Source organism: Syngnathoides biaculeatus, chromosome 9 (assembly GCF_019802595.1).
Source record: "Syngnathoides biaculeatus isolate LvHL_M chromosome 9, ASM1980259v1, whole genome shotgun sequence".
In the NCBI taxonomy this organism is placed as follows: Eukaryota; Metazoa; Chordata; class Actinopteri; order Syngnathiformes; family Syngnathidae; genus Syngnathoides; species Syngnathoides biaculeatus.
In genome coordinates, this window is record NC_084648.1 from 1,013,706 (window position 1) to 1,299,560 (window position 285,855).

The 285,855-nt window shown below is 41.4% G+C and overlaps 17 protein-coding genes and 2 long non-coding RNA genes across 47 annotated transcripts in view; 11 read left to right on the forward strand and 8 right to left on the reverse strand.

The window, feature by feature from the left end:
- Positions 1-6,165, reverse strand: part of adcy9 (adenylate cyclase 9) — a 70,019-nt gene extending 63,854 nt beyond the window's left edge. The window contains exons 1-2 of one of the 2 annotated variants that reach the window (XM_061829598.1): positions 4,813-6,165; positions 2,258-4,712 (exon numbers count right to left, since the gene is read on the reverse strand). In XM_061829598.1, the coding sequence (XP_061685582.1) occupies positions 2,258-4,154 (1,897 nt within the window). In that variant the 5' untranslated portion in view covers positions 4,155-4,712; positions 4,813-6,165. The other variant, XM_061829599.1, reaches the window with a different exon arrangement.
- An 8,605-nt stretch (positions 6,166-14,770) lies between these two features.
- Positions 14,771-55,174, reverse strand: LOC133506399 (sarcalumenin-like). 7 transcript variants are annotated; one of them, XM_061830499.1, is made up of 10 exons: positions 36,001-36,130; positions 32,301-32,374; positions 32,133-32,226; positions 24,947-26,626; positions 23,696-23,788; positions 23,464-23,559; positions 23,098-23,214; positions 20,297-20,530; positions 18,295-18,644; positions 14,771-16,398 (listed from the first exon to the last, which is right to left on the reverse strand). In XM_061830499.1, the coding sequence occupies exons 3-10, from the start codon at positions 32,188-32,190 to the stop codon at positions 15,904-15,906; spliced, it is 3,123 nt and encodes a 1,040-aa protein (XP_061686483.1). In that variant the 5' UTR covers positions 32,191-32,226; positions 32,301-32,374; positions 36,001-36,130; the 3' UTR covers positions 14,771-15,903. The 7 variants fall into 7 exon arrangements, with proteins under 7 accessions (XP_061686483.1, XP_061686484.1, XP_061686482.1 ...); XM_061830500.1 differs by lacking the exon at positions 36,001-36,130 and adding an exon at positions 34,676-34,721 and having other exon boundaries at positions 32,301-32,366; XM_061830498.1 differs by lacking the exon at positions 36,001-36,130 and having other exon boundaries at positions 32,301-34,427.
- Positions 16,035-17,824, forward strand: LOC133506404 (uncharacterized). The gene is made up of 3 exons (XR_009796488.1): positions 16,035-16,155; positions 16,301-16,426; positions 17,362-17,824. It is a non-coding gene; the product is annotated as an uncharacterized LOC133506404 (long non-coding RNA).
- On the forward strand, positions 36,258-60,103 carry wdr19 (WD repeat domain 19). 5 transcript variants are annotated; one of them, XM_061830492.1, is made up of 37 exons: positions 36,258-36,481; positions 36,927-37,018; positions 37,104-37,169; positions 37,262-37,387; positions 38,035-38,150; positions 38,239-38,354; positions 38,537-38,617; positions 40,495-40,607; positions 40,733-40,906; positions 40,977-41,047; positions 41,129-41,295; positions 41,853-41,973; positions 42,051-42,157; positions 42,245-42,361; positions 42,487-42,642; positions 43,433-43,580; positions 43,843-44,056; positions 44,600-44,759; positions 44,880-44,990; positions 45,066-45,175; positions 45,268-45,325; positions 45,717-45,863; positions 46,786-46,868; positions 46,956-47,039; positions 47,122-47,268; positions 47,754-47,878; positions 48,004-48,113; positions 50,319-50,387; positions 50,470-50,547; positions 50,874-50,970; positions 51,080-51,204; positions 53,155-53,236; positions 53,593-53,743; positions 55,173-55,296; positions 55,395-55,471; positions 55,660-55,776; positions 59,965-60,103. In XM_061830492.1, the coding sequence occupies exons 1-36, from the start codon at positions 36,476-36,478 to the stop codon at positions 55,772-55,774; spliced, it is 4,044 nt and encodes a 1,347-aa protein (XP_061686476.1). In that variant the 5' UTR covers positions 36,258-36,475; the 3' UTR covers positions 55,775-55,776; positions 59,965-60,103. The 5 variants fall into 5 exon arrangements, with proteins under 5 accessions (XP_061686476.1, XP_061686478.1, XP_061686480.1 ...); XM_061830494.1 differs by having other exon boundaries at positions 38,071-38,150; XM_061830496.1 differs by having other exon boundaries at positions 36,946-37,018.
- A 96-nt stretch (positions 60,104-60,199) lies between these two features.
- On the reverse strand, positions 60,200-68,842 carry LOC133506402 (transcription factor AP-4-like). 5 transcript variants are annotated; one of them, XM_061830510.1, is made up of 7 exons: positions 68,472-68,842; positions 64,811-64,976; positions 64,332-64,430; positions 62,506-62,676; positions 61,821-61,967; positions 61,467-61,619; positions 60,200-60,359 (listed from the first exon to the last, which is right to left on the reverse strand). In XM_061830510.1, the coding sequence occupies exons 2-7, from the start codon at positions 64,883-64,885 to the stop codon at positions 60,204-60,206; spliced, it is 801 nt and encodes a 266-aa protein (XP_061686494.1). In that variant the 5' UTR covers positions 64,886-64,976; positions 68,472-68,842; the 3' UTR covers positions 60,200-60,203. The 5 variants fall into 5 exon arrangements, with proteins under 5 accessions (XP_061686494.1, XP_061686490.1, XP_061686495.1 ...); XM_061830506.1 differs by lacking the exon at positions 68,472-68,842 and adding an exon at positions 68,274-68,465; XM_061830511.1 differs by lacking the exon at positions 68,472-68,842 and adding an exon at positions 68,106-68,213.
- A 3,858-nt stretch (positions 68,843-72,700) lies between these two features.
- Positions 72,701-108,425, reverse strand: mvb12a (multivesicular body subunit 12A). 4 transcript variants are annotated; one of them, XM_061830515.1, is made up of 11 exons: positions 108,323-108,425; positions 87,064-87,146; positions 84,998-85,087; positions 83,788-83,871; positions 83,604-83,703; positions 82,549-82,678; positions 82,313-82,453; positions 74,524-74,630; positions 74,376-74,434; positions 74,181-74,246; positions 72,703-74,093 (listed from the first exon to the last, which is right to left on the reverse strand). In XM_061830515.1, exons 3-11 carry the CDS (start codon positions 85,085-85,087, stop codon positions 74,013-74,015), a joined length of 858 nt encoding a protein of 285 aa, XP_061686499.1. In that variant the 5' UTR covers positions 87,064-87,146; positions 108,323-108,425; the 3' UTR covers positions 72,703-74,012. The 4 variants fall into 4 exon arrangements, with proteins under 4 accessions (XP_061686497.1, XP_061686496.1, XP_061686499.1 ...); XM_061830514.1 differs by having other exon boundaries at positions 87,054-87,146; XM_061830513.1 differs by lacking the exons at positions 87,064-87,146; positions 108,323-108,425 and having other exon boundaries at positions 72,701-74,093; positions 83,604-83,719; positions 83,816-83,871; positions 84,998-85,150.
- LOC133505829 (basement membrane-specific heparan sulfate proteoglycan core protein-like) lies at positions 88,411-94,376 on the forward strand. Its single transcript, XM_061829320.1, has 8 exons — positions 88,411-88,459; positions 89,032-89,178; positions 89,267-89,401; positions 91,299-91,471; positions 91,556-91,742; positions 92,368-92,547; positions 93,314-93,580; positions 93,932-94,376. Exons 1-8 carry the CDS (start codon positions 88,411-88,413, stop codon positions 93,940-93,942), a joined length of 1,149 nt encoding a protein of 382 aa, XP_061685304.1. The 3' UTR covers positions 93,943-94,376.
- LOC133506401 (adhesion G protein-coupled receptor E5) lies at positions 108,354-127,872 on the forward strand. Its single transcript, XM_061830505.1, has 17 exons — positions 108,354-108,780; positions 111,964-112,038; positions 112,438-112,587; positions 112,672-112,800; positions 114,064-114,207; positions 114,306-114,349; positions 115,659-115,769; positions 115,864-116,017; positions 116,090-116,209; positions 117,634-117,833; positions 119,385-119,543; positions 120,014-120,208; positions 123,448-123,665; positions 123,775-123,933; positions 126,045-126,213; positions 126,285-126,383; positions 126,481-127,872. The coding sequence occupies exons 1-17, from the start codon at positions 108,747-108,749 to the stop codon at positions 126,520-126,522; spliced, it is 2,202 nt and encodes a 733-aa protein (XP_061686489.1). The 5' UTR covers positions 108,354-108,746; the 3' UTR covers positions 126,523-127,872.
- A 348-nt stretch (positions 127,873-128,220) lies between these two features.
- LOC133505933 (uncharacterized) lies at positions 128,221-143,828 on the reverse strand. 2 transcript variants are annotated; one of them, XR_009796363.1, is made up of 5 exons: positions 143,329-143,828; positions 138,638-138,689; positions 137,705-138,180; positions 137,462-137,621; positions 128,221-128,504 (listed from the first exon to the last, which is right to left on the reverse strand). It is a non-coding gene; the product is annotated as an uncharacterized LOC133505933 (long non-coding RNA). The 2 variants fall into 2 exon arrangements; XR_009796364.1 differs by lacking the exon at positions 128,221-128,504 and adding an exon at positions 129,883-130,021.
- Positions 129,381-141,580, forward strand: LOC133505931 (long-chain fatty acid transport protein 1-like). 4 transcript variants are annotated; one of them, XR_009796362.1, is made up of 15 exons: positions 129,381-129,763; positions 129,862-130,039; positions 130,133-130,271; positions 131,346-131,601; positions 131,906-132,073; positions 132,900-132,969; positions 133,305-133,396; positions 134,298-134,407; positions 134,508-134,717; positions 135,171-135,297; positions 136,416-136,553; positions 137,477-137,641; positions 138,040-138,186; positions 138,664-138,880; positions 140,160-141,577. XR_009796362.1 is itself a non-coding variant. In XM_061829496.1 (14 exons), exons 2-14 carry the CDS (start codon positions 129,870-129,872, stop codon positions 138,819-138,821), a joined length of 1,935 nt encoding a protein of 644 aa, XP_061685480.1. In that variant the 5' UTR covers positions 129,381-129,763; positions 129,862-129,869; the 3' UTR covers positions 138,822-141,580. The 4 variants fall into 4 exon arrangements, 3 of the variants coding, with proteins under 3 accessions (XP_061685480.1, XP_061685479.1, XP_061685481.1); XM_061829496.1 differs by having other exon boundaries at positions 131,346-131,586; positions 138,664-141,580; XM_061829495.1 differs by having other exon boundaries at positions 138,664-141,579.
- Positions 143,829-143,868: 40 nt separating the features above from the next.
- Positions 143,869-163,901, forward strand: LOC133505932 (procollagen galactosyltransferase 1-like). Of its 2 annotated transcripts, none has more exons than XM_061829499.1 (12): positions 143,869-144,776; positions 150,661-150,771; positions 150,895-151,012; positions 151,602-151,736; positions 154,490-154,694; positions 154,785-154,904; positions 157,150-157,226; positions 157,310-157,416; positions 157,774-157,906; positions 158,841-158,968; positions 159,207-159,413; positions 161,513-161,710. In XM_061829499.1, the coding sequence occupies exons 1-12, from the start codon at positions 144,553-144,555 to the stop codon at positions 161,565-161,567; spliced, it is 1,620 nt and encodes a 539-aa protein (XP_061685483.1). In that variant the 5' UTR covers positions 143,869-144,552; the 3' UTR covers positions 161,568-161,710. The 2 variants fall into 2 exon arrangements, with proteins under 2 accessions (XP_061685483.1, XP_061685482.1); XM_061829498.1 differs by having other exon boundaries at positions 143,877-144,776; positions 161,460-163,901.
- A 2,458-nt stretch (positions 163,902-166,359) lies between these two features.
- On the forward strand, positions 166,360-169,465 carry LOC133506591 (nucleoredoxin-like protein 1). Its single transcript, XM_061830869.1, has 3 exons — positions 166,360-166,595; positions 166,684-166,773; positions 169,123-169,465. The coding sequence occupies exons 1-3, from the start codon at positions 166,360-166,362 to the stop codon at positions 169,463-169,465; spliced, it is 669 nt and encodes a 222-aa protein (XP_061686853.1).
- Positions 169,466-175,007: 5,542 nt separating this feature from the next.
- On the forward strand, positions 175,008-176,267 carry LOC133505830 (nucleoredoxin-like protein 1). The gene is made up of 3 exons (XM_061829321.1): positions 175,008-175,243; positions 175,720-175,809; positions 175,937-176,267. Exons 1-3 carry the CDS (start codon positions 175,008-175,010, stop codon positions 176,265-176,267), a joined length of 657 nt encoding a protein of 218 aa, XP_061685305.1.
- A 24,685-nt stretch (positions 176,268-200,952) lies between these two features.
- On the forward strand, positions 200,953-233,510 carry LOC133505917 (adhesion G protein-coupled receptor L1-like). The gene is made up of 25 exons (XM_061829466.1): positions 200,953-201,022; positions 203,339-203,552; positions 203,941-204,050; positions 205,091-205,105; positions 207,234-207,441; positions 209,421-209,685; positions 209,779-210,118; positions 210,195-210,488; positions 210,948-211,051; positions 211,167-211,352; positions 211,461-211,499; positions 212,064-212,244; positions 212,328-212,450; positions 213,748-213,965; positions 214,702-214,875; positions 218,969-219,181; positions 219,268-219,488; positions 225,930-225,996; positions 226,094-226,182; positions 227,478-227,646; positions 227,725-227,874; positions 227,956-228,052; positions 228,132-228,242; positions 229,813-229,833; positions 230,954-233,510. Exons 1-25 carry the CDS (start codon positions 200,953-200,955, stop codon positions 232,897-232,899), a joined length of 5,625 nt encoding a protein of 1,874 aa, XP_061685450.1. The 3' UTR covers positions 232,900-233,510.
- Positions 233,511-237,276: 3,766 nt separating this feature from the next.
- LOC133506071 (phospholipid phosphatase 3-like) lies at positions 237,277-245,869 on the reverse strand. Of its 3 annotated transcripts, none has more exons than XM_061829809.1 (6): positions 245,572-245,869; positions 241,093-241,196; positions 240,668-240,954; positions 240,070-240,127; positions 238,668-238,844; positions 237,277-238,585 (listed from the first exon to the last, which is right to left on the reverse strand). In XM_061829809.1, the coding sequence occupies exons 1-6, from the start codon at positions 245,780-245,782 to the stop codon at positions 238,487-238,489; spliced, it is 936 nt and encodes a 311-aa protein (XP_061685793.1). In that variant the 5' UTR covers positions 245,783-245,869; the 3' UTR covers positions 237,277-238,486. The 3 variants fall into 3 exon arrangements, with proteins under 3 accessions (XP_061685793.1, XP_061685794.1, XP_061685792.1); XM_061829810.1 differs by having other exon boundaries at positions 240,668-240,864; positions 245,572-245,868; XM_061829808.1 differs by having other exon boundaries at positions 241,039-241,196; positions 245,572-245,864.
- A 7,044-nt stretch (positions 245,870-252,913) lies between these two features.
- On the forward strand, positions 252,914-257,125 carry LOC133506093 (uncharacterized). The gene is made up of 3 exons (XM_061829858.1): positions 252,914-253,316; positions 253,409-253,442; positions 254,431-257,125. The coding sequence occupies exons 1-3, from the start codon at positions 253,068-253,070 to the stop codon at positions 254,811-254,813; spliced, it is 666 nt and encodes a 221-aa protein (XP_061685842.1). The 5' UTR covers positions 252,914-253,067; the 3' UTR covers positions 254,814-257,125.
- A 1,453-nt stretch (positions 257,126-258,578) lies between these two features.
- Positions 258,579-267,309, reverse strand: LOC133505748 (tumor necrosis factor ligand superfamily member 14-like). 2 transcript variants are annotated; one of them, XM_061829176.1, is made up of 7 exons: positions 267,176-267,309; positions 261,298-261,517; positions 260,381-260,449; positions 260,249-260,282; positions 259,664-259,729; positions 259,340-259,577; positions 258,579-259,261 (listed from the first exon to the last, which is right to left on the reverse strand). In XM_061829176.1, the coding sequence occupies exons 2-7, from the start codon at positions 261,496-261,498 to the stop codon at positions 259,072-259,074; spliced, it is 798 nt and encodes a 265-aa protein (XP_061685160.1). In that variant the 5' UTR covers positions 261,499-261,517; positions 267,176-267,309; the 3' UTR covers positions 258,579-259,071. The 2 variants fall into 2 exon arrangements, with proteins under 2 accessions (XP_061685160.1, XP_061685159.1); XM_061829175.1 differs by lacking the exon at positions 267,176-267,309 and adding an exon at positions 261,813-262,153.
- A 94-nt stretch (positions 267,310-267,403) lies between these two features.
- On the forward strand, positions 267,404-273,078 carry tmed1b (transmembrane p24 trafficking protein 1b). The gene is made up of 5 exons (XM_061829177.1): positions 267,404-267,656; positions 268,563-268,660; positions 268,758-268,947; positions 272,123-272,290; positions 272,359-273,078. The coding sequence occupies exons 1-5, from the start codon at positions 267,492-267,494 to the stop codon at positions 272,407-272,409; spliced, it is 672 nt and encodes a 223-aa protein (XP_061685161.1). The 5' UTR covers positions 267,404-267,491; the 3' UTR covers positions 272,410-273,078.
- A 1,287-nt stretch (positions 273,079-274,365) lies between these two features.
- LOC133505747 (dynamin-2-like) overlaps positions 274,366-285,855 on the reverse strand; it is a 23,655-nt gene continuing 12,165 nt past the window's right edge. Inside the window, exons 10-20 of one of the 3 annotated variants that reach the window (XM_061829173.1) lie at positions 284,710-284,848; positions 283,837-283,923; positions 283,687-283,757; positions 283,223-283,277; positions 281,511-281,621; positions 279,466-279,575; positions 279,291-279,402; positions 278,485-278,652; positions 276,442-276,665; positions 275,580-275,816; positions 274,366-275,101 (exon numbers count right to left, since the gene is read on the reverse strand). In XM_061829173.1, the coding sequence (XP_061685157.1) occupies positions 275,032-275,101; positions 275,580-275,816; positions 276,442-276,665; positions 278,485-278,652; positions 279,291-279,402; positions 279,466-279,575; positions 281,511-281,621; positions 283,223-283,277; positions 283,687-283,757; positions 283,837-283,923; positions 284,710-284,848 (1,384 nt within the window). In that variant the 3' untranslated portion in view covers positions 274,366-275,031. The remainder of the gene's footprint in view (positions 275,102-275,579; positions 275,817-276,441; positions 276,666-278,484; positions 278,653-279,290; positions 279,403-279,465; positions 279,576-281,510; positions 281,622-283,222; positions 283,278-283,686; positions 283,758-283,836; positions 283,924-284,709; positions 284,849-285,855) is intronic. The other 2 variants (XM_061829174.1, XM_061829172.1) reach the window with 2 other exon arrangements.

The following is a 285,855-nucleotide window of genomic DNA, read 5'->3' on the forward strand; positions in this document are numbered from 1 at the left end:
CTAAATTTGCTTATCTTCACAAGGGTCACGGGTGCTGGAGCCTATCCCAGCTGTCAACTGGCAGGAGACGGGGTACACCCTGGACAGGTTGCCAGCCAATCGCAGGGCACACGGAGACAGACAACAGTCGCCCTCACAATCACACCTAGGGGCAATTTAGAGTGTTCATTAATGTTGATGTTTTTGGAATGTGGGAGGAAACCGGAGTGTCCGGAGAAAACCCACGCAGGCACGGGGAGAACATGCAAACTCCACATAGGCAGGGCCCGGGACTGAACTCGGGTCCTCAGAACTGTGAGGCCAGCGCTATATTTTCTGAACCGTTTATCCTCTCTAGGGTCATGGGTGTCCTGACACCCATCTCAGTTGATTCCGGGTGAGACGCAGGGTCCACCCCGAACTTGTCATCAGTCACTCACAGGTCACATAAAAACAACCATTCGCACTCATTTACTGACCAACGGATAATTTAGAGTCTTAAATCAACCTACCGTGCATGCTTTTGGAATCTGGGAGGAAACCGGAATACGTAGAGGAAACCCAAAGGGAGAACATGCAAACTCCACACAGGAAGGACAGATTTGAACCCAGGACCTCAGAAATGTGTGGCAGATGTTTATCGTATATGCGCTTTCTAACACCCCGGCGCCACCATCCACTCCCATGGCCACCACCACGAAAGTAAAATTTCTAGGGGAAACACTAGAAGTGCAACAATTAATTGATTTATCAACAACTAATTGATCAAATTAATTGACAGTTTTGATCATCGATTAGTCATTTAGAGCCATTGTTTACCTCAAAATGATCCAAATCCACTGATTTCAGCTTCTCAGCAGAAACATCTCTCATTTCTTAAGTCCACCAAGAAAGCAGACTAATTTTCTTTGTGTTTAATCAAAATAAGACGTTTGCAAATATCCTCTTTTACTTTGTAAAATAGTGATTGATATTTTGCCCTTATTTTTATCATTTTATAAACCAAACCAGTCATTAAATCATATTCAATTAATAGTATAAAATAGTCGATGATGAAATTAAGGGGCAGTTAAACCTGAAGTAGCCTCCCAAGTGTATATCAAACTTCCGGTAGAGGCCTTTCACATTACTCAGTACTCAAGAAGTTGCTCCGTTTTCAGAAAGGTTGGTAAGTGCAACAATACTCTCCCTCATGTGATAGTGTTTAATAGTTCCTTTCTTTCTTTCTTTCTTTTTATTTTTAACAATACCAAATAAGCAACAATAATTGGCTATTAACAGTAATTTGATATAATAATTAAATTAAATGCTATAACCTGTGTGGAGTTTGCATGTTCTCCCCGTGCCTGCGTGGGTTTTCTCCGGGCACTCCGGTTTCCTCCCACATCCCAAAAACATGCATTAATTGGAGACCCTAAATTGCCCAGAGGTGGGATTGTGAGTGCGACTGTTGCCCTTCTACATGTGCCCTGTGATTGGCTGGCAACCAGTTAAGGGTGTATCTTTCCTCCTGCCTAATGACCGCTGGGACAGCGCTCCTCCCACCCTCGTGAGAATAACCAGCTCCGAAAATGGATAGAAGGATATTGTAATAAATGTCAATACTAAACACATTTCTATCCAATTATTTCATTGATAGTTGCAATAATCAAAGGATTACTCTAAAAATATTCAATATTGATAGCCCTACAACCCTTGATTTTGTTACAGCAATCAAAAAGACAATGGTGACATTTTTTACAGTTCAAATGTTACCCTTGAAACAATGGAAAAAAATCTGAGTATTACACAATTTACCCATCTTATCTGTATTTTCCAAATATTATCTTATCATATCACCATATGGTAACTAAAATACACACCACCTGCATTTGTATTTCTAAATCAATGTTGTTTATTGGGAATGTGATATTATTCTCAATAGAAATGCATTTTGATTTTAAATATGGCCTTGTCCTGCCATCCATCCAGCCAGCCATCCATCCATCCATCCATCCATTTTCATTTAGACACCAAATATAATCCACCGCAAAATGTGCCTGTGTCGGGTGCTCTAATCTTTTAATCTCATCAACATGATCACTTGCTGATCTGGTTGACTGTTTCAACAAGACAAACTCGTAAAATAACATACTTTAGTGTTGCAAAGGCATGCAGTGACCCAGTTCAAGCCTTGGTGACCAAGAGCTAAGGTTCACATAGTCAGACAATTAGACTTTTTAAACACTCATCCTTTGGAAGTGCATCTTAAGTAAATAAAAGATAAACATTTACTCACCCTTCAGCTTGTCCACCACACTCTCTCCAGCTCGCTCCATCACTCGACCATCCTCCCGTTTGTAGCGGTCATCCAGAAATTGAGCAGTGGCTTCAGACAGATGAACCTTGCCGGCCACACCGAGCTGCTCCATCAAGTTGGCCAGATTGACATCATTTGACCAGACGTCAAACTTGAAGCGTTTCATTCCTAGAATCCCGCACAACACCGTGCCGGTATGGACACCAACACGCATGCTGACAGTCTCACATGTCTCCTGGCAAAATTGTTCGATGGCCTGGATCATACCTAGACCCATCTCTACACAACAGTAGGCATGGTCAGCTCTAGGGTCAGGGCAGCCTGCGACACAGTAATAACAATCACCCAGTGTGCTGATCTTCTCACAACAGGTTAGTTCACAAAGACGGTCAAAGCGTCCAAAGAGATCATTGAGAAGCCCGACCAAGGCTGGTGCCGACTTATTGGCAGACATTTTAGTGAAGCCCACGATATCTGCAAAAAGGATGCTAACAGGTTCCATACGTTTCATGTTGAAAGGTCGAAAAATGATCTGTCCACGTGGGATGGAGGTCTTCTTGCGTTTGTGGTTGTTGTGAGGGTAGTTCTTGGGGCTTATGGCATTTTGTGATGGCGAGGCAGCACCAACACCTCCTCCAGTGCCCACTGAGACAACTGAGGCAGAGCAGGTACCAGAGGAATAACGCTTGCTACAGTTCTCACTCCCACCACCCTCATCGTCACCCTGCTTCATTAGCTCGTCTGCGACACGTCGAGGCATAACCGAGTGAATCATACGCTCCTTCAAGGCCTTCTCCACCCCTAGGTCCTTGCCATGCATGATAGCCTGGCCCACTTTGAGAAAGGTGCTGCGAGAGCGCACCTCTGACATAATGAACAAGTGGATACCGATAACGTGGACACACAAGTGAAGCAGCGCTTTGGCCGGACCTAGCCACTGCAGAGTGTCCGTTTCCCAGCTGGAGGTGGAACTCTCCAAATGTGTTCCCCATTCAGTAGAGTCGTAGCTTCGGTGAAGCAACGGTACCCACCCCAATGCCTCAAATAATATCGAGTATAAAAACCCCAGCATCACTGAGGCATACAGACGCACATGGAGAACACTGTATAACAATAAAAGGACCTCTATACAAAAAGAAAAGGTAGCCACTGGCGATATGCAAGGAGATTGGTGTGTGTCTGGAAAATGGTATGAAGCATTTGCATGGTGAGCCCACTCCAGCTCAGTGTAGCCTGCAGTCTGTATTTGTGGAGCCAGGGTGATGGCGAAGGTGACTGCTATCAGGAGCAATGATGTTTGGTTGTACAGCTGTATGTAGTACTGAGTTAAGGTGAACAAGAAGAGGAGTGCTAAGAGGGCTAAAAAGGATGCTGTGGGGGCCAGGAAGGTCATGGGGTGGCAACGGTCACTATTGACACTGAAGTAAACGGCCCAGAGCACAGCTGACACAGCCAGGTAGAAAAGGACATATCGAAAGCGCCGCTGAGTCTGAGGAAAGCACCTCTCTTGGCAAGCCTCCTCCAGGATGGGAGAGTCAAATTTGGGGTCCCAGCATTGGGCAGCAGATCGCTCAAAGAGTGGTGGTGCCTTCCTGTGCACCCTTGTTGTGGAGGTTGTAGCCAGTCTGGAATCTGCAGAGCTGCAGCTGGACGAAATACTGTATTTGTGGAGGTTAGGGTTCATTCTACTCCTATCCTCACGGCCTCCAGCTCCACCTCCGACAGCGGCGGCAGCCCTAACAGACTCCTGTGGCTGCACATGCCGGGGCAGCGAACTGTTAGTAATCCGTACAGTCACAGCACCATCCCTGCTGGAATTACAGCTCACTTCTGTGCCGTGCATGAGAAGCTGCCGGTGTTGTTGCAGCGTGGCCATATTGATGTGGGCAAGGAGGGGTGCGGGAGTGGAGTTAAATATTAATAGCTTTGGATGGTGGTCAGGCAATTAGACGTGTCGAGTGGGCAGTGTGTATTCACATTTGGCACTGTGGCGAGGGAAGGCTTGGAGGGGGGCACAAAGGTGTCTTTGCTGAAGTAATCACGTTTATAGTACTGAGGACAAGGTGCAGACGTCTTTGCTATGCAGAGACACGCTGAAACACTCACTCACACCAGACACACCTTTCCACCGTATTGAGCTGCTCATGATGAGACCCAGGATTAGCGTCACTCCTCGCATGATAAGCATCACTCTCCAAAGAGAATCTCGGTTTCAGACGGAGTTTTGCCCCAGCAAAACAACAGTCATGATTCAGTCCATTTCCATCATTGACCATCCACTGTTGCATTGTGTGCGCACATCCAGATGTTCGTTGTCAACAGTTGGTCATGGTCCCTGGTCGCTCTGCAACGACTGGCATCTTCCCTGTGCAGTAGCCTCTTAAAAATTCCACCACTCTAGCAGCTTGATGCAGATTTACAACAATTTGAGGAGCTGCAGAAATGCAAAAAAGATATATTTAAGGATTGTTCATCCAAACTTCCAAGTATTTATAGGCAAAACTGTGGATGCTTTCTAAATCAGGCAACTTTACCTTCTGCATTCCTCCTCAACAACTGGATTTCCATGCATTCCTTCGTTCCACCTTTAGTCTTGAGAATCTTCCTGACAGCGAGATTTCAGAGACCGATCCATGACCATAAAGCAGTTCTTATATGAGGCCTGTCAGACAAGCAGGCCTATTGCCACAGACCCAGCCCCGTCCTTTCCTGAACTCCCACTCCGGATCTTCTCCGTCTATCCCCCCCTTCTACCTTCCAAAGAGGGCTGGGGAGGGGTGTGTGCTATTCCAAGAGCGTACTCCGAAAAGAGAAGCACAGAAAATACCAACCGCTAGACTAAATTAGCGTCGCTTTACCTCAGCTCGGAGTGACTGCAACTTGTTGCGCGCAGTTGGCAAAACATACGAGATACGAGGAACAGCCTGGGTCGAGGCTGCTCTAAAAATAGTGATGATCAAAGCTCTTCGCAATAGAAACAACACAACACATTCGAACACTTTTCTCCCGATATCCAGCGGCGTTGGATTCCAGAGAGGTGTGGTTGGGTAGAAATGTACTACTTTAAATCCAAGTAGCGCAAAACGTCAGCCCGAGATAGTGTCTTCAAATTTAAAAAAAAAAAAAAAAAAAGAAAGAAAGAAAAAGAAAAGAAAAGAAAAAGTTTTTCCCAGGCCGTGTTTCCTGCGTTTGGTGAGGAGACCCAGTGAGGACTGTGGTTATTTTGGAGCTCGATTTCCTCCCTTCACATCCCCCCAAGGCGAAGAAGACGTGCAGAAAGAAGAGGAAACCCTCGCTTGTATCCTTGTTCAAATGATCCAAACGCAGCCAACGGACTTCTTATCGGGACCAAGTGCTCAGTGTCTGAATGCCACTAGTTTGTAAGAGTGTTATGTGTCCAACAGCAACACACACAATCGAGTGCGCGCTCAAGCTAGAGTGCGTGTGTGTCCTCTTCAGTCTCTGCTTGTAGCCTCCCTTTTTCTTCCACAACCCTCTCGGTGGGCTTCGAACGCGGGTTTCTTAGAGTCCCCGCAAGACGCTCTCGTGGCCGCTGTGCTGTGTTATCCGGGCGAACGGAACATCCGCACGCCTGGAGCTGCCACCATCTTCGCTCAGCGTGACGGCCTCGGAAATCCTTTCCCAGCTGTTGTGGCGGTGTGGGATGGTGGGACCAGACCGTCAAGCTCGACGCCATTACCGAGCAAAACCACATCCGGGAAAAAGAAACATGTAGAATGTCTCGAATCGCCCAAAAAAAACATCTTACAAAATCACACATATTTGTATTATAGGTGGGGACGAAAATTGCCTACCTCTGCATGATACCATGTTTTATTCGAATCAAGCTCTTGTTCTGTTCTTTCTTAAGTATGCCATAACTTTCACTGAAATATAAGTATGTAGAGGTAGGTGTCAAACCTAAGGCCCGAGGGCCTGCTCTGGCCCACCACATCATTTTATGTGGCCTGCGAAATGGATCGCAACTTTCAGGACTCTTGATAAAATTTGTTACAAAATTTCAACTTGTCATATGTATTAAATAATTACAATGAGATATCACAAGGATTTGTTTTGTTGACAAAGCCCGGTCGTATAAAAGTAATGATTACATCAGGCGACTAAGCCCTGCCTTACATTTGTATGGACCATGATCCCCCTGTGCCTTCGTAATGGTGTGATGTTGTGCACTATAATATGAATGGGACATGGAAGCGCACTTTTATTCCGAAAGGCCGGACTTTCTCTGTCACTTATTCTTTTTTGTTCTTTTCAACGTCATTGATGGTATAAGGAATTGTGTGTTTAAAAATGTTTAGGGGGGGGTGCTGTTGAATTGTTGGTGGAAGATCTGAGAAACACAGGAAGTAGGCTACATGCTTTATTTTGAAGCCACACTTATATGGCGGGAGGGACTACTTCCTCTTGTTCGTGAGATTCCTGATGTAAGGTACGCATTTTGTTCTTCCCCCATATATTTTCATTGTTTTTTTTTAGAGTGTAAATATAGGTTAGTTTAAAACGTTTGCAAAGCGGGTGAAGTCACAGAGGCACAGTGTTGAATACATTTCATTGATTTTAAGCATAAACTTATGCTTACTGTATGAGCGTTCATCATACGAATTCCATAACGGTTAGGTCGTGGCCCGGGCTTGCTACACTCACCCCCGGAAATGTTAATCTGCAAGGCGTAGGTAGAAATTCAGATAATGTAGGTCGAAGACAAAAAAGAGGAGGAAAGCGGCTTGGTCGGCAGAAGAAGAAGAGAAATGCACTGACCATAAAGCTGTGTGTAGGGACTTTGAATGACTATCACAGGAAAACCTCAGGAGTTAGTTGACATGATGACTAGGAGAAAGGTTGATATATTGTGCATCCAAGAGAGCTAGTGGAAAGGGAGTAAGGCTAGAAGTCTAGGTGCAGGGTGTAAATTGTTTTATCATGGAGAAGATGGGAAGAGAAATGGAGTAGGGGTTATTTTAAAGGAAAAGGTGGCTAAGAATGTCTTGGAGGTAAAAAGAGTATCAGATCGAGTGATGATGATGAAACTTGAAATTGAGGGTGTTATTTGTAATGTGGTTAGTGGCTATGCTCCACAGGTAGGATGTGACCACGAGTTGAAAGAGAACTTCTGGAAGGAACTTGATGAAGTAGTCCTGAGCATCCCAGACAGAGCAAGAGTTGTGATTGGTGCAGATTCCAATGGACATGTTGGCGAAGGAAACAGGGATGATGAAGAAGTGATGGGTAAATACAGGACTTAGCAAAGGAACTTTGAGGGGCAGATGGTGGTGGACTTTGGATGGCGGATGGAGATGGCTGTAGTGAACACTTATTTCAGAAGACAAAGGGAGAGCAGAGAATCAGGTGGTGGAAGTTGAGAAAGGAAGAATGTTGTGTGGCCTTTCGAAAAGAGGTGAGACAGGCCCGAGATGGTCAGGAAGAGTTCCCATAAGACTGGAATTCTACTGCCAAGGTATTCAGAGAGGCAGGTAGGAGAGTACTTGGGGTGTCTTCTGGTAGGAAAGGGGAGGAGAAGGAGACTTGGTGGTGGAACCCCCAAAATACAGGGGGTCATCCAACGACAGAGATTAGCGAGGAAGAAGTGGGACACGGAGAGGACTGAGGAGAGGTGTAAGGACTACATTGAGATGCGCCGTAGGGCAAAGGTAGAGGTGGCGAAGACTAAACAAGACGCATATGACGACATGTACACCAGGTTGGATACAAATGAAGGAGAAAAGGATCTCTACAGGTTGGCCAGACAGAGGGAAAGGGATGGGAAGGATGTGCAGAAAATAAAGGTGATTAAGGATAGCGATGGAATATGTTGACTGGTGCAAGTTGTGTGCTAAGTAAATGGAAAGAGTACTTTGAGAAGTTAATGAATGAAGAAAATGAGAGAGAAGGAAGAGTAGAAGAGGCAAGCATGAATGACCAGGAAGTGGCAATGATTAGTAAGGGAGAAGTTAAAAAGACACTGATCAGAATGAAAAATGGAAAGACAGTTGGACCCGATGACATACCAGTAGAAGTATGGAAGCAATTTGGTGAGGTGGCTGTGGAGTTTTTGACCAACTTATTCAATAGAATACTAGCGGGAGAGAAGATGCCAGAAGAATGGAGGAAAAGTGTGCTCGTCCCCATTTTTAAGAACAAACGCGATGTTCAGATCTGTGGAAACTACAGAGGAATAAAGATGATGAGCCACACAATGAAGTTATGGGAAAGAGTAGTGGAGGCTAGACTCAGGACAGAAATAAGTATCTATGAGCAACAGTATGGTTTCATGCCTAGAAAGAGTACCACGGATTCATTATTTGCTTTGAGGATGCTCGTGGAAAAGTTCTGAGAAGGTCAGAAGGAGCTACATTGTATCTTTGTAGACCTAGAGAAAGCCTATGATAGAGTACCAGGAGAGGAACTGTGGCACTGCATCCGCAAGTCTGGTGTGGCGAAGAAATATGTTAAAATAGTACAGGACATGTATGAAGGCAGCAAAACAGCGGTGAAACGTTCCGTGGTGTGTCAGAAGAATTTAAGGTGGAGGTGGGACTGCATCAGGGTTCTGCGCTGAGCCCCTTCCGTATAGGCTGACACACTAGGTTAGACTGGATTCCCCTTGGACCATGATGTTCGCAGATGATATTGTGATCTGCGGTGAAAGCAGGGAGCAGACAGAGGAGAAGGAATTAGAAAGATGGAGGTACGCACTGGAAAGGAAAGGAATGAAGATTTGCCTAAGTAAAACAGAATATATGTGCGTGAATGAGAGAGGTGGAGGGGGAAGAGTGAGGCTACAGGGAGAAGAGATAGCGAGGGTGGAAGACTTCAAATATTTAGGGTCAACAATCCAGAGCAATGGTGAGTGTGGTAAGGAAGTGAAGCAACGGGTCCAAGCAGGTTGGAACAGCTGGCGAAAGGTGTCTGGTGTGTTATGTGACAGAAGAGTCTCTGCTAGGATGAAGGGCAAAGTTTACAAAACAGTGGTGAGGCCAGCCATGATGTACAGATTAGAGACGGTGGCACTGAAGAAACAACGGGAAAACAGAACTGGAGGTGGCAGAAATGAAGATGTTGAGGTTCTCGCTCGGAGTGAGCAGGTTGGATAGGATTAGAAATGAGCTCATTAGAGGGAAAGCCAAAGTCAATGTTTTGGAGACAAGGGTCGAGAGAGCAGACTTCAATGGTTTGGACATTTCCAAAGGCAAGAGAGTGAGTATATTGGTAGAAGGGTGCTGAGAATGGAGCTGGCAGGCAAAAGAGTGAGATGAAGACCAAAGAAAAGGTTGATGGATGTTTTGAGGGAGGACATGAGGGCACTTAGGGTTAGAAAGGAGGATGCATGAGATAGGGTTAGATGGAAAAAGATGACACGCTGTGGCGACCACTAACGGGATAAGCCGAAAGAAAAAGAAGCATAAACTTCCGAGTTGGAGGAGAAGTGGAGAGGTCGGAGAAAGCATATCTTCAATGAGGATCACGAGAAGAAAATTTTGACACAGGAGCTTTAGAGGAACAACTATTGATTACTAATATTTTAACATTCAACTGCATGTTTTTGTAACTTTTCTAACTTCTAAAATGTCTAAGAAAAACAAGAATCCAGGGAGGCCTTGGTGTTTGCATAGGAATATTTATTTTGTTTCGTGTCCAAGTGAGATACCCAAGAAAAAGGATGTTTGAATTCTAAAAATACTTTTGAAAGGTGCCTCAATGAAACCTTTCATTGACCTTTAGGATCGGTTACGCAATACCAACCTTTACGATGTTAGCCACCGTCCTTTATGGCTGCAATTTCTCTGCCAACAGGCCACCAACAAAGTTTTGCGACGTTTGTGAAGATGCTTGAGAATGCAGAAAAAAACTGGAAAAACTAACAATGGAATGAATAGTGAATAATTTACCATTATAGTGCAAACAACATTGTTGATATTAGGCTTGTTAGGTTAAGTGAACTCTATAATTCTTCGTGTGAATTAGTGTGTGGATGGTTGTCCTTTATGTGGTCTGCAATTGGCTGGTCACCAGTTCACAGTGTACCCTGCCTCTTGCTCAAAGTCAGCCGGAATACCAGAGACATTATTGAGGCTCAGCGGTACAGAAAACGGATGGAAGATTCAGTTATTTGGGACAATTAACTAGTTGTCACTCCAGGATTAAGCTTACACTGTAGAATTAGTCTTAAAACCACTTCCTTGAAACCACCTAAGGACCCGTGTTTAAATCTAGTCTTGGCTGGGTAGAATTTGCATGTTCTCCCATGTCTGTGTGGGTTTTCTCCCGTGTACTCCGGTTTCCCCCCACATCCTCAAAAAATGCACAATAGGTTAAATGAAGACTAAATTGCCCTTAAGTGTGACCGTGAGTGTGAATGGTGGTTTGTTTCAATGTTCCCTGCAATTGGCTGGTGACCAATTCATGGTACGTATACCAAGCTTTTTGCCTGAAGACAGCTAGGATCGGCCTCTAGAGAGGATAAGAGGTAGAGAAAATGAATGAATGAAGTTTTATGTAAAGACGTTCAATGCAATAAATGTTCCCTTCAATGCTGGAGAGCGAAATAGTGCTTTTTATTTTGAAATTCAAGCTCTGAGTTTCCGTTTTGTTTCCTGTTGGCCTAAATGTGTCTTGACACAGCTGGAGATGGGTGGGTTTCTGCAGTGGGTGTCCATTCAGGTCACATGTCACTGACTGCTTTAAGGTGCTTAAAGGAGGAGCAACCTCTACTCAACTTTTCAACTTTGTTTTTCACATTTAGCAGAGGTGGTAAAAGTGGAAGTTTGTATACGGTATATATGTATTGTAAATGTGTATGACTATGGCTCATACTATACATCACTTGTCATGCTGTGTTTTACTTGAATATTTGAGAAACACAATATTTGAAACTTTATTAAATCCTATTAACTTTTCATTTTCTCTCGATTTTTTTTTTATGGATTTGGAGAATTCACATAAGATGTACAGAGACTTTTCCAGGCTGGAATCATTAAAATCTCTCGACGAGCGTAAGAGTTGTATCACACTTATATACTGTAAATATTGTTATTTAAGTCCAAGACATATTTAATTCAGAACCAAGGTGTTTATTTGCACAAAACATTAAAGCAATGAGATAGTGTACAGCCGCCTTCCACCTTGCCCATAAACATGATTCACTTATTCACTGTGGGTGTGGTGGTGCGCGCCTTTACTGGTGATAACAATAAAATATGAACCCAATAAACCATAACCGCTGTGTGCATTGCTCATGTGCATGTAGCAGTGGCATGTGGGCAGCGTGCGCACGCACGTGTGTACTTCTGTTGAGAGGTTCCATGAGAGGCCTTTTCATAGAGCTGATAAAACTCCTCTGATAAACTCTGTGTTAGCACTTTGGCCAAAAGGCTTGGGAAACAAAGATCGCATACACATGACTTAAGGTCATGTGCAGTATGTACATATGGTACTTTTATTGCAAGCATGCATGTGTTGTTTTGTGTGTGTGTTTTGTGTGTGTGTCGGGTCATCTTGGAATTTTCAGATTGACCTCCATGAGGTGCTTGATAACATTTCAGCGTCACCCTGTGGCACCATATATATTCATTTATTACAAAGAAAATCAAGCATGTAGAGGGATTATTAGCTTGTGGTCAAATAAAGAATGTTTCTTCTTCTTGTAAAGAGTGTTTTATCCTTTTGAAATGTTTATAATATTAGCGGTTCATTTATTGTTGCATGTTTAGAATAATAAAACTCATCCATCCATCTACCCATTAATCAAGTTAGAAAAACATATGCAATGGTAAAAATATTGTCCTCACTTGGCTCAAGGGTGAACTGAAGTCAATCGCAAATGATTTTGAGCAAGAGGTGGCGTACACACCGGACTGGTCGCAAGGCAATTCCAGCACACATAGACTGCTATGTATTTACACTCAGACCTATGGACAATTTAGTCTTCAAATAACCTAACATGCTTGTTTTTGGAGTGTAGGAGAAAGCCAGCATATCTGGAGAAAACCCATGTAAATAAGGAGAAAACATACAGCTGTTGTTGTGGTACATTTGCCTGACTTTGTTGCAGGCAGGGTGGGTTCAACTCCCACTCAGCAAAGGTGTGAATGCGAATGTGAGGGGTTGTCCGTATCTTTATGTGCCCTGTGACTGAAAGTTGGCGAGGTTAGGTTCCAGCAACCTGCAACCCTGAAGATAACATGAATAGTATAGAATAGTAGAATGAATGGATGGATGTTTGCATTAAATATGAATACAAACTGTCAACTAGCAGTCATTTAAGTTTTCCTCATGCGTCTTAAGTGAACTTTACAGCTTGCGTGACCTTCAGATGAAAGTTTAACAAATCAATTGAACGCCTTTTACTAGTGGACATTTTAGTTTGATCTGCAGGATAATAAACCATGTACAAAACTAAAACTATTTTTTTTTACATCAGCATAAGGTGTTCTGATATTACATTCACTTGTACTGTGTCGACTTCTTCTACTTCTTTTTCTTTCGGCTTGTCCCGGAAGGGGCCTCCACAACGTGTCATTTTTTTCCATTTAAGCCTCCTCCTCTCTAACACCCACTGTCCTCATGTCCTCCCTCACAACACCCATCAACCTTTTCTTTGGTCTTCCTCTCGCTCTTTTGCCTCCATCCTCAGCACCCTTCTACCAATATACTCACTCTCTCACCTCTCGACGCGTCCAAACCATCTTAGTTCTGCTCTCTCTAACCTTGTCTCCAAAACATCCAATTTTGGCCGTCCCTCTAATGAGCATTTCTAATGCTATCCAACCTGTTCACTCCAAGTGAGAACCTCAGCATCTTCATTTCTGCTACTTGTTGTTTCTTCAGTGCCACTGTCTCGAATCTGTACATCATGGCCGTCCTCACCACTGTTTTATAAATTTTCCCCTTCATCCTGGCGGATACTCTTCTGTCACATAACACACCAGACACCTTCCGCCAGCTGTTCCAACCTGCTTGGACCCGTTTCTTCACTTCCTTACCACACTCTCCATTGCTCTGGATTGTTGACCCCAAGTATTTGAAGTCGTCCACCTTCGCTATCTCTTCTCCCTGGAGCTTCACTCTTCTCCCTCCGCCCCTATCATTCACGGACATATATTGTGTTTTACTACAGCTAATCTTCATTCCTCTCCTTTCCAGTGCATATCTCCATCTTTCTAACTGTTCCTCTGCTTGTTCCCTCCTTTCACTGCAGATCACAATATCATCTGCGAACATCATGGTCCAAGGGGAATCCAATCTAACCTCGTCTGTCAGCCTATCCATTACTACTGCAAACAGGAAGGGGCTCAGGGCGGAACCCTGATGCAGTCCGACCTCCACCTTAAATTCTTCTGACACACCAATGGCACATCTCACCGCTGTTCTGCTACCCTTATACTGTACTATTCCAACATATTTCTCCACCACATCAGACTTGCGCATGCAGTGCCACAGTTACTTTCTTGGTACTATGTCATGGGCTTTCTCTAGGTCTACAAAGACACAATGTAGCTCCTTCTGACCTTCTCTGTACTTTTCCACGAGCATCCTCAAGGCAAATAATGCATCTGTGGTACTATTTCTAGGCATGAAACCATACTGTTGCTCATAGATACTTACTTCTGTCCTGAGTCTAGCCTCCACTACTCTTTCCCATAACTTCATTGTGTGGCTCATCATCTTTATTCCTCTGTAGTTTCCACAGTTCTGAACATCGCCTTTGTTCTTAAAAACGAGGACTAGCACACTTTTCCTCCATTCTTCTGGCATCTTCTCTCCTGCTAGTATTCTATAGAATAAGATGGTCAAAAACTCGACAGCCACCTCACCAAATTGCTTCCATACTTCCACTGGTATGTCGTCGGGTCCAACTGTCTTTCTATTTTTCATTCTGATCAGTGTCTTTTTAACTTCTCCCTAACTAATCATTGCCACTTCACGGTCATTCACGCTCGCCTCTTCTACTCTACCTTCTCTCCCATTTTCTTCATTCATTAACTTCTCAAAGTACTCTTACCATACCATTACCAGTACCATAAAAGGCACCTCTGACAACTACTTCTGTTTGACCCAGTTTTGTTCCATTTTTCGCATATTGGCTAAGAGCATATTATCTAAGAGCGCTCCCTTTCCTCTAATTTGTTTTCTCTGAGTAGAAGACCCACGACTCACTCCTCGTGACACCACATGTGATCGTTATGTTGACAGTGCTGGTTTGGGGGCGGAGATCTTTGCTAGTGAATGGATACACTAAACTTGAGAAATTGGAATGACCTGACTTCACTTTTACTTTTGCACCACACAACCAATATTACATCCCAAATGCGACAAAATGTTGGTTTGGTAATACTTTTGCACCTTTAACAATGCACATTTATACTGAACAATAATTGACTCTATGAGGTTGTGATCATTCTCATGAAAATATATTTTCAGAGATGGTTATTTCATTGTTTTATTTCATTTTATTGTCTTTGTAGGAATCAGAGCAAAAAAATTGATCATCCATCCATCCATTTTCTGAGTTGGTTATCCTCCTAAGTGCTGGACCCTATCCCAGCTATCTTCGGGCAGGAGGCAGGGTACACCCTGAACTGGTCATCAGCCAATCACAGGGCACGTGGAGACAGACAACAGTCATATTCACTATCACACCTAGGGGCAATTTAGAGTCTTCAATTAATTCATGTTCTTGGGATGTGGGCGGAAATCCCATGCAGGCATGGGGAGAACATGTAAATTCCACACAGGTGGGGCAGGGATTCGATCCCGGTCTTCACAACTTTGAGGTCAACACTCCAACCAGTTGTGTCACTGTGCTGCCCAGATTTGATCTTTCATGAAAACTAGTCACCGAATGGAAAAATGATCACAGACCTAAAATGAGGAAACCTAATGCAGACAGAAAATGGATGAATTTCACAAATGAAGAAAATACCTTAATGAATATGAACAATATTACCATCCGATGCAAAAATGTCATTCAATGTATTTTATTAGTTTTTGTCTTGTTAGCACAAAGCTTGGCATGTGTACCAGTCCCTGAGTGGTTTTCAGGACATGACAATGGTGCACAAGTGGATTAAAACAACACAACAGAGCAGGTTTGAGTCAGTCTCCAGTCTTTCAATGCAGTACAGAATTTACATCAGTGGCAATTTTCGCATGTGGTGTCTGTCTTTGAGAATGTGAATAAATAATGTGCAAAAAGTAAATGAAAACAACAAACGTTTGTTGTATTGCCTTTATATTTAATAAATGAATGTTTATAAATTAATATTTCTTTTGTTTTATCTGAAGACAAAGAAGTTGAGGTTTTCAACAATAATAATGAACTATAAGGTGGACACCTTTTTAGTCATACTTTATCAATATGATTTAACATGATTCTAAGACTATCTAATGTATTACAATTGGGATAATCCCTTTAATTTTTTTTAAATAAATAAGGTCTAAATAGATGTATTTTTTTTTCTTTACATGACCCAGGTGGGCATAGTCGAGCCTTTCAAATGGTCTCTATCATTCTGTAGTTTTATGAATTACAGCAGTGAAGATTCTCGCAGAATAGCCAAAAGGCTGCTGCCATCTCCCTCTGCGACCACCAACCATTACCGTCCATCTCAGTGCCTCCTCCAACGGTTTGGGGATTTCTCCTCACACTCAGGCCCCTTACAGCTGCTGGAAAGTGGGGTCGCAGGTGTCTGAGCAGGTTTTGCTGGAGCGGGTGTCCCTTTGCTGACACTCCTGAGCAGAGTAGGAAGCTCGTACGAAATGGCCCTCTCTAAACGGTCCAGCATGCAACCACCCATCCAGCTGCAGTGGCATGAAAGCTGCTGGAAGTTGGACACCGGATTCACTCCAAAGAAATCCTGGTAGGCCTCCTTACTGGGCAGGTCAAATTTGCTGACATTGGTCTTAGCCAGAATGGATTTGAAGATGTAGTACTTGTCCGGGTCAGTGACAATATCATTAAACACCTCAAAGGGATCATTAAACCAGCCCAGCTTTTCGTGGTAGGTTTGGAGGTAACGGTCAACGAGGAGGGCGTGAATGCGGACTCGGATGCCATGCTGCCGGATGAACGCAATCTTATTTTCAATCTGGTTCTCGATCACCTGCATGAAGACAGATATGAAGAGTAAGGTGAGAGTAAGAAGAGAATAGAAGGAACAATCAAATATTTTAAACTGGAATGACACGTAGGGTTCCGCCATGTTAAATTGTTGTGAAAAGTGGCTTATTCTTTCGTCCATTTTTACATTGGGACTTGAACGACAATAGGAACATATTGTTTAACCTATTTTGAGCACTCTAATTCCTTCTTCTTTTTTTTCTTTCGGCTTGTCCCGTTAGGGGTCGCCACAGCGTGTCATCTGTTTCCATCTAAGCCTATCTCGTGCATCCTCCTCTCCAACACCCACTGTCCTCATGTCCTCCCTCACAACATCCATCAACCTTTTCTTTGGTCTTCATCTCGCTCTTTTGCCTGGCAGCTCCATTCTCAGCACCCTTCTATCAATATACTCACTCTCCTGCCTCTGAACATGTCCAAACCATCAAAGTCTGCTTTCTCTAACCTTGTCTCCAAAACATCCATCTTTGACTGTCCCTCTATTGAGCTCATTTCTAATCCTATCCAGCCTGTTCACACCAAGCGAGAACCTCAGCATCTTCATTTCTGCTACCTCCAGTTCTGCCTCCTATTGTTTCTTCAGAGCCACTGTCCCTAATGTGTACATCATGGCTGGCCTCACCGCTGTTTTATAAACTTTGGCCTTCATCCTAGCAGATACTCTTCTGTCACATAGAACACCCGACACCTTCCGCCAACTGTTCCATCCCACTTGGACCCGCTTCTTCACTTCCTTTCCACACTCACTATTGCTCTGTATTGTTGAACCTAAGTATTTGAAGTCCTCGCTATCTCTTCTCCCTGGAGTTTCACTCTTCCTCCTCTGCCCTTCTCATTCATGCACATATATTCTATTTTACTTCGGCTAATCTTTATTCCTCTCCTTTCTTGTGCGTACCTCCATGTTTCTAATTGTTCCTCCGCCTGGTCCCTGCTTTCACTGCAGATCACAATATCATCTGCAAACATCATGGTCCAAGGGGATTCCAGTCTAACCTCATCTGTCAGCCTATCCATTACTACGGCAAACAGGACGGGGCTCAGCGTGGAACCCAGATGCAGTCCCACCTCCACCTTAAATTCATCTGACACACCTACGGCACATTTGAGCATTCTGATTCCAATATTAAAAATAAATGAATTATCTCGAATAGCAACACTTTGTATTTTAAATTTCTTATACAGTTGTTGCCACATGGCAACTGTATTTATATACAATTCTAATTAATATTTATATCTGTAGTTATTTTTGATATGTGTACATTTTTTGAACTAATGTATAATCTATCCATCCATCTCCGTACCGCTTATGCTCACTAGAATTGCTTGCATGGCATGCAGGAGGCTATCGCATGCTTAGATGATTGAAATAAAGGTAGTCAATTAATTGATCAATTGTATTGCACAAGGGGTGGAAAGGTTTAGCTTGTAAACAATAAATTAATTCATTCATCTTTTTTATATTATTTTGAATGAGTTTGCTTTCTCTTTTCTAAACTTTTTCCACAACTGTGTCTGTCTTATAGTTCAGATTAATGATGCTTGTATAGATTGTGTCATGATGGAGGTCTGTATGGAAGTACTGTGTGGCTATTTTTTCTATTTTACTTTTGGGTTCACACGAAAGATGAAATCTATCCCAGATAATTTATAATGGGTAAACAAAGCCCTGGATAGATCAGTCTTGTAATCAGAGGGCTGACTTAAACAGAGGCAAGAATTTGCACCTATGGACAAATTAGCATCTTCAGTTACCTAACATACTGTAAGTGACATTATAGCTGTTCTAAAATGTATTGCTTAATATTGTCCAACTTTCTCAATGCCTTCCTAACAAACCTCCTTGAAGCATGAGACACCATGCAAGTACAAGTCATACCTGGTTCAAGTCCTCCAGCAGAGAGGTCTCCTCCTTCATAAAGAGCTCCCGGCTAGTATCTACTGCATATTCCTGAGTCCAGAAAGAGCTCACGTATACACGAGGAGGTTCTGTCGCATTGATAAGGGGTGCCATGCTCCAGAACAGGGCTCCGTAGACCCTCATCAAATCCTGGGTGGAGAGACTGTCAGCTTTGTTGAGGATTATGCGTATTTGGGACTCACGGCCCTTCATCTGCCTGAAAAGCATTTCCAGTTCCCCTCCCACATCGAGTTTGGTGGGATCAAAAACCAAGAAGATGAGATCAGCTCGGTCAATGAACCACTGGCACACCTCGTTGTAAGGGTACCCTGACGGGGGAAAGGAAAAAAGGTCTCAAACTGTATTCTGACAACTGTTTGCCGACAAGTAATTGCAAAAAAAAACCCTGATTCCATCAAATAAGTCTGTGGCTCTTCACTGTTGTCCCCATGCTTGCATTTTCGTACTGTTTTAGAGTTGCTACTTACTTTTAAAATGTCCAACATACAGTGCTGTGAAAAAGTATTCGCACCCTTCCCAATTTCTGTGTTTTTGTTTTGCATAAACAGACAAAGGTTTCAAATCCATCAGGATTTTCTGGTACACTGCAGAATTCATTGTTCCATAAATCACAGCAGGTTGTCCTGGTCCTGAGGCAGCAAAGCAACCCCAGACCATCACACTGCCAACACCATGCTTCACTGTTAGCATAATGCTCTTTTTAACCAATACAGTGCTATTTTTACGCCAGATGTCACGCTAGGTAGAGTCACAAACACTAACGTTAACTTAAGCCAGCGAGGGCAGCAAGACTTTAGATGTTCAAGGCTCTTTTGTGACCTTCTGGCTGAGTCGCTGTCACACTCTTGGAGTAATTTTCGTTTTTTATCCAATCCTGGGAAGGTTTGCCATTGTTCCCAGTTTTCTCGATTTGTGCATAATGGCTCTGACAGTGTTTTACTGGAGCCCCAAAGCCTTGGAATTGGCTTTGTAACCTTTTCCAGACTGATGGTTTTCAATCTGTTTTTTTTCTTATTTTTTCTTGAATTTCTTTGGATCGTAGCATGTCACATTGATTCCTGAGATCTTGTAACCTACTTCACGCACTCTAACAGATTCTATTAAAGTAATTTCTTGAGTCAACAAGTTTTCTGGTCATCAGATTTGGGTCTGGCTTGTGAAATTGAACTCAGCTTTCCCAAATTTGTGGTCAGTCACAATGACTTTTGAATTTAACATGGGGTTTGGGTGTGGGGCGGCGGGGGGGATTGTATTTTCAGTGAGTGTCAAAAAGTTTTGGATTTTTTTATGCCTTAATAAATAATAATTTGAAAACTGCATTTTGTATTTCCTTGGGTTGTCCCTGAGTGATATTAAAATTGGCTTTGTGATTTGAAACGTTTGTGTGTCATAGATATGGAAAAAAAAAAGTGAAATCAGGAGGGGGCAAATACCAGCAAAAATCAGTGAAAAACTGACACTAATTTTAATTGCCACGATTTTTTCCTCCGTAATTTAAGGGGATCGGCAAAAAAAAAAAAAAAAAAGCAAACAAGAAGAGCGTTCTGCATATAACCGTGTTCCCCCCAGAAGTCTGCAAATGGGTGAACCCGCAAATGCCAAACAGTGACTATGCAAGGTTCCACTGTAATGTTTTTCTAAAATAAAAAAGTCCAGTCTGAAGTTGGAACATGCAGTACTCTACCACTATCCTACACAAACGCAGTAGTAGATTCCAAATTGGAATAAAGTTTGGTATGAAAAACACTTCTAGGCCATAGATGTAAAATCACTAAATGAAAAACTAAGTACGCAGTAACTGAGCATGCCTTCTTCTGCTCTGGGAAAACATTTATATGGCGCTGGGCAAACTTGTCCATTGCACACCATTCAACATCAACAGGATATTATCACTAGTTTACCCTGGCCCACCCAAAATGGATCACCGAGCCACAAGTTGAAAATCACTAAAATAGTTTACCTCTCTCCTGTTGCTTGCGGTTCTCAATGATTCCGGGGGTATCAACAATTGTAACCCTCTCCAGGAGCTTGTGGGGCATCTCGAAGCCCACCAGCCTTTCCAGGAAACCCTGGCCAAACTTCTCCAAAGGTGAAAAAGAACGGGAGCTGTCGGCTGCCATAACAATGCCCTCTATGGTGCGAAACTTTTCACCATGCATGATTACGGTATACTCGGAGGTCGTAGGCTCAGCACCTGGTGGAAGGGTGAATCGAACAAGTAACACTGAGCTTTTGGCACATCAGTTCTGTTGCTTTGTTTTAATGGTAATACAGAAGTATCCCAGTAGCAGTGTTCCAAGTAACATATTTAATATAAGGCAAAACTATCAAGACACAACAAACAATAAGCGTAAAATAAAATATGGATGTTGTGTATGGATGTTGTGAAGTCAGTTCTCATGCTCTGTGCGAGGCACTAACCCACAAGTTTAAAACTGAAGGATTTACAAATCATGTTCAACCTACTGTATATTTAATTGAATACAGTACACAGAGAAGATTTCATGTTTAAACAGATACACCTTTTTGTTTTCAGCAAATGATCATTAACTTACAATTTTATGGCTAAAACACGTTCCACAAAAGCCGAGACAGGGTCATATTTACCACTGTTACATCAATTTCTTTTAACAACATTCAATATACGTTTGGGAATTGAGGACACAAACTGCTGTAAGTTTGTAGGTGGAATTCTTTATCATTCTTGCTTGATGTACAGCTTCAGCTGTTCAACAGTCTGGGGTCTCCATTGTGGTATTTTACACTTCATAATGCGCCATACGTTCAATGTGAGACAGCTCAGGGCTGTAAGAAGGCCAGTGTACAACCCGCACTCTTTAACTCCAAAGCCACGCTGTTGTAACACATGCAGTTTGTGGTTTGGCATTGTCTTTCTTAAATAAGCAGGAGTGTCCATGAAAAAGGCATTGCTTGGATGGCAGCATATGTTTCTCCATAACCTGTATCTACTTTTCAGCATGAATGGTGCGGTCACAGATGTGTAAGTTACCCATGCCATTGGCAATAACACAGCCCCATACCATCACAGATGCTGGCTTTTGAACTTTGCATCCGTAACAGTCCAGATGGTTCTTTTTCTGTTTGACCACGACATCCACAATTTCCCAAAACAATTTGAAATGTAGACTTGTCAGACCGTTGAACACTTTTCCATTTTGCATCCGTCCATCTTAGATGAGCTCAGGCCCAGAGTGGCTGGCGGCCTTTTTGGGTGTTGTTGGCTTTTGCTTTGCATAGAGGAGTTTAAATTTTCACTTATGGATGTACCGCTGAACTGTCTTGACTGACATTGGTTTTCTGAAGTGTTCTTGAACCCATGTAGTGATACCCTTTACTTAGTGACGCAGGATGGATCAAAGGTCACGGTCATTCAGTGTTGATTTTTGGCTTTGCCACTTACATGCAGTGATTTCTCAAGATTATCCCCCATCTTTGCTTGTGAATTCAGGGAAGCTCCTTTTATAGACAATAATGGCACCCACCTGTTTCTGATTGCAGTAGCCTGTTCACCTCTGTAATGTTCCAAACAGGTCTTTGATGAACATTCTTCATCTTTCTCACTCATTTTTTCCACCTCTCCCAGCTTTGTTTGGAATGTGTTGAACCATAAATTTCACATTAATGATTATTTGCTAAAAACAATAACATTTGTCAGTTTAAACACTAAATGCCTTTGTAGTGTATTCAATCAAATATAGGTTGAACATGATTTTCAAGTCATTGTATTCTGTTTTTATGTAAGAAATGTCCTAACTTCATTGGAATTGGGTTTGTATGTATATCCATCCCTCCAGGTATTATCTGAGCCGCTTATTCAGACAAGTGTCATGGTAGAAGCATATGTATGTGTATATATATCCATTATCCAAGCTGTTTATCCTCACAAGGGTCACCGGCGAGCCGGAGCTTATCCCAGCTAGCTTCGGGCAAAAGGCAGACTACACCCTGAACTGGTCGCCAGTCAGTCGCAGCGCAGATATGGACACCATCAGCGAGCGGGAATCGATCCCACGCTGCCTGCACCAGTCAGTCAGGCATGTGTACCACTACACCATCAGTGACAGTCCACCTTTCACCCAAAGCTAGCTGGGATAGGCTTGTGGATAAGCGGCTTGGATAATGACATGACCATTTAGTGATTTATAGGCTAGAAGCAGAACATTAAATTATTAAACTGACTGGGAGCCGGTGTAGAGACTTAAGAATTGGAGTACTGTAATATGCTCTGACCTTTTTTTTTTATAGCTACACTGTAGAATTCTGAATGAGCTTTAAGCTGTTTAATGCTATTTTGGGTACCCAGTAAGAAGACCATTACAATAGTCAAGTCTACTTAAGATAAAACCATGGAGGAATTTTTCCAAGTCTTTTTGGCACATCCAAGCCTTCATCCTGGGTTAGTTCTTCAGATGGTAGAGGCGGTTTTAGTAATTTGTACAAAGAAACAAAAAAGTAAATTTGTTCATATTTAGTAAATATGTGGAACAAAGTGGGGAAAACATTCTATCAATGTATTTTGAATTAATTAAATATTACTTATATATATCATTAAATGTTAATAAATATTTTACACGTATAATATTTGTAATATATTTTTTATCTTTAAGGTTTTTTTCTCTCTTTACAATACAGTCACTCAACATATGCTAAATAAGTACTTTATTTCCTTTTTGATAAACATATCTGTGCATGACTATTTATACAAAATGGAAAATATTTTATTTAATTGATTTCCCTTACCTGTATAGAGTTCCTGTGAGGTGTTTTGGAGACCAAGCAGATAGTTGATCATGGAAGACTTGCCCACACTCCAGGGTCCAAGAAACAAAACCATGGGCCTAGAAGTGATCTCTCCATCTATAATGTGGAAGGGATAAGAACAAGACTAGATATTGATTGACTGAGAAAACATGCCTCATAGAGCTGCCTTACAAATAGTTAATAAAATCAAACTCATAAAGCTCCTGAGTTTCCAGAGCTTCCCCGACCTGCTTTCTTGTGCCATCTTGAGACCATAATCTTTGATTATTCAAAATCCAGATCTACAGATGCCTATCTCTGAGATATGCAGCAATTATGCGAAGCAGTCAGTGTGATTTGATTTACCTGTGACTTCATGCTGCCTGAGTTCATTATACTTGAAGGCTTGCTCCACTGGCTTGATGGCTGTGTGGTAGATGTTCAATAGCGTCTTCATTGCAGCTAGAAAAAAATTGTTGATGACATTCAGAGCATGACATGTCAAAAGTAGTAAGGAAACTGTTTGGGTAATGTGATGCATTGCATACTGGGTTCATATGACATTTCTTTATTGTATTGTACTCTGAAAGTTCTTTACCTGTCAATTGTACTGAGGGTTCAGCAGCTGCCAGTCTTAGTGTGTCTTCAATATGGGAACGGTCCCTCAGTGCTGGACCCTCATTTTCCTCTCCTGATTCACAGAATAAACTGTCAGTTGGAACACTTGATGGTACTAAACTTACATGTTTACCTGAACAACAGAGGATGAAAATGTAATAATTCATGACATAATGCAATGTAGCGTTTCATGTTTCAGATGGTTATGTTTTTGTCACCCTTTTTTTTAGCCTTAAATGAATCATTCATGAAATGTCAGATACAGTACAGTAATACAGCATGTCAAACTTTTTACAGGGTGTAGCACATCTATCAGTCTATTCGCTTCCTTTGCTATTTTGGTCTGTTTATTTCTGCACCAGAGGTTGTCGCTAATTCCTCTTTAGACACACAGAGTGTCATATTCAGTGTGATTCACATGCCTGGGAAAGAAAGACTGGAAGCTGAGAGAGATCTTTTAAGCGCTATGACCCTTTACATTTAAATCCCCATTGCACTTACTACAGTTGCAAAAAAGCATTTAAAATGTCTCATGTGGCCAGCACACAGACAATAAATAAATTTTTTCAATAGGAATCTTGAAAAAAAACCATTCACACTCACATTCACACCTAAAGTCTTCCTAAAATTCACACCTACAGTCTTGCACTAACCTTACATGCATGCATGTTTTTGGAATGTGGGAGCAAGTTGCAATATGTGAACAAAACAACAATTTGGGAGAACATGAAAATTTAACATAAGGAGGCCAGAGTGGCGATTCAAATCCCCAACCTCAGAACTGTAAAGCAGACATGCTACCCACTATTTTCACTGTGCTGCCACATGTATTTGAAGTTTGAATATGGGTGGATCTAAATTAAGTCTCTAATTTCTAGAATGTGATAAATAGAAGTTATGCATTCGGAGGTTAAGTAACAAACACACTTATTTTTCAACTACGCAAAGTCGCATGTAGGTATGTAATTTACATAAGGGGTCTATTCAAGAGGACGTCTCTAACCATATAAATTATTGTGTCTGGCTGGAACTACAGATGTGCGTTCATTGAATTTCTAGTTTTAAGTATATTAATTCATGGCTTCTATCAATAATGTAGTACTGTACAGTTGAAGCATGTGTCAATTCATGTTTGTACTTGATGCATGGCTATAAGAGCATGCTGATGTGTATTTCATTTGTTGTAAAATCTACATGAGCATATGACAATTCATAATTTTTCTTATTGTACCTTTGGCCTGTGTAGACTTCTTGACCTTGAGAGGAGCTTTCTCCACCTCAGGGGCTTCTTCAGATGTTGGTTCTCCAAGATCTTTCACTGTAGCTTCCTCAAAAAACTCTGGTTTGACTTCTTCAAAAACCTCTACTTTCGGAATAACTTCAGGCTCTGCTTCAGGCTTTGAAAATGCCTCCGGCACAGAAAAAAGTGCAAGTTCCGGTGCATCTAGTCCAATGCCTCTATTTGTAATTTCTGATGTTTCTTCTTTAGGTTCTGTTAACATTTCTGATTCAGATTCTTGTACTGCCTCATGTTCTGATATCTCTTCTGCTCTAGCATTAAGTTCTGATATCACTTGTGGTTCAGCTTCATATTTTGCTTCAGATATTAATTCCACATGTGATGCAGCCTCAATTATTGAATCAGATTCTAATATTACATCTGCTTTAACTTCGGCTTGAGGATCTGATATCACTTCTGGTTGGGCTTCAGATTCTGATATCAATTCTGGTTCAGCTTCAAATTCTGAATCAGGTTCTAATATCACATCTGCTTCAGCTTCATCTTTGGCTTCAGGTTCTGATATCACTTCTGATTGAACTTCACTTTTGGCTTCAGGTTCTGCTGCCATTTCTGGATCAGCTTCATCATCTCCTTCAGGTTCAACTTGAGCTTTACTTTGTGATGTCTCTTTGGCTTGAGTTTCATATTCTATTTCATATTCTGATATCATATCGGGTTCAGCTTCATATTCTGCTTCAGGTTCTGATATCATTTCAAGTTGACTTTCATATTTTACTTCAGGGTTTAACATCTCAGCTGGTTTCGCTTCATATTCTACTTCAGGATCTATCACTTCTGGATCAACTTCATATTGTGCTACAGGTTCTAATATCGCCTCCATTTCGGTATCATATTCAGTTTCATGTCTGAATATCACTTCTGAGTCGGCATTATGTGTTTCAGGTTTTGACATGACTTCTGGTTTACCGTCATAATCTGTTACAGGTCCTGACTTAGCCTCAGTTTTATTGTCATAATGTGCTTCAGTTTCAGATGTCACTTTTGCCTTTGCAGGTTCATCACTCATTTCAAAAATGTCCTCTGGCTCCGATTCAGCTCCTTTAACAGTTTCCTCGTCCACATCTTTTAGTAAAATGTCCTCCTCGGTTTCCTTAACCATTTCTTCCTCTTCTGAATTAGCACCATGGATAATTGCCTCTTTTTGGAATTCATTCTCTACGTTCTCACTTTTGTATTCCTCATCCATTAACTCTCCTGCAGAAGAAGATACAACCTTACCAACTGCTTTGTTCTTATTTGTTTCCTCCTCAATGGGTGCATCATGATCATCAAATATCATCTCCTCTCGACTTTCCTCTTCCATGATTTGGAGAGAAGGTTCTTGCTGTCCTTCTACATTGTTTGTTACCTCAATATTAGAAGCCTTGGTTTGTGGTATCTGCGCTGTCTCGTCTTCTTCATTCTGCAAGAGCGAGGCAGACTCTTCCTCAGATGCAGCCACTGTTGGGGTACAGGGTCGACACATGGGCCTGTCTGGGGCTGGGGTGTCGTTGGATGAACTTTGGCTGGGATGCTCCTTTGTTGTGCCGCATTGACAGGATAGGAGCTTCCTCTCAGGTTCCTGTAGCCGAAGAGGAACCCGTGGCTCCTCATTAGGGATGGATGACTCTGGTGCCAAACCACAGAAATGAAGAAGAATGTATGTTGGTACATGCTTACTCCAAATTGAGGTGTAATGTATCAGAAATAACAAATGCTATTTTACACCATCATTTACAAGACATTGTCGTAAAGTAAATTGTGTCTTTACCATGCCATACCATCATGCTAAACATAGGGGCCCCCCAAAGATGTGTGCTGAGACCCCTCCTCTTCACTCTGCTGACCCACAACTCTGCACCCACATCCAACTCCAACCTCTTCATCAAATTTGCAGATGACATGACTTGTAGGTCTTGTCAATAACAACAATGAGACAAGCTACAGGAGTGAGGTGAGCCGCCTGGACAACAATCTCCACCTGAACATGGAGAAGACTAAGGAGATCATGGAGGACTTCAAGAGAAGGCACACCCAGCATTCCCCATTAACCATCAACGGTGCATCAGTAGAGCAGGTGAGCAGCCCCAAATTCCTGAGTGTACTGTACACATCTCCAAAGATCTGTCCTGGACCACTAACACCATAGCATTGGCTAAAAAGGCTCAACATTGGCTATACTTCCTGCGGAAACTGAAAAGAACAAGAGTCCCATCTCCCATCATGTTCTCTTTTTATTGAGGGACGGTCGCAAGCATCCTGTGCAGCAGCATCAAGTGCGGTACGGGGCCTGCAGCACCTCCCACCGCAAAATTCTGCAACACACTGTGAGAGCAGCTAAAAAGATCATCAGTGTCTCTCTCTTCTCCCTTCTGGACATTTATAATACACGCCTCACACGCAAGGCCACCAGGATCACAGGTGACCCCACTCACCCATTCCACTGTCCCTTCAAATTGCTGTCATCAGGGAGGAGACTGCGAGCCTTTGGGCCAAACCAGCCGGCTCAAAGACAGTTTCTTCCACCAGGCAGTAAGGATGCTCAACTCTCTCTCTGCTTTGTCCCCATTATTATTATCCTTCCCTGGCACCCACCACCACCGACTCTAGACCATAAATTAAGGTCATGCACAAACCGCACTTTAAGTGTCCTATTCGCTTTGCTCTTGCAGCACAGTGTACATTGTCCGACTGATTACTCCGATACACAATTGAGAAATGTCTGTAATTTAATACACTGTCTATAATATTCAACCATGTACATTGTTGCTTATAATGTCAATACCACACATCGATGCATCCTGAATATAGGAATTCCAGATTGACCATATTTGTTATATTTTCAATAGTATAATCCATCCATTCATTCATTATCCAAGATGCTTATCTTCACAAAGGTCACGGGAAAGCTGGAGCCTATCCCAGCTAGCTTCAGGCGAAAGGCGGACTACACTCTCAACTGGTTGCCAGTCAGTCGCAGGGCAGATATAAACACCATCACTGAGTGACAATCGATCCCAGACTGCCTGCACCAAAGGCAGGCGTGTGTACCACTACACCATCAGTGATAGTCTGAGAGGAATCCTATTTCAGGTATGTTGTATGTCATGTAAGTATAACACATCTGAAAATAATGTTACTTGAACTGGAACAGCAGGAATGCAGACACACGTCTGCAAGAGCATCTTTAGTCGCAAACCGCAGACTCTGGCCAAAGTCGTGTGACTAATTGTGTCTCCATTATCATTGTTATGCAAAGGTTATAATAATCAACCAGATTATTGTGAAAGAATTAAAAAATCAGAGGTCTGATTGGGTCGTCTGCAAGAGTTTTCTTTAAATTTGAACTACATTTTTTCATTTTTGACATTGTATTTTGAGTTATATGTTTAATAAGTAGTTCAATTTTTGTGAGTCCGTTTGCTTCAAAGATGATAAACCCATAGTAATGTTTAAATCTTAAAAAATACAGCTACCTATATGATGGTTTGAGTACATGGGTTTGGCTTGTGAGGCCAGAGATTGGGTTTATTTGTACGATGATGCAAATAGTGTCCTCATTCTTGCAATAATCCCCCTTTCTCTTGCTCTATTTTAAGGTACTGAACCACATTATTAAGCTATCTATGGCAGATGATGTTCTTTGCTAGCTTATCACTCTCTGGGGAAATTGTCAGCGTTCATGTTTATTTGTCACATGTCACATCACATGGTCATTGTGCATTTCCACCATGTTCCCATTATTAATGTAGCACAGGATACATGGAGGTGTGTCTTTGCCAGACTTAGGTGTTCCACAAGTGTCAGATGTTTGATGGCTCCTCGGTCATCTCCCACACGTTTCTCGATAGACTGTATCGTGTGGTGAGATGTTCCTTGGTGCTGGATGTCACCTTTCCATGGCAGAAATAGGCCCACAATGAGCCAATGGGTTAAAAGAAGGAGGGATATTTGTGCTCCTTTTTTTTTGTCCACGGGGTGTGATACTCTCCTCTTCCATTTGATTATCATGAGACTGACAAGTTATTCTGATGCACCATGTCACACCACGCATTCCTTGCAACAGCTTCTGTGGTTATGTAGGAATCTTGCAAAGATCTCCAACAATAAAAGCGTGAGTAGGTAAATTACCATCTACTTAGAAGTATAAGTGTGAATGAGTCATGATTTTTAAACCTTAGTAAATTCACACCCCATCTATAATTACAAAGTGGTTCTAACCTCCAGTGAACATTTAATAAGGAATATTTTAAATATATTTGACAGTTTGCATGAGAAATCATGATAGTTAAAGGGGATCAATAACAACATTTGGGTTATTTTTACAACAAACTAAAAAATTCCAACATAACATTGTTTTGTCATAAGCAGATGTTCGTGCACATTAATAGCCATCCTACCATTTTTTTTATACTGTAATGCTAGTCTGCATAAATGTGCCAGGAAACATTCTAGAGTTAAACACAAGACACAGGGACAAATCATCACTCACACTACTTCACAATTTGGAGACTACCATGAAAATACCACGCTTGTTTTTGTGAGGAAAATGAAGAACTTGGGAAAAATCCACTCGATCCGTCACTTTAAACTGCTCCCTTTGCAGAATTGTCATTGCATTGGTCTATATGTAATGGTGAACCGTGAACGGGTAAGGGTACTCTTACATGGGTGGCCAACCCGCAGCTTTCGAGCTGCAGCTCTTGTGAAGGCACAAAAGCATATCAAAGTTCTGTTTATGTGCGTGTGCATGCACTTTGCTTGAGTTCATTATGGTTGTTGCAAGTGAGTGTTGCTTGCATTTATTACGGTATTTGCCTTACTCGCTTTGCTTGAGTTTGTTGCAGTTGTTAGGATATTGTGACAACAAGCTCAGTGTGTGTGTGCCTAGTGCGTCACCGTGTGAGTGAGACGGGACTATTCAGCGGGAGGTTGAGAAGGAAAAAAGCGCAATCTGGGAAGAGTGGCTTTACTCTTCTTGCAACCCAGCTGAGCTGTGGTATGAGAGAAGGAAGAGTTAACTCCGATGAGGACGACCTCAACACAGAGAAGAGCGCTCCGTCTCCTGACCAAGGTCACACGACCGCAGAAGGAAAGGTTAGCTTGGTATTTTTGCAAAACTGGCTTTTGCACTGAATGTAAATAGCTCGAAGTTTACCAGTTGAATGGTGATCTTTGGAGAAAATAACGAGTCCATTTCGCTCTCAAAACGCCAGGGTAAAATGCACAGTTAAACAAAAATATGTGGATGAGCACAGGATGTTTTTTACCAGACCGGTAGAGCTCATCATTTTTGGGGGGTGAGCGCAACCGCCAGCCACTCTGCCTTTTGTTTCAGATGTCTTTCGCATTTCACAGCTTCAAATATTCACTTAAGCTCACTCCACACTAAAATTGACCAGGAATTTCCAAAAGGGACTAAACTTTCCAGTCACAAGTTAGTCTCTTTGAAAAATCACACAGAAAGTAGATCCATCTGCCCATTTTCTGAGCCGCTTATCTTCAATCCCAGCTGTCATTGGGCAGGAGGCAGGGTACACCCTGAACTGGTTGCCAGCCAATCGCAGGGCACATAGAGACAGACAAGTCACACTCACAATCGCACCTAGGGGCAATTTAGAGTACCCACAGCCTTACTGATGTTGCTGAAATCTTGGTGTCCTGAAAACAAAAACATTAAACTAATGGTATCAGACCTTCAACTGTCCCCCGACACTATTGAACAGACAATATTGGACATTAGCATGGCTACTGATTCATAGTTGCATTCAGTCCTCAAATCTTGAGTATTTTAGTGTTGCATTAGATAAAATTGTGCCATATATGACAAGACTTGGTTGAATTGATAGTTTGTTTGTGTGAGAAAGAGCACACAATTTTTATCTTTTAAAAGTTTCTGGCCTGTGGCCTTTGTACTCTGCAGGAGTCGATTTTCTCGCTAATACGTTGGTGTGGGATATTTACAATAAATCTAGCTGAGAAAAGATATGTCTGTGAGAAGGGAATCATTTGCATGTGTATGATATTGCTCTTTGGCTCTTTTATGTGTATGATGTGGCTATTTGCCGTAACAGTAAAAAATGTGGCTATTCATCTCCGACTGGTTGACCACCCCTGCTTATAAGCTTAACATAATGTGGGGCGTTGACGCACTCTCACTGCTCTAAACGCTAGAAGACTCTGGAGCTTTGCACGGCCGTGACTTATGAGAAATAGTTTCCTATTAATTAAATGTCTGTTGTTCTTTGTTCTTTTTCTCAGTACTCAACATGAATGTCGTACCAGGGCGGCACCGACTGCCGGAGACAAATTCCTTGTGTGTTGTTACATACTTGGCCATTAAATCTGATTCTGATTCTGATTCTGAGATTGGTGAGCCAAGTATCTGGTGACGATTCAGCCTGACAAATGCCTAACGGGTGAGTGCAGCTGTTTGCTGGGTCTGAAATGAACCTATTCAAGGACACGCAGGGATATACTCATAAAGTTAAAAATGTCAACTGATTGTTCATTAATTTCTACAGAGCTCATTTTTTAGATAATGAATCAAATTAAGGACATGATCATATTGTAAGATTTAAAGAGACTAAATGAAAAACTGAAGAAAATGGATTCAATGGCAAAATAACTGATTTCACTGTGATTAATTGGTGTTTGAAGCGTGTGTGTGTGTGTGTGTATGCGCATTTATAAGTTTAGACGTCTCTTTAGGTGTAGTGAGCTAAGTCCATCTGTCAACGCTTCTCTCCAGGGCAACGAGAATGAGCAGCAGGCAGAACATTTTCCATCAGCTGGTGTACCATCTCAGACTGACATTTCCATTTTGTACCCTCAAAGTGCTAAACTGCACCACACGTACATTCAAAATTCAGTATTGTTCATTGATTTGATTCACAGCTATATACTTTCAAATTGTCTTTTGACCACTGGAGACAATAGTCCAGTATTCCTGAGGAGTAATTTATTGTCTGCACTAAAACAACTACGGTAACTTATCATGTTACAACAGTATTACAACCACTATTATATTGTTAATCTACTGCACTGCATCAGCGCTCCCTCTTGTCCCCTTGCACAATCCTCATTAAAGTTGATGACAAATTAGATTTAGCATGGATCAGGCACAGCAGCATACCTGCAGCAGACAGAGCCACCAGAGCCAGAACGCAGCACACATGGACCATAGACTTCATTTTGGCTGCCAGAGGCCTCTTCCTCCTCTTCACAAACTATATATACCCCGAAGGCAGAAAGTTAGGGGTCATGTGCCATTGGAGGTGGCGCGGAGCAGCTGTTTGCTTACCCTGATTGGTTATTTCAGCAGCCTTTCAGAACTTCTCCTCCAACTTTGGATTCCAGCGCTAAAAAGCTAACAGCCTTGAAAGTATAGTATACTATAGATGGCATACTGTACTGTACTATACTATACTATACTATACTATACTATACTATACTATACTATACACATGTCAACAATGCAGAGTAATACACAAGAGCACAATGAAGAAACATTGCTGAGGTTGGGTGCAGCTGTCTAGTTCAAGGGAAGATCAAGGAACAAGTATTTGCATTCAACTTGGGAGCCCAATGTATGCACATGTCCGTTAAGAACAGAGGTGGGTAGTGCTACATTTACTCCGTTATATTTATTGAAAGAACATTTTCTATATATTGTATTTTGTGAAAGTAGTTTCAATTAACCATATTTTGTACTTTCACTTCTGAATTTATGTGAAAAAGAATCAATAATTTTACTCTATTACAATGATTGACATGTTGCTGGCTATCTTTCTTTATCCAATTATGCGTGTGAGTGTGTATGCGTGCAAGAAATCTGTTTTTAGACTTCATCATTGCCTTTCGCATGAGGCTCCATTGCGTTGGTTATATTTTGAGTGTCACTGACCGGACAACTTCCTGGGCCAATCAAAGTGACTCCATCCATCCATTATCCGTACCGTCCCAGCAATCTTATTGCTAGAGGTGGGTTAGAATTGGTTGTCAGCCAATAGCAGGACACTTCCTATCCATCCATCCATTTTCTTAGTCGCTTATCCTCACAAGGGTTGCGGGATTGCTGGAGCCTATCCCAGCTGTCAATGTGCAGGACGCAGCGTACACCCTGAACTGGTTGCCAGACACTCGCAGGGGACATAAAGACAAACACCCGCACTCACAATCACACCTAGGGGCAATTTAGAGTGTCCAATTAATGTTGCATGTTTTTGGGATGTGGGAGGATTCCGGAGTGCCTGGAGAAAACCCACGCAGCCACAGGGAGAACATGCAAACTCCACACAGGCAGGGCCGGGATTGAACTTGGAACCTCAGAACTGTGAGGTCCAGCTGATCCACCGTGCTCCCACTTCCTATACGTTATTTCAAATTTTATTTGACATTCATAGTCAGATTTTTTTTCATTATTAGAGTTTACATTACTTGAGTAGGTTTCTGTATACGCTTACTCATACCATACGCTTCCTCGAGTAAATATTCAGAGAACTACTTTTTACTTTTCCTTGAGTCATATTTTTCTAAAGTAACAATATTTGGCTCCTCTCTCCACCTATCTAATGGTTTATTTATATCTGGAATACAAAATGCAAAAAAAAATGGGACTTCTTTAAAGTGCCTACATGTATATCCATCCATCCATTTTCTTAGCTGCTTAATAGCGGGAGTGCTGGAGCCTATCCCAGCTGTCAACGGGCAGGAGGCAGGTTACACGCACACACAGATGCAGGGAGAAGCTGCAAACTCCACACTGGGAGGTCTGGGATTGAACCTGGGTCCTCATAACTGTGAGGCCAACGCTTTATCGTGTGATGGTCTGCGCGCTCCCGGTGCTGAAAAGTCTCCTTGTGATTAACGCGCATGATGCCAGTATATTTTGTAAACTGCCGTCCAGTCTGAAACATCCGTATCCATGCTTCAGCATGTGCCATTCGACAACTTGTCGCCGAGTGTTCATGTTTGCTATGGACATCTCAGAAACACAAAAACAGTGAACGTACATATATGTGTACATCTTTTTATCAACGTTTGTCTTAAGGTTAGGTTCGGGTTAGGGTTAGGATATAAAGTATGTTAGCTACCTCTATGTAGAAGAAGGGGATCTATGAGACCGGGGGATTTCCCAGTAAGTGTCTGCTATGTACCCAGAGTCCCCCTGTTAGTAACGCATGAGCATTAATCACAAGGAGACTCTTCAGCACGGGGGAGCGCTCAGACCACGAGAGGTTATAGCTAAGCGGCTAATAACCAGTAATGTGTGCAAATTTCCCCGGTTGATGATCGAGCCTCAACTGTGACAGCCACAGCTCTATCCTGTTATGTTGAACCCACGGGAGGTTAAAGAACGACAAATTTGGGTGCGTTTTCTCAGTTTTGTTGCAGTTCGGTGCACAACACGTCGGCATCTTGGCCTAGCAAGAACAAATGGCCTGTAATGCTAAGCACCGGCAATGTCAGGGGCAGGGTCAAAGATGTTTCTTGGTCTGCCTGTGAAAGCTGGCACATATCCAGATTTTGCTTGGATTTAAAAACTGTTCTTTATTTTCAATTTTTTTTCAAATTATGTCCAAAATATATTTAATAATAATATTACTTCACATTAGAGGGTTTATTGTATATATGAATTTTGGGGAGAGTTTAAGATAATGGAAAGATTGGACTTACAATTTATACACAGTCTGTACCACTCTGACTACTACGGGCATAAATTTCATAGTCAGATTTTTTTTCATTATTAGAGTTTACATTACTTGAGTAGGTTTCTGTATACGCTTACTCATACCATACGCTTCCTCGAGTAAATATTCAGAGAACTACTTTTTACTTTTCCTTGAGTCATATTTTTCTAAAGTAACAATATTTGGCTCCTCTCTCCACCTATCTAATGGTTTATTTATATCTGGAATACAAAATGCAAAAAAAAATGGGACTTCTTTAAAGTGCCTACATGTATATCCATCCATCCATTTTCTTAGCTGCTTAATAGCGGGAGTGCTGGAGCCTATCCCAGCTGTCAACGGGCAGGAGGCAGGTTACACGCACACACAGATGCAGGGAGAAGCTGCAAACTCCACACTGGGAGGTCTGGGATTGAACCTGGGTCCTCATAACTGTGAGGCCAACGCTTTATCGTGTGATGGTCTGCGCGCTCCCGGTGCTGAAAAGTCTCCTTGTGATTAACGCGCATGATGCCAGTATATTTTGTAAACTGCCGTCCAGTCTGAAACATCCGTATGCATGCTTCAGCATGTGCCATTCGACAACTTGTCGCCGAGTGTTCATGTTTGCTATGGACATCTCAGAAACACAAAAACAGTGAACGTACATATATGTGTACATCTTTTTATCAACGTTTGTCTTAAGGTTAGGTTCGGGTTAGGGTTAGGATATAAAGTATGTTAGCTACCTCTATGTAGAAGAAGGGGATCTATGAGACCGGGGGATTTCCCAGTAAGTGTCTGCTATGTACCCAGAGTCCCCCTGTTAGTAACGCATGAGCATTAATCACAAGGAGACTCTTCAGCACGGGGGAGCGCTCAGACCACGAGAGGTTATAGCTAAGCGGCTAATAACCAGTAATGTGTGCAAATTTCCCCGGTTGATGATCGAGCCTCAACTGTGACAGCCACAGCTCTATCCTGTTATGTTGAACCCACGGGAGGTTAAAGAACGACAAATTTGGGTGCGTTTTCTCAGTTTTGTTGCAGTTCGGTGCACAACACGTCGGCATCTTGGCCTAGCAAGAACAAATGGCCTGTAATGCTAAGCACCGGCAATGTCAGGGGCAGGGTCAAAGATGTTTCTTGGTCTGCCTGTGAAAGCTGGCACATATCCAGATTTTGCTTGGATTTAAAAACTGTTCTTTATTTTCAATTTTTTTTCAAATTATGTCCAAAATATATTTAATAATAATATTACTTCACATTAGAGGGTTTATTGTATATATGAATTTTGGGGAGAGTTTAAGATAATGGAAAGATTGGACTTACAATTTATACACAGTCTGTACCACTCTGACTACTACGGGCATAAATTTAGTTTCACGACTGAAAACTGTCCTCGTCAAAAAAACAAAAAAAAAACTTAAATGCGCAAAAAAATCGATAATATGTACATTATGCATCTAATAACTCTGTTCATGTTCCTAGCCGGAACACGAAACGGGAGAACTCCCTCATCTCACATATCCGGTTTATAAAACCGGAAGCGATTTTTGGAAGCTCCTAATTGGTTAAGGGCTGTTGCTATGACTTCTGTTCCAGACGCTACAGTGGCCGCAAATTAGCAAGCAGAAACAGAAAGCTTCCTCAAGCGTATTCGTTCATCATATGTTTGCGTTCAACCCTAATGAACTTATTTTCCCATATATACTGGGAATTATTCTAAGCAAGACGAAGCATTGTGGCATGGTATTCTTCGAACCACTGCACGCATCGAACAGATAAAGTATCAAAACTCACCAAAATGAAGGTTGGTATAAAGTAAATGACATCTAGTGTTATTTTTAGTTCGCTTTAGTTAAGTTAAAAGGTATTACTATGTCTTCACTTTGCGGTCCACTTGCTAAACGTAGTGCTAATTAACAAACGAAACTTTTAAAAAAATCATTTTGTTTATAGTTGAACTGCTATCTCTTTGTAGTTTTTTTCTCGGTAAAATAATCAAATGTACATAACATTACACATCTATCTACATAGCCCAATGCTTGTAAATATGGACTTGGTTTGTGCTCACCAATAAGTATTTATTATTCGACACTTACCGCACAATTGTGCAGTAAAAAAGATATGGTTGTTATTTCTCTGCCTGTCAAATATCTCGTGTTTGTTGAAATTGAATTTTTAATTAAATATTTATTTAATTTGACTAAATATTTTAGAAAATGGTCTTTAGAAAATGTCCTCTTTGTGTTCAGAGTGTTTTCACCCTCATAGACAATGCTTGGATGGGCTCAAAGTTGTTGTACAAGTGGCAGAAATCCCTTGGAAATTACTTAGCTGTTGCAGGGTGAGTGCAAACTACGTAAACTACTTTTAGCACACACTTTTACCTGACTAAATCTTTGCTCAATGTGCTGAATAAAACTCTACAGACAGGACAGCTCAGTGAAAATATTTGATCGTCATGGACACAAGTGGGCTGAAATTAGCCTTCCTGGGTATGTCTCAGAGAAAAGATAAACAATTCAGGCAAATGTTTTTATTTTATTTTAAAATAATCATTTTTTTTTCTTGTTCCCTGCTTCCGCAGACGCTGTGTGGGGATGGACTGGGATAAGGATGGGGATATTTTGGCAGTGATTGCAGCAAAATCCAGCTCCATATACCTTTGGGATGCCAGTGTTAATAAAACATCCAAGATTGACAGTGGAATGAGGTTGTTATTCAGTATGATGCAAACATTTTGTGCCATTTAGATGAGCTATTTTTGCAATGCTACATTGACTGTATACAATTGGATTATTATCCAGTAAAGCACAGACTTCCGGCAAGGCAAATGCTGAGCAAAGTTGTGGAAAAAAATAGTGGAGTGTTGTTTATATGGTATTAGACTACTTCCTGGTAGATTGATGAACACGAGGACAGTGCCTTCATGGTGGGGAGGTAGAGTTCCATTGCTGCCATAGTCATTCCATCATCCATCTATATTCTGTTGCATTTGTTCTCCTTCAGGTCACAGGGACGCTAGCGCCTGTCCCATCTGACCTTTGATTAGAAGCAGGGTACACCCTGCACTGTTTATCAGTCAAGAGTAGGATACGCTTCATTTTATATAGTTAAAATAAATTGAACTTGATCCTCATGGTTTCAACATAAGCAATGAGTATTTGTCTTTCTGTTTACTGGGTACTATAAAAGTGACTGCAATGGAAATTTTAAATAATGCATCAAAACTAGTTTTTTTTCTACTCTATACTTTAGTACTAATTAAACTTCCATTAACAATGTTTACCATGTTGCTCAGAAAGACAGATCAATATCTCAGGTGGAATGATGGGCAAAAAAACACATTTTCCCTCACAGAGATCACATGTCTCTGGTTGTGTGGTCAAAAATTAGCCCTCTGCTGGCAGCTGGGACTGCAAAAGGAAACCTGTTAATCTACAATCAGCAGACCTCACACAAGATTCCAATATTAGGTAACATGACATATAAAGCCTGATAATTTTCAACATTTCAATTCACGTTTTTGTGGTTGTCCCTCACTCTTTTGCCTATTCATGCTAGGAAAACATACCAAGAAAATCACCTGTGGCTGCTGGAATGCTCAGAATCTTCTGGCCCTTGGCTGTGATGACAATAATCTGAGCATAAGCAATCAAGAGGGAGACACAATCCGAGAGGTAGTCAAATTCAACACACAAAAACCACATTGTCATCGTCCAGATGTACACTTGTCTTGACCTTTGGCTCTAAGTGTGTATTGAAGATTTTACATCCTGTATCTGTGAACAAGTACCAGAAAATAATAGTAACTACGTGTAAATACAATGTGGTAGGCTGACATGTTCTTAATTTGTTCTAGATAAAACTGCGTGGTGCTCCTGCAGACATTTACTTTTCCATGATGAAAACAAGCGAAAGGACATCTCAGGGAGAGAACACCGTGAGTTATAGTGTGTAATTTTTAGCGCCACTCATCATTATTATTTGCAGGATAAAAGGTAATTTGAAGTTGATGCATTTAGCGTGCACCATTTACACTGTAATGTAAAAACATCCTGAGGATTTTTGTCAAGAATTCACTTGCTTCATGGAGGTAACAACAGCAACAACCTTATTCGATCTATCTATATGATTGACTCAAGTTATGTGCAATGGAATGCCCCCCCATAAAAAGGTATTGACCCCCCCTTTCTTAAATTCTTATATTTTTGCCATTTTAAGATAATCAAAAAATGAAATAAAATAATATCAGACAAATATAACCAGAGTGAACTTAAAATTCAAATTTAAATGGCAATTTCATTTATTAAGGAAAAAAAACTAGTCTGTTACTTGGCCTCTTGTGGAAAAAGTAATTACCCCACGTTTGAAATCATAATACGTTTCGGCTAATCACAATTTTTGGTTAATTTTCACTGAAAATACCCAACCTTGATTACATCCAGACCTGTTCAATCAAGAAATCACTTAAACTGAATCTGTCCCGACAAAATCAAGTCGGACAAAATAACTAAGAATTATGCAACAAAATGGCACGAACCCCATAATTCCAGAACAGTCGCGAAATAAAGTAATTGACAGCGATCAGTCTGGAAAGCGTCCCATCGGTAAAGTGATTGTCCTCACATGCAGAAAACATGGAACAATGATGAACCTTCCCAAGATGGACTGGCCTTCAAAGATAACTCAAGAGAAAAACATTTACAGTACAGATCTGGGCCCGGGCCTTGAGTTTTACACCTGTCCAGTGACAGACGAATAAACATTGATGTTCATATTCACACCTAAGGACATTTTAGAGTCTTAAATTATGTACCAATGTTTTTGGAATGTGGGAGAGAACCGGAGTACTTGGAGAAAACCACTGAAGCGCGAGGAGAAGATGAAAACTGCATACAGGAAAGCCAGGGCCTGGATTTTAACCAGTTGTCTGCATGCAGCACAGATAATCTGATTGCTTATTATTCTCTCAGTAACCTTAGATAAGAGATAAAAATCAAATTACATCAACTATATCAGGGGTGCTCAATGGAAGCTTGGAAGCTCAGCTTGCGGCCCGCCGCCGGAGCTCGCTTGTCAGACTCCGCGTCGTTCCTGTCCGAAGAACCACCCGTGCCTGCCGGCCCGGAACTCCCGGGCACCTTTGTTTACACACTTATGTCGGGCGTAGGCCTCCGAGTAGTCAGACACTGTGTCATTCTGCCCGAAGAACCATCCGAATATTCAACATTAATTACAGCCACAGGTTCAAATCTGTATGGAAGTATTCCTCCATCTTCCCGATCAACTGATACTGCTATTTCTTCATCAGATGAGGATAAATACGAGAAATCGGTGTTGGGCATAAATGGTGTCCCATGTAATCGAGCCTTTGTTGCGGCACGGTACACGTCACATCTGCGCACGTAGGTCATTTGACTCGGGAAAATGGCAAGGCCCCTGAAAATTCGGAATTGTCGATACAAATCTTCTCAAAACAGTATTAAATGAGAGATGATTTAACATCACATTGTCAAAATAGGGTACATATAACATGACCTATTGGATACACTGTTCATGCAAAGCACTGGATTTCCCCTTTAATGAGGGTAACCTGAATGGACAACTCACACCAACTTACAGCCACAACAATAAACAGTTTGACTGTTAAGTATGACGGATTTGAATAAAATGTGATTCCTGTTGTCTTTGTTTCTGCAGACTTTCCGAGACCATTTACATTGAATTTTATTAGGGCTAGCGGGTGTACATACTGAAGTGTCCAGTAAGTGTGTTATAGAATGCATTACATGTACTTACTGGCATTTTGCTCTCTAGGTGAGTGTTTGCGTGGAAAAGAAAATGTTGGTTCTTTTCACTGTCAACAACACCGACGACTGGTATGAGCTGGCATTTGACGCGAGTTATGGGCGCATCGTCTCTTATCGTTGGTAAAGGACAGATGAACACCCACAGAACATTGCATAGTGTCTTTTGAGTCTTGCAGTATATTTCCATTTTATCTTTACAAAATGCACGAGGAAGATTATTAAAGATCTTCTTACACTTTGATCAGGTTTGGTGATGGATATATACTCATTGGCTTCTCTCATGGATACTTCGTGGTCATTTCCACTCATGTCAGAGAGATTGGGCATGAGCTTTGCCAGGCTCGAAATCATAAAGACAGTCTCAACAGCGTAGCCATCTCATCGGCATTAAACAAGGCTGCTTCCTGTGGGGACAACAGGTATGTACAGTCGCAGCTAAAGCTTATCTGATGTGGGACGAAAACAACTACATGCCTGTTTACACTGCAGCATAAAGATCCACGATCTGTCTGACCTCAAATACATTAGCAATGTGATTCAGCTGGAAGATGAGACTAAAGGTAAAGAGAAGTTTCTTGGTTTACAGTAGTTTGAAGTGTAACAAATGTACCAAACCTCAATGTTTATTGTGTCTAACACAGGTCTGGACCAGCTGAGTTGGACAGATGATGGCCAATTGCTGGCAGTATCCACACAGAAAGGCACTCTTCATGTCTTCCTCACAAAGCTTCCTATTCTGGGGGATAGCTATGGAACAAGACTGGCTTACCTGACATCTTTGTTGGAGGTCACTGTGTCAAACTATGGGGTAAGGACTTGCATTATAGAAAACTGAAACTGATTAAACAAAGGCTGCAGGAAAAATTGATTCCATCTGGGATTTTAAGCATATTGGTTCATTCAGTGTTTTTCCACACCCAATATTTCATTGCCTGTGAAACCTATTTCATGTCATACCTCACTTCAGATGACTAAATATGAGCTCACTCATTTTACAAACATTAGATGTACAGTATATTAAATAACATTAAAATTGTCATTTTGTAAGCTATATTTTTGCTAAAATAAAAAAAGTGCATCTCAGGTTGTTTTTTCCATCTGTGTGGACTTTATCACATTTGGGAAATAAGTGAAGTCCATCCATCCTTTTTCTATGAGATTAAAAGTTATTAGGGTTGTACTTGAGTGAGAAAGTATCCCAGCTGACTTTGGGCAAAAGGTGGACTACTCCATGGACTGGTCGCCACTCAAATGCAGAGTATTTGTGAACTGTGAGCTGTAAAAGTGACAGTGGCATAAATTAAAGAATTGAAAGACTGCTTACTAGACTTACTGTACGCCTTAGTAACTCAGTTGTTTTTTCAGACAACTCCAGTGGCCATACAAGTGGAAGTAGAACCAACCTTCATCGCTGTGGGACCCTACCATGTAGCTGTTGGAATGAACAACAAAGCCTGGTTCTACGCACCGCTTGAACAAGAATCTGGTGTGTGTCATGTTTAACAATCATTCATTAAGGCAATGACTTCACACAATTTGTTTTACTGGACTATTTATGTTTAGCTTTCGCCAAACTGAAGGAGATTGAGTACTTTGGGACGGTTGCCAACATGTGCCTTAATGCAAAATATGCTGCAGCATTGTTTGATGGTAAAGTACAACTGCACATGGTAAGTCACATCTGTGTAATGTACCTATTAGCATATTAGTAAGGTACAAACAAGGTATCCATGCAAGTTACCTCGTTTGTATTCTAGATTGATGGCAGTGAGCAGGAGGAGAGGAAGCAGATGAAGTTGTTTCCAGACGATGACAGAAAAGGTCGTATCTTTTGCCATGCACTCACTGCTGACTTCCTCTACTATGGCACTGATGTAAGCACATACGCTTGCTCATTCATTCATGTTTTAATTATATGTATTTATAAAAGCAAGCAAGCAGAATTTCTTTATCAATCTTCCTTCATTGGATTCCTGTCTTCCTTCTGTTGCTCTTCCAGTTAGGTAACGTGGTGTGTGTCCTTGTAGAGGATTGGGAGACTGTGAGCACATTTAGTCACACCGTGGCAGTGAGTAAAGTTTTCCCTGATGTAAATGGTACACGGTTGGTCTTCATTGATGACAAGAAGAGTGGCTTCCTGCTCACCCTTTCAAATGTGAGTACATACAATGTGCACAATTCTTGACACACTTAGACAGAACCCGTTTATAAAAACTGCCAGTTGAAGACGTGTACCGTTATTCATAGATACAGTGACTACATTTCCGCTAAGAGGTTGAGTTCACTTCGCCAGTATAGAATTTTGAACATTTAATCCTGATTTTTAGTGTAACATCATTGTAACAGTTAAAAAAAATCAACCAATGTATTGAATAAGAAACAGTACGGTGAATGGTGCCCCTTTACGCAAAAGACCCCCAAGCAAGTATGCTTTTTTACATTGTTGCTAGCCCCGTAACCTTGCTTTTTTACTACCGTAATGTTTCACCTTGATGAAAATATTGACATGAGGCACAAATGGATGCACGTGATTTAGAAAACAAACAAAAAAAACAAAACATTTCTTTCAGACTCTGATAGTCAAAAGAATATTTTCTGTTCAGTTGCTGCAAGGTCAAGGTCACAGGTCCCACGGACCTGTATTGATTAACTGCCTAGTGGTCGGGCACCCCTACTTCAAAATCTCCTTAGATGTGAATATGACTGTGAATCATTATATCTTTGTCTGTATGTGGCTTGTGTTTGACTGGCAACCAATCCAAGGTGTACATAGCCTCTTGCCAAAAGTCAGCTGAGTTAGCTTTCAGTGAACGCAATGGGTATAGAAAACAAATGGCTCACTAAGTATAATTTATCTGTTTGTCCTCCTCAAGAATATTCAGAACTCACAAAGTTTTTCAGGATGAGCTCAGTGTTCAAATTGTTGAGTTCATGTGTCATTCCAGGCTGCAGACTTGTGCCTTGAGCTTCCAAACTTCTCCCCCACCATCACTGGAGTGCTGTGGGACAACTGGCATGCTGACAGAGGAGTGTTTGTAGCTTATGACGATGACAAAGTCTACACCTACGCCGTGCATAAAACCACCATATATGGTAGGGAATCGCCACACCCAGATTTCAAAGTTGTCCTTTTTAATGTTGTTTTATTGTAAATGTTGGCATAGATAGTGTAGTGGTTTCCTTGTTTGATTTCCAGTCAGGGGCATTCACAGTCACCCTGTAATTGACTGGGGACCAATCAACTGGAGACTGTTCACCCAAAGCAAATGAGATACTCTAAAAAGAAAAGCAAGTTGAACTGTTATTTTAATTTACATTTTAATATATATCTTCTTATCTCCTCCTGGCTACTTAGGCCCGCGAGTGGTGTTAGTGGGGAATACTCCACTTCTCTCCTCCCAGAAGCCTACGCTGCTCTACAACGGGGTGCTGACATGCCAGACGGCGAGCGGCAAGATCAGTGAAGTGGCTCTGAGCACACACTCCTTCCTTGAACACTCAACAAACACATGGTCTGGGTCACAGCCAGAACTTGGCAAGCAGCTCACACAGGCCCTCCAGCTTAAGAGGTTAGCCCCACTGCTGTTAATTGGAAAGTCTCGATTTCTTGGTGCTGCCAGCTAGCTTTTTTCTAATGTGGAAAATGTTAACTGTTTGGAATCATAAAATCCTGTCACAACTATTCACCAATCCACTAGTCGAAAGTTTCCCTTCTTCTTTTTCTAACTTTTGTCTTTTCCACATTTTCAAGGTTCTCGGGTTCCTGTTAATTTGTATTTATTTTGGTATTGTAAGTGGTCCAAATATCTTATTTTGGTTTCTTGTTATTGTGATGTAACTTAATCCATGCAACACCAAACAACTGCATTTTGCTGCCTTTATATTATATAGTGTGACTCTGGTCCCCAGATTTTCAGGAGGGTTTAAGTCTTAATTATGTAAAACCACCCTTCTTTAAAGATTTAAGCGATTTAAAGAACTTTTATGACGTCATCTGTAGTGTCTATTTTTTTTTTATCAACTATTTTTAGCCTCTTCTTTTAAGAGCAGTGGGTGGTGTTGCAATTATTAATGGTAAAGAATTTTGAATGTGTGTGCTTGTCACTGCTAAGGTTTTATGAAGCCTGGGATCTGTGCTTGACTGAGGGCAGTGATGCCAACAAGGCAGAGATTGGCAAGGCCTGTCTGGTCCATATGGAGGTCGAGCTAGCCATCTACTTTTACCGCATGAGTGGCAATGTGGGCATGGTGATGTCACTACAGGCCATCCAGGTACAACTCTGAGTGGTGGAGGTTTTGGCATTGCTTGGCAAATAGAGCATGACAAATGGAGCATCAAATGCATGAATGCATAAATAAATAAATATATGTATCTATATTTTTTATTCATAGGGCATCGAGGATAATAACTTACTGGCAGGCCATTTGGCCATGTTCCTGGAGGACTTCTGTCTCGCTCAGGACCTTTATCTGGCCTCAAGTTGCCCCATAGCTGCCCTGGAGGTCAGATCCAGTTTGTGGTCTTAAGAATTCTGAACTAACCAGTTGTTGTAAGATAAATTGTATTTGTTTTTTTAGATGAGGAGAGACCTGCTACACTGGGACAGCGCTCTGAAATTAGCTAAGGGTTTAGCAGAAGACCAGATTCCATTTCTCTCCAAAGAATATGCTGTTCATCTGGAGTTTATGTACATATACACATCGAGACAAATCCTAATACTATCATCTGAAATGTTCGATCCGATCCACAAACTGTTTTTCTCTCAATTACTCTCTGTAGTGGAGACTACATGAATGCTCTGGCGCACTATGAGAAAGGCTTGACTCATAATAATAAAGTAAGTGGAATAGATCTGATTTCCATGATAACTAAACTAGAAGATACGGACATACATACAGTGTACATACATACATACATGCATTATCATAATGTATTTTAATATAATTTAGCATTATTGGTTTAGATTTGCTGTTCTATGTCATAAGGAAGTGTGGGGTGAGTTATATTCCAAGTTCCTCAAACATTTGACACCCCCCTCCAACCCCCTGTCCACTGAAAATAATTGTCTCTGTAAGGGCACCGCACATGGCTTTCCTTTTCTTTTATTACAGTCAAGAGTATAATTTGATGAAACAGAAAGTTTGTCTGGTATAAAGGTTTAATGAACATAGTGTATATTTTGGTCTTTACTCTTTTGTTTTCTCACTACCATGTCGTTCGGATTGCAGTTCCAGGAACATGATGAGGTGTGCCTGGCAGGTGTAGCCAGGATGTCCATTCGGATGGGTGACATAAGGAGAGGAGTGGCGCAAACTATTCAGCACCCAAGTAGAGTCCTTAAGAAAGAATGTGCAGCCATACTGGAAAGTATGAAGGTAAGAGTTGTCTTATTATTATTATTATTTTGTCCTGTTCGGCTGTTAGGTCAAGTCGAATGGAGAATCTGTATTTCTTTTATGCTGAAACTGTTTTATTTATGCCATAGTGGAGTTTTTAAGATGCCAATATTGTGATTAATAATTATTGAATATTTCAGTTGGACAGATCAAGTGGGTGTTGTGAGTTCGAGGGGGGAAAAAAAAGGAAACAGTGAACAGAACCCCCCCCAAGTGCTAGCACTAACGGCATTCTGTTGACTCACGCACTAAAGTTTCTGTGTGTGTTAAGTGATGTAATTACAGTAAAGTAATTTAGATACATTAGCTTATCGCTCATTACAGCGTTCCTATCATGTCGTAATGTTGCTTTAACCTGATTAATTAGAATACAAGACCTGACAAGAATATTTTTGAAATTACTCAATATACAAGTCAAATCATTTGACAAGATAAAGCCCAGTGTTCGTAAAAAAAACGGGATACGGTGGTGTCAGAATGCATATTGTGTTGTGTTGTGTTGTTACTGTCTGACCAAGATAGAGCAAGATTTCTTGACATAGCACAATCGTAAAAGACCACATTTGCCTTGTTGTCTGATCCAGGCTTGAGGGGATATCCAGGAAGTTCACATAGTTAGTTATTTATAGCAATGAGTGAATGGCTCCAGACGAAGCAAGTAAGTCTCAGCACTGTGTGTCTGCAGAAAGATGCAAGTGAAATGACACTGTCTGGCATGCGAAATAACCATAAGAACTTTTCTGTAATTGCTGCGCATGTCCCGCTGGGACTGAGGACCCTAACCTACCAACCTGAGAACCGGGTTTGGGCCCAGGGGGGTTTTAATGACCATTGTTTATGTAAACACCTGTATTGATTTTGTGTTTGTATGAGATTGTTGTAGTTGTTTTTTGTTTCACAGCAATTTTCTGAAGCTGCTCAGCTCTATGAAAAAGGACAGTGTTACGACAAAGCAGCATCTGTTTATATCCGCTGTAAAAATTGGTGAGACAAGGCCCGAAAACACCAGCACTCACTTCAGCGCTACTCAAGGTAGTCTCAAGTTCTCAACAATGAAAACTGCTCTTTCAGGGCTAAGGTGGGAGAGTTGCTGCCCAATGTCACCTCTTCCAAGATCCACCTGCAGTATGCTAAAGCCAAGGAGGCAGATGGGAAGTAGGTTCTTCGTGATGTCTCCACTGTGATCAGGACTTGTTTAAAGAAAGCAAGCCAACGTAATGAATTCTGTGTTCATTAGTTATAAAGAGGCAGCACAAGCCTATGGGAGCGCTAAAGACTGGGACAGCGTGACTCGTGTGCTGCTGGATCACTTAAAAAATCCAGAAGGTGCTGTTCGTATTGTCAGAGAGACACAAAGCATTGAAGGAGCAAAGATGGTGGCCAGGTGAGACATAAGAGTGTTGGGTTTATGTTTTTGAGGCGAACCTGCGTACTGTGTGTCGTCTAGTCAGAATCAATACAAGAGCTTTATCCAAATGTCTGCCTTTGCAAAACAAACTAGAAAGATAACTTAATTTTTGGGCGTTTAATTGGTGTAGATCTCTACACAACTATACTGACAAATGTTTGTTGGATTATTAGCTACAATATTGATTTTCTTACATATTAGAAACTGTTTCAGACCCTCCAAGATAATGCACTACAAAACCGCTTGTTAAATTATTCAAGCTGACTGTACTTGTATCAAAGCTCTTTATATTATGCATCGTGCAAAGGTACAGTATTAGGCTGCTAGAGACAAAAACTACCACACACAACCAAATAGTATGTTTTTTCAAAAAATTCTTGCAAGATAGGCTTTTCTTTTTTTCTTTCACTTTGCAGTTTTGTATCATTGCAACAGCCATAATGGTGGGGTTGTGTGTGCAGGTTCTTCTTGTCATTAAATGACTATGGCTCGGCCATCCACTTCCTGGTGCTGTCTCAATGCAATGATGAAGCCTTCCAGCTTGCTCAGCAGCACAAACAGATGGAAGTCTACGCGGACATCATCGGTTTGTAAAAATCAACTCTTAGAAATGCAAAAGCTGAGAACAGATTAATTGTTATGCACCAGTTATTTTCTTAACTAATGCAACATGAAACAATAACACCACTGTTGCTGTTTGTGTTAACCAAGGCTCTGATGCAACGCTGGAGGACTATCAGAGCATTGCTCTGTACTTTGAGGCAGAGAAGAACCATCTGCAGGCAGGCAAATTCTTTCAAAAGTGCGGACAATACAGCAGAGTAAGAGCTTGTCACTACGTTTTCACTTACACAGTCCGGAAAGCCTAGAATTATCACTATGGTCATTCATACAGTTAGGCATGACAATGAAAAAATGAGAAAAAGATCAGAAAATATGATTGAGTGATTCTCAATACTCCTTGAGGCCAGGAACGTGTTTTCGAGAGGAAGAAAATATCTATACACTGAAATAGTAATTACCTTGGTGGCACGGTGGTGCAGCTATAGAGCAGTTCTGAGGACTGGGGTGCAAATCCCAGCCTCCCCCTATATGGAATTTGTTTGTTCTCCCCGTTCCTGGGTTGCTTTTATGTGGAAAAAGATGATGCGCTGTGGTGACCCCTAATGGCAAGCCGAAAGGAGGAGAAGAAGAAGAAATAGTAATTATCTTGTCTCAATTTCATCACAAATGCACTGACTCGGTGTGAAATCTGGGCCTGCGAAACTGAAGACTACGCTGATATATGAGCAGAAGTCCTAACTTAATCCTTTGTATAAATGGCAACAGATGGATACCTGGTTTATTTCTACCTCCTGCCATCTAGTGGAAGAGCATTTAATTGTTCTGAGTGCCACTGGCAGTTAGATGGACAAACACACATCCGATAAAAAAGATATCAAAATATCAAGGGAAAACCCTTTTTTTTTGCAATAATTTGTTTCAAAAACTGAAAATTTGTTTCAATTTACATGATTTGGCAGAAAAACAAACAAAAAAAGAAATCCAGCATTTCACAAAATTAAAATATAATTACTGAATGTGTCCCAATCCTGTCAGGAAATTAATGGACAACACCTCCAGAGTTTTTTTTTTTCTAGGGTTTGCGTTAGGGTTAGCCTTTATTGAGACCATTCAATCTGTCTTAGTAGGCTTCAGAATCATGGGGAAGACTGCTGAGACGACAGTTGTGCTGAAAACCATCAGCGACAACCTCCGTAAGGGACAGAAAAATCTCAGAAAGAAATAAATTGCAAAGAAAGCTAGGTGCTTTCCAGGTACATTAACATGTGTCAAGAGGAAGGGGGAAAATGTGGCTGGAAAAAGTGCACAAGTCACAGGGACGATCACAGTCTTGAGAAGATTGTTGTGCAATGGCAATTCACAAGTCTGGGGGAGGTTAATAAGGAGTGGACTGAGGCTGGTGTCAGTGAATTCGTAACCACCACGTAAAGATGCCTGCATGACATGGGCTACAGCTGTAGAATTCCATGTGTCAAGCCGCTCCTAATTCAAAAACAACATCATAAGCGTTTGTGCTGGGCTCAGGAGAAAAAGTACTGGTCTGTTGCCGAATGTTCCCAAGTCCTCTATTCGGATGAAAGTAGAATTTGCACTTCATTTGGAAATCAAGGTCCCAGAGTCTGGAGGAAATCTGGAAAAGCACAAAAAGTCCAGTGTGAGGTTTCCAGTAATGCTTTAGGGGCCCATGTCATTTGCTGATGTGGGTCCACTCATTGTCCTTTATCAAATCCACAGTCAAAAGAGCTGTTTACCAGGAAATTTTAGAGCACTTCATGCTTCCTTTCTGTTGATGAGCTTTTTTGGATACAATGATTTTATTTTTCAGCAAGATTTGGGATCTCCCTACAAAACTAAAAGTACCAATATCTGGTTTCATACCCATGGAATAACAGTACTTCATAGGGTTCAAAACTCACCTGACTTGAACCCCATTTAAATTTATAGGGTACTGCCAAGAGGAAGATGAGGGAACAGAAACCTTGCACTGCAGATGATCTGAAGGCCAACTATCAAAGCAACTTGGGATACAATAAAACTTGAACTGTACCAAAGGATGATCACTTGCATGCCATGCTGCCTTGATAATTTCATTAATACAGAAGGAGGCCCAACTCAGTAATAAGCTCATATTACTTTAATCCACTTTTCAGAAGGCCAACATTTCTGTGTTTAAGGTCAAATTACTCATACATTGTGAAATACAGGATTTTTTCAATTCAAATTCAAAGAAATAAAAGCTTGAAATATTTCACTTTGTATGTGGTGAACTAATATAACGGGTTTCAGATTTTGAAACATTATTGACATAAACGGACTCCCCTCAATATTCAATATTTTTTGGCACATACCTGTCCCTAATTAGTCATAAATAAATAATGATATTCCAACCAATAAAATGAATTTGTATAATTTCACTCGATAATCAGTGGGTTTGAGCATTTCTCTCTTATTGTGTCCCTCAGGCATTGAAGCATTTCCTGAAGTGTCCTAACACGGAGGACAGCCTGGCATTGGACATGGCCATTGAGACCGTGAGAGAATATTGTGTTCAGTGCGAAATCACTTATCAACATACCTAATTAATGTACTCCATGTGTATGTATTAACTAACAGGTGGGCCAAGCCAAGGACAGCTCCCTGACTAATTTACTAATAGAATACCTCATGGGGGAGAGTGATGGCATCCCAAAGGTAATGATTAAACAGTGTTCTATTATTTCCTTTTCTCATTTTACTATGACAGTTCCATCTTAAACTCTTTATTTAGTCTATTTGTACAGGTACAACACAAATGCTGCTTCATCAATGCTTTTACAAATATAATAATGCTGAAGTTTTAATTACTGCACTCTTGCAGCAGTTAGCGTCATTACAAAAACAACTGGTATAGTTATCAGCTGGTTCAACGGAAATAACTACTATAAGATTGTCTCTACTTCAGCAATGTGTGACTGTGGGATTCAAATGAAAGCTGAAAGCACATTTTGAATTTTGGGGTTTTGATTTCTAATACACAGGATGCCAAGTACCTTTTCCGTCTCTACATGGCATTGCAACAGTACAGGGAGGCTGCTCGTACTGCTATCATCATCGCCAGGGAAGAGCAGAATGCAGGTATGAGCCCTTCCAAATGCTGTTTACCTACCATTACATCACAATACATGTGACACAATAACTATGATCTAACTGATTTGATGCTGTGTTTGTGGTGCGCCTCTACCAGGTAACTACCGTAGCTCCCACAACGTGCTGTTCAGCATGTACACACAACTGCAAGCCCACAAGATAAAAATTCCTGCAGAAATGGCTACTAACCTGATGATACTGCATTCATACTTGCTCGGAAAAGTGAGTACTGATGAGACAAATATCTTTGGTATGCATGCATATGTAAACGAGACAGACCCCCCCCCCAAAAAAAAAAAAAAAAAAAAAATAATATATATATATATATAGACAGTGAAGAAAATAAGTATTTGAACACCCTACTATATTGCAAGTTCTCCCACTTAGCTTAGAGGGGTCTGAAATTTTCATCGTAGGTGCATGTCCACTGTGAGAGAGGTAATCCAAAAAGAAAAATCCATAAATAACAATGTATGACTTTTTTAACGATTTATTTGTGCCATACAACTGCAAATTAGTATTTGAACACCCGAGAAAACCAATATTAATATTTGGTACAGTAGCCTTTGTTTGCAATTACAGAGGTCAAACGTTTCCTGTAGTTGTTCACCAGGTTTGCACACACTGCAGGAGGGATTTTGGCCCACTCCTCCACACAGATCTTCTCTCGATTAGACAGGTTTCTGGGCTGTCGCTGAGAAACACTGAGTTTCATCTCCCTCCAAAGATTTTCTCTTGGGTTTCCTTGGCTGTGTGCTTCGGGTCATTGTCATGTTGAAAGACCCAGCCACGACCCATCTTCAATGCTCTGACTGAGGGAAAGAGGTTGTTCCCCAAAATCTCACAAAAAATGGGCACAGTCATCCTCTCCTTAATACAGTGCAGTCATCCTGTCCCATGTGCAGAAAAAAACGCTCAAAGCATGATTCTACCACCCTCATGCTTCACAGTAGGGATGGTATTATTGGGATGGAACTCATCATTCGTCGTTCTAACACGGTTAGTGGAATTATGACCAAAAAGTTCAATTTTCGTCTCATCTGACCACAAAACTTTCTCCCATGACTCCTCTGTATCATCCAAATGGTCATTGGCAAACTTAAGATGAGCCTTGACATGTGCTGGTTTAAGCAGGAGACCCTTCCGTGCCATGCATGATTTCAAACCATGACGTCTTACTGCATTACCAACCTTGGAAGTGGTGGTCCCAGCTCTTTTCAGATCATTGACCAAGCCCTGTCGTGTAGTCCTGCGCTGATTCCTCACTTTTTTTTCACAATTTTGACAATTTCTCTGTAGCCATTTCCAGCTGTGTGGAGTTGTGCAATTTTGTCTCGGGTGTCTTTGGACAGCTCTTTGGTCTTGGCCATGTTACAAATTTGAGTGATTAGTGACTGTAAGGGGTGGACAGGTGTCTTTATGCAGCTAACGACCTCACACAGGTGCATCTGATTCAGGATAATACATGGAGTGGAGGTGGACTTTTAAAGGCGGACTCAAAAGTCTTTGACGGTCAGAATTCTAGCTGGTAGACAGGTGTTCAAATACTTATTTGCAGTTGTATGACACAAATAAATCTTGGAAAAAATCCTACATTGTGATTTCTGGATGTTTCTTTTTAGATTATCTCTCTCACAGTGGACATGCACCTACAATGAAATGTTCAGACCCCTCCATGATTTCTAATTGGGAGAACTTGCAATATAGCAGGGTGTTCAAATACTTATTTTCTTCACTGTATTTTGAAGAAATAATGTATCTTTGTTCATCAATTTTTGCCAGTGAGGCATAGTGACAGAAAAAATAAATGCTCTTCTATTAGATGGCAGTAAGTACATACAGTTATGAATGTATCCACGTTTTGTGAAATTTTTGTACGTTGGTATGCCGTAAGGTATTTTTCACAATAAAATATATACTTTGGTTTCATAAAGTTTGGAAATCTCTGGAAAAATGACAACGCAATAGAATACTTCCCATTCACCAAATACATGTTAAACACCTAACACCTGCATTGGGAGTACTGTATACATAAAAGAGAACAGTTATGTCTAAACAGACACGTTATGATTTTAATGCATGATACCATCTGCTGAATTGTACTGTTAAATGGATACACTTAAGCCAAGCTAAGTTGAGTACTTTACTGTTTCTAAAATGTGATTCCAACAGATTCATATCAAGAGAAGAGACCACCTTAAAGGGGCACGTATGCTCATTCGTGTCAGCAAAAATATCAGCAAGTTTCCTGCACGTGAGTCCTCACACAGTGTATTCATTTTCTCCATTTTAACCTGTTTACGTTGACCAGTAAGTTGGAGCCTGTTCCGGCTGACTTTGGGCTAGAGGCAGGGTAAACCCTGGACTGGATGCCAGTTTGTCACAGGGCACATTTAGACAAATATTCAGTGTCACAGACATTTTAGACAATTCAGTTAACCTAATATGCATGTTTTTCGATTCAGGTGGAAAATCGGAGTAGCCCACATTCAAACACAGAGCTCCTGACTTTAATTTTGAGCACGTTCCACAGCGGTGCCATACAGCTTACTCATCTTTCCAGCAAAAACTCTTGTAATCAGGTCTCACTCATCTGTTGTCCTGTTGCAGATGTTGTGCCCATTCTTACATCAGCGGTCATTGAATGTCACCGAGCTGGGTTGAAGAACTCCGCTTTTGGCTTTGCTGCCATGCTCATGCGCCCCGAGTACAGAAACGAGATACACCAGAACTACAGGAAGAAGATTGAGGCTATGGTTCGGTGAGGGACCAGCACGACCAACTCTCCTCACATGCGAACTAACCTTACATAGCGCATACCACATCCTGATTTGCGTTCTCAAAACAAAAGTTACTGTTTTATTTGCAACAGCTTCACAAGGTTGCCAAAATGATTATCAGAGGGGCTCAGATACAATCATCTACCAACTTCCCCAGCAGCTAGAGAAGCTACACTGTTAACTCGAGGGTGGCACATACAGCCCAGGCAGTTTTAGAATCCACCACACAAAGTATTTACTTTGATGATGAAAATGTTTGATATATTTCTTGCATTAATGTCAACTTCCCTCCCTAGAATTACCAGTTATTAATTTGTTTTTTATTCCCTAATCCATCCATCCATCCATCCATTTTCTTAGCCGCTTATCCTCATGAGGGTCGCGACAGTGCTGGAGCCTATCCCAGCTGTCAATGGGCAGGTGGCAGGGTACACCCTGAACTGGTTGCCGGCCAATCGCAGGGCACACAGAGACAAACAGCCGGACTCCCAATCACACCTAGGGGAAATTTAGAGTCTCCAATTAATGTTGCATGTTTTTGGGATGTGGGAGAAAACCCATGCAGGCATAGGGAAAACATGCAAACTCCATACAGGTAGAGGCGGGATTGAACCCAGGACCACAGAACTGTGAGGCCAACGCTTTGCAGCTGATCCACCAAGCTCGTGTTATTCCTTAATATTAAAAAGGAAAAATTAGCTGGTTTATTGTTTTACAAACCCACTTCCATTGAAGTTGGGATGTTGTGTTAAACCAGTGATTTCCAACCTTTATAGAGCCAAGCCACATATTTTATAAATTGAAAAATCCCACGGCACACCAACAAAATTAAATGTCACCAAAAATGGATTGATTACTATATGTACTTCCTGCCTTCTAATAGAAGAGGATTTTTTTTGTTCTGTCATTGTGCCTCACTGGCATAAACAGATGAATAAAGATACATTACAGTATTTCTTGGAATAAATGTTTTTTTAGCAATTACATAAAATTGGATAACTTCCCACACCACACCTGAAGACCGCTCACGGCACACCAATGTACCCCGGCACGCTGTTTGGGAATCACTGTCTTAAACAAATGTACAAAAATTTACAAGTCATATTAAACCTATATTTAATTGAATACACTACCAAGACAAGATATTTAATGTTCAAACTCAGGGGTGCTCAATGCGTCGATCGCGGGGCAATTTTGGTCGAAAGCGTGACAGCGTCCCCCCCGCCAAAAAAAACCCCACACACCTACCTTTAATCCATCTCGTCACTCGATGCAGGTGTGGCAGATAGGTCAATCGCACGCACATAACGGAGCGTTTTAGCAAACTGGCCTCCTATTCACAGTCTCTCTTTTGCTTTCTTTACGGCAGTCGATGTGGTCATCTATCATGGGATCTTTTCCTTTTGTTAGGCGTCCAGATACGACAGAGTTGGAAGAGGAAACTACCCCATGCCCTTACTGTGGCTTCCAACTTCCACAGAACGAACTGCTGTGCATCTCCTGCAAGAACAACCTGCCCTATTGCATCGCCACAGTGAGTGTGCTCAATCATTGGACTGACTGAACATTTACGTTTCCTACCCAAAAATCAAACCTCGATGTCCTTTGTCTGCTTTATCACCAAATTGATAGGGTCGTCATATGCTGAAAGAGGACTGGTCTGTGTGTCCTCATTGTGAATTTCCTGCACTCTACTCTCAGTTCATCCTGTAAGTTACACAAATGCACATGCTGTTCTTTGGAAATGACTATCATTTTTACTGGAAATAATTTGATTTAGCCAAGCTTTGTTGAGGAAAAAAAAGAACCTTAGAATGACTCCAGCCTTTAATATTTTCATTGAAGGATAGAGCTTTGAAGGAATACATTTTTAAAAGTTGACTTCTAATTATTTCAGGTTATTGGAGACTGAGACTGTATGTCCCATGTGTTCAGAGACTCTGAATGCACAGCAGGTGAAGAAGATCAAGGATTGTTCCATGTACTTGCAGAGAGATCAAGTGGATCAATGAAGGTGAACAATGGCCCTCCTCTGGTCAGCCTGCAAAAAAATTTATGGAATTCAGATGAACTTTTCCAAAATTAAAATCCTCTGTTGAAGCTTCTTCAGTTGAATGTACATACTTTATACACAAACTACTGTTATCATTCACTGTAGGGGTCTTTATTTTATGCCGTGTTAAAGCAGCGTCGTGTGTAAACATTTTAAATTCAGACATGTGCAGTGAAGAAAATAAGTACCGTATTTTCCACACTATAAGGCGCACCTAAGAGCCTTTAATTTTCCCAAAAGCCGACAGTGTGCCTAATATGTGGATCAATATTGAGCAACTACGGTAAGCAGCCATTGACTCCATTTTCCCCTGTAGAAGAAGTAGCGCGCAGTGTATGCTGGGATATATGACTGCGCGAAGCATACCATTTCATTTCAATTTTGGGTATTTGTGGAAAGACCCCAAAAGGACTACTATACTACTACTACTACTACAATACTACGTCACTGACTTTACCTTGGGGAAAATAAAAAAAACTGTTTATTCATTTTGGGAGTGAACGGAGTTGTCGGAACGCTGGTTTGTAATCTAGTAATGAAGTTTGACTGACCTGTCTGTTTTGTTGACATTCTCTTTCGTGCAGCTCCATCTAATGGATGGATAATGTAACCCCAGCCTCTACTCTAGGCTCTATTCTATGCGCCTTATATATGATAAAAGTTTGAAAATAGGCCATTCATTGAAGGTGCGCCTTATAATCCATTGCTCCTTATAGTGCAGAAAATACGGTATTTGAACACCCTGCTATATTGCAAGTTCTCCTGTTTAGAAATCATGGAAGGGTCGGAAATTTTCATCATAGGTGCATGTCCACTGTGAGAGATAATCTAAAAAGAAAAATCCAGAAATCACAATCTATGAATTTTGTAACTACTTATTTGCGTGATACAGCTGCAAATAAACATTTGAACACCTGTCTATCAGCTAGAATTCTGACCCTCAAAGACCTTTTAGTCCGCCTTTAAAAGTCCAACTCTGCTCCATGTTTTATCCTGAATCAGATGCACCTGTGTGAGGTCGTTAGCCGCATAAAGACACCTGTCCACCCCATACAGTCACTAATCACTCAAATTTGTAACATGGCCAAGGCCAAAGAGCTGTCCAAAGACACCCGAGACAAAATTGCACAACTCCACACGGCTGGAAAGGGCTACAGAGAAATTGTCAAGCAGCTTGGTGAAAAAAGGTCCTCTGTTGGTGCAATCGTTAGAAAATGGAAGAAGCTAAACATGATCGTCACTCTCAATCGGAGTGGAGCCCCATGCAAGATATCACCTCGTGCGGTCTCAATGATCCTTAGAAAGGTGAGAAATCAGCCCAAGACCACATGACAGGACTTGGTCAATGACCTGAAAAGAGCTGGGACAACCATTTCAAAGTTTTTTGGTCAGATGAGACCAAAATTGAACTTTTTGGTCATAATTCCACTAACCGTGTCAGGAGGAAGACGAATGATGAGTTCCATCCCAAGAATATAATCCCTACTGTGAAGCATGAGGGTGGTAGAATCATGCTTTGAGGGTTTTTTTTCTGCACATGGGACAGGATGACTGCACTGTATTAAGGAGAGGATGACTGTGCCCATTTTTTGTGAGATTTTGGGGAACAACCTCTTTCCCTCAGTCAGAGCATTGAAGATGGGTCGTGGCTGGGTCTTTCAACATGACAATGACCCGAAGCACACAGCCACGGAAACCCAAGAGAAAATCTTTGGAGGGAGATGAAACTCAGTGTTTCTCAGCGACAGCCCAGAAACCTGTCTAATCGAGAGAAGATCTGTGTGGAGGAGTGGGCCAAAATCCCTCCTGCAGTGTGTGCAAACCTGGTGAACAACTACAGGAAACGTTTGACCTCTGTAATTGCAAACAAAGGCTACTGTACCAAATATTAATATTGGTTTTCTCGGGTGTTCAAATACTAATTTGCAGTTGTATGGCACAAATAAATCGTTAAAAAAGTCATACAATATTTATGGATTTTTCTTTTTAGCATTGTTATTTATGGATTTTTCTTTTTAGATGATCTCTCTCACAGTGGACATGCACCTATGATGAAAATTTCAGACCCCCCCCCCCCCCATGATTTCTAAGTGGGAGAACTTGCGATATAGCAGGGTGTTCAAATACTTATTTTCTTCACTGAGTCAAACTTTGAATCCAAGCAATATTTTAAATGCAGATACTTAGATGCTATTTAATGGACACCAGACGTATGTCATCTTTATACAGTATTTTAGGTAAAGGTGCTTCACTATACAGCGCATCTTTCGTAACTTTAATTAGTTTTCAAAGTGGTTCGCCACTTCAGTCAGAATGTAGCAACTAGAAACTTAGCCTTATTCTCATTTTCCTCTGCTCCTGGATGAAGTACAATAATCAAGCACGTTGTCATAGAAAAGTACAAATTTTATTTTTTATTCTTTACAAAGGAGTTTACCCAATTTTTTTTTAAACAAAAATATAACCGCTTCTCATTGGACTGAAAAAAGAAAAATATACAACACCAAAATATGTAAAATAAAGAAAAGCAGTTCAGAAAATGGATGGATAGAAAAGCAGATCACATTGAACAAAAATGGCAACATAGCAAAGAGCGTACTTAAAAAAAAAAAAAATATATATATATATAATAATAATGGAACTTCCTCATTACGGCCTCAGGCAGTAGAGGACAGCAAGTGCTTTAAACCAAATAGCTCAAAATTCACTGAAAGCCATCAGTGCTGAAATACTATGTACTGTACAACAGACCTTATTAGTGAAAAGTGTTTCTCTGAATTCCTCCCACTGAAAGTCCAGTCTGACTTTATGCTGCAGCCTCACATTTGACAGAATTCCACCAATCCTTCCATGACACGATCGACAATCGCAATGCGTGGAACAAACTCGTCTAACCTGATGGATCACTGATGTCAGATTGTGAGCGACAGCATCCACACAAACATATGAAATAAACCCCTCTCACGTTCAATGTTTGTCAAAACAAAACAAAAAAAAAATGCCCGTGTTACACAATACACAACACTTCAGTAACATGCATTCAGTCTGCAACTAGACGCAAGGACAACTCCAAACATGGAATGTTTACAGCATCAAATTGTGTTTGGAAATATAAACACAGTTCCAGTTTAAAACGTCCAGACAAGATGAGCATCACAACATGAAGCGATTCTGAGATTTGGCCTGTGCTAAATTTGGACTATTGTGGTTTTTACATTTTGAGCATGGTGTATTTTACAATATTTGACCCCTTGTCATTTATTTTGCAGCACAACCAAAAAAACTAATTCATCCAATATGTGGAAATTATTTTTTGCCGTCTTCAGCTTAATGCCAGTCAGTGGAGCACCATGTTGGCAAACAGCACCTCATAAGAACAATGATATTCTTTTATACGAGCGCACCACAAGTGTACTATAATGTGTGACGCACACACCTATTAGTGGTGTATATAAATCTTCACCTCACGTTCAATTGGATTGAAAATGCAATTGCATAAATAGCAAACATTCAAGTGCATAGTCACTGAAAACAACAAACCAAAATCAGAAATTGGGACTGAAAGTCTTTGGTGGAAAACATGAAATCATCATGCAGACTAATGTTTTAATTTAAGCTTTCATCACATTTTCAGTTTTCATGAAAAATCGACTGTTGAAATCAGTCAAGTTGTTTAAGGGTGATTGAGAAAGGAAACCAGGTGTTACCAGAACACTGGCCAACCAACATTTACTTCTCGCCTTAAATCAGCAGGTGGCTCAAATCTTGGTTCTCAAGGAGACCTGTTCAATTTCAAAACTAATAAACATAATTTTATTTTTTTAAGTTAATCTCACAAAAAAAAAAAAAAGCAGTTACACAACCCTGACAGGGTATAGTTACAAAAACAGACTGAATTGTTCAATAGCTTATATTCAATATCTATTTTTAAGGGCTTAAGCTGATTTTGTATTTATTCAAGTCAAATCTGACAATCTTTTTGTATGAATCCTGTAATTAGGGATGTGACCAGCCTTACTGAGAAAAAACAAGACTTGGGGAAGAAAATAATTCCCTGTTCTTGATCAGAAAGTAACACGCTGCTATGATGCTGCTTATCATGTTACATTCAATTGACTATTATAGTAAAAATGTCAATTTGCACCACAGATATCATCAGCGCCTGGCAATGGAAAAACAACGGGGAGGACGGACTGATAAGCAGCAGCGTCAACATGCCCCACTCTGCAGACCAGTTTTCAGCCAGACAATTTACACGATGAAAGCAATAAAGAGAAGCACTTCACTACAGGAAGTTGGTGCTCGGAGAGATTTTTTTTTTTTTTAAAGTAGTCAAGCTTCTGGATGGAATCTTACAGTGAGATGGTGTTTTTGAGTTCGCGCCACGATCAGTTCATTGAACAGTCCTCTCCCTCTGTATCTGTGTCTGTATCCGAGCAGGCTGTGTCCATCGCGACGTGGGCGGGGCTTACAATGACCGCTCGTCTCTGCTCCTCCTCTGCGCTTGCTCTCCTCTCCTGAGTGCGCTCGATGTGATGGATTGCCTAAGAAGAATAAATGGATGACGCAGCAAATATTCAATTAAAGCAAAAATGGCTTGAAATTACACTCCCTGGCCACAATGTAAGGTGCACTTCCACAATCAAATGCGATTCAATACAAGAGCTGTATTTTAAAAAAAATTCTATATCAAGACAAAGCTCAGTTTCACTTGATTTTTACGGTTATTATTGTGGTTGAAGTTCATTACACTGCATCTAATACAGTATAATATTGTAGACCAGGGGTATCAAACCCTTTGTCACATTTAAATGTAGTTTGTGGTTTCCCTCAGAGGTAGAATGACTGTAGAACTATTGTGAATGTATATTCACACCACACAATCATATTATTCCAAACAAAGTGAAGGATAGTTTAATAATTAGATGTCACAGGAAATAACTTGTTTGGCTCAATCTTAATAAAAGAGAAGACACTTTGTAATCTTAGCGCAGATTTTTTGTGCAAGAAATTAAGTGGTCCCAGGTGATTTGCTCCAGTGAGTTAGCCAGATGTTTTCCCCAGGCCTAGGAGTTGATACATCTCTGCTGCATACTGTACCAATGATGCAACATTGTTATATACCACTACAATTTACAACTGCAATTACATGTTAAATTAAAACCTCTAACACAAAATTGAATCATTAGTTTTTTGTTTTTTTCCCATCAATCCAGAAGATTTGGATACACAATGTGTTAAATGCTCTGTGATTACGCGTGCATCGTGTATAATCTAAAACAGGGGTGCCCACACGGTCCCCCCCAAAATCTTCTTTTCAAGGAGCAAGCCTCTTGCAATCTGGGGGGAGACAGACGGTAACTAGGAAGCCAGCTTGCTCAAGACTGCCTTTATGTGCACATGCGGAGTGACACACATCAGAAGAGGCCAAGATTGGTCAAACCAAATGTCAATCAATCTACCCTTGTGATCCACGTATTGGACACATTCAAATCAAGCGATGAGATGGACTTTTTTTTTTCGTTTGTTTTTTTTTGGGTGAGGTGGGCGCATGTGGGCGCGATTGACCATAACTCCCTCGGAGATTGACTGGTACATCATCGCTATGGACACATTTTGCGCCACTGTTCTAAAACGTATAAAGGACATACCTGCACAATGGTGTCCAAGTTTTGTCTCGACGTGGAGACAGTGCTGTTGTGGACAGACGAGCTCATGGTTACCACGGTAACATGGTGATGGGGTTGCTGGATTAGTGTTGGCGCTGGCACGATGACTGTCGGGTGGTGGGTTGATGCGATCACCTTTGTTACATTAAAGGTAAAGAACGGCTCACTTCAACAATGTAAATCCACAACATTACTATATTCAGACATGTCTGATTACTCTGAATGCAAGCAAGAAAATTTTTTTGGTACTTAATAACATTTTTTGTATTTTCCATCACTTGAGCCTGTTGGTACACAGGTGGACTTTACATGTATGAATGCGTGCGAGAGACTAACCTTCGGACTGTGAGGTTGTCCGTCCGCAGCTTGGATCTGCTGCAGCCGTAACAACGTCTGGCTCTGGAACTGCGCGTGCTCCTCCTCCACCTGCTGGGTGATCACCTTGAGATGATCTGGGTTCCCCTGGGTGTCCAGAGAGCGGACCTACATCCAAACACACAAACAGACCAAAGCGTAAATGTAAAAGATGGTAATTAAACATTGACAATATGTATTAATAAAAACAAATCTAAATCCCGATTATCTGAATCACTCCTGAAACACAATTTGGTGCACGAAGTGTGTTTTCCATTTTATATATATATATATATATATATATATATATATATATATATATATATATATATATATAGACGCCAACACACACACAAAAAAAAACCAACATTTCTGTGGTGGTTTTGATTTTTAGTACAAGACAAATTCACGAGTTGTGGTGCACAACTAGCTATTTTTAATATGAGTAGAGTAACATCACAACTGATATGGACAAAGTGTTTTGCTTCTATTATAGCTAAATTATATTCTGCTTAAAGCCATTTTATTCATTGAATGTTTATTACAGATTGTAAACTACCTGATGATTCACCAAGTTGTACTTATGCAATGGTTTAATTAAAGGTGAACCTAAATAGTTTTCAAAGACTTTCATTCACATTGGACTACGTTCAATGTGTACGTTTACCTGCTCCTCCAGCTGCATGCGAGCAGAGCGTTCTCGGTCCAGCTGTTGGCGCAACTCGAGCATTTCCCTCCTCAGCTCCTCCACCTTCTCTTCATCTAGAGTGTCAGGAGACCCAATCCCTTCATCTTTCTCCTCTGCTCGCCTCCTCTTGGGCGAGGAACCACTGAACTCCTAGAGTGCCGTTGTGGCATGATGAAACCAATCACACACACCTTACACTAACTTAAAGCAACAAGATATACACAGCGCCTACCATCAAAAAAATATTGCCCCCTTTGCAGAACTCTCCTATTTTTACATTTTCCTACCTTTGTTTGAGATCATCAAATGTAAATAGGCAAAAATATAACCCAAATGAAGTTAAAAATGCTGTTTGTAAATGTTGGTTTCATTGATTAAGGAAAACAATAATAGTCAGACACCTACGCCTGTGAGAAAAAGTCATGCCCCCCCAAACCTCATCATTGGCTGGGCTACCTCAGCAGCAAAAACAGAAATCGAGCATTTCCCATAACTTGCGATAATTCTTTTACATCTCTGTTGAGATATTGAGGCTTATTCTTCCTTGCAAAATTGTTTAATGTCAGCAAAAATGGAGGGTTGTCTTGCATGAACAACCTTTTTAAGGTCATGCCACTCCATTTCAGTCAGAATCAAGTCAGGACTTGGACTACGCTGCTCTCAAACTTTATTTTATTTATTAAAACAAAACAAAAAAAAGTTAACTTGCTTGTGTGGTCTGGATTGTTATCCGGACACAGAACCCAAGTGCATTTCAGATCGTGGTCACAGACTGACGGCTGAATATTCTCCTTCAGCATTTTGTGTTTAAAAAAAAAAAAAAAAAAAATCACACTTCATGGTTCCATCAACCACAACAAGTTGTCCAGGTCCTGAAGGAGCAAATCAGCCCCACCACATTGGACTGTAGCCATGATGTTGTTTTTCCTGAAATGCTGTGCGATATTTATGCCAGATGTAACGAGACACAAACCTTCCAGAAATCTTAACTCTCATCTCATCAGCCCATATAATATTCTCCAGAAAGTATTGCTATTCTTTTGCATGTTTTTTTAGTAAAAGTAATGTGAGCCTTGCTCTGTCTAGTCAGCCGTTTTTGTCTCGGAAGTCTGCCACGGATGCAATTTTTTTGCTCAGCCTCTTCCTAATTGTGGTGTCATGAGGCAAGGGATGCCCCCAGTTCTTCAGAAGTTGTCCTGACTTCCTTTGTGGCTTACCGGATGGGTCATTGCTGTTTTCCTGGAGCAATCTTTACACACTGGCCACTTTTGGGAAGGTTCATCACTGTTCCATGTTTTGTCCATGTGAAGATAATTGCTATGGTTTGCTGGAATCCTAAAGCTAAAAACTACTTTTGTGACCTTTGCAGACTGATTTTTGTTGCAACTTTTTAAGACCTTTTGTCCAACTAGATCTTCTCAGGACAGATTATTTCTTTTTTTTTTTTTTTTTCCCAATCAAACAAGTCTTGAGATAATCAAGTGAATTAACCAAAAATTGTCATTAGCCACAAGTAATTGATGACTTCTCAAGGGGGTAATGACATTTTCACACAGGGCCAGGTTACTGAATAGTTGTTTTTTTTTTTAAATAAATGAAATCATTTAAAATTTGAATTTTAAGTCCACCTTGGTTATATATTGTCTGACATTTACATTTGTTGATTAATTTGATGTGGGCAAACTGCAAAAATGTAAGAATTTGCGAACGTTGCCAAAACCTTTTCACAGCACTATATTCTTCAAACAAAAACACAAGTGTTCCATACATGTTTGACAAAATGCTACAACGGCACTTGGGCATACCTGTATGAAGCGTTTGAGCTGGTTGTTCTGCGACAGGAGCTGCGTTTTTTCCTGCTCGAGAGTGAAGATGTAATCTGCTGTCTGTTGCAAGATGGCTGCCTACAGAGTTGCAAAACTGAATGTAGCGCCGTTTCCACCAAATAAAACAGATCAGACACAAACATTTCTGTTGCATTTGCAAAGGTCTAGTATTTCTGCAAATGGATCTATTCCAAATCGTAACAATTTGACATACTTTCGGTACCAGCTACAGTAGGACAGTACCTAAATGATGGGGCTAGACCCATTCTACAGAATTGTATCCCAATAAAGTGTTTTTGATAAGCATCAAATGTTTTAAGCATGTAGGAAGGATTTAAAAAAAAAAAAAATAACGGTCTCTCTCTATGGTCTCTTTATATTAAAGAATTCTACTTATTGCGTGTAGGCCTTGAACACATCTCTGGGATAAACCGGGGTTCAATTCCATCACCACATACCTTGCTGAGTTTCTCCCCATCTGTGTGAGGCAGGAGGGTTTTAAGGGACTGGAAGCCCGCATTAATGCTCTGCATGCGTCTCCGCTCGTTGCTATTGGCGATTTCGCGTCGGATTCGCCTCTCCTGGTCCTGGGCCGTCTCTGGACTAAAGGGGATGTTGGCCAGGCTAAAAAAAAAAATTAAAAAGTCACAAGACAAAGAGAAATCATTTATGTTTTTTTATGAGGCTATTAGCTGCTGCTTAAAGTAACGTCAAGGGAATTTTAAATGCCCAAAAGTGGGACATAAAGCAAAATGAAAAGCCTTTGTCATTATACGACTGTGCATACGAGATAACGAGCGCTACTCCACAAGGTGCTTGAACCAATATATATAAAATAGGGTAGAAAACATTAAATTTGAGGTAAAGTGACTCATAAAATAATTTACAACCAAGGCACAGTTAATGCAAAATAAATAAAAATAAATTACTAAAAATTAAGGTGTATTTTTCTGTCTTATTCCCCATGTCAATGCATTGGTAAGATTATTATTCATTTATACTCCATTATTGCACAATGAAGTAAAAACAAAGAAGCAAACAAAAGAAAGTGAGGTTGCATAATTTTACTAACTGTAGTGTTTATGTTCAGTGGTCTTGAGCGCAAGGTGTTGATGGCTCTAAGGAAAAAGCTGTCTTTGAGTCTGTTTGCATGAAATAGAATAGAATAAAATACTTCAGCTGACAAGATGTCCCACTGACTTTGGCATAAAGCATCCATGCTGAAAAAAAAATACAACCTCAGTAAAATATACTAGACCAGACACTTAAAATAGAAGAAGCTTTGGCCAAACTTTACTAGGACTTAATCTGATCCTCTTTACAGTCTTTGGTCCCAACTGCCTCATTGTCACGTCTTGAATGAAATCGAGTTTTAACCCACCTCACCATCAACGTTGTTGTTGAACAAGTTAACCATTAAAATAACGACAGAGTGAGGACGAGTAACCAAAGGAAACAAACCAGTAGAACTTGATTTGAGATGTTTGTAAAACAGACAAAGTCACTAGCAACTGGCTCGTGTGGCTTTAAATAGGAAAGAATCCTTCATGGGTGGGAAAACCATACGTTCAGACTGGAGTCTGACAAGGAAGTGAATGTTGACTCCCTCCCACTCCCACATTTATCGCTCGCACGCGTGTTTTGAAAAATCTTGCCCAATCCCCAGTGTTCAAAAATAAAAATTCTTGTTCAATCCCAAATGTTTGGAAAAAAAAACCTGTAGTGTTTTTTTTTTTTTTTTTGGGGGGGGGGGAATCAATCCCAATTTTGAGACAAAATTATTGTCAAGAAAGAAAACAATTTTGTTAACCACAACCATGTAAGTCCCTTAGTTAAGCAATGTGTAACTTAATGCTGAGGGTAACTCTTAAAATAGGTTTGAATTAAAAAAAATATAACTGCATCATGGTTTCACATCTCGTCAAGGTTGTCACTCCCATCAACTCCCGCTATCATGGTCATCTATGCCGTCCATTCCCGGTAACATGTTTTCATAGTTCCCAGTCCCGCTCCTGCCCAATCCCACGATCAATGGTAAAATTCGCTCCCACCATGTGGGACCCACGGAACTGGTGGGAATTAAAAAAAATGTAAGACTCAAATTCAGACTGCAAAAGGGAGTTTTCAACTTTGTAGTTACAAGCCAAAACTTGTTTAAAAAAAAAAGTGAAATGCATTTATTTCACTGGCTTTGGAAACAACAATTACAAAAATATATAACCCGACATAGAAACACAAAAATATTGCTTCAGTTTTAACTCTGCTGTCAGAGGCCCTAACTGAATGTTTGTACATTGTGTTTATTATGCAGCTACATCATGCATGAGTAGAAATTCTTGACAATGTAGTTCAGTCCTTGACACTGCAAATGTATTATACTCGTCTGTTCATTCTTTGTAAAGCAATTATTTTACTTGTAAAGGGCTTTTACTGGCTGTCATAGTAACGTTTTCCAACATGGCTGGATGTATAAGAATCAAGGGATGCTATTATTTAATAAGATTGTTAAAACTAAAACAATGGGTTTGACAATAAACACTTGCCTTGAGGCCCTATTTTGGAACACTAATTCTCTTAATAAATAATTCATTTATACAATAACTTAAGGGTAACGTTTTATGTGAATTAGCGCATTCAGAATTTGTGGTGCCATCAGTGTTCTGGTAAGGTCCTACTACTGTTCTTTTTAAAGCATCCTTCTGCCTTCCTTTCTTCTTACCTTCTCCTGGTTAATTTGGAAAACAATGTAAAACACCTCATTTTTGCCCCTGATGAAAAAAAAAATAGCTAAAATGTCAGGTTTGTGCTCTAGGGTGTTAAGCGAAAGAGGAGGTGTGTAACATAAAGTCGCCAGCATCAGTGTGACACCTCTCACAAAGTTTCTTTCAAATTTCTAAAACAAAAATGCCTCACCGCACCTGTCCAGGTGTCCTGTACTTAATGTGTTGATTCGAACAGCTCTACCGCGAACACTAAACCGTTAATTCTCTACCGAAAGGCTCCGTCTAAGTGCCCCTTGTTGACTTGGGCCACGTTCGAAAAGAGCTCAGCTGTTGTCGGTTGGTGTTGTGGCCGCCAGAAGCTGTACACCTACAACATGGCCGCCGGAGGGCGCGTCGGCCAGCTGCGAGAAGCCCAGTGAAATGTGACTCCTTTCTCCTCCAGTCCACGCCGAGCACAGCGGCGGCAGGCATGCAGCAGAAGGCCCCCGGGCACCGCGGAGAACAATGCTTTTTTTTTTTTTTTCCCCAACTACAGTGAGCGGCGAGCTAACCGAAGGTTGGCCGTCAAGAAAATATAACATAGCAACCACCAATGTTCGCCCGACGTCGTGTGGCTGTTGTAAAGACGAAGCCCAGTCGGGGCTTCCCAGAGCAGGCAAACAAGCGAGCGAGCGCCTTTAGAAAATTGTCACGCTTCTGTTAGCTTGGCGAGTTAGCAGCACAGCCGCAGCCACATCCAACTTCAAAGCCACAAAGCGAGCCTTCATGTTCCTAACGTGGTCAACAGAGGTCAAAATGTTAACAATATCACGTCGTCAAACAAAATGGCTCGTTTAGTAGTCAGCTTTGGTTAAACTAGCGAGACGTTGGCGAACACGTTAATCACCACGTGCTCAACTAGAAATGCGATGTATCGATTTCACGTGCTTCAATGACATATTTGGGAAGCGAAAGCCCCCGTAACGTGTCTCGCGGGGCGAAACTTTACCACCCCGCTGACAAAAGACAAGACACGGACGACTACGTCTACCGGGCGCTTTCACGGAAGAGCCGCAGCTCAGGTGGTGACCGCCACTTTGTATCTCCTCGCTGCCAAACTATCGCATGCTAGCAGCTAACGGCTAGCGCGCTTCGTTCGTTACGCGCAGACTCAAGCCCGCAACGCACCGCCACATCCCCGGCGAGCACCGCAAAATACCTGCACAATCCCCCGATAACATCCTTTTCAGTCTTCTTAAACTGCTGGAGGTTTGGTATCTTCTCTGTCGGCATCATGAAATATTCCATGCTTTCAAAGCCGCCCCTTGAAACGCGTGTTTTCCCTCTTCTCTCCCTCCCACCTTCTTAAAAAAAAAAAAAAAAAAACAACAACCCCAAAATGTTCCGTGAAACGCACAGTTGCTGTCGTTAAAGTCTTATCAGTCACGCACACGCAGACGTGCGGTGAAGTGCTGAAACGGCTTGCAAAAACAAAAGTTGTAGCTGTCCACAGCTGATGGGGTTCCCTCCAACGTCGTGCGTGCCCGTGTGTGCGTGTCGCATCTTTCTCCGCCTACTACGCGTTTGTGTGTACGCGTGATGCCTCCGCCCACCCAGTGCTTGTGTGCGTGCGTGCCCGCAGCTGATCCGCGTGAGGCGGGAAACAGCTGGTTGGAATCAGCCTCCTTCCGGCACGACAAACAAGACGAGAGGTGCGGAGGCGCGCTGCGTTCTCGCTCGCTCGCTCGCTCCTGGATTTCAATTTGGGGTCAATCGCGGATTTATAGATGAGGTAACTCAATAAATATATGCATAGGTACAGTATATCAACACTGTCGGGGGTAAGTAATTACATGCATAATCAAATTATAAAGTTGTATGAAATTACATGATTGTACTTTTTGGTAATTCCCACAATTGCAATTTTAGGGATATTTGGCAAATTAATTTCAAATGGCTTCCTCCTGCTGAAGTCCACACTTGTCAGTCTGTAATCTCAAACATTACATAATTTTCCAAATATGACTCTCAAACACCACTTTCTTGTGCAATCTATTAGTTTGAGATTTTAGAAAAATGTTTGAATTGTTACCCTTTTCAACACATAAAATAAAATTGACTTTTAATCTTTATAATTTGGGGCTTTTTATGGGAACATCCACTTATTAAGTTTGTCATTGTTTTAAATTGTGGATATTTGTCATTAGGTCAACATGGTGTATGGTATGGTCATTTTATTCATGCACCACATGCAAGACATTTTTTTCATTGTGTTTACATGGAATCACATTTTATTATCTGTTTATTTTTCGTGTAATACAATAATTTATGCTTTTAATCTACTTTATGTTTGGAAAGGGCCAGGTTGCATTTATTCAAAATCAAGCAATGTAATCAAAATGTAATCAAATGGAATTTGTTATATTTCTGTGGCGTCTAGGAAAGGAACTTTGAGTGACAGCTTGTGGTAGACTTTGTCCATAGGATGGAAATAGCTGTAGTTGACACTTTTTTTCCCAAAAGAGGCAGGAACATAAAGTGACCAAGAGCAAAGGTAGAAGCACGTAAATGGATTATGTCTTGTGCAGATGACGTAATCTGAAAGGGGTTACTGACTCTAAGGCAGTGGGAGGTGAGAGTGTGGGTAGGCAGCATAGTTCGGTGGTGTGTAGGATGACTGGTAGTGGGGAGGAAGATTAATAAGTTAAAGTTAGAGCCCAGAACCATGTGGTGGAAGGTGAGAAAGGAAGGAGTATTGTGTGGCCTTTGGGAAAGAGGTGTGACAGGGTGGACCGGAGGAGCTTCCAGAAGTCTGGACCACTACAGCCCAGATGATCAGAGAGACAAACAGGAGAGTACTTCGTATATCTTATGACAGGAAGAGGGAGGAAGAAACTAGGTGGTGGAACATCAGAGTACAGGAAATCATACAAGGAAACAGGTTAGTGAAGTAGAAGTGGGAGACTGAGAGGACTGAGGAGAGGCAAAAGGAATACATTCAGATGCGAGGTAGGGCAAAGGTAATGGTGGCAAAGGCTAAACAAGAGGCATATGACAACATGTACACTAGGTTGGACACAAAAGAAGGAGAAAAGGATCTCTACTGGTTGCCCAGACAGAGGGATAGAGATGGGAAGGATGTGCAGCAGGTAAGGGTGATTACGGATAGAGATGGAAATGTGCTGACTGGTGCCACGAGTGTGCTAAATAGATGGAAAGAATACTTTGAGAAGTTGATGAAGGAGGAGTAGAAGAGGCAAGTGTGAAGGACCACAAAGTGACAATGATTAGTAAGGGGGAAGTTCGAAAGGCACTACAATGGATGAAAATTGGAAAGGCTGTTGGTCCTGATGACATACATACCTGTGGAAGTATGGATGCAATTTGGAGAGGTGGCTGTTTTTGACCAGATGGAGGAGAAGTGTGCTGGTGCCCATTTTTAACAAGTATGATGTGGAGAGCTGTGGGAACTATAGAGGAAGAATGTTGATGAGCCACATGATGAAGTTATGGGAAAGAGTAGTGGAGGCTAGACTCAGGACAGATGTGTTTGCTTTCACCAATATTGTTTAATGCCGAGAAAGAGTACCACAGATGCATTATTTGCTTTAAGGTTGTTGACAGAAACGTACAGAGAAGGTCAGAAGGAGATACATTGTATCTTTGTAGACCTAGAGAAAGTCTATGACCAAGTACCCAAAGAGGAACTGTGGTAGTGCATGCGAAGGTCTGGAGTGGCAGAGAAGTATGCTAGAATACCACAGGACGTGTATAAAGACGGCAGTACAGTGGTGAGGTGTGCTGGAGGTGTCTCAGAGGAATGAAAGTTGGAGGTGCGACTGGATCAGGGATCAGTCAGCCCTGAGCCCCTTCCCTTTTGCAGTGGTGATGGATAGGCTGACAGATGATGTTAGACTGGAATCCCTAAGGACTATGATATTTGCGGATGAGATTTTGATCTGCAGTGAAAGCAGGGAGCAGGTGGAGGAAGAGTGAGTATAGAAAGGTCTTACCATGGATTCTTTGAGCGGTTGGGCTGATGTGATGAATGCTGATTGGTTGACAGACCTCTGTAGGTGTTAACTTTTTTTCATTCTTAGAGCCACCATAACTGAATGGAGCGTCATGCCAGGCTAGAAATAGGATGATTAAAATACATTGAAAATCAAAACTTCCAAACACTGATCTTTAAGTTTTCCAAAAAAGCTGCACTTTTTGGACAAGGAACAAGTAGGCTGGACAAACTGTGCTTGGGTTCGGACCGGTGACGAGCTGCGGCGGTGGACTTTGTGGTGAAGTCTGCTGCCAGGAGGTCCGTCACCACCGTGGGACAATTGGAGAGATCCTCTGCTGCCTTGGCGGCAAGATCTACCACTGGCCCAGCTAAGAACAAATGCAAGTGGTTGTTGAAATCTGCCCTGTGATTGGCTGGAAATGAGTTCAACCTGTGTGTTCCACCTCCTATCCGCAGTTAGTTGGGATAGGTCCCAACATACCCGCGACCCTGGTGAGGTTAGGCGGTGTAGAAAATGGATGGCTGCAGAATAAAACTCCCTCACTCAAAGACTGTCTGCACCCAGTTTGACATTGCAAATGTGAATCAGTTCTCAATTGCCTCACCTTGATAAAAGGTTCGGTTTTAAAGTTATCAAAAATATTTGAAATCTATATTAAGATTTAAAAAAAGAATCTAGGGTTAGTTTTTTTTTTTTTAATCAAGTAGATCCAGTAGGTGTAAGTATTGAGGAACATCAGCCTCATTGCTAAAGCTACGGTGAACTCTGTGATTGAAACACAAACCACATGGGCCATAGGTATTTTTTGCTAGTAGGAACTCCTGCTATCAGGAGCTCAAAGTTCTTGGGCTGTTTGGTGGAAAAGTTGCCTTACATGAATTCATACTCATTGTAAATTGTATTTATAAATGAGCTGAAATTTAAATACTTAATTACCTGCGACCCACGTGAGGAGAAGCAGAACCGAAGATGAATGAATGAACTTGGGTAAAAATTGACCAACTAATAAACAAAAGTTTATTTTACTTAGATTTTTAAAATGTGTATTGTTTACAATCAATTAACCAATTATTCACTGAGTCAACTAAACACATTGTAACGCCATCCATCCATTTTCTTAGCCGCTTATCTTCACAAGAGCCCATCCCAGCGGTCAACGGGCAGGAGGCGGGGTACACCCTGAACTGGTTGCCAGCCAATCGCAGGCCACATTGAGACAAACAGCTGCACTCACAATCACACCTAGGGGCAATTAGAGTGTCCAATTAATGTTGTATGTTTTTGGGATGTGGGAGGAAACCAGAGTCCCCGGAGAAAAGCCACGCAGGCACAGGGAGAACATGCAAACTCCACAAAGGGAGGGTTGAGCCTGAACGCGGGTCCTCAGAACTGTGAGGCCAACGCTTTCCAGCTGCTCCACCGAGGGGCAATTTAGAGTGTCCAATTAATGTTGCATGTTTTTGGAATGCGGGAGGAAATCGGAGTGCCCGAAGGAAACCCACGCAAGCACAGGGAAAACATACAAACTCCACACAGGTGGCTCCGGGATTAAACTCGGGACCTCAGAATTGTAAAACCAACGCTTTACCAGCTTCTCCATCGTGACGCAATAAGCAAACAACTTTTCAATAATCTTCATTATCTTTTATTTTCTCAAGAATTACATTTGCTTTTGAGGGCGTAGAAAGAACACTGATCATTCACAATCACATTTTGTCGATAAATATATAAATCCCATGCCACCAAAAGGTTTACACACACATTTTTTTTTTTTTTTAAAAACACGGAAACGTCCTTTTTCTGTGGGGATGAAACAAATCTTACTCATCTTAACAAAGGAAATACAATGACAGACATTCAAATATTTATACTTCCAGGATATGGATTCACCAAGAAAAAGTGACGTTTTTTTTCTTTGCTGTAATCTAACTTTATTTTTTTTTTCCTCCTGCTGAAGTCCACACTTGTCAGTCTGTAATCTCAAACATTACATAATTTTCCAAATATGACTCTCAAACACCACTTTCTTGTGCAATCTATTAGTTTGAGATTTTAGAAAAATGTTTGATGAATTGTTACCCTTTTCAACACATAAAATAAAATTGACTTTTAATCTTTATAATTTGGGGCTTTTTATGGGAACATCCACTTATTAAGTTTGTCATTGTTTTAAATTGTGGATATTTGTCATTAGGTCAACATGGTGTATGGTATGGTCATTTTATTCATGCACCACATGCAAGACATTTTTTTCATTGTGTTTACATGGAATCACATTTTATTATCTGTTTATTTTTTGTGTAATACAATAATTTATGCTTTTAATCTACTTTATGTTTGGAAAGGGCCAGGTTGCATTTATTCAAAATCAAGCAATGTAATCAAAATGTAATCAAATGGAATTTGTTATATTTCTGTGGCGTCTAGGAAAGGAACTTTGAGTGACAGCTTGTGGTAGACTTTGTCCAAAGGATGGAAATAGCTGTAGTTGACACTTTTTTTCCCACTTTACACTTTTTTTTTAAATACTTGTGGAGAACAGTAGAACTCTAGATTGTCAGGTAGTAAACAGCACACAGCGCTGGCACGTGATTGAACCTTGCATAGCATATGAAGCCTGTAAAATAACAAATATGATGGGTGATCACTGCAGATGATTTGTACATAACCGCAGATCACCTTGTCATATATTCATCACACTGTTCACCCTGATATTCCTGAAAAGAATATATTTCTTCAAATGGAATGGAAGTTAATTGGAATTTTTGAAAATAGTAAGATTAAGAACAAATTGATGGTTAATACACAATGTTTACCTAACACCATTCCTTCAGATGGCTCATGGTCCAAACCTGCACAAACATGTGATGTTCCTTCATCTGTACCATGATGACATTCTAACGGGGGAGGTCAGATGATGTTGCTTTGGAAAAGAAGAAAGATCACTGAGCTGATGAGGATGTTGACACCTGTGGTCTGGTCCTCTTGGCAGCAAGCTCTTCCACTGCAAATGTGTAGTTATACTGAAAAAAAGAAGACCGCATTACATTTATGTTTGGGAGGGGAATGTACTCAGTAATAGAGGAAATGGTGCAGTCATTTGCTCTGACCTCATTTTCTATGTCTTGGAGGGATTTTATACGAATATTGTTGAGCTGATAGTTCAGCTGAGGAGTCTGAGAGAGACAGAAAAGAATAATTTAACGTTTCTGGAAGACTGTTCTTGTGAGAGATGTTGTGTCGTAAAAATATTTGGTTGGGAGCAGATTTGCTCACTTCAGAAGAAATGAGTTTGTTGAGCATACCGTAGCATTTGATTGGATATCAAACTTTGGGTGAAGGCTGAAGGGTACTCCATCTAGTGCTGCAGATAATTGTATCAGAAAATACCGTATCATACCAAAAAAACAACTACTATATATATATATATATATATAAAAGTAATGTGGTTACCTGTGATTCCTTGGATACTACTGTCAGCTGGTTTGTCTAAGGTTTCTTTGACATGGAGGGAATGGCGCCTCTGGCTGAGTTTACCCTGTGGCACCTGAGGAGGGTTGCTGCAGAAACGCAATATATGATCATTCACATCTGCAGTTGATCAATCACATAAGAAGATGTGAAATTTATGCAGTCCAGTATATTCATAGCTCAGTGGTTAGAGCATTGGTTTTTGTAAACCAGGGGTCGTGATTCCGTATCTCACTGGGGCCTCTACTCCCCAAGAGAGGTTGCGTCAAGAAGGGCATCCGGCGTAAAAACTGTGCCAAACAAATATGAGCATTCATTTGAGATGTTACACTGTGGCGACCCCTAACAGGGCAAGCCAAAAGAAACCTCAAGTGTATTCACACTTTTATGGTCAATTATGTTCTTTATGTTCTCGTTTAGGTGTGGCAGACATGCAACGTCGTTATTTACCAGCTGCCCAAGCGGAATGCAGCTTTGGTGGTCACTGAACCAAAAACTTGGGCATGGGAGGGGTTCGGTGAGACCATAGAGAGAGACCTCCAGACTGCTTCGAGGAAATTCTGGTCCACCATCTAGCATCTCAGGAGGGAGAAGCAGTGCACCATCAACACTGTGTATATTGGGTGCGGGGCGCTGCTGACTTCAACGTGAAATGTAAGCCGGTGGGGAGAATACTTCAAAGACCTCCTCAATTCTATTGACATGGCTTCCCATGAGGAAGCAGAGTTTGGGTTCTGCGAGGCGGGCTCTCATATGTCTAAGGTTGAGGTCATTAAGGTGGTTAAAATGCTCTTCAGTTGCAAGGCCTGGGGGTGGATGAGATTCGCCCGGAATTCCTAAAGGGTCTGGATGTTGCGGCGCTGTCCTTCGCCCAACCAGTTGACGTGTTTTGTGCACTTGGAAAAATGTGTTCCTTTGTGATTCCTGTGGGGGGTGCTTTGGGAGTATGGGGTATCGAAGCCCGATATGGGGTGTTCGGTCCACGTACGACCGCTGTCAGAGTTTGGGCCGCATTGCTGGCACGATGTCGGGTGAGGGTTGCCCCAGTAATAACAACCAAATAGAATTGAAATACAGTTTTTGCAATATGATTGGCATTGTGCTCCACCACAGGTGGAAATACAGAGAAACAAAGAAAACAGTCGCAGTTAAGTATTAATTTTTTCGCACAGTACAAAACAGACAAACCTGTGAATATTTTTGTTTGGTCTGTCTTGCATGTGTTCCTACTGATTGTGATCATAGCTACAGTAAACCACCGTTCATATAAACAAAATTAATGTGACCTATAACCTGTAAAAATAATTTCGAGAAGGGATGTAAAAAAACAAGATCATATGGTTGCACAAGTCCCCACGCTCTTAAAATGTAACTAGGATGGCACAGTGTTCAAAACTAACCATTAAAGCCCCACTGACACAAAAAACAAAATTTTTTAGTATGTTTTTAATAAAAAAATAAATAAAAGGCAGCTGGAATGGACCCATCCATTTTTTCACCACACAACATGATTTTGACGTATATGCCTTTTTGTAATGCCCGCCATGAAAATCCTCTCGAGGGATTTGTTTTGGAGAAGAAGCAGGAAGTTACATTATTAGCAGGAGTGCACTCAGGTGGTCTCGCGTGTTTATACTAGTTTTTACCTGCTGGAAGGTAGCTCTTTGTTCCTTCATGTTAGCCAAAATGCCGGCTCGTTGTTTTGCTGGATATTGTTTGAACACTCGGGAGGATGAATTTACTCTTCATACTTTTCAAAAAGACCCGGTACGTCGTGAAAATTGGATTGCACAGGTGCAAAGGACGAGAGCTTCGTGGGTTCCAAATGACAGTTAGGTGTGTATAGAGCTCGTAAAAAAAACAAAACAATAGTTGGGGTAGGGGGGAAGTAATCCTCCTGGAACACAACAAAAGATCCGTGTATGTAAGTCAGAGGTGCTGGATGTGCCTTTTGGCGCCGCGGATGGCTTCGGCGGCACTGCGCCTCGATAAGCCACCCCACGCCGCCACCCGGGTGGCTCATAAATACTGTCGGGGAGACGTGATATGCATATAATCTAAATATTGCTCAAAATGATAGGGTAATATTACCCCGGTCACTTCACTCGATTATGAGATGTTCTTTTCTTCGAAAAGAGCTTCCGTGTCAGAAGGGACGTCGGAAAAATCCGAAAATCCCTCTTGTTCCTCTCCCATAGCAGGTGCCACTATGTGTTTTCAATGGTGAATGTACCAGTGTAACATCTGCTGATGACGTTGCAGGTAATACATCTACCACTTGGATGTCGAGTGAGACTTCCACAACTTTACGCATGGATGCCACGCTCTCCGCGCATATTTATTTTTTCGTATCGACATTGAAGTGAATAATCTTGTGTATTTTTCATTACAATCTCTATTTTACAATGTATGTAGGGATGTCAGTGGGGCTTTAAGTACATTCAAAGTCATGAGATGTAGAATAAATCTTCACCATCCATCATTTAACATGCCTCTGCTGATTCACTCCAAATAAATTTCCATTGTCGAAATACATATTTTTCCTCATATTGTTTTGCTTTCGAGCAAAACACTGAAGGTCTTATACAAACACTGACTGGTTTTTGGAATGGTTTATAATTCCCTCCAATTTGACTGAGCCCCCAGTTTCAGCTAAAGAAAAAATGCTACATAGTGTATGCTGGAACAATAATTCACTGTAGATACTAGATTTGGTGTTCTTTTTCTGAAAAGTAGTGTTGTGTTTGCGCCAAACATACCTTTTTAGACTCAGAGCCAAGGCCAAATTCTGCAAAAACACTAGAAATTTCCTAAACGCTTATGAGAAAATGTGTCACTGTCCAATGATTTCCAAGGTTGAACTTGCTGGCTAAGTACAGAATGTAACATCCAGACCAATGTTCCCTCCAAGCTGCACGCTTGCACAATTGAGCAGTGCTGATGTGGTCTTTGCGCACAAAAAAAATAAATAAATCCAACCCAACTTAAAAGTTCAACATACAACATTCCGTTTGTGCCATTTTGCAAAGTGATTCAATGAGAGAGGGGTGGCTGGCTGCTACATCCAATGGCACAATTCACATAATTAACCAATGTTTACAATGACAGCGTCTTTATGCGCCGCCCACCACCGGTGTTTAGTTAGTAAAGTGGCAACATAGAGGAAAAGTGAGCTAGACACGCTGCTTATGTTTCCCCTCTAATAATGGCAAAAAAAAAAAAAAAAAAATTGGTATTTTAAGATCCAATGATTGTCACACTATGTGCAAATATAAGAAAAAGCGGTGAAACTGGCTGAAATGTTCTCTTTCTAGTGAGAAAGGTCTGGTCTGAAAAATGTGAAGCCGAAGTTGAAAGTGAGTTTTCAGAAGGAACCGTGTGGACAGAGTGGTACCTGGTCTACCTCTAGTGTAACATTCAGCACAAGTCGTTTGAAAGCAGTATGGATTGTACGCAGATGTAAGATGGGGATCGGTATTTTGTTGGGGGAGATTGCCAAAGACCGAGAGAAAAGGAACAAGCTGACTGGTAAACAAATCAAACCCAGAGTAAGTTCAAATTCTCATTGACAATATTCTCCTAGCCATTAACGGGAAGGCATCTCTGCTGTCAGTTCAACAAATTCACAATCACATGGAAAAGTACCTGAATATACCAGAAAGCTGATGTAGCAGAAGTTATGCCTTTGAATTTTTTCAATTCAATCAATCAAATAGTGCAGGATGAGACTGTGTGTATTATTAAAATTCCACATTGGCACACCCTCATCAAGAAAGAAAGCACGTACAGTATTAATACAGTATTTGAAATAGATTGAGCAAAATAACAAATTTGGGAGCAACATTCAGCTGTCAGCATAATGCAGCCCTATGGGGGCACAAACCAGTGCAATCTGTAGGCCGGTCCCAAGCCCGGATAAATGCAGAGGGTTGCGTCAGGAAGGGCATCCGGCGTAAAAACTGTGCCAAACAAATATGAGCGTTCATCTAAAGAATCCCATACCGGATCGGTCGTGGCCCGGGTTAACAAAGCCCGCCCCCGGCACTGCTAACCTGCAGGGCGTCGGTTGAAATTCAGCTACTGTGGGTCGAAGACAAAGAAGAGGAGGAAACCGGATCCAGCGTCAGAAGAAAAAGAGGAATGCACAGAGCCTACAACTGAGTGTAGGGACTTTGAATGTTGGGACTATGACAGGAAAAGCACAGGAGTTGGTTGACATGATGATTAGGAGAAAGGTTGATATTCTGTGCATCCAAGAGAGCAGGTGGAAAGGTAGTAAGGCTAGAAGTTTGGGAGCAGGGTTTAAATTATTCTACCACGGAGTAGATGGGAAGAGAAATGGAGTAGGGGTTATTTTAAAGGAAGAGCTGGCTAAGAATGTCTTGGAGGTGAAAAGAGTATCAGATCGAGTGATGAGACTAAAATTTGAAATTGAGGGTGTTATGTATAATGTGGTTAGCGGCTATGCACCACAGGTAGGATGTGACCTAGAGTTGAAAGAGAAATTCTGGAAGGAACTAGATGAAGTAGTTCTGAGCATCCCAGACAGCGAGAGAGTTGTGATTGGTGCAGATTGTAATGGACATATTGGTAAAGGAAACAGGGGCGATGAAGAAGTGATGGGTAAGTACGGCATCCAGGAAAGGAACTATGAAGGGCAGATGGTGGTGGACTTTGCAAAAAGGATGGAGATGGCTGTAGTGAACACTTATTTCCAGAAGAGGGAGGAACATATAATGACCTACAAGAGCGGAGGTAGAACCACGCAGGTAGATTATATTTTGTGCAGACGATGTAATCTGAAGGAGGTTACTGACTGTAAAGTAGTGGTAGGGGAGAGTGTAGCTCGACAGCATAGGATGGTAGTATGTAGGATGATTCTGGTGGTGGGTAGGAAGATTAAGAAGACAAAGGTAGAGCAGAGAACCATGTGGTGGAAGCTGAGAAAGGAAGAATGTTGTGCGGCCTTCCGGAAAGAGGTGAGACAGGCTCTCGATGGACAACCGAAGCTCCCGGAAGACTGGACGACGACAGCCAAGGTGATCAGAGAGACAGGCAGGAGAGTACTTGGTGTGTCATCTGGTAGGAAAGGGGAGAAGGAGACTTGGTGGTGGAACCCCAAAATACAGGGAGTCATACAAGGAAAGAGATTAGCGAAGAAGAAGTGGGATACTGAGAGGACTGAGGAGAGGCGAAAGGAGTACATCGAGATGCGACGTAGGGCAAAGGTAGAGGTGGCAAAGGCTAAACAAGAGGCATATGAAGACATGTACACCACGTTGGACACGAAAGAAGGAGAAAAGGATCTCTACAGGTTGGCCAGACAGAGGGATAGAGATGGGAAGGATGTGCAGCAGGTCAGGGTGATTAAGGATAGAGATGGAAATGTGTTGACTGGTGCCGGTAGTGTACTAAATAGATGGAAAGAATACTTTGAGAAGTTGATGAATAAAGAAAATGAGAGAGAAGGAAGAGTTGAAGAGGCAAGAGTGAAGGACCAGGAAGTGGAAATGATTACTAAGGGGGAAGTCAGAAAGGCACTACAAAGGATGAAAACTGGAAAGGCAGTTGGTCCTGATGACATACCGGTAGAGGTATGGAAGCAATTTGGAGAGATGGCTGTGGAGTTTTTGACCAACTTATTCAACAGAATACTAGCGGGCGAAAAGATGCCTGAAGAATGGAGGAAAAGTGTTCTAGTTCCCATTTTTAAGAACAAAGGGGATGTTCAGAGCTGTGGGAACTATAGAGGAATAAAGTTGATGAGCCACACAATGAAGTTATGGGAAAGAGTAGTGGAGGCTAGACTCAGGACAGAAGTAAGTATCTGCGAGCAACAGTATGGTTTCATGCCTAGAAAGAGTACCACAGATGCATTATTTGCCTTGAGGATGCTCGTGGAAAAGTACAGAGAAGGTCAGAAGGAGCTACATTGCGTCTTTGTGGATCTAGAGAAAGCCTATGACAGAGTACCAAGAGATGAACTGTGGTACTGCATGCGTAAGTCTGGTGTGGCAGAGAAGTATGTTAAAATAGTACAGGACATGTATGATGGCAGCAGAACAATGGTGAGGTGTGCCTTCGGTGTGACAGAGGAATTTAAGGTGGAGGTGGGACTGCATCAGGGATCAGCTCTGAGCCCCTTCCTGTTTGCAGTGGTAATGGATAGGCTGACAGATGAGGTTAGACTGGAAACCCCGTGGACCATGATGTTCGCAGATGATATTGTCATATGCAGTGAAAGCAGGGAGCATGCAGAGGAACAATTGGAAAGATGGAGACATGCACTGGAAAGGAGAGGAATGAAGATTAGCCGAAGTAAAACAGAATATATGTGCGTGAATGAGAAAAGTGGAGGGGGAAGAGTGAGGCTACAGGGAGAAGAGATAGCGAGGGTCGACGACTTCAAATACTTGGGGTCAACAATACAGAGCAATGGAGAGTGTGGTCAGGAAGTGAAGAAACGGGTCCAAGCAGGTTGGAACAGCTGGCGAAAGGTGTCTGGTGTGTTATGTGACAGAAGAGTGTCTGCTAGGATGAAGGGCAAAGTTTACAAAACAGTGGTGAGGCCGGCCATGATGTACGGATTAGAGACAGTGGCACTGAAGAAACAACAGGAAGCAGAACTGGAGGTGGCAGAAATGAAGATGTTGAGGTTCTCGCTAGGAGTGACCAGGTTGGATAGGATTAGAAATGAGCTCATTAGAGGGACAGCCAAAGCTGGATGTTTTGGAGACAAGATTCGAGAGAGCAGACTTCGATGGTTTGGACATGTTCAGAGGCGAGAGAGTGAGTACATTGGTAGAAGGATGCTGAGGATGGAGCTCCCAGGCAAAAGAGCGAGAGGAAGACCAAAGAGAAGGTTTATGGATGTGGTGAGGGAAGACATGAGGGCAGTTGGGGTTAGAGAGGAAGATGCAGGAGATAGGCTAAGATGGCAAAAGATGACACGCTGTGGCGACCCCTAACGGGACAAGCCGAAAGGAAAAGAAGATTCAGCTGTCAGCATGCACTGCAAAAGATATTGTGAAAGCAATAATTTAGTTTCATACCAAGAAAAACAGACAGGAATATCATTGTGAAATAAAAAAAAAATATATACATGAAATAAATTTGGAAGCAGGATTTCTAATTGTTTTTTTTGTGTGTAGTTAAAAGAACATAAGTGTGTAGACATTTTCATTGTAAGTTTGCAAAAACAAGAAAACCGCTCTTAAAAGTGTTGTAATAAGCATTTAAAAGCTGCAATCTGATTCTTTTAATAAGCGATGTAACTTCAGTGGTTGACACACGTCTGATGTTGCTCACTGTGGTCAAAAAGTGGTCCGTTTAGTTTAGAGACTTCGTGTGTTTGCTCAGACATAAAAATTTAGAGGCAACATTGATCCAAATGATGTAATCAGCAACGTTAATGAGGCATACAGTTGATTGGGAAAAACTTGTAAACTTGCATGCATTTCATATTACCCCTACAAGACAAAGACACCAACACTCAGAGGATCCTATCCCCAAAGAACCCTCCCATTTTCCATAGCTCAGTCCATAGGATTCAAACCTTTGACCCATGAGTCTCCACGTTTATCCAAAGTAAACCATATCTTGTACCTTATATCAAATTTTGATCATTAGCTAAACCACAGTATTACAAATTAGCCCAGTAACCCAAAATTAAAGTCCACAAGTGTCAATCCATCCATTAACAACACTAAGGAACTTGTGAGTTCCTCTCTGCATACATGAAGGTCTGGACAACATACAAAACAAACTGCACCTTAGTCTTAGAGGCTGGGGAGTAGATGGGAGCTCCAATGACAGTCTACGCAAGCCCAGGCTGACACTGCGGGGCTTGGCTTGAGGCATGGTGCTGGTAAATGGGCCCTTTCTACACCACAGCACATAGCCGTGGATGTCTCTGTGAACAATAGGTACAGGATTTAAAAGTGTGTTTTGATGAGCAGCTGGATGAAGTCATTGTGCAAATCAATGTATTGGCTAGATGGTGCCTACCCAACATATGTGTAGTGCTGCAACATCATTTTGCTTTTAGCTGTCAGTTTGATATCCAGGACAGCCGTGTCAACACTACCGACTGGGACGACACGCACACATACGCGTTTCTTCTTGGAAACGTTTGCCTCTGGAAACAGAAACAACTATTTGTTTGCATTCTGCAAAGTGAATCAACTAAAAACAATTTGGTTTTGGAATCTGTATTTCCATTTTGCTTGGTTTGTACTTGTATTGTTTTTCAAAAAATTGTCTGTACAACAATCATTCATAATCTTTGTGCATGTACTGATGTGGCTTTAACGTTCATCTCAGGACAGGCCACAGGACACGCTTGTCCTGTTCCGTGTAATTGTCAGAACAGAATCCCTCAACGAACTAAAATAAATGCTCAATGATGGCATAACATTTTAGTAATACTGTTGATAACACATTAATATATAATAGTTTTAAAGAAACACTAATTAACTTGAACTTTGTGCTGAAACATTTTCTTTCATGAATTATTTGTGCATAGTGCAGTTTATCCATTACATTATATATCCTTGGCCAAGCCTTCAAAAGAGGCATCTGACTCATCTCCAATCTGAAAAAGATCCTTTGCCGCATCGTTGTGAATCTTGAACGACTATATAAAAAATAAACTAGCTTTTGGATTCAGATATACTGTGCATGACGGCGATGCAGAGTAAATGTGTTTTGTGGAGCCGATCAGTGACGTCCTTGATCGGATTGGGGAATTATGATGTAAAAAAACAATCAGCCTATCAGCATGAAATGCCAACTATTGCGCAATTCTGATCAGGCCGATAAAATCGGTGTAAAGGCTATGTTAAAGTCTCATTTACAAATTTATAAGTTTTTGTATTGTATGTGAAGTTGTATTTTACAGTAGGATACTACTTTCCCATGAGTTTCTCAATACACAACTGAAGTGAATGAATATTTATATTTTAGAAAGGTGTAACACAGAAATCCTTATAAAGTCCAAGTTATCTTACGGTTTTCCACATTAAATTGCATGAATTACTGTGAGTGTGTGTTCATGCATTTACTTGGTTCCAAGTGTTCCGCTATGAAGCAGTAGCCATGAGGAATGGCGTCCTTTTCTGTAATGAGCTGAATATCCGACACGACCATCCCACCTGAAGTGGCCTGCAGAGGGACACGCCTGATGTATAGGGGTGATGCAAAACTCAAAGAGGATTATTCAAATAGTGGCGTAAATAACTCAGTTACCTTACTGTAACAAAGGTAGTAACCGGACCTTATTGCAAAGCTGCGTGTGAAGCTTGCGCTTGCTCCATCTTCAGTAATGTTGATCTGCAGATTGAGACAGTGAATGTTGATAAAAAAAAAAAAATAGATGGAGAACCACACCTTCAGCCGAATTCATCTTCGATGAAAATATGTATGTGTAGAATATCAGAACATGTTCAAAACAGAGAATTGTTAGGCCTTAATGGTCACCACTGGGTCACTCTGCTGCCTCATTATCATATCCACATACCAAAGTCCTTCTGAGTGAATAAGTCAAAGTTATTTTGATGGTCATTTCATAGTGGTAAGCGTGGCATAAGGAAAGTCATCAAGCTGCTATATGCTTAGGTCAGGTGTCAGGATGAAGTGTCTTTTGTTACATGAGAGGATGCCTGTATTTTACTGATCAGTGACATCAACTCAGCATGTTTTTTGAGGGATGCTAATCCCTTTGCAAAGTGATTACATTTAAAAAAAAAAAAAAAAAAAAAAAAGAGAATCCATTGTGGGTTCATTCAAAATCTAAATCACTCAATGTGCTCATTGAGTTTTTTTTTTTAAATGAAATTTTACAATGATTCCAAAGGGGGTAAGACCTGTTACTTTTTTCCTCACCTTGAAATGTGCAATTTTAATTCCCGTCCATTTTTTACAATGCTCGTCCGAATTAGGGTTGCCGGCGAACTGGAAGCAATCCTAGCTACAGTAACTATGTCGAGCGGTGGGTTACACCTGAGACTGGTTGCCAGACAACTGTAGGGCACGTGGGCTTTTAATTCACTTAAAAGTAAATATTTAGTTTTCTTCTGAAAAGGAATTCTGAGTTTTTACATGTAACTGTGAAATTTATTATTTGATGGTGGTTTTAATGAGAAAAAACTGAGAAATGGTAAATAAAACCAGTTCTATTGTTATTTTAGTTTAATATGAGGTGGAATTCATAGTACAAATGTTTTCCATGTTTTTTTTCCCTGGGAACAGTTTGTTGAATTGGGGTAGACTGGTCCATTATATTATTTCAAGATTATATCCTTTCATTGTGGTAGAGTATCATTTTTCAGGCTCAGTGCTGATAACATGAAAAAAGAAACCTGATAATCTAGGGAAATATCATCTTTTGAGGGTTAATGGATGTATAAAAATACAACCACATGCAGTAAAAATGTGTATTCCCCATCTGTGTCTGTACCAAGGTGAAGTCTTTGGGGCAGGTGGACGTGTTGGATGTCCACGCAACTGCCGTGAGTGGCCGGACTGCTCCATGATCCACGGTGGCCATCTGAGAAGAAGAAGAAAAAAAGAAGGAAGCTAAATGCAGATGCCGCATTTAACCTTTTGAAATGCAAGTACTGCTACACTAATGTATGTCATCAGTTTTGTTTTTTTTTTTAAATGAAAAGCTAATTATTTAAAATCTACACTACGCACAATGTCTGGACTGCATTTTGGGTTATTTTAATGTTGTCTTCTTTGGAAAAAAAAAATATATATATCAGTGCTTTTCTTTCAAAATCTGGGCAGTGACCCAAAACCTTTAAACAGTAGATGAGTTACACAATCTGATAGGATCAAATAAAAGAACTGCATCTCCATAAAATATACAATTTAAAAACTGAACGAATGATTTCATTCATCTTCCGTTCTGGCGTGCTGAAGCCTACCCCAGCTATCTTTGGGTGAGAGGTGGGGTACACCCTGAACTGGTTGCCAGCCAATTGCAGGCCACATATAAACAAACTAACATTCGCATTTCCGTTCACACCTATGGACAATTTAGAGTCTTCATTTAAACAACCCTGCATGTTTCTGTGATGTGGGAACAAACTGGAGAACACTCATGCAGGCACGGGTAGAACATGCAAACTCCACATAGGCTGGGCCGGGATTTGAACCCTGATCCTCAGAATGTGAGGCAGATGTGCCAAAAAGTTTCGAATGTGCTGCCCAGTTTAAAAAAAAAAAAAAAAAAAAGAGAAAGAAAAAAGTGTTGTATTGTAAAAACTGAACATGTTCAACAAGATCGCACTAATAAAAGCAAAACATACAATGATGGATGAACACATTTAACCCCAAGATACTGATGAGATAAAGTAATGCACGTTGCCCCAACAGTTCCGGGGACTGGGGTTAAAATTCTGGTCCTGCCTGTGCGTTTGCATGTTCTCCCCCTGCCAGCGTGGGTTTTCTGCGGGCACTTTAGTTTCCTCCCAAATCACAAAAACACGCATTCATTGGAGACTCTAAATTGCCCCTAGGTGTGATTGTGAGTGTGACTGTTGTCTCTCTCCATGTGCCCTGCGATTGGCTGGAAACCAGTTTAGGGTGTATCCCCCCCCCTCCTGCCTGATGATAGCTGGGATAGACTCTTGCACTCCTGTGACCCTTGTGGGGATAAGCAGCACAGATAATTGGCTGGATAGATGTTGAATTCCATCATCCTTGGCAATCAAGGGATTATGCTGTATGGAGACAGCAAGTTGTTGTTGAGCACGTGTCAAATAAGCAGCAAAACAGGATCCGTTTAGGCTGGTAAATCATGTTATTCACGAGCCACACGGTATGTTGTTCAACACACAGTGCTCCTATTCAGACTGAATAGGTTTATTATGAGTGGATGAAGCCAGACAAGGAAATGTTGAGCCCATCCAGGAGGAATTGAGCCAACCTCTCTCACTCCACAGTTGTGGATGACACGTCAATGTTTGTGGTTTAAGACAGCTCACTTATGTATACAGTACAGTAGTTTTACGATTTTAAAAAAAATACATGTTAATGTTAAACAGATGCCTTTTTATTGTGGTATTAAACAAGAATTCTTAACTCCTTTACTTGGATTATTATAGGGTTAGGGTTAGTAATCCAAATAAACTCAAGTGTATTACAGGTATATAGGCCTAAATAATGCTAGTTAAATTAAACCAATTAAGAATGAATAAAACTGAGGTTACTATCACAATCAAAAGCATCTGTTTGACAGTGACAAGTACATATACCAATTCACCTAGTCGGCTATTTCAACTAACACCAACGACCCTGTTAAATATATTGTCTTAAACATGTTTTCCATCATAATGCATCAAAGCGGAGTTCTTCCCTAACAAAGAAGTAGCTGTAAAAAGTTGTTGGGTGTCTTAATACAAACACACAGCAGAGGTTATTATTCGCCAAAACTTATTTGCTTAAGATAGGTGAAATTGCTCCTCTTCCCCACATTCAATCAAAACATCGCACCGTCACTGACTTACCGGTACTTACGTCTTAACTTCTCTCGAGTTTGAAGGTTAGTTGTCCAGGGAGAAAATCGCCTGAACCGTCTCCGAAGTCTTTAGGTGCTTTTCCTGGTAAAAGCAGGAAGTGATTGATTCCCTTTGAACTACAACTCCCAGGAAACATCATACGTAGACGTCAGTGTTTAGTGTCTGACTCTTGACGCTAGATGGCGGCATATAAAATCACTTAAACCACTTAAATTAAATCTATTTTGACCGTTTCCCCAAGAATACCACTCAAATTTAACACTCATCGCCATGGCGTATCAACTAATGATTAGTGATTGTATTATATTTAAAGATAAGGTGGAGCAGCTGTAGAGTGCTCGCCTCACAGTTATGAGGACAAGGGTTCGATCCCGGCCTCACCTGTGGGAGTTCACGTGTTCTCTCCGTACCTGCGTGGGTTTTCTCTGTCCACTCCAGTTTCCTCCCTCATCCCAAAAACCATATTTGAAGTCTCTAAATTTCCCCTAGGTGTGACTGTTGTCTGTCTCCATCCTCTTCGTTTTTTTGTGTGTAACATACATCTCATGTTTATCCATCAATTTTCTGTCGCACTTTCCCTATTGCAATCAAGGCATCTATTTCGGCTGAGAGGCGGTGTACATTGTGGACTGGTCGCATGCCAATCATAGGTCGCATAGAGTTTCGACAAGCAACTTTTCACACTCACATTCACATCGATGGACAATTTAGAGTCTTCAATCAACCTGGTATGCATGATTTTGGAACATGCAACCAAGTCAAAATACACAAAGAATAGCAAGGGCAAAAGACCACCCAGAATGGATTCCAACCCCAATCATCACAACTGTAAGGCATACAGTAGGTGTTAATCTATAGTCGTCTGTGTGTAGCCTTTCACTATTTATTCACCCCCCCCCCCAAAACCCCCCCCCCCCCCAAAAAAAACGAGAGAAGCATGATGAAGCCCACCAGAGACATGTTCACTGAGGCTTCTCTGGTGCCTCATTATTGCCTGATCATAAATACATAACTAAATATTTTTATAGTGCTTTTCAAGGGACCCAAGGATGCTTAAGCGACTTTCAACTTAATTTCATCCCCCCCTTTTTCTTAGTATTGCTAATCATTATTCATAACTGTGTAAACATTGTCTTAAAAGTGTACAGTATTTGCAAAACCCCCTGAAGCACAAAGTAATAATGATGTAGAACAACACTACTTTCAGAAACCTTTTAATCCTCTTTTAATCAAGTTTGAGTAGGGAAGAGGGAAATGCAAAGGGAGGGGGTGAAAGGTCGACTGTGAACGCAGCAGAAAGGCAGTTAGGGAGCACAGAAAGCAATTGAACTCTTCTGTACTCATCATGGACTCATTCCCCTGTGCTGTGCTCATCTTCTCTCTGCTAAATTCAGGTAATTGGGCTCATTTCTACTGTATTTGTTCATGTCTAACACGACCATTTACCTCTCAATGTGCGTTTTATTAGACACCAGCATTGGGGGAAAAAAAAGATTAAAAAAAGATTTAAAAAAGTTTAACATGAAAAAAGCTGAGTAGGATATGTTTGCTGAATATTAATAAAAGCGTTCAGCTACAACCTTTTTTTTAAGTCGTAATTGGAATGAAATTTCTTTTGGAAAAACCATACCAATTGATTTAATCCTTCTTGGATTATTGTGACTACACTTAATGATGTCACTTAATGCTGTAATTGCCTTAAAGATACTATCAAATGTTTGAATTCACTGTGCTTCATAAAAAAAACCCGACATGTAATTGTTCTTGTTTTTGCTCAGTCATCAGAGACACTTGTGTTGAATCTGTGTATTTACTCAGACTGTTTGCTTTGGGCCACTGTGAGTTTACACAGTATTTACTCCAGCCTGTTTAAAGGTTCATAGAGGTGCATACGTCACATAATAAATGTGTTCTCCTGTTTGTGTGTGTGTGTGTGCTTGATTATATACGCTCCCTCCCTCTGCAGTCGCCAGTCAAGGTCTTGTGGTCTCAGTAGAGCCCCAGACTACTACTGTGCGCGAAGGGGAGTCAGTCAGCCTGAGGTGCCAAGTGGGGAGCGGTGCACCTCCAACCCAGCTACAGTGGAGGAAAGCCAATAATCAACCCTTACCAGGTCTGAAGTGTCCACTTGTATGCTCATGTTTTACTCAGTCAGTTTCACCGTGTGCTAAGATCCAGAATTCTACATTTCCCTCCACTAGACAATATTAAGATTGGCCCCAATGGTGTGGTGTTGACGGTTGCCAATGCTCGACCTGCTAACCAGGGGGAGTACCAGTGTGTGGCCTCCAGCTCTGCAGGTTCCAGCACTGCCTCAGCACAGATCAACATCAAATGTGAGACACTCTACTGCCTACACTAACAGTAAAGCAAAATTCTAAATAATGGATTTATTGTCAAATAAAGAATAACAACGAGGACTGTGGCCTGTGGCTTTAGGCTTTAGTTTCAATTTGCCCAACTGACAAAAAATTGTTCTTCCTCCAATCCAACTTTTATAGGGTTTGTCCTCATTAGGGTCATGGGTGAGTTTGAGTCCATTACAGCTGAGTTTGAGGGCATGCTGAACTGATCGCCAGTTGGCCAGTTGACACTCCAAAGAGTGTTATAGTTTAGTGAAGCCAGCAAGGATGGCGAGTCAAAAGTCCCGTGGAAATTGGCTGTTTGGAAGACGAGATGCCATAAACACATGATTAGAGAGCGTTTAGTCGACTTTAGACATTAAGCTTTAAATGCTTATGGGGAAGGCGGCACGGTGGAGCAGCTGGAAAGCGTTGGCCTCACAGTTCTGAGGACGCGGGTTCAGGCTCAGCCCTCTCTTTGTGGAGTTTGCATGTTCTCCCTGTGCCTGCGTGGCTCTTCTCCGGGGACTCTGGTTTCCTCCCACATCCCAAAAACATGCAACATTAATTGCACACTCTAATTGCCCGTAGGTGTGATTGTGAGTGTGGCTGGTTTTCTGTCTCCGTGTGCCCTGTGATTGGCTGGCAACCAATTCAGGATGTACCCTGCCTCCTGCCCGTTGACAGATGGGATAGGCTCTAGCAGTCCTCGTGACCCTTGTGAGGATAAGGGGTTCTGATAATGAAGGGATGGATGCTGATACAGCGAGATAAAGTTGACTAAACAGTTAAACCTCTATTACATGTACAGTTTACAACTGCCACTGCATTTTTGTATCTAGCATATTTTAAACAACATATTTAATTTGAAATAAGTCATGGAGATAGTGGGAATTGAATATTTCTGAATACATATGCTGTCAAATATATGTTGAAATAATAATTTGGTAAACATAAGTGCTTACTAAACAATAATTGTATTTTCAATGTGGATTTCCTGTCATAATGAAAACAAAATCCAATGCACAAAAAAAAATAATATTCACACTGCACTTGCTTATCTGGACTACATGAAGGGTACAAATGTGAAAAGTGATTTTTTTACTCTGCCTCACATTTGTCAGGTCAGAAAAACCTGGCATTAGAACATGGGCATGTGACTTTATTTTTACTGTACGGAATCTCTAATGATGCATAAGGAACATACTAGTAAGTGTATTAAATTAGTCATTTATTATGGTCAATCTATTTCTTTAGCCATATTGTAGTAAGCATCCTGGACAGTCATGCTTGTACTGGTACACAACGAGGTGAACTGTAAAAAGTAAATTTATGTGAAAAACACATGTTTGTCTAAATTATTAACTTTCACTTTCCGGTGTAGATTATTTTTGTCTGCTATTATTAGCAGTATTGTACTTTTGCATCCAGAAGAGAGATGTGAGTGCCGCTTTTCATCCTGCATGTCTATATCCGGTTCAGTGGTCTTCATTCTTTGTTTCCTCTTTATCGCACACACACAGAAGCCGAAGAAAAAGCTGAATACGCTTGTGCAGTTAAATCCTTTAAACGCTTGTTAGTTAGTTGAAGTCTCACGATACATCTCGTGTGACTTTTTTTGTTGCGGGTTTGAGTTTGTCCCATCAGGGATCACCACAGCGAGATGCCGTATGATTTATTTGCCACAGCTTTTTACACTAGAAGTTCTTTTTAATGCAACCCACTCATTTTGGATCGGCTTTTGTGGCTGGGTGTTTATTTAGATGCATAATTTTCTTGAAAATGTGTCATTGTAAAAAATGTACAATATCTCGATTGTTCAACTTTGGATGTTCCACTGTACCACATTTTACTCTCACGTTAACCTCATGTGAGTGTCCTCCCCCTACAGATCCCCCCAAAGTGCGCCTGTCACCAACCGGGCCACTGAGGGTGAAAATCGGTGACCGAGTATCAGTGCAATGTCGGGCCACAGGCAGACCGCGGCCCAAGATAAGCTGGAGACGCCAAGGCTCCCCTCTGGAGCTGCCTTCTGAGGAGATGGATGGTGTCAACACCATACAAGTAAGACCTTAACCAAAATCATGCTTTTATTTAGGTTGGTTTATTGCAGAATAACACCACCTAATCCTCTCTTTTTTTTTTTAGTGGACTGTAGTCCGTCCTGAGGACTCAGGCGTGTATATTTGCCAAGCAGAGAACAATGTGGGCATGACAGAGGCCAAAGTGGAGGTCATCATGGCAGGCGGACCTGGTGCACCCATGGCGTCAGTCAGTCATAAAGAAATGACAGTGGTGGAGGGTCATTCTGTCACTATGAATTGTCAGGCTACTGGTAAGATATTGACTTATTTATTAGACATTAGCTTTATTGTTTTAGAATTGTTATGAAAACAAAACGTACAGTAAATAAAATAGGAACCCAACAGAGTGCAGACCTCTGACAACACCAAACCACAACCTGAAAATCTGGCACCAAAGTGAACAAAAATAAATGTGCTGAGTCCATTTTACTACTTCCTATTTCATGAAGCCTGGCAGACAGCTGAGTGATGGCATTATGATTTGAGATTAATAACTTTCTGAACCAGAATCTCACCAAAATGTAGCAGATTATTTTCTTGGCCCACACAGTACCTCACTTAAAAGTGTGGTAAAATTATTTTTTGTATTTTCTGCTTAATCCAGTTAACTGTGTCTGTGACCATGTCAAAGTGAAAGACCGCGAGGCCAAATACGATTCACATCTTTTCTGCCAGTGATGAGGAAAAGAAATGCTGAGCAGACAATTTCACACAATTACTGTGAGCAATGGAGTCCTGCTGAAGTTCAGTTTGAGCAGATTTGTTGCTAAAAAATGTACTACACCCGCCAAACGTTAGATATATTATACAGTACAGTGATATACATTCCATACCCTGACATTTTGTGTATGAATTCTTTTTCTCCATTTCTTTCAGGTTCTCCAACTCCTCTTATCACATGGTCCAAGCTGAGAGCCCCGTTGCCATGGAAACACACAGTTGCCGGTGGAGTCCTGACACTGACCAGTGTGGGGCGCCAGGACTCCGGCCAATACATCTGTAATGCTACCAACATACACGGCTTCAGCGAGGCGTACACGCAAATGGAAGTGGAGAGTGAGTAGTACTAGCATGGTGAAGTTGTTATGATTATTTGTTGGGGATTATGTACAGGATAGATTAAATGTGAGAGAATAGATGTTCCGTGACAGATTATAGCGTTGTAGCCAATTTACATCTGCGATCCCAGTGGCAGGAAAAAAGAAACTAATAGAAAAGTTCACTTAAAAGACAATAACAGTGGCAAACCCAATGCGCATACAGTATATAAATACATAAATGACATTATTCAGTGATGTACTATAATTATTCAGTGATGTACTATAATAAAGTGTATTTAAGGGAAAAAATACACACACACACACACACACACATATATATATATATATATATATATATATATATATACCCACGATTTCTGAAACTCACTAACATCTTCTACACTGGAAAAAAAAAGTCAATGCTGAATCCCTTTGATGTCTCAAAATAGAGTGGTTTGTTTCTTCAGAAGTATCTCCATTCTTTTATGACTATATATGAGAATGCTGATTGTCCGAAGGCAGTTTTACGCAAAGGCCATGCTTGTTGTTCTAGTCATCTCCTCAAAAGTCAGACGAATGAAGGTCTTAAGGTGGGTATGTGTACATCTGTACATCTAACACCTATATTTTCAAAGCTGGTCTACTTAGATCTGTCGAGTAAATGACTGATGGTTGTGCCGTATTTTTTTTTTTTTAAACTTGTTTGCATAGTGATTGATGATGATTCTCATGTCTTATCTCCTCTCACGATGCCTCTATTTTGTTCTGTCTCCAACTCTCAGGCCCTCCGTACGCCACCTCTCTGCCCGAGCAGGTGAAGCTACAACCCGGTGATGCCCTTTCTCTGCGTTGTCTGGCCCACGGCTCCCATCCTATTCAATTTGAATGGAGCCGGGTGGGCAGAGGCAATCTGCCCGCTGGAAGTCAGACCACCAAAGACGGACAGCTTGTCATAGCTCATGTAAAAATGAATGATGGTGGAACATATAAGTGTGTGGCCACCAACCACATCGGCTCCAGTGAGGCATTGGCCAAAGTCATTGTTAAAGGTGAGACTGATGTGAGATACAAAATCAGCAGTAGCTCATCAATGGTGGGTCACAGTTTGAGCCTCACTGAGGGACAAAAAAAAAAAAAATATCGCTCGGGTTTCTTCACACATAAAAAAACCCAAAAGAAATTGCACGTTAAGTTCATTGAACACAAATAGTTGCATTGAGTGAGTCCTGCAACTGATTGGGTACCAGTCCAGGGTGTACCTCGCCTCTCACCCAAAGTCAGCTGGCATAGGCACACCCGAGAACCAAATGAGGACAAAATGTATTTAAAATAGATGATGAATTAAATTCAATGAAATCTGAAGTGCACTGGGTCACTTCTTCTCTTTGTCTGTTCTCCAGCAGGTCACTGAGATGTCTGCAGTGTTCCCGCAAGACTGAATTCTGACATCAAATGGAAAGTGTCAAGCTGTTACTGTGAATATGGAGCTAAACTGAAACCTTTCAATTAGTGGCTATATAAAAGGATTTGGAATAATTTAAAAAAAATCACTTTTCTGGCAGGGGAGATTACAAACTTGTATTTGTTTTTCCAGTCCCAGGTTTGTAAAGGGATTTCAAAACACAAATGCGAACTCTTCTCTGTATTTTAAAATGCAATCTAGCTAATTTGGTCCTCCGGCATCTACATGAATCACTCATAACTCACTCTCAGCACAATTAGGGAATGGATCATGATCCATAATGTTTGTTTTTTGTTTTCTGCTTTTGGAAAGTGTTTGTTAAACAAGGAACCACATTTGGTCAATTTAAAATGTGTTTAAAATGCATCCCCTATGACTGTACAATATTGGATTTAAATATCTTAATTTGAAGATAGATAATTAAATCAATATTACATTCATGATAATGAACAAGGTTTTTTTTTTTATGTCTCAATAGGGTCTTTTATCTGCTTCATTACTGCTTTTCAATTGGGTTTAAACTGATTTCTGATCTGTGTTTTGACCTTTAAATCGAAACTCGTGCTTGAGGAAGTCTGCAATGGCTTTGTTAGCTTTTCAACCACCTAAGGGCGAACTACACAATTGCTGTGAGGTGTGCATGGACTTTGTAAAGTAGAGTTTTACGTTGCACTTACGGATATAATGCTGGACTGTACTGACATTGGTTTTCTGAAGTGTTCCTGAACTCATGTGGTGATATCATTTCCACATTGATTTCAGTTTTTGATGCAGTGCCGCCTGAGGGATCGAAGGTCACGGCCATTCAAGGTTGATTTTTGCCTTTGCCGCTTACATGCTGAGATTTCTCCAGATTCTCTGAACCTTTTCGTTATATTCTAGACAATAGATGATGAAATCCTTAAATTCCTTGCAACTGTACATTGAGGAATATTGTTTGACTATTTTCTCAGACACTTGTTCACAAATCTATTTCGATAAATTTTTCGGAGCTTATGATTTCTCCGAGTTGTTCTGTAAATTGAGGCATCCAGCGAAGATGCATTCGCGGTTTAGCCATCGTTAGCTTGCTAGAGTAACTGCAAGCTGAAATGGTAAATGGGCCCTGTTCTGAAAGCAAACCACAGCTAACTCACAACTGAGTGCAGCCTATGACGACGTCACTTTGTACTTACATAGTGGGGAAGGGAACTTGCGCTAGAACGTATATGCGCCAGACCAGTGACGTTACTGGGGTTGTGTTTTAGCCCTGGCTACAACATCAGGAAAATTCCAACGGTGAAAAAGATGCCAAATCGATTGCTTAGCAACTCAGCAGTATATTGTCTTTGCATGCGTTTTCAGCACTTCAAACATATTGAATGTACAGTACTTAGAAGATACAGTTACAGTATCTCCTTAAAGCCCCTTGAAGTGATGACCACCCCACTCTGACAATGAACAAAGAAAGAAATACAGAGCAAGCTATTTCACTAGATATGTCAATAGAAACAAGTCAACGCTACCTAGCTGCCAAAGTTCTGACTGAGCACATTATTGCAAAACTCAGATCCCAGAGAACTGCGGTGTTACATGAGAGGATTCAAATCAGTCCTTTCTTAATAAAGTGTTAGCTTGCCATTAAGGGTTTGTGGTTGTGGCAATAAAATTAAAAAAAAAAAGTTGACATTGCCAGTAATTGAGGGTGAGTGCTGCCTGAATCGGGCCTCTCTTGTAAAATCCTCAACTTCTGCTCGAAAAGGGAGGCTGTACCATTCTCCTCTTCCCCCTTCCATCTTTACAAGCATCTTCAAAGCTCGAGGGAAAAACATCCGCCCCCATCACCTCAGCCCACCCCCTCACTTCACAGACATTCACCAGAGAGGCCAGAGGGGAAAAGTAAATATTAGTCTTAAAATAAGATCATACAATTATATATTTCCAAAGGAGTGGAAATTGTGCTTTGTTTCTGTTGTAAATCCTGTGCGTCAACAATCTTTTTAAAGGACTTTGATACAAAAAAAGCCACAGCATTTGAAACAGTCTTACATAACAGACACATTTCTTCAAAGGAAATACAATTACAAAAAGACTACACTCTCTACATTCATGGTGGGACAGCCTTCGGTTTCAGTTTGAGATGTGAGCAGAGAGGAAAAGTCAACCAGTCGTGTATTCCAGATTAATAATTAAAGAATCAATGTGAAACACGCTTGCAGTCTTATTATGGGGAAGAAATCATTCAGGAAGGAACAAATGATGCAAGCAGGAAGTTATACATAGGTGGGGTGGGGTCAGCAAGTCTGTTGCCATGGCTCCCACCTGATAAACTAGGTTAGCCTGAAACAGTAGGATGCGCAGCTGTTGGATATTGTGCTGGCTGAAAAGCACACACAGTAGCAACACACGAAGATTGAATTGTTTCTGTGACGTCTCCATTTGCCTCAGTGCTGTTTGACAGAAATTTTCCGTAACTATTACGATTGGGCAGAAGGTCACAGAGGAAAAATAGAACTTCCCATTAAACAGGGGAATATACAAGCTAAATGTATCATCGGGTGCTTCAAATAAACATGTACTCTGATGTAAGTAAGTACTGTACATTATGAAAATACTTTAAACTTTTATTTTATCTACTGAGTCCTGAAAGCAAGTCCTCTAGATGGCTATTTTCAGAAAAAAATTCTAGACGCGATAATTTTACTATTCCTTGTGTGCAGTGTGCCATTTTACAGATGCACAAAAACATCACTAAACCTCATCATAGAGAATATATTAGCTGATAATATTGAAAAAAAAACCCACACATCAAAGACATAAACAAGCTTTAAAAGTCTACTTACACATAAAGCATGATTTTTAGTATGTTCTTAATTAAAAAAAAAAAGGCAGCCCATTTTTCACCATACGTCATGTTTTTGTCATTCATGGATTTTTGCATTTCCCGCTATGAAAATCTTCTCAAGGAATTTGTGTTGGAGAAGAATGAGGAAGTGACATTTTTTGCAGGACTGGGGTCGAGTGTTTACATTGGTTTATACTTATTGCACCACTGAAAAATTACTGTAATTTCTCAAAAATGATACGCAAAATTTCCCCCAAATATTTTCAGAAAGTTAATAGCGTGCATTATATTTAAGTATTGATGGGGAAAAAAAAAACAAAAAAAAAAAAGTTCCATGCTTTGGGAGCAAAATAGGATCACTGTTCATGAATTCACGAGGCACCAGAACTGGATCAAGTCACTTAAGGGAGCTACGATGAATATTTTTCAGATTGGAGATGAGCCAGATGTTGCTTTTGAAGTCTTGTCCAAGAATATGTATTGTAGAGGATAAACTGCACTATGCACAAATATTAAATGTAAAAAATGTTTAAGTCAAACAGTGTTAAATATTTAAGACTGTAATATGTGTTATCAACAGTATTAAAATGTTATGCCATCGTTGAGCATTTATTTTAGTAGGTTGAGGGATTCTCTTCTGACAATTACTGGGACCAGGACACGCATGTCCTGTGGCCTGTCCCGAGATTATATTATGACTGCATCAGCACGTGCACAATGATTATTATTGATTGTTCTACAGACAGTTTTTTGAAAAACAATGCAAGGACAAACCTAACAAAATATAAATACAGATAATTCCCAATATTTTGAGCATATGGGTAGCAGCAAATTGGTGGTCCGCATTGTACATTGATAGAAGGGTTTTCGTGATTTTTTTTTTTTTTTTTTTTTAGGTCAATTTTGGGGGTGCGCATTATACTTTAGGACACATTATACTCGAGAAATTACGGCACTTGTTTTGTTTCCACCATGTTAGTCCAAAATGCCGGCTCGTCGTATTGCTGGATTTTGCTCAAACACTCGGGAAGATGGATTCACTCTTCACACTTTTTTAAAAGATCTGGTTCATCGTAAAAAATGTATTGCACAGATGCAAAGGACGAGAGTTTTGTGGGTTCTAAAAGACAGGTAAGTGTGTATAGAGCTATTAAAAAAATACTGTAACAGTTGTTGGGGGGACGGACGTAATCCTTCCCTCACAATGTAACAAGAGATCCGCGCCATAATAACTTAATAAAGTACGTAAGTCATGGGGGCTAAATTTGTCGATGAGCACGGACCGGCATTGTTCATCGCTGTGGCTGGGGCCGGCATGTGATCTGGTTTGTTTCTTGGAGTTTCTACTTTCAGTCTCCTATTCAGGAGGTAAAATATATGCTCTATTGGGTTAATGCCTGGTGATTGACTAGGCCAGTCTAAGACCTACCACGTTCCTTCGCTGATGAAGCCCTGTGTTGTGTTTAAGTGTGTTTTGGGTCATTGTCTTGTTGCATGATTAAGCTCATCCCAATTAGTTTGGATGAATTTCTCTTGATTGTATTATTAAATGGTCACTAAACATTGTGTTGTTCTCAGGAACACGAAAGGAAATCTGATTTCAAATAACATCAACGGTTTTAATGTCTCATACTAACTTTTTATGGGGTTAAAAATGATGAGTACTTCTGACAGACCCATGAAAAAAAGCATATTTATTTGGTAAGTGTCTTCTGACTGGGAAAAAAAGGAAGCGATCACTCATACAGCCACAAGTGTATTCATTTTTTTGAGAATAATTTTGTTTTCAATATTTTTGCCATGGTTTGATGCCAGTTGCTCTCATGCTTATTTATATTTATCTGATGGATTTAATGGTAGAGCGGCAGTGGGTGGGGACATGGCATAAATATGTCCTCACCCAGCTGTGGTTAACATGAAAGGACAGTCAGCTTCACAGGCTCAAAATCCTCATTGCTGGGCACTAGCCTCATAAACCAAAGTACAAGCCACAGGGTATACTGTGAAGCCCCAGATTATTGACACGATGGATGAACCAGTGATTCCCAACCATTGTTCCGCAGCACATGTAATTCATGTTCTCGAGTTCATTGAGAGATTATCAGATGTGCTGCAGAAAATACTAGGGTTTCACTAATTGGTGCTTTAAAAAAAAAATAAAATATATATATATACATATGATATCCTTGTTTATCTATCTATCTATCTACAACAATCTGTTGTAGATATTCACAAAGATTTAAAGTCATTTTAATATTACACTTGAAAAATAGGAATGGGAGCACACACTAAAAGTTAGTAGATGAGGGTTCAGGGATTCTTTTAATGCCAGAGTTATCAACAGATTTCACCAAGAAACATCTTTAAATTGCAAAAGAACTATCGAAATTCCTCGTCTGAAAACTGACAGCCAATCAACGTTTGCAGTGTATACTGTGTCATGGTCCTACCGGTCCGGCCCTGGCTGTGCAGATCCCCTGCATAGCTACGTTGATCAGAAGGCGCACACCTGTGCCTCATTGCTGATAATTAACCCCAGTATATACAGTATAGGACCCAGCGGACGGTCTGGCCTTGCTAGATCGTTGCCATCCATGCCTCGTTTCTCGTTTGTGATCCTGAACCCTTGTTTACCGACCTCTGCCTGTCCTCCGACCAACCCCATAAGCTTAACACCCTTGACACTCCTGCTCTCTCTGACTGATCTCCCGTGTACCGATCCCTGCTTGCCCGCTGACCTGCCTTCTACGCCTGACGTCCTGGTTATCGCTGCTCTAGGTGACTGTCTGCCTGATCCCCGACCTTGGAATGAATAAACACTTTTCCCAAACTGCTTCTGCGTCTCCGGAGTCATGAATTTGTGTCCTCTCCCGCACCGATGGGTCGTGACATACAGTGCTTCCTGTTCTGACGCCCCATTGCTCGTGGATACGTTTCATCGAACGGATGACGTCCGCGATCTGGCATTTTGTGGATGATTTTTGTGAAAAATAATTACAAACAAACAAAACAAAATTAATTATAATGATAATGATAATTAAATTGACCCCTCCGTACAGGGCACTTAACCACGCTTCCTGAAGTGACGTCACGCCATGTGCGCTGACGTGAGACAAACAATTAGCAAAAATATCGGCGCAGCACGAAAAGAAAAGAGCGAAACTGTCCGATTTACCGTCTGATTTCTCACTCGCATTCTTAGCTAACAGTGAAATATCGTTGAAAAGCAGACAGCAGGGCTTCAAGTATTTCAGGGAGCGGTATTTCAATGGTATTTACATGCATATCGACGGAGAAACCATTGATATTAGCGCGAGATCTTTCCAGAGTCAGAGGAAGACCGAGAAGCCACATAATATAATATATTATAACCCAAAGACGAATTCGTCATTGACAGTTTCCTATTTTCGTGTTACATGATCATACTTGTGTGCAGAATCTGTATATGTATCTGTATAGCCGTTTGTGAACCACCGTATGAAGGAAAAGAAGGCGAGGATTGATTTACGAGTTGTTTCTTTCGTTTTCTTTGTTTAACGTCACGCGGTCCCCTCAATAATTATTCTTGAATTAGTGCCGAACCTACGCAAGTCCCGACCGAGTACAACAATCACTACTGTGTCCTCAAACATCCTTCCTTCAGTCTTGGTGTCTCGGTACACGTCGAAGGCTTTTACGACTGCTAGTCCGGTTTAGCTTAGCTCACCGCCGAACAGACACACGTTTGTGCAGTCAGATCATCGTAAAATATCGCTCAACACAGATCAAGTGTGACAATCATTCACACGTAGCTATGTTATGCAAGCGAAGAACTGCTAATTCATTTATATGAGAAGTATTGAAAATCAAATAGAGGACTTACCTTTGTGCAAACATATCTGTTCCAGTTGATGAATTCAGTTGATCATGCGGTCTTCCTCAAAGTTTTATCCATCAAAGACATTTTTCGTACTGGGTCTTCGGTTTTGGAAAGGGTACGAATTGAACTCCACCACCTAGCCTTTCAGGATACCTGTCGTCACTATTATAAAGTCCGTGACTACACCTATTAACCATATCTATTGTTAAAGAACCCAAATATGCGATAAAACGCCAACAGAAGCTATACTGGACCATCCAGCGTTGTCTGAGATTATGTAGATCTCTGGCCCCTGATTGGTCAGTGACGCGGATTGCGCAATTTCTACGGAGGGGTCAATTACCCCATGGGAGGTTAAAGACTGACAAATTTGGGTGCATTTTCTCATTGTTGTTACAGTTTGGGGAACCACATGTCGACATCTTGGTCTAGCTAGAAAGAATTGTCTGGAATCCTAAGACATGGTGACCTCACAGGGCGGGGTCAAGGATGTTTCTTCGTCTGGCTGTGAAAGCTGGCACTTAGCAGATATTGTGTGGATTTTAAAAAATGTTCTTCATTTTCATTTTTTTAATGAATGTCCAAAATATATGTAATAATAATATTAATTCATATTGGAGGGTTTATTGTACATAGAAATTTAGGACAATGTCCTCCTTTAATGCAAGCGTCTCGAAGAAATTTCCTTACTGAAAAGAAAAAAGCTATTTGCAGGTGGAATGTATCAATGAATAAATGAATGTAAAACTTGGCACAGATCTAAATTCTGATTGTTGGGTCTATGTTTTTATTTTTGTCATCAGATGGCAAAACAAAAAGCACAGATTTTTTGTAAAAACAGTGGAAAGTTAGTTTTTCCTTTCTCTGCTCATATCTCATATTTTTGTGTCTGCCAGGACAGGATATAAACAGTAACGGTAACTGTGCGCTTATCAGCCATTCATTTCCTTATGACAACTTCTCTGTGTTAGTGTGCATAAGTGGGTTTTTGGATTTGAGTTTGTGGTCATACTGGAGCCAGTGAAAATCTAACCAGTGTGACCATCACTCATTCAAATGGCAAAACTGCAGTAGAGAAAGTTGAAGGAGGACTCCTTCTCTTCATCTCAGCGTAGATTGAATTGAGGACGTCCATGCATATTTGACATTTTGACAATAAGTTAATACTATTAAAAAAATATTCATTGTTCCTCTCAAAGTTTAGCACATTATTCTCAAACCACTGTTCTATTGCATTGTATTGTATTGCTGTATTTGTAACAGAAAGGTGTTTGAAAAGCAAATCTGTCACCTTGTGGCGTCTTATTGTTATTTCTGAATTTAATGTGTCTGGATGTGTACAGTAACCCAACATGCCCTATTGGAAACATTTACAATTACCTATAGTAATAGTTTATCATAAACTATGATCCCAAAACACCTTAATATCATTTTCATTTAATTTTCATCTGTTAGAAATGTTTGTTTCTTCCTCAAATGACTGGGGCCTTGGAGCCACCATTTTTTCCCCTGGACCATTCAGAAATTAGTTGTCTTTGCTTTAAAAAAAAAAAAAAAAAAAAAAAATCATATGCTGAATTTCCAGCACCACGCCAAGCTACTAAGCCATAGGTCTCCATCCGAAGATGCGAATGGACCGTACTAGCTAATTTTTGTGCGTCTCAGATGCACACCAAACATGATTGCTGATTGTTGCCACATAGACACAAGAGTAATGGCTATTTGAACTGGATATCGTAGTATTGTACGTACACTGCCTTATGAAAGTATTCAGCCCCCTTGAACTTTTCAACCTTTCGTCACATTTCAGGCTTCAAACAAAGATATAAAACTTTCCTTTTTTGTCAAGAATCAACAACAAGTGGGACATAATCGTGAAGTGGAATGAAATTTATTGGATATTTTATATTTTTTTTAACAAATAAAAAACTGAAAACTGGGGCGTGCTATATTATTCGGCCCCTTTAATTCCAGTAAAGCAAACTCACTCCAGAAGTTCAGTGAGGATCTCTGAATGATCCAATGTTGACTGATGATGATAAATAGAATCCACCTGTGTGCAAAAACTGCAAAGAAGTCTCCGTATAAATACAGCTGCTCTGTGATAGTCTCAGGGTTCTGTTTAAAGTGCAGAGAGCATCATGAAGACCAAGGAACATACCAGGCAGGTTCGAGATACTGTTGTGGAGAAGTTTAAAGCTGGATTTTGATACATAAAGATTTTCCAAGCTTGAAACATCTCAAGGAGCACCGTGAAAGCAATCTTATTGAAATGGAAAGAGTATCAGACCGCTGCAAATCTACCAAGACCCGGTCATCCCTATAAACTTTCACCCCGAACAAGGAGAAGACTGATCAGAAATGCAGCCAAGAGGCCCATGATCAGTCTGGATGAACTGCAGAGATCTACAGCTGAGGTGGGAGAGTCTATCCATAGGACAACAATCAGTCATAGACTGCACAAATCTGGCCATTATTGGAAGGGTGGCAAGAAGAAAGCCATTTCTCAAAGAGATCCATAAAAAGTCTCGTTTAAAGTTAGCAACAACCCACCTGGGAGACACACCAAATGTGGAAGAAGGTTCTCTGGTCAGATGAAACCAAAATCAAACTTTTTGGCCACAATGCAAAACAATATGTTTGGCGTAAAAGTAACACAGCTCATCATACTGAACACACCATCCCCACTGTCAAACATGGTGGTGGCAGCCTCATGGTTTGGACCTGCTTTTCTTCAGCAGGGACACGGAAGATGGTTAAAATTGAAAGAACGATGAATGGAGCCAAATACAGGACCGATCTAGAAGAAAACTTGTTGGAGTCTGCAAAAGACCTGAGACTGGGACAGAGATTTATCTTCCAACAGGACAATGATCCAAAACATAAAGCCGAATCTACAGTTGAATGGTTCACAAATAAACATATCCAGGTGTTAGAATGGCCAAGTAAAAGTCCAGACCTGAATCCAATCGAGAATCTGTGGGCAGAGCTGAATACTCGAGTTCACAAATGCTCTCCATCCAACCTCACTGAGCTCGAGCTCTTTTGCAAGGAAGAATGAGCAAGAATTTCAGACTCTCAATGTGCAAAACTGATATAGATATTCCCCAAGCGACTTGCAGCTGTAATTGCAGCAAAATGTGGCGCTACAAAGTATTAATGCAGGGCGCCCAATAATACTGCACACCCCACTTTTCAGGTTTGTATTTGTTAAAAAAAGTTGAAAATATCCAATAAATTTCATTCCACTTCACGATTGTATCACACTTGTTGATTCTTGACAAAAAACTTTGAAGCCTGAAATGTGGCGAAAGGTTGAAAAGTTCAAGTGGGCCCAATACTTTCACAAGGCACTGTATGTCTGTGACCTGGAGATATGCGCAGCAAGGCCAATAAACATCAGCGGACAATTTTGTAACTAACTGACATTGTCAACGTTTGTCAACTATTTTTGGACACATTATTTGATCCCAACGGTCCCTTTTATCCGATATCTGTTATATCAGAGATCGTTTTATCAGTTCCAGTGTACAAAGGTTTTACTCCTCTCTGGGAACTGGCACCATCTTGTAGAATCTTTGGGAGTTCTACAAAGAGTGCAAAAATACTCAGAACCACAAATAGGTGAGTTTTCAGTGAATAACAGAGCAGAGGTTAAGAAGTACACAGACAGGTGATTTAAAAAATACTGCACCACATTTATGTGTACGATTAAAGTTGTGGCATAACAAAAATAAATGAAGCTAATGAAAAGGCCAACTCACCTTTGTAAAGTTAGTGATTTAGCTGCAAACTGAATCTCAATCTCTCGCTCATGTATAATGTGTCATTACACATGATGATATTCAGGACGGAGATTGCTTGACTTTAACAGCATGTCTTTTCAAAGAAAATGTGGTTGAATTCATAATTGTGCCATTTTATGTGCCACTGTACTAAAAGATTAAACAAATGCAAAAATGAGTTGCTGTCAACAGCCACACGGTCTGGAAAACAGGTCACTTACCCCCAGTTCTTACTAATTAATTCAATTAAACTTTGGACATTGATAAAACTAAACTTTGCTTTTTTTTTTTTTTAAACAGGACACTCCTTGAATTTTACCCATGTGTTTGCAATGCACATGAAATAGAATGATCAAAGCAAAAATTTGCTTGCATTACAATGTTTATCTGCAGAAGCTAAAAGGCCTTTGGCCTGTTTAAGGGTCATGGGAAGGTTTGACTAATTCTCCAAGGGATCATTTATAAGTGAATTATTAACCATCACTGTCAGCGGCAGAGTTTCAGCTAAAGAATTTTAAGTTGGAAAGAAAACCGTATCACAGGCTTGAATCTCCAACAAAAGTACATTTTCATGTCAGCACAAATACTGCAGATGAGAAGGACGCTGAGGCTCACCCACATTTGCACACGTGGCACACTCTTCTCCTCTTACTGGAGACATGAGGGGAGTTATTTGTCTCATTTGTGCATCCACCAGTCGCAGCATGTATGGCCTTCAAATGGCAGCAATATGAGGAAGATTATGAGGACAGGCACAAAGATGGACGGGATGGAACAGGGGTCATAGTCGCTTGTTTTTCTCTCACCGGATGGAGAGAAAGGCTAAGAATACTCAAGCCACTTTATATGAACAAATTGTGACATTTATGGTTGGTCTTATTTGCCAAAAATAAGTGTAAAAAGTACAGATAAGAGCCATGTGATTCACATCATTTACAGTTTAAGTGGTTTCATTAAAATCCCTCTTCATGCCGACGCCGTTAGTCGTCAAATTCTGGACAAAAATGCAACGCAACTCCTTTCCTTTCCCCTTCCACTTCAATTGTCTCCCTCAGAGGTCCTGCACATCCTTCTGTTTGCAAACTTTGTCTTGGAGGAACCGTGTGTACTTCAGTAGCACCACAGAAAAGTTTCCAAAATGATCAAATGCGCTCAGGTGAAGTTCCAATACTAATCTCAAAAACAAAGATTAATTGACTGACGAACCAAACGCAGAACAGTAGAATTAAACTGACAAGACTCGGGTGGGAGAGCCGAATGGGTAGGAGAAGGTGGGGTGATAGCACATATTTAGAAGTGTGTTTGACAAGTTTAAGTGTGTTTTAATCAGTTGAACTATTTAAAACATAATGAAAAAAAAAATCACATATTGTGAGTAGGTCTGGAACGTATCTCTCACAAAGAATGGAGGGAAATAACCAAGTAGCAACAAAATAAAAAATACATCTAAATTAATACTGTGAATTGGATATGTGACATTATTATAGTTGACCTTGACTACCCCCCCACCCCTTCAAAAAAACATTTTAAAATACACACTTTTACTGTCCTGATTGTTTCTTGATTCTTGGTTAAAATTGGTCTTCAGACTGGACACCCCAAAAAGAGCATTAAAGCTCGTTCAGAATTGCTGGACCTTGGGTTCTGACCAGAACAAAGCAGTCAGCGCATATAACTCCAATTCTAAAGTCCTTACACAGGCTTCCAGTCAGTTTTAGAATAGATTTGAAAGTTCTGCTACTGGTCTGAAAATCACAAAATGATTTAGGTCCTGAATACACGAAAGGAATGGAAATGGAATACAAACCCAGTAGAGCTCTGAGATCGACCGACACAGGTCAAATAGTGGAGCGCAGTGTCCAAAGCAAACATGGTGAAGCAGCATTTAGGGAATATGCTGCAAAAAAGCCCCGAGTGTATTTAAGTATTTCCACTCTTAATGATATTTCTTGCAGTGTACACTTTTTTAAATTGCACTTTTATTTTTCATTGGAGAAATATATATATATATATATATATATATATATATTAATGTTCTCCCTATACTTGCATGTGTTTTCTCAGGTTAGACGCCTCTTGTCTCACCTGTGATATATATATATATATATATATATATTCTTTTGTGGTAATTTTAATATTTCCCCCCTGTTTAAATGTATGCAAATGTTTTTAATCATCTAAAGCACCTTGTGTATGAAATGCACTGTATAAAAAATTTTGCTTTCCTTCTTACCACCTCACTTTCATTATAATGGATAGGTTTCCAAAGACGTCACCACAGTCCTTAGACCAATCGGATAAATTAACGATTGAAAAAAACTTCACGCTTCACTTATCACCTGTGTTCTCTGACCTCTTTGACACACAAGATGGGGGAATTGACCCCTCCGTACAGGGCACTTAACCACGCCTCCTGAAGTGACGTCACGCCACGTGCGCCGACGTAAGACAAACAATTCGGAAAAATGGCAATTACAATACAATACATTCTTAACTGAGAGAGACGCCATGCTTCTGATTTCATTCAATCATTCACACGTAGCAATGTTATGCTAGCGGAGAACGTCTCATTCATTTATACGAGACGTGTTTTAAAAATCAAATTTAGGGCATATCTTCGTGCAAACACAGTCTGGTTAAGCTTCGGTCGCGAGCCAGCAAGAAATCGATACGTTTCTGCAGTCCGATCATCGCAAAATATCGCTCAACAAAGAATAAGTGTGTCAATCGTTCACACGTAGCAGTGTTATGCTAGCGAAGAACTTCGAATTCATTTATACGAGACATGTATTGAAAATCAAATATAGGGCATACCTTCGAGCAAACATGTGTTCCGGTTGATATTAGATTGATTTAGTTGATGATGCTGTCTTCCACAAAGTTTGATCCATCGAAGGCATTTTTCGTACTGGGTCTTCGGTTTTGGAAAGGGTACGAATCGAACTCCACCAACTCGCCTTTCAGGATACCTGTCGTCACTATTACAAAGTCCGTGACTACACCTCTTAACCATATTTTTTGTTAAATAACCCAAATACGCGATAAAACGCAAACTAAACCTATACTGGACCATGCAATGTTGTCAGAGAAAATGGCGGGAGCAAAAACGGGCTTTGGTCTAATGCAGATCTCTGGCCTCTGATTGGTCAGTGACGTGGATTGCGCAATATCCAAGGTGGGGTCAATTGGAAACCTATCCATTTTTTTAAATTTTAGTTTTGTTTTTATTTGTCACTTTACTTGAACATTTACTTCACCACACCAAGTCAATATGAGGCTGGCACAAACCTGCCTTTATCATTGTGACTTCATGAGATGTAACTAGAAAAAAATAGATATCAATGTTTCCTGTATTATTTTTTAGATTAGTTGATCATTGATTTTGTTCCATCTCCATGTCATCTTGTGTTCATTTGTCATCGATTTGTTAGCTTTTCGCCTTGCGTCTTTGCTAGGTGTCTTGTTATCTTGTCAATTTGCTTGTATGCTTTCTTGCAATCTGTGTTGGAAAATCGTTGTTGTCAAACATCTGTCGTGGCTCGTCGTGAAATGACATGTTTCCCCTTTCTAGTTGTGGGGAGTTTCCCGTGTTTCTTTGTTGTTCTTTTGGACGTTGTTAATTGAGTAGTTTTGATTATTTCAAACGCCATATTTTTAAAATACACACATGTATTTTGGATTATGCCTGCACTCAAAGTGTCTTGCCTCCCGCTTGTGGCGCCCATTTTTTGCTAGCATCTTTGCTACTGGCTCTGAAATGTCAAACTTTGAAGGCAAAAAAGGGTGAAAAGTCAAACGTTTAGGTAGAAGGGGGCGGAGATGGATGACGGGGCTTTGAGAAGGGACACGGCGATTGCTTACTGGCAGCTGCTTAGAATGAGCGTGAGTCATCATCCTCTTCGGGCTCTGCTAGCCGCCTAATCTGCACGGGCGTCCCATGGGAAAGAGAGGCCACCAAATCCTGGAATAGAGCTCACTGACTGGTGTGCAGCCACAGGGGCGGTCTATGCAGCCGACGAAAAGGTGGAGAGAAAGGGGAAGAGTGACGACGGAAAAGCTGTGTGTGAAAAGGGAGAGAAGGAGGGGGGCGCGGGGAGAAGGAGGCCTGGAGGAGGCGTGCTCACATCGACTGAGAAAAAGCTGGTGGGTCTTCTGATCCACACACACACTAGTTTCTTTTTGTGTGGCCTCCTTTCTGGAATCCAAGCGCTCTAAATTCCAGTGAACGTTCTGCGGGGACTTCTGTTACTTCGTATCACAAAGTTTGCCGCTTTTGTGTCCGGACATGGGCAGAGGAAAACAACTTCTGCTTCTTCTCGGTAAGTCCTTCATAATTGTTCTAAGTGACTGTCTTACAGAGTGAAGAATGTGAAAGGAAAGACAAAAACCACAATAGGCTTGTGACGGGTATTATGCCATAGCAATATTTACTTTCTGAAGAATTACAAATGTTTCATCTATTTTGTGTGTGTGTGTTTTTTTTTTTTTTTTTTTTTTTTTTTGGGGGGGGGGGGTGCCCAGGCAATCACATGTTAATGCACTCATATCATGACAAAGTGTCACACTGGTCACACTTTGATGCTACAAGGGGGACTGATTGTGTGATTGATATTGCTTTAACTTGTGTCACCCTACCGGTCACAACATTAGGTACAAGAGCCATAGCAGTAATTTACTCTGCCTTTTGCCAAAGTTGCTACTTTAAAGTTTATATAACACTTGCTATCTTTACAAATACCATTTACAATGATAATTACATCGTGAGAGTTTTATACCACAGGAAAAGACAACTTTAAAAAATATTTTGTTTCATTAATAACTCCCTGAGAGCATCAATTAAAAACGGTTCAAGGCTATTGTGTTGTGGAGTTGTAAAGACAAAATATGGAATGATTTCTTTTTTTTCCCCACATAATTTGGTGTTTTTATTTTAGCAATATACAGCAGTATACGTTATGTCAAGTACTTCACTTGGATATGAAATCTTGTCTAGTATTATATCAAGCAGTATCCTGTATTATTTTGTTTTTCTCAACAAGCTCCATGTAGGAGAACAACCCAGTCCAGCGCACTTAGCCATACGATTGCTGAATATATTTTTTTCCGCCACAAGTGCACTAACAGTTGTAATTTCCAAGCAGTTAGGGTTTAGAGGGTTTGGGCTCTTTATTTTTATGACATTAAAAATAGCCTCTCAATTCTGCCTCTCACTCACTGCATGTCCATGCGATGTGTGTGTTGTTGAGGCCAAAATTATTCATACCCTGCTGAAATTTGGAGTTAAAAGTGAAGTTTAGTTTGAAATAATGTAGTATTATATACAAGTATTCATATCCTGTAGAAAGTTATCTTGACAACTACAAGGAGACATTCAAAAGGGTTCCACTACTTTGTAACATTGTTAGTATAATTGTAAGTACAACATTTATTAAATGATACATTCAGGATTTTGGTGCCTGTGTGGTTAAAGAATAAGGATGATTTTTGACATGGAACATTTGGACAAAATGTAAAATACAAATAGCTTTTTAAAAAATTCCACATCTTTTTCTTAACCATACCCATTCGCATACTATAACTCCCCCAAAATATATCATTCTCAAATGATGACCAGGATATGAACAACTTGGTGCCGATTTTTCCAAACATACGTCTGGACTTCATCTGAGTAGCATGTTTAATTGCAACAACCAGTTTATTGCAATATTAGTATGTGGGGTCTTCTTTTCTGCACCAATTTTTAATTTAAGCTTAATCATGGATATTATCCTTTGTATAATAATTGCCATGACAACAGACACACAGCAGAGCTACTTTTTCTTGATTAAAATATGATATGGCATGATATGATTAAAATATGATATGGCAATGGATATTGTTTGTGAGATGAGGTAGAAGTCATATCCATGCTTCCAACTTTCTGAAAACTCTGCACACACCAGTTTGGTCATCCTTTCGTTTGATCAAATAACTGTTTTGTAAGATTCAAGTTATGGAGAAAAGATAAGCGCTTGTGTGTGAGAGGAACAACAGGTGTGGTTTTGTAGCATGTGATTGAGAACCGTTAGCTCTCACATGCGTTTTTATCAAAGTGACAATTAGTCTTGGGATTATGAGTATGAGTAGAAGGCTACAGGTCATGAACTATTGGCACTAACTATTGGCGCAGCTACAAGAGAAACTGGAATGAAATCCAATAAATAAGAAATGTGAGGACTGATTGGTGAGTGAACGTTAGCTGCACAACCCAAACCAAGTCCCACTGTTTATTTTCTGGCCTTGTGTTTTTTTTAGTCATAGACGGTTACATTCAAATGATGTCTAGTTTTCACTTCACTGGGGCACACTGAAAGCTCCAGCCCAGCCACAAACAGCGAGCCCATTGTGGATAAGGGGAGGGCAACACAGGATATCGAGCCGTGTGCGCAACAAACATTCCGTGTTACACGCCTGTTGTATGGCCCTTTCCGTGGAAGAGGGGTGGGGGATGCTGTCATGGTTGCAAGCATACTCAATAACACAAAACATGGAACACAATTACAATCCTCAATTTAGCCATTGAATCATTCGTTCTCTCCTCCCAATAAAATGCGAAATGTATTCTACACGATGTCATTGTGAAAGCAAGAGGGAAATTCACTTCAACACAGCTGCATTGGTGTCTGAGAAAAACAGAACATTGTAAGTCATTTCACAAGAAAGACTCACTCATTGGCTGAAGACACATGATAAGTGTCAGTCATGTGCATGACATTTGGATACACTACATGTAGCACATCTTCAATTCCTCTTATTGTAAAAGAAAAAAAAAAGTCCCACAAAACCTGGCAACCTCAAAATCACACTCAATATCTCATGAAAGAGCAGTCGGGCCTGCACAATCATTGCAACCTTTTGTGCTTCGAAATAGCTTTTCATTGACTTAATGTACGTATATGTATATCACTTCAAACTCAAGTTTCAATATAGTTCGGCTTGTATGCCTGCATTTACTTATTTTTATTGACATACAACTTTTGTACAACTACAGCGAAGTTGAATAACACTTTGAAAGCAATGGTCACGTACACTATTACAAGCAGAAAATATGTCAAATGATAAAATTAAATAAGCATCAATTTGACACTGCTGAAGTGCCAAAGAATGACACTTTGAAAAAGAAAAAAATTTGCTGAAAGGTTTGAAGGAGGAAGGAACATCAATGGAACTGCTTTGCTCTGCATGCAACAACATCCGACTTGAAGTGACCACCAATTATTTCCCCATTTTTGTTTTCAGTTGTGCAGCGCCAAAAGGTGAGCACAAGTGCCTCACAGTCAAAAGGGCCGGGATTTGAATCCCAGCTCAGACCTTCCTGTTTTTTTTTTGAATGTTCATCCTATACTAGCATGTGTTTTCTCAGGTTAGACGCTTCTTGTCTCACCTGTGATGCAAATAAGGACAACATTGATGGATGAATGTTTTCTAATGAGAAACTAACTGGTCTCTTGCATTTCTTGCAGGTTTAATGTGCACAATGAAGAGTTGCACGCCGATGTGTGACAGTGGCATGAAGATGGAAGGAAGCCAATGTGTCGGTAATAAACTTGACTCTGCTTAATTTGAATATTCCTTTAAGCGTGTGCCAGCGGTTGCTGATATCATCTGTCAAGTGGTGTGTAAGATTCAACACCAATGATCGTCTATTCTTGTAGGATATGAGCCACATCATCGCAGATTAGAATAGATCTTAAAGCATCTTCTAACTATACAGGAAATGTTTTGAGTGACATTTTGACTATTACTTTAACGCATACAATTTTCAAAATAAGTCAAACATGATAAAAGTAAAAATATGACAGTAGCAACTCTTAGTTTTTCCTCCATACAAATGATCATGAAACAATAACGCAGTTTCGTCTTTTTTGCAGTAAAACAATCTTTGACATGATCTATCACTATAGTAACTTTTCTCCAACTTTCCTCTAAATGGCCAGATGTGGATGAATGTCAAGAAATTCCAGGACTATGTGGGAACCACACACGGTGCTTGAATACATATGGTACCTACTACTGTCAGTGCCAGTCAGGCTTCACGAACATTTACGGAAATCCGGATTTCACTGGCATTGATGGACAGTGTCAAGGTGAGCGACCCCCAACCCGGCCCGTCCATTTGTGCATTTGTCCGCCCCACCTTTCTCACATGTTCTTTTGTGTTCCTCCCTTAGATGAAAACGAGTGTGGCTATGACACAGAAATTTGTGGTCGCATGGCCGATTGTATCAACCTGATTGGGGGCTTCAGCTGTACCTGCAAATCTGGGTACACCCAGTCCAGAAAAACTGCACACTGCAGAGGTGATTGCCTCGTTGCCTTTAGCTGACCAGCACTTGTGTAAAAGCAACAGATTCATGACCACAGAAACTTGATGCTGAGTTTGGTTGATGTAAATTCAAAGAGTTACACTTGATGATTTAAAATGTCTTTAGTCTTAAATGGAAAAAGCTCAGGTTTATTAGCAACACCAACTGCCCGTTTAACCTCCCTCAGGAGAGTACAAAAACAAACAGAAGCACACAAAAGGAATGTGGTCATCAGACTGAGTGGCATTCAGTGGCACTCGTGATTGAGAGTGTTGGTCAGAACCTTAGTTTTCTCCAAACTCGTTTTTTAAATTTTAGGTTGTGATGTGCAAGAGATGACTTTGCTGTAAGCTAAATTCTAACAACGCTGAAGAGCAACGTAACAGCAGCATGTTAGTGTTAGGTAGTGTGGAAACCAAAGGCGAGCTAATGTTGGCTTTTTATGCGATCAAAAATGGGTTCCCATAGCTTTGGTAACACTGTGAAAGGCTAAATTAGTTTAAAAATAAAATAAAACAATAGGTACACTCCATTTGTATGTTTTTTTTAAAGACTAAATAGGGAATATTTGAACGCCACAAGCAGATGTTTTTTTTAACACAGGAGCATGGCATGTCGTATTTGCCACCAATAACTTTTGGAGCCAACACCAAGCATTAAACAATTCTCTTAAATACGGAAAACATCTTTGCTATCCAGTTTGGCTGCACCATCATTAATGCTCCTTGGTTTTTGTTCCTCCATGCCACTGCTGTCCCTTTGTTCTCCTTTATGAATCGCCAAGATCTCCATCAATCAATTACAATCTCATCTGCAATTGACATTCCCTCTTTCTATCCTTTGACATTCTGTTGTCATCTCAGGAGGTTGAAAAAAGCAACAAGCATATATTGAGAAAGTAAAGCATAGAAAATACAGACGTCTGTTTTCAAAACGCAGTCGCAGGAGCGCTGGAGCCAATCCCAGCTGTCATCGGGCAGGAGGCGGGGTACACCGTGAACTGGTTGCCAGCCAATCGCAGGGCACACAGAAACAAAAAAAAAAACCCCTTCACACCCAGGGGAGCGCATGGGATTTGAACCCCAGTCCTCAGACCTGTGCGGCAGATGCACTAAACAGTCGTTTCACCGTGCCGCACCGGATTATAGTTCTGAAATATGCCTGATTTTTACAGTACACAGAATGAAGTGCACCCGATTTTGCTGGTTTATGTAAGGTTGGTTTTTCTAAGTTCATGTCTGTTTCTGCTCTGTTTAGACATTGATGAGTGCGAGGAAGCTGAGAATCGGAAAGAAGACATCTGTGGAAGTAAAGGAAATTGTAAAAATGTAAATGGAAGTTACTGGTGCAAGTGTGCAAAAGGATACACTAATTATGGCAATCAAAAGACTCCTTGTTCTCGTGAGTGTTTGCATCTTTTTTTTTTTTTTTAATTTATGGAGCAGTTCTGTACACTCTGTATTCTGTATGCTGGAACATTTGACCTTTTTCCCCTCTAGAACTGGATTGTGAAACCTTTGATGCCGGAAGTGCACCATTGCAGGTAAAACATTGGCTTATTTTTGTTACAGTTAAATTTTGATTTGTACCCTAACGCTTTCCAGCATATTGGTGTTGACAGTTGATAAGAATGGAAACAATTCATGTCCTCTAATATTGTTTTAATTCCCCTTTTGTGCTGACTTCATTTGTAGTTGCATTCAATCGTTACATGGAAACAAAAACAAGGGAAATAAGGTTATAAATTTGAAACACTACCATGGTGGAAAGATGTATTGTAGATTCATTCGTTTTTTCCTTTTTTTTTTTTTTTATAGCCCTTCTACTCCTACTGGGTGTTTGTGAGCTAGACCCAATCACATCTTTGCTTAGACACGGGGTGCACCCAGCACTAGCCAGCCAATCACAGGGCACAGACTAACAAACAAGCATTCACACTAACATTTTCCACAGATGCGACTTAGGCCTGATGCACTCTGAGCAACACGGTCAAACCTATCTGAAGTGGCAACTAGTTTTCATGAGCAGTTGACTGCCGGCCACTAATTTTGCTGTGCTTCAAAATTGACAGCCAATCAAAAATGAATGTGAGCTAGTCTTCGATAGTTTCATATATGTTAGTGTCTGGAAGGCAAAGCATGGATGCAGTTTGTGAAAGGTGTGATTGATCATTGCCAGCAGCTTGTCTAACTATATGCACTATCTGCTGTTTCGTAAGAAGTTTCCTCGCTTCGTGACCATCCACTTTTTCTTGTATAGTTGTTCCATTGTTTGTGGTTTGGTTAAAAAAAAAAAAAAGACAAAAAAAAAATACTACAGTACAGATTATTGCATGTGGAGCCTCAAAATCTAATGCGCGGTTTCAGTTTTTCTGTTGCAGCGTGTTAGTTGATGTGCAATGCTTAATTGCTTGGTGTGCCGCAAAGAGCTGGCAACTGTGTTTTTTTTTTCCCTGATCGTCCACTTCTGTCCCGTTTGGCTGCGTCGCTTGGCTTGTGCTAGTTCTTAGTCTTCAATTAACCGAACCTGGATGTTTTTAGAGTCTGGGAGAAAGCCAATGTGCCGAGGGAAAACCCAGCCAAGTACAAGAACACATCAACTCCACATAGGGGGGCTGGAGCTGAAATTTGAGCGACGGACCCCTGAGGCAGATCTACTGACTGCCCTCTCCTTGTCTATACATAAAGAAACTTTCCATACTTTGTATTTGCATGTTCCCAGTTCAAACCAATTAAATGGAGCATTTGAGGAGGGATTTTCTCGAGTTACACAATGGCCCTGTCATGTTTCTTTATGTCTAGATTGAAGTCCCTATTTTGAAAGCTGAATAGTGTTATCGTTTCCTCCCTCAGTATAACAGCGGCTTGGCAGATCTGTTGTCCATGATGAGGAACAGCTGTGTGACTCTGTCTAACTCAAATCACAGCAATGTCGGCGAGGCTGGAGGAGATGCGCTACTGGAGGTCAGGAAAGCCAACACAAAGCACATGTAGACACACTGTGGTTTCCAAAAACACACTCTTAAGTTCCTCGTCCTTTGGGGTACAACACGGACAGAGACTTCTGACCGCATCCGAGACTGTCTTATCATCAGTCAATATGGATACAGTTGGAAACATGCATGGGCTGCTCAGCACAATGGAAAACTCCATCAGGCTCATCGGCCCACAGCTCAGAGACAGCCGCACTTCAATGGGGTCCAATGAGACAGGTAACACCCAGTTTCACGGTGGGAAACAGCAGAAGGGGCTGTCTGCTTGAAATTAGCTGTTTGTTTGAGTAGTTGTGGAGATTGCAGTGCACAGGGGAAGGACTCCACCCACTGGATTGCTGCATCTGGCAACTGAAAACTCAACTCTCGACACTGACTGGAAAACGGCAGCCGGTACAGGAACATATCCTGGTAAACCTCTTCTTTCCTTCCTATTTCCTGCAAAAACTAACAATTACTCCAACACAACTCTGCCATGGCCAAAAAGTTAAACAAAAGTAAAAACAAAAAGTGGTGCTGCAGATTACTGTATTTCCATTGATGACACAAAAGCTCCAACAATTAATTCCTGTATTCTCACATTTGTTCAGATGCTCACCAAAATGCAAAGGTTTCTTCTTTGGCTCATGTACTAACCCTTTGAAAAGTTGAGTGGAAATCACTTTTGAGCAGTGTCATCCAAATTTTGTGCCTTTCACTAACCCTGCTGCTTGTTCCTACACTGCAAAGATGAATCCATCCATTTGTTGTACCGCTTGTCCACACTAGGGTGGCAGGTTGTGCTGGAGCCACTCCTGGATGACTCTGGGAAAGAGGAAGGGTACATCCAAGACCGGTCACCAGCCAATCGGCGGGCACATAAAAAGCAAAAAACCATTTGCACTCTCGACACTTCAGAGTCTTCAATCAACCTACCATGCATGTTTTTGGAATGTGAGAAGAAGCCAGTGATGAAAAAATATTCTGTGAATATTCTTCCCCATTTGTTATTACTTGTTTTGAAATGTCCACTCCGATTAACTGGTGACCTGTCTACTGCCCGCCTCTTACCCAAAATTGCGTAGGATAGGCTCCAGCTCCCCCGTGATCCTCATCAAGACAAGTAATATACGCACATAGAATGGATGTTTATTGTTAATGTTATCCTTTAAAATATCGACATCTCAAGGCAACAATCCTAAAGCCATGTGAATCACAAACCAAAACACAAGTTAGAAAAACACATTTCTCTCACTACCAAAGATTCTGGTCTTGGATGCTGTTTTTGTAAAAATCCAATGTCCCTGTATCCTTTTTGTTAGGTTCACCAATCAGACATTCATTTAACAGGACAAAAAAGGAAGCAAAGACACCAGTTCAAGTCTCGCGAGGAGAGAGGAGAGGAACTGTCTCGTACAATTCACCACTGCACTCTCTGATTATCCTCTCCTCAGCATCTCTATTAATTTAGTTTTAAGACGCCCCTTATTTACATGGATGTTACAAAAAGGAGGCGACAAGCAAAACAGTTTGAAACAAGGTGTACATGTTTGTTCATGTGCGTGTGCATGTGTGGAAGATTGCTGAATACATGTGTGGTCATCATTTCTTTAACAGGCAGGAGTTCTAACAGTTTTGATGATTAGATGTTTTTGTTCTTGCTATCGCCTGCTAGGAGGCTGCCACATTATCTAGGGCAGAGCAAAGCATTTCTTTATTGGAAGCAAATGTATGATAATTATGATCACAATTATTCCTACACTTTTCGTTCTCACATTCTGTGCGTGGTGGAGGAAATTGTTTTTATTGACAAGTAGAACATGATCCAGCCTATCCATTGTGATTGTGTCTTCTAGGCTTTGCTATGGCTGCGTTGTTGAGTTACCACAACCTGGAAAGATCTGTTAACCATTCCTTTGACGAGCTTCTAGGATTTCAAAAAGATGGCGTTGAACCAACTTTCAAAATCTTCTCCCAGCTTGTGTCTGTTGTGGTGTCTAACCCATCCACTCAGAACCTGAGCCACCCGGTCACCCTCACGCTCAGACATCTTCAGGTTTGTCCTACTTGGACCAGCAGTGCCCATTTTTTCTTTTTTTTTTTTTGCTAATCTAACTCAAAAAGGAAAATGTGACTTTTATCTAAACTAATTTCTGAAAATGTCAAAGAAAAATATTGAATTAACTACAATTCTGATTTTGGTTATAATGCTGAAGGAAGTGAATCCAGGTTTGCATACAGTAAGTATTGCATTTAGAATGAGTCAAAAATGCACACTTAGAAACCTACCAATCAATGATACAGCATGAATAACAAATAAATAAGATTGATTTGAATAAAAACACTAAATAACAAAACCATGAGATTTTCACAATTACCCAACAAAAGAATAATTTATAGGTGAGAACTGACACAATCTGATGCCAGTCTTGATAGTTTCTTGGTGCCAAATGTAGGACAAATGTGATGATTTTTCCAATACATAATTTTATTATCAGGATGGGTTTGGATAGTTAATCCCGTTTGGTTTCTCCATCCATCCATCCATCCATTAAAGAATAGCTGTCCATGTTAGGGTCAATGGTGGACTACAATTTATTCCGTCTGACTTCCATCAAATTTAAAGGCACAAACACCCACTCAGACACAGATTGACACCATGGGACAATTTTGAGTCAATTTTCACAACACGGGAGAAAGCCAGAGCACTCGAAGGAAACCTGTGCACGCATGAGGGGAACGTGCAAATATCAAACAGAATACCCTGAACTCAAGTTCAAACTCAGATCCTCTTGATAGTGTGGCAGAAGTGCTAACCACAATCAACCATGACGCCCGATTCAGTTTCTCAATTTCAATAATTTAATTCAAACGCATTTAGCCGCTCAACGTTTAATCATTAAGCCCACAAAGTTACCCAATTTTCTACTTTGTAGCCAATTTCGATCTCATGTCTCCGGTCACAAGCAACACTGTTTTCACGCCTGGTAGAGCGGAATAATGGCCCAGGGGGCTGGCAGTCACTATTGTGAGGAGCGATTTGGACACTTTGTTGGAAGGGTATCAGCAAAAATAAAATGGGTGCCAAACAGGTGTGATTCGAGGATCAGATGTTTATGGGTGCCAGAATTCATTTTAAGGATGCCACAGAATCCCCCGAAATGGGCAAGAAACGCCTACGCCAGTCAACAAGCTATTTTGAAGCATGTTTGCGTCAATATTATCACATTTACATGGCACAACAACTAACTCTTCTCAATTCAATTCAAACAGAAGCGAGTTGTACTGTTTGATCACCTGAATCGATTCTTAGAGCTAGACAAAAAACCCACAGCTAACTCCTACCTGACAACATAGGCAGGGACCTATTGCAGATAAAATGAGGAAGCGATGGGAGGGATTGGGTGGCGCAAACCCTTTTTGAGGCAATGAGGGTGAGGGGGAATTCCTGCATTTTTGCTGTTAAAATTTTAATGCACAGTACAACCAAGTACTGTGGATTTTACACTTTTACAGGTTGTTTGAAAAGAGCACTTTAACCAGTGCAGGCGCGAACTGTACAATGTGGGAAAGTAAGATATGTTCTGGTTTTGCTTGTGTGGTTTAGAACAAATCAGAGTCAAGATACATTTGTGCATACTGGAACGATAGAGGTGCCTGGGCCACAGATGGTTGCCATCAAGACAGATCCAATGCTACCCACACAGTGTGTCGATGTGAACATCTCAGCAGTTTCGCTGTGCTGATGGCTCACTATCCTGTAAATGTAAGGAGCAGGAAACACAACACATCAATTTATACATACGTAGTCATGTTTGCGCTCATTCTGATATTTTTCAATGGTACGAGAATATACAAAACATGAGCTCTACTGTTTTCACTGGCCATTTGGAGATATAGTATACTTTATATCAAATAATGCTTTATATTTGCAAGACACTTTTTTTTTTTCATTTTTTTCACAACCTTATTGCTTGGAATAGCACTGCTTTAAACCATGCATTTGTTCATTGTATAAACTGCCTGCTCTGTAATAAATACAGTACATTTCTGTGCATCAGTTTAAAGTTGTTGGTGGCAGTTCTCTCAGACTGTAATGCAAATGCAATACTTTAACACAATTGTTTGCAAAAGCAGGAAGTTATATCACATTTACCGCAGTGGCTAAACCCACCAAACAACACATCGAAATATGATGGTTTGAAATGTTTGACACTGTCCAATTTTCGCCTTCAGCAATCCTTTGCAATCCAGATGATCACAAAGATCGGACTGATCCTCTCCCTGCTGTGTCTGAGTGTTTCCATCTTGACGTTCAAGTTCTGTCGCTCCATACACGGGACGCGCACAACCATCCACCTGCACCTCTGCATCTGCCTCTTCATTGCTGACCTCATTTTCTTGGCCGGCATTTCCCAAACAAAGCCTGTGGTATGTTTGTCTAAGCGGACATTGACTTTGTTTCCATGGATGGCAATAATCTGATAGAGGCATTCGCATTACGAATGTGTGTGGTGGGTGCTGTCATCGTTTACATACTGCGTAGGAGGACCTACTCATTACAGGCGCAAGTTACAGTGCAATATTGGAGGATCTCATTATATTGAAAAGCGCTCTTAATCTCGCGACCCATCGGAACGGGAGTAGGACCCAAATGCAGGACTTGGACGATGCAAGGTAGTTCGAGGAGAAACGTTTATTATTTCGTGGTCGGGGATCGGGCAGGCAGTCAGGTGCAGCAGTGGTAGTTGGGACGTCGGGAGAAGAGAGCAGGTGAGCGGGCAGGCAGGAGTCGGTACACAGGAGAACAATCAAAGCAGGCAGAAGTGTCAAAGGAGTCAGGCTTACGGGGTTGGTCGGAGAACAGGCGAAGGTCGGTACACACGGGTTGTCGATCAGGGATACGGGAGTACTCGAACGGGACATGAAGCTCAACGAACTGGCCCGGACCAGTCGTCATCGGGGTTCTATATATATATACTGGGGATAATCAGCCCGCATGAGGCGCAGGTGTGCGCCTCCCAATCAGCGCGACCGCGCAGGCACCCACACAGCCCAGGCTGGAGCGGCAGGATCATGACACTTAAACTGACTTTAAGCAAAGTATTGTAGGATAAATTTGATGTCTTCAATTGTGGGATTCAAAGAGAAAGCTTGATAAAAGGTGCTGTATGTAAGATGCTGACAGCAAATGTTGTACCCTTGAAGAATGAGCGTCAGATAACTGTAGTATTCATATAATTATTTTTGCTCTTGTACCAATATTAGAATTTGATTTTCTGACAATCTGATAATTCAACCTAACTGTTGACAAATGGACAATTACATGGACACAGTCATTAAAAAAAACTACATAAAACTAATGAAGCCAAACCGGTTTGTGGACATAAACACTAAATGTCTACAAATAAACAATTTATTATGCATTCAATGCAAGAATCCCATAGACGGAAAAATAAAATAACTTGGAAACGTTGTCTCTCCCAGCAATTTAGTAAAAGTCCAATCAGGTTCCACTGAAGTCATCCCTTTCAATTATAAGCCAGATTTACATACTTTCTGCATAGATTTGCATAGTTATGACACAGACATCCTTTTTATACTAAGTTCCACTTAAAAAATTACGAGGCTTCCCAAGTACCAACATAAACTATAAAATACAGTAACATAGTTGGGTTGAATGTTCATTTACAAAATTAGGCATATTAGTTCTAAGAAGTAAATCTCTATTATTGTCAGCAATTGTAAAATTATGTCTTGTTTAAACATTAAGAATGTGTTCGAATATCAGAAGAGAGGATAAAACTAAACACTGAATACATTAAAATGGATTGCACAGAGAACTTAAATGAAAATTGGTCTTCAATAAATGTTTAAAACAAACTTGGAGGCGGCGTTTACTATAAAAAAAGTCACTTTTTGACCCATTCGTGCGCAGACCCTCTTTCTATCAAAGGTGTGGGTGTGTGTGTGTGTAGGGGGGTTGAAGCTCCTTCTGACAAAGGGTTCTGCAAGATGTTCCCAACATACTCAATACATTTGGCATCTTCCCCCACCAAGTGGTAATCAGTTGACAGCTCACATCTTTCTTCACCTGAATGTCCGAGACATCCGGCTGCAAGTCCGAAGACACAACCGCAAATTTGATCATCGAACTGCGGCGTAGGGTGTCCTGAACACCATTTGGGTTCTTGTCAGGGGGAATTCCTCCCAATCGCTTCCTTCCAGGTCCTACTGTAATCATACACGTAAGCGTTGAAGTCCCCCAGCAGTACGATGGAGTCCCCAGTGGCAACGCTCTCCAGCACCACTTACAAGGACTCCAAAAAAGGTGGCTACTCTGAAGTGAATTTGGCTGTGAGGCACTATCCACTGGGGTAAACCCCAAAGTACAGGCACTGAGTTATGGGCCAATAAGCATGTCCACACCTCCTAGGCACCTCTCACTGTGAACTGCTCCGGAGACTCCAGAGAAAAAGAGTCCAATGCCCTTCAGGATGACTGGTACCAGAGTCCCTTGCCCTGTGTGTAGTCAGAACTTCTCAACATCGGACACCAGCCCGGGCCCTTAGCCTGGTAGAGAGGTGACATTCCACATTGCTCGAGCCAGCTTCTGCAGCCAGAGCTCGGGGCGCAAATCTACCTCACTGTCGGCTGAAACCCAACTAACAACAAATCGGACCACATTGGCCCCTCCTACAGCTGATGAGCTCATCCATCCATTCATTTTCTGAGCTGCTTATCCTCACAAGGGTTGCAGGAGTGCTGGAGTCTATCCCACCCATCTTTGGGCAGGAGGCGCGGGGTACACCCTCAACGGGTTGCAGAGCACAGAAACAAACAACCAGTCACACACACAATCACCCCTAAGAGGAATTTAGAGCTCGTGGGAAATACATTTTTTTGGACTGTATTTAATTTTGTGATTCTGTGTACTACTAGCAGTATTCATAACACATTCACTCCTATGATGTATTAAGCAGCATCATACTCTTCAATTTCTTTCTTTGTAAATACAAACTGTGGGATAAAAATATATAAAGAATCAACATCAGGTCTCAAATTGGATGTTATGATTAGGATACTGCTTTGGTAATGCGGAAAAAAAAAAGGAATCTGTCGGCGTGCGTCACATGCGTGCGTCACAATGAAAACACTGGATCACAGATCTTTTGTGGTTTTTGTGCTGCTCAAGATAAAAACACTCGTCTTGTACAGTTCTATTGTGATCAGCAGAGATGAATTATAGATAAAATAAATATAGTCAAAGTGTATTCAAAATGCTTCACGATAACACGGGATATTTCTATATCTTGACACTTCTGGCCTAACTTCATATTCGGGTGTTTTCAGTTGTTTTTGCAGGTCTGTTTGAATGGTAATTGTTTTGAAAGTATGTATGTGAACCCTTTTTAGAACACAAAGAAAAAAAAATGGTCCAATCATACCCTAAGACCATTATTACCGCATGAATCCTCAAAGCACTCAGTCTTCTATTGATGTAGTCTCATGGTTAACTTTCAGCAAAATGTCAAACACAAAAAGCAAAGATTCTCATTCATAGGTTTGTCTTTATAAGGTGAGCACAGCTCATATAAACACAGCAAGTCATTCCATTCCTCTGCTCTCCATGCAACTTCAGCTCTGATTTTGTTTATATTGCATTACAGGGCGGATGCAGGTTTATTGCTGCCATGCTCCATCTTTTCTTCATGGGGGTGTTTGCATGGATGCTCCTTGAGGGGGTGCAGCTTTATCGTATGGTTGTCCTGGTTTTCAATGCCACCATTCGGCCCCTCTACTTATTCCTCTTCGGCTACGGGATGCCCTTGGTTGTTGTCATTCTATCTGCCATCATTAGGCCCAAAGGATACGGTACTGAGGAGCAGTAAGTGTGTTTAGAAAAGGATCAAATGTTTGTGTTTACTTTGACTGCACAGCAGAGACCTGCTTTTACTTGAAACCATACGACCGGGATTCTCATTTCTGCGCTGCAGCTGCTGGCTGTCTCTCGAAGATGGCCTCATCTGGAGCTTCTACGGCCCTGTGTGCGTCATCATCTTCATCAATGTCTTCTTCTTCATCGTCACCGTCTGGAAGCTGGCCCAGAAGTTCAGCAGCCTCAACCCGGACCTGTCCAAGCTCAACAAATTCAAGTCAGTGAGCACAACCTCTCTCTTCAGCCCATCTTTTTACATTTGTATTTTATATATACAGTGCAAGTGTTCCCTTCCTGATGCTTAAAAACAAACAAAAAAAAAAAACGATCCCACCGTTGATTAATAAATCATGAGTTCTATTTTTGGACTAGGAGTAGGATGTATAGTATCCTGTTAATAAGTAAAATGTATTAAGTTTATCTCTGGTCTCATTGTATGAGTCAATTTTGAATGCGCTGATATTTTTCCATTTGACTCTTGTTAAGTGTTTGACATGAGCAGATATTGACAAAGGAGGGGATTTGATTCAAGCACCCTTTAATGTTAAACGGTTGTTATGCAAATTTAGAATCTTCAATTGACCTAACTTGCATGTTTTTGGGATTTGGGAAGAAATCGGGGTGCTTGAAGAAAACCCACGAAGCCATGAGGAGAACATGCAAACTCCGTATAGGTGAGGATGGATTTGAATCCGGGTCCTCAGAGCTGTGAGGCAAATGTGCTCACCGTACCGCCTACTTTCAGTTTACCAACATTTTTATTTTTCTTCACAACTGCGACTACCACCACTAACAATAATTATTATCCACCCATCCATTTTCTGAGCCGCTTATCCTCACAAGGGGTCGCAGGAGTGCTGGAGCCAATCCCAGCTGTCATCGGGCAGGAGGTTACACCCTGAACTGTTTGCCAGCCAATTGCAGGGCAAATTATGAGAATTAATACTATTATTATTACTATTTGTTATTATTATGTGATGATCTGTTGTTTTATATATATATATATATGATGATTTTGTTATTTTAGTTGAGATTCAGAATCATTGTAGCTGAAGCAAATGATTTGCTTTCGAGGGCCATATAACGTGATGTGGTGGACCGGATTTTGCGCCAGGCCTTGAGTTTGACATGAGTGATTTGAAGGGATGATGTGCAGACGCATTCGGGAAAGTAGTTTTACTTCAGGATGTGGCTCGGTTGGTTGAGGAAGAACTCTCCATGAAGAGCAGAGATGTCGCTCATTCCATTTCTCTTCTGAATTCTCTCAGCTGTCAGCGGTCCTTTCGATTTGCTTCTGTTTTCTCGTCTTAGGCCCATTGTTGGCATGGAATGGGCATTTTTGTTTCTCAGAGGAGGATATTTCACCATAGTTTCGCAAAGCTCCTGAAACCTTCTTTTTGAAAATTGCAAATTTCCCCTTTGAAGTGTGATAAATCTACTGAAAGCTATATCAGACAACAGGAACGGGGCAAATACTTTTTAATGGCACTTAGACTACATACAATCTCAGTATGTGGATGTCTATGACTACACGTGTATATCTATGTGTTGATGTCAAGTTTTAAAACAGAAATTTATCATGTGATAACTTTGCATTATTTGGTTTATGTTTTGTTTTCAAATAAGGCCCAAATAGAAGCTTAGTTAAATTGTCTGTCCTTTATCTGATGGTTAATACATTAGTGTAGAGTGTATAACTTTACATCTTGTCTCTTTTTGATGAATAATTATTAACTTGACGAGGGCCCAAAAACTGGCAGCGCAGAGATGATATTTTGTGGCCCCCACCCTAATATGAAAGTTTTATATTTGTGCTGCCCTGGGGTTTTATATGAATTGCATTTTTACAGTGTTGTGTGTGGAGCTGACGAACCAACCAGTCACAGTGGGGTATATGGCTCTCAGGCGCGTAACATCGACCGGGCTTAATGCAAGCAGAGAAACAGTTTTCTATGACTGAAAGTTCCAGCCACGTTGCCTTGGAGAGTTTTTTCAGTAGTTTTGCACACAACTCGTTTACAGCAGCGTCCTTTTTCTTATTTGTGTTAAAAGATAAAAAAAAAAAAACATTTGAGAAAATCGTGTACGTGCGCCCAGGCTGCGGTCCAGCCTGAGCCAGACTCTGCCTTCGATGGCCTCAATATAAATTGAGTTTGAGACCCCTGAACTAGATTGACTGCTGTAAAAATCTTTTTTAGTATTTTGATCTTACAGAACAATGTAAAATCTTGCTCCATCAATGCATTTTCTAATGTTCTCTTTTCTGATGTGATCTCAGATTTTGTTGCATCTGCATTTCTGCTAATCACAATCTAATTTCCTCTGCAGAGCTTTCACAGTGACAGCCATTGCGCAGATGTGCATTCTGGGACTTATGTGGGTATTTGGAGCCTTCCTTTTCCGCACGGGCAACGTGGTTGTGGAATACATATTCACCATCTTAAACAGCCTCCAAGGAGCACTGGTCTTCATCATGCACTGCCTCCTATCAAAACAGGTAGGGCTCATCTGCTCTCGTTTATACTACTAGTGATTTACATTTCATCAGTTTCCTGCTCCTTTCTGCAGGTTAGAGAGGAGTACTACAACTTTTTCTCTTGCATCTGCACGCCAAAGAAAAGATACACAGACTTCAGCAGTACAAATCCATCCAATAGTCAATCACAAGTAAGAATCATGTGAATCGACACATTATAATGTACATTAAATAATGCCTGTTTATGTAGCTACTTCTAAAAAAAACATTTTGTCTGTGTCCTTTTAGGGTTCTCAGAGTGGGCAAAACACTGGAGAATCCCACATATGAATTGCTCTCTTTTTGTAGTCGTCCCAACGAAAGACATGTAGCAAATATTCGATTTTAAAGCCTCAAAATGAACCTTAGAGCCAAAGCATCCAGATGATGCTTTCAGGTGCTTCTGACAAAGCTTGTGTTCCAAGTTTCTAGATGAAATGTAGATGAAATGTCATTCCTTCTACAGAGATAAATGGTTTGTTAAGTTTGACCATGTCTTTTGAAGGATAATGCTTCGAAATGTTAAACTATGGCTACAACAGCAATGAAGTAACCTGTGGTAAATAGTAGTTATGAAGAAAAACATCTGAAAGTGAAGATATTTTATCTTTTTTTTTTCTTGATTCATCTTGAGCATATCTTTACTGTTATATAAACTTTATTCCCTTTGGACAGTTTGGGTTTATTTTATGCGAAAAACAGACATGATGGAGTCTTGGATGTATTTTCTGAGAATTTTCCAAGTAAAATGTTTAAAGTTAACCAGTCATTTAAGGAGAATAGCTTCCATTTGGTTTTCTGGGAGACAAAAACAAATGACCAATTTTGAACATAATTCCTAAAGTGCTTTGGGCCATGTTCACGCAAACCCCCCATGTAGGCCTTCAGTTTAATGAAAAACCAACGAGAGTGTAAAGATACAATTACCAAACTAGATAAGAATTTGAACTACTTTTGGCGATGTTGAACACTATTTTGGTTTGCATTTGCCTTTAGACACTGGTTGATGGGACATTTTTCTAAAAGGATTTCTTACGACATCGAGAACTCGGACCCACACCCTATTTGATGACTGGTGCAGCTTCTTGTTGTCGTGGGATTAAATTCCACATTGTTACGTCATCATAGCTGCTCATGTACTCATCTTTGCTTCATGGTTACTGTAAGGATAAAAGCGAGGGAGTAATATACCTTAAATAATTAAATCGCACTTTTTCTTCATTGAACATGCTTTGTGACTTGAAAACCTTCCTTCATTTATAGAACAGTTCACGTGATGTGAAATTATTATAATTTATACAAATTAATCCTATTACGCCAGAGACTTTTAGTTAAAAGAGTCATACAAGCTTCTGTCAATGGCGTTGGCCTGTTTCTTTGTTTACATTCAAATCTTGTCATGTGAGCTCCTTTTGTTGTCAACTTAACTGTTTTTATTCTATGTTGAGTTGCGTTTTTCGTAACCACTTTTTATTCATGTATTTGCTTTCATTCTTTGTGTTTTTTAGTATGTGCTGAATGTAAGCTTTTGGTGGTTGACTAAGATGGTATATGAACCTATTTTTCTACTTTGTTGTTTTCGTACCGTTGTCTTTAAAAGACTATGCTCAGGATATCGTATTAAAATTTTTATTTCATCAAGTGTGTAATCTATAAATCATTGTAACTGGCCTCTACTCTTACATGTAAGACTATCTGCAGGATAAAATGTGTTAGTTCAAATAATAACAGCAAATATTAAAATAATAATCGTAAAAATAATAATATTAAAATAAAAAAATTCTTAAATGCAATAAAAAAATAAAAATAATGAAATGCAAACACTATATCAAAGATTCAATTTGTGTTAAATATAATAACTTTACGGAGACCCTAAAGGGACATTGAAAAAAAAAAACTTATTCAAAAAAAAAAAAACTTACTTGTTTTTCCTCATTATAATGAGAAACTTACGTTTTGTTTTTTTTCAATGTCCCTTTAAGGGCTCCGTATAACTTAAATAAAAGAATTGGAAATCATTAACAGCAGGGTGTATACACTGGCCTAAATTGGTTGGACACTCCACAGAAAACCAGATGACAAAAAGCAAGCATGCATGGAGACATGTCAGATTGACACAGTGCGCACTCAGTTCTGTATCTCACCAGAGTTTAGAGGGAGTTGGTGCCTTGCTCAGGGGTATCTCAACACCAATCCTTTCTGATGAACAACTAGCTGCAATTTTTCTCCCTTCACATAGGACTCTCTTGAACTGTGGCCCTCATTTGCCTTGCCTTAATAATATAACAATAACAAACAACATCAAAAATTATATTAATGATAATAATAATAATGGTGGCACGGTGGCGCAACTGGTTAGAGTATTGCCCTCACAGTTCTGAGGACAAGGGTTCAATTCCCGACCTCGCCAGTATGAAGTTTGCGTGTTCTCTCCGTGCCTGCGTGGGTTTTCTCCAGGCACTCCGGTTTCCTCTCACATCCCAAAAACATGAATTGATTGGACACCCTAAATTGCCCCTAGGTGTGATTGTGAGTGCGACTTTTGTCTGTCTCCATGTGCCCTGCGATTGGCTGGCAACCAGTTCAGGGTATACCCCGCCTCCTGCCCGATTACAGCTGGGATTGGCCCCAGCACTCCCGCAATCCTCACGAGGATAAGCGGGTCAGAAAATGGATGGATGAACAGACTTAACAATGTAGACCAAGTGAAATAATGACTGACACCCCTGTGGATTTAATGAGATGAAAACTGGCCGTACAACACACATTATTACAAAACACGAACTAAGGCATTCTCTCACATGGTATTGCTTTTACACTCTTACACCATTAATTTTCACTTTTAGCAATCCAATTACTGTATGTCCATATTGTGACCATAATAAGTCTTTTAAAAAAATCTGAATACACACAAAAAAATCAGAAAATTCTAAAAAGTGGGTAATTGTTTATTTGACCTCTGTTCACAATATGCTTTGAGTTGTCACATACAGTATGTAGTTAAATTAAATATTGTGTACTTCAGAATAATAATAAAAAATATTACAATTATAACAAGGCAGAAAATAATGCCAACCCCCCTTCCTCCACCACCCCCCAAAAGAAATAATGGACCAACAATTATCAATATAGATTTAATTGAAGCTGCATCTTAAAATTATAAAGGGAATGGATGGAAAACTTGTTTCATTACGGATACTTTTGTCTTCCTTTTTTTATTGGATCAGATGTCAAAATGACAACAGTGGAAAAAGTCATTAAAACAACAATCCGAGCAGTAACCCAGGATCTTTACACACTGCTGTGTATCTCACTTGTAAGACCATGACTGACATGGTTCTGCTCTGAAGGCAACGAATAACACTGAGGGCAGAGCAGCGGTGACGTAGGAGTCATTGCTCCAACCTGCTCTTCTCTCAGTGCGCTCATCAGACATTTTGCTTCAGACAAGTGAGTTGCAAACATCTGAACGCAAAACTTATCCGGAGAGCCCTTCAGTCATTGCTGACATCCTCATCCTCTAATTCAACAGGTGGGAACCCTTTTCACCACATAATAGTAATGTAAACCCTAATATGTGTTCGTGTGTGCGTCTGCGCATTGCTGTGATGTCTGCTTCTTTCCTAGCAGATACCAGCATGCATCCCTTAAGTGGTGTCTTTGGCTCTTTCACTGTGTTTGGAGCCCTACTGTTGTTGCCCTTGACATGTCTCGGCACCATGCTGACCGTGATTGGAATCTGCATAGCCTGGAGGGGCTCTTGGAAGTTCTTGCATGTGGCGCTACATACCTTCAAAAGAGACATTGTGTAATTTATTCTTATTTGCAATGCATTCTTGTCTTTCATTTGCTACTTTCTCTTGCTGTCCACTCACATTCCTCCTCTATCATTTCCTGATAGGTGTTTGTTTGTTATACTGCGAGTAAAGTTTGCAATGTACCAAAGTGCCAGAAAAAGGAGAACCATACCTGTTTTGTTTGCCAAGACAGTCGCACGGCACCCACACAAACCAGCGCTTATCTATGAGCCCACTGGAGAGGTTAGTACAACCCCATTAGTTTCAATTCTTTGTCTGCATCAACTTGACATTAACTTCACTGCTGGATAGCTGGGGAGGGACTGCTCCATACATTGTAAGGCCATCGCTAGTGTAATGGTTCACATAGATGATACCCACTAAACACGCTGTTCAGAATACTGGTAATTAATTACCCTAATAACTGAGCCCAATGCAGTTTATTGACTGCATCTGGATGACTTTTCATTTGGTACTCCTGCCCAGATTTTGACAACGTGCGTGCTAGGCTGATTCAAGACTATAAATTGTCCATGGGTGTGAGCGTGAGTGTCAAAGATTGTGCCCTGTGATTGACTGACATGTGCATCACACCTCACCTAAAGTCAGCTGGCATAGAATCCAGCTCATCCGCAAACTTAACGAGGACAAGGGCTAATAAAAATGAATGGCTAGATATTGGGTCATTGGTAGCATGTAAATTTTGTGCTCCTGGTTGTTGGATCATTTCCCCATTCTTTGTCCAAAACACAATTACTCGCTGATTGAAGAACAATAGTCCGTTGTGTAGTCCGTGACTCTCTCCCTCAAGTTAGTGGGCAATGCATTTAAGAAAGAATCAGAAATGTTTTTAGTTTTTGTACGGTTCATAATATAACGTGAGTTATGTAATACATTAAAAAAAAGTACATACAACAACGAGAGCATACTAGTTGTCCTCCTGTAGCAGGAGTCAAAAACATAGCACTCCCAAAGACCACATGAGTAGCCTGGGGTCCTGTTCTAAAAATACTGTAGCTCATAATTGATGGGGCATTGCGATTTCCTTGGAATGCGATCCTTTGAAAATGTAAACACTTGCAGATTTATAGAAATAACGTTTTTTTTATATGAACATTTATCATTTTCCTACCAGATTAAATCATTGTTGATCATAATTGTTGACCTCTGACCTACAGCATATTCCCAATGTGAAAACACCAATTTAAGAACTGACCATATCTTCAAAAGCACTTCCGCTGCTGAGAATAAAGCTGGATTTGATAGTCTCTCATTTTTCAATTTCATAACATGAATGATTTATTTTATCGTTTTCAGGCTTGGACTTTCCGGGAACTGCAGGAGCGGTGCAATGCTGTGGCTCACTGGGCGCTGAGACAAGGGTGGGGAGAGGGGGACGTGGTAGCATTGTACATGGAAAGTTGCCTTTTATTGGTGGCTTTGTGGTTGGGTCTCGCTATGGTGGGTGTGGAGGCTGCACTCATCAACTACAACCTGCGCTGGAAATCACTGCAGCACTGTGTTAGTGCGTCCAGGGCGCGGGCTTTGGTGTTTGGCGGTGAGCTAACTGAAGGTGGGAAAGTAGAATATACTGTACAGTGACAGGCTTTTTTATGAGTTGCATGCAGAATCCAATGAGATCCGAGAGAAGAGGTATATGAATAATCCGACCTTATCAAAAATTATAGTGCTCATATTGTAAATATTGTTATGGAAATTTACTGTATGTTGCGCAGTAAAAAAAAAACTAGATGGAGCAAACCTATTATAAACAGCTTTTGTATTGGATCTCATTAGAGTGGGCAGTTCTACCTCATCCTGCGGTCATAGAACGAGGATCACCGGGACAAACAACGATGACTTTAATTTTCTTCCAGCTGTGTTTGCGGCGAGAGAATCTCTGCATTCCGACATGGTTTTGTTTCGAAATGGTGAACAGTCAGGTGACGAGAGGTTTGGGTGTCTGAAAGCTGGGAATCTGGATGACCTGCTGGCACATGCACCCAAGCACCCACCCAGCTACACCCCTGACAAGGAATTTAACGGTGAGTCTCCTGCAGTGTGCGTCAGGTCAAGGGTACGATTGTGCTGTCAAAGCTTGGTCATGCATATCATACATGTCCCAAAAGTTGGAATTGCAACATGTACGTTTTCTAGAGCAAGTTTTTGCACGCAGCGCAAACATGCACACGCGCATACATGCACACACCCTTTTTACAAAAGATCTTGATGGTACATTTTTTCATCCTTTGTTATTATATTATATTAAAGTATTTTCAAACATTTTTCTACATTTTTGGATTGCTAATTAATGTGTGTCTTTTATTTTGAGACATTTTTCACACAAGATTCAAAACTACTGTATATGCTTGTCAAGTCTTTGGCAGTACAGCCATTTCAAGAAGAGACAAAACTGTAAACTGCTTGCACACCACACATAAAAATATAAATACTAAATAATATAAAATAGTTGAATTGCTCACAATTTATTGCGGTAATATGTTATCTTCCACTCTCTTGGTAATCATTTCCACAATGCAAGAATTTGGAAATTCATCCAGAAGCAAATTTGTGAAGTCACCTGGAAGAGGGTCAAATGTCCCCACCATGTCAGTTGTAGTTCTTCCCAACAGTGTTTGATGGGATTGAGGTCACAGCTCCCATGTACTTCTGTACGATTCACTGCCTTGCCCAAACTGCTCCATTAAATTTGGAAGCAAGCAGATTTACAACTCTGAATAAACTCTCACCGACTGATTGATTGACCGATTAAGACGCGTATACGGTATATGCATTTAAAAATATTTTTCACTGTAAAGGATTATAGTGTGTTCATCTATTTTCCTTTTTGTTCCCTATGACTGCATGTAGACAGACTTTTCTACATTTACACATCTGGTACAACAGGAATGCCAAAAGCAGCTGTGGTGGTTCACAGTCGGTGAGTGAACTGTGGCGCTGTCAAATGTTTCACGGAACATTATGGAAATTAGTCAACGCTGACTCGTTACAGCCACCGTTTGTTCTGATCTTGGAGGCAGAGAATAAAAGCTACTAAAACCATGCTTTTTACAAATATTGTTGACTTCTAGCGATGTCATTTAAGGATTTTTTTTCCCTTGAGAAAAAAAAGATTCCAAAATGTATATGATTTTCACAGGCTTTTGTTGTGGCACCCATAATTATTGGGCGCTAAGAAAAGCTAATGTTTTTGATTGAGGTGCTAATCAGGTTAGTCACTGATGCATGGTACTCACTCAACATTTTCCTTCCTAGTTATTACCGCATTGCTGCGTTTGGTTTTCATGCTTTTGGCTTGCGAAATGATGATGTCATCTACAACTGTCTGCCTCTATATCACTCTGCAGGTAAGAACATTTTGCACAATCATTTGTATAACAATTTCCAAAACATTTGATTTTCTATCCATTTCAGATGAAGAATTTTCTGACCAAATACCGAACACAAAGAAGGATGTTGAATTGTAACTTGAAATGCAAATGAACATTCTTACTTATCCAGGTCATTTTCATTCATGGGCCATAGAATTGATTGCAACTGGGCTGTTTTGTTTGTCTTTGAAGATGTTTGGCCACTCATCTGAACAGGCTTCATCAATTCCCGGAACAAGGTTTAGATAGGATGCACGAGCCAGTGTTTGTGTGGAAGACTCATATTCGTAAACTCCATCTTTGAGGCATGTCCCACACCATGTTTGGAATCATTCTTTTGGGACACAAAAAAAAGGGGGGGGGGGGCATTCAGCCATCAGTCCACCAGTCAATGGGTAGAAACTCCCTTATTGATTTTTCCATTCATTTGTAAAATGATCATGGAGTTACCTAACGATCAAGAAGGCTGTGCTGTTTGTTGGAGAGTGGATTACCGAGTTTCTTTAGAATGGACAATAGGATGGAATTGTGAGTAGGGGGTAGATTATAGCATAAGACCCTCCTCTGTAAAATGATGGCTCTCTCGTACCGCTTCCAAACCATTTGTGTTACCACTCCAGAAGATACAGATTTTGTCCTCAAAAGATTCTTCACCTCAGCTGTCCATATGCCCCTCCAGGAGAAACAATAGTCTTTTGAGGGCAAAAAAGCATAAATAGGAGCATAAAAAGTTGAGTCTTCCACACCAAGAGTGGCTAGGTGAAGCATCTTTTAAGACAAACAGAACAGACCACCTGCGATTGATTTAATGCCCTGAAAAATATAATTTTAAATAATTAGCATTTTTACAATTATAACCTCATGTGTTTGCTTGCAGGAACTATAATGGGTGTAGGGCAAAGTTTGCTGTTTGGTTTGACAGTTGTCATCAGAAATAAGTTCTCAGCCAGTAGGTTCTGGGATGATTGTGTCAAACACAACTGCACAGTGAGTACATTGTCATTTCTAATTACTGCTAATAACAGAAAATTTTTTATTTTGGTGTTACCACTATTGATGATTGCATTGTACGGTACTATATATGCAGGTAATCCAATATATAGGAGAGATTTGTCGATACTTGTTAGCCCAACCGATTCACTCATCCGAGGGACAGCACCAGGTCCGTGTTGCCATTGGTAACGGCCTCCGTCCATCCGTGTGGGAGGAGTTTGTTCGGAGATTCAGAATAAAACGTGTTGGGGAATTTTACGGTGCCACAGAGTGCAACTGCAGCCTTGTCAACATTGATGGAAAGGTAAGTTTATGGAAGTAAATAAGTGCCACCAGGATATGAATTTGAAATGTCACAGAAAACAGGATTTGACTTTGAAATGTAAAGTGATGACATTTTCAATAGTTGTATTTCAGTGTAACTTTTCAATCTTAACAATTCAACTGGCTACAATTTGCTGTCTGAAATTCAACCGGCTACAATTCACTGTCTGAAATTTGACCCTTAGTAACCCTGCCTGGTGGCACAGACGGTGAATTTTCGACAGCGAATTGTAGCCAGTTGAATTTCAGACAGTGAATTGTTGCAACGATTGAAAATGTGATCACTTTACATTTCAAATTCAAATCCTTTTTTCTGAGGCATTTCAGATTCAAATCCTTGTGGCACTTATTTACTTCCATATAAGTTTCTGTGCATTTCACTGTCTTTGATGTATCTTTCCTATCTCATGTGCTCATGTTGTTTCTTGGTCAGGTGGGTGCATGTGGCTTCAATAGTCGTATCCTGCCAAGCTTTTACCCCATCAGACTGGTCAGAGTACAGGAAGACAATGGAAAACTGCTCAGAGATGTGCAGGGACTCTGTATACCCTGTCAGCCTGGTAACGACGAATACTTGTACACACACTGTATCCGTGCACAGCAACCCATGATCGGATTAAAAACATTTGATTGTTTCTTCATTTGGCACAGCAAAATTCACAAATACTATATGAGAGACAGTCAAAAAGTCGTGAGACCAATTTAATTTGACCTAGTAATCGCTCCATTTTCTTAGCCGCTTATCCTCACAAGTGTTGCGAATGTGCTGGAGCCTATCCCAGCTATCAACGGGCAGGAGGCAGGGGACAACCTGAACTGGTTACCAGCCAATCGCAGGGCACATAGAGACAAACAAGGGGCAATTTAGTTACCTATGGCCAATTTAGAGTTTCCAATTAATGTTTTTGGGAAGGAAACCAGAGTGCCCGGAGAAAACCCATGCAGGCATGAGGAAAACATGCAAACTCCACACAGGCGGGACTGGGATTTGAATCCTGGTCCTCAGAACTGTGAGGCCAACGCTTTACAGCTGTGCTACCGTTCCACTGACCTAGTAACCATTTAACTTTTTTCCCCTCCAAATGTTCACGGTTTGTAGTTTTGAAGGTGAGCATTTTATTTAACTAGTCCTTTTCCTGTCAGTCATTTTGGAAGTAATGTCATATTTGGATGCCTATCAAAAAACAGATAGCTGTCATTGAATTTCTTGGTTTGGAAGGAACACCACCGCTAAACATTTTCAAAAGGTTGCACAATGTGTATGTAGAAGCTGTGATTGGCTACAGCACCGTTAAAAAGTGGTTGTACAGGTTTAATGGTGAAGAAAAATCGTGGCAGACCAATTTCAGCGGTTAATCCTGAGAATACTGCTGGGGTCGAGGCACTGATCTGAGAAGATTGGTTGGTCACCATTGATCACATCACCATCAGGTCTAATTTTCTGACATAACCCTAACCCCGGATACGATTTTGCCAACCTTTTGAAAATGTTTAGCGGTGATGGTTCCCCTTCCAAAACAAGACATTCAACATCACCTCTCAGGTTATGACAGCCATCTAACAGTTATCTAATTTTGAATCACAATCTTGCAGGTGTACTCAATATTATGGTTAATAGGTGACTGTTGTCTATGGCCCATCAACAAACTTCTCTCTTCTTTCCTCTGTCTGACTCCAGGTGAACCAGGGATGTTAGTGGGCCGCATCAACGATAAGGATCCACTCAGAAGATTCGATGGCTATGCTGACCAGGATTCCACCAATCAGAAAATAGTACACAATGTCTTCAAGACGGGGGACTCAGCTTACGTCTCAGGCATGATGCTGTTTGTCATTTGCTGAGTCATATACTGCAAAAATTGCTTCTGACTGAGACGAGTGAGGCTGATTCACAGTGTCTGTTACGAAACAGAGTGAGAACATGTCCCAAGTGCTTCCCACCTTTCAGCCATTGTGGGACAGCGCAGCGTCTTGTGCACGGGAACATAATTACTCTTGATGATTGATTACACAAAAAACAGTAGAGGCCAAAGGACAACAATGCATCCAAACATATACGATAAACCAAAGGAAGGGAACCAGCCAGTTGAAATTATTGGTAGTATGATGTGTCACGACTAAATATAGCACACAGCGAGCACAGATGTTTGCCCACTGTCAGCAGAGATTAGTGTCTTTCATTTAAAATCACTATCATCGCTTGGTTGACAGCATTCCTTCTCGTTTCCCGAAATGTTTTTGATGAGGTTAAAGGTCAAGGCTTTCATATTCCCCCACGGCAAGCATGCTTATATGTCTATACACATTATATATTTGTGAACCTGGAAGAGAATAGGGCCTTGACCAAACTGTTGGAAGTACAGAATTGTCCAAAAGTGTTTGAGGAAACCCCAGGAGATTATTTCATAAGTAGTCGTTTGTGACAGTGATTTCAATTTTATAGTGTCCCTCCAAACATGACCACTAGGCTTATCTATATTCATAAGTGGGTGGCACCTGGACGACATAAACTGGCGTGACTTGCCAAGAACAAAAACATGACCAAAAGGCTTATCTATATTCATAAGTGGGTGGCACCTGGACGACATAACCTGGCGTGACTTGCCAAGAACGATTTACTTGGCGTTATACAGCATGTAGCAATATTTCCACAGTGAAAAATACATTAATTAACTGTATTGTGAGAAAGCAAAAAACAAGCTGCCAACATTGTTTTTTCCCTACCTCATCATCTCTCAGGTGATATACTGGTGATGGACGATTATGGCTACATGTACTTCAGAGACCGCTGCGGTGACACCTTTCGCTGGCGAGGGGAGAATGTTTCCACCACGGAGGTGGAGGGGGTCCTCAGTGGCCTGTTGGGACACACTGATGTCGCCGTCTATGGAGTTTGTGTGCCAGGTGGGTGACAATGCAGATATTTTGCAATGATACAGTATACAAGAAGGAATCCAACATACATACATAGCCAATCTTTGAAGACCTGCCCCATGTAGTCTACTGAGGCAATGCAGTGAATTCCTGTTTGTCAGTATGAGGCCTGTGATTGGCCTCTGCCTCTTGCTCAGTCATCCGGGAAGAAAATGAACGAGACATTATTTGCTACCAAAATGAAGGAAATACAAGCAAAATATACAAAAAGCTATTGAGTGAGCTTTTAATAAGAACACAACATGAACACCTTAAGACAGCACAAAACCACGTCAGTGCTTACTTACACCACCAACAAAATAGTCTCGAGCCAAAAGGAAGGAAAACACTGCGTGCTTTAGATTTCTTATCACAACTTGTGAATGCAGGTGTGGAGGGGAGGGCTGGTATGGCAGCAATAGCACATGGAGGAGGCCAGTTTGACCCAGAGGCCTTCTTGTCCGTTGTCCAAAAAGCTCTCGCCCCTTACGCTCGTCCGGTCTTTCTGCGACTTATGCCAGCTGTAGACACTACAGGTGAGACACCAGTGGAAACCCCCCACAAGGGGTGTCAAACTCATTTTTCTTGCGGGCCACATTGTGGTTCCGGTTTCACTCAGAGGGCAGTTATGAATGTAACACAATGAAAATCTTTAATCGTCTCATCATATTTACATCATCAATTTATGATCTCGTTTTTGAATCAGAAATCAAGGGTAATTTGTTTTTCAACTATTCATGCTTGGTAACACAAAAATGCTTGCAATATCTCAACTTTATCATTTACGGTGTATGACAGTTTGAAATTTTGGTACAGATTTTTACATGTATCATAGAAATTGACACTCTAGATTTGGCTTCACGGGCCACATAAATCATGTGGCAGGCCGGATCTGGCCCCCAGGACTTGAGTTTGACACCTGTGTCCTACACGCATGCACAGACAGACACACAGTTGTTGTAGTGGTGGGGAGGGGGGAAATCTCACAAGCTTGTCTTCTGCTTCCTCATTAGGCACCTTTAAGATTCAGAAGATGCGGCTGCAGAAAGAAGGTTACAAATCACAAAACTCAAGAGAGAAGATCTATTTTCTTAACAGCCCTCTTGGGTGTTATGAGGCTGTCACTGATGAATTGTATGACTCGATTATGGCAGGACGTGTGCGTCTATGAGACTGAAGAGACAGACATTGTTAACCACAACAAATGATTTTTTTGTATCCTCGCAGAAGGTATTTAAGAGCAATAAAAATGGATTTATGAATATGAATTTGTTTTAGTATAGTTTGAGAGAGGTACTTTACACCCTTAAGCATTTAAGTTCAGTTCTCGGATAAGGAGTTTAACCATGCCTTCACATTTTAAGGGGGGTCAAATGGTAAAAGATGAAGCATCTGTTTTTTGCAAAATCCAACAAGCATCCATTATAGAAGCGTTTTGTGGTTATTAGTAGCTGTTCACTGTGTTGAAAAATTAGTGTTCAGTGCTAGAGTCATCGTTTTATTCTCCAGCCAATTTAGCACCATCTAGTGAGCAAAAGGAGCATCACTGCAAGTCCATGCTATGGAATTCCAGGATAGGGGAAAAGCTATTGGGGCACTTCAAGAAAGAGAAAATGGCATAAAATCTGGATTTCTTTTTGCTTGTACTCTTCCCGTATAGTTTTCTAAATCATTTCTTGGTTGTGTATTCATGAATGATTTCACTGAGCCGGTTCATAATCTCACCTCAACAGTGTTAAATAGGGTTGAGGTAAGGCTTCTCTTCCCCAACAAACTCACACAATCATGGACTGTGTTTTGTTCATGAGATCCAGTCATCAAAACGAGGGAAGAATCCCTGACATTCATCCAATCTGTGAACTGCGTTATGCAGCCTTCTGCGACTAAATGCTGCTATACTGTCATGTGTGTATGTGTGTGCGCGCGCACACGTATGAGTGAGCTATAATTCATGTATAAGGCCTCTGTTTCCAAAATGTATTTACAAAGGGTGAGAAAATGGCCAAGCTACGGTAACGGGAAAGCTTTGGAATGAAATTGTAGGCAACAGCCATGACAGGTCTGCTCTCACTTGATGACTTTGTACAACTGCTTGGCTTCGTGACAGCCTTGTAACCCTAAGAAAGAGTAATAACCAGGGAGACTGTGTGCGCTCGCTGTGGGAAAGTGGTTTTATACATCACTGTTGATGGGACAAATGCCCGCCCCCTACCTCAATTATTCTTTGTGGTGTTGAATAACAGGGAGCGGGACCGTGAATAACTGTTGTGATAAGGTCTTGCAACTTTTTAAAGTTAAAGAAACCAGTTCAGTTTAATGTTATTAAGATTGTCTTTTTTTATGATACAAATGAAAGACACATTGCTTGATGTTATAACAGTGTGCTTTCCTAGCAGAGAATTTCCACAAACATTGAATTGAGGGCACTTGTCTTGGTTCTTCTCAATACCCATGAAGAGTCCCGTTGCCTCGATTCAACTTCTGCGGATATTGTGTTATGAAAACACAGGTGCGGATTACCATGACCCAGATGCCCGAGAATATACAAATGCATAACTGACAAAACAACATGTGGATGCCAGATTTCTTCTTGCAGTCAACTGAGGTCACAAAAGTAAATTATGTCCTCCATGTCTGCATATTGTTTACGTGAAGACTGTCCACTTTGCTTTGATACTCAAGGGACCATACAGGCGCTGACTCATCGTCAGGAAATGAAACCGGGAGCTTTGGAGGAACCAAATTGCGGTGGTGGGGGATCGACATATGAAGGCACTTTGATCTGGCTCAGATGGAATGTACCAAATGAAAGCAAGGAACACTGGATTGTAAATTTGGTGGGACAGGTGTTAAGGGCATTAGTCTTAACAGGATGCCAACTAGAAATTTGTGAGATGTGTGGAAGGCACTGATAATGGGAAAATGTAAAGTGTGTTGCAAAGACAAAGTGTGTCTAATTCATCTTGCAGTGACGTGTTGGCTTTTATGACCATAGATTTACAATCCCATCATGTCCTGATGCTAATTCATTGCATTTGTCACTTTTATGACCTCACTTGTCTTTCATCATCTGAAAGCGCAATTGAATTTACTTCGATAATAATCTCCAAGCACTGTATATTGTTGTACTATAAATTCTAAGTTGGTAGTTAGCTACTGTCAGGTGTCATTAGGTTTGTAAAATACAACTATGCTAATTCTTGGCTTTGGGCACACGAAGTTCAGAAAACAATATCGTCGAAGAGTAGTTAAAAAGTGACATTTCATAGTGTACATTACGATGCAACAATGGCGGGCTGTACATTTAGTACCACGGGCTTCAGTGGGCACATCCCTAACTTAGTCCACCTCTTAACGACACTCACATGTTGCAGTTATAGAAACCATCAATAACAGCATGCAACAATTCCATGTACGCCATGCGGAGCAGTTTGATATAAAAATGTATCGAATGACATCACAAAATGTAAAACATGATAATCTTCATCATATTCACCAAAGATGCTGATTATAAAATATAGATATGTGTGCAGATGGCCACAGATGCCAAAGTTGGCTGTAAAAAGTTTTTCTCTGACCATCCTATCAAAAGTGATTGTGAAGGCAGATTATTATTATTATCATTATTTGAACATTGCTCAATGGCATTCGTTATTCATGAGCTACTTTCATCAATAATAATCACGAAATAATAATTACATTACACATAATAAATGTCACACAATGAAAGGTTTTTGTTCTCTGATTGCGCATACTGTACACACTGTCAACAACAGGTTTTGTTGACAGTATCATGTTGTCGACGTGCAAGCTGTTAGAGCAAGTCTGAATCAGTCGGACATGTTATCTCTTGTAGGCAACACCCCTTCCTCATGCAGAGGGGCCCGTCAACTGCTATCATGAGTTTTATTTTGTGTGATTTGAGGATTTCGTTTCATCTGACCTGTGTGTTGAATCGGAAGACCAGCGCTGAAATGATCCTGTATTGCTGATTCTATCAATATTATTTGAAAAGTTCAAATTGGCCCTTTGATTGAGTCTCTTCCAATAAGCAGTTTGATTAAAGAAATGAAAGGGGAATTCCCCCCCCTCCCCTCCACGTAGTTGCATAAGTATCATTGTCTGTGCATGTGTACAATGTATGCATGCTGCTAATGCTCCTGGCATTTGAAAAATTTTGTGGTGGAGGGCAAAGAAATTGCTCAGAAAACACTTTAGTTTGACGTGTGTCAACACATTGCATTCGAGCAATGTACTGGACTGTAGCGATTCGTGAGTACAGTTGTTTTTTTTTTTCTACTGGTCGCAAGAGGTCACAGTATAGGAGGATGTTGAGTTTATTTGGCCATTTCAAATGAGCAAGTACATCATTGACAAATATGTCAAAGCCACTTTTGAAAAAGCGTTCATTTTCCATCCATCATTATTGACCAGCCTTCCTGAATGCAATGTCTGAGATACAATAAAATCAGTCAAAGGAGGTGCTGTATGGGGGCCCAGAATGGGTCATGAAGCATGTATGGTTTTCATGCATCACTTGTTTGCTCTGCAGAAACACAATCACCAGCCATAACATTGGGCAAAAATGCACTGCTTTATAACTATAACAATATTTGTCTAAATTTGACACTGCCAGTGGTAAACATCACTCCATCAAATTAGGCGGTCCTTGTGATGACTATCAAAGGGATAAATAATCTAGGACTGATTAAATGCTTATTTTTTTTAAAATCGTGATTACAATGTATCCAATAGATCATGTCATATGTACTGTATCTTGAAAATGTGATGTTAATCATCTCTCATTTGATGGTGTTTTGAGAAGTTTTTTTTTATCGGCAATTACTAATTTTCTTGGGTGCCCCCATTTTGACGAATCACATGACCTACGTGCACGGATGTAATCTAATAGGCGCGCAAACAAAGGCTTGATTACCATGGGACACAATTATGGCCAGCGCTGATTTTTCGGATTTATCCTCATCTGATGAAGAAATAGCAGTGTTTGTTGATCGGGAAGACAGAGGAATACTTCCATACAGATTTCAACCTGTGGCTGTAAATAATGTAGAATTTTCGGATGGTTCTTGGGACGAACAAAGGCCTCCGGAGATAGCTCGCGGGCCGGCCACAGGAGCTCGCTCGTGGCTGGCCACTCGTCAAGACTGTGTCATTCCCGGCTGGAGTGGCTTATGACGGCACCAAGCCGGGCAGCTTTACGGCGTTGTCGTCACACGTGGCTGAGCGCGCCATTGCCAGCAGCGTTGTTCATAGCCGCCGCTGTCCACGAGCCCGACGCGGCAGCCTTAACCGAAGCTGTGGCTGGCGGAAGCAGGGCCTTGGCTGGGGTGGCTCATTTTTGGGGCCGAGGTGGCTTATCATGGCGCTGAGCCGGGCCGCTTTATGGCGTTGTCGTCGCACGCAGCTGAGTGCGCCATTGCCAGCAGTGTTGTTCATAGCCGCAGCTGTCCACGAGCCCGACGCGGCAGCCTTCACCGGCGAGCCGACGCGGCAGCCTTCACCGGCGAGCCGACGCGGCAGCCTTCACCGGCGAGCACATCTACACATTTAGCACGCCTGTCATACGTACGCGGATCTTTTGTTACGTTATGAGAAACCGATTACGTGGTTCGCCCCAAACTTATTGTTTTTTTTTTAGTAGCTGCATACACACCAACCTGTCATTTGGAACCCACGAAGCTCTCGTCCTCTGCACCTGTGCAATCAATTTTTCACGATGAACCGGGTCTCTTACAAACTTATGAAGGGTAAATCCATCCTCCAGAGTGTTCGAGGAATATCCAGCAATGCAACAAGCCAGCATTTTGGCTAACACTAAGGAACATCGAGCTACCTTCCCGAAGGTAAAACTAATAGAAACAAACGAGGCCGCTGGAGGGCGCTCCTCCCACGTATGTCACTTCCTGCTTCTTCTCGAAAACAAATCCCAAAAGAATTTTCATGGCGGGAGTTACAAAAAGCCATATATGTCAAAATCCTGTTTTGTGGTGAAAAAAACTGATGGGTCCATACCAGTTGCCATTTTTTTCATTAATAATATACTAAAAAGCATCCATTTCATGACACTTGATCTTTAAATATCCCTTATCCTAAACTCTGGTTTATGACCAGTTACAGTTCTTCAAATTCAAGGATAATTCAGTGATTTCCATTGACAACTCACACGATACTTCGGCCACCGGTGACACTTCTTGAATGTTTTCTTTTTCATAAATGTTCCTCACTGTCCAGCTTCTCTTCTCAGGCTTTTCTTAGAAGACTGACATTTGAGCTCGTGTCATGATTCGTGACAGAGTTGAGCTGGTCAAGCATAAAGTGGGTCAACTTTTGCAAAATTGTTTTGCGTATTTGTACTTCGAGTGCAGTGTGTGAGTGGGCTAGTAGGATTACTAGGGATGATTACATAGATTACGTAACGAGCGAGACCACTCGTGTTCCATTTGTAAATGCAGAGAAAAGTCCCAAGCCCCCTGTGTGGATGCTTCTCGATTTCCCGGATGACAATCGATCGAGGGCCAGCATTCTTAAAGGCGAGGAGACGATGGCGCTCGTGCACACAAGCACGCAGACTGGGAGGAACCAAGGCCATTTAGGCCACAGACGGAGATGATTTTTGGGCAAATATTCTTTTTGATATAACTGTGGAAGTCTGCTGTGGGCTTCGTCATGTTTACGAAAACACGACAGCACATTGTTCGGAAGGCGGAGCTTCTCTGGGGCCCGTCTGGACCTTCCCCTTTAATTCAGCCACCTCCTCCGCCATGTCGCCACTATCGGCATAACACAACAGACAGCGGGGGCCCCTGCGACCTCTCACCTCTAACCTCTCACCTCTCTTCCGTCCGTGTCCTTCTCGCGACTCAACGCTAACTGTCCCTGCCATGCCCTTCATCCGCATCGCCTCGCTACTATCCGCCCTGCTGTTCGTTAACTTTTTGGGCCGGAGCCGGGGCTACTTCCCCGAGGAGCGCTGGAGCCCCGAGTCCCCTCTCCTCGCCCCTCGGGTGGTTGTGGCGCTGGTTTGCCGCAACTCGGCGCACTCTCTGCCGCTCTTCCTCGGTGCCTTGGAGCGCATCCGGTACCCGAAGGACCGCATTGCTCTGTGGTGAGTGCTGCTGCTCCGACTGCGAAGTCACTATTTTCGCATTTACACATAATAACAGCTGTAGTGGGAAAGTTTGATAAAAAGTGTCAACGCAGGTGTGGTCGTAACTAACGTTGGATAAACAATGCTTTAGTAGTAGACATCCTTATTTTAGCCTCATTCGTCTCAGGCAGTATATCTAACCCTGAACTTTCATTTATTCATGCGTTGCGTTTGGATGGTTTTGGGACGCTTGAACTCATTCATGTGTTGGTTAAAAAGCAACTTGAATCATCTGGGAGTGATGTCGACTCGTGTCTCTCTGAAAGGTTCCATTGAGTTTTGGATCGTCTCTCGTTCCCCCTTGCTCTCCCTCCCTCGCCGCCTTTTTTGCCACATCTGTAGACTCGACTGGAAACACCGCCTCACTCTATTCCACAATCCTGGCACAAAAGCTACAGAAGATTAATTTCCTTCTATCCCTGACAGAGGAGGCCAATGTTCTCACGCTCTGTCCTCTACTTAAAGAGAAATAAAAGATACTTATGTAAAACCAAAAGGAAAAAGAGAAGCTTGTGAAAGTAGTATTGATTTCACTCCTGTATGTGGGGAAAAAATGGTGTAGATTAAAACTAGATTTTGACTCTAAAAGCAAAACCCATATTACACACACAAAAACAGAACAGTTCCCTTTTTCTTCTTTGTATGACAGAAAGTGCTGGTGAAAGACACAACATTTGCCATGATTTGTTCTTGTAGCCAACAACACCAAGAAGTCTTGTAAACAAGGCCACAGATAGGGAATATCTTGCTTGTCCTACTCTTGTCTATGTTGTTAAAGCAATACGGCACTGAATAATGAAAAGCCTGAATCCGATAGGTCATGTCATATGTACTGTCCCTAGAAAATTTGAGGCCAATCCGATATCATTTAATGGTGTTTTCAGAAGATTTTTATCAACTGTTATGAATTTTCATGGGCAGCGCCATTTTGGGGAGTCACGTGATATAAAAAAACAGGAAGTGACGTATTCCGTGCGTGAACAAAGGAATACAAAATCACGGACGGCGCTGATTTCTTGGATTTATGCTCATATGATGAAGAAATAGCAGTATTGGTTGATAGGGAAGACAGGAATATGTCCTGTCAGGTTCACCAATCAGACATTCATTAAACAGGACAAAAAAGGAAGCAAAGACACCAGTTCAAGTCTCGCGAGGAGAGAGGAGAGGAACTGTCTCGTACAATTCACCACTGCACTCTCTGATTGTCTCCTCAGCACTTCTATTTATTTAGTTTTAAGATGCCCCTTATTTACATGGATGTTATAAAAACGAGACAACAAGCAAAACAGTTTAAAACAACGTGTACATGTGTGGAAGATTGCTGAATACATGTGTGGTCATCATTTCTTTAACAGGCAGCAGTTCTAACAGTTCTGATGATTAGATGTTTTTGTTCTTGCTACCTCCTGCTAGGAGGCTGCCACGTTATCTAGAGCAGAGCAAAGCATTTCTTTATTGGAAGCAGATGTATGATAATTATGATCACAATTATTCCTACATGTCCATACAGATTTGAACCCCTAGCTGTAAATACTGGTGAATATTTGGATGGCTCTTTGGACGAAAATGACGCGGAGTCTGACAAGCTAACTAACCACAGGCGCAGAAGGGTAGAGCACTGATCATGTTGGAACAATAATTATGGAAACTTTTGACAAAGGTCGCTCAAAGAAAAAAATATGAGGAGTACCGAAGTTTTCAACAAGAATGGACAGCCTTTGTGGAGAGGAAGGGTTCTGCTGTGCGTTTAAATTCACAGATGGGTAGTATGCCAAAGCGTTCGAACTCTACTTTGCCAATCAACATTTTGCCAACTTCGCATAAAGACGAGATATTTAAACGAATAAAAGACATGCCTTTGTCGGCAAGAACTGTTCACCATTGTACCGTCATGATGGCAAATCAAATTGAATTTGGTTCATGTTTAATGGATGGAAGTCTCAACGCATGCATGACATGAAGCACAAGAAGTCGCATTAATAGTAAAAAATACTCTTGTCATCATTGGTTATCAAAATCATAATAATGTTACTTAAAAGAATTCAGAGACTTATTGTACTCTAAAAATGTTGGTCTTAAATAAATACGCAAATACACTTATACTACATATGTCATCCGGCTCAGGGATACCACACTTCGCTCGCCACTGGATCCTGAAATGGGCAGAATATCCCACCGAGCCTTCCTCAGATTATTTCTATCCAAATTATGGCAAAATTTTGCGATACAGTAGGGGCATTTTCACGTGTCCGATGGTGGCCTTACTCCATGTGATACACTACAAATCGCCCATGGTTTCTTTGTTCATGCACAGAATACGTCGCAATTGCGGAAGTGGGTCATGTGACTCACCAGAATGGTGGCGCCCATGAAAATTCGTAATTACCGATTAAAAACCCTGTCAAAACACCATTAAATGATATCAGATTAACCTCAAATTTTCAAGGTACAGTACATATAACATGACCTATCGCATTAAGGCTTTTCATTGTTCAATGGAATATTCCTTTAACGTTGTCTAGTTTACATTACTCCGTATCATTGCTGTCCCTGTTTTTATCTGTCTAATAAAACAAATTGCTGTCAAATGAAGATTCCAACCTTAACTTTGCTTTATTCAATTTATCTTTTTTTTAACGACGTGTTATCATCTGAGGTGTTTGAACAGAGGTTTTGCCAAATAAGCCTTTTTTGACCAAGTAGACACGAAAGTAAATATATCTATGCCTAAATATATTGTATCTGTTTTTAAATGTAGGGAGTAATAGTAAAGAGTCATCATAAAAACAAATACTCCAAGTACAGATACTTCCTTCAAATGTAATTTCCCTCCACTGATCGCAATGTATTTCTCTTGCTTTTATCCATCCCCAGCCTTCCAGACATTTATTATCTCTACAGTTCACCTCATTTTGATCCTGTGCCAGTAGACATGCTTGCTGGAGATGAATCTCATCTATTCATTTGCCTTCATATTCAACAGGTTCATTTATATTCTGAAACCCAAGCAAAGCAACAGAGTGCCAAAAGCGGCAAGGAGGCTTGAATGTGGTTAGAATAATTTCATGCTTTTAAAGTACATTTAGACAAAAGTAAATACTGTATATTGTTAAACCAAGTGAGTGCTCCTTTGAATGTGGTAAACCGGCATGCATTCATCTCTTTCACTGGATTCTGGCCAGACGTTTAAGATTAACATACCCAGGTGACAACCTGAGCACAGCCTTTTTTTATGCGTTCTCCATAAAAGAACAATTCAAAACATAATCTCAGTGGCCCGGGCCACCTGTCGATACCTGTAGATTTCAACCTGACAAGTGAAGATGAAGTACCCTGCCAAGCAGACTCATATAAACCCATACATGACGATTCTTATGGTGTCAGCGTGTGCTGCGTGGACTTGCAGGATGGTGAATAACCTTCCACAAAGCCTGCATTCTCACTTATCTCGGGTCTCTTCCATTGTTTACCTCTGGTTTTGTTGCTAATGTTTTAATAGTGCAACTGACACGTGGGAAACTGCATTTTGAATGGAATGCAAGGTTTTGCCCTTCCAAAGAGTAGTGCAGCGCAGCCTCCAAGTCTTTATATCCTTAAAATAGTATAAATTATGACCACCAATGTTCAGTCAAAAAAATATTCAAAAATATACAAATAACACGAGACTTTGTGTTATTAAATGAGAGAAGAAAAAAACTCTCATCGAGTTGAGAAGAAATCATATTACTCGCCTTCATTTCAAACTTTCTTTTGGCAGTCTGACTGATACAATATGAATAGTAGTTTAAATTATGCAAATTCAACCTGTGTTCAGATTCAATTTTTCAAAAAACATTTTTCGTTTCCATGTTGAGTGCACTAGGGACAGCAAACTTTTATGTCACTGTCACAGAGTGGACAAATTATCCATGTACTCTAATCAAGGTGACATCATTACAACTGCTGAGTAGTTGATGTTTGAAGAGTACGATGTATTAAAAATGTCTGCCCGTTCAATAATTGAATGGGCTATGCAAAACCCTAATTCTCAAAAACCCAATTTTATGAAGAAAACGACTATATTTCTAAATTGTTTAGCTGACTGGAAAACATTTTTTTGAGGAGGAAAAACAATGTATTTTGCATGGGAAGTAAAATGTATGACAATCATGTAATGCTACCTTAACAAAGAAATGTTTTATTTCATAAGTGGGAAGAGCCTGGGACATATGTGGCCACAAAACAAATCTTCTAAAAACCTCTTTTGTCTTGACCATATTATGCACAATCTACTTCAATTTATCCATGTAGCCATCCATCTTCTATACTGGCTATCGTCACTCACAGGTGAGCAGGAGCTTATTGCCGACTTTGGGCCAGATGCAACCTACACCCTAAATGTGTGGCACATTTAGATAAATAACCATTCACCCCCACATTCACATCTAAGGACAGTTTAGTCTTGAATCAGTCTTGTATACATGTTTTTGGAACGTGGGGGGGGAGTCAGAGTACTTGGATAAAAACTCCTCACTGAGACACGCAAACTACAAATGCGATGGCCCGGTTTTGAATTCAAACCCTCATCCTCAGAGCCACGAGTTGGATGTAATGACTACACTTAATGTTATCATTGCATTATATTTCAGAGTAGTTCAGTTTTTCTCAAAGTAAGTAATTCTACATCCGTCTTTAAAAAAAATACATAAATGTTGTTGAAGCGCGTCATTGTATTGGAGTGCAGGTGTGCTATCCTGTTCAGGGAAAACATGTAGACATTAGAGGGAGCATGAGAACATGAAGATGGCTGTGCTGTGAAGTGGTGGCATGTCAGTGCTGAGGCAGCACTTGAATGTTAGAACACCACACACACATGGCAAAATAACTGCCAGGAGCACGCTGCCCATCAACAGCTACATGATGCAGTAGGGAGAACATTTATTTTTTCTCAGACCTACGCGTTCCATGTGTCACTCTTTGTCTCTGTCCATCATGTTCAAAGATTTGTTTGGCTATTGCAGACAGCAAGAATTTTAATTTTAGATCTTTATGTTTGAAGCCTGAAATGTGGCAGTTTGAAATCTTCCAAATAATAATTTTCAAGGTGTGACAATATATTGTGTGCTTCACAGTTGGAAGCTGTTTGGAATATTTTGCACGTTTTACCGATGCTTACGTGGGTTTTCTCCAGGTACTCGACTCCCACATTACAAAAACATATCGTATAATTGAAGATTCAAAATTATGACAGGTGTGATTGTGAGTGTGAATGCTTCTCTGTCGAAATGTGCCTTGCAATTGGCTGATGACTGTCACCCAAATTTTTCTGGGACTCTCTCTAGCTCACCTGCATTCCTAGTGAGAGATACTTTAGAGAAGCACCTGTAATGCAAACATTTTAATGAAGTTCGTATTTTTCAATTTTCACTCTGCAGACTCTATCTAATGCAAATACGAACTTAAACTACGATTGATGTTCACATTGAGATATTAATATGCATCACTGACACTTCTTGCTATTGGTATTGGTGGCAGTGGTGTCCAGGCTTGAAGTCATTGTAAATGGAGTAGGACAGAACAGAATAGGCACAAGCTGTGGGCATTTCTGTGCCAGACTAATGAGGTGATTATATTACACCACTGTGATTGATACGGTGCTCCAAATTCAGTCATTGAACCAGTGGAGCCAAATTATATCATTGTTGAATACTTTTTATGAAGACCATATTTTACAGGGAGACATTTTAATTAGGCATCAGCACCTCTGCTGTTCCAATATATTTAATCTTTGCCTCTATGAAGTGCCTTGTGTTTCAGTCAGACGTCACTGAAAAAGTTTCAAAATCTCATCTTCCCACAGGGTGGCGACAGATCACAACATAGATAATACCACTGCCCTGCTTCGAGAGTGGCTCATCAAGGTGCAGAATGACTATCACTATGTGGAGTGGAGACCTGATGATGCATCCAGGTAATTTTGAGGGAGGGGGGGGAGTGGCAGACAGACAGACAGATTGATTGACTGATTGTCCTTGAGTGATCGATAGCCACTGTGTTTGAGATCTTAACATCAGTGTTATCTGTGCTCATCAAGTGCCTTTGAGGATGAGGTGGGGCCCAAACACTGGAATAATCTTCGTTATGAACATGTCATGAAACTTCGTCAGGGGGCATTGGACACAGCCCGTGAGATCTGGGCTGACTACCTTCTGGTATGATTTCATTCAATTAACGTCCTGCAAGGAGCTGCTTTTGTTATGCACTCTGCGCGATAGATAAATGGATGGTCAGACATTAAAGCCACAAGGAAATTTTAAATTAAGTGATGATATGAAAATATGTGAAAAATCCTCAGTGTAACTGACATACATTTACATTTTAATGTAGAGGAACTGATGTCTTGCCCGCTTTTAATTGCAAAATCTAGAAATGGTCAGACACCCACAATACGTCCTAGTGAAACATGATCTACAATGTTTAGACATATTTTATCCACCTACTATGTTTTTGGATATTTAAATGGAGGAGGTGGAGGTAACAGAGATGTTCAGCAGTGGATTATAAAGCATACATCCTGTTGCTATGGTTACATGTATTGAAATGGACGTTTGTTTTTTTTTTTTTTTTTTTAAATCAAGAAGAGCTCCTTGCATATTTGTTTTGGTTCCCAGCCAGACAGATTTTCATCCAGTTTATTTGTGGTTAAAGAATCCACAGAAGGTCCAATAGCAGAACAGTGGTCTTTTCATTCAGGCATTGTGTTCACCTGCAGTTTCACACTCTTTTTGTCTTTGTCTACAGGTGGCCGACTGTGACAACCTGCTCACCAACCCAGATGTGTTGTGGAAACTAATGAGAGAAAACAAGACCATTGTTGCTCCAATGTTGGAGTCCAGAGCCGCATACTCCAACTTCTGGTGTGGCATGACTTCACAGGTAATTTTGGTGGTCATTTATGAGCCATTCACACTGTATATTAGAGCCACCGTACATGTCCTTCAAATTTGTAAGCTTACGAAAACTCTATATTATTTCACTCATATTCATTGAGTATGTTGAAATATTATTGAAACAAATTATTCAGTTATGTATTAAAATAATGCCAATCACACGATCAGGATCTTATGGGCCGATCGCCGGCATTTGGAGCAATAACTGTATTTAAATGACCTGCTTATTGAGTGTATGTACTCGTATGTAATTGCTCAAAAATATATATTTACAATAAATAATGCACCTTTGTTCATCAGAGAGGCCCCGTAGCTCAGTGGTTAGAGCGTTGGTTTGGTAAACCAGGGGTCGTGAGTCCGTATCCCACTTGGGCCTCCACTCCCCAAGAGGGGTTGCATCAGGAAGGGCATCCGGCGTAAAAACTGTCCCAAACAAATATGAGCGTTTCGCTGTGGCGACCCCTAACGGGACAAGCCGAAGAAACTTACTAATGTATCTTTGTTCACCTATTTATGCCAGTGAAAGACAGAACAAATTAATGGTCTTCTATTAGATGGCAGTAAGTACATCCACTAATTAATATATCTACGTTTTATAACACTTTTGTTTGTTGGTGTACTGTGAGATTTTTAAGTGGGAAATATATGCCTTCGCTCCATAAAGGCGGGAAATCACTGCTCTAATCAGATCATGTATTCTAATCAGTAAGGTCAAATCAACACTACAACATGACAGAACCAATAACTGCAAACTTACTACAATTAAATTACTGGAATTAAATTGCTTCACATACACCAAATCTTTAGAGCGAGATGCGACGGAACAAGCACCGGCTTGCTATGCTACATGAGGTTTTGTTACCTGCATTGAAACTGTATCGTGATAAAAGTGCGTGAACACAAGCAATCCTTGAATTAAAGTTCTCTCCCGAGCACTGGTGACTACCAACACACGTTTTTCTGCATTTATTCCTCATAATACAGTCGTCGTGATCTACTCTTGTTGTTGTCGCCATGGTAATGAGTGTATCTGGTCGCATTTGAGTGGACAAGATCAATTCCAGTGATTGTTAAAAAACAGGATGCGGTGGTATTGGAATACAAGATTTAATTGCAGTTGTCCGACATAGTGCAATCGTGAAAGAGCAAATTTGTCTTATCTGATCCGGGCATTACGTGTTGTCTATTCCATGTCACAAACTCGTTTTTTTAATAATTTTATTGGGCGTCAGACATGGAAAAAAACTATGTAAATACTGCTATATAAACATAAACTAGTTTTTGGATCCAGATATACTGTACTGTGCATGATGGCGACGAGGAGTAAATGTCTTTTGCGGAGCCAATCAATGACGTAATTGATTGGATCGGGGAATTATGACATCAAAGCCCATGAGCTGACCAATAAGAAAAGCCATTTAACTTTTAGGTGTCTATCTTTGGCAGTCATTTTGCTTATCTGATAATAGACACACTAAAAATATTGCATGCTCAGATCATATTTAATGGTGAAATGTTGGTGGCAGCATCATGCTTTGGGACTTTTGTTCTTCAGTTGTAACTGTGGTCGTAAAAAACGGTCTACGGAATTATGAACAGTTTAAAATAGAAGTAAGTGGTAAAATGGGAGGCTTCAGCTACAAAGCAAAAATCAAGAAGTCGGAAAAAAACTACTACAAAATGCTGAAATTTTTTTGGGGTGAATCAGAACCACTTTAAATGGTGGCAGGTGTGTGTACTGACTTCCATTTAACATGAGTTTGAATTTGATCAGTTCATTTTGATAATCCCAATGAAAAGACCGTGAGGACATTGTGTAACCATATTATTGCTGTTTATTTTTACTTCCTCTCTTGAAAATATCAAAATCGATTGTTTTAGTTCATGTAAATGTTGAAAAATGTTTTGAAATGATTTATATTGCTTTCATTTTATTTATACGTCATATAAAGCTGGCATGGATCTGTAGACTGTGGAGGACATTGGAAATGACAGGGCTCTTCCTGTCTCTTTATGAGATGATGACAACTGAGCATGAAAATGTTTTTAAAGGCATGCTTTTAAGTGCAGCTCTTATATAGGGTCTGATTTAACTGTCCAAGTGAATTAGAGTGCATGACCCATCAATCCATTCATTTTCTGTATTGCTTATCCTCACATGGGTTTCTGGCGTGCTGGAACCTCTCCCAGCTATCTTTGGGCAAGAGGCGGGTTACACCCTGAACAGATTGCTAGCCAATCGCAAGACACATAGAAACAAACAACCGTTCACACTCTCATTCACACCAAACATGAATTTATAGTACTGTACTTATAGAACAGTTCCTTGTAAGGTGATTGCACTTGATACTTTCTTGTATAAAATGCACGTGAGATTTACAGTATGGCCTATCAGCACATACATGAGTTACACACCTGAGAAATAATAGGAGTCAGGAAACTGGTCGTGTGTCCGAATTCCAAATACAGGAATGTCCTCAATCATTCGGAAACAGATGTTCAGATGCAGCAGAGGAAATTATGGTCACAGTCTATAAAACTGTATTACTGGTAATTGTAATTCTGATGGAGTACTTTCCTTCACATATTGTGGTTTGTACATCTGCCTTTCAGCCAGTAGCAGAATCTTTAATATTTAATCATTTGTGTAATAAAGTGTGCTATTAAAAATACATATTTTTTTTTTTTTTGTGGCTTGGTTAATGAATGAGGGTCTAACATGTTTGACCATCCCGGCAGGGTTACTACAAGCGAACGCCAGCCTACATTCCAATCAGGAAGCAGGAGCGTCTAGGGTGCTTTGCAGTGCCGATGGTCCACTCAACATACTTGGTGGACTTACGGAAGGAAGCCTCTCGTCAGTTGGCTTTTCACCCACCACACCCAGAGTACACCTGGGCCCTTGATGATGTCATCGTCTTTGCATACTCCGCTCGCATGGCAGGTGAGACGGGGATTATTATTTTTTTTTTTTGGGCTTGGCGGTGATGAATACGTGTGATGTGGATTGATGATCATCGTCTGTTGTTGTCAGATGTTCAGATGTATGTGTGCAACAAAGAAACCTATGGCTATTTTCCTGTGCCCGTGCGTTCCCATGCTACTTTGTTGGATGAAGCAGAGAGCTTCTTGCACACTCATCTTGAGATTATGGGTGAGTTCAAACGCAAGAACATGCATATATAAAAAGGCAAGACCAGTCACTGTAATTTGACGGGCGCGATTGCGCCATCGCACTCGCAAATCTGCACAGTCGAGCACGAAAAATCACAGTGTACACAGCCTGACTCTTTTTTTTTTTTTTTTTTTTTTTTTAAACACGGAAGCACACGGTCTCCTGCTAGTTTACCTGACTCTGCCCCCCTTCGGCTCTTAAAGGGGTACACTCATAATTACAAACACCGTCCACCCACACAGTCTCGGCAACGTAGAGCAAAGACAGTTAGACATGCTGCTTGTGTTTACTCTCGATAATAATGGTAAAAGTAAAAAAATAATAAATAAAAAAGTGCTGTTGCTTTAATGAATGTCGGGGTACGTGAATAATAGAAGAAAAAGTAGTGAAACTGGATGAGATTTTCTCTTTTTTCTTTTTTTAGTAAAAAAAGGTCTGGTCTGAAGCCAAAATGGAAAGTACAGGATGGTGTATAATGTCAAAATTCCATCTTGGCACAGCCTGATCGAGGATGAAGGCACAGACAAACAGAGCACAAAAATGTAATTCTGTATTTTAAATATAGGAGGCAACATAATATTAACCTTAAAACTGTTTGGAGCATCATTCAGGTTTCAACTTGCATTGCTAAAGATATTCTGCAAGCAATAATTCAGTTTTACACCAAGAAAAACAGACAGGGATAACATTGTAAGTGGGGGGGAAAAAAAAGAAACAAAGTTGCAAGCGACCCTTCAAATTTACAGTTCATAGTTGGTCTGGTCAGCATTGTATTTTTTTGTTTATTGACATTTTCATTGTAAGTTTGCAAAAACACAAAATTGTTCTTAAAAATGTTCTGATGGGAATGTAAATGATGTAATCTGAATCTTTGAATGAGCCGTGTAGCTTCAATGGATGACATTGATCTGACCACAGTGCATACATCTGATGTTGCTCACAGTGGTCAAAGGGGGCGCTCACGGGCTTAGTGTGTTTGCTCAGCCACTTAAAAAATTAGAGGGAATGTTGGTGTTGACACTAATTTATGTGTTTATTTCATTAACGTTGGTAACAAAAGAAGCCTGAACCCTAAACAATCAGTATTCACCCAGAAACAGGAAATGCAAGTTAACCGTACTGAGCATGTTTGGAAGTGATGCCAAAAGCACATGTTCGGAGCTTCTTCACGTACTGCGATCACATTTACGTTGAAAATCACTAACATCATGAGCCATGTCAAAGGAAATTCAGTTACACTGAAAACATTTCTGGGATATAACACAGGTATTGTTTCAGTATCTACCCATAATAAGTATAAGATTGTGATTTACTTTGACTTGATCTAAGTTCTAACATTAGACTAGTCTGTCAATACGTATATCTAAATGTGAATGGTAATTTTCTCCCGTGATACCGCGTTATCTTGAAGTTGAAAACTTTTCCCCTCTACATGCTTTAGGAAAATATAGATCTACTGCTATCTTTCATCAATGGATTGACAATAGATAGCGCCGTAAATTATGGTAGATTATAACAATACATCATGATGAAATAAAATGATTTGATTATATGAATACTTGGTTTTGAAATTGAATCCCTATTGACCACTTTAAAAATGTCTGTCTCAGTGCAATCTCAATAAATTATGATAATGATATTAGGTAACAACTACATACTCGGGTATAACAACAAGTTATTTTAAGGTCCTGACATTCCATCCCGAATCACACCCGCAACTTTATCTGCGGGCATGACGGACCATACTCGTACTTTTTTCATATGTGAGTGACTACAACACAACAGTTTGTGTTGGGAAATTAAAGTAGGTTTCATTTTACGACTACAATAGTTGTATAGTTGGTCTGTTTCTCTAGTTTCCAACATTGGCAGACAATTATAGAAAATAATTAATTATGTATTATACACAACAGAAAGCTCATCCACTCTTTAATCTTTGGAGTTCATCACAGCATCGAGTCAATGTTTTTGATTTAGGGATTAATTCTACTGAAAAAATATTTCGGTGACCAAAGTGCTCTCTAGTCATATTGGTTTCTATGCCACACGATATGTTATCATCATTAGAGGAAGGACTCAAGCCGTGAAGGATGATAAAATCGACTGTATACCTTTGCTTTGCTCAATTTGAGTGGGAAAGGCATTTGGAGCTGAAGGCTGCATCTCTGGAGCCTCTGATTCATTACATATTCTCTTTGTAACCCTCTGCTGTCTTCTTTCAAAGTGAAAAATCCGCCACTGGAATATTCCAGCTTCCTGACTCTTCCTCCCAAACAGCCCAACAAGATTAGCTTTGATGAGGTACAGTCTTGTCTTTGTCAAACTTCTATAAGCAAAAAGACACACAGGTAATTTATGAGATTTTTGCATTTGTCTGCACGCAGGTTTTCATGATAAATCTAGTGCGGCGAGCTGACCGCCGTGAGCGCATGCTAAGAAGTTTACGTGAGATGGAGCTCAGTTGTAAAGTTATTGCTGCTGTGGATGGCAAGTACGTTTCACCTCGTCATCCTCCCTCCTTACACCAGCCAACTCATTTGGGCTATGAGTCTCCCAGCATTTGCAAATTCAATTAAAATGAGATTAATTGGGGATTTACAGTTCAAAAAGAGGATATGTGCAATTTCATTATTTACACCTGCTGTCGAACAAGAGCCAACGCAAGCGTTTATGAAGGGTTATGTCAAATAATTTGATCATCGGTTAGTTTTCCACCTGTTTTATGTGTCATCAGATAATGCAGCTATAACTTTTTTTGTGAGATTGTTTTCCCTGTTAAATAATCACATCCATGCGACATATTATTCCCATCGCTAATCTCCTTATTTATCTGTCTTCTGTTAATCAGAGCTCTGAACACGAGTGACATTGAGGCGATGGGGATTAATATGCTGCCGGGGTACAAAGATCCATATCACGGTCGACCTCTCACCAAGGGGGAACTAGGCTGTTTCCTCTCTCATTACAACATCTGGAAGGAGGTGAGGGTTCGGTCACTAGATTCATAACAGTTATTGCACTTTGTTTCAGCATGTGTGAAATCTTTTTGTTAATTTGAATATCCTTAAACCTGGATAAACAATGTATTGTTAACAGTTTAGTTACAGTTTCTGGAGGAATCAGATACACCAAATTAAAGAAAAAAAAAATCTTGAATTTTGAATAAAGGGGCGCTGAGGGGAAGAGTGTGATCTGTAACCTGAGGGCTGCCGGTTTATATCCCTGCCTGAATGCATATTGTCGTTGTCCTTGAGCAAGACGTTTAACCCACATTGCCTACAAATGAAAGTGGTTGTGTGTTTGGTGGTGGTTGGAGGGGCCATAGACGCAGAATAGAAGCTGTGGCTACGCACATAGCTTACAATCACTTGGGTGTGTCTGAGGCGTGAATGAATAATGCATGAAATTGTAAAGCGTTGTCGAGTGTCTATAAAAGCACCTTATAAGTCCATCCATTTTCTGAGCTGCTCAACCTCACGAGGTTAGCAGGAGTGCTGGAGCCTATCCCAGCCAACAACGGACAAGGGGCGGGGTACACCCTGAAATGGTCAATCCCTTATTATTTCTATTAAAGTGATTTAAAATTTCTGAAATTGTAACATTTGTTTTACAGCTCTCACGCTGCTTTTAGTGTCTTTGTAAAATTGAGAATTAGTCAGATACTTTACATTTACTGAACATAAAATGGCCTTTGCAAAAGATGCTTTACATAATTTTTCCTGTTTGTAACATACTGCCACCCTCCCTAATCTCAATCATATAAATATTCATATCTGTAAGGGACTGGATAATCTTTGTTTGTTTTTTTCTTCTTTTGTTAAAAGGGCTTGCATGCTTGCATCTAATTAGAATTTGCTTCAAAATAAAAGGAAAAATGGCTTCCAACATTGAATGTGTGTGCGCTTCCATGTGCAGATAGTGGATCGCGGTCTGCACACATCTCTGGTCATTGAGGACGACCTGCGCTTCGAGGTGTTCTTTAAACGCCGTCTCCAGGCGTTATTGCAGGAGGTGACCACGCACAAGCTTGACTGGGATCTTATGTGAGTGTTGCTTCTTTGAACGCAATGTAAACTCCGTTTAAAAAAATAGAGAGGATTATTGCTCCCTTATACAAAGAAATCCTTCCATCTGTCATCTGCTTTTTCCTCGATACCAATGACCAGACACAAATCACTCTGACCTCGTCTTTTCACATTCATAGACTCCACGAAAAGAGTGAAAGAAATTATTTTACATCTGCTGGACTCTATAACTGTCTCCCTTGACTCACTCATGCAGTTATATTGGACGGAAGCGAATGCAAGTGGATCATCCAGAGAAGTCAGTACCGAATGTTCACAATCTGGTGGAGGCTGACTACTCCTACTGGACTTTAGGCTACATGTTGTCCTTGCAAGGAGCCCAAAAGCTCCTCAAAGCTGAGCCTCTGAAAAAGATGCTTCCTGTGGATGAGTTCCTTCCTGTCATGTATGACAAACATCCTGTGTGAGTACAAATTCTCTCGCTCCTGTTTTTTCTTTTAATCCTACTCCAAAAGGTCATATTTTTCCTGACACGGATTTGCTTTTGTGCAACATCTCTTATATCCCAGATTTGAATACATCCACCTCGTTTTGTTTGTTTTATTTTTTTGTGGGAGTTGTATTGTTCTCGATCTACCCATTCATTTTTTTTTTACCAAACTGTGCCGATTGATAATGATAATTTCCCAGAGACCAGCTGAAACGGTCAGACGATGTTTTTCCCAGATCTGATCCAAATACAGTGCTGTCTCAGTTCTCGAACACAATCCATTCCAGAAAGCCAGTTGAAAACTTAGACATTCAATAACCAAAGCGCGTTTTCCCATTACAATGAATGGAAAATGAAATAATGTGTCCCAGCCCGAAAAAAGTTTTTTTAAAGCTTTTTTTTTTTTTAGCTTTTCCTGATAAGAAACGGCATAGTAGAAATACATGTGTAATTTAAATACCTTATATAATTAAATCATTTAAGAAATATATTTATTTTTTGCTTAAAATGTATGCTTTAGCAGTCAAGTATGCTAGGCTGGGAGTGCAATGCTGTATCTGTAGCGACTCAGTCCCCAGCCCTGTAAACCTTTTTTTATTAACAAAAGTGCAGAAGAACTTTAAACAAGCAATACTGGGGGGGGGGACAGACACATTTTTCATTTGCACAGAAAGTACGTAACATGTACAAAAAAAAAATAGAAAAACTAGAGGTAGGGTTAATGGAACAAAAGAAAAAAGCAATGCAAAACAACTGTTTCAAATGTCTTCGGTGGGGGTGACTCACCCTTTTTTAACAAAGAAAGAATCTAATGTAGACTGTCTTTTGAGCACCTTCCTGAAGTGGCTGAAAACAGCGTCATTGAAATTTTGCAGTGCTCTGCAACATTCTGCTTTGTTAGCATGATGGAGTTCTACAAAATTATGGATTTCGTTCCATTTGGCGCAGATCGCTTTTATATCAGCACTTGAGACATCCTTCCTGCCTTCAGCCTCATCAGACGACATCTCCTCCCTTCTTCGCCAACACTATCCCCAGCTAACTGCTGCTCGTTTACGAAAATAAGAAGCAACTTTTCGACTTCCTCCAAGCTCTGTGGCCTCTGCTTGGTCAAACACGGTTGCTCCATTAGCAACATCACTTGCTCGGAGGGTATACTTGTGTTTCAGATTGGTGCTGATCGTCGATTTTGCAATGCCATACTTCTTCGATAGCTCAGAAACACGCACACCAGATTTGTGCTCGGCTATCAAATCCTTCTTGAAGTCGACAGTTTTCCGCACCACTTTCCTTTTTTCAGCACCAGCAGTTCCACTTGCCTTCTTTGGAGCCATGATTGGGGGTTGCTATTGCTCAATTGGAAGAAAATAAAGTCAATACTCGGACACGCCCGCTTTCAGAGGAGTGTGTGGGTAAACTGATTGCGTCGTGCGCGTTACGTCGGTTCCGTTTTTTTCAGGGGTGCGTTCAAAAGCACAATAGCAAATCGTTGTGGGTGGCTGGTTGGGGTGTTCAAATACCAATTTTCGTTCGAAAACCCAAGCAAAAAAAAAATCTTGAAATTTTTACGAAAACACAGACGTTCGAAAACCGAGGTACCACTGTAGTTCATTTTTCAGTCCAAATCGAAACTCCCATTTAACAGTTGAGATGATTAAATTGCTGGCAGATCTGATTGGATAATTTTGAAACTCATTGTACAGTTATGTGGGATTTTACTACTTTTTGTTGAAGAAATTCTGTTATGTTAATTTCTAGTTCTTTACTGGGTTCTGTATGATGGTGGAATTTTACTATTGTTTGAAAAAGTGAAGCGTTTTGATTCCTGCAAAAGGACCATGAATCCTGTTATAGCATCCAAGACATTGCAATGCACTCATTGTGTTGACCCAAATGCTCAAATCTTCACATAGTGTGGGTCTGCCCCCTTTTCTTGGTCATTATCTCCACCTATTTTTATAGTTGTGCCCCTTGGCCACCTAGTAAATCCACTTTTGTTGCCGTCCTTTCCTACTTTAGTTTAGACTACATGGACCACTTTGAAGATCGGAACCTCCATGCCTTCTCCGCAGAACCACTTCTGGTGTATCCGACCCACTACACAGGAGACGCGGGCTACATCAGTGACACGGAGACCTCAGTAGTCTGGAACAATGAGACAACCAAAACTGACTGGGACAGAGCCAAGTCCAGGAAAACTCAGGAGCAGGTGGAGCTAAGCCTGGAGGCACAGAACTCTGATGTGCTTCAGTCTGAGCTGGAGAACTGGAGTGCGCGAGATGAATTGTGATGCCTTTGGAGAGTACTTTGTTACACACACTGAGCAGGTTGACATACTGTACAGAAGAACAAAGCTGTGATAGTGGGCGGAATGTAAAAGAGGCTCGAAAGATAGACACAGCTCCAGTGAGGCTTGTACCATCACTTGATTTTTCTCTTAAAGGAGCAAGTTAGATCAAAAGGTAAAATAAGTCTTGAAGAGTCACAACTGGAGTATCATCATCATTCTTTCCATTTTCAATTGGCAATCAAAAGTGAAAGCTTAAAAAAAGGGACTGATGATTTTCTTTAACAGACAAAATACTGTGAGGCGGTTGTGCTAACCACTAAGGCGCCGATCAAAAGTGCAAAATGGAAAAATAAGACACGGTACTGAATTTGATATTTAATTACTCTATTTTACGTGATCTGGAAGTTTGGTATCAAGCATTAGTAATTATACAGTATCAATCAGTCTGGACCAGTGTTATAATAATTTTGAATTTTTCACTGTAGTTTTTATTTCATTTCATTACACCCTAACTAAGGTTTAAGCATTTTTCTCCCTGAAAATTCTTCGCGTTATTAATTTCATTCATAGTTATTGTTTTTTATTTGTCAAGTGTGAGAAGTAAAAATAATGCAATAAAAATACAATTCTAAAAATGTATTAACTAACAAATTAACAAAAATCCACAAATGAAATATAGTTACTATATAAAAAAACTTTGAAGTGCAATAAATGCAGTAAATAATACTGCTTCTAGAGTAGCTGCATCACAATCTATGTAAAACCATTCATTATTCATTCATGCTATGGTAACTTCAGTAGTCTTCTGTTTATTATTGGGATTTTTTCAAAATAATATGCAAATATTTGCTTGATTTACTTTCCTCGCTGCTAAATTGCAACCTTCACAAGCGAACTTTCAGATTTGAGGCTCTTTTTTCCCTTGAGAGGATTTCACATTCATAAATCTCCCGCTTCCACTTCAACACGCTTCTGTTTGTGATGGTCATAGCCAAAATATTAGACAATATCCCTCCATTTTTAAACATTTTTAACCGCTTATCCTGACTACGGTCATGGGTGTGCTGGAGCCTGTCACGACTAACTGCGGGAAGGATGATTGAACTGTTTGCAGCCAATCACAGACAGGGTAGCTACATATACAGGTCCTTACTTAGTTACTTGAACTAACAGCAGAGGAAAATAGTGCCACTTCAAATACAATGCATGACTGAATATATTACTTCAAACTTATTTGTTTTGTATAATATGCCTGACCAATCATTTTACGGTTCGTAGTCATGGTCCGGATTGATTGTGGTGGCTAAGAAGCTAATTGACTAATGCTCAGTGCCAAACTTTCAGGTCATGTAAACATGATTAAACGCATATTAAAATATAATTCAGTAGCATTTCATATCATATTTTCAATCATAGCCTAAAATTGAAAAATCAGGATTGTTTTGGTAATTTTTTTGTTATTGTACCTTAAAAACAAATAATGAAAGAATCATTATCTTTCATTTTCTTAAATTTGTAATTGCCAATTAAATATGAAAAGAATGTATGTGACATGGGATAAGTAGCAGCTTTTGTTATATTTATTCCACCCCCTTGGTCCAGATGTGACCAAACTGAAAGATGCCTAGCCAGATCTTTCAAATATACAAAAAGCATTTGTGTCTTTGTAAATGATTTAAGATTCAACTCAAATGTTCAATGATAATAGAATACATTTAATCTGTGTAGTACGCTTTGGGTTTTAATTTGTGAGTCAACTGGTGGTAACAAGCAGATTTTATGTTTCTGAGTGATCTCAGTTTATGCAACTTTGTCCCAGTTGTTCACCATCAGTTGCCTTGTTTTCCTCTGCTGTGATTAGTGTAGAGACCAATGACTGTAAAACTCGCCTGTAATGCACCAGAACCAAATGGATTGCTCTACAGTATTGACACCAGGGGCTTGTTTTGACATCCTAAGTAGGTGCACTAACACTATTACTCTTGGCACCAACTATTAATTTTTTTTACTCATAATTCACTGCTAGCCATCACAGGTAACACGGATATTTGACTTCTAAAGCTGTCAATGGCAGTGAATGTTTTTTGTTTTATTTATTATCCATTTCTAACAGGACAAAATTCATTTGTCACCAATGTATGTGTCATTTTATATTAAATATCACAACTGTATTTGTCCCCCCCCCCAGTCTTTTTATTGAATTTCACCTGGTACATATTGTTTGAAAATCACAAATAATTGATCATTTCTTTTCTCAATATGTCAGTTGACTTTTTCACGGGTAAACATTTGATATTCTGTGGTTTAGCCCAAGTTGTGAAGATGTCAATATGAGCTGCGCCCAGTAGAAGAATTTCGTTTCATTAGTGGCTGCTGGTGCATGGCTGCCAGCCCACAGGTGACTGCATGCAGCAGTCAGCCTCTGTTACTTGACATCCTTCACTGTGTTTCCAGTGAGAGTCTCCTACAGCCACTCTTCACTTGTGATGTATGACTGCATGATATTTGACTTTGTCAGTGAACAAAACGCCCGTAGTCCGCGACCAGTGAGAAAACCTTTGTGTTCACTGAATGTCTTTTCTTACCCATGTGCACCTGCAGAGGTGTGAGCCAGACTAATCCTATTAGATATCTCTCTCCTCACCTCTATATTTAACTCACCCCTTTCCCTGAGATTAACGCAGGTTATTTTTCAGCAAAAGGCTCCACAGATCAATAGTCGCTTTTCTGCGGTGGGGCTCTCCGAGGTGTAATAGAAGTGGGCTCCGATCAAACTATCGACTTTTTCAGTTCATTTCCGCGACATTTTGCATCATGGCTGTCACATCATCTTGATAACGGGTTGCAAAAAGAATTGCTGTTATGCTTGAAGAGATAAATAACTGTCAGTGGTAATTACTGAGACGCCAGGTAGCACAGTGTGGCCGTAAAAGGAGATTGTGTCTCATTTTGCGCTAGAATGTCTGTATGTTTGGTTTTTATGTTGTCCTCGCTGTGCAGACCAGTTCATCCCCTTTCTTTCATCCTTGTTGCTCCCTCTTCGTCTCTTAAAGTAACAAGATTGCCGCTCCTGAGCCGGAGTTTTTAGGGCTAAACAATGACCTCTGGCTTGCTAAATGACACCATGGACACACCCACTGTAACACACCTAATCTCCATCAGTAAATCCTGCCGTCGCTTGGCTTCAAAGCACAAAGCGAAGAGACGAAGCAGTGAAGGTGTCTCTGAAAGGGAAAATAATAATGAACTGAAAGTGAAAGGCAACAGGGTGAAGGAGGAGAGTCAACAAATCAAAGATGAATACAAACGCTTGGAGAAAGCTGGGATACATTTGAGACGAGGAGTTTCAAGGTGAGGTAAATTACTTGTGCTGTATTCAGCTGCCACCGCACGTACAAAACTGATTGCCTATTAAATTCGCTATTAACTAAACAAGGCAGCGGCGCTAGTATTTTAGGCCAGGATCAGAGAACTTCAAAAAGTGAACCCCATGACTGTCAAATTACTTTTCCAAATGTAGGATTTAAGCTTTGACCTCTCTGAGTCTTACAGTAAATCCCCTTTTCCAGGCTATGTCCAGCTTCCGACGTATTTCTGCTCAATCAGCGTCGGATGTTGCAGTGTGGAATTGTAGCGGCAAAAAGATCCACTGAAAGCCAGAGAGCCAAATCTAATTTGTGAGGTTATCACTGTCAATTCGCCTCCTGCGACACTCGAATACAGGCTGGCCGAGAAAGATAAAGCACATTTCGGAGATGTTGGCCTCAACTTTATTTCTTACATCAGAGAAGTATTTCATGTGCCGTGTTTCATTGATCGACACCATCGTCCCAATTCAAAAAGGCTTCCTTTTGACAGTTATTGCATTATGCATGAAATTATACAATATATATGCTGTTAACTACTTTAGGTAACATTACATTAGATTTTTTTATTTTTTTAATACAAATTGGGATATTGAAAGGATCGTTAATTGCCTTTTACCTGCAATATTGTATTATAGAATGACGTCTGTTAGCATTGTGGAATCTCATATAAGCAACACGAGATGGAAAAATATTCATCTCTCACTATAATTCTGTGCATTTCTCCAGCACTGCTATATGCATTGACGAGGATGTATAATTGCCAAATAAATACTTCCTGTATGCTGTTGATATTAGAAATACACCAAATGAGTAATAAACAGTCGGAAAACCCTTGCTCACAATTCAACAATTTAAAAATGCTATGAGAGTTTTGGTAATAGAAAATCAATGTTGCTCACTATATGGTGAAAATGTTTATGTTCTTGTGTAGTGAGTAGTTTCAGTTCATTAATGCTCTATAAAAGGCCTAGCACATTAATTAGTAACCAATGTATAAAGCGTGGTTAAAAACCTTTACTATATGAGGTAGGAGTTTGTGTATTGATTCTCAGTGAGCATCAGTGAGTCTGCAGTGTGTGCATGTTGTTGGGTTGATGCCGGCCATGGACTCAAATATCAAGCAGTAATATACAATATTACATGTACCTGAGTTTGGATTTTCCCATAAAAGCCAATTTTACAGCAGGCAATAACCCTGCAATTGTAACAATAAAGTTGATCTCTCCACAGAGGGAGCTTCCATCCATCATTGTGTTCCATCATGGTGGACTTTTTCCTCAACCGAGTTCTGGTGGAGAACAACTGGGACCAGGATGAGCTCAACACTGAGCGAGAAATTGTTGGAATTCTGGAAAACCGCATCCTCATGCTACTTTTTGCAAACGCAGAGTGCGACAAGTGCAGGGAGTTTGTGCCTGTTCTCAATGACTTTTTTAAGCGATTGAAAGATCCAGCCTACATTGAGTATCCCAGACTGCTGGCGCTCATTTACATCAGGTCTCAGCCAACCACTGGGCTTGTTTTTAATGACATCACAGAAAATGAGATCATGTGCATTCACTTGATCATTTCCATCTCTCTGCAGCTTGGACCATTCAGAGGAGCAGCAGGGAAGATTTCTCAAAGAGATGCACAGAAAGGTTCTGTTTTTGACCTTTGAGGACCCATACAGGAAGTAAGCGGGGTGGGTGGGTATGTTTAATCTCCATTTGTCTTTGGCTGTGTTCAGAATCAAGTCATAAACTGATAAGAAAATGAATGACAATGAAATTTAACAGGGTTTGCACGCGGCCCTAAAAGTCCCTAAAAACCCCTAAATTTCTGAGGGTGCATTTAGAGGCCCCTAAAAGTCCTTAAAATTCATCGAAAACCGGTCAAGCCCTTAAATAGGCCTTAAATTAAAAAAAAAAAATCAAAGGGTGGACCTCTACCACCAAAATTCTCCCTATTTACAAAAAAAAAATAGAGATCCGTCTGGCGTCCAAAACAGCCGGAAATTGTCAACGGAAGTCACTCTGTGTTCACAACTAGTCGCCATCTTGTTGTCGATATTCCATTGTTTGTTTCCGTGAGTAGGCATTTCACTTTGTCTTCGTAGTGTAGTTCTTTGATCGATCCAACTTGTATCATGGGGAAGTGCATTTTTCAAGATGCTCGGGTTGAAAGTAAAGAGTTTGGGAGCTGGGTTCGTCGAGATCCAAAAGATCGGCACATGTTCTACTGTCATCTGTGCAAACAGAGTTACCAGCTTGGAAAGATGGGCGTCAAAGCACTGTAGTTGCACCGGAAAAACAGGAGACACGCTGATGTGGCGAAGACTGTCTCATCTTCTGTTAGTATGAATCTGTTTCTGTCAAAATATCAAGATAGTGAAGCATCAACTTCAAGCACTAGTACTGGCAGTGCATGCGCACCTACAGTTGTCCAGTCATTGACTTCAACCAGCCAGAAGTCAGGCTTTATGAACGTAGTTCAATACACGAAGACGGACTCGGGAAAGGCAGAGATCGTGTGGACTTTAAAAGTGATCTGCAGCCATTACAGTTAGAAATCTTGTGAAAATAATTCAAAAGTGTTTGCAGTCATGTTTCCAGACAGTGACATTGCTAAAAACTACCACTGTGGGAAAAGGAAGACTTCATACCTGGCTACATTTGGCTAAGCTAAGGCAGAGATAGACAGCCTCAAAGCCAAAAAAGCCAGAATAGAGACTGACATATCTACGCTTATTGAGAAGGCTGACAGGCTGTGTGAGGAGGCAGAAGAAAAGAGGAATCTGAGGTTTATCACCGAGGCCAATGCACTCAGAGGCAGAGGAAAGGACAAGAGAGCCACTTTGGCACCTCTGCAGCAACAAATAGAGGAGGCACTGGGTAGGCTCAAGGTGCTAGAGTGGGGGTCCTAAGACAGACATCAGTAGAAGACATTTGTAAATATGTGTATATAGCTGCAAGTGTAGTTAAAATCTGTTTTTCTGTAGTCTGTTATGTGAAGACATTGACAATGGTCATATCAATGAGAAGTACCACAAGGGGTGATAGGTGATCACTGTCACAGGTACTGGAACCTTTGATGAACCAAGAATGGTTGATGGCACTATTGGGTGAGTCTTTTTTCCTTACTCTTGATTTCCCACGATGGCCCTAAATTTTTCGTGTCGGCCCCTAAGAATGCCCCTAAAAAGCCCTTAAATTTTTTTGGTCAGAGTGAGTATGAACCCTGTCTCAAGACACGCATTCATACTGTATGACAACCTTGAGAAGTGAATGTTCTTTAAATACGCACAGTAAGTGTGAAAACATGCAACTGCTCAAAAGTCATGGATATTTTAGGTGTTCAACATGCCACTTTGTGTCTAACCTATCTTAAAATTTTACACAAACTAATGGAAGGCATCACAAGGTGGTACTTTACTGTCATATTTGGGAAAAAACATCATGTTTGAGCCAATCGCAAGCGTTAGCTTTCAAAGAAAGAAGCGATGTGAAAAAAAACACTCCAACTTTTAGGGCTATTTTTCAAATATAATTAAAATTGTAATCATGGAAATTTCCAAAAGCAGCTAAAATTTAATAACACATTTTTCTTATAATAACAGATTATATGGATTATAATTGCATACATATGAATCTTGTTCCATGTAATTAGTCACTGCCCATCACTCCAAAGTACAATATCGGCATTTTATGTAGTGGGGTTTATAATTCACTTATCAGTCAAATGAAAAATTGTTATCCAACACTACTTGGACGTGCCGTTAATGATGTTATTGCCGTTGCATAATTCAAGGCACCGGATCAACCTCAGCTAGTTTACCTTCTGGAATAAATTGACTGTTCACCACTTTTTAAGATTTATTATAGATTACATTGAGTGGATGCAGGGAAAAAAGCTTTACTCAAAAGACATTTCGACAGCGCAACAAAATGTCAAAACTCACCATAGACGAGACTTTGAAGTAGATGGAGTGATTGAACCCAGTATTTCTTTTGTGATTCTCAAAATACTATACATGTATGTTTAGGGAACTTCAGGCCAGGTTCAAGGTGAAAGATGTCCCCACCGTGGTGGTCCTTCGTCCAGATGGCTCTGTCCTGTCTCCGAACGCTGTGCAGGACATCTATCGTTTGGGTTCCAAGTGTTTCCGCAACTGGCAGGAATCGTCAGACCTGATTGAGAGAAGCTTCATGCTTAATGAGGAGTTCGATAACTTGAATATGCGAAGCGCCACAGACCCTGTGAGGAGGCTCAAATACAAGACAGAGGATGACAAGAGGAAAAAAAGATGGTGGAGCTTGTGGGGAACAGGGAAAACTGACAATGAAGAAAGTGATAGTTTGGGATACAAAGGGAGAGGAGGACTGTAAATGAACACTAAGAAGCAGTATAAATTATTTCTTGAAAACCCAAAGCTTATCCGGCTTGGTTCTTTTCATTTATAGTCCTAAAGAAACAATGCAAATTCATATGATTATTGAGCAATATGGAGACAGACAAAATGCCGCCCTAGTCAGTTGCCCGTATCGCCAATATCAGAAGGAACTGCTTTACTGATTTTGTTTGCCTCCACTCGTCCACACTAGTTTGATTTTGTAGCTTTGTAAATGACTACTGACCGTATGCTACTCGCTGGTTTCAAGGGGTGTTTACTTCAGTTTGATCTGCCGTTTCCTTGCAAAGCCGGCTCAGGCCTTATAGATTGGGTGAGAAAGCTCAGATGTCTGAGCGAAGATTCAAGGCTTGACTCCATCATACACTAAAAAGGTCTCACCGTTTATAGTATATTGTTGGTAGAGGTTCAGCAATTGTAACCATCAATGATCTGTATCGACTCAATCTCATCAGAGTTTTTCAAAAGTTGTGAAGTCCGTGCTAGCTGATATGCAGCAAATAATCAATTGCTCACTTCAGTCTGGCGAGTTTCCTAAAGCTCTTACAGTAGCCTTAGGCCTCTTCTAAAAACAGACCACTGGACGCTTCCGTGTGACCAAGCTATAGACCCATGTCAAATCTCCCGTTCATAGCCAAGATTGTTGAGAAAGCTATTCTTAATCAACGCAGCAATTTCTTGAATTTAAATGGACTTTTTGACAAATTTCCAAAGTCATTACAATACACAATCTGTTCTTATCAAGTGCTAAATCATATAGGCTTGACTACTGACTCAGGAAAAGTGTCATTTTTTGGTCTTACTATGGCTTTTGATATGGTAGAACATAATATACTGCTAAACAGCATCGAAACGTGGGTAGAACTAAATGAAATGGTCCTTAAATGGTTTCAGTCCTCCCTGGAGGAAAGGAGCTTCTTTGTAACCATTGGAAGTGCTCAATCTCAACAAATAGCAATGACCTGTGGGGTCCCTCAATGGTCAGTTCTTGAGCCCCTCCTGTTCAGCCTGTATACGCTACCCTCGAGTCAAATTTCTCAAAAGTTTAAATTTGACTATCATAGCTACGCAGATGACACAATGTTATATTTAGCAGTGCCCCCAGATGGCTACAGTTGAATTGAGGCGGTGTGTCACTGACTAAAGCAGAGAAATAATTGGATGAGCCAAAATTTTCTCCAACTAAACCACAACAAAACTGGGATAATTGTTTTTGGCAATAAAGAAAAAATGATTGCATTTAGTAAATACCTGGAATCACTATCTGTAAAAAAACAAAAAACAAAGACCATGTCTGAAACCTTGCTGTTCTGGTAGATTCCGACCTGACTTTCAACAGTCACGTCAAATAAAACCCCAAAACTGCATCTGAAGAACATATCAAGAGTGAAGACTTGTATGTGTCAAGCAGACCAGGAAAAGCTCATCCATGCTTTTATCTCAAGTAGTCTTGACTACTGTAAATGGTGTTCTGACTGGAACCCCCAAAAAGAGTATTAAACAGCTGCAGCTCATACAGAATGCTGCAGCTCGGGTTCTGAGCAGAACAAAGAGGTCAGAGAATTTAATGCCAATTCTGAAGTCTTTATACTGGGTTCTAGCCACCTTTAGAATCAATTTTAAAGTTCTACGACTGGTCTATAAATCACTAAATGGTTTAGGTCCCGAATACTTTCAAGAAATGCTAATGGAATACAAACCCAGTAGGGCTCTAAGATCAACTGCCTCAGGTCAAATAGTGGAGTGCAGATTCCACAGTAAAATTGGTGAAGCAGCATTTAGCTATAACGCTGAAAAAAAAAAAAAATATCAATAAATCGCCAACAGAAGTGACGTCAGCCCCAAGTGTCAATGTGTTTGAATTCAGGTTGAAAACTCTTCTTTTTTTTCTCATGCTTTTTAGAGCATTTCCACTTAAAATCTCTTCAGGGACAAGAATTTTCAGCGGATTCGCGGAATTACGAGTTTTTTTCAGCTAAAAATGTCATTGTTGTGAAATGTGTAGATTCGTGGAGAAAATTTATTTTGGGGGTGGCGGGTTCGGCTTGGCAAGGCTGTGATCAAGAACGGCCGCCAGCATCTATCCGCAACGGCATTGCTACCTGTTTACGGCATTGCTACCTGTTTGCATTAAATTTGGTGTTTTTAATAACGACAACATTCTGATTTCCGGCAGCATTTTGGCGGTATTTCATCGGTATTTTCACTCTGATGTTAACATTTTATAGAGAAGCATTCTCTTTAATACGGCATAGTTCTAACTTATAGACATAGGTACGCATATGTTATCGAGCGGTCCTCACGTTTGCCAGTATGGCAAAAAGATAAAGATAGTGCCAGGCAAATTGATAAATACTACAGGGTAAAAAAGATAGGCATGGCTTGAATAAAGTCTAACCGTGCAGATAGGAACGAAAACTGTATCAACATGTCTAACCGAACACATACAAAAAGTGGACGTTCCCAACAAAGTGCTGTGCACTCTGTGTTTCGATAGGGGCAAAAAATATCCAGGAGCATATCCAAACCAGGAATCACCAAGGTAAGTTAGACGTAAGTTTCTCAAATATTATATAATTGACAACTATTAATACGATTAGGCCTTTCTGTAGCACTGGCCCTGTAGATCACGCATTTTATCGCTCACTGTTAGATTTCATTATCTCTCTCTCTCTCTTTCTCTCATACACACACGCACAGACACCCCCCGCCCCACACACACACACATATATGTATAATATATACATATGTATAAGTACAGTAGCTTATTTGATGGAAATTTCTGTCTACATTTTTATGTCTGGAATTTGGCAAAATTATTTTGGTTGTTTGGACTCATATTTTAAGTTTTCAAAATATTATGATTGCTGTGTATTTACACTGTTAGAAGTAACCAGAGGTCATCATTTAACAGTGGCACCAATCCTTAAGAATAAAAGGTAAAACTTGTGAGTAGGAAGAGAGCTAACCCAAGCCTAAGTAGCATCAGAAGCAAAATTTGATTTTGGGGCCCTCAATTTTGCCTGATTATACTGACCTGTGATCATTTATTGTTGATTCTCCACTTTAGTTTATAATTAGTATGATAAAATTTAAAATCCATTTGAGAGTGGAAAACAAAGTACCAGGAGTAATTAAAAAAATGAAAAATGTCAAGTAAGAAAATGTGTCTTCGGTCTCTTGGGGCCCCCTCGTGGCCCTAAATAGTTGCCTAGATGGACTGAATGTGAATGTACATTACTTAGTTTGAAGTCATTTTAGAACCATCTGCATATTGTTAAATCTAAAGTTGAGTCCAGTTTTACTTTGGTTATTTTATGTCATTTAAAGTATTTTCAGTGATTTGTATCTAAATACAGTACATCAAATATGTTGAAGTGCTGCAACCATGCAAAGATTGAGAACAATTACGTCCTGAATTGTTGAGCTATGGCGTTCTTCTTTTTTTTTTTTAGTTGTCAGCATTTTTTTGGGCGTGGCAGAAACTCAGCCCAAGGACACACTCGGGCTTATTGAGTCAGTCTATACGGAGCGCTGTCATTCCATCAGTGTCTATCCAACGCTTGCTCGCTCATTGGTTCCCTCGCTCGCTAGCCCGAGGGTCCCAGACCGACGTCAGCCAATAAGTCTCACTCGATTTTATGTTGCGTGGGTCCACAAAACAGAGACACTTCGGTGAAAGGTAACAACATAGTGGCCCACACTATTCAGCCTGTGGCTCTGACTCCAGACATTTGAGCACAAACTGTACGATTTGTATTTGAAAGACAGATGAAGTTCAGCAGTGTGTGTTTTCAGTGTACTCTGTGGCCCTCAAAGATTATGGAACATCATTTTATATACTTGGCCAAAAAAAACATTATTATTACTCATTTAAATTCAGAACATTTGTCAAACTGGTGACTGGTTCGCACATCTGCCTCACAGTTCTGAGGACCAGGGTTCAAATCCCACCCCCCACCCGTGTGGAGTTTGCATGTTCTCCCCCTGCCTGTGTAGCGGTTCTAACTCTGCGTTGTGCATTTTTTTGATGATGGATGAATGAGAAGACACACACGTTCTCTGGTCTCAACTTGGTTTAATCCTCTCTCTGTCTGCCTGTCTATCTTATAAAGGAGACACATTCACGGATGTTCACAGAATTCTCTTCACAATTACTTTCAAGTGTCTTACACTCTGGGATTTCACGAACAAGAGGAAATATATCACAAAAACAAATAACGTGATTTACATCTCAACAGATGAAGATAAAAAAACTTGCATAAACTCTCACACCTGTATTATAAAGGAGACACATTCACGGATGTTCACAGATTTCTCTTCACAATTACTCTCAAAAGTCAACATCAAAAACACGGTCACCACCCAGCCTCTGCTAACATTCATTCGCATCGCACAAACCACATGGTCATCTAACGACGCACACAGACCTCGATGTCTCCACTTCTCCAGCTAGCGAGTTTATGTTTGAAATTAAAGCCCAACTGATATCAAAAGCATGATTTTGAATATGTTTTTAATTTTAAAAAGGCAGCCAGAATGTACCCATTTGTTTTTTCACCACACAACATCATTTTGACGTATATGGTTTTTTGAAACTCCAGTCATGAAGGAAGTGACATTATTTGCAGATGCCCACTCAGGCGGGTTCGTGTATTTATACCAGTTTTACCTGTGGGAAGGCAGCTCTTTGTTCCTTCATGTTAGCCAAAATGCCGGCTTGTTGTATTACCGGATATTGCTCGAACACTTGGGAGGATGGATTCACTCTTCACACTTTTCCTAATGACCCGGTTCGTTGTGAAAAATGGATTGCACAGATGGATTTATACTTTAAAAAAAAATGTAAAACTGAATGATATAAAACAGGATTATAGTTGCAGTGGGCAAATATTGAGGCTGTGTGCAGATCCTCCATTAGTTCGGGGGTATCCACTGGCTCATTTAATTTTTTTCTTGGGGTCACATTTTTGGCCTCCTGCGTTGTATTCACTTGTTTCAATTGAGCCACGCTTCCATGCGCACGCACACAGATCAGCACTCACATTATGTCCCTCTGTCACCCTTTTCTCAGCCCGCCTACCTCTCCCTGAAAGACACGAGAGGAGGTGAAACGCAGACAGACGCAAAAAATGACGTAGGAGTGTACAACCATCAAGGAGAAGGTGATTTGAAGAGACAGACTTGGAATGCTTCAACTCGGAAAGAGTAGATAAGAGGGAAGGGGAGGGAAAAGGTTGCTCTGTTTTTGGATTTGCAACTGTGAGATAGAGGTAAGCAAGAATAAGGATTATCAGATTTAACACCAGGAGAGATGTGCTCATGTGATTAACGGGAGCTCTATGAATAATGACACCGAGCAGACTCATCGGTTCATTTCAAAGACTGCCATAGGACGACGCAATTCAGCAATCAATCTCTGCATTTCTCCCTTTCCCCCTCTATGTTGCATTGATTTCATGATGATATAACAAACACCCATACTTTTTCTGTAGTACACGATCCTGAGACCGTTCACGATGGTGGACTTGTTTCTTGATCGGGTCCTGGTGAAGAACAACAGGGACCAGAGCGAGCTGGACACTGAACATGAGATCACCGTTCGCCTGCAGAACCGGATCCTGATGCTCTTCTTTGCTTCTGCTGCATGCGACAGATGTCAGGAGTTTGCTCCCAAACTCGGCGACTTCTTTACACGCTTGACAGATGAGTTCTATGTGGACCGTTCTGCCCAGCTGGTCCTCCTATACATCAGGTAGAGCAGACACACATTGTACAACATAACAAACCTCAATATACATGGACCACAGTTCATGACCATAAGCAAGTTGTATGCATATAGCGTAGGACAATAATTGCACTGTAGCCTTTGGAAATGGAGAATGATGAATATTGCTGCTCACCATCACCCGATCCCAGCTGCCTCCAGCAAATGACTGACTACACCCTGCATTGGCCACCAGTCAGTCCCAGGCCAGAAATCGAGACAGACAACCGTTCATGTTCCCACCAACACTGAGTTACACGTGAACTCACACTGTCTGCACTAAAGTCAGGCGACTGTACCATTTCATACACGCCATCAGTGACTAGCTTCAACCCATCTACCAATCCATTAGTTCATCCATTCACCCACCTATTCATTTATCCTTCCATCAGTTCCTTCATGCATACATTTATCCATTTTTAAAAGAATATTTATCTAACAAGTGTTTTTGTGTTACATATGAGTTTGGACAAGTCCGAGGGATATCAAAACGACTTCCTCAAAGCGCTACCCAAAAAGTGCCTGTTCCTCGCCTACGAGGACCCCTACAGGAGGTGAGTGGTACAACCCAAAGGGCTGCAAAAAACCGTCCTGCTGGTTAAGCTGAATAGAACGTTAACACAGTCAGCTGGCTAAGTTTATTATTCATGTGTCACTGTGAGCACCATTGCCTGTCCACAGGCAGCTGCAGGATATGTTTGTCGTCAAGGAGCTTCCCACTGTGGTGGTCCTGCGTCCTGACTGCTCTGTCCTCATCCCGAATGCTGTGGATGAGATCCTCTGCCTCGGTCCAGGCTGCTACCGCAACTGGCAAGAAGCGGCAGAGCTCATCGACAGGAACTTCATGATCACTGAGGACGTTCAGGGCAAGTCCATGCGCAGCTTCACTGACCCCCTGAGAAGACTCAAGTACAAGGTGGAGGATGAGAAGAAAAGGAACAAAAAAAGATGCTCGGATGCAGGTGGCGATGATGCAGAGGCAGATGGGAAAGGAGTCGGGTCGCCATGGTGATGAAGAAAGTACCAACAAAATATTGATTGAGATGGTTTCTGCAAAGATGCCACATCTACCTCTTCTAAGGGGGCGATTTGTCACAGTGGATTGACTTTACTTTGGATTACAGCAAGAAACTGAGAGTATCATTCTATAATTACTTTCTTCAATTCTTTATAACGGCCAGCGATCATCATTAGATCAGGTAATGTCCTTGGGGAGACATTTAAATCAAGACCAAGTTGACATTTTGGGCTAGAACCTTTCTGTATGGATTGCTGCATCATTGTAATGCAAATGGGTATAAAACACTCATTAGGGATAAAATTGCACTGAACAGTTTCATCTGGTGAAACCAATCTTTATATGTGTACTGTAATAAAAAAAAAAAGCAACACATTCTGGCATGCCAGTATTTTGTGTCAGCATTTTTATTCATGGTGGTTTTATTTCTTTGTTGCAATTCAAATGGCATCCCTGCTGTCAATGGCCAAATATCGTTCCATTGTGAGTCTGACCACCGTGCAGGGATTGTGGAGCCTCTGGAATCCATTTATACCTGTGTTGCCCACCAGTTGAGGTGCCCAATTTACATTAGAAAAAATCTAGTGGAACACCAACTAAAAGAAATGGCACTAAAAGTATGAATACTAAAATAACGATAATGATCTTGTCTTAATTTACTCAAAAATGTATTTGGGCCTGATTAGATGGACATAAAACTGAAATAGCTCACAGGTTGATATATAGATTTAATTTACCTTCTGCTAATTAATGGAAGAGCACTCGACAGTGGCAGTCTGCCTGTCACCATTTGTCGTTGGCACAGATACATGAATTAATAAATAAGGACAAATGAAGTAAAACTCGATAATTTATATCACTGCATACCATTGTGCCCACACCCTGGTTGGGAATTACTGCTTTATATCGACACGTTATAAGTCACTCTGTGGAATAGTATATTGTTTTTGATTAGATAGATAGATAGATAGATAGATAGATAGATAGATAGATAGATAGATAGATAGATAGATAGATAGATAGATAGATAGATATAACTACTGGATACTCTTGTTAGTGATCAAAATGGCACAACCCAGAACAGCCCCCCCCCCAGACGAACAGACCCTTATTTGTTCAATGATAAAGACTTTGATTGATGTAGTTGAAATGCCAGCCTGATGACAGTGTGATTACATTGCTTTCTTATTACAGAAATGGCTTTGCACTCACTTCTAACAAGAGTGTGTATTGATTTGCAATCCACCAATTAAAGCGAAGCAAAAGGCCCCAAACAGTCTAAACACGAAGCAGTGCCAAATTCAGTTCAGCTGCCATGTTGATTGCGGGCCAAGTGCCCCCATTGCATGTTGCATAGCCGTAAATGGGGAAGTGGTTACAAGAATCACGCTGAAGTATAATGTGAGCCATTTGCACCATGCAATCAAAACATGTCATGTTTAGTCTGAGATCTGAGATGCTTATGAATTATTCAGTGCCATGAGGATAATTTTGTCAGTGGATGTTGTGCTTGTACAGTATGTTTATCTGATGAAGTCTGGCTCCTGTTTTTCAGCCGCACAAGAGGCAATCAGAGTTACTCGGAGTCTCTTGTCTATGACTTACCCATAATTAGCGATCTCTTTTGATTGTGACACATTTTCCTTCACGGTAAGGACCTTATGTTTCCACACTGACGACGATGATGATGATGATGGTGGCGCTTTTATGGGATCAGGCATCATCTTCAAATTGCATTGCAACACATCCTGATCGCTAAGCTCTCAAAGGCTTTTCCCCTTAGTCTCACATCTGGGGATTGCTTGCAACGCTCCCGTTCATGTGTGCCTGTGCGTTGTCGTTGCGATTGCGGGAAACTCAGTGAATGAAATACGTGCGCAAAGAGTGACATGGTGAATTAGCCTCACTTGCATACATCAAACCGTCCGTGATTGTTGCTGTTACACCTTTGATGAGGGCAAACACATCCAACCTCGAGTGGGTCATGTTGCAAACTGTAGGGGACTGTTTATTGTTTTTGCTCTTGGTTGATTGATTTAAAGATAAGACAGGAAAGTGAATTGGCGCTGAGTCAACGTGGCTCACTGGATTTCTATCTCATTGGCATGTTTTACCTGTGCTTGTGTGGGTTTTCACAACATGGTCCAGGTTCATCACATGTTAAAAAAAATATGCATTCTATGCATTGAAGGCGGAATCTCACACAGGCCGCCAATTCGGTCTGGGGCTGCCAATGTCAAGTCAAGTTCAATCCAGATCTGCTCAAGATAGCAGAATTTTATCTAAATTTGTAGGCCCTCGAGGCACAAGAGCAGTGCCCCATCAACCCCGTTTGATGGTACTATTTTTCTTTCTCTCTGATCTATAGTTCAAATCAAATATATCCATCCATCCATTATCTAAGCTGCTTATTCTCCCAAGGGTCATGGGAAAGCTGGAGCCTATCCCAGCGAGCTTCGGGCGAAAGGCGGACTACACCCTGAACTGGTCGCCAGTCAGTCACAGGGTAAATATCGACACCATCACTGAGCAGGAATCGATCCCAAGCTGCCCACACCTAAATCAGGCGTGTGTACCATTACACCATCAGTGACTGTTTTTTAAAAAAAAGCCAAAGCACGACATTTTGAAATGACTTTTTATATTTAGAGCTATGCATAGAGTTACTTCTTTAAGAACTCAATTATGGATGATAGTCAACCTCTATTTTTTTTTGGATTTAAAAGAAGAAATAAAATATAGCCTCAAATTAGAATCTTCATAAAATATTAATTAACCCTCTCTGGACTAAATACAATTTTGCAGAGAGAAAAATCCAATACATTCACAAAATGATACTCTGGACTTAAAATTTTCGATGATATCAAACATGTTGCAAATTTGCAACCCCTGCCTGGAAAGGGTTAATACCTTGGCAATGTTTGACCATTTGGGTTGAAATTTTACAATGGCGCATTTCCACTTCATTCCTGGCTGACTTCCCGTTTGTATATGCTGCAGACAATCTCAGTCCAAGTGCACCCACTGCCCTCGGCCTCGTGGTTGTTAGTGGATCTGGGGAGTGAGGGGCGTGGGGGTGGGTCACGTGACGATTTATTTGAGACTGGATTTCCACTGCATCTCCAAGTGCCCAATTCGGAATGAATTCCATGTACCTTACAGGTGATTTGACAGAACATGTAAAAGCATCTCCATGAACAAGGTGAAAGTAGAAGTAAACCATGATATATAATACGGATATAAAATGTTGCAATTGACTGTAACCTCCACAATTTTCCGCTGGATATTAGCAGTTTTTTTCTTTATCGAGCCAAGGCACCCATTTAACATAAGAAAAATCTCACAGCACACCACCAAATAAAAATAGCATAAGAAGTATGAATTTTGAAACAGCGTTATCTTATCGAGCTCATTTTAATTATTCACAAATTGACTTAGTGAAGACTTTGCAACCGTTTAATTGAACACAAAGCTGTTCACGCACGAGACGCTTTGCCTTTTTCTGTCTTATCAGTGGCAACAGGTGAATACTCTTTGCCATATAATGGTCCAGTATTTAATTGTTTTAACAATCACTGGACATCACCTGCATACACAGATGAACAACAATATATACAGTAATTTATAAATATTTCCAAACAAAGTAAATTAAGAAAATGGAATTGGACAAAGGCGGCATGGTGGATCAGCTGGTAAAGCGTTCGCCTCACAGTTCTGAGGACCCGGGTTTGATCCCAGCCCTGCCTGTGTGGAGTTTGCATGTTCTCCCCGTGCCTGCGTGGGTTTTCTCTGGGCACTCTGGTTTCCTCCCACATTCCAAAAACATGCGACATTAATTTGATGCTCTAAATTGCCCCTATGTGTGATTGTGAGTGCGACTGTTTGTCTCGATGTGCCTTGTGATTGGCTGGAAACCACTTCAGGGTGTACCCCACCTCCTCACCGTTGACAGATGGGATAGGCTCCAGCACTCACTGCGACCCTCATGAGGATAAGCGGCAAAAAGAAAATGGATGGATGAATTGGACAAATTCCTGGGACACCACCAGGGTTGCGCATTGTTGGAATCTGAATGATTCCAGTCCTGATTCTGGCTCCTCATTTCGTTTCCGGCACACAATGATTCTTGATTCAAAGTCTTTTAGGGGGCTGGGTCCAAAAAAAAAAAGGTTGCACAGTTTAAAAAAAAGGAGGTATCCATTGTGGTGTAAAATTGCAAGTTTGCCTTTGGTGACATTTTATGATCGGCTCTTACGTTGGTTCGAAGACTAAAATATACACTAAAAGCCATCAGTTCAAATGTGCAGCCCCCCTCTCCTCCTTAATGTTTTTGCTTCCTCAGTCTTGGTATATATGTATTTTATTTTTTATTATATATTATATATATTTATTTGTATATATTTAACAATTTAATTTAAATGTAATAGTTTAATTATATATATATATTATTTTTTATTATTTATTATTTTTATTTTTCATTTTTTTCACTCATCCGGTTTGCCTTCAATGAGGTTCCATATGGTGCAGGCTGAGGGGATTGGAACAGGAGGGAGCACGTCAAACTTCTATGCATCTTGAAAGTGCCCTTTGCACAATATACTGCAATGTTATTCCAAGTGTTGCTCTGAGGCCGTTAATCATGAATTTAACAAAGTCAAGACAAACTTGGTTTGCCACCCTTGTTGTGCAGAAGCACATCTTTGTGCGTGTTCTAGTTTTTTCCACTTTCTTCTTCGGGGTGGGCGGATTGTTACCATTGAAACTTGGAACTGAAATTTAGGAGAGCTGGAACCTTAGTCACTGTTCCAATTGGTTCTTGATACTTTATGCTAATCCCTAGGCACCACTGAGATATCCATTATACGGGCATTTTGTATACTGTTTTTACGCAAGAGGGTCATGGTGTTCTGGAGCCTTACGTGTGGCTGCGCCCTGAACTGGTTGCCAGCAAATTAAATGGCACCACTAGACTAACAATAACTGACACTTACATTTACAACCCAAGAGTCTTCCTTGAAAAATATGCCTCAGATGGCTTTAATCTGCGACGCCTCTAAATGCACCCCCATCCCCTGTGTGTGGGGGGTGGCTGGTGAAGAGTCCCCAGAAAATAATTGAAACACACTTCTTAAATACATTAAACGTATTTCAACACTCAAAACATGTTCATTGAAAACATAGCCTACTGCACAGTATTACAGGTGGTGTTTTTAATAGTAGTTTGTTTTGTGTTCCTTGGGTAGAAGAGGCCAAATATGTCTCTGCGACATATCAGCAATCAATGTCTAGAACTTTGATGACATGAAGCTCTCATACATGCATCCGAGCAGCACGTTCTCCACTTGCATTTAATCCGACTGGATTTTGATTACAATTGATGGTACTATTTTCATCATTTTCAAGAATCTTGTAGAAACTGTAGAGCGTAGGCCTCAGAGTTCTGAGGTCCAGGGTTCAATCCCGGTCCTGCCTGTGTAGAGTCTCTCCGGGTCTCCTCCCCCATCCCAAAAACATGCAACATTAATTGGACAATCTAAATTGGCCCTATAGTGTGATTGTGAGTGCAACTATTGTTTGTCTCCATGTGCCCTGCAATTGGCTGGCTACCAGTTCAGTTCAGAGTGTCCCTCGCCTCTTACCTGAAGAGAGCTGGGATTGGCTCCAGCATGCCTGTGACCCTCGTGAGGATAAGCGGCTTGGAAAATGGATGGTTGGAAAAAGCCTTATTCTGACCTCCAGATACCCACTTCCATGTGTTTATCCGAATTATGCTATTTGAGAGCAAAAAATATGAATTGTGTCACTTGAACCATGCCATGTAAATCTAATTTGGTCTTTGGGTGTGTTATTATTGAGCCGATACGAATTCTGCCTCACAACAATTGTGCAAATGTGTTACTTTCTGTTCAGCAACGCTATTGCTTCTCGTAGATAGCTGAAATGTTTATTTTAAAAGATACAAACACTGCGTGTTCTATTACCTCTGAAATTGTCACACACACACACAGACACACAAACAACAACAAAAAGTTCTGCTTTTCATGACGATGGCTTGGCCACACAGCAGCTCGTTGTTGCTCGGTCAGACAGACTTTAGCGGGCACCCCCACCACCACCACCACCACCCCACACACGCACACTCCCGCACACACGCACACGCCGAGACGCACGCGAACACACGCGCGCACAGGCAGGCAGGCAGGCAGGCGTTGCGCGCTCCCGATCACAGAACGCGCAACAAGCGGACCAGTGGATGAAGCGAGAGCGCGCACTCGATCACAGAGGACGGACGCAAGGCGATGCCAGGAGCGGAAAACCGGAACCTCTGATTCCAGCTGTTTGTGTGATTTTAATTTTTTTTTTCATTTTTTGAAAGTCATCAGCCTTTAATTAAAGGTACGTATTGTGTGTGTGTGTTTTTTTTTTTAACATTAAAATCTTTCGGCATTCGCCCCTGCTGTTGCGCCCGAGCACAATTCATCGAGAGGATGCATTTTCACATCGACGCTGTTTGGCGCTGAGTGCAAAAGAGGATGTCTTGCAACAATGTCGGCGGAACATACGCGGTCATGACTCGGTGAAGTGGAGACAACGGCGGAGGTCCACACGGGGTCTGCGGCTCACCTTGATTTTTTTTTTTTTTTCCTGCTCGTTCATTTTCACCTCGCAAACCCGATCGGAGCTCTGCCCAACCAGGCCGACAGCCCGTGGCGTCCCTGCATGGGCATGACTGCCCTGGGAATGATTGTGCCGACGTGACGCACAGTGCAGCGGGGACGTCATCGAGTGGACGGAGGTCCGGCAGAGACCCCTCGTAGCTGGAGGAGGGGGCGAAAGGGCGAGGAGGTGGCGCGCTGGGGCGCCCAGTTGTTGTCGGACGCCTAATGACTGCTTCACCGTCCGCGGTATCACCCGCCATCACCACTGCGTAAAGAAGATTTCATTGGTTTTCACGCAAAGGGCAGTGAAGTGGAGGGAGCAGACAAACGCGAGGATGGAGACGCAGTGAGCGAGGAGGAGGAGGAGGAGGATTGACGGTAAGAAATGGACGCATCCCGCCCCTCTCTCTCTCTCTCTCTCTCTCTTTTCTTTTTTCTCAGCATGTACTCATTCATTCATTCATTCATTCATTCATTTATTCACCCCCCCCACAATACATTGCTCGTGGGACTCGTCAATGGTGTGTTACACACATCTGCATTTTATACCCTTGACCAGGGCAGCAGTCATGCACAAATGGATGATTTTATAATGCAGATCTCACTGCTGGGCCACTGACAAGCATTAACAATACTACATAAAACACTTCAAGAGCAATACATGCCCAAAAAAGTAGGCTGGTAATGTGCATCAATTCTGTCCCCCCCTCCCCTCCCCCCACACCTTGTTAGCTACAGAACCTTAACCACTTTTATCCGTTTTAATTACCATCATTTCCACATAAGTACAGCGTACTGCCAACACTCAAAACATGAGGTAGATTAGGTAAGATTGTACAAGGAAAGGACTTCATTCCCAACATCCGTGTTTTTCAGCTAGGAAAGCCATTAGATGAGCAAACATCGCAGATGTGATGACTGACTTGGCTGCAGAGTTGGGTAGAGTAGCAAAATATTGTAATATTTTCCATGTGATATTGCAAATAAGAGTACTGTTACTGCAACATAATATAACTCAAGGAAAAATAACAAGTAGTCACCCAAATAATAATAATATAAGGGAGTTGACACACAGCTGCCACCCTTTCAATTTTTAAGTGGCCCCAAAAAAAACAACAACAACAAAAGAAGTATACACGCATATATACGATAATATACCATGATACACTGGGCCCAACAGAAACAGTAGTAAAAAGTGTACTGTAAAAGTACAGTTTATGTTACTTCAGTAAAGGTGAGGGAGTCAATGTGTGTCACGACCCACCTTTGCTTGGCTGCCATTAAGCTTCATATGGGTCTGTAGTGTTGGAGTGTGAGGTAGGCTGTGAAATATTCATGTGCATGTGATGAGCCTTGCTCAGGGCCTCGCCGGATAACGAGGTATCCGAGCATCTCACCAAATGGGTACACCTTGAGGACGATACCGCGTGCAGCTTCTCACCAGCGCCCGCTGTTCTCATTCCACCCGTGAGGATGATCTATTGTAAGAAAACGATTAGCATTTAGTGGGAGAATGAATGACGCTCACGTCATTGTTGGGGGGTCTGTAGAGGAGGGTACACAAGCCTGCGTGGCAGTCGATGGAGGGTGGCAGATGGGTAAAGGATCAAAGGATGGAGGGGAGGGGGATATGGAGGGGAGGTCATGGGAGTAGCTGACAAGACTTCTGGACGTGTAACCTTCACTGTGTGCATGCGAAGGTGATGGAGCACAGCGTCGTAAATTCACCGGCTGGCCACAACATCATAACCACTTACAGTATTTATATAACTTTCTTTTCACCACTTAGCATGTGTGTGGAGAGAGGAGAGTACAGGAGAGTACTTGGGGTGCCGTCTAGTAGGGAAGGGGAGAAGGAGACTTGGTGGTGGAATCCCAAAATACAGGAAGTCAACCAAGGAAAGAGATTAGTGAAGAAGAATTGGGATACTGAGAGGACTGAGGAGAGGCGAAAGGAGTACATCGAGATGCGACGTAGGGGAAAGGTAGAGGTGGTGAAGGCAAAACAAGAGGCATATGATGACATATAAACCAGATTGGATACGAAAGGAGAATAGGATCTCTACAGGTTGGGCAGACAGAGGGATAGAGCCGGGAAGGATGTACAGCAAGTAAAGGTTATTAACGATAGCGATAGAAATATATTGACTGGTGTCAATAGTGTGTTAAGCAGATGGAAAGAGTACTTTGAGAAGTTATTGAATGAAGAGAATGGGAGAGAAGGTAAAGTTGAAGAGGCAAGCGTGAATGACCAGGCAGTGGCAATGATTAGTAGGGTAAGTAAATTAGAAAGGCACTGAACAGAATGAAAAATGGAGAGACAGTTGGTCTTGATGATATACCAGTGGAGGTATGGAAGCAATTTGAAGAAGTGGCTGTGGAGTTTTTGACCAACTTATTCAATGGACTACTAGCAGGAGAGAAGATGCCAGAAGTATGGTGGAAAAGTGTGCTACTTCCCATTTTTAAGAACAAAGGCGATGTTCAGAGCTATGGAAACTGTAGTGGAATAAAGATGATGAGCCACACAATGAAGTTATGGGAAAGAGTAGTGGAGGCTAGACTCAGGACAGAAGTAAGTACCTGTGAGCAACAGTCTGGTTTCATGCCTAGAAAGAGTACCACAGACGCACTATTTGCCTTGAGGATGCTCGTGGAAAAGTCCAGAGAAGATCAGAAGGAGCTACATTGTGTCTTTGTAAACCTAGAGAAAGCCCATGACATAGTACCAAGAAAGTAACTGTGGCACTGCATGCGCAAGTCTGGTGTGGTGGAGAAATATGTTACAATAGTACAGTATAAGGGCAGCAGAACAGCGGTGAGGTGTGTTGTTGGTGTGTCAGAAGAATTTAAGGTGGAGGTCGGACTGCATCAGGGTTCCCGGCTGAGCCCTTTCCTGTTTGCAGTAGTAATGGATAGGCTGACAGACGAGGTTGGACTGGATTCTCCTTGGACCATGATGTTCGCAGATTATATTTTGATCTGCAGTGAAAGGAGGGAACAGACAGAGGAACATTTAGAAAGATGCAGGTACGCACCGGAAAGGAGAGGAATGAAGATTAACCGGAGTAAAACAGAATATATGTGCGTGAATCAGAGGGGCGGAGGAGGAAGAGTGAAGATCCAAGGGGAAGAGATAGCAAGGGTGGATGAGTTCAAATACTTGGGGTCAACAATACAGAGCAATGGTGGGTATGGTAATGAAGTGAAGAAATGTGTCCAAGCGGGGTGGAACAGTTGGCGGAAGGTGTCTGGTGTTCTATGCAACAGAAGAGTCTCCGCCAGGATGAAGGGCTAAGTTTATAAAACAGTGGTGAGGGCGGCCATGATGTACGGATTAGAGACGGTGGCAATGAAGAAACAACAAGAGGCAGAAGTGGTGGTACCAGACATGAGGATGTTGAGGTTCTCGTTCGGAGTGAGCAGGTTGGATAGGATTAGAAATGAGCTGTTTAGAGGGACAGACAAAGTTGGATGTTTTGGAGACAAGGTTAGAGAGAGCTATGATGGTTTGGACATGTTCAGAGGTGAGAGAGTGAGTATGTTGGTAGAAGGGTGCTGAGGATGGAGCTGCCAGGCAAAAGAGCGAGATGAAGACCAAAGAAAAGGTTGATGGATGTTGTGAGGGAAGACATGAGGACAGTGGGTGTTAGAGAGGAAGATGCACGAGATAGGGTCAGATGGAAAAAGGTGACACGCTGTGGCGACCCCTAATGGGACAATTCAAAAGGAAAAGAACCACTTAGCATGTATGTTTGTGTGTGTGTCATATGGCAATAGACACTCAATTGACAGAGAACACTTTTGAGACATGAAAACATAAAACCACAGTCACTGAGCAAAAAGGTTACCAGTATATCTAAACCTAACCTAACCCTGTTGTAATTCCAGTACATGTATATTATTTCATTTATTTATTTATTTTAACAACTGTGTAGAATGATGTTGAGTACTCGAGCAATTCGAGCAGTTTGAAATGACTCATAGAACCTCACCAAGATAATAGTGACAATATCCATTTGTTAATCTAAATGAGAGTTGAAACATAATTTGAGCACTGGCACAATCTAATATGATCCATTACAATAGTGCATGAAATTCTGCTATGGCAAAGATTAAACAAAAAAGATCAATTTGAAGCGGCTGCATCACAAACGGCAGCATACCGAGTTGGGTCTAATCTTTTGCTTCTCAGGTAGCTAAATGATAACCAAAAGGGACTCACTAACTCTGAAAAAGGGAATTTGTAGTTTTGATGCAAAATGAATGTAGCTTTACCTTCAAGTCTCACGCCTGCCCTTCCCCCAAGTCTGGACCCAGTGAAATACCCCCAGTGGCCCAGCTCTCTAAACTTGGACAAAAAACAAAAAATAAACAAACAAATATAAAAACAAAAAAACATCCAGGAAGAGACGCTTCAGAGTTTCAGAGCCTCAATACACTCTTCAGTCAGCTGGAAGTGAGCAGCGTTCTGAAATGTTTACTGGTTTGGGGTTTTATTTTTTTGGAAAGCACAATCAATAAAAATACGAGTTTTGATCAAGTTACCTGACAATTCGATGTGAATGGTAATGTGACGAACGCGCTTGCCTTCCCGAGCTCATCCGTGTAAAGGACACACGTTTTCACTCTCTATATGAAGTAGAGAGGTGTCCAATTTCTTGTTTTTAGCTTTTGTTGTTCGTCAGAGTTAAATAATCTGGCCAAGAAACTATAGTAGTCTAATCTGAAAATAGAAACTCTAATAGTATACCCCGCAAACCTCCAAGTGAGCGTGGGCATGTGCAAATGATTGACATCTCTTCGGTTACGATTTCTGTCTCGACACGCTCTGATTGGCTGTTTTTGTCCTGCCGTGCACAGTTATGAATAATAATTACAATTAAATTAGAGGCAGTAGATGCTGCAAGAGAGGGGAGATTTTTACGAGATCATTTTAATAATACTGCACTGAAGTTGAAAAGTCCCATTTAAAAAAAAAAAAAAGGCAAACTAAAACTTTAACGTCAACCCTAAAATTGATACAACTTGCGTTTAATAAAATACGAGGACATGTATAGCAGCTAGTTAATGGCTCATGCTGGCATCATATATTGTGTTATGTTTCTTGTTACTCTTCTCATGCTTCGAAATAATAATTGCAATAATTAGGAAGGAATAAGGAAACGTTCATGTATATAGAAGCCAGCGACACTATATAAAAATACAATAGAACAGCACGTGGCTATACCACGTAGATCATTTGGAGCGGTTCAGAATCTCTATTTACATAACATGACAAACATACAAATCAATAAAATACATCTTAGTCACCTGCGATTGGCTGGCAACCAGTTCACGGTGTACCCCGCTTCCTGCTCAATGATAGCTGGGATAGGCTGCAGCACTTCTGCGACCCTTGTGAGGATTAGAGGCGAAGAAAATGGTTGGCTGGATGAATGGATGGACATTTCATCCACCAGAGATGCTAATTATTAAATGTATTCATGCGTGCAGGTCGGTAGGGACGAGCTTTGCCCGTTGGAGTTTTGCTCTACCAGGCGATCAGAGGACAGAAAATGCTGATCTCAGCAAGGCCCAGCACTCTGTGAGTGCAAATTTAAAATCTCATTGGTCAAATTAAAAAGTAATCACTAATTCTTAAGGCCCTCATATAATTAGATTGACAGCGCAGCACATAGGGGACTGAAATCTGACAAAACCAACATCTATAATATGTAGTGGAGGCATAGAAGTGCTACAAAATAAAGAGCGCAGACTGGTGGGAATAAATTTAATCAATTTCACTGACAAAACAAGTAGGATTATTTGGAAAGGAGTGACAAGAAGGCCCGAGATCCTCAAATAGCTGAGGAGGTAATGTTGGCTTTTGCTATCATTTGTGCTTCTGGTATAGTCACACATCACCTTGTCCAGCAACAAAGTGACCTGTGACTGTCAAGTCCAGCAACCTTTGATTGTCTGCTCTCCCCGCCAGATGTCTGCTACTCGCTCTTTAATTGTAAACCGTAAAGTTTCATAGAGTGTCCAGGGAATGCTCCGGAAATCAAAAGGGAGAAGTGCATCATTCACAGGCCATTTTTGCTCCTCGAGTTAGAAAATCGGCAAGCTTGTAATGATGTTTATGAATGGCAGTGTTAATTAGGAGCGCCGTGAGCGAGATTTACGGCATGATAAATAGACATGAGCTGTCTCCAAGGCTGAAACGCGCATCTTGTGTCCATTGGTTCAACTCTTGAAATGAAAAAATTCTAATGAATACTTTTTTTTCTTAATGGCCTAAAGGGAGTACATGCCATTTTAATTATGTATTTTGGATCAGCCAAATCAGCTCAGCCACAGATTACAGACCCTAGTGTCATATATTATGGATGGTGATCTTTAGGCTGTGGTGCTTTTCATCACACTCCTTCCATTTGAGGGGAGGCCTTTATTTTATTTTTTCTTTCCATCTTTATATTTTCTAGCTGCCCCCTGTCCCCCCTTTCTGCGAACAAGAGCTATATTGAAGCTGTTGTGCTCAGATTTGCTCTGTCATCCCTTGGCTTCAACAACCATTTGAGAGGTTTTTTTTTTTTTATTGCAATGACATTATGCGCTTCCATTGTGTTCATTGTCCAAGCTCTGATATATTGAGTTAAGTCACTGCACAGCTTACACTGATGTAAAAATAATTATTGATACATGCAATACACAGAAAGTTTTATTTAAATCTCATAATGTGTTTAATTGTTTAGTCACCGTTTTTAAGAACAAAGGTGATGTCCAGAACTGTGGAAACTACAGAGGAATAAACATGATGAGCCACACAATGAAGTTATGGGAAAGCGTAGTGGAGGCTAGTCTCAGGACAGAAGTAAGTATCTGCGAGCAACAGTATGGTTTCATGCCAAGAAAGAGTACCACAGATGCTCTATTTGCCTTGAGGATGCTCGTGGAAAAGTACAGAGAAGGTCAGAAGGAGCTACATTATGTCTTTGTAGACCTTGAGAAAGCCCATGACAGAGTACCAAGAAAGTAACTATGGCACTGCATGCGCAAGTCTGATGTGGTGGAGAAATATGTTGGAATAGTACAGTATAAGGGTAGCAGAACAGCGGTGAGATGTGCCATTGGTGTGTCAGAAGAATTTAAGGTGGAGGTGGGACTGCATCAGGGTTCCGGGCTGAGCCCCTTCCTGTTTGCAGTAGTAATGGATAGGCTGACAGACGAGGTTAGATTGGATTCTCCTTGGACCATGATGTTCTTAGATTATATTGTGATCTGCAGTGAAAGCAGGGAACAGGCGGAGGAACATTTAGAAAGATGCAGGTATGCACTGGAAAGGAGAGGAATGAAGATTATCTGAAGTAAAACAGAATATGTGTGTGAATGAGCGAGGCGGAGGAGGAAGAGTGAAGCTCCAGGGAGCAGAGATAACAAAGGTGGACGACCGCAAATACTTGGGGTCAACAATACAGAGCCATGGAGAGTGTGGTAAGGAAGTGAAGAAACGGGTCCAAGCAGGGTGGAACAGTTGGCGGAAGGTGTCTGGTGTTCTATGTGACAGAAGAGTCTCCACCAGGATGAAGGCCAAAGTTAATAAAACAGTGGCGAAGCCAGCCATGATGTACGGATTAGAGACGGTGGCACTGAAGAAACAACAGGAAGCAGAACTGGAGGTAGCAGAAATGAAGATGTTGAGGTTCTCGCTCGGAGTGAGCAGGTTGGATAGGATTAGAAATGAGCTCATCAGAGGGACAGCCAAAGTTGGATGCTTTGGAGACAAGATTCGAGAGAGCAGACTTCGATGGTTTGGACATGTTCAGAGGCGAGAGAGTGAGTATATTGGTGGAAGGGTGCTCAGGATGGAGCAGCCAGGCAAAAGAGCGAGAGGAAGACCAAAGAGAAGGTTGATAGATGTTGTGAGGGAGGACACGAAGACTGTGGGTGTTAGAGAGGAGGATGCACGAGATAGGCTTAGATGGAACAAGATGACATGCTGTGGCGACCCTGAACGGGACAAGCCGAAAGTAAAAGAAGAATGTGTTAAATTGTTTCTTCTTACCAAAATCCTACATACAGATTAGTGCCATTTTATTTGACCCATATTTCACAGAAAATGAATAATTAACTAACCCTGTGATATTTGGCTTGGTTTAGTGTCCTATACAAATACTTCCATTTTACGGAGAGGTTGTGATCCAACACGATATTTCCTATTCCTATCATTTGTATATCCAGACAGTAATTCAATATTCTTCTTTTTTTTTTGAAATAGTGTATTAATGCTGTGCAGGCCCATTGTGAGTTTGAAACTTGTGTTGTCATGGACTAGTGGCAAATTACTTGAATTAAAATAATTCAACCAAATGTCTAAAATAATTATGGAAAAATGAAGAGGGAAAACTGGAAGCACACTTCTTTTAGTCAACTCCATGCACACTGCTGCATTTTTTTTTAATATGACGCTTGTCAATTTCCGCTACTGTGCCTTCTTTATGTTCCCAGTTCAAATTAAAAACAACAACCAAAAAAAAAAAAAAAAAAAAAACATGGATAAACTGAGGCGCAATATTGTAAATCCTGGAGATTTCCAGATACTGAGAAAGCTCTGTGAGTCACCGGGACGCAGTGTTCCGTTATCTCAGCGGACGGGTGCCGGGGGTAGGATTACAAGCTTGATGAATATGTGAGGAACCTTATCAACATTTAATCAAGTTTCTAGCTGCCTTGAGACGATACGCTACGCTTCAGGTCAAAGAAAAGCTACATCAGTTTCGCATGCACAACCTTTGCACAAAGCAGGCATCTGTACTGTTGACAGAGTACAATTAAAAACTATTCGGGTTTCAGCCACTGGTTCATCATTCAGGTACTACTGTAGTTTAGGTGTAGTCCAAAATACTGGATGTCTATTAAAGATTATCTGGACCTATTATCTCGTGGTGTTGTGAAGAATGTTTTTTTCCTCCCTCATCTGGCCAACATTCCTTAGTGTTAAACCTGTTCAACACTTACGATCGCAAATCCTCGTGTGTGGGGACAACCCAAAGGTAATATGAGCCATGGCTTCTGTGATCGCGTCGTGAAACTGATTGCTAGCTTCGGGGATTAGGAAGGGCTCAAGAGGAGAAACTTTGAGTCCTTGCACAACACGTTAGCCCTGCTTCAAATATTTCCACTGATTCTTCTTCTTCCCATCCGATCCAGTTTGAGGTCATGGGTACAATGAACGGGGCTATCCTTGCCGGCACCCTCTCAAACCCGCACTCTTTCCTTTCTTCTTGTTTTTCCCCTCTCTTTGTATTTCCCATAAATCAAGAAACAACAGCTGCAGGTGGCAGCCAATCAGCTGGTGCCTTCACAATTTTGCCCATTTGTTGTAGTTCAGTAAAATGTTATAGGCGGTGAGTCAAAATGTTATTTTCCATTTTTTTGTTGTCCTTGACTGGTACGTCTATAGCAGAGATTTTTCTTGTGGGCTCAGTCTTTGTCTGGTTGTTATCGTCTCCCTGGTTCTTTGTGTTTCTTGTTCTTCAAGCCGCCTTGTTCAATGTGTTTGTTTCTTTTGGAAGTTTGCATCTATTTATTTCTTTTTCAAAGAAACCTCTGTGCCATCCCCTTGTATTTTCTTTCCCTGCATGTGGCCCACCCGCGTCTGTTGCCACACCACCTAACCTGACACTACCGGATGCCAATTAAACCATTAAAAAAAACAAGATCAAATTGTTATCTAGTAAATCCAGTGGAACCATGAAGTCTACATGCCAGAAGTCATACGATCTGCAGCAGAGGAGGATACGAATATATCATGAAACATCCAAAGAATTAATTCTATAAATGAGGTCAACTTTTTTTTCTGTGATCCCCTCACAGAAAAGTACCAGTGATGTTAAAGAAGAAAATGTAATGATACCTGTTGCTGATTTGGCTGCTCATTACAATAACAGCTGTTCAAATAAAGAAATATAAGCAAATTAATATCATATGATATTAAATTATTATTTTATAGGGCGTCATGGTGGTGCAAATGGTTACAGTGTTGACCTCACAGTTCTGAGGACCAGGGTTCAAATCCCAGCTCCGCCTGTGTGGAGTTTGCATGTTCTCCCCGTGCCTGCATGGATTTTCTCCGGGCACTCCGGTTTCCTCCCACATCCTAAAAAAATGCATGAGTTGGACACCCTAAATTGCCCCTAGGTGGGATTGTGAGTGCGACTGTTGTCTATCTCCATGTCCCCTGCGATTGGCTGGCAACCAGTCCAGAGTGTACCCTGCCTCCTGCCCGTTAACAGCTGGGATAGGCTCCAGCACTCCCGCGAGCCTCATGAGGATAAGCAGCTCAGAGAATGGATGGATGGATATTATTTGATAAGTTATTAAAAAAATACCAAGCATATGGTAAGGTCTTATTATACACTATGAAGCACTTGGTTAAGTATGGCACAATTTTGATTATTGATTTATTCTTACACAATTTTAAACATTTACATACAGCAGATGCTAATCTTTAAAAGGACATTTGATGCCATGTGTAAAGAGTAAAGAAAGGAACAATTCACTCCAATATTTCTATTAGTAAGTATTGTCATGAAATTTGAAGCTACTTAAAAGTCAACCAGCTTCACGGAACTGATCAACCGTGAAAGTTCCTCAGGACCTAATTAGAGAGTGAAAGGAGTGAAATTAATATAATAATAACGTTCAAATATTATTTTTGTGGTTATTGTTATATGGACTGTTTTTGTCTGGGTCTTTTTCATTTTTTTTTTCCTTATAACTTGCAGGCCCTCATTTGGACTGGTTCTGTTGGATTCTGTAGCTGCGACTATTCCAGCATAAAACTGAAAACTGCAAAGAAAAAGCAGTTTATTTTGTAAGCATTTGATGTTATTTATCTTCAGAATTTCACACATTCTTTATTTTTCCTACAAAGGAAGCTGTAAAAAGAAAAAAAGCTGAAACTTTTTTATTCTTCTTTCAGCATTTGCAGAAGGATCACAGATTTTTGAACATGAAAAAAACATGAAAATCTTGCACCTTGTAGCAGAACATTTTGTTCAAACGACACTTTGTGAAGCTTGGCATAGAAAATAAAGGCTTTAGGTGGTTAAATACTCGCTATCAGACAAACTGTTCCCATCGATATAGATTCCCAACCTGCAGAAAACATTTCAGAGGACGTGACGTTTGAATTTTAATATTTTCAAATTGAGTGTAATTGAAATCTTTTCTCAAGGTCAAAATATGTTGAATTTAGAGAGGGGCTTTGCAAATGACCCAAGGATGCTATGTAATATTTAAAGGCAAATTAATGCAAGATTATGTTACGTGGAGCAGCAAGTGGTATATATTACCACTATTATAATATATATTATTATATAGTGGTACATGTATGTTGAACAGGTGGCATTTGAGGAGTTTGTTAAGAATGTGTCGAAAAGATGTTATGATAGCACATATCCATTGTGTTTGCCTTTGTGGCACAGGGCATAATGTACCGGCTCCCAGCTTGGCTCATAAAAAGCAGTCATCTTTGAAAATATATCTGCAAGCAAACTGCTCTCTTTTTTTTTGTGTTCCTGCTGCATCCAGCAACAAATGTCGATGGTGTCAAGAGTGGCGTGCATTACGTGCAATGTCCGTCCTAATGCAAAATAAACCCCAAAAACTAATGAATGTCATGTGACGACAGCGCGGAATCATGCATCAATCAGACAAACCCGCGAGCTCCAGAGCCCCATAAGTGGTCGGACTGGATTGTGCAGGCCTCAGCCCCGTTGGAGAGGTGGAGGTCAACGTTCTGCAACGACACTTCACTCCATCATACACACGGGACACAGTGGAGTCATTTCAAATCCACTTCTAATCCCTAAATATTACAGATGGAGCATTTCATGCCGCATGGAAAGCGTTTTTGTCTGTCGTCAGCCTCGTGATGTTTGTCTCCCTCCCGCATCCTTTGACTCCCCTTCACACACTCACGCATTCACTCGTCCATTAGCAGCCCAGCACCACACGCCTGTTTTGTCACTTTGTGCTTTATAGCAAATTACCCTCAGGCAGGCTGCACTCCGCAGCCAAATGAGGAGGCAGTTACTCTCTGTTGATTTTATGCTTGCTTTTTATTATACTGTGAATCTTTGTACCTGTGTGATTTACATCATTTTTTACGCAATTCCAGCAGTCCGACTTTATTGGCTTTGACGTATCACTTGCATTGAGTAGAGCGGGTTTTGTTTTTACTGTAACGGCCAAGTGCAACAATTGCTGTTTGTTGGTTAGCACAACAAGGACTTTATGATCGCTGTTACGCTGCACTTGCATGACAACAAAGTAGTGGGGCTATAGTGCAAAAAGGTGGGAGGATGAGCCACATTGTTTTTTTTTTTAAATTTATCTCCTTATATTAGCTATATTTTGCCGAATCCATCCACCCATTCTCTCCACTTATCTTCACAAGGGTCACGGGGAGTGCTGGAGCCTTTCCCAGCTGTCAGTGGGCAGGAGGCGGGGTACACCCTGAACTGGTTGCCAGCCAATCACAGGGCACATGGAGACAAACAGCCGTAGTCACAATCACACCTAGGGGCAATTTAGACTGTCCAATTAATGTTGCATGTTTTTGGAATGTGGGAGGAAACCGGAGTGCCCGGAGGAAAACCACACAGGCACGGGGAGAACATGCAAACTCCACACAGGCGGGTCCAGGATTGAACCCGGGACCTCAGAACTGTGAGGCCAACACTTTTCCAGCTGCGCCACCGGAATTTTGGCGAATCTCAGCACTAAAATATTAGATATACTGTAATAGGTTTCTACATTTTACCGTTGTGTTTTTCTTGTATTGGGGCCAAGTGGGAAAGTAACAAATATTCAGTCGATGAAAATGTAGCAACATGGCCACTCTAGCCAGCAGCATGCCATTTTCAATCAGGACATGGCTTATAGACATTTAGTCGGCCTCAGCAGTGTTCTTGTAGTTTAGCAAATTATGTATGCTTTCTAGACCATATAAAATGCTGAATACAGCACCTCAAAGTTTCAAAGTGTACACATTTCCATCCATCCATCTTCTGTTCCGTTTATCCTCATTAGCATCCCGATCATGTTGAAGCCTATCCCAGCTAGCTTTGGGAGAGACACCCTGAACTGGTCACCGGCCAATCGCTGGGCACAGAGTATGGAAGTAAATATGTGCCACCAGGATTTGAATTATAAATGCCACTGAAAATGTTATGTTGTAAAATTGACATTGTTATTTCAAAGTGATCACATTTTCAATAGCTGCATTTCAGTTTAACTTTTCAATGTTAACAAATTCACCATATAAAGAAATTCAACCTTTAAAATTCAAACACAATATTTTCAATCTCCTGAAATTCAACTGGCTACAATTCGCTGTCTGAAATGTCATCATGTGACTAAGAAAGCGTAAATGGATTGGCTGGGTGTTGAGTTCTGACCTGAAGTAACCCTGCCTTCTTAACACTGAATTTAGATGGTGAATTTCAGACAACAAATTGTAGCCAGTTGAATCTCAGGAGACTGAAAATATTGCATTTGAATTTTAAACGTTGAATTTTTTTGGGCAACTTTGTTAACATGGAAAAGTTCAACTCAAATACAGCTATTGAAAATGTGATCACTTTGACATAACAATGTGAATTTTACAACAACATTTTCTGTGGCATTTTTAATTCAAATCTTGGTGGCACATATTTATTTCCATACATAGAAATAAACAACCATTTGCAGAATTCGAATCACATTATTGTGGTGGACCCTGATTTGTCTCATATTATTTTTCTTTTTACTGAGAAATGAGGCTCATATGGACATGGATGTATGCCCTCAACATTTCAGTTTCATGTGTAAAAAAATTCAGGTTTTTTTTTTGGCCCATAGGAGGTCAAATGAGGCAACATTTCATCCTAATATACCTTGAGCTTGTCCTGCTCCAACACAACCCACAAACGTTGCCACCAACAATGCTGGTTTTAATGGCACCATGTGCCACACCCCTTGCTGGTGCCTCTGGTGGCCCTAAACGGGACTCCCTGAACTCGAACACCAACAGTGCTGGGGTTGCTGACGGTAATATCCTCCAAATAAAAAAGTAACTCCAGCCCTGCACATTGCCGCCAAGCCATGCCGCTGTGTGTGGTTGCACAATTTCAACACGCCAATTACCAATCTTTTGCTCTTATCCCAAAGCAGAGAACTTGAACCTTTCAGTTTCATAACTTCATAACATATCATCCAGTCTCACATTCACATCAGTCTATAATTTGAAGTTTTCAACCTACTCACCATGCACAGGTTTTGGAATGTGGAAGCTGCACTACTGAGATAATTTTAGTTCGAGTTTAATGAGTTGTAAAATGGTGACACAGTCAAGTTAGCACATCTGCTGGACACTTCTGAGCACCGCCACGCCTGTGTAGAGTTTGCATGTTCTTCCTGTGCCTGTGTGGCTTTTCTCCGTGTACTGCAGGTTACTCCCACGTCCCAAAAACATGCGTGCCAGGCTCCTTATTGTTATGTTAAATGTCAATGTTGTTTCTTTGTATGCTAGCAGTAGTTCTTGAAAGTACCTTATTTAGCTGTCACATTTATTGTTGATTTATGTTGCATTTTCATTCATTATTTTTTTAATGAACTCATTACTTTGGTTGTGTGTGAAAGAATGGGCTCTTGATCAATTCTGCTCCCCAAGTTTGCTCAACAGAGCGTTTACTCTTCAATGATAATAAAGACTACACAATTGAAGCACCGGTGTAGGACACATCAACGTACAAAATAATCATGAAGACATTCAGCCTAACATTGTCGCACATTTTAATTTAGTAAAGAAGTACACATAAAGTAAGTTACATGTAAAAATGTAGTGGCACGGTGGTAAACCGCTGGCCTCACAGTTCTGAGGACCTGGCTTTGATCCTGGCCCCGCCTGTGTGCAGTTTGCATGTTCTCCCCGTGCCTGCGTAGGTTTTCTCTGGGCATGCCGGTTTCCTCCCACATCCCAAAAAAAATGCAACATTGATTGGACACTCTAAATTGCCCCTAAGTGTGACTATGTGTGCGGCTGTTTGTCTCTATGTGCCTGCGATTGGCTGGCAACCAGTTCAGGGTGTACCCCACCTCCTGCCCGTTGACAGCTGGGATAGGCTCCAGCAATCCACGTGACCCTTGTGAGGATAGGAAGCAAAGAAAATGGATGGGTGTACGTAAAAATGTAGATAGCAAAAGTTACAAAGTGCTGCTTTTTGTCTGTGCTTTGGACAATTTAGCAAGTCTTTTCAAGTCCAAGTGAAGTCACAAGTCATTACTGTTCAAGATGCATTGAAAGTCTTTTAACACGTTGTAATGTCGACTCGAAAGTCATCAAATTCATAACTTCGGTCCAAGTCTTGTGACTTGACTCCACTCCTCTGCTAATGACTAATTACAGTGTATCTCTTTTTGTCACACATCCCACAAAGTACTTGGAAAGAGGATCGCTTTTCTGGGATGAGCAACCGAACACAAATATTTGAAGTTTTCAAACAACAATTTTTAACTATATTGATTGATGGCAGCACGGTGGATCATCTGGAAAGCGTTGGCCTCACAGTTCTGAGTTCCCGGGTTCAATCCTCATCCTGCAAGTGTGGCGTTTGCATGTTCTTCCTGTGCCCGCGTGGGTTTTCTCCAGGCACTCTGGTTTCCTCCCACATTCCAAAAACATGCAACATTAATTGGACACTCTAAATTGCCCCTAGGTGTGATTGTGACTACGGCTGTTTGTCTCCATGTGCCCTGCGATTGGCTGGCAACCAGTTCAGGGTGTACCCCGCCTCATGCCCGTTGACAGCTGGGATTTGGCTCCAGCATTCCCATTACCTTTGTGAGGATAAGCAGCTAAGAAAATGGATGTTGATTGATCCACTTGATATAAAACTATGCAAATTCGTCATTTAAAGAACTATGAAGGCTGGAAAAAGGTGGTGGTGGGGATTTTGACCCATTTTCCCAAGACTTGAGACGTTTTACAGTAGTGTAAGCAAAATGCCACAATGGGTTTGGGTCTGGACACCTACGGTCACGCATTCCTGTCTGAGTGTGATTATTTCACTCCAGGCCGAGTCACATACACTTTCATTGAGATTGCCGCTCGTTCAAGTAGGCCGGCCGGTGGCCCGGGGCTGCATCCTGGTTGCAGGCAGGGAGCGCGGTGCTGTGAACAGGGGGACTGGGTGTGTGGCTTTGTCAAGGCCCATCAGTGTCCTTGCTCTACTTGCTCTGCACCAACACTTAAGGATGTCTGTGCGGGGGCGTGTGTAAGCATGTGTGTGCGTATGAGAGGAGAGCGAAATGGGGAATGCAAGCAAAAGAACATGGCGCCATAAGGCTTTTTGGCTGAGATGAGACATTTATGTGCACTCAAATTCTTAGTGTGCGTCCAGTACGTGGGCCCATGATAACACTGGAGATGGTCTCATTCGAGGGAGTCTTTTTATGTGCTGTTAGTACTGTTTGGGGTGAGTATGTGTGTGTCACTGTGGTCCTAAGGCTTTTATTGCAGTTGTGTCAGTTCAGTGGACTTCAGTGGTAAGAAAAGTACTGCATCTCACTCTCCATTCCTCTTTGGTTGTATCATGTATTTCTCTTAATCTGGGGATGCGCGTACAAATCACGTGATGTGGACTGAGAACATGTTCACCATGTAAATCAGGATCATTTAAAGTGAATACATGATGTTTATTTGGTTTTATTTCGGGTTGGTTGAACTTGGAAATCAGATGTAATCTCTCTAATATTCCCTCAAGGGTAGGAAATACTGTGTGTGTGTGTGTGTGTGTTGTGTACACACTGCTCCAGTCTGTGAATGCGTGTTGGACATTTGTTAAGGAATGACCTAAATCTGTCTCCCGTCATTATCAAACAAGAAGTTAGAGTGAACCACAAGTCATATGTGGGCACACAAAATATGAGTGTAGTATTAACTCGGGAATTCTCATCCAACAAAAACACACATACAGTGAAAGATTTTGATTATTTTTTCCCCCACAGTGTAACATTAGCTATCATATGAGCCCAAATATGACCTTCTTCTGAATCGACTTCAGCTCAAAGAAGAACTAACCTGTAATACTTTGATGGTCATTTTGAAGGATTGTCAGACACACACCCACTCACGGATCCATGCACGTACATCCACGCACACACACACAAACACAATTTATTTTTATAGCAGGAGGCTGCATGATGCAGTCGACCCTCAATCCTCAGTCTTTCATTCCAGACCTTGTTGCCAGTTTATATTGAGCGGCCATCTTACTGTTGTTCCTCACACTGTTGTGTGCCTGCGTCACGTGTATTTTGTGCACTGTAAACACTCTACTGCAGTCGACAGCCATCGCACATTCACCCACATTCAGCTACATTCAGTCTTGTAGCCCGCCATTCCATTTTGGGGGTGGGGGAGACTGCATCATTTATTTAGGATTAGTGAAAAGTGGCCTAATGTGTGTGTGTGTGTGTGATTTCAACGAACTGCGTGTGGATAGAAGGATTAGGATTGTTTAGTGGGTCAATGGCCTGTGTTGCTCCAGGGCTAACTACGGACTTATGACACGCATTCAAACACATTTACCCTTAAAAATGCAGAAGTACACAAACCCAGTGTGTCTCTTTGCTCACTCACTCTCCAGCCATCTCTCCCTCCTTCCCCAGACTGCACTGGGCTGTCACCATGGTAACAGCAGATTGAGAGACTTTGCTGCTCGATTGCTCAATTGTTATCTCGGTTTCTCTTCTCTGTCAGTCTGTTATTCTGGCCTCCTCCCAACTGCTGCATTTCACGTGTGCCCCATCACCGCGTGTCATTCAACAGCCATCCAGCACACACAAAGATGCGAGCGCACATGTTGTTATTTTGCAAACGAGGAGAGGGTGCAGCTCTCCACTCTGCGTGGCTCACCTCCACCTCTGTTTCCTCCCCAGGCTCTCCTTGCGCGGCTGGTGGTGTGACAAGAGAACTCTTCCTTCCCGGCATGGCGGTGTCATTTTGGTTCTTGGGCGTGTGCGTGCTGATTTTGGCACATGTCACCCCCTCCAGCCAAGGTAAGCCTCACCACCCTTAAGCAAGTATCACATCAAGGTACTGGCACCTGGGAAAAATTGAGATTTTTGGGTGCAACAACAACAGCAAAAAAAAAAAAAAAATACAAATGGACCCAGTGTCTACTGTATGTCCGAGATTTTAGATGGATCCTCATCAAAATCAAGAAAAAGCCACCCTTGCAAAGTTTTTGAAAGACATTGACCTACATAAACAGAAGACTACGAACATCTTTGAAGTGCGGCCAAAGGGAGTGTTTTAAAGCTGCCTGGAGCTGCTCCTTAATAAAGCATCAGTCATTCAGCACCATGGAGAGTTACGACACGCCCGCAGCATACTGATCGCACCGCCGTCGTGCGCTCGCTTCAATCCTTGTTCGCCAACGACCTTTTCCTGTGTACACACCACTCTGCTTGATATGAACAGCAGATTTAGATCATGTTAATGGGATTGTTTCCACTAACCCAGGTTTAGAGGGGTTTTGTATCAGAGGTCAGAAACCGAAAATGCTAGCAGGTCTTGGGCGTCATTTAGGATATGAGTGAGTGTTGCTTTTGTTATCCATCCCTCCACTTTCTAAGCCACTTGTCCTCACAAGGGCGCTGGATCCAAATCCCAGCTATCATCAGGCAGGAGGTGTTATACACCCTGAACTGGTTGTCAGTCAATCGTAGGCCACGTAGAAGCAAACAACCATTCACACTCACAATCACACCTAGGGGCAATTTAGAGTGTCCAATCAACGGATGTTTATGGGATGTGGGAAGAAACCGGAGTGGCTGGAGAAAACCCAAGCAGGCATGGGGAGAACATGCAAACTCCACACAGCGAGGGGCGCGGTTTGAACCCTGGTCTTCAGAACTGTGAGGCAGACGCTGTCACTTACTGTGCCGCCCACTTTTATTATATTTCTGAGAATTATTGGGTTACAGGGTTTTAAAAAATACATATACATTTTTACAAATTACTCTTTGTTGTTAAATATGTGCGTATTAATGTAAGGTGTGGGATGGTTTTGGACAAGAAAATTTGATTGTCAAATGCTACATGAACACGATGAAAGATGAAATCTGATGAAAGTTGCAAGGGTGACAATCTGATTTTCATGCAAGATGGGGCCTCCCATTGTTTTCAAGAATGGCTGAGAGCTCCCTTCCCCAGGAGAAGATCTGAACGCGTCAACAGTCTGGAGTCACAACCTAACATTCTTTTTCGATTGTGTGGTGACCAGTCAAGGGTGTACCTTGCTTCTTGCCCAAAGTGAGCAGGAATAGGCCCCAACTCACCTGTGACCCTGATTTGAACAAGTGCTTTTGAAAATAAATGGTAGAATGGACTTTTACTTTGGGCTTAGGGTAAAGGAACAAGTCTACATGTACCAAAGATTTTGGAAGAACTTGAAGGGCAAATACGATATGTATTTACTGTATGTGTTGGTTCTAGACTAACTATCACTCAGCTGTGGTTTGGACCACTATTCCCCTTGTCCACACTATCCCCTAAAACCCTTTTTTGTCTGACTGCATTTTCAATACACCTCAGAATATTTAAAAATATTTCATAACAAGCAGAGGGAGTATGTCTGTCAAACCCCCCTGATGCACAACATGAAAGGACCACCCACCATTCTTCAAGACCATGCAGTGTAACAGGACAAGTAAAATTAAAAAAAAAAAAAAAAAAAAACAGAATGGGACTTTTTCCATGGAAAACAAAACAAAACAAAACAAAACCGTATGGCAAAATCAAAAGCAAAAATAACAATGCAATATCACCCATTTAAATTTTGCAGTTTTTGCTTTTGTCCAAACGTTTTTGATGAATGCAATCCATCCAGCCATTATCCAAGCCACTTATCCTTACAAGGGTCACGGGAAAACTGGAGCCTATCCCAGCTAGCTTCGGACGAAAGACAGACTACACCCAGAACTGGTCACCAGTCAGTCACAGGGCAGATATCAACACCATCACTGAGCGGGAATCGATCCCATGCTACCCGCAGCAAAGGGAGACGTGTGTACCACTATATTATGAGTGACTTCCAAGTACAATACATTTAATTGTAAAATACATGCCTTTCCTTTATCTGCAACATACTAGAGAGTCTGCTGTTCAATTTTATGAAGCAGAACTATAAAAAGTAGAGCAACATTTTAAATTTGTAGAGATACAAATGAGATTGTAGCCACTCTAACTTTGCTTTCACAGATTCCATCAATAGTTGTTTTTGCCAATAAACATGCATTGTTAATGCAAATGTGTTTCTTCTTTTTTCTTCTCCTTGCATTTCCACACTCCCACAATTCTCACGTGACCAGCCATGTCCCGAGCCGCCATGCCATTCGGACTGTTGCGCAGGGAACTGGCGTGCGAGGGTTACCCCATCGAACTGCGCTGCCCAGGAAGTGATGTGGTGATGGTGGAGACCGCCAACTACGGACGCACCGACGACAAGATTTGCGACGCAGAGCCCTTCCAAATGGAAAACACACAGTGTTACCTCCCCGATGCACTGAAGATAATGGCTCAGAGGTGTGTGTGTGTGTGTGTGTGTGAAGATGGTCCTCTTGTTCGTGTCTTGCATAAAAGATGCGAGTCGCTTTTGTCGCTACGATTGGATACAGACAAATCAATGGAAGCATCTGCTGTTTGCAAAATACTCCTGACCAAACCCGTGTTGGACAAAACATTACACCCAGCAAAATGCTTTTGTCGCGTGTTTGCGTGTGTGCGTGTGTGTGTGCAAGTGCAATAATCACTCCGGCTAAATCTGGCCGCACCATTAGCTGTGTACTCAGCAGCGTTTTGCTCGAAGAAAAAAATCAATATTCTGGGCGATGAGACAAACGGACAGGCCTTGGCTTCCTCTTTCCTGTAAATTAGTCACCCTCCTTCTTTCATCCATCAATCTGTTGTGCAGGTGCAACAACAGGACGCAGTGCGTGGTGGTGGCAGGGGTGGACGTTTTCCCAGACCCTTGTCCTGGAACATACAAGTACCTGGAAATCCAGTATGAGTGTGTCCCTTACAGTGAGTATGCATCTGCATATATCTTCCCATCGTGTGCATGAACTTTAAATATATCCAAACACACTGTTCATATGCATAATGTAACAGGAGGACTACATGAGCACGTATTTGATGATCCTCTATACTGCACACAAAGATTCACTATATGGGCAAAAGTGTTGGAACACTTGGCTATTGCACCTATAGAAAGTGAAAATATAAGAAAGTAATTGGTTGGTCCCCCTTTGGGGTTATTAGCGCTCACACTCGAGATTTGCTACAAAATGGCTGACAATATCAGTTGTAGTTCAACGCCGAAATGTTTAGATTGGTCAAGTTTTTCAAGAACCGGAAGTGTAGAAAATGAGCAATACCTGAATGGCTCTGTAAGATGAAGAAAAAATTTTCAGGAAGAAGCGACGAGTCAAGCACAGCCGCTAATTGATGGTGATTCAATCAATCGATTAAGTTGTGTGTCCCAATACTTTGTGTTCATGTGGAGTAAAAGCTTTTTTTCCCCTTTATGTCAAGATGTTTCACAGATTTTTGCAACCTTTTGAATCCCCGAGATGCTTTCTCTCCTCAGAGAGTGTGTGAGTGCGTGCTTGCAATACAAACAGAAAGTCTAAGGAAAAAGCTAAGTGCATTTGCATACTGTATGTCTCCTATGTATGTGTGTGTGTGCACATGGGAGGGGCGCACATGTGCATCTGCGTGTGCATGTGGGTGCGTTTTCTTTTCCAGAGTCACACCAAGCCCAGGACTTGCTCTCTTTTCTCCACAGGAATTGAGCGAAAGGGAGGAGGAGGGCAGAGGGTGGTGGGGGATGGAGAGAGAGGGGAGAAGTGGTGATGAAGGGACGTAGGGCTCAGGGACCTGTTTCGGGTACTATGATGTTTGTGAGAATGGAACTCATAATCTGTGCAATTCTTTCTTTACTTTCTTTTTTCTGCTCTGTCTTTCTTTCTCGCTTGCATTCTTGCTTCTTTCATTTCTTCTTTTCTTTCCCCCTCTGATTTCTCTTTCTTTCTCTCCCTCTTTTTTCCCCAATGCTTGAGTAGAAGTGGACCAAAAAGGTAAAGACAATACATTGTAGCATCTTGATCTCCTTTCCCACCCACACCCGGCTATTTCTCTTTTCTTTCTCTTCCTCTCGCTTACCATTTCTCTCTCTTCCTCCTACCCTAGGACGTTGTTTGTGGTCATGCTGGATGTTGCCCCCCTTTTTCATTTTCTCCTCTGTTCCTTTTACCCCATTATTTTTGTCCATCCCTTGTTGTATGGAAATCTGTGCTTTAATCCAATTTGATGCAGGTTCTGCACATCCTCTTTTCTTTCTCTCTCTACTTGTAGTCTTTTGCTCTTTCTGTCCTGGTTGGTCTCATTGCACACATCGGGCTGTATTTTCGGAGACGGCTTTTATGACATATCCCGATTTTTGTACGAGTGCAAAGCTTGCTAAGCGTGTTTGGCAATTCGGCTTGCCCGTCTGCGACAAGGCGGGCATTCCGGTGCAACGACGTGTGCCCTTTGACACGGAGCCAGCACAGTGACAATTTGGTGCAACAAAGTCAGTTAAATTTTGGATTGGATTGAGGCACACGTGTTGAATCACAGTAGCAATCAATTCACAGAATGTATTACTCTTTCGATGATTATTATCATGATTATACCTATTAAATCATCCCACTATCCACAACAGCTACTGGGGATGGTGGGTGGGGAGAGAACCCCAACAAACAAACAATCGGGGGATAGACGCATCTGTTCCATCAACATATTTAAGTTGCCGGTGGTAATCACCCGCTCATTCGGTTTGAGCGCCCATTGTATGGCATTGCGTGGCCAAGAGAGGTGACAATGCTCCTCTCGCGGACGAGTCGCTGCGATTCCGCATTGTCCTCCTCCGTACTGAGATGTCTCCGTTGCGTGAGCCCACCGCATTTCAAGGGAATGAAAGGAGCCCCCTTGATCGAACGTGATGGAAATCTGTCGTAGACACTGCTGGAGCGTGGAGACCTCACTCTTTTTGATACGCCGGCTAGCGTTCGTCTACAAAATTACCAAAACATGATCTATTCTGCCTATGCACGCTAAATGTACGCCGGTCGCAAAAATACAGCCCAAAAAAATCCTTCCTTCCTTCCTCCTTCCTTCCTTCCTTCCTTCCTGCCTTCTTTCTTCCTTCCTTCCTTCCTTCCTTCTTCCTTCCTTCCTTCCTTCCTTCCTCCTTCCTTCCTTCCTTCCTTCCTTCCTTCCTTCCTTCCTTCCGTCCTTCCTTCCTGCCTTCTTTCTTTCTTCCTTCCTTCTTACATTTCTTTCTTCCTTCCTTCCTACCTCCTTCCTACATTTTATCCTTCCTTCTTCATTCCTTCCTTCCTTTCTTCTTACATTTAACCTTCCTTCCTTCCTTCCTTCCTTCCTTCCTTCCTTCCTTCCTTCCTTCCTTCCTTCCCTCGTCTTGAAGCTTATTTTCCCTTTTCTTCTCCTATAGGCAGAGCCCCTTATTTATCACCATAGGAAAAATAAGACCAAATGTGTGTGATGTCTGGATGTGTGCTTACCAAGCACCGCTAATATTCGTGCGCGTGTGTACTGTATGTGTGTGCGCGTTTGTGTGCGTGTGGGTGTATGCATGCCTTCTTGCATGCCAACGTGAGATTGTACAGTAAACATACGTGTCCATATATTTATTTTTTTTACTTGTGGGTGGACCAATCTTTGTGCTCGACGTAAACTAACCTGCCCTCTCATTCACTTCAAGGCAAAATGTAGCCCCGCCCTCTGCGCCCGATTCTACCTCACACCGCACTAACCGTCATGCTCACACCCCTATAACACACTCACACACCTTTCATTGCAGTGTCCCGTTATATTACTCACCACACAAACATACGCACGCATACATACAAACAAAGACATACACTCACTTATACTTTCTCGTCTCTTGCTTGCCTTTTGAGCTCAGCACAGGTGTTTTAAAGGCCTCTGTGTCTCCTCTTCTTTGTCTTTCTTTAATCTCATTGCATCAACTGCATCTGTCTCAATGCAATTTTCATGCGTTGATCCATTTCCTCCTACAATCTCTCCCCCACCCCCTGTCCCTCTCCCCTCTCTCACTCTCTCTTGCTCATTCATCATCATCCATCCACATCCTCTGTCCTCTCTCTCACATCCTTCTCTCTGACAACTCCCATCTCCCAGTTTTCGTCTGTCCCGGATCACTGCTCAGCATCCAGCCACCTTCCTCTCAGCTGGAGGCAGAACATCAGTCAGGGGCGTGGTGTAAGGACCCTCTGCAGGCTGGTGACAGACTGTACGTCATGCCATGGACGCCGTACAGGACAGAAGTGCTCTACGAATATGCTTCCTGGGACGACTACCGTCAGAACCGTGTCACTACCACCTATAAGTGAGTGTGTCTGGTGAATCTGTGTCAATTTTGGTTAGACAGTCTGAAACATCTGCAATTGTTTTTTTTTTTTTTGGTGGTTGTTTTTGACAGTTCTCAATTGCTAATAATCCCAAAATTGTAAACTCCAATCACAAACAAACTATTTCCTCAAAACAGACCCCACAGTCAATCAAAATGAAACCGCCCTCTGAACGAATGCATTAAAGAAAAAGGAAAAACACAATGATCAAATCACAGAGCTGCCAAATAGCCTTTATTGTTCCCAATAGCAATGCATTTTGCAAAGCAAAGCAAAATCCTGGTTATCGTTTCTAAAAAAAATATAGATATATATAAAAAATTGGTAAGCCTAGAAGTATAATGGAAAATTGATCTATTTTTGATGCATTGTACAGCACTATAGAGTCATACGGTGAACACGTAGGCAATGAAAAAGGCAATTGCGCATTCATCTCTCTGAATCTTGTGACTACGATGGACACATTGAATCTACTTCAGTTGGCCTTCCCACTTGCCTCATTGTGCCTCAAACTGTGACAAAAACGTGTTCTAAGAAAATTGCCCATATTTCATTTGACAGACATAATGATTCTTTGTCTTACTTATCTGCCGTCTCTTGGATTGTCGCTAGCCTGGCTTCTATTGGATTCTTCGCATCATCAGCCACAAGTGTGATCACTTTTCAGTTGTGCTGTGTTGATTGAGACAACTGTGATTTAACCGAGTTTCTATTTTGCTACCTGCACCTGTCATTGTGCAATACAATGACATCCGAGTGCAAAATGTGTATTAGTGGGTGAAAATGTTTGCTTTATATTTGTGGCTAACTAGGTGAACACTGGCACTTTTTCATAGTCGGGGATTTAAAAACATTGGGTGCAGAAATAATCCTCCCACGCACCCCAAAAAGATTCAATATTCATTGTAGCCCCACCCAAATTTTAGCCAAAACCCTACTTGAGATGTGACATAAGGGCAAGAAGCAGGTCATATTTTCCATCTTAGCTGGCTCGCATGAAATCTGGGGTGTTGTTGTTTACTGTATTAAAAGTTTGGATATTTTATTTTTTTTGACAATAAAATTCTGTGACTTTGATGTGCACAACTTTGGGACTGTGATGCTCAAGGTTGGACTTTGAAACAATTGTTGATTGTCATCGGGACGTTTGTATCGTTTTAATCAATGACTGGGAAATACATTTGTGAATTTCGAGCATATTAAATTATTGATTGATAATTATAATAATTTTGGGTGCTTACTGCTGTGTTCACGTGGAGTGCAAGTGCAACGGTTTGAAGCTTGCGAGGACATGCCACCCACTGTTTGTGTAATTTTAATCAATGATTCCCTAATAAATTTGGGATTTTTCATCTTATTAAATTACCAAATGAAGATAATTTTAGGCTTCTATACCCATTTTCTTTCATTGAAGAGTGTAACGGTAATAGATATAATACCAACTTGAACAAACCGGTGTTTTGTAATTTAAAAGTCTAACATTTTTGGGGAAAATTTTGTTCACTTGAGATTGAGATTCAGTTGAGATTGCTACTGGCAGCACATTGGACGCACATGTGTCTCACGGTTCTGGAAAACAGGTTTAAATCTTGCTCCCACCTGTGTGGAGTTTGCATGTTCTCCCCATGCTTGCGTGGGTTTTCACTGGACACTTTGGTTTCCTCCCACATCCCAAAGACATGCATTGTAGGTTAATTGAAGCTCCTAAATTGCCTGTCGGTGTTAATGTGGGACCAAATGGTTTTGTTTATATGTGCCCTGCGATCGGTTGGCGAAGAGTTCAGTGTGTATCCCACCTCTCCCCCGAAGATAGCTTGTGTAGTCTCCAGCAAGCCTGTGGCCATTGTGAGGATAAGCGGTACAGAAAATGGATGGATGAAGATTGCTACTCTACTTTTTCATTTCAACATTGTTAGAGAAAGAAAACATATAATGTGTCTTTTCTCCATTATCCCAGACTGCCAAGTCGTGTAGACGGTACAGGTTTTGTGGTATACGACGGCGCCGCCTTTTACAACAAGGAACGAACGCGCAACCTAGTCAAATACGACCTGCGGACACGCATTAAAAGCGGGGAGGCGGTGGTGGTCAATGCCAACTACCATGACACGTCGCCCTACCGCTGGGGTGGGAAGTCAGACATCGACCTGGCAGTGGATGAGAATGGCCTCTGGGTGATCTACTCCACTGAAGCCAATAATGGACGAATTGTGGTCAGCCAGGTAACAAATTACAAAGCAAAAATTGTGAAGGAAAAGATCCAGCAGCATTAGAGCATTGCCTCTCATTTTTCCCCCTCCTTCCTTGTTCCTCAGGTGAACCCGTACACGTTGCGTTTCGAGGGCACGTGGGCCACGGGCTTTGACAAACGTGGGGCGAGCAACGCCTTCATGGCCTGTGGCGTGCTCTACGCGGTGCGGTCAGTCTTCCAGGATGATGAGGGGCAGGCGGACGGCCGTGTGGGCAGTGATATGGTGGTGTATGCCTATGACACCAGCCGGGGGCAAGAGCTGCCCATTCAAATACCGTTCCCCAATCCCTACCAGTACATCTCTTCCATTGACTACAACCCGAGAGACAACCAGTTATATGTTTGGAATAACTATTACGTTCTAAGATACCCGCTTCAGTTCACGCCGCCACCGCCAACTAAAGGTCTATTGATTCAGAACCTGGATTGATGTAGCTTTGAGAAATGTACACACCTAAAGCAAAGTTTGCTTCCCTCCAGGTCCCCTTTCATCTCTGATGACGACCGTCCGTTCTTACACAGCCACAGTGGCACTGAGCCCCGTGCGGCCGTCAGCCTCCCACCCAGTGGGCGTCATCAACCGAGGACCCTTTGATCAAAGGCCAATAACAGCCATGGTCCCGCTAACGCCGCGCCCCCCGTTGCGTGTTCCCTTGGTCCCGGGGGGACCCGGACAAGTGGGGGGATGTGAAGGAAGGGTGGCCCGTGGAGTACAGTGGCCCCCCACTCTGAAAGGGGAGACAGTGGAGAGGCCATGCCCCAAGGGCTCACTGGGTAAGATGGACAGACAGACAGATCTGTGTATGTTTGTGTTTGTTTGCTCATGTCACCATTTTATGGCTGCATAGTCCCGTGTGTATCCTGTTTCCCTTTGAAATGTAGTCACATGGCTTCTCTTTTAACTCTCTTTCACATGACCGAAGAAACAGTAGTTATATTTTTCATGGTCATGGTCCATCAACCCTTCCTCTCGAAGTGCAGCTGTGCCTCAGAGAAAAGGAGGACATTTTGTCTGTTGCACAATGCGTGCTTTCTAATCCTGTTTTATGGATAGATTTTGGAGTCGAGTTAAATTGGGGAATGATTTCACATCCTAAGTGAAGTGACCTAGTTGCATCTAATTTACAGACCTGTAAACCAATACACTGTAACAGCATTTCTGCCCGTTCGTGGACTAATTATTCTGTGTATGAATTGCCCTTCATGAGTGTTTGGGGCTGTTTTGTTCTAAAGGTATTGCATCCTACGAGTGTATAACATCACCAGTGAGTTGGAGTTCTAGAGGTCCTGACCTCTCAAATTGTACTTCACCCTGGGTTAGCCAGATTGCACAGAAGGTCAGATGCATAATTACATATCTTTTGCAAATGTTTCAAATCCAGTTAACAAGCAACTTCTTTTTTAAAATGTAAATATATAAAAGTGATTCTGAACACTCCTATCTCCTTCCAGATTAAAAGTGGAGAGAATGCGGCAAACATAGCTGGGGAGCTGGTCAACCTGACCCGGGGGCGCATCTATGCTGGTGACGTCAGCATGTCTGTAAAATTAATTGAACAGCTACTGGACATTTTGGACTCGCAGCTTCAAGCCTTGAGACCAGCCAATAAAGAATCTGCGGCACGCAATTACAACAAGGTGAATTGCTTCTCAATTTCATGCTGATGTGTACCTGACCTGATCTAGAAAACCACCAAATATCAGTGCTCATATTTGTGACACAGATGTTGTTTGCTGTTTTTATAGCTGCAGAAAAGGGAACGCACATGCAGGGCTTATGTGCAGGTATGTAATGGATGCATGGATGGATGGCAAGCCAGAGGTTGGATGCACTGTAAGATTGATGGATGCGAGGAGGAATGATGGATGGGGCATGAGGGACAAAGGGATAATGGATGGACAGATTGAGGGATGCAAAATTGTGACATGGACAAATGATTGATGGATGTATGGCAGCACTTTCCACAGATGGATGGCTGACAGATGGAGAAAAAATGGATGATGGGCAGATGGAATGAGAATGGACAAACAGGTTGATAGTACGCAAATGGATAAGGACAAATGTATAGATGAGTGAAGGTCTTGATGATAGATGAATGGATGGACAGAAAAATATGGAAAATGAACACAAGGATGGGTTTGGGGCTGATTGATAGATGATGGACAGATAAATGAATGGATGAATGAGAGAAAGTGATGCGAGGTTAAAGAATGGATGGAGGGATGAATAGATGAACTGATGGATAGAAGCATATATTAGTGTATAAACTAACAGATAAAGAAAGGGGGAAAGGATGAACAAATGAACGGATGCAGTAACAAAAAGTAATGCACTTTTCTCCTTGCCAGGCCGTGGTTCAGACAGTAGATAACTTGTTGGGTCCTGAGGCTCTGGTGTCCTGGGCTGACATGAGCGGCCCGGATCAGTCCCGCTCTGCATCGCTCCTTTTAGATGCGGTAGAGAAAGGAGCATTCTTATTAGCTAATAACCTCTATGAAGGTCGATTCAGTGACAGAGCACCAAACGTTGGTATGTCTCTCTTATTCTGAACTGTCAAAATATCCCGATTAAAACAATCCCCTCATCCAGTCCTTCCGTATCCGTGTTATTAGATCTGGAGGTGTATGTGCTAAATGCAGAGGCGGACATACAGGACTTGGCGTTCCCGCACTCCTACGATAGCGACAGCATCCTGCAGATCTCGGCTGTGGCACTGCAGCAGTACAGCAATAACGGTATGAAGCAAGCTCATCTCAATACTTAAAAAAATGCCTCAGCCACAATTACACAAGTTAATGGATTGTGGAATTCATAGTATGAATACCATAGCACAGAGTTAATTATAATCTCTACAGATATGCCTGAAAGTATGACGAGTTTATTAAAAGTGCGACATATCGTTCTATATCAGCCAAGGAAGATCGCGTTTTATTTCAAAATGCGACATCGAGATCTTATTTAGAGCAAAATACGACACAATTTCGTTCAATCAGCGTGCGCTGCTGAAGCAAGCAGCATCCAATCAGAATTCGTCTAGAGGGAAGTTCCGGTATCTTCCACATCATCATCCAAAATGGCTGCGCCCACATTTGAGAGAGATGCTAATGCCGAGTTTGATTTTACAGCTATAAATAAAATCAAAAGAAAGCAGACTCAATGAGCCAGATTTCAAACAGTGAATTTGTGAGTTTGAAACTGATTTCATTTTGGAGATGTGTGTATGAGATCGACTACCCATTTTTTTTCTGCTGGTATCCCTCGCAACCCATATTAACCTTGGTAGACTGGTTTGAAGCAGTTTACTTTTTTAATGATCTCACATCAACTTATAAACAAAATTAATCAACTGAGTGACACAATGCCTGCAGATGTCGGATTGCAGAATCGCATACAGATACACAAAATTACAATGATGTAAACTCAGCCTTTCCAAGACCTTATACTGAACAAACAAACAGTTTCTAAATAACTGAAAAACACCTTTTTAAAAGAAATTCCCATTTTTTCATCTCCTTTTTCAACATCTGACATTAGTGAGCTAATCGTGAAAATTGTGACTGGTGACTGACCCTTATTTCTGATACCTAACTCTCTAAATGTGGTGGTCATGGTCTTAAATATTATTTTAAAATGCTTGAAATGTTGAAAGGCAAATAGTTTTCATGATTGCCCATCAAAAGCAACTGATTTTTTTTTTTTTAAAAATACAGCTGCTCCTGAAGGTTTAAGTCGAAATTTGGATATGTCTCACTTTGCCAAGAATAGAATGTTTGGATATGTCTCATTTTGGAGAAAAAATGAAATTTGTCATCCAAAAAAAAACTCGGTGAATATTAAAGCCAATATTTTTTTTGTAGTATGGTGTTTAGTTACTTTTTAGCATCTCTTTCCATCCACCAATAGTTAGAAACATAAATTGAGTTTATTGTTTTCACTTCAATACCAAGCCCTTTTTGTCAAAATGAAAAAAACGGATATGTCTCATTTTGAAAACAAACTCTTCGTATCTTCCTTCCTTCCTTCATTGTGCAGGCCAAGTGAAGTTGGTCCTCTCTCTGTATAAGAACTTGGGCTCCTTCCTGACCACCCAAAACTCCACCTTGCGTCTCGGACTTGGACTTGGACATGGTTCAGAGGTCAGGCGTAGGAGCCTGGTGGTCAACTCCCACGTCATCTCCGCTTCTGTGCACAGAGGCTCCAATAGAGTGTTCCTTTCTGAGCCCGTGGTCTTCACTCTCAGGCACCTGCAGGTTTGGTGCCAAATATTAAATTTGGCAAGAAGGAAGTGCTGCACATTACATGGTTTGGGCATTGTTATCGCAGTGTACGTGCAGGGTCCTGTGCAATGTTAGTGTATAGGCATGCACTCAATCGACTGTCATATTAATAAGTGACCACTGCTTGATGACCATTGCATGAGGACACAGGAAACGACTACATGTCTCCATTTACTGTATTTTTCTTCAGAATATGACAAACAAATGAATGTCATAAAAGACTATACTTAGGGAGAGGGCGTGGAGAGCCACAGGATTATTGAACAGACTAACTTCAGGTTTTCACATCTTTTGCTTAAAATAATGCAGTCAAATACAGAAATATCACATCATATGTTAAAACATAGGTGTAAAATGTATTGTTAAAATCAAGTGAACAGTGGTAGGAATGTGCAAATGTCTCCCCAGTATAATTGGGCATGAAAAACAATGGTTTGAACTTTATGTGTTGGTTAACACTCAAGTCCATTTTAATCCAAGTAGGTTTCATACAAATAACCTGGCATACTTTTGCATTTGGGCACTACCGAGGCAAAAAGAGAAATGTGTGCTGATTCTCACGTTACGTGTATGCTAATCTGTATTTTCTACCATCACAATATCTATTACAGGGTTAAAGAAAATCATTTTTTTTTTCCTGGAGCCCTACAATAAATATTCTGCTGGTATTCATGAAAATTTAAATGTTGTTTTTGTCTTGTATCCACAGCTGGACAACCACTTTGGTCCCAACTGCTCTTTCTGGAATGCCTCAGGGGTGTCTGGAACCGGGAGGTGGTCCACACAGGGATGTCGCCTGTTACACACCAACAATACACACACAACGTGTGCGTGTAACCACCTATCCAGCTATGCTGTGCTCATGACATACCAGCAACCTGTTGTAAGTTTGCGCTCAGGCCCACAAAATTGCAGTGACTGTGATTATGTTTGCAGAAGATGGCAGTGAAAGGTTGCCCCCCCCTCCAAAAAAAAGAAAAAAAAAACCCTGCTTGTCACTTTAAGCTGTATACAAGAGGGTTTTGATGTTTCAACCTCTTTGTCGTATTTTAAGGCCACAGGATGAATGTTGGATAGAGTGGTACCTCTACTTACAAAATTAATCCGTTGCAGAAGTCGTTCGTAACTTGAATCTGTTGTAAGTAGAAAAGCATTTTACATGTAAATAACCGAACCTGTCACGGGTAAAGATTGACGTCCCTCCTAGCCAATGGAGAGATGTGATGCCAGGAAGATGCTACGTGGTAGCCAATGGTAGAGCAGCTCTATCGCACCACACAAATCAAGAGACAGGAATTGCATCATGGCTGAAGATTGATATCCCTCCTAGCCAATGTGATGTCAGGAAGATGCTCTGACGGTAGCCAATGGCAGAGCAGCTCTATCGTACCGCTTTCAAACCAAGATACAATACAGGATGTTCGGTGGAATCTAGCACCATTTTCTTCCTTTCGTATCCTGAATTTTCTTCGTATTTAGGGCCAAAATTTTTCCATGGAGGGTGTTCACAACCGCAATTTTGTGTTTGTCGAGACTTTCGTCAGTAGACGTATGATTGTAAAGCAAAACAAAGCAAAATTATTTGTATTGCGCATTTCATACACAAGGCAAGTCAATGTGCTTTACATGGTTAAAAGTGTTTAAAAACAAAGAAATAAAACATTTAAAACTCAGAAAAATATCAGGAATAATAGCTAAATACTTCTTCAAGATGTTTAATTTGGCTTTGGTTTGTGTGCCACTATTTGACGTGAGTCAGTCAATCTCAGAGCCTTACTGGGTTTGTATTCCATTAGCATTTTCTGTCTGTCCATGACTAAATCTTGGTTAAAATTTCAAAGATATTGTACAGGTCAAAGCCAATTTTAAGTTTAGTTTTTCTCTTCATATGTACTACTTTCCTGCAATTTGATTTAGAGTCCTTGAACATCATTGTGCTCCTCAATGGTGTTCTAGGTCGCCTCAAGTTGGTCTTAGTTTTAACAGTAGCGAAAGCATTATTGACATTTGTGATTTTCGAGGTGTGGTTGTCCAGAAGTTCATCAACTGTCTCAGCATTCACAGTCTGTGGCACAGCCACAGTCTCCATAAACTTAGTGGCAGTACTCTCAATTATGTATGTCTTCTTAATATACATAGAGGTTGTCTGTACTTTATCTTTAATTTAAAAAAATACACAAAAATAGTCAGAAATAGCCATATCCTTAATGTCATTTGACAGACTCTCAACATCCTTAGATTACCAGGTCTAAGATGTGATTTTGAGTGTGAGTTGAATTCTTAACATACTGAGAGAGGTAAAATATGTCGAGTATAGCAGCGAGTTCTTGGAATTTTTCCCAAGTTATTGTAAACATGAATTTTAAAGTCTCCTATTATGACAAAATTGTTGTAGACAGTACAAACAACTGAATGCAGTTTGGAAAATCCACCCCATTTGTTTTTTTGTATCTTGGAAGTGTATAAATTATTAAAACAACAACCTTTGGGTCAACGTTAACTAAAAGGCATTCAAAAGAGCTAAAATCACCTAGTATACTTTCTTTACACTGAAATAATTATTAAAAAATAACAGCAATACCAACCACCTTTTTCCCTATTCGACTTGTTCATAAAATGAAAATTTGCCGGTGTTGCCTCATTTAAAATGCTATTAGAGCTATTTTCTGTTAACCACATTTCATTGAATAACAAGAAGTCCAGATCATAGGTTGTCATGATATCAATAATCAACATTGATTTATTACCCAGTGACCTGATACTAAAAAGAGCTAGTCTCACAGAGATACGTGGAGACAATAGTTTGATAGATTCATGTTTTATCCCCACTAAGTTTGTCATTCTACTTATATTGTGCCATATTTCTTTGAGCAAAATTCTGTCCCTTATAATTACAGGGATGAAAAATGCCTGATTTCCAATAGGTCTGAGTTATTCTGGAAAAGACCCTACAGATATGAGTCCAAGTCACAGATGATATACTTCATGGGTGGAGGAGGCTTCATTCGCATCTTAGTGGACGGTGGTTTCTGGCGAGGGGGGCTGAGAGAAAGATTTTGGCATGGTTTGGGCTGGAATCCAACATTGACAATAGTCTTCACCCTATCCGTCAGACACTAACATGGCATTTAGGCAAGTAGAGAGTGAGTTTTGCGTTGTTCTTGGATCCAGATCATCTCATTTGTCAGTTGCTCCTCCAATTGTTTAGATGATGCTAATGAATCCGTTTGCACCTCATGTCGCCTTATCTCTTGTTCCACTGATTGATTGGGAACAACTCCATTCTTTTCTCCTCGAGTTTAATAAGCATCGCCACTGTTTTTTTTTCAGGCCGGGCATGTCTATTTTGACAGAAACTGTCTGCCTTGTAAAGATGTTTGCATTCCCCAAAAATTCAGTAATTGTCAAAGAAACTAATGGATAGTACAGGACAGAGTGCTTAACTACTTATTCAATTGACGGAGCCTCAAGAAATATTCATTTCCAAATCGTACAAGCGGGAGTGCTGTGCTTATAAACACCTCAACATCCAAACATTACACTTCCGTTAGGAGATCAATGAAATCTTGGTTCAGTATCTGATTACTGCAAGAGAACATCCAGGGCCCCTGTGTGTACTGTATAGGATGTGATATGATTAGTGAGCTCTATGATTTTTTTTGAGAGATATTAGATTATCGCTGGTAAAACACAGTACTTTGGTGATCTTCTCACTGCAAAAACATTTCACATCCTTGACAGCCCCATCACCAACTATTAATGTTTGGAGTTTTTCTTTTATGATTTAATAGTTTTCAGTGGTGGTGGGGGATGCGCATTCTTAGCCAGGGTCTTGTAAAAGTGGCTGAAATCCATTTGTAAGTCAGATGTCAATGTTTTGCATTCACTTGTGTTCTTTTTTTCTTGCTATTCGTGGTAGTGACCGCTCAGGGTTGAGGCTGCTCGAAACGCAGGTCAGCCGGATTCTTTGGTAATGTGTTGCCGTTCTGTCCACCCTTTTACAGTAGTTGTCCCATTTTTGGGGGCTTTGCTCCCAATAAATTCCAGGAAGAACAACTGGATGATCTTTTGCTGTTTCTCATGGGCTGTCTGTTAGCACACTTTTGCTCACCATTTTGTGACATCGGTAGAGTGGTTTTATTCTCCGGCCATCCATTTACAAAGGCAGACACTTCAAGACGGTGGATTTTCGTTTCCAAAGTTGACGTCCTTTGCAGCACTCCTCAGTGGAAAAGGGAGCCATCTTGTTGCCAACCCCATTCTTGTGCTGTTTAGCAGGCCATGCTTGTGTAATGGTGAGAAGGTATCAGAAAATATTGTAATATAGCAGCAAATGAACAAAAAATTACAGTCCCACAGGTTTAAAAATATTTTAGAGTCACTGGTTCTATTTTTTAAAAGAAAAAAAAAGCTTATCAACAAGAAAAAAGTAAACAGAGGCAAAGCAAGGAAAAAAAAACACTGCACAGTATGAGACCGAGAAAAAGAGTGAAAGACATTAGATGGTGTTAGATGGTAGATGTTGTCAGTTTTATTATCTGCATGACATGCACTATGTTTTAACATTTGTAGTATTCACAAGTTTTACTCAATAACCAACCAAAAATTTAAGAGAAACATCAATCAATTGTGGGAAGCTTGTATATCATTCGCTTGTCTAATTATAGCAGCACTGTTGCTCCTCAAACGAAAAGATAGGGTTTAGTTCCCAAATTAGAAAGGCTGATGAAACTATTATTCCTCGTAGTCTTAGCCATCAGATCCCATTTTTACACACTAATTTGTAAGATAAAGACGTTTTTAATTAAACATTCAATTCTCTTGAGTTGTAGCTGTGAGGAAGATGTTTCTAAATGCTGCCGGCTTTTGTGGTTTCCCTTGAAACACCATTTAAGTGTTTTTTTTTTTTTTTTTTGGTAATGGGTATGTAAAATAAACACGCCATGTGCTATCTTTTTTTCTTTTCATCTTCACAGTCTGGTGTGGGAGTAGAGGAACTTCTTGTCTACGTTGTCTCCTGGGTGGGCATCTCTGTTGCTCTGGTGTGTTTCGCCACCTGTCTTACTACCCTATGCTGCCAGGCAGCTCCCTGGCACACTGACCACGGCACCATCCACTGCAACTTGTGGGCCAACCTGCTCATAACTGAACTGCTCTTCCTTGTCGGATCCAATAAGACACAATATACCGTGAGTTCCTTTTAAAATCACATGAGGGGTGCTTGGAAAAAAGTGTATTTTCGTCTTGTGGCATGATGCTTCTCTCACATTTCTAGGTTGTGTGCTCCATCATTGCCGGCCTGCTGCACTTCTCATTGCTCTCAGTGTTCTGCTGGTTATGTCTGGAAGCAGTGGAACTGTACATTTTGCAGCGTGAGGTATTTGAGGGTCGTAACTCCAGGCGGAAGTATTTGTACCTAAGTGGCTACTCTGTGCCCGGGTTGGTGGTAGCTGTGTCTGCGGCCGTTGACTTCAGAGGCTACGGCTCAAAAGCTTCGTAAGTTCATCACAACCACTCAGCACACACACACACACACCACACACACACACACACACACACACACATACAATATATTGCCAAATTTTTCACTCACTCATCCAAACAATCAATATCAAGTGTTCCAATAACTTCCACAGCTTCAGGGGAATAAAATAAAGCACCTACGCATGCAGACTATTTTTGCAAACATTTGTGAAAGAATGGGACACTCTCAGGAGTTCAGTGAGTTCCAGCATGCAACTCTAATGGGATGCCCCCTGTGCAACAAATCTTCTTCTTCTTTTCCTTTTGACTTGTCCCATTAGGGGTCGTCACAGTTTGTCATCTTTTTCCATATGAGCCTATCTCGTCCATCTTCTTCTCAAACACCCACTGTCCTCATGTTCTCCCTCACAACATCCATCAAACTTTTCTTTGGTCTTCCTCTCGCTCTTTTGCATGGCAGCTCCATCCTCAGCACCCTTCTACTAATATACTCACTCTCTCACCTCTGAACATATCCAAACCATCTAAGTCTGCTCTCTCCAACCTTGTCTTCAAAACATCCAACTTTGGCCGTCCCTCTAATGAGCTCATTTCTAATCCTATCCAACCTGTTCACACCAAGCGAGAACCTTAGCATTTTCATTTCTGCTACCTCCAGTTCTGCTTCCTGTTGTTTCTTCAGTGCCACTGTCTCTAATCCATACATCATGAATTGAAATTCTTCTGACACGACTATGGCACATCTCACCGCTGTTCTGCTGGCCTCATACATGTCCTGTACTATTCTAACATATTTATCCGCCACACCAGACTTACGCATGCAGTACCACAGTTCCTCTCTTGGTACTCTGTCATAGGCTTTCTCTAGATCCACAAAGACACAATGTAGCTCCTTCTGACCTTCTCTGTACTTTTCCACTAGCATCCACATGGCAAATAATGCATCTGTGGTACTCTTTCTAGGCATGAAACCATACTGTTGCTCGCAGATCCTTACTTCTTTCCTGAGTCTAGCCTCCACTACTCTTTCCCATAACTTCATTGTGTGGCTCATCATCTTTATTCCTCTGTAGTTTCCACAGTTCTGAACATGGCCTTTGTTCTTACAAAAGGGGAGTAGCCCACTTTTCCTCCATTCTTCTGGCATCTTCTCTCCCGCTAGTATTCCATTAAGTAGGTTGGTCAAAAAACCCACAGCCACCTCTCCAAATTGCTTCCATACCTCCACTGGTATGTCATCAGAACCAAGAGTCTTTCTATTTTTCATTCTGTTCAGTGGTTTTCTAACTTCCCCCTTACTCATCATTGCCACTTCCTGGTCATTCACGCTTGCCTCTTCTACTCTTACTTCGCTCTCATTTTCTTCATTCATCAACTTCTCAAAGTATTCTTTCCATCTACTTAGTACACTGGTTGCATCAGTCAACATATTTCCATCACTATCCTTAATCACCCTTACCTGCTGCACATCCTTCCCATCTCTATCCCTCTGTCTGCCCAACCTGTAGAGATCCTATTCTCCTTTCGTATCCAATCTGGTTTATATGTCATCATATGCCTCTTGTTTTGCCTTCACCACCTCTACCTTTACCTTACGTCTCATTTCAATGTATTCCTTGTGCCTCTAGTGAGTTTCCCACTTCTTCGCTAAGCTCTTTCCTTGGATGACTTCCTGTATTTTGGGGTTCCACCACCAAGTCTCCTTCTCCCCTTACCTACCATATTTATACACTTATCTCCTGCCTGCCTCTCTGAATACCTTTGCAGTAGTATTTCAGTCTTCTGGGAGCGCTTCCTGTCCATCTCGAGCCTATCTCACCTCTTTCCGAAAGGCCATACAACATTCTTCCTTTCTCAACTTCCACCACTTGATTCTCTGCTCTACCTTTGTCTTCTTAATTTTCCTACCCGCTACCACAGTCATCCTACACACCACCATCCTATGCTGTCGAGCTATACTCTCCCCCACTTTTACCTTAAAGTCACTAACCTCCTTCAGATTACATCTTCTGCACAAAATATAATCCGCCGCATGCTTCTCCCTCCGCTCTTGTAGGTAACTCTATGTTCCTGTCTCTTCTGAAAATAAGTGTTCACCACTCCCAATTCCATGCTTTTTGTGAAGTTCACCACCATCTGCTCCTCAAAGTTCCTTTGCGGAATGGCGTACTTACCTATCACTTCTTCATCGCCACTGTTTCCTTCGCCAGCATGTCCATTAAAATCTGCACCAATCACAACTCTCTCTCTCACTCTCTCTGAGATGCTCAGGACTTCTTTGTCTGGTTCCTTCCAGAATTTCTCTTTCAACTCGAGGTCACATCCTACCTGTGGAGCATAGCCACTAATCACATTATATGCATCACCCTCAATTTCAAATTTCAGCCTCATCACTCGATCTGATACGCTTTTCACCTCCAAGACATTCTTAGCCAGCTCTTCCATTAAAATAACCCCTACTCCATTTATCTTCCCATCTACTCCATGGTAAAAAATATTAAACCCTGCTCCTAAGCTTCTAGCCTTATTCTCTTTCCATTTTCTATCTTGGATGCACAATACATCAACCTTTCTCCTAATCATTATGTCAACCCCTCCTCGAGCCGTCACCTTATCGTGGTGGAGGGGTTTGTGGGTCCCGATGATCGGAGGAGCCAAAAATTGCCCTGGGCTTCATGCCCCTGGTAGGGTCACCCATGGCAAACAGGTCCTAGGTGAAGGACCACACAAAGTACGACTCCAAAACCCTATGATGACAAAAAAAAATTGGATCTTGGTTTCCCTTGCCCGGACCCGGGTCACCGGGGCCCCCTTCTGGAGCCAGGCCTGGAGGTGGGGCTCATCGGCAAGCGCCTCGCGGCCGGGCCTGCACCCACAGGGCTCGGCCGGGCACAGCCCAAAAGGGTAAAATGGGTCCCCCTTCCTGTGGGCTCACCACCACTCTTGGCCCCAGGACACCCTGGGTTGCAGTTTAATAATCGACTTTGTGGTCATGTCATCGGACTTGCGACAGCATGTCTTGGGCACTCGGGTGAAGAGAGGGGTGGAACTGTCAACTGATCACCACCTGGTGGTGAATCGGCTCTGATGGTGGGGGTAGATGCCAGTCCGACGTGGCAGGCTCAAATGTATTGTGAGGGGTTTACTGGGAACGGCTAGCGGATTCCTCTGTTAGAAGAAATTTCAACTCCCACCTCCAAAATAACATTTCTGGCCTCTTGGACTCCCGAGGCAGCTGATAGGTACAGGCTGGCAAAGCAAAATGCATCTTCGGTGGTTGCTGGGCAAAACGTTCGGTGAGTCCATGGAGAGCGACTTCAGGACAGCTTCAAGGAAATTCTGGTCCACCGTCCGGTGTCTCGGGAGGGGGAAACAGTGCACTGTCAACACTGTGTATAGTGGCGACGGGGCGGTGCTGACCTCAACTCGGAATGTTGTGAGTCGGTGGGGAGAATACTTCGAAGACCTCCTCAATTTCACCAACACACCTTCCCACAAGGAAGCTGAGCCTGGGTGCTCTGAGGCGGGCTCCTCTATCTCTGGGGTCACCGAGGTGGTTAAAAAGCTCCTTGGTGGCAGGGGCCCGCGGGTGGATGATATTCGCCCGGAGTTCCTAAAGGCTCTTGATGTTGTGGGGCCATCCTGGTTGACACGCCTCTGCAATATCGCGTGGACATCAGGGACAGTACCTCTGGATGGAAGACTGGTGTGGTGGTCCCCCTTTTCAAAAAGGGTGAGGGTCTGTTCCAACTATAGTGGGATCACACTCCTCAGCCTACCTGGCAAGGTCTACTCAGGGGTACTGGGGAGGAGGATTCGTCGGGAAGCCGAGTCTCGGATTCAGGTGGACCAATGTGGTTTCCGTCCTGGCCGTGGAACAGTGGAGCAGCTCTACACCCTCGCCAGGATCCTCAAGTATGCAGGGGAGTTTGCCCAAACAGTCTACTTGTGTTTTGTGGACTTGGAGATTCCTGTGGGGGGTTGTTCGGGAGTATGGGGTAGCAAATCCCCTGATACGAGCTGTTTGGTCCCTGTACGACCGGTGTCACAGTTTGGCATTGCCGGCAATAAGTCGGACTCGTTTCCGATGAGAGTTGGACTCAGCCAAGGCTGCCCTTTGTCACCGATTTTCAAAACTTTTATGGACTGAATTTCTAGATGCAGCCGAGGCATAGAGGTTGTCTGGTTTGGTGGCCTCAGCATTCGCTTCATCAAGCAGTGATCTCCAGCTCTCACTGGAGTGATTCCCAACCGAGTGTGAAGCAGCTGGGAGAAGAATCAGCACCTCCAAATCTGAGAGTATGGTCCTCAGTTGGAAAAGGATGGCGTGTCTTCTCCAGGTCGGGGATGAGATCCTTCCCCAAGTGGAAGAGTTCATATATCTTGGGGTCTTGTTCACGAGTGAGGGAAGAATGGAGTTGGAGATCGATAGACAGATTGGTGCAGCGTCTGCAGTGATGCAGAACTGGTATAGATCCATTGTGGTAAAAAGGGAGCTAAGTCAAAAGGCAAAGCTCTCAATTTACCAATCAATTTACGTTCCTACCATCACCTATGGGCATCAGCTGTGGGTCGTGACCGAAAGACGAAGATCCTGGAAACAAGCGGCCGAAATGAGTTTCCTCCGCAGGGTGTCCGGGCTCTCCCTTAGAGATAGGGTGAGAAGCTCGGTCATCCGGGAGGGGCTCAATGTTGAGCCGCTACTCCTCCGCATTGAGAGGAGCCAGATGAGGTGTATGGGGCATCTGATTTGGATGCCTCCCGGACACCTACCTGTTGAGGTGTTCCCGGCATGTCCCACCAGAAAGAGAGCCCGAGGATGACCCAGGACATGCTGGACAGACTTTGTCTCTCAGCTGGCTTGGGAATGCCTTGGGATCCCTTTGGAAGAGCTGGAAGAAGTGGCTGGGGAAAGGGAAGTCTGGATATCCCTGCTTAAGATACTTACCCCTTGACCGACCCGGAAAAGAGGTAGATAATGAATGGATGGATGGATGGATGGATGGATGGATGGATGGATCATGCCAACAAACTCCTGAGATTTTCCTGTCATAGTCCCAACATTCAAAGTCCCTACACAGTTGTAGAGTCTGTCCATGCCTGTTGTTCTTCTACCGACTAAGCCGCTTTCCTCTTCTTTTTGTCTTCGACCTCCATTATCTGAATTTCTACCTTCGCCTTGCAGATTAACAGTGCCAGGGGCATGCGTTGTTAGCCTGGGCCACGACCAATTCGTTATCGAATTCGTTTGATGAACGCTTATATATATTTTATTTGGCACACTTTTACGCCAGATGCCCTTCCTCCCACAACCCTCTGCAATTATCCGGTCTTGGGACCAGCCTACAGGACGCACAGGAATTATGCCCCCCTTCGGGCTGCAGATAGTCAAAACAAGCAATCAAATAAACAAAATCAGCACATAAAATACACAATTCCCATACTACCTAATCTACGGTAAAGTTAAAGACAGATAAAAGCAATCAAATAACGGTCGGCACATAAGGTACCCAAATCACATACTACCTGTGTGGAAATATAAAGGATATGGCGATTTAAAGGATATGTGGGTGGAAGAGATTCAAACCATAATGGGCCTCACTCTAACAAAAGCAAAAAATCCAGACACTGTCAGCTGTATTATAAGAACGTGGATGAGCTTGGGAATGACAGCAACTCTGCCACAAAGTTGTAGCCCACATAAACTGATGGATTGTGGTCAGCAGATGCAAAGTGCAAAGACGTCGCCAACTTTCTGCCGAGTCGCTATAGACCTCCAAACCTCATGTGGCCTTCATATTAGCTCAAGAGTAGTGTGCAGAGAGCTTCACGGAATGGGTTTTCATGTCTGAGCAGCTGCATCCAAGCAATAGATCACAAAGTGCAATGCGGATTCCGTGGTGTAGACCTGCATGCTTCCACTGGAAGCGAGAACAGTTCTATCAAGTGATGAAACACGCTTCTCCATCTGGCACCTTTTGGATGAATTAGAGCAGAGACTTAGAGCCTGGCCTTCTTGTCCAACATCTGTGTGTAACCTCACAAATGTGCTTCTGCAGGAATGGTCAGAAATTCACATAAATATACCCCAAAACCTGGCGAGCAGCCTTCACAGAAGCGTTGAGGCGACACCATATTGAACCTTATGGATAAGGAATGGGATGTCACTTATATTCAGATGTGAGTGAATGCTGATGATAGAATACTTTTGGGAAAAACTCTGTTATCCGTTGCCAATCGAAATGGAATATCTTCGTAAAGACACATTTTCTGACACCACTATTGAATTGCCCTGCAATGCATTGTTTCGGTGATAAGTTGTTCCTGTCGATTTTGGGAGGGTGCTCAAGGACCTGTTAACATTGCGCACCTCTAAAGGTTAAAGACTGATGTGTATAGATGGTATCATTGTTGTTTGTGTTCCACCTCTAACTTCTTTGTCATTATCTGCAGCTGCTGGCTGCGAACCGACAATTACTTCATTTGGAGTTTCCTTGGACCGGTGGCTGTTATAATCACTGTGAGCTTTTCATTCTTGCCCACTTACTCAATTATGTAGTGTACACATGTATTTGTGAAAGTAGAACACTGACAGCAGTCTGTGTTAATGTTTACAGCTTAACCTTGTAATCTTAGTGATGACCTTACATAAGATGCATAGCACTGCTGCCTTGAAACCAGACTCCAGTCGCCATGACAACCTGAGGTGTGTAATTGTTTTTATATCCCTATGATCCTTGTTCCATGTGTTTCGTTATGTTTAGCTTATTCCACAATTTATTTTGGAACCATTATGCATCCTTTGTGTGAAAATAAGAGGTCAAGCCTACACAATAATAATGAAAAATATTGAAACACATTGATAGAAAAGAAATAAGACTCAAATAACACTCAATACTTCTACTAAATAATTTTCATGTTTTTAAAGGGAGGTAATCATAGGAATGAAATCTCTATTATTGAAAACATTTCCAGGTTTTTTTATTTTTTTTATTGCTACAATAAAAGGATCATTGGAGCCCTCGATCCACCTGGATCTCATGAAGTTTCACTGAAACTGGCTTTTATTATTATGAATGGCGCTCCTTGTAGGAAAATTTTGCAAAGCAAATATAAAACAAGATTACGCTCACACTGGGGACAGTCGCATCATAGCTTAGACTGCATGGCGCTGTAGAGAGAGCTTTTGTGTGTTTGGGGATTCGCGCAAATGTTGGGTCTTATGTGTTCGTTTATCTTCTGTCCAAGCTTGACACAGTATACAAACAAACAGCTCCTTGGTTAAATACTTTTGTCCATTGTGGTAACATCCAAGTCAAAGACATCCAGACGTCGAGCATTTGATGTAATTTGAAACCAGACTACTATTTTTCACGCATACATTTTGATCACGAATGCTATCATAGTGCCTCTAATGTGTTCCGACATTGGCTCAAAATTGGTCGTGATTCTGAAAAACAATTTCTTAGTTTTGAGATTCAGCCTGTGATGTTAGCTGTACGAACGCATGATGATGTTGTTGTTTTATGTTAACAGTAGCCTGCCGTCTTGATTGATTAAACATACACTAGTATAAAGTTAGTAGGGTCTGTTACAAACCCACGAGTGCATGGTCAATATGGCACATTTGTGTAATGGTTAAAAAAAAAGAACATGCTAAAATTGAAAATTGGTATTAATATTGTCCATGAATGCATTGAGGTGGTCCATTGGAAGTGAGAAAACATCAGGACCCCTTGTACTGGTACTGTGGTTTTGCACCCTGTTACTTGTCGAAGATCCAGCCAGTGTTTGAAGCTTTGTGCTGCTTTGCGTTGCAATGTGCAGTGAGGGATGAGGGCTCGGCTGCCGTCCAGCCCTCACACGTCCTCTCGCCCAGACCAGTGCATGGCCTGCGTGCGTGCGTGGAGCCTTCTTCTAATGACCCATTGATTCTGTAGAATTGCAGAAGATCCGGCGAAAGCAGATTTTCCTTCATGATGTGTGCTGTCGTGTGTCCAGGGCATGGGCGGTGGGCTCGTTGACGCTGCTCTTCCTGCAGTGTGTCAACTGGTCCTCAGGCCTGATGTTCCTGTCTGCGCCTTCTCTCCTCCTGGCTTATCTCTTCGCCTCACTTAACACTGCGCAGGGCCTCCTCATAACCATCCTCCACTGCACGCTCGCCAGGAAGGTCAGCCTCGGAGCTGAGCAACATTATCTTGGCGGTCATGTGACCGTGCACCGCCAATGGTTTGTGTTTGGTGTTAAGGGTCAGAAAGACTACGGGAGATGTCTCCGTCTTTCCAAGTGCTGTGCAACCTCTTCGTCCAGTTCTCCGGACTCGGTGAAGGCTGCCGCACTGCGTTCTAACAGCCGCTACACCAGCAGCCAGGGTCGGAGAGCCACAGCCAACAGACAGGCGAGCGCTCCATTTTGCACTCTTTATCCATGTCCTCCTGATTTTGTTTTGATTACTGTATGCTGATGTTCTGTGCTCCAGAGTCGTATTCGGAGGATGTGGAACGACACGGTGCGACGGCAGACTGAGTCGTCTTTCATCGCAGCTGATGTTAACAGCACCCCAACTCTTAACAGAGGTGAGAGTCCGTTTTATTGTTTTTGTACACCTCTTTAGTTCCACACGGCAACATTTATTCATCCCTTTTCTGCATATAGCTGGATTGGGGAATCATTTCCTGACCAATCAAGTCCTGCAGACTCATACAGGAGCCTCTCCTTATGACACCATGTTGGCCCAGGGATACAATCAGCCCTTCACCTCCACAGGTATAATTCAGCAAAATTTCAGAGGCCTTTCCTCTGGACACTGATGACTAACGCTGATTTGTTCATCTGTGTGGCCATGCTGAATGGTTGATCTTTGTGCCTTTTGTGCTGGAACAGTTTTCCTATGCAACAGGGGAGTTTGAAATACTCCCTCTGTGTATTTTTCAAGTAAAGATTACTATCTAAATCACATTCTGAACATGGCTGCTACTCAGGATTTGATGCCGGATATTGAAGATTTTGTAAAGGCTAAAAAAATGCCAATTTTCACACGCAAAGTCAGCCTACTTCACTTTGTACTGCGAAGAACAGTTCTGTGACTGAAAACTGAAAGACTATCCATCCTTCCATCCATTTGCCACTTATCCTCACAAGGGGCGCGGGTAGTGCTGGAGCCTATTCCAGCTGTCAACAGGCAGGAGGCGGGGTACACCATGAACTGGTTGCCAGCAACTCACAGGGCACATAGAGACAAACAGCCGCGCTCAAAATCACACCTTGGGGGAATTTAGAGTCTCCAATTAATGTTGCACGTTTTTGGGATATGGTAGGAAACTGGAATGCTCGGAGAAAACCCACACAGGCAGGTCCTCAGAACTGTGGGACCAACGCTTTACAGCTGATCCACCGTGCCGCCACTTAAAGACTAAAAATTGCAAAATATCAGTCAACAGCTTCAGCGTAAAAGAGACTCGCTTGATCGAACCCATTTATGTTTTGTTCATAAACTGCCGCCTGTATTATTCTTACATTTACAAGGTAGGCCAATAAATGTTCCTTCTTTATAAATAGCTACTGTTTCAGTTTGCATGCTGTGATGAGATAGTTGAGGTTGGGGAGACTTCCAAATGGATTTGGAAATGTATGTAAAAGTAAACAAACTTCTAACACTTTGGTGACTGGTTAACACATCTGCCACACACCACTGAAGTCCTGGTTTCAAATCCAATCTTCCTATGTTCTCCTTGTCCCTGAATGGGTTTTCTCCAGATGCTCTGGTTTCCTTCTAAATTTAGGAAATATGCATGGTATCTTAACATTTTCAAGCTTTTTTTTTTTTTTTTTTTAATTCCAGACACAAACGGTATAAACAAGCAACTATTTGGAATCACATTCACACTGACGAACAATTTAAAGTCTTCATTTAACCTCCCAAACATGTTTTTGGGAGGTGGGAGGAAACTGGTGTGCCTAGAGAAAAACCATGCAGGCAGGAGGAGAACATGCAAAGTTCACAAGGACAAGGTCAGATTTGAACCCAGGTCCTTAGAACTGTGAAGCAATTTTTTTTAACCAAGGAACCAAAATTTAGGATTGATGGGTTCATATTGATTGTTCACATTGTGTGTTTGTTATCAGGAAGGTAATCAACCAAATTCCACAATGCTTTTTTTTTCATATACTGTATTTGTTTAGGGACTCAATTATTTTGACAGGTCAACAATTTTACCATGGTGAATATTGGTGTGCGATCTTTTCTGTCAACCTTTCTTACTGCTGTTTGTTTTTATCTTTGTTTTGGAATATTCTTTGACTCTTTCCCTCTCTGTTCCTCTCTTACGTGGACCAGTTGGAACCTTCCGAAACAAGAGTATGAGCTCTTCTTTATTGTGCTTACCCAAATCATTTAGTACCGTGGTTGTCTTCATAGACCACCCTTTCACACATTTGCACACATTAACCATTCATAGATTGTACTGACATTAAATACTTCTCTCAAAACAAACGCATTTGGTTTTTCATGTAAAACTGAAAAAGCGTCAATCTTTGGAAGAAGCTCTACTCATTTGCTCATACATCTACTCATTCAATTCTTTTTACAACAATATTTTGATGATATGCGCTATATTACCAAAACAATTCATGCACCTGGCTTGAATAATTTATGAAATTAAGTGAAATCCCATTCTTGATCAGTAGTGGTTAATATGACATGGGTCCACACTCTGCAGGATCCTTAAAGTCATAAGGGAAGGCTTTCCACATGGTTTCGAAGTGTCTTATGAGAATTTATGACCATTTTTTGAGGTCACACATGGATTTTAGAATAGTTGGATCAGTTTCTGCTCTAATTCCTTGTGTTCCATAGGGTTGAGGGCAGGATTGTGCAGGCCACTCAAGTTCATCCACATCATCCGTGTCTTTATGAACCTTAATTTGTGCACTGATGCACAGCTGTGTTCTCGTGAAATTAGAAATGCTAAAATCTTTTGGTGTGCTGAAATATTCTGAAGACAAACATTCAGAATTCCTTTTACTTGAACTCAAGAGCTAATATTTTGGACATTTCCAACAATTTGGATATGGCCCCTTCCTGACAGGACAGTGCAACAATGCATACATCAAGGTTCATAAAAACATTGGATGGGAGAATTTGATGGATATAAACTCACTTGGTATTCATTGTCCTGATCTCAATTCTATAGAACACTTTTGTAAGAATTAGAGCAGAGACTGAGAGCGAGGTCTTCTCGTCCAACATCACGGTGTAAGCTCATAAACTCATTCCTAAACGTTGCTGAAAGCCTTCCCACAAGAATTTAAGATGATATAACTGTAGAGCGTAGACAGATGACATATTAAACGCTACAGCTTAAGAATGGGATGTCACTTAAATTCATATTCAAGTCACATCAGTTGAGCGAATACTTTTGGCAATATAGGGTGTGTCTTTCATTTTGTAACTGAGTATTTCCCGTTTCTTCATGTAGAAGTTGCTGTGTCACAAAGTCAGGAGTCCTGTGGGCTGGACAGCGTGTGTCTCAACGGAGGCTACACCCCCAATACCTTTACCCTACACGGACTCGGGGCTATGCCTGGATCCCGAGCTGGAGTGGTGGGCAGCACTGATCTTCTGAAGGAGGGAGGCGTCGTGATGGGAGGTGATGATATCTCCCCTGCCCTGCTGACCCCCCATGGTGCCGCAGATCTGGGCACCAGCGTCGGAATGCGTCGTAACCTATCTGACGCAGCAGCGCTGGAGAAGATGATCATCTCTGAGCTGGTGCAGAGCAACCTGAGGCCTTCGGGTGACATTCCCGTCCCTCCAGAGCGCTACGGAAGCCTGGCAAGGCCTCATCATCTGGACAGAGCAGCCATCGCTCACACCGCTACGCTGACTCGCCATGCACAGCAATCCCAGGAGGGCTGGGCGGCCACCGTGCAGCCTACCAATCGACCCAATGCACAAGAGGGTTGGCCGCATTTGAGGCACCACTTACAAGGTGGGGAGACACATTCCACATCACAGGAACAAGATCATGGTACGGCTCCACGCCCACAAGATGGCTGGTCGCACGCATGCACTCCTGCAGATGCTGAATTGATGGGGGAGAGACTGCAGCTTCAAGGCACTCTAGGTCGTCGAGGGCTCCAGGAGAGACAACAAGCGCGTCCCCCCGATGTTCAAGCTCGGCCATACTCCACCCTCAGCCGCACCCCAGGCACCCTTTCCCGCCACCGCAACACAGCTGAGACGGGTGGGGGAACGGAAAAAGACAGGGAGCGAGACCGAGATCGTTACCGTGACAGACCCTTGCCGCCTCCACCTCCCCCACCCCCACAGGAGTCGGAGCCCTTGTACAAAGCTCTGGAGGAGCCACTTCTGATGAAAGCAAGGGAAGCCACTGTAGATGCCTGGCGAGGAGGTCAGGATAGGGAGAAGGATGAGAAATTTGTCCTGAAAAGAGATGGACTTATGGATGAGTGGAGGGGAGGGAAGAGAGTAAGGGAGGAATCTTTTAGCTCTCAAAAGAGAAATGAAGATATGGCTGAGTGGAGAGGTGGAATGGAGAGAGGAAGGGAGGAATCTCATCTCTTGGAGAAAAGAGATGGAAGGATGGATGCATGGAGAGGAGGAGTGGAGACAGACCGAGAAGAAACTTTCATTACTCAGAGAAAAGATTTTGGAATTGAGGGCTGGAGAGCTGGGATGGAGAGAGAGAATGACAGAGATGGTTGGAGAGCAGGAATTGAAAGAGAAAATGACAAACAGAAAGACAGAGCACTAGATGTGTGGTGTGGTGGCGTCGATGTAGACAGAGAGGAGTCTTTCTTATTTGAGGGCAATGACGTGGGTCTTGATGGAAGGAAAAGAGGAAAAGATAGAGGCTCTCTGAGGTACCATGGCAGCCGAGAGGATTCCGATGGCTTTACTCTGCCTTTGACCCCTGATCTTGACCTTGACCCTGACACCTCACCTCTATATGGCCAGGATTCAAACCCGTCGCCACTCTACCCCGGGGACCATCGATCACCACCCCTTGGTCTGTTCCCAAGGAGCTCGCCCCCAACTAACATCTTTGCTCCCCGGGACAGTAATTCTCCTCCCAACAATCTCTACTCGCGCCACTCTCCCCAAGTCTACAGCCGCAGTAGTTCCCCTCCCCGCTTTTACAGCCGCACCTCCCCTCCAACACTGTCCTATCCTGACAGTAGCCCCGAAGTTCCAGAACAGCTGAGCCCGAGCAGCCCACCCCAGCAGCCCACCCTGGAGCTGCCCTACAGCCTCGGGAGGCCCCCTCTTGGCCCACGGCCGAATCACTTGCAGACCTTTTATCAGCCACCACCGACGACGACTAACGGAGAGGCTCTATACACGTCTGAGCCCTCTTCGGAAGGAGACGATGGCCAGATGCAGCGGGTGACGAGCCTGTGACTAGGGCGGTGGTGATCGGGGCATAGAAACCAGGGAGGTGGACAAAAGCACAACCAACAGTGTTCAACCAATATAACGAAGATGATGATGTAATTCAATTGTCTGATGAAGGGAACGATGATGTCAGAGACCAGGAAGGCACCTCCCTGCTTCTATCTCCCAATCACCACGAGACTCCCCCTTGCCCCTTCTCATTTTTTGTTACTTTTCTAGAAGTGTGACTCATCCGTCATAACTCTTCCTGTGCTCTCCTTCTCCGAACCCTTTCCGTGTCTTCCCACTATACAGGTACTTTATTTCTTACTGGCCCATTGTCTGACTTTCTTTTGGTCCAGACTGGGTGTGGCCCCTCCTCGTAGCAAGAGAACAATGTCGTGATGGCTCAAAAGCACTTGTGTTACCAAAAAAACAAATCCTTTCAAAGAACACATGCATGACTTTCTAGTAGCTTTTACGAGGCCATACGTACTGTAAGAGGGGCGAGCTCAAGCGGAAGTGAAAGAATGTGTGTGTAACTTGATGACCATGCATGTGTAAGGTGTGTATGCGTGTGTGTGTGTATGTGTGTGAGAGAGAGAGAAAGAGAGAGAGAGAGAGAGAGAGCAAGAGTGGGGGCGTGAGTGTGTGTCTGTGTGTACACATATATATGTATATATGTGTGTGTATATATATACATGTATATATGACATATATATACGATATATATACTGCCGATATATATATATATATATATATATATATATATATATATATATATATATATATATATATAATATATATATATGCAAATCTTTTATGATGATGATTTAGGATTAATGTATCACAAATTAATGTATCACAGTGGACCATTTTATCAATGTCAATGAAGGTGGGCCTTACACACATGCCCTCCTTCTGATTTTCAACTTGTTCCATCACATCAAGACCAAAACCTGTTCTCCAGTCACCACTGACTGTTGGCAATGCAAGTTTGCAGCAGAGTTGTCATGGCAACAGAACTATTCGACTCCAGAGCAGATCATGTGAAACCTCAGAACTTTTTCTGCAACCCTTGATATCCTTGTACATATTACCCTGAAGTGTTCTAATTGTCTTGTATTGCTATTGAAGTTCGAGTAAATGTGAAATTAATCTTTGTTGTCCTGTCTCTGACTAGTGACGAGGGTTAGTCAGGAATCATATAAAGTAAAAATGTACAGGGACCCGATACAGCTAGTCAGTGTACCTTTTCATATTCACATTAGTCAGTGACAGATATTTGTGGAAATTGTGGACTATAAATATTAAAAACTACATTTTCATTATTTTGTCAATCTATACATTAGTGTGGTCAGCATTGGGCCTTCATCCACCTTACTATCAACATTATTTCATAGCGATTGTAGAAACCACAACTACAGTAGGATACAAATATGCAATATGGCAGCATAAAACTGTTCTGTAAATCATCTGAAACAATTTAGAATCTATTTATATCACATAATAAAACCATAAAATATTTAAATAAGACAAATAGATACCTTAAAAGGGATGATGATGATTCAATTTCACAACATGTTTTGTTCGTTTAACACGGCTTGCACTGACTAACCGGTTCGAGTCCTAGTCCAACGATCCATAGAATGTGTCAGTAAAATAGCAACACAAGGTTAAATGTAACAAATTAATGTTTGGGCTTATAATTAAAATCTTATTTGCTTGTCAAAAAAAATTGATTGGAGGGACAGTGGATGACTGGTTGGCACATCTGTTTCACAGATCTGAGGACCGTGGTTCAACTCTGGCTCGCGCCTCTGTGGAGTTTGCATGTTCTTCCTGTGCCTGTGTGGGCTTCCCCAGGTACTTCGGTCTCCTCTTCCATTTGAAAAAATACGTGGTAGATTGAATTGCCCATCAGTGTGAATGTGAATGTATTAATAGCAATATCAAATCAATTAAAGGATGGATGGAAAAGGTTTAAAATGAACACCTTTTGTCATCTAATACTTTCTTTCGGCTTGTCCCGTTAGGGGTCGCCACAGCATGTCATCTCAGATGAATGCTCATATTTGTTTGGCACAAACGCTGGATGTCCTTCCTGACGCAAGCCCTCTTGGGGAGTGAAGGCCCCAGTGAGAAACAAACTCTCGACTTTGGTTTACCAAACCAATGCTCTAAACACTGAGCTATGGGGCCTCTTATGTCATCTAATAGTATCCATCCATTCATTTTCTTTGCTGCGTATCCTCACGAGGGTCGCGGGGAGTACTGGAGCCTACCCCAGTTGTCAACGGGCAGGAGGCGGGGTAGACCATGAACTTGTTACTAGCCAATCGCAAGGCACATACAGACATACAGCCACACTCACGATCACACCTAGGGGCAATTTAGAGTGTCCAATTAATATTGCATGTTTTTGGGATCTGGGAGGAAACTGGAGTGCCGGGAGAAAACCCTCAGAGGCACGGGGAAAACATGCTAACTCCACACAGGTGGGGCCAGGATTGAACCTGGGTCCACAGAACTCTGAAACCAATGCTTTACAGCTGTGAGGCTCTAAACTATTTAGTGATTTATAGAACAGTAGCAGAACTTTCAAATCTCTTGTAAAGCTCAGTGGAACCCAATGTAAAGGCTTTAGAATTGGAGTAATATGCGTTCACCTCTTTGTTCTGGTCAGAATCTAAACTGCAGCATTTTGAATGAGCTGAAGGTGTTTAATGCTCTTTTGGGGGAAAACCCACGCAGGCACGGAGAGAACATGTAAACACCACGCAGGTGGGGCCAGGCTCAAACCTAGGTCCTCAGAACTGTGAGGCCAACGCTTTACCAGCTGATCCACTGTCTTGCCTCATCTAACGATGTCATAATAGTCATTATCACTTCACTGTAGTCTTCCAGGATAAATATGGATACATTCATTTTCTCTGCCACTTATCCTCACTAGGGTTGCAGATATGCTGGAGCAGGTGTAGTACAAACTGAACTGGTCGTCACTCAATCGCAATGTACGTATAGACAACCATTCACGCTGACATTCACACCTACGGGCAATTTAGAGCCTTCAGTTAAGGTGCCATGCATGTTTTTGGGATGTGGAAGGAAACTGCAGGCACCAAGAGAACATGCAAATTCCACATTGGCGAGACCGCATTTGAACCCGTCCACCGTCTCACCAGTGACAAAGTGAAAAAAAATCCATCTCTTGTCGAATCGTGGGCCTCTAGATTATCCCACCCAAGGAAAACACTGACAGAAGTCTTGATTTACGACGTGTCAATAATGTTATTCTCCCCTCGTGGGCACGTCCGTCGCAGGAACAGAACACAGTCTCGCAATCACCTGAAACTCTTACTCCTGAAGACTAAATTTCATGTAATGGGAGTATTAGTATCATGGTAAATCTACTAAATCAGTTTTATTTTTTGTTATGCCCACAACTGCACAAAAAAATGAGAGAAGTCAAACCTTTGGAGCAGGGGTGCTGAATGCGTTGATCGTGATCACGAGGCAGTTTCGATCGCAACGCCGTGCCAAGAAAAAAAGACAAAAAGGGAATGGGAGGCGGACAATTTTTTAACGATGTGTGTTTGCCTTATCGACCAGTGAAATGTGGAGCGACATTTTTGAACTTTTTATGGAAAATACGACACTGGCATTCCGCCGAAAAGCAAGCTGAGAATAAGTGAACCAACTAAAATCACAATTTTGGGACACAGCAGTCACTTTTCACACACACGAGAGTTCAACAGCGAAAGCCACCATTCGTTCCGGGTTCATCACATCATTGTTCACAAGAAGTCCTTCCAAGATGGAATGATGGTAAAAGGGGCATAGCGGACTCGTTGTCCCAACTTTTAAAATAAGGTGGAAATATCTTTAATAAAATCTCTGCAGCTGTAAAGGAGTAGTTACACAGCACTTTTAAGCCATGGCCGATGTGTGGAAGGACATCGGAGATTTTGAGTATTTCTCACTGGAGTTGGATGAATCCACTGACGTGAGTGGCAAAGCCCAGGTGTGCATTTTCATTTGTATGGTGTTTAGTGATCATCACTGTGAACTCGGTTACAAAAAATGTTTCAATTATGTTGTGTAATATTGGCTCATGCGGTTATGCAAGGCACACAAACATACATTTACACAGAGAATCCTCAATATAATTAAATTATTATAAATATAAATATATATATAAATTATAGATTATAAATAAATTAATTAAAATAAATGTTTTGCATTTCTGTAGTGGGTAGATCTTTCTAAAAAGTAGTCACCCGTGTCGATTGCGAGAGGTTGGATGCTTGAGTAGAGGGTAAAAAAATGTCTGGGCACCCCTGTTTTGGAGCATTGTTTTCTTGTAGAGAGGCATTAGATGAGCCAGAGACTGATGGGTTTATTTTTTACAGTTCACATTATCATATATAAAACTGTCAAATCATAATGACTGTTAATATATGCACCAAAAAAAAACATGAGTTTCAAAATTGCTAACTCTACTTTAGCAATATGAGCAAAATGGACGGTTATTGGAAAATCAGGAAATACAGTGAATGTTTGATTTTCAAAACAAAAGCTAATGCATTTAAATGACAACAAACGTGAATAAGTAAAAACCTTTAATAATTTGTGCAATCTCGATCTGTTATGTATTGTTATATATACATAGATCATAAAACATACTGTAAATGAGAACTATCCATTAATTTTTTTCAAGAGTCTCATTATTATTGTAGTCATTTCAACTCTTGACAAGATCAGTCGTGCCAGTATCATTTGTGAATTAACATTAAGTTCTATTTGAATACCTGCACTACACTGAAAAAACATGACTGTCATTACTTTGTGTCTTCAAATGAACATCGCCATTAATTAACAGCAAAGTTTGGACAGACACGGCCGACACCTCTGAATTACGGCTACCCCAAAAGAACATGTAAGGTGTTCTAGTCCATTGTTACAAAAACAACAACCTCAGACGCGCGTTGTTGCCATGACACCAAGACACTATTCAGAACACGCACTAACTCAATGTCATAATGACTTCCAAATTGTTATGACAGTGCAAAATGACTCACAATCGCTGTGCATTGTTTTGTCACATTCAGTATGTCACATTTTTTCCCACACACACACATTTCCAAAATACTGAGCCACAATATGTGGTAGGACTTCATAGGAAAAAAAAGTTTCAGTCTTCAGATTCACGAGAGCTCTTGGCTGGTGGATGGGGTTAGGGTTTACGCGTTTACGTTAGCACATGGGTGTCAAACTCAAGGCCTGGGGGCCAGATCTGGCCTGCCACATGATTTTATGTGGCCCGCGAAGGTAAATCACTCATCAACTTCCATGATTTTTGCTAAAAACTGTACCAAAATTTTAAATGGTCATATCATGAATGATAATAAGATATTGCAAGCATTTTTGTCTTACCAAAAGACAATATTACCCATTACCCTTGATTTCTGACTCCACAACTTGTTCTTAAATTTCATGTGCGAATATGATGAGGCGATTAAAGATTTTTATGGTTTCACAGTCATAAGCACCCTTTGAGGGAAACCGTAAATACAACGTGGCCTGTGACAAAAATGAGTTTGACATCACTTCTTTAGCAGATGCTGTGCTGCGCTAATAGGTGGTTATCCTGAGTCTCCATTGGAGACGGATTCAAGTTGGGTCTCTTAAACATGGATGAGATGTAGAAGGCCTGACAAGACACAAAAGATTTCAATTAAGAAGGGAACATGTACTGGAGCACCAGAAGAGCCAAGCAAACGAGGTAAACTCACCACCCAGTATGCAGTGAAGGCTCCAATTAAGTAGCCGAACACAACGTCCGATGGGTGGTGTCTGTTGTCAGTGACGCGGGTCAGACCTGTGTAGATGGCGAGCAGAAACAGGAAGAACTGCAGCACAGGTCTTAGCAGGCGAGCGTTGCGCCATGTCAACCGCGCTTGGAGGTAAAACTGCACCAGAAACAAACAGTCAGTGTGATGTAATACATGGCTCATGAATAGCAAGCTCACTATAGCATGACTGGACTGAATCCTTTTCCTGGACATTTTTATTTTTCAGGGCAACCGAAAAAAAAGCATCCAATCTAGATTTTAAAATCTTTGAGCTGTTTTCATTCAATGCGCATGCCAGTTGTGCAAAATACCGCGTTAACCCATCCTGCTAGGGTCAACTGACTGTGGTCGAGACACACAGGTGAGAAGTCTTCTCCGGGGCTGAGGTTGTCCTCCTTGGGGTTAACGCCCTTCTCTCATTGCACAGCTGAGCTGGGTTGCGGGAACAATAAAGCCACTAAGCACTGATTTACTGCTCGAATGGCTTTATTGGCTTCTCTGCCAATTCAACATCAACGTGTCCTCCCCTACTCTTCCCCAGTCACCCTCACCAAAAGTTTCACTCCTTTCCCCAGCGGGCACTCTTTTTTTTTTCTTTTTCACCCTCCGGCTGCACACACCTGTGCAGTCTCATCTTACTCACACATCGACGCACATGCCCACACACACTGAGCTTGTTGTCACAATACCCAAAACAACCGTGATAAACCCAAGAAAAGCATCTACATAAATAATTAACTAAACTGAAGCAAAACACCCTCACAACTACTCTAATGAACTCAAGAAAAGCCTGCATGCACGAACTTAGATAAAAACATCAACTTTGATATGCTTCCGTGCCTTCATGAGAGGCCCCATGAAAACAGCCAAAGAGCCGCATACAGCCCGAGAGCGGCGGGTTTACCACCCCTGTGCTCATCGGTTACTTTCAGTTAGTGTGAAAAAACAAGCATACACGAAATATCCCATAAACAATAAAAATAAGACCACTACAAACCACTCCTAACATTCCTAAGTTAAGACTTACAGTTAAGTATAAATGTAAGTAGTGTCAGAACATGCATTCTTAGACATCAGTACCTAAAAATGCAGCACATCGCATACAAACACACCCAGACAATAGAGGGGAGCAGCGAAGCAGCAAGTCGAGGTCATAGCCCTCCCCCAGAAAACAAAGCGACCTCTGTGTTTTTCATTTCTCCTTTCAGTACCCCCGGTTCACTCTATGCTGCTCACTGGCCTGGTGATGGCTCTGTATCTCATTCCTATTGACTATAAAACTGTGGTGGAAAACGGAGGACCATGCAGCAATGAATATCAAAAGTAATGGTTGTATACTTACAGCTAAATACAGCATTGTGTACATCGCAAAAGAGGCATGACCAGAGAAGAAGGATTTCCTAAATTGAAAGGAAAAAACGTTTAGAATAGCAACAATAAATACAATTCAGGATTATTAGATTTGTTTCATAGTGTCCAGGGTATGAAAAAGTGGTATGCTGGTGGTTGCATGAATGGATGCACATTTGTACTTTGTAAAGACTGCATTTCGAGTGCATTTAGTGTGACGTCTGTTTGCCAGCATGTACCTTTAAGAGGCAGGGCCTGGTGGGATGGCGTGTGACCTTAGCGAGTCTCCGTGTGAATGTCTGAGAGTGAAGTGTGACTAACAGCAGCTAGTGTGTGTATGCTCAGTGTTTTTGTTCTCGTGAAATTCAAGAAACGCATTGACGAATGTGGAGTTACATGTGAGCGTATTACAGTAACTATGCAGGGAAAAACAATATAAACAGATCACTTGAAAAAGCATGATATACTGCAGTTTGGGAGTGTCACACAATGGGGAAACAGTAGATGGCAGTAAACAGGGACAGACAGACAAATGAGTGGCTGGTAGCAGGTTGTATGGACAGATGGAAAGATAACACACACACACACACCTGGCCTCTTCTATAGAGCGGTGGTCAGTGTTGGGGCAGTTGACAGACTCCAAATAAGTTCCTTGCGTGCAGTTGAGTGAGATGTAGGTAACGCCACACACCGACAAGAAGTGCGGCCGCAGACGGCCAACGCTCAGCTTGGCCATGTTTGTCAGGGATTGGCCGATGCAGCAGCCAAACAGGAAGGCACCCAACTCCTTGTAGAGACAGGACACATACTTGTTCCTAACGAAGGCCTTGGTGCTGATGCCTAGTAAGCGCACACGGTAACATTCCCCGACAACGATCTGCGGGTGGACATACGGTCACAAGCAAAGTGTTATGAATGGAATTGCCAATGCACTAAAGTGCTTTTCCAGTGCACCACTCACTACGAGGCCCGTGATAAGGATGCCGGCAGCAATGAGTAATGTGTCTGGTATGACCTCTGAGAGCAGGTACGGGTAGGCAATGCTGGGGTCTCCACAGCTGAAGCCTCTTCTGTATGGTCTGACTGCTTTCAGCTCACTTGCAAAGAATGGGATGGAAACTGAGGGGGAGAGATGAAAGACTCAAACGCTGACACATTCACAACTTCATTGGACAACAAAATCATTAAGAGATCCACCTGAATTAAAATTGTTGGAAAATGAAATAAAAAATAAAAATGAGAAACCCACGAATGAAAACCAAAGCTGAAACATCAAAAGAAATGACTATGCAAATCATTGTTGAAACTGCATTTATGGCTATGACTGCAGAGCAGCCAATCTATATAAATTCACTTCCAGAACAATTATGTCTGAACAATTATGTCCATGGGTCCTCTCATGTGTCTTGCAATGATGTGAGGCTTCCCGTCAGGCCACTCTGTCATGAAGTCCCGACTGCTGGAGGGCTCCAGTGATAGATGCCTTTCTAGAACTTACTCCCATCTCCCGATTGCATCTGTGGAACTTACCCAGAGTGATCGTTGTGTTCTTCTTTAGCTCTCTCAGAAAGGCTATTCTCGCCGATTGCTCAGTTTGGCTGAATGGCCAGCTCTCGGAAAGGTTGTGGTTGTCCCATATGTCTTCGATTTAAGGATTATGGAGGGCACTGTGCTTTTAGAAACCTTAAGTGCATCACATTTTTTTCGTAACCTTGGGCAGAATTCTGTCTCTGAGCTCTTCAGGCAGTTCTTTTGACCTCATGATTCTCATTTACTGTGACATGCACTGTGAGTTCTAAGGTCTTATAGAGACAGATGCATGGCTTTCCTCAACAAGTCCAATCAGAATAATCAAGCACAACTGGATTCCAATGAAGGTATCGAACCACCTCAAGGATTATCAGAAGAAATGGACACCACCTGAGTTAAAAATGTTTCACAGCGAATCCTCTGAATACTTATGGCTTTGTGATCTTTTTAATAAATCTGCAAACATTTCAATGTCTATTTTCTGTCAATATGGGGTGCTGTGTATACATTTTTGCATTACAGAGGAGAAAACTCAACTTAGGATAAATGACAATTTTAAGGGTGTCTGAACACCACTGTGTGTGTCGGTTTCTGTGATATGGGCGGAATGGAGGGGCAACCAGTTAGATTGTTGACCTCATAGTTCTGAGGGCCGGGGTTCAAATCCCGGCCCAGCCAGTGTGGCGTCTGTATGTTCTCCTCGTGCCTGTGTGGGTTTTCTCCAGGCACTCCAGTTTCCCCCACACCCCAAAAACATGCATTAATTGGAGACTCTAAATTGCCCCTAGGTATCATTGTGAGTGTGAATGTTGTCTGTCTCCTTGTTCCCTGCGATTGGCTGGCAACTAGTTCAGGGTGTACCCCGCCCTAACAGCGAGGGTGATCTACCACTCCCGCAACCCTTGTGAGGATAAGCGGCTCGGAAAATGGATGGATACAGGCTTTCCAATAATTTGAATTTTAGCAATAGTGGGCACAAAAAAATCATAGTACAGCTTTAAATTAAAATATGGAATTTTTTCGGAAACTCCACATTTGCTGAGATGCCAAACAGCAAAGTGGAAACAACCTTATATTTATAAGCTCAGCATATTATTGACTTCCTCTTTTTATAAACCTGCGCTCAAGGAAAACATGCAAACTCCACAGGAGCAAGGCCAGATTTGAACCTGAGTCCTCAAAACTGTGAGGCAGATGTGCTAACCAGTTGCTCATTGTGCTTCTGATTCTATTTGATTTTATTTATTTTATGGGTTTCCTCTTGTACTTGTTTTCAGTTTACTATAATGTGGATGAAAATTATTATTGAGTACAAATATATATTTTGTTCATCAATCTATCCCAGTGCAGTGACGGGCAGAACAAGTAAATGTTCTTCTTCCGTTAGGTGGCAGAACTAAAGCTGCGGATCCACCTGTTGCCATTCATCCATCCATTTTATTAGGCGCTTATCCTCACAAGGATCGCGGGAGTGCCGGAGCCAACCCAGCTGTCAACGGGCAGGAGGCGGGGTACACCCTGAACGGTTTGCCAGCCAATCGCAGGGCATATCGAGACAAACAGCTGCACTAACAATCACACCTAGGGGCAATTTAGAGTGTCCAATTAATGTTGCATGTTTTTGGAATGTGGGAGGAAATTGGAGTGCCCGGAGAAAACCCACGCTGGCACAGGGAGAACATGCAAACTCCACACAGGCGGATCCGGGATTTAACCAGCTCTCCACCGTGCCGCCCTGTTGCCATTCATACAACAGAATTTCTTCCCAGATACACGACCAGCTTTTTGTTCAATGAAACAGGCCCAGATTTCACACGGACAGAATTGGTGAATAAATTGAGACAAGATCATCATCATTTAAGGAATCATACATTTTGGGACATTGATGTTGCGTGCTGTGTCGGGATGTTTTACAATTAAAAATGGGTGCCCTTGCTCAATAAAGACTGGGAAACACTGCCCTAGTGGTTGTCTCTGGAGAAACTCAGTCCTTAGACCAGAAGAGGAATGCGAAGGTCACTCCATGACTCCAGAGAGATTGAAGGAACTTGCAGAATTTTACTGTTTCTATACCCACGTTTTGAAAGTTTTTGGCCAGGACTGGCTGACAGTGTGAGAAGAGGACAGATGAGGAAGAAAGGGGGATTGTTTGTGACTTAACTTCAGCTCTCCTCTCGGAAACAAAAGAGTGAATACTGAAACAAATCAGAGCCAGTAGCAGCCTGACACTGCCTACAACAAGACGCCCCTCCCACAAGCTCTTATAGTCCCTCCCCTACCCGCACCATTTTCTGCCCCATAGTTTACACTGCACGCACATATTAGAGAACGCAAGACAGTAATGCACGACACATTGTGCACTACCTCTCCGGCCAGCAAGTGTTCACATTTACCGTCATGACATAACCTCTTCCTGTCACTCTGAGGGACAGTCTCACACACACACACACACACACACACACACACACACACACACACACACACACACACACACACACACCACACACACACACACACAAACACACACACACACACAAACACACACAAAACATATCATACACAAATTTATTTATAGCAAATATAATTCCCTGATTCCCCGCCGACATGGTTCTACCCTGAGAACAAGTGGTTGCTATGGAAACAAGACAATTCCCTGGGCAATGCACGGAGCAGCTGGCAGAGAGAGTCGGAGGGCGCGCATGGCTGTGAAATAAAAGCCTTACATGCACATGGAGGGAGGGAAAAAAGTTTTGTTGGATTTCTTTTCAGATTACAGCGTGCATGTGCAATATCACAAAAGAAAACCATGACGAATCGATCATTTTAATGACAAAAATGTGGCAACAACCTCCAGACCCCCAAGACCACAATCATTTAACGTCAAAATGTGTTTAAAATGTGGCTAAGGTTGATGTATGTTCAACTACACCATCAATTATTAAAAGTGCAAATAGTTTTCATTATTTTAAAATAATTAATCAACAATCGCACTTGTGCTCATCTACTTAAATGTGCAAAAAGCCTCACTGAAGTGTCAGTGTAGCCTAACTGGCGTTTTTAATTGTACAAATGTTTCCCAAACAGTGTGCTGCGGCGCATTTATATGTCATCAACTGCACCACAAGAAATAATCCACTTTCATTTCATTTGTATGAAAATTATTATCTACTTACTCCAAATTTTGTTTGTGGTCTCCAAATTTTCTGCAAATTAGGTATGCCATTTGCTGTGACATTTAGGCATAAGCAGAATTAAATATTCTTCCACCAGAAGGCATATGGTACATAATGAGTTGTAGAATGTTAACTATCCTTGTATTTCTTGTCTTAATAAACTCTGAGAAGGGTGAGCAAGTACGCACAGACACTTTGGGTATTACTAATAGGAATAGTGGTACAAGCAGTAGCATCGTCGTGCATCTGAATTGGCCTTTACAAAGTCCATCTCTTTGGAGGCCTGTTGTCCAATGTCACTTTTACTATTATGCTAATTACTTCAGTTCTAACTTTAAGATCTCTAAAAGTGCATTCTGTCACCAAAGTGGTGTTTCCTTGTTTAGGAAATTGGCACGTATAATACTTTTTGGGGCATGGACAGAAATGCTTCTATGAGATCTCCTCACATCAGTGATTTCCAACTAGTGAGCTGTCAGAGATCAATAGGTAGGGGGAGGGGGTGACAATTCCACTTTGTCTGAAAACTACTATTTACTAATGTATGTTCATCCAGCTATTCTAAGCAAACTAATTTCAAGTTCATTCACTCGGTAAAAAAATGGAATACTTGATATTTTGTTTAGTGTACGCTTTATAAGCTGTATACACGAAAGCCATAAGCACTTTGAAGCAAATCTACCACCATTATGTTGTCTTCAGAACAGGAAAAAAAAGTAAGCAAAACGTTTTAGTTGATTCATTTGTTCCCGTTGTTCTTCAGAAGTGGATAAGATGGATATTATATTTACCCAGTAATAGGCACAAGACGTCTGACACCACCAGAAGCTTCCTTGTGAATAAAGCGTGTCCAATTTGCGTCGGTTCATTGTCGGTGGTGTTCTCCATCCCCGCTGCTGCGTGTGCGGGCAGCGAGCCGCTCTTGGTGTGCACGCCTTTGGATCGGTTGGTTCGGGTCTCTGCGCTCACGTGGGCGCGCTGCGGCGCCGGTTGGCCCCGCATAACGAAACACGAGGCGAGCAACTATTCATCAGAAAGTTTCCAGAGGCTTTACTTTTGCCAGAAGCGTCACAAAGATACTGCTTTTTGACGCGGTTGAAGATGCGATGGCAAAACAAAGAATGCAAAACTCGTCAAGACGGCCAACACGAACTTGATGAACATCCTTCGCCTTCAAACTCTGCGCTGCTTGTGGTTTCCTTGTGATGTTTATCCCGACGGGCTAGATGCTGTAGCGCTTTATTCTTCTGAAGATCTGGGCTCAAATCCCGGCCCCGCCTGTTTGGAAAGTGCATGCCATCCCGTACCTGTACCCCGGACTATTCACATCATCACCAACTTTCAAAACTTTTCTGTCTGACTCCTTTCTAGGAAAAAATTAGAGGTGATGTCAATCAACGTCTATCATTTTGAGTTAGCCCCCGAAAGGGACAAGCCGAAAGAAACTTACTTACTTTTTTTATACAGTTCTGAGGACCGGGGTTCAAATCCTGTGTGGAGTTTGCATGTTCTACCCGTGCCTGCGTGAGTTTTCCACGGGCAGTCCGGTTTCCTCCCACACCCCAAAAACATGCATTAATTGGGCACTCTAAATTAGTGTGAGTGTGAATGGTTGTTTGTCTCCATGTGGGTTGCGATTGTCTGGGAACCAGTTCAGGGTGTACCCTGCCTCCTGCCCGTTGACAGCCTCGATAGGCTCCAGCAGGCCCGCGATCCTCGTGAGGATAAGCGGCTAAGAAAATGGGTGGACGGATATTTTAATTGCTTTCATGTCTCATTACAGCCCTTTGCTTTATTTTACACTTGCACGGCGGAAAACACGTGACTTAAATTATTTTGTTTGCGCACTTAATCAAGATGTTAAGTGTTTGAATCAATTCAATATGTAATTATGTTATGTGACCTCCTACATTTGAGGAAAGTGAGCTTATACGTCCGCTGGTTTCGTAATGCAGTTGTAGTGGTTTATCAGCTAGATGGCAGTCAAGCCTTCTTTTCTCCTTTGGTGAGTGCGTGGTACAATTTTTTTGTAAAACGCGCACTATTTTTTTAAAGGTTTTAAAGTGACAGTGGGAAAAAAGAATAATAGTGAGAAAAAAATTAAAATAAAATAAATTAATTAATAAGTAAGTAAGCAAATAAATAAATAGCACGAACACACATTGACGAAATTGCTGGACCCTTCATTAAGGGGTTGAACGTAAATCTTTAATAAAATGCATATCACCAAGCTACAAAGCTTGGTCATGAATATCCTTTGGACAAATGAGACAAAACGGAAGCTTTTTGGTAAGTCACCTCACCTCTGTTTAAAGATACAAAAAAGAAGGATCCAGAAAGAAGAGAACACAAGTTACTGCGAACCATGGAGGAAGCTCAGGTTCTGAGGCTGCTTTGCAGAATCCAGCAGAGCATGCCTTGAATCTCTGCTGGGAACAATAAAATCTATTTCTGCATTCTTGAGCAAAATGTAGTTTAAGCTTAGTTTCAGTCTTAGATCATGGGTCGCCCAACAGGAAAGGGTCACACTGCTAAGACCACCCTAGAATGATTAGGAAACAGTATAAGAATAATTATTGGCCGACTGTGCTAAAAACATAAGGAAATTTTCCACGCGGGTTGGAGCCACTCTAGTTCTGCAGAAAACAAGCCACTAAAATATATACAATAAGGGGTCATTTCAACAATGCAAGGTGATCAGTCCTGCTGCTACAAAGATAATTGTGCAAGTACTGCAAAGACTCCTCAAGCAATTGAGGGTTTCCAGTCATATGGTAATATTGAGAAGTAACAATAATGCAAATAACGTAAAGTGATTAAGTTATAAAAGTGAATTACCAGTCAGATATTTAAGAAGATACATAATGGGAAATGGAAAGAAGCTATTGAATGTCTGCTGTTTCTAGTGTGCTGTTTGATAGCACCAACCTGTGGAAGGAGAAAATGAATAACACTCCTGTTCATTTGGAAGAACCTCATTGTTATTAAATATCTGTCAAAGGCCCTTAAACACAATTTGGAAAAACCTGGGAGTTGGAGCAGTTTGAGTCAACATGCTTGTCATTGTCACAATGCCAATAAAGACATTATTTTATTCTTGGCGAAAAAGGTACACAGAAATTGTGTGATTGCAGAGGATGTGTGACAAAATAATCCAGGTAAATTAGGGATCCCCCCCCCCTTTTCCAGCCCAGTTTCATTATTTTAGTTTGCTTTTTAAATTACTGTACATTGGACCACAGGTGGACAAGAAGTCAGTCACATTTCTGAGGTTGTGGGTTTGAGTCCAGACTCCAGCCAGACTGTGAAGTTTGCATATTCTCGCTGTGCTTGGAGCGTTTTTGTCGGATACTCCAACTTCCTCCTACATTAAAAAAACAACAAAAAACATTCAAGACTAAATTGACTCTGAATATGAATGTGACTGGCTGTTTGTCCATATGTTCCTTTGCGTTTGGCTGGCAACTTGTTCAAGGTGCTCTCCGCTTTTCGTGTGTCGGCTCCTCACCCTCAGTCTGAGGATAAGCGTCACAACTGGACTTGAGAAAGACGGCCCATTTATGTGGTTTAATTAAGGATCAAAGGTTTGTGTTTCTGGCTCACAATAATCACATGACTTTTCCTGGCTGGCTTTCATAGTCAGACTTGTAACGCTGCAATTACTCATCATGGGTGTAACCTGCCGCACAGACAGTGGCAGAAGGTAACAGGAAAAACAACTTTTCTCTTTTGCTGACTCTTAGCGAGGTTTGCTGTATTGTGAAATAGTCTGGTTGTAAAGGTGAAAAATGAAAGTGAAAACACTGAAAAACCCAAACTCACTTAGATGGTGGGTTTTTTTTCTCCCTCCCAAATGGCACACTGAAAATACATCAAAGTATATCATTAATTGCAATGTGCCGATGTGTGTAACTGGAAATTTGCATCCATACTTCAAGATAAGTAATACAAACTATATATTTTTCTTTTTTTTTTTTTTTTTTTTGCTCAGATTTATGGACAATTCTTCGTTATCCATTCCTTAAAACACAACTTTTGCATTGTCTGACACCTGTAAACACACTCAGCTCAGAAAGACACTTGGGCAATATCTGTGTGTGTTTTATAGTGTTTTGTGTGTTTTATTTCATGAAGGAACAAAAGGCTTTGAATTTTCAGCTCATAGGAGCATATGACTTTTCCTGACTGGCTGTCATAATATCGTGAGTGCGACATGCTGATTTACGCATCTCCGTCTGTCACGCCCCCATGCAAACAATCCCCACATTTTCCCATCACGGGCCTTGTTTGTTTCGCATTTGTCGTTTCTGATGTCAGTCGAAGTTACCAAAGCGCTGACTTAAAATTCAGCATGTAATGTGTGATTACATCATCTGGGGAGACAATGCCATGTCCACTTTTTCAGTGCAAAATGTTTCAGTGGATTTGACACACCTGAAACAGAAAAGGTAGCCCGACCACATCAGGAAATGATAAGTAATATTTATATTTGTCATTTTGTGATGAAAGGAAAGCATTTTTTATGTTTTATCTCATTTAATCGTTTCCGCCTCTTTTCTGAGCACAGTGTAAATGGCTTTTAGAGTATGATGGATTACACTTAAAAAAATACAAAACACTAAAAGTGTGATTTCAATTAATGCTACTGATGTCTCAATTTATTGTCTTCGATTTTATCTCAATTATCTCAGCTACTTATCTGATGACAACAAAGTCATATGCATGATAATTAAAAGGCACATCATGATGTGGTTAGTATGTTTACCTCACAGTCAAAAGGTTCAACTCTCGTTTCAGGGCTTTCCATGCTGTGTTTTTCAAAGTACTCGGCCTTCTGCTAACCCCCAAAAATCATGTTATGTTGATTGAAACCTCTAAATTACCCACAAATGGGAATGAGTGTTTGTCTATATGTGCTTAGTAATTGCCTGGTGACAACTTCAGAATGCATCTCATCTTTCACTCAAACACTCTTTGAAGGAGCATGCCTCATGATATGATTAAGTGTTAAAATCTGCTTAGTGAGCAGGTGAGAAATTTATAAAAGGAAGTTTGTGGTTCATACAGAGTGGGAAGTTTTCATGAGTAATGATGCTTTTTTTAACCACAGTACAGTGAAATGTACATTAAGCATGTCTGCCTCACAGTCAAAAGGATCGAGGTTTGAATCTTGGTTCAGATCTTTTTAGTTTGCACGTTTCTCAGTGCACTGTACTCTCTTTTCCTCCCACATTTCCAAAACATGCATGTCTGGTTCAATGAAGACGCTACATTGCCCATAAGTGAAAATATGAGGGTGAATAGTTACTAGTCCTGAGTAAACACTCTCATCTACATACACTTAAGAGTAGAAATGTTACAAAATGAATGGATTGATGGATGGATGGGTGGATGGATGGATGGATGGATGGATGGATGGATGGATGGATGGATGGATGGATGGACAGACGGATAGACGGATGTCACACTCATGGACTTACTTATATCCATCCACCCATTTCCTTAGCTGCTTATCCACACAACGGTTGCGGTAGTATGAAAGCATGAAAATACTTGTGCGGCATGGTGGTTAGATGGTAAAACGTTGGCCTCATAGTTCTGGGGACATGGGTTCAATCCCGGGCCCACCTGTGTGGAGCTTGCGTGTTCTCCGCGTGCTTGAGTGGGTGTTCTCCGGACACTTCGGTTTCCTCCCACATCCCAAAAACATGCAACATTGATTGGACACTCAAAATTGCCCAAAGGTGTGATTGTTAGGGTGGCTGTTTGTCTCTATGTGCCCTGCGATTGGCTGGGAACCAGTTCAGGGTGTACCCTGCCTCCTGCCCGTTGACAGCTGGGATAGGCTCCAGCACTCTTGAGACCCTCGTGAGGATAAGCGGCTAAGAAAATGGATGGATGGATGAAATACTTGACTGTGTATAGTCTTATCTATCTATCTATCTATCTATCTATCTATCTATATCTATCTATCTATCTATCTATCTATCTATCTATCTATCTATCTATCTATCTATCTATCTATCTATCTATCTATCTATCTATCTATCTATCTGTCTAAAAATGTAAATAATTTTGACAAACATGTATGTGAGCTTCTGAGACGGATGAGTGAGAGGATTTGAGTTGTATACTTATCGATTAATTTGACAATAACGTTTGTCCTCACTCTTAATGTGTAAGTGCGGGAGAATATGACGTTGTAGTCGGCCAATCAGAAGCCGTGCCGGTAATGACGTCGGGATAGACTGACCCTTCTGTCAAAGCGATACGCCCAATGCGGATGCAGCCTCAATAAATGTCCCTTTCGGGCTAAAGCGGAAGCGGGCGTGTGTTTACTTCCCATCTCAAGACAAGAGTTTCAACACTTCTGCGGTTACAATCTAAAATTGATACGGTTTGTTGAAGGCAGGATGGCCGGATAGTTGCATTTTAAATCTCCTGTACGGGTGTACCTAATGAGGTGATCAAGGGGAATAAAGGAATTTTATTGTCTTAGTGAAACTCGTATCGTAGATATTCACAGCAGACTACTCACATTCCCAGTCAAATATTTCATTTATTTTCTTTGATAAGTGAATATGAGCATGTTTGAGAAGTGAATATGAATGTTGAAGTAGTGAATATGAGAGTTTGAGTGATGACTATGAGTGTTTGGGTCGTGTATTTGAGTTTTTGAGTGGTGACCGTGAGCGTGTTTGAGTCATTTTCATGAGAGGGAGACATATGAGAAGATTTGAGTCGTGTATGAGAGCGTTTTACAGTAGTTTGTGTGTGTAAGCATTTGAGTAGTACTCGTAGTAGAGCTAATCCTGAATAATGTCCCAAGCGCCCCCGCATAGCCCCCTCTTAACAATCATTCACACCTATGGGATAGTCGAGGCTGCAACTAATTTACACTTTGGGTGACGGGGGGCACATTTGTGTTTTCACAGTATGCAGCAGACTGAATAATAATAATATTACTACGAACACCCATCATTGCCAATTTTTTTTTTAGTCATGACTAACAACAGTTTCAGAGAAAACTTCCCACACAGTATGAACTGGATACTTCCTGTTAATATTTCCCCAATGATAAGTGTGCAAATTTGAGCAGCCAATCCATATTTTGTGAACCAGGAGAGCTCCTTCAAGGAGTCGTACCAGTTTTTCTCGACAGGTTGACAATACACACAATAGAAACGACGTCACGAAAGCGATAGTGTCGCATTTGCTCTCCCTTTCACTTGTCACATGTGGGCGGGGATTCATGACGTCACATGAATGCTTTAATCTTTCTTGCCGGTTGGCGTGGTTGGCGTGAGCGTCGAAACCGTTTGTTGTGGTTTTGCCAGAATTGCGTCTGGAAAAAACATCCCCCCCCCTTTTTTTTTTTTTTTAGCTTGACGATTAAAGTAAAACACTGCAAATATGCCCCACGCCCCCAAAAAGGAAACGCTCCACGCACATTTTCCTGCGAGACTGACACTTTTCATCCATGTATCAATTTTCAGAGTCGCTTATCCTCACGATGGTCGCGGGTGTGCTATCCCAGCTATCATAGGGCAGGAGGCAGGGTACACCCTTAACTGGTTGCAAGCCAATCGGAGGGCACGTCCAGACAAACAGCCGCACTCACAATCACACCAAGGGGCAATTTAGAGTCTCCAATGAATGTTGCATGTTTTTGGGATATGGAAGGAAACCCAAGTGCCCGGAGAAAACCCACCCCCATGGGAGAACATGCAAACTCTGACTTAGGATTTGAACTCCGGTCCTCAGAACTGTGAGCCCAACGCTGTCCAGCCGCCCCGTTGTTGTTTTGTATTTATTAATTTAGGGATTGGAATTGTTCACGGGTTTGATGATCTCTTGTGGTACTGTTTTTCGTTTGTTTGTTTTTTGTTTTTTGACAAGTTGACAGTTTGACCAAGTGTTAGGGACTGGAGCGAGTGGAACCGATTTCTCTTCCCCTGTCGCTGGCGCCTCCTTCTGCAACTGGAGGTTGCGAAACATCAGGGACTCTCGGAAAGTTTTCACGCCCCCGGAAAATGCATCGCGGAGGAGGAAGAGGTGGCGGCGTGAGAATGGCGAGGAGGGAAACCCATGACTTCCGTGATTTCCCCCCCCCCCCCCTTTTTGAGTGTGAAACCGAACTCTCACTATAACACTATAAAAGGGCTGACTCGGTGTCACTCTGTTCAATCCCGTGGACTGCACCGGGCTGAGGTGCAGAGAGCCGCAGTCCTGTGGAGGTTACCCGCTAAGCAATTTCTGCAGACGTCGCCTGCATTCAGCCGTCCTTATGTGCCTATTGTTGGGACCTAAAGACATGGACATTGAGTGTCAGGAGAAGAAAGGCCGAGACCGTGGACGCTGTCTGGATGCGTGCGTGCTCGTTTCCATCCTGGTCTTGTTTGCAGCGCTTACTGCTATGGCTGTGGTGTGCGTGCCGGTTCTGATGGCGCTGCGCTCCCAAGTGGGCTCGGTGCTGCATCCGTTTCAGTTCGCAAAGGAAGAACTAAAAGGACTCTCTCCGAGTCCGGCTTACAAGGTACTTTTTTAAAAAGTACTGAATTACACGCTATTTTGTCTTTCAAACACATGACCTCTTACAGTATATCAATATTGTTTGTGTGTTGACAGATGCAGAAGTTTGCTTTCTTGGAGGCAGTCTCAAGTAAGTCTGCTTTTTTTTTGGGTGAGATGCATTTCGACACGTAGCCATCCATTTCATAGTGGTTATCCTGAGGAGGGCTGTAGGTCAGCTGACTGGGTGAGAATAGGCCGATACAGCCTGGCTCAAGCCGCTAGCAGGGCACGTAATAAACAAATAAGCATTCACACCTTTTTTTTGGGGGGGGGGGGGGTATTGGCGGAAATAAGCATTCACATCTTTTAGGGGGGATTGGCGGAAATGCTTAACGTAAAAAGGCTTAATGTCCCTTAAAGTCTATAAACTGATCACTTCTCATCAAAACAAAAAAATCAGGACATTGTTACTTAAGACCACGTCTACCTCTAAAAATCTTAAAACAATCAGCCAAATATTGAGGATTTTTTTTTTGTATGGAGAGCTACATGTCTCAAATCAATGCACATATCCACGATTCACACGTGTTTTTCAAATCCACAAATATATCTGCAATTGAAGCATTTTTCAAATCCACAAATTATTTCCACACATTTTTCACATTCAGAAATATATCTGCAATGTACACGTGTTTTTTCAATGTTGTGCTTATCACAACTTGTAATTTTTCTGAAACTATTAGAATGATCGGCCCAATACTTTGAAATTTATGGATGCTTAATGTTTTCCTCTGCATAGACGCACACTTTACTGAAAAAAAGCTTAACGTCGCTTGCCGAGGAACAAGCTTCATGTACCCAACACAATACATTGTTGCAATCATCTCTGTTTTTGCCATGATGGCAGCGGTTACATTTTACGGTCCTGCCTCTCCCAACAGTAAGATGTAGCCCTGTGGCCATCAAACGACGGGATGTGTTGCTATCGTTTTACATCCCGTGCCGTGTTGCCAGTTTCTGACCGAGACATGGCAACATATGACAACAATAGTCTTCGGGAGTCTCTTGTCATGTAGTCTGTTCCAGGCACGAGAAAGTCCGTGTTCCTAATTGGATGTGTTTGTCTCCTCCTACAGGCAAGTTGGTGAACTCAACCGTTGAGTGGGCTCCAGTCCACTACAGCGCCGGGGAGTCTGTCGGAAGCAACTTCAACTTTGACTCAAAGCAACACTCGCTGTGGCCCAAACGTGCGGGGACTTACTTCATATACCTGAACCTTAACCTGACCTGCACGTACAGGTGCAGTACTGGCCTCCTGAGTGTTAATGTGGGGCACAAGCTGAGCTGCCAAGTTCACCTTCTCGCGGGTTCCGAACAAGCGAGCAAGAGGTGCTGGACAGTGGGCTGGTTGGACGCCAACACGCAGTTGCTCACCCACATGAGCGTGGCAAAGGAGGGGCTGGAGAACTGGAAACTGGAGCTCACCGGTTCCAACTTGGGCATGTTCCTTGTGGACTAAGATCTGAAATCAGAACTGTTTGCACGTGACCTGCAAGTAACCCAACTAAAGAACGTGAAAGGAGCATAGTGGGAAAGACTCCGTGGAGCTCACCTGAAAAAGGACGCCGCAAAGAAAGAGACGTCGCAATCAGGGAGGAGATGTTGACTGGACACTGTATATATTTTTGACATATTGTGATGATGTGCGTATTTATTTAACACCGCGGGACTACTTATGTTGCAGGTTTCTATATGTCAAATATGAAGTTATTGTAGGCTGATAACACTACATTAGTGTTAATGTGCAATCTTCAAGTTTTTCTTTTTAAGTTTCTGGTTCTATTTTTATGCGTGGCTACAAGGTTCTCATTTGGATTCACATGGATAATAAACAGCAATGAAATCACAGTCAGTACAGCATTGCAACACTTAGAGTAAATCACTTATTTGTGAGGATAGGTGGCTTGGAAAATGGATTGTTTTAGCACAATAGACACAAGACGTGATTTGTTACGCATTCAAAGATGACCCCGTGAATAGCACAAAAGGTTTATTGAGCACTTCAGTTTTGCAAAATCAACACAAATTAATAGGTAAAATCCTTTACAAGCCTGTAAAAATAAAGTTTTGGAAATTTGTGGGAGACTATAAGAGTACACTCAAAAATGATTTGATTGAGTTTTAATATTTTCTCGTCAACTGATTCCACGCATTAGTTTTCTGTAGTTAATCTCTCCAATGGCAATAAATGAATGGGTTGATGAGGAAATATAACATATTTCATTTAAAGTGCAAAATGCAGTGATGTATCAATAGATTTGGGAAACTTTGTTGTGAAGTGTAATCAAAATATCACATGTATGATGTTGAAAATGCGATGAAACAATGTTAAGTCCCATGGACAAACTGGATAGTGTTGATTGTATCCATATTTAACATGGAAATAAACGTATGAGCTTATACTGTATGTGTGCGCGCTCGCATCACATGAAAAGGAGAAAATGACGTCTGTGACAGTGATTGTGGCAAAGTACAAGTGGAATATTTGAAAAGTGTCTACCGAAGGGGAAAGTTCCCTGTTGTTGCATGTAGCGGGAAGTAACTGCATCACTTCCTGTTTATTTATTTTTAAGTGCCAAAAAAAAGCATCTAGGGTCTTGAGGTGGAGGTGACGCACTTGCATGAAATTGAATGAATGTTAGAATGATTATTTCATAGACATTACAGAAATATTAAACTATAAATGGATGATTATCATTATTATTATTCTACACCACTGCACACCACCAACAATAATAAACATATTTTTAAGGCATTTTTAACAATTTCAATCCATTTTGATGCAAGACCTGAGTTGGATCTCATCAAACAAGTTATTTAGGAAAAAAAAACCTGCATCCAAATTAAAAATGTATATTTTGTTTTTGTTTATGAAAGAATTATATGAGGAAAGGTACTGTAAAAATGTATACCATTAACATGGAAGAATTCAGAGTAAAATAGAGTTTGAATCACTTCTTGCAGGTTGCCATCAACCACATGACGGCCAACGTTCAAGTTCTAAAGTGTACACGGGAGATGTGTATGTGTTGATTTGGGGTTTACAACAGGAAATAACCCAATTATTCTGTCTAAACACTTTCATATCATGCTGTCTGTGTCAACATTGCTTTCTGAAGTCTTGCATGCCCTTTTGAATCCTCAGAACGGTGCTGTTATTTACAATACATTAATACAGTAAGATGGAGAAATAGTTTCACAATGACTTTTTCCCCGATTTGTTGTCTTTCCAATGTCACAATGGTTTGTAAATTTAAGACAAGATCGAACTAAAGTATACATATTCAACTTAAAAAAAAAGTTTTTTAAAATATGGCATTTACTATTTCTGAATTGAAACCATTTTACGCAGATCAAATCCATTTTCAGGGACTCAGGAGTGTTTTGATAAGATGGTGGAACAATAAATACAAAAACCACAAGTTGTATTATTTAGAAGGAGATACTTTGTGGTCTATGACTGACTGAAGTCTGGAGCACATTCTGAGTTTCCACCCCAGCAAAGGCTTGCTTTGCGAGGCCTTTGACGCAGTAACCTTCAAACTGACTGCTTGTTTGCGCCTCTTTCTCCCTGTATTTTTGTTTTAAGTGAAAAACGTGCTCTATTTATGATCCGGTAACTCCCTCCACCTTTGAAAAAGGCCATTTCTTCACCCTTCACAGTATCTATACCCTGGTATGTTGATCAGAACATTACCGGGCACATGCACAAATACTATAGATCCCAAGTGATACTCAACCACCTGCCTTTTTGCTGTGGATGAAAAAAATTCCCTTTTCTGCTGTAGTCCATTTTTTCTTCCTTCATTAGTATGTAATAAACGAACAAACAAAAAACCCTTTGTCATCAATTCCACCTAAAATGTTTCAATAGATGGCACCGATGCTTCAGAATTTTTTGATCCCCTTCTTCTGATTAATACATTTTAATAATGAGATCCCTTGATGCTGCGGAGGTTCTCTGCGGACCATGCCTTGTGTGTGTTCTAAGACGTGATGACAAAAATGTCACCAAAAGCCAATTTGAACATCTAAGATTTATTTGGGGTCAATCAGAAGCAGTTTAAATGGTGACAGTTGAAATGTTGACTGAAGTTTAACGTGTTTAATGGTGATTGCTAGATTCTGAAAAGAGCCACACCCATCCATAAGAGGGTGTGTGCACTTGTGCAACCACAATATCACAGGTGTTTATTTTTACTTCTTCTCTCAAATGTGTGTGTATATATATATATATATATATATAATATATATATATATATATATATATATCCATCATCCATTTTCTTAGCCGCTTATCCTCACAAGATCGCGGGGAGTGCTGGAGCCTATCCCAGCTGTCGACGAACAGGAGGCGGGGTACACCCTGAACTGGTTGCCAGCCAATCGCAGGGCACATAGAGACAAATGCCCACACTCACAATCACACCTAGGGGCAATTTAGAGTGTCCAATTAATGTTGCATATTTTTGAGAAGTGGGAGGAAACCGGAGAAAACCTACGCAAATACAGAGAGAACATGCAAACTCCACATAGGCGGGCACGGGATTTGAACCCTGGACCTCAGAACTGTGAGGCAGACACTCTAACCAGTCGTACGACTCAGACGTCGTACAGATCGGACTTCAACCAAAATAATCAGCATAAAAACAACCCAATTCTCGGGTTCCAAACATCCGTGCAAAACTGAACCCAATTTGAACGTGCAGCCTAGTAAAGCCGAGCGATGCTGAACGGACACGAGTGGTGCCGGATCAGGCAGGCAGTCATAGTATGAGCACGCAAATTTGTGAGTGCTTCTCGAGATTTTTTTTTCGCAGTATTTTCTTTGCCTTGGGCCCAAAGAAAGACAGCCCGTGGTACCAGCAGCAAAGGAAAAAGGAAAGTTGAGCGATCCACAGTGGATCTGAGGATAGCGATAATCACTAAGTACGAAAATGTCGTCCGTGTTTGTTACAGCTCGAGGTAATTATTATTGGATGGCTAAGCCGACTATTTCAGCGATCCTAAAGAATATAAATGTCATAAAAGTCGGCTGGTGTTGCCAAAGGAGCGACTAGTGTTATAAAGCAAAGCTCACAGTAAATAGAAGAAAAGGAGAAGCTACTGCGGAGAATTATTACGCTGTCAAATCGTGGAGGGAGAATTCCTCAGTGACTCTCAGGCCCCTCGATACCATCCCACCGCGACAAAAAAGCAAATTATAAACATTTAAGTTGCTTTAAATGTGTGCATTTTTTTAATTAAATACAGGGTGTACATGTTTTCACAAAAATGGGAATTAAAATAGGGATTTACTATTTGGAGGTTGGGAACAGATTAGAACAAATTGTGTTCGTACTCCGAGCTTCTTCGGGTAAACTTCTGGCACCAGATCCTGCTCTTCAAACACACATACATTGCTTTGCAGGTGTGTGTTTTACAAAACATCAATAAATCTTTGACAGTGTAATGTGGTCTTTAAGTTTATGGTCTTTACGTGCTCGGGGCACTTAATAATCTTGGAAACAAATTTAAGAGCATGTTTTCACAGTCTGTAATAAAGTTGTATTCATCTGCAGAACAATCAAGATGCAACAAATAATGTAGTCTGAATATCAGATACAGTTTCATGAGATGCTGCTTTTTCACAAGTGCTTCTAATACATCCAGAGAGAAGGGAAGAAGTAAATCACAATGAGTCAAATGTGCGATGAGTTCTTTTTTTTTTTATGTTTCTATGGAGATATCATAAATGCTCCCATAAAATTTTTCGTGGGTCCAGGACGCAACTTTTGTATATTATCCAATGTGACAAAAATGTAATCTCCAGAACGCAGGTGGAAGATCCCTGCGAGAAAACTGTCCCATATATCCTCATCCCCTGATGACTTCACACCTGAACGTTTGTGGGTCAAGCAGTGGGACCTGGAAGAAAAAGCCAAAGTGATGCCAGCAATTGAATGCGACCATCCAGATTGAGAAGGAAACCAGGCACGCACTCACCTCTTTGATTTCATAAGTTCCATAGATTGCTCATATGCCAAGGTGTCTTTCATCACCTTGTGCTCTATGGGAGAACACACCTCCACGGCATTAATCTGCACTTTGGAGTAGAGGTAGTAGTAACCGTCCTTCTCCACAAACAACCGGCCGTTGTTGTAGCTCATCTGGTGGGTGACGGCGTCGCCATGTTTGTCAACCCACTGCACCACATTCTTCTCCCCGACGGGATTGCTGCTGCCTGTGAATAAAGATGAGAGGTGGGATACGCCGGTACCTTCAAGGAGATCAAGTATTTTTGGTAATTTATTAAAATAGGACTCTTACACATCAGGTGAGCGAAGGGTTTAGGTCCCAACAAAGATGGAGTTGGGTGAACCTCATTGGAGGCTCCTGTTGCCATAAAAGGGAGAAAATCCATCAGTATCTTTTTTTAATGCTCATTGGTCAATCTATTAAGTACGACAATTATTGTAGATTAAACTATTGAATATACCATCCATTTTCTAAGGGGCTTCTCCTAACACTCGAGCTCATCCCAGCTAACAACAGGGAAAAGGCTGGCTTCCCCCGAATTGGTAACCAATCGGTCACAGCGTTCATATCGACACCATCTCCCGCCGCCCGCACCAGAGTCAGGCACGTGTGTAGAACTACACTATCAGTGGCTGTTGCATCATCAAGCAATCGAGACATGTTTATGATACTTGGCTGCACCCACAGGAGATGAACGTCAGACTCCCCTATTTTTTGCCGTAAATATGACTCTATTAAATAATCCACGCAGAAATCTGAAATAGGTATCTAACGAAGTCGGGACACACTTGTGCTTAAGATATGGGCTTTTTGAAGTGATGGCTTTGACATTGTTATTTTGTCTGTTTTGTTTACATTTCATGATCATGATCATACCTTCAGATGCCACTCGGTCTTTCAAGGAGCCAACCTGCAAGACAAGAGGAAAACAAATATCGTAAACCTTGAGCCCTTTGAAAGTGTAAAGTGACTCGTTAGGCACTGGCAAGCTCATTCATTCAGTCTTACCTGCTTGGCAAATATGTTAGAGTTGGACATGTTTTGACAGCGTGGATCTGACATACAGATGGAAAATGCCTGGAAGGGGAGAGTGAGAAGAATTGAGAAAGTTACAAGATGTCACAAGTTCAAGTGCAAGTTTTGGTGTTGAGGTTTAACAAAAAAAAAAAAAACAGAGCTCTAATGGAGCAATTTTGAAAGACACACACACACACACACACACACACACACACACACACACACACACACACACAGAATGGTCTTTAGCTGGAAATAGAATGGGAAAATCAAAATATCAAAACCATGATATACAACAAATGCGAGTGAAATGGTGGATGTAAAAACAATCGTGAATTTACCGTAGCTGAACTTGATTTTACTGTCAAGATTATACTGGGACACGGGAAAATGTTATTTTTACTATCTGTGGAAAAACAAACAAACAAAAAAACACTTCCATAGAGGAGTAACATCTGAGCTATTTTGAGTGACCTCCCATTACAGTTTCAGTAAAACATCTTCAGATGCTGTTGCTCTTAAACCTTAATGACATTAAAACCCAAATGTTTCAAAAGTATTTGAAAAAAAAGATTATTATTCTATAATTCAATAAACTATTTGCTAAGACAGCACACTTCATAAAAAAAATTTGGAGAACGTGAGTCCTCTTGATACAGTTGACGCACTGGACATGTGACTTAAGAGTAATTTCCAAGCATAAAGGGGATGTTCACTGGTATGTCAGCCTGCGTGTGTGTTTGTGTGAGTGTGTGCATGTTCGTGGAGGCATGAGAGAGACAGAGAGAGAAAGAGAGAGAGAGAGATCAGGTACTAAGGAACATGGAAATTTCCGATGGAGAAATGTACGCAAAACACTTTCACTTTGGTTGGAAAGGCAAAGATAGGCAGGCAGACATGAATCTCACCTCAGTTTTCATGTAAAGTTTATAGACAAAACATCCCTCGACAACAAGTCCTAGTACGCTCAGCGTCACCACCAGCACAAGAAATCTGTGCCGTATCAAAGTCCATCGTGTTTTTTTCACAGGTCTGGGTGGGGGGGAGAAGCCGGCTCGGCTGTCCACCACAAAGACTTGGGGGTGGCTCGCCGCGTTGCCCTCTGCCATCTTCTCTCTCCTGCTCCACCTGGGATACAAAAGGGGGGCACCAGGTCACAAAGGCCCATCTGGGGAACTAGATAGCAGGCAGACTCGGAGACAAGTCTAGACAGAAAATGAAAGATCATGACAGGAAGACAGACAGGCCAAATAAATAGCGGTCGCTCCTTGCGCGAGTACACAGCGATGCAACCTGACTTCACGGAAGTGATTACGCCACAGTCTGACTATTGCTAGCAAATGGGAGAAAAAATCTGTCTGAGAACAGACACGACAACAAGCTACAAGTAAAACAATCTCCGTTCTTTTTATGAAGACAATACCTTGGATTTATGGGCGCTCCAGATGCTTCTTCTTAACTCAGCCACACATTCAGCAGCTAATTTCCCCAGTTTGGGAAAGTTACAGGTCGAGACAAAAAAAAAAAAAAAAAAAAACCCTAGAAAAAATGATTAAAACAAACACACAAATGTGAATTCTCCCCAAAATATGTTGTGAGATTCGAAAATGCCTACCCTTCCAGCCACCACTTGAGGAGTAAGTACTGTACACTTAGTCCAGCTGCCTCGCATGTGTCCTGCCAACTGTCACCAATATTGCTCTTTTTAGCAAGCTCGTGTAAGGAGGAAATGAAGATGACACAGGGAAGAAACAAGTTGAGAGTAAGAGAAGCCAATGCGTGTGGGACACTCCCCACAACGTACTAAATGAATATATAGTTGGCGCCTTGCAGCTGACACTTCCCTTATTCTCTTTTTTTTTGGTGTGTCAAATGGACATTTCCATGCTCCATTCTTGCATTTATAGAACATCTTCACCATTTCGTCTGCTCAATGTTACAACGGCATCAAAGCCAAGACAAGAATTACAGTACACCTGTCCAAATAGTTTGGTATTGTTTATGCTGCCAAAGTAACACATTCTCTTTAGACTAATCTTAGAAATGCAAATAGTGGCGAAAAATAGGTTCGGCATTGTGTATTTCTGCTACTTTTTGAAGGTTATACATGTGGTGCACTTACAGTACATGAAGATGTAGTAATGCACTCATGTTCTAAAAAAAAAAAAAAAAAAGAAAGAAAGAATGAAAACAACCCCATCAATTGTCCTTGTTTTCTTTGTCACGTCTTTAAATGGCGTCACAATGAGTATCATTTCCTTGTAATAAGTATGAAAAATAGTTGGGGCTGGGGTGTGATTGTGATTTATGCTCATCCTCCACAAAAACATTCTCTTTTCTTCTCTGCATTTGACCATGCTTTTTTAATGCTACAGCAGCAGTTTCCGTGTGGTTGGGGGGAGGTCCTCCTGCTCATTGACAGCTGGGATCGGCTCCAGCACTCCCCGCGACCCTCGTGAGAATAAGTTTCCAAGAAAATGGATGGATGGATAAATCCATCCAGGCAGGGTGGATCAGCTGGAAAGCGTTGGCCTCACAGTTCTGTAGTCCCGGGTTCAAACCCGGTCCCACCTGTCAGGAGTTTGCACGTTCTCCCTGTGCCTGTGTGGGTTTTCTCTGGGCACTCCGGTTTGTGAGTGGTTAGCACTGGCTGGCAACCAGTTCAGGGTGTACCCCGCCTCCTGCTCATAGACAGCTGGGATAGGCTCCAGCACACCCCGCAACCCTTGTGAGAATATGTGGCTAAGAAAATTTATCTATGTATGGATGGATGTGTGGATAAATCCATCCATGCATTTTCTGAGCCACTTACCTGACAAGAGTCGCGTGAGTGCTCAAACTTATCCCAGCTATCATTGGGAGGAAACCACAGTCCCCGCAGAATACCCACGTCGGCACACGGAGAACATGCAAACTCCACACAGGCGGGGCTGTGATTCAAATCACTCAGAACTGTGAGGCCAACAATCGAACGAGTTGGACCACCTTGAGGCCAAGTAATTTTTAAAAAAATATGTAGATACTGTATAATGAAAAAAGGCGCCACGGTGGAGCAACTGGTAAAGCGCTGGGCACACAGTTATGAGGTCCCGGGTTCAATCCTGGACCCGCCTGTGTGGAGTTTGCATGTTCTCCCCGTGCCTCTGTGAGTTTTCTCCGGGCACTCCGGTTTCCTCCCACATCCCAAAAACATGCAACATTAATTGGACACTCTAAATTGCCCCTAGGTGTGATTGTGAGTGCGGCTGTTGTCTGTCTCCATGTGCCCTGCGATTGGCAGGCAACCAGTTCAGGGTGTACCCTGCCTCCTGCCCGTTGAAAGTTGGGATAGGCTCCAGGACTCACTGTGATCCTCATGAGGATAAGCGGCAAAGAAAATGGATGGATGGATGAAACAGATTTTGAAAATTTCGAAATAATGTGTTTCTTTTTTCCAAATGCTCATCTTGCAGGGACTGGCCACAATGTTGCTCACATGTTCTGAGGCAGGACAACCTCCTCACAGATGGATACCACAGAATTGGACTTGCATACGGCTAGCATCTCTCTCTCTCTCTACACAGGTTGCCATGACAGTAAAACCATCCATTAACATCACGTAACATATGTTGTGGTCTAATACTATGCCAGCATGGACGTTGCGGCGACGATTCCCGAGAGAACTGTGAAAGTTCAGTGACTAATATTACAACAGCTCCCTCTATTGGTAGGTAACAATTCCCTCCAATCAAAATCGTGGATTAAACCTTTTTTTATTCATCTGAGATGTCACGGTGTGGCGAACCCTAACGGGACAAGCCGAAAGAAACTTACTTACTTACTATTTATCCAGTACAACGTGAGTACAGTTTAGTTGTATTTCACTTTTATATTCAACGCAGTTGCGTTTATGAATTTTTGAATTCTTTTTTTAGAAATATTCATTTGGGTACAGTATTTATTTAACTTTTCTGTTCAAAATATTTGAATGGAATTTAACTCATGTGCATTTGACTATATTTAAGAACGCCTATAATGTTCCAACTATATATAATGTTTAAGTGCCATGTAATAATATTACATATACTTTTTAAGAAAGAAACTTGTGGCTCGTTGTTGATGAACACTGTCAATGACGCTGCTGTATTTTTATGTTGGTCATTATGGTAGTAGTTATAGATGTATTTTTGGAGGTGGCAATTTGTGTAAAACATTTTAGAAGTGCTAATCTACATCAACATCTTCAACTAAGGCTCTTCAGTTAAAAATCTACTCAATGGTGATTTCGTTATATACTGTTGTGTCAGGCTGGATCGATAAACCTTGCATCTGTTCTGGGACCAGTAAAAGAGGGTGAAACCCAATGAGACCGAATGAGAGAGAATGCGCCCAAATCTACATAGAGTGAATGAGCCTTGTCTGTCACTCAGTGAAAGACAGAGAGAGTAAGAAGCGACTGAAATTGAGGTCTTCAAAGTATTCTTCCCACCAATTCACAACATCGAGAGTCAAAGTCAGCAGCGCCCCATCCCCGCTGTATACAGTATTGATGGTGTACCACTTTTCCCTCCTAAGATACTGGATGGTGGACCATAATACAGGATGTGGTGTGTAAGACGACTCTGGTGGTGGGTAGGAAAATTAGGAAGACAAAGGTAGAGCAGAGAACCAGGGGGTGGAAGATGAGAAAGAAGGAATGCTGTGCAGCCTTCATGAAAGGGATGAGACTGGGGCTCTTGATGGCCAGGAGGAGCTCCCGGAAGACTGGACTACTGCAGCCAAGGTGATCAGAGGGACAGGCAGAAGAGTAATTGGTGTGTCTTCTGGTAGGAAAGAAGGAGACCTGGTGGTGGAACCCCAAAATACAGGAAGTCATACAAGGGAAGAGATTAGCGAAGAAGAAGTGGGACTCTGAGAGGACTGAGGAGAGGCGCAAGGAATACATTGAGACGCGACATAGGGCAAAGGTAGAGGTGGCGAAGGCTAAACAAGAGGCATATGATGACATGTACACGAGGTTGGACACGAAAGAAGGAGAAAAGGATCTCTACAGGTTGGCCGATCAGAGGGATAGAAATGGGAAGGATGTGGAGCAAGTAAAAGTGATTAAGGATAGCGGTGGAAATATGTTGACTGGTGCCAGTAGTGTGCTCGGTAGATGGAAAGAGTACTTCGGGAAGTTAAGGAATGAAGAAAATGGGAGAGAAAGAAGAGTGGAAGAGGCGAGCGTGAATGACCAGGAAGTAACAATGTAAGGGGGAAGTCAGACAGGCACTGAACAGGATGAAAAATGGAAAGACAGCTGGTCCTGATGACATACCAGTGGAGGTATGGAAGCAATTTGGAGAGGTGGCTGTGGGTTTTTTGACCAACTTATTCAACAGAATACTAGCGGGTGAAAAGATGCCAGAAGAATGGAGGAAAAGTGTGCTAGTTCCCATTTTTAAGGACAAAAGCGATGTTCAGAGCTGTGGAAACCATAGAGGAATAAAGTTGATAAGCCACGCAATGAAGTTATGGGAAAGAGTAGTGGAGGGTAGATTCAGGACAGAAGTCAGTATCTGTGACCAACAGTATGGTTTCATGCCGAGAAAGAGTACCACGGATGGATTATTTGTCTTGAGGATGCTAATTGAAAAGTACAGAGAAGGTCAGAAGGAGCTACATTGTATCTTTATGGATCTAGAGAAAGCCTACGACAGATTACCAAGAGAGGAACTGTGGTACTGCATACGGAAGTCTGGTGTGGCGGAGAAATATCTTAGAATAGTACAGGACATGTATGAAGGCAGTAGAACAGTGGTGAGGTGTGCCGTAGGCGTAACAGAAGAATTTAAGGTGAAGGTGGGATTGCATCAGGGATCAGCTCTGGGCCCCTTCCTGTTCACTGTGGTAATGGATAGGCTGACAGATGAGGTTAGACTGGAATCCCCTTGGACCACGATGTTCGCAGATGATATTGTGATATGCAGTGAAAGCAGAGAGCAGGTGGTGGAACAATTAGAAACATGGAGGCATGCACTGGAAAGGAGAGGAATGAAGATTAGCCAAAGTAAAACAGAATATATGTCCGTGAATGAGAGCGGTGGAGGGGGAAGAGTGAGGCTACAGGGAGAAGAGACAGCAAGGGTGGATGACTTCAAATACTTGGGGTCAACAATCCAGAGCAACGGTGACTGTGATAAGGAAGTGAAGAAACGGGTCCAAGCAGGTTGGAACAGCTGGCAGAAGGTGTCTGGCGTGCTATGTGACACAAGAGTCTCTGCTGGGATGAAGGGCAAAGTTTACAAAACAGTGGTGAGGCCGGCCATGATGTAGGGATTAGAGACGGTGGCACTGAAGAAACAACAGGAAGCAGAACTGGAGGTGGCAGAAATGAAGATGTTGAGGTTCTCGCTCGGAGTGAGCAGGTTGGATAGGATTAGAAATGAGCTCATTAGAGGGACAACCAAAGTTGGATGGTTTGGAGACAAGGTTTGAGAGAGCAGACTTCGATGGTTTGGACATGTTCAGAGACGAGAGAGTGAGTATATCGGTAGAAGGGTGCTGAGGATGGAGCTACTAGGCAAAAGAGCAAGAGGAAGACCAAAGGAAAGGTTTATGGATGTTGTGAGGGAAGACATGAGGGCAGTAGATGTTATAGAGGAAGATGCAGGAGATAGGCTTAGATGGAAAAAGATGACACGCTGTGGCAACACCTAACGGGACAAGCCGAAAGGAAAAGAATAAGACTGTATTTTCCAATTACGTACTGTTTGTTTGTGTGTATGTGTGTGCGTGCGAGTGTGCGTGTTTGTGGGTGCTTACCTCTGGTTAAATGAGAGGGATTCACTTTCCGAGGTTCAGTCCTTTAACTTGCATTGGCGCAAGGGCAGATCTGACACACTCAATATGGCAACCGCGTTGACGTGTACCCGCAAAAGGATTGTAAAACTAGGGAGGTCATTCTCTGCGGTGATTGGTTTTGAAGAGGTAGGTGCTCTCTTTTAATTGGTCAAGAGGCCACGAAACGTCAATTTGAGATCCATCCAATCATAGTACGAGAAAGTTCTCGTGCGGAAGAACGATTTCAAGGAATGTCTTGAGTGTAACCTGTGACTGTATTTGAGCAAATATTCTCGCCATGGATCTTATCCATGTGAGCAAAACACGGCTGCTGCTCTTCGTAGTTTTCGGGTGGTGTTTCGGGGAGGAGAGCAGGGAGTTCACTTTTCTTTTGCAAGCCGGGAAATCCGATTGTTTCTTCCAACAGGCAATACAGAATGGTACGATGGAGGTCGAATATCAGGTAACGTTATACCCAATAACATTCATGCTCCCGATTTAAAAATCCCAGCAGTTCCTTATCATTCAGTGTTTACTTTCAGAGCATTAAATCAACTCGGCATGTTTTACCTAATTTCTGTTGTCGATCGCTTAAATTAGCAATCAACAGATGTACGGAACAGCACAAAGTTAATCACGGTTTCAGTCCAGCGTAATATTGAGAAAAGTAAATATTGTCTGCTCTTTTCGTCACCCTAGGAATCAAGCTAGCGTAACTGTATTTATATTTCATTATTATAAATATTTTTATATACGTTTTGTTTGAGATTTTATTAAAAACTTGTTTAAAAATAATTCTGCTTTATTCAGCTATCGATTGGGGTGACCTATAATGACATCTCAAATTCTCTTCCATAAAATGTCACAAAGTTATACAACTGACCTGTGCATCCATTTTTATTCATTTTTTGGTAACAGATTTAGTATTATGGTTCGCTATGATCTCTCCCCCCCCCCCCCCCATGTGACATATGTGGCTTGGTTCAATAAAGGTTTTGAAACACTGCATCAGAATGTGCAGGTCTGCATGTCGCCCTGAAATATAAGAATTGTAAATTAATGAGCAGTGATTATTTAGTAGTAAGCTTACACACACGACTCGCTATTGCAGATTGTGAAAAATTGAAACATTTTGTTTCCGTTAGAGTTTACAGTATCGGAATTTTGGGAGATGATCAGCAAGTTAAAAAAAATAAGATGGAGCAACGAGTCTATGTTCTTATTTATTTATATTTATTCAGGCCACACTTTGGACACCCCTTCACTGTAATTATCTTTTGCCTCGTGGTTGTGGCTCCATCTGTTTAGAAACTAAAAAACAATGTCTGTGATTGTCTTTTTTTTTTTTTTTTTTTTTTTTAAATACCAGGTTATAGGAGGAGCTGGCATGGATGTGGATTTCACCATCCTGAATCCAGAGGGGACCCCGATGGTTGCAGAGACCCGTCGCTCTGATGGCGTTCATGTGTGAGTGCCACTGCAAATCACACCAAGATCCTCAATCTTGTTCCCGGAATCATCTGTTTATTGCCGGCTTTATTTCCTGGTTTTGCTCTTTGCCCAGGGTGGAGCCCACAGTGGAGGGAGACTATCAAGTCTGCTTTGACAACAGCTTCAGCCACTTCTCAGAGAAGATGGTGTTCTTTGAGCTGTATGTCGAGGGACAACGAGGAGATGTGGATGGTGGTGATGAGTGGACCGGTTCAGAGGAGTTGGATGAAAACATGTTGCAGTACAAGCTGCAGGATATGAGGGTGAGCTGGCTGTTGCAATGTTTTGAAGGAGTTCACTCAATTTATATGCTTGCCGAAGGCTGTGGGGGTGGGGTGGTTAACCACAAAAATTGGTCGTCATAAAAATTTCTGCCTCGGGGCCATAAAAATATTTATAATTTATTTAAAATTTGCGCAAACTGGAAACATTTTGGTCGCTGTTCCATGTTTACCGCAAGGATATTTGCACATGGACGCACTGCCAAAAACGACAGAGGAGCATCTATAAGTAATTTTTAAGACATTATTTGATGTGTAATATACTGATAACATTTATTAGTGAGCTAAATGGTCATTGTTTTTCTTGAATTAAAATATTTGCTAGTGTGCTAATGTGAATTGCAAACGCTAACCATTTAGCAAAGGTTGACTTTGTCTTAAATAGTTTAGTTTATACTGTACACGTCTTTGTCTACTTTTGGCCGCAGCGTCCCAAGTACTACGATCTCCTGCATCTTCATCCCTAACACCCACTGTCTTAATGTCTTCTCTCACAACATCCATCAACCTTTTCTTTGGTCCTTCTTTCGCTCTTTTGCCTGGCAGCTCCATCCTCAGCATCCTTCTGCCAAAATACTCGCTCTCTCTTCTTTGGACATGTCCAAACCATTGAACTCTTCTGTCTCTAACTTTGTCCCTAAAACATCTCACCTCGGTTGTCCCACTGAGGAGCTCATTTCTAAGTTGATCAGGCCTCGTCAACATCTTCATTTCCGCCACCTCCTTCTCTGCTTCCTTTTGTCTCTTCAGTACCACTGTTCTCCTCTGTACATCACCTTGTATCCCTGCAAACACGAAGGGGCTTTGGCCTGATCCCTGATGTAGTCCCACATCCACCTAGGGCACAGATCATCATTGTTCTGCTGCCCTCATACATATCCTGTACTATTCTAATATGCTTCTCTTCTACGTGTAAGTACTCTCTGGGTACTCTGTCATTGGTTTTCTCTAGACCCACAAAGACACAAAGTAGCTCCTTCTGACCTTCAACATCAACATCATGATTGCAAATAATGCATCTGTGGTACTTTTTTTAGGCATGAAACCATACTCTTGCACGCAAATACTTCTGTCCTGAGTCTAGCCTCCACTACTTTTTTCCATAACTTAATCGTGTGGCTCATCAATATTTCCACAGCTCTGTACATCACTTTTGTCATTCAAAGTGGGCAGTGGCCCATTTTTCCTTTATTCCTCGGGCATTTTCTCACCCGTGAGAATTCTGTTAAACAAGCTGGTCAAAAACTCCTCAGCTGCCTCTCCTTGATGCTTCCATACCGCCACAGGACCAACTGCCTCTCCTTTCTGCTCTCTTTGGTCCTCTTGGTATCCCACTTTTGAGCTAACCTCGTTTCTTGTATGAGGTTTCCTTCTGGTAGGAAACAGGAGAGGACACACCAAGTACTATCATGCCTGTCTCTCTGATTACTTTGGCTGTAGCAGTCCAGTCTTCTGGGAGCTCCTCCTGTCCATCGAGAGCCTGTCTTACCTCTTTCCAGAAGGCTGCACAGCATTCTTGCTTTCTCAGCTTCCACCACCTGGTTCTTTGCTCTACCTTTTGTCTTCTAAATCTTCCTACACGCTACCAGAGTCATCCTACACACCACCATCCTATGCTGTCGAGCTACACTCTCCTCTACCACTACCTTACAGTCCACCACCATCTGTCGCTCAAAGTTCCTTTCCTGGATGCCGTACTTACCCATAACTTCGTCATCACCCCTGTTTCCTCCACCAACATGTGCATTACAATCTGCACCAATCAGAACTCTCTCTGTCTGGGATACTCAGAACTACTTCATCTAGTTCCTTCCAGAATTTCTCTTTCAACTGCAGGTCACATTGTACCTGTAGGGCATAGCCGCTAATCAGATTATACATTACAGCCTCATCACTCCATTCTCAGCTAGTTCTTCTTTTAAGATAAGCCCCACTCCATTTTTCTTCTCATCTCGTCCATGGTAAAATAATTTAAACCCTCCCCATAAACTTCTAGCCTTACTACCTTTCTACCTGCTTTCCTGGACACACAATATCTACACAATATATTTAACATCTAATCATCCTGTCAACCAGCTCCAAACATTTTCCAGTCAGTCCCAACATTCAAAGTCTCCACATTCACTTGTAGGTCTTGAGCTTTCCTCTTTGCTTTCTGCCAATGTATCTGCTATCCACCCCTCCATCTTTGACCCACAGTAGCTGAATTGTCACCGGTAACTTGTAGGTTAACAGCACCGGTGGCGGACGTTATTAACCTGGGTCACGACCGGCGTGGTTCGCAATCCTTTGGATGAATGCTCAGTTTTGTTTAGCAATGTTTTGTGGCAGATCCACTTCCTGCCACGAGCCTCTGCATTTTTCTGTACTTGCGACTGGCCTACAATTTTCACTGGATCATGCCCCCATAGGGCTGCATTGCAGTTTACAGTATATCATACAGTAAGTACAGTTTAATGATAGAATTAAGACCTTATAAATTAGAAAAATCTGAATAGTACTATATATAGTTATAACATTATGACACTTGCACAATATAATAATTTCAAATATTTTGCATTCAGTAATAGTGTGTATAGTTTGTGTAGAATCGTAGTGTGTCATACTGAACACTGTTTCTAACGTGTGGAACTGCTTGTTGTAACTGATTGGCAGGCACAGCTCTACATCACTGCCAACCAGGACATGCATTACTAAAATGAATACCAATTCCTCTTGTTTTTCTGTAATTACTGTAATAAATGTTTAAAAATAAAACCCCCTGATTCCATTTGTTATTACATGGAAGTGCAGATTCTCTGTTGACCAATCAAAACACTGCAGTATAGGTAGGTATATCTGTTTTCTAACGCTTCACTGATATCAATCCCTCCATTTTCTGTACAATTATCCTGACACGGGTCGCAGGCGTGCCGACACCTATCTCGGCTGACTCTGGGCGACAAGCGGAGTAGAGCCTGAACTGGCCATCAGCCAGTTGCAGTCTACTCTCCACAATTAATACCAAAAACTGGGACAATTCATGTTATTGTTTGAGATCCCTGACAGATTTGACATTGGACCTGCATTCTGGATCTCTTTGTCACCCAAAATGTGCATTATTATGAATGTGTACTGAAAACGAGAGACAAAGCCTGATTACCCTTTACTTCCTCAGGAGTACATGGACTCTGTACACAAACGTCTGGAGCGTAGTCGGCAGATGCAAACGGTGCTGCGAGCTTTTGAGGCGAGGGACAGAAACCTTTTGGAAGATAACCTGTGGAGGGTGTCGTTTTGGTCATGTGCCAGTGTGCTGGTGATGCTGTGCGTGGCCTTCACGCAGGTAAGTACTACATTTAGGAAGTCATCTGGGTGATTTTTACACATTTATGGCCCCCTCCCTCTTTTCAGGTCTACACTGTGCGTAAACTTTTTGACGATAAGCGGAGAGTGTTCACATAAAAGCAACTCTCAGCTGTGACAAGACAGGCTGGGCGGGGATCGCAATCCACTACGAGGGTGGAGATTTTTAATTGTACAGGAACACCAGCTGTCAGCAGCAATTGATGTGGTTTGACATCGGAAAGCTTGTCATGCACCACTCTGAACAAGAACAGTTCACAATGAAGAACAAATCCTGTTTGTGGTCTTTTTGGTTCCTTTAGTGCCTTGATGTGACATTTTCGCACAAACCAATGCAAAAATACATTTTAAAAGGCACTGCAGTTCATTTTAAAGTGGTATGGCTAGCTTCATGCTCCAAGTTATAATTTTGCTTTTGCTAAAGGTTAAAGGTCAGTGGCTTGTAAAATCTATCAGCCTTTCCATTTACACAATTTGCAATAGTTTTGCATTTGTTCGATTTGTTTTTTCTCTAGACGGAGCTTGTTTGAAAAATTAATTATGAAGATCATGGTCCTGCCCCTTTGTATTTAATAATTGTACTCTGAACCTTTGAGGGAATGCATCCATTGAGTCATACTGCTGTTGTAAAATTTGAAAGCAACGATTTCAAGACAGCCATCGCTATGATTTTGTTTTTAAAGGTTTTGTGATAGACTGTCTCGAATTTTGTGTAAAAAATGTTGTACTTGATATTAAAAGAATAAAATCAGTACTTACAAAAACTTACATTTTATTTTGGTAGTTATGGTAACTTCCTGTTCACAAATAAGTGTTATTGTGATAGTATGTGGCATTTTTATGTAGTGAGAAGAGATCTAAGTTTAGACAAGCTCCAATGTTCAAGATACAGTACATGTGTAAACATCTCTTAATAACCACAAAAGGATTTTCAAATTTCACACATTTGGCATTAATTTTCAATACATATTACATACAGCCAGTTATACAGAATGTTTCATGTTGAAGGCTATTTCAGTGGTTTCATTGGAAAAAGTGAGATTCAACACACAAGGCTTAGTGTGGGTTTATGACCAAAATCCACCATCAAGAAATGATACTACATGAGCAACAATCAAAATGGTTTAGTTCAGTGTGGAAGAACTTGGGCTTGGGAGTCAAAGTACATAAGTCTTGGGTCCCACTCTGAGCAAAATGTAAAAAAAAAAAAAAAGCTTGCCAATTGTGCTCCACTTGGCAGACCTCACTCAGAATCTCTCTTTGCATGCCCGCTTGTGTGTCTGGTTCTGTGTGTGATCTGGAGCATAATGTATACATTGGAGTGTGAGTTGAAATTTGCTTTTCTGTTTAATGAATTTGGCGGACTGCAGGTATCACTTTTTGAATTACTAATGACAACTGAATGAAATTAACCTTTCTACCATGTCCAACTTGAGATGCCCAGCGTACTTTCATGCTCAGAATTAGATTGAGGTTCACATCCATCATGTATAAAATTCCCATTTAGTGGACATAAAAACCATATTAATTTACATTTGTGCTCATCCTCTCTTGTGGGAAACAAATTCCTGATGTGCCACGGGCAAAGAGGGCATCCATTCCTAGATTGTTGAGGAACCAGTTTGATGCATGTCAAATCTTCCATCATCTTTGGTTGCCACGAGAGGAGTGTGGAGGTCGTCTGTGGGAAGAGGCAGATGTTTTTGTTTTTTTAAATTCAAATGCCGATTTATAAACAATGGAAAAGCAAATATAATACCAGTAAAATTTGTTGCATACCTCTTAGTTTGTCATTCCAGCTCTATGAATACCTCCACGCTTTTTATTCTGTTGCTCCAAGCAACTATACTTAGCACAGCGCCACATTCTGACGAAAATGTAACAAGCCTACACTGCACAGATGTTGCCACTTAACTCTATTGTAAATGACATGTCATCTGAGCCGACGTGTAAAGCCGACAAACAGTACACAAGTGAGCATGCTGTCATACAACACACAACACTAATTAGCATGCAAAGAAATGAAAAACATATAAAAGGGATAGGTAAAACAAATGAAGCAAAAACAGATCATTTTTTTAATTAAGGCCATCAGTAAAGAACAATTTGATAGGCAGGCACTTTTCCTCATAGGAGGATATTTATGGCTTTTGATGTGATCATCAGGATACACAAACTCAAGGGAGGATTAAACTTCACCGTAGGTTGAATACTGGTGAGCGATGGATAGAATAATGTCTTGAAAACGCAAGTCATACTTACAGTATGATGCTGAACTAGATTATGGAAGCAATTGTGCAAAAACATTAAGGAACAACTAAGTGCTTCAGTGTAGGATACTGTATAATTTTGTAGGTCTGCCAAACAAAGCAGAGAAGCCACTCATCAAAAAGTGCTGCTTAAATATTGAAAAGCATAGCGTGTAAGATTTTTGAAAGAACAGCATGTAGAAATTGCTTAACGATTACCCCAAAAAGACATTTTTATCATATCAAAATAAATTTAACATAAAACACTATATGGAAAGTGAGATGTTTCTTAACCCAAAAGACTCATCACAGTTATCCCTTTGCTTAAATGTCAAAAGTCTGTGCACGTTGTTCAAGAATCAACGACACAGACAAAATGGATACGGTATGTCTATTGACTGCATATAATAAACTAATTGCAAATAAAAAAAAAAGTGTAAACTAAATTAAATGTGGTTGCATATTTGTGCTTCTAGTCAAGCAGAGAGGGTTCTGAAGGACGTATGATGGTAGGTCTGTTGGGAGCAGCCGGGGGTCTCCTGCTGCAGGACGACAGAAGGGAGGTAGAGTTGTGGGGGGGGGTGGGAGAAACATGCAAGGAAAAAACATCATCAGCTCGCCATGCACCATGATCCCCAAAGCACCAGAAGCACCACCACCTTTGACTTTCCCATTACTTTATACCCCTGCACATGTAAAAGAAAAGAGCATTGCTTGCTACTTTTCCACCGAAAAGTATGGTTTAGTACATTTAGGAGTGGTTCCCCTGTCACAAATTAGGAAATGCATCAAAATAGACGACCTGGAGTGTTGGTAGTAGACACACTGGATTATCTGTTGATTGGTGGCCCAAAAATGACTACTTCCAGGTTCAAATGTGAATAAAACAGAAGGTTCCTTTTCACAAACTTTTTTCTTGTAATAAAGTGTCATTTAAAAACCCATTTATTTTACATTAGTACAATGTCACACTGGTTATTGGAATGACTTGCTAAAAATGAGGTTGTTGTTGTTCCTTACCTTGGGATGCCCGGTGGCAGTGCAGGAGGCACACGTGCTGGTCTGGAGGGTATCAGGGGAACGTTTGGATCAAAACCGGACTGGGCGGGTGGTGGTCCAGGTCGAGTAGGCACTGGTGGAGCACCAAATGCCGGTGAGGGGTTCAGGGGTGGGGCTGGAACGGGAGTGGGTCCCCTGACTGCCGGGGGTCGGTTTGGAGGGGGTGCTGTCGCAGAGGTAGGCCGGGTCGCTGCAGGACTGAGATAGACGACCATCTCAGTTCAGTCAGGAAACTTAAGTCATTTTTGCCCATGCATCCTCTCAAATAATTGGTGATCAATGGATAGCTTTCCAATGACTTCACCACCACCCTTAGACCAATCGGATAAATTAACGACAGAAAAAAACTTCACGCTTCACCCATCACCTGTGTTCTTTGACCTCCATGACACACAAGATGGCGTAATCGGAAACCTATCCATAGGCACAGGTTTTGCCCTATATTTGATTTTTAATACACGTCTCGTATAAATGAATGAGACATTCTTCGCTAGCATAACATTGCTACGTGTGAATGATAGAATGAAATCAGAAGCATGGCGTCTCTCTCAGTTAAGAATGTATTGTATTGTATCTGCCATTTTTACGAATTGTTTGTCTTACGTCAGCGCACGTGGCGTGACGTCACTTCAGGAGGCGTTGTTAAGTGCCCTGTACGGAGGGGTCAATTGCAGGGCACAAATAAAGAACCATTTGCACTCACATTCACACCTACAGGCAATCTAGAGTCTTCAATCAACTAAACATGCATGTAACTTGATTCTTTTTGCGATTTTACTACGGATAACCCTCGAGCTAGTGAACCACACATTCTACTCATTACCGAGACTCTTTGATCCAGGTGTCGTCTACGGGTGGAGGCACAGGCGTTGAAACAGTGGTGGTGCTGATGTCACCAATAATGACCAGAGATTCCTTCAGAGCATGGTACATCCTGAGCATCTCATCTCGCCTCTGAGCCTGCTCAGCAGACTCCTCCATCAAGCTGCTCTGGTCCCCAGCCGAGTATAGATAAGCCAACAGCTCAGAGTGGATGAAGTCCTTTGCCTGGAGGTCAAAAAGAATATTCTTTTTACATTTCTTTTTACTAGCACTCTCAAAAGATTGTTTCTTCCCCACTTGAGTTGTACAGCTTAGATAGGTGACTTGAATGGAAAAAAGTTTATAAATGATGTATCACAAAAACATGCCGCATCACTCAAATATAATGTCTTCCACCCAGAATGGAAGCATATCTGGGGGTTAAATTTTGGAGTATTCTGGAAATTAGTGATTCTGTTGTGGTTTTTATCAAGGATATTGTCAAAGACAACGGGCCTCATTTATGAACAGTGCTTGCGTTTTAATCTTGCGTATGCACATTTGACGCACAAACCAGTGATTTATTAATATGCCTGGACTTTTTTGTTTGCACACTGTGACCAAATTTAGAACATCCTCAGACCTTGGATATGCACAAATAACGTGAGATCATCTTTTGAAGATACATCAAACACATCTCTTACCCAAAATGCACAACGTACTGGAAAGCTAGTTATTCATAAAAACAAGAACTCGGAGCTGAAATTTGCTAATGGGTTGGTTGTGCTAAATAATTAAAAGGACACTTCTCATCATTTTCACCTTCATCCTATTTAAGCGCTGCCTTTTACAGTAGGATATGAACATTTACAACATTGTACATGCGTGTCCCTCATCGGCGTCACACAATGAGGAAATGCGCATTTCCTTGTTTTTCCCAAGGCTTCAGTATTCTTTGTAGTCTTTCCATCAATCTCATTGATGTATTTTTCTGCAATTCTGTACGTGCTGATATGATGTAAATTCATTTATATATACACACACATACAGCTGTGGGCATGAATTATGACTCCAGTGGTCATACATGGCTCGCATATTTCTAAGGATACCAACGTTTCATTGTCGAATACCGATTAAGACAGTTTTAGATCAGGAATCTCTTGCCACTTCAACCTCTGTGGCACCTTTTATGGGGAAAATTGGGGGAAAAATGAGAACATTTCTAGACATTCGTGAGTGATGGCCTTTGATCGGATCTTGGGAGCACATGCTGCACATGGTGTTTGGCACCTTTGTAGTAAGTCTACCTGAAACACATACTTGTGTGTTTCAGGTAGACTGTGACTATATTTGGAAAATGGGATGACATCTAAGAGGTTGGCAGAAGAATTGGAACAAGACCCAATTTTTTTTTTTTTTTTTTTTAAACAGAAAAGATCAGCAAAATGGTTAAAACAGCAAGTTCACCCTATTGTTAGTACAGGCCTCTTGATAAAGATGTACATGCTCAGGGGGACAGATTGAAAAACGCAAGGTTGAATAATTAGTCTTTTAGTCCCCACAAATGTGCATGTCTCTATTTATTAATTGCTGAGTTGGTCAATGTGTTTAATACCTATAGCCCAGTAAACACAAAACGAGCAGAACCAAAGAGATCCTGAAATATAATCATCGGCTGCCCTCCTCGACAGACATTTACACCCCACGGTGTCTCAGTAGAGCACAAAATATCATCAAGGTCACTTGCCCCCCCGAAAAAAAAAAAAAAAAAAAAAGCCATCCTGGCTATAAACGCTAAGCCCAACCACCCCTGACCATCTCACAGGATACCTCTGGAACATCAATGTTCAGTAGACATTTACAGGATGGAATGCTGTGCAATCTCTTTTTAGTATTTTATTGGATAGTGTGCTTATTTTTACAGGATTGATTGTTTTACTTTTCTATTTTAGATATATGCTGCACTGAAAGGAGATCCTTGAACCCCATTGCCCGTGTATGATGACAATAAAGACTATTTATCTATCCATTCCACAGGTGCAAATAATAAAAAAGGAAAACTTACACTGTTAATCATGAGGTGCATTATGGTCTTGGGCATGAGGTCCCGGATGGACTTGTTGACAATGCTGATGTACGAGTCCACCAGGTTCCGGATAGTCTCCACCTGCCGCTCCAACTGTGGGTCCATTGACACGGTGTCGCCTGGAATCATCCCATCTTCATTGTCGGGCTGGAGGCGGAGGGAGACACGGAGACCCGACTGAATTCAGCACCTGATGTCACTAACCAGACCTGTCCTCTAAAAAGACATATGCAGCATACAAATACTGCAGGACAAAATCTTGTCATGTTTTTTTCTTTTCATTCTTTTGTATGATCATGTCTACTTTTACTGTATTTTTCTCTAATAAAACAAACTATTGTGGTGGTTTTCAAGGCTCAAATGGATTAACAGTACAGCAGTTTATTTCTATTGGGATCATTTGTTTGATATACAAGTAAATTGAGTACTAAGCTTGGTCAGGGAGTGAATTGAAGTCATAAGTCAAGGTACTAATGTAATTAAAAAAAAAACTAGCAGAAGAGTTTTTTTTTTTTTTTTTTTTACACGTATTTACAAATACAAATATTTTCGTTGATTTTAAAATACGGGTCTCAACGGGTCAGTGAAAAAGGGGCTACTGGGTAGTGCTCATGAAAACTGTTAAATTTAAATCCAAGCCTACTTTAACCATCACAAAATCTAGGCCAACGAGTCTAACCTATCCAGAACTGTACTAATCACATTCGTGTGTGTATCCTCAAATACCTGTCAGGCATGTCGGCACATCCCCTATTTGTTAATGTTATTACATTTAATGTTAATACCTGATCTTTCTCAGGGTAAACACCAGCTCTGAGGAACGAGGCTTTCCAGCTGTCGACGTCCTCCTGAGTGTCACACGCCAGCTCAATCTGCCGCAGGTCTTTGTACACATTCCTGTGTGATACACCCACACACGCGTTCGAAAGGTCGAAAGGTCGTTGGCATCATTGCACTCACCTCTGCTCAGTGTTGAATATAGCAAAGACATGTTTGCTCGACATGAATCCCTTCTCCACATCTCGTAGCTTCAGGTTGTCAAGAGGCAACATGTACTTTTTCTCCTTCTCCTGATTAAAGACACAGCATGCAACCAACCACTTTACTGTGTAAAAAGACAAGTAGTGTTGATAAAGTAAAGCTCATGATCCCCAACGCATGAGTAATATGACAACAGGCGTTGTGTCATGAGTGGTTCCATGTCTTTTTGACACACTTGTACAGTGGTACCTCGCTTTTCGAATGTCTCTGTTTTCGTACGTCAATAAATAACATGCTCCTGTTAGGAGTGAAAATTTCAAGATTTTATTGCTTTGATTTTCGAACGAAAATCAGTATTCGAACGCCCCGATCAGCTGACCAACGACGATTTGTTATTGTGAATTCAAACGCACCCCCCAATAAAAAAGGGAAAAAAATGTAATGTGCGCGAACGCGCGCGACGCAACCAGTTGACCCACACACAAAGCTCTTTGTGTATAACGCAGCCTCTACACACGGACGTGTCCCAGTAGTGACTTTTATTTCTTCCTATTGAGCAATATTAAGCCCCGATCATGCCTCCAAAGAAGGCAAGTTGAACTGCTGGTGCTGAAAAAAGGAAAGTGGTGCATAAAACTCTCGACTTCGAGAAGGATTTGATAGCCGAATACGAATCTGGTGTGTGTGTTTCTGAGTTATCGAAGAAGTATGGCATGCCGAAATCAACGATCAGGCCCATTCTGAAACACAAGGATGCCCTCAAAGCAAGTGATGTTACTAAAGGAGCAACCGTGTTGACCAAGCAGAAGCCACAGATCTTGGAGGCTGTCGAAAGGTTACTTCTTATTTTCATAAATGACCAGCAGTTAGCTGGGGATAGTGTTGGCGAGGAAGGGAGGAGATGTCTGATGATGCTGAAGGCAGGGAGGATGTCTCATGTGCAGATATAAAAGCGATCTGCGCCAAATGGAACGACATCCATAATTTTGTCGAACTCCATCACCCAAAAAAAGCAGAATGTTGCAGAGCACTGAAAAATTTAAATTACGTTGTTATGAGCCACCTCAGAAAGGTGCTCAAAAGACCACAGAAAGTCTACATTAGATTTGTTCTTTGTTAAAAAGGGGCGAGTCACCCCCACCGAAGACATATGAAACAGTTGCAGTGTTGCATTGCAGTTTTGCATTACTTTTTTCTTTTGTTCCATTAACCCCACCTCTCATTGCAAGTTAAATTTTACTTTCTGTGCAAATAAAAAACAATGTCTGTTTTTCTCTCCTCATTATTGCTTGCTTAAAGTTATTCTGCACTTTTGTTAATAAAAAAAAAGGTTTACAAGGCTGAGGGCTGAGTCACTACAGATACGGCAATACACTCCCAGCCTAGCACACTCTACTCCTCAAGCATACATTTTAAGCAAAAAAATAGAAGTATTTCTTAAATGATTTAATTATATAAATTATTTATACATGTATTTATACTATGGAGTTAATTATCAGGAAAAGTTAAAAAAAAAACGCTTTCTAAAAAACTATTTTTTAGGCTTGGAACGCATCATTTTATTTTCCATTAATTGTAATGGGAAAACACAGTTCAGATTTCTAACGTTTCACTGTTCAACCGGCCTTCTGGAGCGGATTCTGGTCAAGAACCAAGGCACCACTGTATAGCTAAATAAAGTAGCTTAAATAATACCTCACACTTTTATTAAAGGTTTTGGTCAAAACTGAATGTTATCTTTGCAATGGCAAAATTTCTGACACATAACTTATAAGTTATCAACTGATTGGGCAAGTGTATGTAATAATGTAATATTCACTCCAGATACATTTGAGCATTGACCAGCTTAATAGGAATGTACACAAGCTCAAATAAGCTGTCAATACGGTCAGTTGCGGTTACTATTGGTGGGACATTGTGGAGTACATTTGCTGTTTTTTTTTTTGTAAAGAAAGAAATGGTTGCATTTAGTGCAAGAGGGCAGCCGATAAAAAAAAAAAAATGAAGCTTTGTTCCTTTCTTACCTCCTCATCTTTATACCAGGAAAGGGACTCTGCAGTCAGGACGAACCAGTAGTCCTTGGAGCCTCCCTTCATGATGCTGATATTGATTGTCAACCAGCCTCGACGGATAACCTGTCATCATGTGCATAAGACACACAAATACTTTACAAATACACACAAACCACAAGAAAAAAAACAAACACCCAACTATAAAATTATTAAATAAAAAAAAACAAAAAAAAAAAAAACAACCATGCAAGCGAAGAGCCTATAAACAAAAAATACAAATACACACTAAGGCTTCACGATATTTACTTTACGCATCATCGCGACGTAGATGTACACAATAGTCACATGCAGGGTCTGCTGCGATGGTGGTATTCGGGAATATACAGTGAATATTAAAAGTAATTGGAGAACAATGCTTGAATTTGCTAAGAGAAAGAATATGTGACTCCTGTGTTTCCCATTTCACTTTTCAGAATTAAACAGGCATCTGTAAGCTTGCAAGGTACGTTCAGGGACACTATGTAAATGGGAGTGAATTTGCTGTTTTGTGATACAGTACATATTTCTAAAACTGAATTATCCATCCATTTTCAACACTGATTATCCTGGTCATGCTAGGAGCCCATTCCAGCTGACTTTGGCTGAAAGGCTGACAACACACTGAACTGGTCGCCACTCAGTCACATGGGACATACAAACATTGACAAGCATTCACGCTCAGTGGGAATCCACACTGCCTACTCCAAAAGTAGGGCAAGTGTAGTACTAAACCACCAGTGACAAAATTGGATTACTAGGAACATTATTAACTGTATCAGAATGTTTTAGTTAACACATTGTATGATCTTACACTGAAAATATGGATTTTTTTTTTTTTTTGCAACATAAGAGTTGATCAATTATTTAATATAGACAGACAGAGCTGCCAGGAACGTTCCTGTCATACTGTGTTGCATGTCCCCACCACCCCCACCCCCATTAAAAAAAAATTGCATTCAGCACAATCACAAGTTTTTCCTCATAGTGTCCATTAATGTGGACTGAATGGGTATTAATGCCGGAAATGAAATGGCAGTATTTTTAGGGGACTAGATTGTCAGCAACATACTTAAAAGTAAATAAATAAATAAACTTAACTATGAACTAATTTGGTTTTGAGCCCGTTAACTTGTTCAGAATGTTGAATTATTAACGACGAACTGAACTACAGGACTTCATTTTTGGAACAATTAAATGAACTTGGAACGGCTCCACATACAAAATGAGCTCTCAACATTGAGCCTAAATTATTTCATGTGGTACTACAGGATATATCACTGGTTTAAAATAAAATTGCAGTGTCATTTTTTTCCCAATATTGTGCAGCCCAAACACACAAATGATGACACGCTTGACACAGAGCCACTTTCTCTACGTCTCTCTCTCTCTCTCTCTCTGCCAGCGAGACAGGAAAATCAAAGAAATGCTCAAAAGAAGAATTGACTGACATCTATTCATAAGGAAGGGCACAAATGATGTTAGTGGAAGGTTTGAAAAAGAACAAAGAATTAAGAGAACCTCTCCCTGGACCATGAAATCTGGAAACAATATTGAAGAATCAAAACAAAATGTACATTAAAGGAGAGAGCTGTATTAATGGGAATCATCAAAAGACAACTGTGACAACCACAGTGACCAAGACACAAAGCCAAACAAACAAGCAAACTGCTCGGTTAAGCAATTACCTGGTTAGGCATGACTCTCTTCTTAGTCGCATTTGCAGCCGTCCTCTGCTGGGCACTGCAAGGTCAGGAGTTGACTTTAACTAACCAATAAGCTACAGTATGTATGATGTGATACACTTTCGATATGTGAACAATTACAGTGCAATAGTGAAATTAAATTGGTTTTGGAGCCACTAAATCATTTTCTTCATGCTTGATTAAAGCTTTATTTATCCTTTATTACAGTATTTATCATGTGTAGAGTGGGTGTAAGATAGTGTATTGTTAAAGGTGGGTATATGTCTTTGGAATGGATTGCAATACTGTTTATCATACATTTGTACAAACAAAGCACATCCTTTAATTCATTATTGTGTATGGTACGTTAGTAATGGAAGCAAAAAAAAAAAAAAAAACAGAACTATAGTGCAGATGAAAAAGAAGAAACATTTACTGATCTTATTGAAACAGAAACTGTATCTCACTTGGCAAATCCAATGAAATCCTCGTGATTTGTGTTGATGTAGGATAGTTCAATATCAATCAACAGGAGGACCTGATGGGCAAAACATGAACTTGTAATTACACAAAGCTGGAGCATAGGCATGCACACACACACACGCACACACACAGACCTGGTCTTTAGTCTTGCTGTCTCTCTCTCTAATGTAGGTGGTGACGATTCGTTCAGTCTCTTCTCGAAGGCGAGGATATGATCCAAGCTACAAATACAAAAAAAAAAAAAAAAAAACTCTGCTGCAGGTACCGCAATGATACAAAATACACAATGCTGTAACTACGTCAGTATAGAGGCAATGACTCACATGACCACAGATATTCACTGGGAATTATTAATAAAATACATTAAGGCAGAGCAAGGGACAACAGTGGCACCTCCAAGTTGGACAACTTCCTTTCTCATCAACTGTAAAAATAATAATATATAATCAATAAAGAATAATATATACCAACATAATGAAATAATAATCCTTTCTGAGGACCTTGGAACTTGGAATTTGTAATTATATTATTTACTATTGGAAAATTGCAGATTTACCTTGAATGGATAATGTTCAATCTTGAAGGTTCCACTATATTTGAGTAGCATAAGCCAAAATATCAATGAGGTAGTGAGTGCAAAGAACTGGTGTGAGAATGGAAAAATGGTGCGAGGAAGAAGGAATATTAAACTGTAGCTCAAAATTCTCTGCTAACTTTTCGAAGTTGTCATATGTTTGAGTGTGTCATGGGAAGCTGTTTTAATCAGGGAGTGACGGGTTGTTAAAATCACTGCTCTTAATGCTTGTGGGAGGAAAAGGGCTGGCCAAGGTCCAAGATCAGAGGGGTTCTTAAATTTAAAGAGGGAATCACATGATGAGATGGGTGCCGAATGAAGCCTGTAGTCATTAAACAGCAATAGACAGCAACACATTAGTTCTTTTCTCCTGTGCATTGTTCACAGCCCGCCTTCGATTCACCGGTCACTCCATCTCCCTACTTCTGTTTACCTTTTCAGTGCATTTCCTGATCAGGGTGACAAGCTCGGTTACGACGAGGTCGACACATTTCAGACAGGGGTCTTTCAGCTTAATGATCTGCTTTTTCACTATCGCTTCAAACGCCAAGTCTGGAGTGAACAGGCCTGTCCTGTGGTGATGCATCATGGGAGTTGGACAATTAATGGAAGATGAGGTGGTGTAGCATTGTGATGAAAAGTGGTTGGGAAGGAAAGCAGAGAAAGGAAAACCCAGAATTGAGGAGTAAATCATGATGCCATTGAGGAAGACTATGACAAAAGGGGGGGTGGGGAAGCAACATTTTAGTTAGTCCTTCATGTTCTGGGGAAAATAAACAAGCTGGAGATTTACTACAAATGTGAAAAAATGAAGAAGGTACACCTTCAAATAGTTATCAAATCGAATGAAACCACTTCATTGCCTCTGGATCTTCAGTCTTCATCTGACCAAGAAGTTATCTCCAAATAGTGTATTTTTAACAATAAACTGAAATGCAAAACAACTTTCTCTCTTAATTCTTAACAGTTCATAGTTTATAGCAGGAAAGTTTAAACAAAAAAAAGGCCTGTAAAACCACTACCTGCTATGAAACCACACACTCTAAAAAAAGAAGACACCAGACAAAGATGTGTGAGATGATTACATGAAATGCATAGTCACTGATTGTATGGACTCTTTCATGATCGATCTCACCAAGTTTGCACAAAGCATACAGGTAGAGCTTATGGTATTAGAGCACAAAGTAAATATTGTCACAGTTCAAGTAACTGTAAAGTTTTTACAGCCAGTACAGGAAGACATACAGTAAAAATCCGTTTCTGACCACACAGCTTCACAGAGAATCCGCTGCAGTGAACCACAGTGCAGCTTGGACTTGAACATACTGTATGTGCAAGCAAATTAACTTTAGTGCTTTCAAGGAGACACGTGATTTTTTTCCTACAATTAAGAAACATGGTGCATGAACCCCCTCTACTACAAAACCAATGCTGAGCACGCTTTTTGTTAACATAACCAGCAGGTTGAAAGTGTAAAGTGGTGAAGCAGAGCCCACAGACCAAACCATAAATAAATAACTAAACAAATAAAAATTTACCCGTAAAGGAAGTTCTTCATACACTGCAAGGCAAAAATCCA

Bases quoted from the DNA above. Each gene is read 5' to 3' on its own strand.
- LOC133505932 (XM_061829498.1), top strand. From the start codon at position 144,553: ATGCCCTTCATCCGCATCGCCTCGCTACTATCCGCCCTGCTGTTCGTT. The intron at 154,905-157,149 runs GTGAGTTCAAAC...CTTCTTTCAAAG, and splicing joins CACTCATCTTGAGATTATGG to TGAAAAATCCGCCACTGGAA. The intron at 159,414-161,459 runs GTGAGTACAAAT...TTCCTACTTTAG, and splicing joins ATGTATGACAAACATCCTGT to TTTAGACTACATGGACCACT.
- LOC133505830 (XM_061829321.1), top strand. From the start codon at position 175,008: ATGGTGGACTTGTTTCTTGATCGGGTCCTGGTGAAGAACAACAGGGAC. The intron at 175,244-175,719 runs GTAGAGCAGACA...GTTACATATGAG, and splicing joins CTGGTCCTCCTATACATCAG to TTTGGACAAGTCCGAGGGAT. The intron at 175,810-175,936 runs GTGAGTGGTACA...GCCTGTCCACAG, and splicing joins TACGAGGACCCCTACAGGAG to GCAGCTGCAGGATATGTTTG.
- mvb12a (XM_061830512.1), bottom strand. From the start codon at position 85,135: ATGCGGCATCTGCATTTAGCTTCCTTCTTTTTTTCTTCTTCTTCTCAG. The intron at 83,704-83,787 runs GTAACTGAGTTA...GTCCCTCTGCAG, and splicing joins ACTACCTTTGTTACAGTAAG to GCCACTTCAGGTGGGATGGT. The intron at 82,679-83,603 runs GTAAATGCATGA...TTCTGTTTCCAG, and splicing joins AGCGGAACACTTGGAACCAA to AGGCAAACGTTTCCAAGAAG.
- LOC133505917 (XM_061829466.1), top strand. From the start codon at position 200,953: ATGGCGGTGTCATTTTGGTTCTTGGGCGTGTGCGTGCTGATTTTGGCA. The intron at 211,353-211,460 runs GTGAATTGCTTC...CTGTTTTTATAG, and splicing joins CGGCACGCAATTACAACAAG to CTGCAGAAAAGGGAACGCAC. The intron at 214,876-218,968 runs GTAAGTTTGCGC...TCATCTTCACAG, and splicing joins TGACATACCAGCAACCTGTT to TCTGGTGTGGGAGTAGAGGA.
- LOC133505931 (XM_061829495.1), top strand. From the start codon at position 129,870: ATGCATCCCTTAAGTGGTGTCTTTGGCTCTTTCACTGTGTTTGGAGCC. The intron at 135,298-136,415 runs GTAACGACGAAT...GTCTGACTCCAG, and splicing joins CTGTATACCCTGTCAGCCTG to GTGAACCAGGGATGTTAGTG. The intron at 137,642-138,039 runs GTGGGTGACAAT...TTGTGAATGCAG, and splicing joins CTATGGAGTTTGTGTGCCAG to GTGTGGAGGGGAGGGCTGGT.
- LOC133506401 (XM_061830505.1), top strand. From the start codon at position 108,747: ATGGGCAGAGGAAAACAACTTCTGCTTCTTCTCG. The intron at 114,350-115,658 runs GTAAAACATTGG...TTCCTCCCTCAG, and splicing joins CCGGAAGTGCACCATTGCAG to TATAACAGCGGCTTGGCAGA. The intron at 119,544-120,013 runs GTAAGGAGCAGG...TTTCGCCTTCAG, and splicing joins TGGCTCACTATCCTGTAAAT to CAATCCTTTGCAATCCAGAT.
- LOC133506591 (XM_061830869.1), top strand. From the start codon at position 166,360: ATGGTGGACTTTTTCCTCAACCGAGTTCTGGTGGAGAACAACTGGGAC. The intron at 166,596-166,683 runs GTCTCAGCCAAC...ATCTCTCTGCAG, and splicing joins CTGGCGCTCATTTACATCAG to CTTGGACCATTCAGAGGAGC. The intron at 166,774-169,122 runs GTAAGCGGGGTG...ATGTATGTTTAG, and splicing joins TTTGAGGACCCATACAGGAA to GGAACTTCAGGCCAGGTTCA.
- LOC133506399 (XM_061830499.1), bottom strand. From the start codon at position 32,190: ATGAAGTCTATGGTCCATGTGTGCTGCGTTCTGGCTCTGGTGGCTCTG. The intron at 26,627-32,132 runs GTATGCTGCTGT...GTTTGGCACCAG, and splicing joins GGTGGCTCTGTCTGCTGCAG to AGTCATCCATCCCTAATGAG. The intron at 16,399-18,294 runs GTATGACTTGTA...GTCTTCATGCAG, and splicing joins TGCTGGAGGACTTGAACCAG to GTGATCGAGAACCAGATTGA.
- LOC133505829 (XM_061829320.1), top strand. From the start codon at position 88,411: ATGGACTCATTCCCCTGTGCTGTGCTCATCTTCTCTCTGCTAAATTCA. The intron at 89,179-89,266 runs GTCTGAAGTGTC...TCCCTCCACTAG, and splicing joins CAATAATCAACCCTTACCAG to ACAATATTAAGATTGGCCCC. The intron at 91,743-92,367 runs GTAAGATATTGA...CATTTCTTTCAG, and splicing joins TATGAATTGTCAGGCTACTG to GTTCTCCAACTCCTCTTATC.
- tmed1b (XM_061829177.1), top strand. From the start codon at position 267,492: ATGGATCTTATCCATGTGAGCAAAACACGGCTGCTGCTCTTCGTAGTT. The intron at 268,948-272,122 runs GTGAGCTGGCTG...TTACTTCCTCAG, and splicing joins ACAAGCTGCAGGATATGAGG to GAGTACATGGACTCTGTACA. The intron at 272,291-272,358 runs GTAAGTACTACA...CCCTCTTTTCAG, and splicing joins TGTGCGTGGCCTTCACGCAG to GTCTACACTGTGCGTAAACT.
- LOC133506402 (XM_061830506.1), bottom strand. From the start codon at position 68,362: ATGGAATATTTCATGATGCCGACAGAGAAGATACCAAACCTCCAGCAG. The intron at 64,977-68,273 runs GTATTTTGCGGT...TTTTTTTTTTAG, and splicing joins GTTATCGGGGGATTGTGCAG to CCTGGCCAACATCCCCTTTA. The intron at 62,677-64,331 runs GTATGCCCAAGT...ACGGCACTCTAG, and splicing joins AGCTCAAACGCTTCATACAG to GAGTTCAGTGGTTCCTCGCC.
- LOC133505748 (XM_061829176.1), bottom strand. From the start codon at position 261,498: ATGGCAGAGGGCAACGCGGCGAGCCACCCCCAAGTCTTTGTGGTGGAC. The intron at 260,450-261,297 runs GTGAGATTCATG...CTCCCCTTCCAG, and splicing joins AACTTTACATGAAAACTGAG to GCATTTTCCATCTGTATGTC. The intron at 260,283-260,380 runs GTAAGACTGAAT...CTTGTCTTGCAG, and splicing joins CTAACATATTTGCCAAGCAG to GTTGGCTCCTTGAAAGACCG.
- LOC133506093 (XM_061829858.1), top strand. From the start codon at position 253,068: ATGTGCCTATTGTTGGGACCTAAAGACATGGACATTGAGTGTCAGGAG. The intron at 253,317-253,408 runs GTACTTTTTTAA...GTGTGTTGACAG, and splicing joins CTCCGAGTCCGGCTTACAAG to ATGCAGAAGTTTGCTTTCTT. The intron at 253,443-254,430 runs GTAAGTCTGCTT...CTCCTCCTACAG, and splicing joins TTTCTTGGAGGCAGTCTCAA to GCAAGTTGGTGAACTCAACC.
- wdr19 (XM_061830492.1), top strand. The intron at 41,296-41,852 runs GTAAGGACTTGC...TTGTTTTTTCAG, and splicing joins TCACTGTGTCAAACTATGGG to ACAACTCCAGTGGCCATACA. The intron at 44,760-44,879 runs GTACAACTCTGA...TTTTATTCATAG, and splicing joins TGTCACTACAGGCCATCCAG to GGCATCGAGGATAATAACTT.
- LOC133506071 (XM_061829808.1), bottom strand. From the start codon at position 245,782: ATGCGGGGCCAACCGGCGCCGCAGCGCGCCCACGTGAGCGCAGAGACC. The intron at 240,955-241,038 runs GTGAGTGGTGCA...GTCCACCCGCAG, and splicing joins TCCTTATCACGGGCCTCGTA to ATCGTTGTCGGGGAATGTTA. The intron at 240,128-240,667 runs GTGTGTGTGTGT...CTTTCAATTTAG, and splicing joins CGCTCTATAGAAGAGGCCAG to GAAATCCTTCTTCTCTGGTC.